The following is a 269,172-nucleotide window of genomic DNA, read 5'->3' on the forward strand; positions in this document are numbered from 1 at the left end:
TTGGTCAGTAGAATGCCTGTTACCCTGTCTTCTGTTTACAAGCTAAACAGGCTTATTAGAAATAGGGACACCATTATTAAAGTTATAAAAACGTCTAGTTTGTGTACCAAACACAGGCTGATAGTATGCAATGACAAAATAGTGTAAATAAATCGGTAAAACGTATTTATACCAAGTCTAGTGGTATTTCCTTATATGGATACTCTTATTTTATTTTATTTTAAAAGTAGGTTTTCATTAAAGGTGCTCATTGTGCAGTATAACTTATCAGCTGCTAGAAGATTAATTATTTAAATCATGCCTCACGAATTAGAAGTATTGGCTTTAAGGAAAAAAAAGAATCCCTGAAATGTAACTAGAAATAGAATGTGCTAAATTGTGGCAACCAATAATGCTACTTGTGGCAGGGAATTCTGTTTGTCCAGGAATGCCAAAAGGGTTCAGCACAGTATCAATGTCAAGTATCCGTGTGAATTCCTTTACATCTAGAATGCTGGATAAAAAGCTCTATTTTGGAGTGTCATGGTCACACACACACACACACACACACCACAATCACACACACACACACACACCACAATCACACACACACACACACCACAATCACACACACACACCACAATCACACACACACACACACCACAATCACACACACACACACCACAATCACACCTACTAATCAGAAGATATCAGACTTGAAATATGAACTACAAAAAGGATCATCTTCACATTTCTTTAGTTCTTCTGGAGCCTTGCCAAACAGCTGGTGGATAAGTGTACACCTTCCAGAAAATGTGCTGTGAAGCAGCAGAGTAAATGAGTATTTCAGTATTAGGTGATACCTTTTTAACAATGGATATAAGACAAGTTTTCGAGAGCTCTCCTCTTCAGGTCAGCAATTCTGACTTACAAAATCTTCAAAGAGTTTAACACAGATGTAAAAAAAGATGTAGAAAATGAATGGTAAATAAACAGACAGGGCAATAAATAGATGAAAGGGACAGTGTTGAAATGGGACCATACATCCATCAGCGAGGGGGGGGGGGGGGGGGACAGAGAATGAATACACTGCTGCTTCTTGTTACATGACCAGGGCAACTGGGGGCATAGTCCTGTAACAGATATTTCCTTAGCACTGCTAGTGGACGATGCAGTCTCTGTCACTGCTACATGCTCCTTGATTTGTTCATAAAGAAATCTCCATTTCAGTACAGGGGGCTCAAAAAGAGTTTATTTATATATTGAAATGTTTACCTCATTAGCAGAAGAGGGCAGGTGTTAAGCAGAAGCAGCAAGAAAAATCTTGTCAGAAAACTAATAAGATCAACTCAGAAGATACTTAAAAAAAAAAAACCATTGCAGCTCAATGTCCAGCCCCCACAAGTCTTGTTTCAGACATACAATTAAGGGGAGCAAAGGAGATTCTCCTCCCTTTGTGAAAAACAAAACTCTCCCAGGAAGTAGAGGTGTGATAAAAGCTTGTTCAAGCAGACATCTCTATTCCATAACAGATGATGAACCCATAAGGGGCTAGTCTTCATCACAGAAAAAGTCTCCAGACTCTAGTGATGAGGGTTAGTTTGGCAGAAAAATATCCCTCCCTCTCAACTTGAGTACCATCTGAGCAATTGACACACTCAAAATTACTGTTTTTTCCCACTAACTTGACCTTCTGTTCTATCCTTATAAGGGAGTATGTATAATAAAGTATGTATCTTTATTCATACACCACCCACAGTGTACTTGACACTTTACAAAAGAAAATACTGTTCAGGAAATAATACAATATGTGCAAACAAATCTATGCAGATACATGCTTATATAGCAATAGCTGGCTCCTAAGATTAGTTTTCTAATTTCGAAAACTCTAATTGATTTGGCACTAACTTTCTACAGGAAGCTAGCGATAGACATATAGTACACAGCCTACATATAGGGGCCTATTCACAAAGCAGTGATAAAATAAGTGCATTTGTGTACGACTATGCATTTTTTTTATCACGTGTTAAGACGTGAGGCCAAAACCGGGATTCACTAAGAAGTGAAGGCCATTTTTTTAAGGCCAATACAAAAAACAGGTTGGACGATAGTGCATTTTTTTTTATAAGTGATGTCGTGCTATAAATTCTATAGCGCGATAGCTGATAGAAAAAACTGCAGCCTGTAAGAGTTGCATGGAGACACATGCTCTTGCAGGCGATCGATCGTGCATTAAAAATATTGATTTTGATAAGTGTTATTCAGCAGGGGGTCTCCTGAGCTGACCCGTATTGGTTTCAGCCTCGGGGGGCCCCCTACTTCCTGAGATACAGGCCCCGTTATGGGGTGCCGGTATCCCCTGTGCTTTTAAACCTCCCGCATCACGTGACCGGGGGATTTAAATCCTGCACTGGGATACCGGCACCCTATAACGGGTCTGTATCTCGGGAAGTATGAGGTCCCCGAGGCTGAAACCAATGCGGTTCAGCTCAGGAGACCCCCTGCTCATGTACACTACTATCAAAATCCCAATAACAATTTGAAAAAATTAATTACCGTAGTGGCTATTCGCTATGGTAATGAAGCAGCTTTAATTTTTATTAATAGTGTGCGGGAGCAGGGGGTCTGCTGAGCTGAACCACGTTGAGTTCAGCCTCGAGGACCCCCTGCTTCCTGAGTTACAGGCCGCGGTATGGGATGCCGGTATCTCCTCCAGTATTTAAATCCCACGGTCAAGTGACAAGGACGATTTTAAAATGGTGGTGATGCTGGCCCCCGATGCCCCATACCAGGACCTGTAACTCGGGAAGCAGGGGGTCCCTGAGGCAGAAATCAAAGCGGTTCAGCTCAGGAGACCCCCTGCTCCGGCACACTATTATTAAAAATTACATTAAGGCAACAAAATGAAATCCCTTTAATTGCTGAGATTCGGAATCGGATTTGGTCGGTTTGCCAGATGGAAAAGTTGACGAGCCTGGTCAACGACACTGGTACAAACTATCTAAAAGTCTGGACACCATGGCTGGCCCAGACAGACATACTGGGGGTGGAAAGGGCCACGATTTGGCATTGATTGAGGTAAGTGCGTTCTCCCTCGAAAGACGGCCAAAAGGGGTGATTTGGGCTTCAGGGCCCCTTCAGAAACAAACAAGCAGTCAGTGACGGGTAGAATCTAGAGTAATGGACAGAACCGACGCAGGGAATGCACCCTGTTTCCTCAGACGCAGAGAGCCAGCCGGTACTCACACGAAAGCGGAGCCACGGCAGGAGACCCCCCCCCCCCCCCGACACAGTACCCCACCGCCCCCCCCCCCCTCTCTTCCCTCAGGGAGCTGTATGTCTGTCGGTTTACCCGGTTTGTCTGTCAGTAGACGTACTTTCATACCACGGAGTGTTGGCGACTGTAAGCTGTACCTGTATTACACCTGTATGCTCTGTATGTAATTTACGTAAGTGCCAAATAAAACTGAAGTTGAAAAAAAAAAAAAAAATTACATTAAGGCAATGAAGGGGTTAAGGCACAATAGCAGGTTTATTGGGGACAGAGGGGGTGAGTGAAGGGGGTACTTGGCCCTTCACTCACCCCCTCTGCCCCCAATAAACATTACAATATTTGCTACCCACCAATGCACAACCCACCCACCCCCTGTGTCCCCAACAACCCCTATACCCCCCTAACACACAAAAGCATTTTATTTCTGCACATGATTGATACCAGAGGCCGGCGGGGGACCTCGGGTGGTCCCCACATGTGTCCGGGGGCCCTCGGGTGGTAGTCGCGGGTATCCTGGACAACCGTGGAAACCACCCAGAGACCCCCGCCGGCCTCTGGCATTAATGCTGGGCAGGAAAAAAAGAAAACATGCTTTTATGCATGTCTCCATCTCTTTTACGCCGGCCTTTAGCTGGTGAAAAAATCTGGTGAGCTTTTACAGTACGATAAAGTTATCACTGCTTTGTGAATAACAGTTATTGGCAAAAAACGGCGAGTTTGGCCTTTTTTGGCCAATCGGACGCCTTTTTTTTTCACTGACTGTTTATGGGTGATAAAAAGCCATTATAGTGTGATACTGTACTGCACTGTTATCACTGCTTTGTAAATAGTAGAGCAGGCAGTAGCATGCTATAAAGGCATTTATCACTCTTTAAACCACTTATCACTGCTTTGTGAATCGGCCCCATAATCCCTCAGAATTGACCCGTGAATTTAAAACGCAAAGCCACAACAGAAAAAACGTCTTCCAGACAATGGCTACATCAAATAGAACAAACACAAATGCCAGTCCGGTGAGTTGTACTCTCTCACAGCCTTGGTCCCACCAAGAAAATTATCACTGGGGACCTATTACTTTGGATAAATGGGCATAAAAAAAACTGGTTTGTTTGGGGTTTGCTCTTTCATGAAGAAGTTTTCCCCTTTCGGTTTCCCAATGTCTAAGAAACTACAGCCCTTTCTTAGACACTGCTCTATCCCGGGCTCTAACATAGGAAGATGGAGATGGTGTATCCTTCAGTCTCAGGATTTGACAGCCACTGGTTTCCTGTACCGAAACCAGATGGCTTCTTCCGTCCAGTGTTAAATGTAAAGGGACGGAACCATAAAACACAAAAGGTTCCCCATGAAGGGGGCTCATTGGCATCCTCCCCTTAATTCAACAAAATACACAGTATATGGAAATAGATCTAAAAAATGCTTTCCATTCTTTATTAATATATTCCAATCAATGGACTGTTTTAGTTTTGCCCTTATGCCTTCCCTCCTCTATCCCTATTGCTGAGACACAAAATCTGAACACACCAAGCCAAATAAATAGTTCTAGTGTACCGAATGTGGCTGTCCAAATCATGGTTTCTGATCGTTAGGTATACCTCGGAGGCCTAAATAACTTCTGTGTCTCACCCAGCAGTGCTCCCAGGGGCACTATTGCAGAAACTTCTGCAAACCATGTTGATGTCAGCCCTTTTGGGTTTCAAATAGACACAGATACAAGAATAGACGACATTATCATGTGCAGCCCAGAATGTTCTCAGATATAGTTGATTGCTGATAAGATGGATCTTTCAATTCCATGTTCAATTAAGTCCTGTTTTTTCTGATCTACAACTTTCATTGAAATTTAGCAGCTTTGACACTCAGATCTTATGATCAGCTGAGATTAATATTAACCTAATCTGTAAGAACCTGCCTTAAATTAGGGGTGCTTCTCTGATTGAACTCATATGTCCAAGACAATGTAAGATGAGCCGTCTGTTTGCTCAAGGCTAATCACACACACAGCTTTTACAGCTTGGTAGTTAATTGTGAAGCGGAGCCTGTGGAGTTAATGCCTAGTGGAGTCACATGTAGTGCAAGGGGTAAACTGAGTGTGGAGCCGTTTCTGGTGATTGAATTGGCTGCAGTGTACACACAGTGAGATCGGTATGGAGTACAGTACTCACAATGATAACCATCCTTTGTTGTCCCCTTCCTCTCCTGGCGTGACGGACACCTAGACCGGTGACCTGCGTCCCTCCATAGCGTGGCCACGATCCGAGTGAACAATAGTAGAGTAGATGATCGATGCCGCCGCCGCCGCCGCCCCTGTTTACTCAGATTCGCCAGGAAGTGGTTGAATTTAAAAAAACTTTATTGGGCTACATAAAACAGATATTGAGACAAACAACTAGAGAACCTCCTCCCACGCGTTTCGAGCAAGACTGCTCTTTCTCAAGGAGTGTTTGATAAAGCGCCCTGTGCGTTACTCTTTGATAAAGCGCCCTGTGCGTGAAACATGTCAGAGGATTTTTAGGATGTCTGTCCTTATGCTTTTTTAGCCAATACATTTTTTTGAGATTAACCATCTTGTCCTATTCTACTTTGGTGTGGCTGTGCTTCGGCTCCTACATGGACACTTTTTCCTGTTACATATGTAGCCCCCTTCCCCTATGCCTAAGGGAACTACGCGGGTAACTACACGTGCTGCTGTACCTGTCTGCTCACAGGAGGCCTAAGCGTCCGCCTATGGGAGCCTGGGGTGAGCTCTTTCTCCATGCGTGCAGCGCCTCCACCCATGAGGGATCCCAGCATTGGCGGGATGACTCCTCATAGGAACCAATACAATCAATAATAAAGATATCACACCAGATATATAATCGGTTTTACTGCGATCCCACAGTATGCAACCAATACAATACAGTAACACAATAATACAGTACCAACAGTACCCCTGTGTGTTTCTCCCCCAAAGTTCTGAGGGTGCTCTGGGCACCTAAACACCCGGTGTCCACAGAACAATCCCTACCCCCAAATGTGAGGTAGCGCTACCCCCTGTGAAGTTGTGGTGCGCATGCGGCAGAGTCTCCGTCCGGAGGAAATCCACGCTGTCTCGCGTCCTGTTCCGTCTGCAGCCTGAGGCCTCAGCCCGGTAGGAAATGGGCGCGCTGGCGCTCGTGCGCTGCGCCCTGCTCGGCCGGGCGATTCGTAGCCGGCTAGGTGCACGCGTGTCTGGGGGCGTGGCCACGACGTCATGGAGCTGGTTCGACCTTATTGGGTGAACCACTCACGTGACACGCTTGCGACCAGCAAATTCAAATTTGCTTGCTCAGCAAGCAGCTAAGCGCCGAGCAGGCACGCCCGCCCGCTAACGCTGGCTACACACATTGTCGCAATATTTCTCATCGTGGCGTGTGAGCGCGCCGGATCGCTCAGCGCCACCCTGGACGAGGCTTAACACTACAGGGGATCACTGAGCTAGGGCAGGCCCTACAACACTCCTCTACTGTGCAGCGGAAGCTAACTGGGGCCTGCGGGGAAGGCCGGCATAGTCCAGGGGCTTACTAGCTCCCTGGACACTACATCTTCCCTTGCTGCCTCCGTTAGGACTCGCTGTATCCTTCCTGCCCCGTGGAGGATCCTCTGTCTCACATAGTGGCCGCTAGCGCCTTTCTACAAGGCATCCTGGGACTTGTAGTCTCTGTCTTGCGGAGCAATTTAAAGTTGGCCGCCACACGGGCCTCAACTATGCATGCGCACCAGTGCCAAAATGGCCGCACCACTATCTCCCCGATTGTGCGGAGCTCCACCGACCAGCTGGGCAGTTGAGCAGTTCCCCCCTCACCTGAGGTGAGGGGGACTCTGCTACACATAATTATTTACATTTTCCTCAGAAAATCAAAAACAGATGCTGGATGATGATCCAATTACTAGAGAGTTTTTTTTGCAAGTTGCGGTTTTGCCATTTTAGAAGATCCTTTGGATAGGGAGACCTATCGATACTAACTTCAGTGTTAAGATAATGTAGACCTGCACAACAACAATACATGTTCAATTGTACAATTATGCACTGCTTCTTTAATGAATTTATTTTTTCTAAATAACCGAACCAATGTAGTCTGTGTGTTATCACAACATTTATACACCAGAAAACAGGATCTCTCCATTATCTAAAAATTATACTGGATTAATAAACAATATTTATTCTATAAAAATAGGCTTTTCTAAAATAAATTATTTACCATTATGATGAAGTGGAAATGTATGCTTGTAAATAAAAAGTAGTTGTATTCTGGGTATAAAAATTAAAAAGTACTTAAAACCCCTTGGTGCCACTACACTTTCACCATTGTGTAATACTTTTGCCACTGGTTCCATCTTGATTTATAAATTGCCTGTATTTGTAGTATACTGTACATCCTAATTAGTAACGGGGAACTGATTTTTTTAGTTTTTTTTTTTTTTTTCCAGCTTTTGAAAACTTGCCTTCATGTAGTTAGCCTGAATGAAAGAAAAGTGAATTACTATTAAGTTTTTAGTATTGTGCAATTTGTGTAATTTTAATGTAATAATCTCAAGACCTCAGTTCATTACTGACTTTGTCACCAGCAATGTCCATTTACCTGAAGTAATTCAGTGAATCATGGATGAGAGACAAGGGCAATGAGTAGTTAACAGTAAGCACACAAGAGACATTCATATGCTGTGCGATAAAAACATTTTATTAGGGCAATTCTGGCTTTTAATACTGTAGTGTGCGAGGTCACTAGATGTGAGTACGTGACAAGCCTCTGATCACAACTACACCCTTCTCCCGGCTTTCATTAAAATTGCGCGCTTCCCTCCTCATCATCTCGGCATCTCCCACGAGAACAGCATAGATGGGGACAGAATATGGGGCTGTCATGGTAACCGCATTCCACGGACTCCAAGTCTACGCGGACCCCCCTATGTAGCGCGTCTATTTAGTTCCTTCCAGTGACTTGCTCGTTTCCCGCCAGTCGCCCGCCCCGCACGGCTTTTGTATGTTGAGGAAGCGTGAGGAGGAATCTCGGAGGCCATTATCTTGGTGGTGCGTTTATCATCCTCCCTCCAGATCAGAGGCGAATTGCTTCAGATATCACATCTGATGCCAAGTACTGCGGTGCTGGCCAGCGAGGAGGCATTAAAAGTAAAGGGGTGTGAATATAAAACGAGCTGCACAGCTGTGATGGGCCCGCAGGGGGGAAGCATAATCCCTTAAATAGTTATTGGGCTTCGGGACACCGGGTCTGAGCAGTTCAAGAAGCTCCAAGTGAAGGAAAGGGGTGTAATTTCGGGACCAGACCACCACAAACCCCTCCAATAAATGTCCACCTCGTTTTAGTCAAACTTTATTTTGTAATGAGTGTAAAATGTGGTGCAATATAATTAAATATTGAACAATTTACAGTACCTTATAAACAAGTCATGTGAATTCGGGTAATGTAGAGGCAGCAACCTGAGGGGGCTCATTAAACATTGGTTCTGTAAGTGAAGGGTTTCTGAGGAGAGTTGGTCAGCATTGGTCGGCTGATGGTCAACACTGCAGCTCTAAGGCCGCACTTATAGTGCTGGCGACGCGAGCGATGATGTCGCCATTAGCGAAAGTTGTAATTTGTTTTTTAGCGACGTCGCTGGCGACAAGACCAGTGATGTCATGAAGGGGGCGGGCAGCGCAATCTGATTGGTTTAGAGAAAGTCACATGTGGCGACTGTCTCTAAAAAAATCTAATTTACCCGACTTCAACATTTTTGGTCACTCCGTCGCGCTTACTATAAGCGCTTGCTACGGAGTCAATTATTTGTTTCGGAGCGATGTCACGTCGCCGTTGCAAGGCACTATAAGCGCAGCCTGAGGCGGCGTCCATGCTGTCGGAGGCGCGTTCGCATTGATCTTGCCCATAGACCGCGTGGTGACAGCAGGAGGGGGAGGGCGTTGCGCGAGGATTCAGTTTAAACTGATTTCTCGGCGCGACGGGCAGGTTACGTGAGCGGTTCGCCCAATGAGGGCGAACCAGCTCTGTAACGTCACATGCGCGCCCACAGATACCCCTTCCCCCGACGGCGCATCTACCATGTCCTGAAAACACCCGCTTCACGCGGGTGATGTTGTGCACGCCTCCGCGGACGAAGGCTGTATGAGGCTGCGACCCCGGTGTCGGCGCGTGCAGCCGAGATCCCCGGTCTGCACTGAGCTGCAGGGAAAAAGACAGGGTGGGCTTGGTGGGGGCATGGCCATGACATCACCCGGCAGGTTTGCCCTCATTAGTTGAACTGCCAGGGGGCGTGGCCAACGCTCCATCGCCAGTTCTGAAGACAGTTTTCCTGTCTTCAGAAAAATCTGGCCACGCCACGGCCAAGGTAGATAGCAGGCCCGGCCCCATTGAGGGGCAGTTCTTGTCCCTGCAGCGCATGCCATAGCGCTCGCTGCAGCAGGGACCTAGCCTAAGGCTTGGCCACGGTACCGCAGAGCGAGCAGACTGCCTTAAGGCAGTGTTCGCGTCCGTGCGGAGGCGGGAGGGGGCTCGTGTTGCGCAAGAAATCAGTTTAAACTGATTTCTTGGCGCGACAGGCCGATCACGTGAGCGATTTGCTCAATGAGGGCGAACCAGCTCTGTGATGCAATAGGCACGCCCCCCACTGCCTGTCGACCATGCCCAGGGAAAGCACCCGCGCGGGCAAAGGCACCATGGCCCGGGCCTTAGGCCTCCTCAAGTGCAATGCAGTGCTGCATACTGGGAAGGATTTACAGTGCGCTGGGCAGCACCAAGAATCTCTTGAGTAATTTAATGAATCATTTGATTAAACTGTTTCATAGAAAGGGAGGTTTCAAATGATAGTGTCAAGGATGGTTCACCTTGCAGTAAGTGTGAATGTAACCACAAATATGGTTTTGCAGACAATCATAAACCTGTTAATTAAATGTAATCTACTATTTTGACCTATCTTCAATTCCTGTGTATTTTACAAGTTTGCACCGTCATAGCACTACAGTGCATCATTGAAACCGCGTGGTATAGAACCGTTTTATGTAATGCTAAATTACTTGCCATTTTATTTATTTATATTTTAGTAACACAAACCAGCCACACTTTGAGATATTTTAAAGCTTAAAAATACAAAGGACGCAGTTTAACATTGGTAGTATAGGTACCTGCTGAAAGGTTCAAACTTGACGTAGTTGCTTCTTCCACAATTACAGTACCTGATCCTATGACGTGAATTGTGTTATGTAACCCCTTATATTTGTGATTAATTTACCGATTATCTTTCCCATGCAGAAATTGGATGCCATGGCACCTTCTGGAAGAAAGCAGCCAGGAAAATCTGCCAAAATAGCACAAGAAGAGAAAGTAATCCATTCTTATGACTTTCAAGAACTAGAACAAAAAAATGTTAGTGGATCTGAGGAAGACGTCAGGGAAGGTACAGTAAACCACTCAGTGAGGCTCATTTACAGCAACAATTTCTTCATTCTTTTCCCTCTCTCTGTGGCAATAAATAAGAATATCTTACAAGATAGCAACATTACATTTATTAACTAGATTTATAGTAATAATATTGATACTATCCTTTTAAGGCAGCAGTCCCCACATTTTTTCTTTTTAAATGTATCTAAACGTCGTGGTTGCCCTACCTCCGGGGAGCCAACTGTTCCTGTGATATTTGTAGTTTTTGTGATGGCGTGTGACCCATAAAAATGACAAATATGGCTGTGTTGTCACCATATTGTGTTCACTGGGCAAAAGTGTTTATGCCTGCTTAATGAAAGTACAGACTGCTGATTTACCAGTGGCTGGAGACAACTATTTAAAGTTGAGAAAGATCATTGTTTATAATTGTGATATCATCATACATGTTGATATGAATCTTTATGTTGACAAAATCAGATGTCGCCATACACGGGGAATGGGAATGGATATATACAACAAAATTGGTAATACTGATTTATACTGTGTTTTTTAGCTCACCTTTAGAGTAAAATAAAGAATGTAAAACTGCTGGGGCAGGATCCAGAAGATAAAATATGGGGCTAACGTTTTAGATGTAGCCCCCTGTAAACAGCACGAGCTATACATATCTTTCTCCTACTGTGGTAAGTCCTGTTAAGGGCAGGCGCCAGTAGTAATCATGGGTTTTCCCCCTTCACGCCCTGCCCTGAGTGATAGATGCAGGCCCCTGACTGCTGCAGGCAAGAGACAGAGGGGAGGTTCTGCTGACATCATGAAGGGTGGGGCTGACTCTATTTAGCAGCCGGTTCCTGTGAGTGACAGTTAGTCTAGTCTGTCTGTCCTGGGAGTTGGAGGAGAGGAGTAGATCAAGCTCCGTCCTGGGAGCAGGCAAGAGAGAGAGAGAACTCTGGCCTAATACATTTGGAGAGTGAGCAGAGCTCCGGTGGATCAATGCCCCTCACCCCGATGAGGGGGTGATGGGGAGAATCTACCCCCACCCAGGGGATACCCTCTGAGGTGGGCATTGGGGTATTGAGGCCCCTCACACACCATCCTGTCGGAGGAAAGGAGAGGAGAACGGCTGTACACCTTGGGATCTCCTGGTGTGCTGTTGTTGTTGCTGCTATTGTTGCTGCTGTGTGCTGCCAAGGCTGCTGTGTGCGAGCTAGAGACAATAAAGAGACATTGCTGATTATACTCAAGACTGTGTGTGATTCTGGAGCATCCACCCTGGGACCAGGGTCATTTCTTCTATACGGGTCCTACCCCATACCCCTGGGAAGGTATAGAGGATGGAGGCGCTGCACCACCACTAAAGAATGAGGCAACTACCCCAGAATCCTGGTCCTGTGTCCCCAACATCATCGCGGGAAGCTCAGGCCCTCCTGTTACGTGCAGGTATGCACCACTCAAGCACGTGTAACCAGCCCTCACACACCCTAGATATAGCATCTGTGTTTGGGGGGGGGGATATGGGTTACATTTGGAGGCGCTGCTGAGAGCCAGAACAGGACAGGCTTACAGCGAAGCAGAGCGGGAAGAGTTATGTGCACTCTCCGGTCAAGTGCTAAAGAAAGTAGGGCATGCCATACCGGGGGTAGTCAGGGGAGCGTGGATCTCCGCTCCCGCACAGTACGCCCTGGGTGCCCTAAGAGGGTGGCATAAGATGGGTGCATAGCTATAGCTGACCTTGTCCCTTGAGGCAGATAGTGTGAGGCAACTGGGGGGGTTAGCCTGCTAACGTGTCCAGGGACCATGGCCCAGGGCCCGCACTATGAGTGGCCAAAAGTAGGGACGCCCGTATCTAGGGAGATGCCCGGTACACTAGCTAGCACCCACATAAAACGCACCACAGATCACTTGCCGGAACAGTCACTGAGTACAGTGCACAAGGAAGGAGTTCTGCCTAGCCTGGGGTATGCCACCTCATATTAGTGGGCAACAGATTGAACATGCAGAGAGTATCAGAAAGTGTTAGTGGGTACAGCCAGTGTCTAGGTTCGTGTTACACCGTAGACACTGAGAATAGTGCTCATTTACATGTGGTGGGCTCATCGAAGATGGTGGCCGTCACTACATGTGCTCCGCGGAGCAAGGAAGATCTCAAAATGGCGACAAACGCGCCATCCACGGCCCAGCAGATAGCAACCGACCTAAAATGGCGTTTCCCGCCAATCCTGGAGCGCGCACGTGAATCGTGCAAAAAGACTGTACGAGAAATGTGGCGGGAAATGTGCAGGGGTTTGGCGACAAACCCAGATCCCCTGCAAGAGGAGCGGAGCGGCGCGAAAGCCCACCCACCTGTGCTGTGACTGGTCAACAACCCAGACCACGTCACACTGAAAGAAGGATTGCCCCGCCTCTGGATTCCACCAGAGGGAGGGGGCACAAGGAGAGCCAAGCAGAAGCGTCCTCCCCAGCAAAGGGAGGGACCGGAAGCAACAGCGAAGAGCTTCACTTCTGCCTGGCATTCGAGGAGCAAGGAGCTGAAACACTGAACTGTTCCACCCCTGGGCTAAAAATGTCCGAGATGAGCACCACGATATACCAGCTACCAGGAGGCTTACTGGTAGTGGAGGTGGAGAGCCACGAGTACCTCCGGTGCCTGTGCGTCCACTGCGGGATACCCGGAGCGGTCCCAAGCACCAAGGCACGATACCCTCAATGCGGCACGTACTACCTGTGGCCTAACGAGCCATGGCTCGAGACCCCGCAGGGGTGCCTCTCCGGGAACACTAATGGAGGTGGTGGAGATGAAAGACAAGGCTGCCCTAGTTCCCCGTTGCAACCAAGCGGGAAGAACCAAGGCCCAGCCAGCTACGGAGCCGAGAGAACCGTCGGCGGAGAAGAGCGCGACCGCAGTGGAGGTACCGGAGCGGGCCCGTTTCGTACCAATACCCACTGGTTGTATCGCAGAAGAACCCGGTGACTCCCTAGCGGAGGATCCGATCGTGATATCCTCGGAGGAAGAGGTTGGCGTACCATCGGTGGCAATGCGCCTACCGGCGAACCACCACAGCGGTGACAAAGAGGAGCAGACGAGTCTGGACACCTTCCGACGGCGAGCGCTGGTGCGGCCTGAGGCCCGTAGAAGTCCCACGGCCGTTGTGACTCCCAGTGCGGCAGAGATGGCGTCCGAGACGACTCCGGAGGACCCCAAGATCACCAACCAGCAGCGGAGCGGTAAGGAGACTCCACCACCCCCTTACTCCCGCCAGGCAAAAACAGCAACCGCGGAGGACGAGAAGGAGAGGCTTGAGGCCTACTTGTCCGTCTGCGAACCGGATGCTCCACCACCGTCCCTTCTGGTCCTCGACGCACTACCGGTGCGTGACCACGGAGCGGATGGAGATTCCACGGGCACCGGTAATGACGTCACTTCCGGGCCCGACGGAAAGAGAGGCCCGGGAGCGCTGTTCACCACACGGAGAAGAGCCGAGGCCCATCGAGAGAATCGCGAAGTATGGCAGAGAAAGCACCCAAGAAAGCGTCCCTTGGTCGCGGTATTACTCGCTTGCTGGACACTGACTTGAACATTGCCCCTGTCCCAACCCCTAGCTCCATCGCCCCTGCCACTGCCCCTGCCCCGTCACGTGTATTGTCACCGGGACCTAGCGGGGATAAATTGAGCAAGTACCCCAAATATTCCAGAGATTGGCGGGACTGGGAATTGAGCGATGAGGGGTCGGATGGGGAGATACCATATGACAGGGTTTCCCAAACTTTTTTTTCCGTGACCCGGTTATTTTTGAACTTCTCCTTCGTGACCCACTAAAAATTTTATCGCCTATACTGGCCTATAGGGCCTGCACACACACACACAGCCACTGATACACACACACACACAGCCACTGACACACACGCAGCCACTGACACACACGCAGCCACTGACACACGCAGCCACTGACACACGCAGCCACTGACACACGCAGCCACTGACACACACACACACGCAGCCACACAGAGACACTGCTACACACACACACACAGTGCTACACACACAGAGACACTGCTACACACACACACACACACAGACACTGCTACACACACACAGACACTGCTACACACACACAGACACTGATACACACACACACAGACACTGATACACACACACACACTGATACACACAGACACTGATACACACAGACACTGACACACAGATACTGATACACACACACACACTGATACTGATACACACACACAAACTGATATATACACACACACACACAGCCACTGATACACACACACTCTCTGATACACAGCCCCTGATACACACACACACACACACACACACACACACTCGCTCTCCCCTATACGTACACAGACACAAACAGTGAATTACAGGCAATGACGGATGTGAGTGACTGGAGGGGGGGGGCAGGGACTGGGTGGGTGGGAGGAGGGGGGAACTGGGTGGGTGGGAGGGGGGGAACTGGGTGGGTGGGAGGGGGGGGACTGGGTGGGTGGGAGGGGGTGGACTGGGTGTGGGAGGGGGGGACTGGGACGGTGGGAGGGGGGACTGGGTGGGTGGGAGAGGGGACTGGGACTGGGTGGGTGGGTGAGGGGACATTGAGGGGACTGGGTGGGTGGAAGGGGGGGACTGGGACTTCGGGGGGGACTGGGACTGGGTGGGTGGGAGGGGGGAGACTGGGACTGGGTGGGAGGGGGGGACTGGGTGGGTGGGAGGGGGGACTGGGTGGGTGGGAAGGGGGACTGGGTGGGTGGGAGGGGGGACTGGGACTGGGTGGGAGGGGGGACTGGGACTGGGTGGGAGGGGGGGACTGGGACTGGGTGGGAGGGGGGACTGGGTGGAAGGGAGGGGGGACTGGGACTGGGTGGGACAGACTAGCACTGGGTGGGTGGGAGGGGGGACTGGGACTTGGTGGGTGGGAGGGGGGACTGGGACTGGGTGGGTGGGAGGGGGGACTGGGACTGGGTGGGTGGGAGGGGGGACTGGGTGGGTGGGAGGGGGGACTGGGACACTTGGGTGGGAGGCAGTGACTGGGTGGGTGTGTGGGAGACGGTGGGTGTGTGGGAGACGGTGGGTGGTTGACAGTGACTGGGTGGGTGACAGTGACAGTTACTGGGTGGGTGACAGTGACTTTGACAGTGACTGGGTGGGTGACAGTGACTGGGTGGGTGACAGTGACTGGGTGGGTGACAGTGACTGGGTGGGTGACAGTGACTGGGTGGGTGACAGTGACTGGGTGGGTGACAGTGACTTGACGGTGACAGTGGGTGGGTGGGTGACAGTGACTGGGTGGGTGACAGTGACTGGGTGGGTGACAGTGACTGGGTGGGTGGGTGACAGTGACTGGGTGGGTGACAGTGACTGGGTGGGTGGGTGGGTGACAGTGACTTGACTGGGTGGGTGGGTGACAGTGACTGGGTGGGTGGGTGACAGTGACTGTGTGGGTGGGTGACAGTGACTGGGTGGGTGGGTGACAGTGGGTGGGTGGGTGACAGTTGACAGTGGGTGGGTGGGTGACAGTTGACAGTGACTGGGTGGGTGACAGTGACTGGGTGGGTGACAGTGACTGGGTGGGTGGGTGACAGTGACTGGTTGGGTGACAGTGACTGGGTGGGTGGGTGACGGTGGGTGGGTGGGTGACAGTGGGTGGGTGGGTGACAGTGACTGGGTGGGTGACAGTGACTGGGTGGGTGACAGTGACTGGGTGGGTGACAGTGACTGGGTGGGTGACAGTGACTTGACAGTGACTGGGTGGGTGACAGTGACTGTGTGGGTGGGTGACAGTGGGTGGGTGGGTGACAGTTGACAGTGACTGGGTGGGTGACAGTGACTGGGTGGGTGACAGTGACTGGGTTACAGTGACTGGGTGACAGTGACTGGGTGGGTGACAGTAGACGGTGGGTGGGTGACAGTGACTGGGTGGGTGGGTGACAGTGACTGGGTGGGTGGGTGACAGTGACTGGGTGACAGTGACTGGGTGACAGTGACTGGGTGGGTGACAGTGACTGGGTGGGTGACAGTGACTGGGTGGGTGACAGTGACTGGGTGGGGTGACTTACCTTGAGGCCGGACGCTTTCCCCTGCTGCCCCCGATATCCCCTGCTGCCCGGGACGGGAGGTGGGCTTGGGGGCACGGGAGGTGGGCTCGGGAGGGGGTGGCACGGGAGGGGGTGCCCCGGGAGGTGGGCACGGGAGGTGGGCTCGGGAGGGGGTGCCACGGGTGGTGAGCTATGGAAGCGGGCCGCGGGAGGAAGCGGGCCGCAGAGGAGATAGTACTTCCGCCTCCGTCCCACGTTGGGAGCGGGGGGGAGGAAGGGAGCTGTCACTGCTTGCCCTGCGCATGCGCGCGGGACCGCAGGGGGAATCGCTGCTATTTTTTTTAACTCGAGCGGCGGGAGGGGGGGCTGGGAGGAGAACTCGAGCGGCGGGAGGGGGGGCTGGGAGGAGAACTCGAGCGGCGGGAGGGGGGGCTGGGAGGAGACACCGCGCGGCCAGCCTCGCTGCGACCCGGCAATTTTGGTGCCGTGGCCCGGTGCCGGGTCGCGACCCACCATTTGGGAAACGCTGCCATATGACAATGTGATACGTGTGCCTAACCCTGTGCCGTTTTCTCCTACAGCTAGAGGGAGAGCCTGAGGGTCCCACACTCCAGCAGAGGCTGGGTCTGTCAGTACGGTGGTTCATAAGATGAACCCTAACAGGTATTTCAATGCCAAAGGGAGGAGAGATTGCTCGCGCTCTACAGAGGCAGGGACGTCCGGTGTCTCGTCCCAAGCAGAGTCAGAGGTAGAGAATACTAGCCATTCCACAGAGTACGAGCACCGTGACAAATGGTGGGCACCCCTGTTCACTGGGTACCATGAAGGTATGGACCGTACGCGGTTCCTGCTCATTAAAAACAACATAGTTGATCATTGGTGGGCGGCAGGTGCCTTTACTCCCCAGGAGGTGGACGACGAGATAGATCACAGGTACCGGGAGATAGAGCAGAAACTCATTCAGCCCAAAGGCCCCAGTATATTGTATGACGAGATTGCTTCTATAGAACCAGAGTTTAATGTACTGCCAAGCAGGGCGGGTCACCGTAAGCTCACTAAGTTGAGCCGAGCCGACAGAGCCATAGTGGCTAGGTATAGGCAGTCACATGGATACGAATACCCTTATGTGCCTGAGCCCATAACGAGGGAAATAGAGGAGAACAGAGATAGTTGGCTCCGAGAAGCCGTACAAGAATATCTATGAACAAAATTTGGTAAAGCTGGTTATCATAATGAGGACCGGATAAGTGAGTTGGTCAGGATCTGGAGTATAGGACGGTGAATATACATGCACAGTGTAATATATCGACCGGAGCATGGGTCGGTCCAGTCCTTCTTTGTGACCATTACGGATCACAATGGCAGGAAAGTAAGGAAACCTGATCCGAAACATTACAGTTAGGGTTCTCCACGTTGGGAGTAACCGGTGTTGTATTTCTACCTCATGTGAGCATATGTTATGACTAATAAACTGCATGATATGTGTTTTGTGTTCCCAGGTTGTTCACCGCAGGATGGTACTGCTAATGTTAGGTCCAAGTGGGGGCCATTGGATTCCACCAGAGGCAGAGTGTAGCCCCCTGTAAACAGAACGGGCTATACATATCTTTCTCCTACTGTGGTAAGTCCTGTTAAGGGCAGGCGCCAGTAGTAATCATGGGTTTTCCCCCTTCACGCCCTGCCCTGAGTGATAGATGCAGGCCCCTGACTCTGCTGCAGGCAAGAGACAGAGGGAAGGTTCTGCTGACATCATGAGGGGTGGGGCTGACTCTATTTAGCAGCCGGTTCCTGTGAGTGACAGTTAGTCTAGTCTGTCTGTCCTGGGAGTTGGAGGAGAGGAGTAGATCAAGCTCCGTCCTGGGAGCAGGCAAGAGAGAGAGAGAACTCTGGCCTAATACATTTGGAGAGTGAGCAGAGCTCCGGTGGACCAATGCCCCTCACCCCGATGAGGGGGTGTGGGGACAATCTACCTCCACCCAGAGGATACCCTCTGAGGTGGGCATTGGGGTATTGAGGCCCCTCACACACCATCCTGTCGGAGTACCTCTTGGAGGAAAGGAGAGGAGAACGGCTGTACACCTTGGGATCTCCTGGTGTGCTGTTGTTGTTGCTGCTATTGTTGCTGCTGTGTGCTGCCAAGGCTGCTGTGTGCGAGCTAGAGACAATAAAGAGACATTGCTGATTATACTCAAGACTGTGTGTGATTCTGGGGCATCCACCCTGGGACCAGGGTCATTTCTTCTATAAGGGTCCTACCCCATACCCCTGGGAATGTATAGAGGATGGAGGGGGGGAATATGGGTTACATAGACAATAAGGAAAATCATTTACCAATGTAGGTAAAATTATCCTCTTTTTTTTACATTTTATGTTTCTTTGTGATGACTGCAGAAACATACATTTTTGGTATTATTGACCAATTAACTGAAATTAGTTTCCTCGTTCTATTAAATTACCAGTCCAATTTTTTTTTTCTTTCTTGATCCTTGATTCAGTTGCTACATCCTAAGAAACACTGGTTCTTGTGCCAACATATCAAAACCTAGTTGGGGGGAAATAAATTAAAAAAAAAAAAAAAAATGATCTTTTTGCACATACAGTAATAACGTTGCGTTTTTGCAGGATTGCCAATTCAGTGCATCTTTCCCAGGCATGTTATGGGGATTATACATTAAACTGCTATAGTGCCAATTGGGGAACTATTGCATGGTAACTCCTACTGAGTTTAATGGGAGTTTCCGTGCGATAATGCCCTGAATGGCACTGTCGCGTTTTAATGAATAACCCAAGTGCATGTGTTTGTTTTCATTAAAAATCATAAATTTAGCAAGACCAGAGATTTTTGGCAGTACTGGCATTTCAGTTGAATAAACATTGAGACGATTAAGTATTTTCTGGGATTCCACATACAGTTGAATACACAACTGCTTAGGCCTCCTGCCCGTTCTTCTTGAGTAGGGATGCATTCTGGGTATGTACTCAATATATTCAGATGAGTCACTGTTTTCTGGCAAAGGGACTTTACAGTTTAAAATTAACCACTTTCGTACCTGCAGAAAAAGGATTCAACATGATGAAAAATGTTACCAAATTAGGCAGCATAGTGCCCTTTTTATATTTGGTATGCAGAGTTTTTAAAACCTGGAGGAGAATAAACCATGGATGTACTGGATGTACTGTACCCCACAAGGGACATGGCTTTCTTAATAAAATTAATTACACTAAATAGCTTGTACCTTAACCAGAACCTTTCATGTAATTTGTAACCTTTTTTTTTTTTGTCTTGCAGAAGAAACTCAGATTATTGATAAACATGGAAAAAAACGACCTGCACCTATGGCCAACCATGAAGTAGATGCAGATCACATGGGGTAATAATGTCATTTCTATTTTTATCTTTCATTTGAATGGCTGTGCAGATAAAGAAAAGGGAATATATTCCAATGTGTTTATTAGAGACACCGCTTACGGTTGATATGCCAACTGCTAGTCTGTGTTTTAATATATAAAACTTGAGTTCATCATTATATTTATTCAGCTGCAAGGTCCACAGAAACTGGAAAAAGACAAAGGCAGCTAGTTAAAAAAACATATGATTTTTAGTCTGTTACCGATATTTAGAGCTGGAGAAGAGATGCAACACTTTCATTTGAGGCTGATACTAGCAAGTAGCTGTAATATTAATGCAGGGTCGTCTGAAGTGCACATCTGAAATGTTCAGATCACTTTATCAACATGTTTTTCCCCATATCCTGCCTAAATTCACCTGGTGCAATTGTGTCAGGGTTAGTAAATGTTATAGTGGTAGAGATTTGATTTCTTCTCATCAGAATATATGATGATGATGATGATGATGCTGCATTCCTGACTATTGATTTATGAAAAGGGACATTTCCAGTCAATGGATTTGTTTTTAGAAAGGGGAGAATATCATCATAAGCAGATGTCTGGAGTCATGATTGTTTAAGGACCATTTAAAACCAGAGACGAACATGAAACACAGACAGAGCTCAATGCACATCCAGCGAAACTTTATACACGGCACAGTGCCTAAATATACATGTATTGATATCTATTAAATAAAATGGTCTTTTAGTTTAACATTTTGGCCAAATTGTTGTAAGCCCCTGAGCCACTGCACGGCAGACCAAATCTCAAGGGTCCCTACACTAATATAAATTCTTAATAACCTGTGCATTGCCAGGAAGAATGATTTATAATACATCTGTCAAAATTAGTTGCAAAGTTCTAAGTCTGATTGAAGCTTTTATTAACCTGTACATTACCAGGAAAAGCACTCTGTATTAGATTTGTCACAACCACACTGCAAGCAGGCAAGTTCCCCTGAGAGTGGGAGATGCTATGGAGTGAGCTTTTAACCATTTAAAAGTGGGAGGGGGTGAGCATAAATTAGGTAGGAGGTTGCCACCCTCCAATCAGCTAAGACAAGCTGAACAAGAATTATAAGACATATAGAACGCCCACAAGCTCATATTAAACCCCCAAAATAGCCACAATATATATATATATGAGATTTGGTCTGCCGTGCAGTGGCTCAGGGGCTTACAACAATTTGGCCAAAATGTTAAACTAAAAGACCATTTTATTTAATAGGTACAGTATCAATACATGTATATTTAGGCACTGTACCGTGTATAAAGTTTTGCTGGATGTGCATTGAGCTCTATCTGTGTTTCATGTTCGTCTCTGGTTTTAAATGTATATTGCCATGCTCAGTAGCACTCCTCTGTGACACTTATACGCTTATATATATGTTGTGGCTATTTTGGGGGTTCAATATGAGCTTGTGGGTGTTCTATATGTCTTGTTTAAGGACCATGCAGATATTTTAATTTGTCTTGACTACGTCCTTTTTTTTGCCGTTTATTTTAAATCAACTTTTCCAGTTGTAACGACATTGTCTTGTTTTTTATTGCTAGGGGTGAAGTTCAGAATATGTTGGAACGGTTTGGAGGCAAGTGGATTTTTAAGTATTTGATAGTGATCTTCAACACTTGTTACAATATCTATACCACAAATTGCACTTCTCAAAGTGTTAATGTAGCATTCGAATTGTAATACTGTAGTCCTTGTCAACTAAATATACGAAAATACAGTACTATACTTTATTTTTGTGTTCAATCTGCAGTTGTTAAAAATCAAATGATGTAACTTCTAATTCTAACCCCACTTGTTTTCTCTAGATGGAGATATATATAATATAATCAATGTGTATATTGAGTCAGGGCCTGAGTCCACCGTTCTTGCATGCATGGGGTCAGACAATCTAACAAGATATGTATATATGTATACGGCACAGATTTATATTCATACAGCAACACAATGATCACAATTAGGTGTCCTCAGATGTGAGGACCCTAGTTACCACTTATAAGTTTATGCTAACAATAAGTAACCAGTGTGTGTATCGCTGCGCTACTGTCCCTTAGTGTCTCCTCAGTCCCGGTGACCCAGTACTCTTTAATTGGTCACTGTAGGTGCTGGCACAGCGTTGGAGCTGTATCTCCTCGTAGGTTACTCACGGATCCGGGACCCCTGTGTTCTGCAGGTTATCTCCAGCTCTGTAGGGAGGGGATGTTTGCTCCCGCGCTGATCTTTCTCCCTCTGGCTCCTCTGGACAGGGACTTCAACTCTCTGTAGTCTCTGCAGCTCTGTCCTTTATTCACATCCTCCTCTCTATCTCTTGGCTCCTCCTGCTGAGACATCATCCCTAATACCCAATAATAATAATAGCATGTTCTTGTATAGCGCTGCTAGTTGTATGCAGCGCTTTACAGAGACATTTTGCAGGCACTGGTCCCTGCCCCGTGGAGCTTACAATCTATGTTTTTTGGTGCCTGAGGCACAGGGAGATAAAGCGACTTGCCCAAGATTACAAGGAGCCGACACCGGGAATTGAACCAGGTTCCCCTGCTTCAAACTCTTTAGTGCCAGTCAGTGCCTTTACTCACTGAATCACTCCTCCCTTCCTGGGTTCAGTCATTGGCCGGGGGACATGTCCATCATTATACATTATAAGAGTTAGAAGAAAGGGGGTCACACTATTCCCCTGCTGAAAATGTTTATGTCCCCATCAATCTTATAGTAGTACGGTATATACAGTTTGGTAATAAGCAGGTGCTGGCATGTAAACGACAATTCTCAGATAATGAGGCAATGGTACACCATCAAGTACCACATTTCCAGGGTTCACCTGGGATACACATCGTACTGACAGTACTTCACTCTTCACTAATAGCCCTCCTGGGTATACCGTGTGAGCAGGACCATCTACCATTATTGTGGGGCCTTCTATTTCCCAAAGGAGGGTTGTCTTCCCTTCTACCGTCCGTATACTGTTGGGGTGCACTCTCACTGGACGAGGACCTGTGCTATTGATCCCTCAGTCATGGTACCGGCTCCCCTCTCCACAGGCTGGTAGGCTTCTAAGCACAATGGGTGCATGGTCAATAGTCCATAATTGTCTCCCCCCTACCATCTGACACCAACTGGCCAAAGATATTTGCATTTGTCCCGATTATGGTCCCAGTCTCATGTTTTATTCAGACTTCTGGACAAATTAATGCAACCCCTGTCAAGGGTCCTGATACTACCGTAACTTTCTTTGGGAACTAAATTTCCACTACTACGTACCCTAGATACGGGTAGCTGGCATCACTGAGTCCCCACACGGCAAGCCCATCTAACGGCTGCAATGGAAGGTGTTTCAGATGTTTTTCGTACCACGGTTTAAATGATATGGACACTTGTGACCCACTATCTAGGAAGACATTGCATCTTTTTCCTTTGGTACGAGCTTCGGCCCTATTGGAGAGACCTAGAAAGCTGGCTTGTAGATGAGATCGTTCTGGTCTCTTGGCAGGGGTAGCCTTTACGGAGCCTTTACATGGGGCCCAGTGTGCTCCTTCACTAAGTCCCTCTTTCATTTCCCTAATGAGACTTGGATCAAATTAGCATCTTGACCACGTGTTGCAGATTCTCTTGCCTTCTACAGTGTTTGGCGTAATTCCCTTCTCCGCAGGGGGGGTGGGTTGTGGGGAGAGAGGTGAGGCCGTTGGCGCCGAGGAGCGGTGCCTGCTTTTTCTGTGACGGGGAAGGTGAGGCGGTGAGCGCAACGTTATTGTCCTGCCAAGTGAGCTTCCAACTCCAAGTGAGGCTAAGAAGTGCACGTAATGTGAGGGCGTACGCCCTGCTGTGACATTCAGGCCAATGAGCTGTGGCCGTCCGAATCCCCTGGCGAAACGCGTAGAGTGGGAGGTTCCTATCGTATTGGAGCAGTGAGGAGAGAGGCCATGAGCTGTCCATACACCGCCAGACCCGATCCAGAAGTGACGTCACACGCCGCATCCACGAGGACCCACAAGGACGAGTGGAGCAGGAGCTTCTGTTCTGTGCTTGCTGTGAAGAGTGGTCCTTATTTGGCCGGATAGAGGCGGATGGAAGGGACGGTGAGCCTGCTCGGCGCATGAATCCTCTATTACACTGTTGTGTATATTAGCCCATTTTATTCTGCACTATTGTATCCTGTCCGATTACATTTCCTGCTGAGCTGTGTTCCACCAACCGTGGAAGTGCCAGCCTGGGAAGCACTTCGTGCCACAGGAACTGCAAGAGGAAGGAGAGAAATCATCTACTTTATGCCATCTTAGGAAGCAAGAGCGTGGACTGAACACTCTTTGACTGGATTTCTAAAGAAAGCATTTGCATTTTCCTTGTGACCACAGCACGTTGCTTGCTGCTGCAGTTGCTTGGCTCTCTGGAAAAATATTTTTCTAGCTACTGAGGCTGTCCTTTTTGTGGGGCCCCATACGAGTCCTCCTCCTCCTCATTATACGGCCTGAAGGGGCAGTGTTTGGTGTGACCAGGCTCTTTACACCATAAACACATCTAGAGTTCCTTTTGCGGGGCCATGCAGGGATGCGGCTTCCTCAAAGGCCACTGCTTCGTGTGGCCAGGCATATTACACAGAAAACACATTATGTCCGCCATTTTCCCTTCCAGGCGTATTCTTCATCTTGACCTCTGGAGGCGCTATTTCCTCATTTCTTCATATCTTTCCCTGGGTACAGAAAGTCAGGGGAAAGGGGGAGAAAGAAATATGCTTTAAATAGGGGCAATCCTAAATATACCAACATTTTGGCTGCTTTGCTAACTAGAAGCGTCCCAGCCTAGGTATTCCTTTACACAGTAAACAGCAATGCCTAGACTTCACTTGAAATTTAGCTGGTTAATAATGAGTCAGGACGAAGCGAATCTTTGCGAAACGTGTAGAGTTTTTTTGCACCAACCCAGAATGAACTGGAAGGACGTCACTGTGTGTGACGTCAGTTTGGAGCGTCTGTACCATTGTCAGGGAAACGCGGAAGCCGATGGCTGCTGTGTGCGCCGCAGCAGCTGATGTGGTATACCTCTTCCCAACACCTACAACTGTTCCTAGCAGAGCGCCATCCAGAGGGCGGATTTCGTACACTGTACTTAATGGGGAATAACATGTGAGTGGCCATCTGTCATTCATGTATTTGTTATTATAGTGTTAATCCCTACACTTAGTCCGTCTCTCTTGTGCTTATTTTCTTTGCTCCACACGTCCATCTGATTAACGGAGGTGACTAGAAGAATATCAGAGTGATCAAGCTATACATCTACCTAGAACTAAGAGATAGCCTAGATTGGCACACATGCTGTACTAACTATCACACAATGTGAGTATACACCTATTAGGTGTTATATCTCATTATTTAGTCCACTTATATCAACGTTATAGCACTATATATTTTTTATTTTTCATTTCTACGGTTCCTGAGCTCCCCGCATCTTTCAACAAACTTGCAGCAAGAATCCAATAGAAGGGTTCATCGTGGGTGGAAGCTGAAGAGGCACCGATTATAATAATTTCTAAGTGGTTTTATTGTTCCTTTTTTTATATCACTAGAGATCACTATATTTATTATTCATCACATAATTTTTGTATTTAGCACTTTTTATTTCTTGCACTTGCACTAAGAGCGCCAGGTGATTGTACTTACAAAAAGTAAAAGATGTAATACTAAAAGCAACAGAACTATGTTTATCAGGCAGGTTAGCAAAAGCACAAGGATAAGAAAGTTAATATGGTTCTCAAAGGAGCTGGCAAGTATTGTGAAGGCTATAAATTACAACTTTTAGGATATATAGGCAGACACAGTAAAATTGAATAGAAAGTTATATCAGGTTAGGCAGAAGAAGGCTAGGGAAATGATCAGGTGTGCTAAGACACAAGAAGCAGAGCAAATAACCCAGTCCCTTAAGAAGGGCTAAAAAACAACCATTTAGGTGTTTTAAGGAGAAAACAAAAGGAGGAATTCTAAGACTAAAGACAGAAGGGGGCAGTCATGTTGAGGGAGACAAAGGTATAACAGATCACCTTAATATTTATTTTTTCTCAGTCTTCACAGGTTAAGGTATAGGGTTGGGGGTGGGGGGAGGGGGCGGGTTGACAGTTAAGAAAAAGGAATTTGTGTCACTGGTGACAATATATTATGAAATGTAGTTAGTTACCTGTAATAATAGTTTAATTATATAACCTTATGTGGATATTATTCTTCAAATACAGCTGATATTAGCAAGGCTCTTTTAGCAAAAAGGAAGAGATTGGAAATCTACACAAAGGCTTCTCTGAAAACTAGCAACCAAAAGATTGAGCATGTTTGGAAAACACAACAAGATCAGAGGTGAGATCAAATTTTAATGAAATGTTTTTTTAGGACTAGTTTAACTATTTATAGTTTGTTTTTCTAAAGCCTTCCTAATAGTGTTACAAACCATGTTATAGAAAATAATAACGTAGTTAGGTTTCAGGGCAAATATATTGTATTGTGTAGGTTCAGAGCTTCGCAGCATTCATTTTAGTGACAAGCACTTTTTTTTTTTCAACTTGTATTTTATTTTTTCCAAAACATAAAATAGATGCGGGGGGGCGGGGGGGGTACTGAAAATAAAAAGGTAGATAAGGAGGGGTAGGGGGTTCATCCACTTTGATCTCCACAGTCAGTTGTACATAAACCTGTATATGTATAGCCATACTTGTGACTATACAGTCAATACAGATAGTGGTCAGTATAGCATAAATCAGATTGGGTTTCGCCCTACATATGTCTCCCATGGGTTCCAGGTTGACAAGAAACTGTTATATATATCATAGATTAGGCTAGTGAGTTTCTCCATAATCATTATAAGGTTCATTTTGTGTACTACTGCTGTAATAGGTGGGGGGTTGTTCTGTTTATTTTGCAATCATTGCCTTGGCTGCTGACAGAATTTGTATTATTATATAATCTGCTTTCCTCTCCAGACCCTCTGTAGGTTTTAATAAAAGCACGGTTTCGATATCCCATGTCAAATCCAGCCCTACTACTCCTTTTATTAATCTCCTGATCCTTCTCCAGAAAATAATTATCTTGGGACAGGACCACCATATATGTTTGAATGTGCCCAGTTTGAATGTGCCCAGCAATTGCGCCAACACATAGGGGAGGTTAATAGGAAAAAAGAATGGAGACGTGCGGGCGTATAGTACCACCTGTGGAGGATTTTTAAATTAGTTTCCCTGATCGCTGAGCAACGGGAGGCTCTGGTTATTCTTTCATAGGTCTTCCCAGACTTCGTCTTCTAATGATTTACCTATGTCTCTTTCCCAGTCTGAAATATTTTTGCTTGTTTCCCCCCTGTATTGACATACAGTATAAGAACCTGGTCAAATTGAGCAATCGTCCCTTTTGTGATATTCACCTAATTGGAACAGACTCTCAAAGCTGTTAAAGGGTCTAATCCAGGTATTGTCTGGTTGTATCGAGGAGACAAAATGTTTGAGCTGCATAGACTGGAATAATTGCGTATTCGGAATACCATATTCTTCTCTTATTTCTAGAAATTACTTAATCCTGCCTCCATTGTGCATATCTCCAATAGTGGACAGCCCTTTTCCATCCCAACTCTTAAAAACATTTGAGTGGTGTGTTGGGGGGAAACTCAGGATTAAATCGGATCGGTCAGAGGCGAAGGGATAGACGAGATCTGTTTATATTTACAATTTTTGTTCCAAATACTTACGGAGTGTGTCAGGACTGGATTATCCTTGTATTGTATGTCTTTATTTATATAGCGCCATTAATGTACATAGCGCTTCACAGTAGTAATACATGGGGTAATCAAATAAATAACAGATAATATAGATAACAGATCATGGGAATAAGTGCTTTAGACATAAAAGTAACATTTCGGAAGAGGAGTCCCTGCCCCGAGGAGCTTACAGTCTAATTGGTAGGTAGAACGTACAGAGACAGTAGGAGGGAGTTCTGGTAAGTGCGTCTGCAGGGGGCCAAGCTTTATGTATCGTGTTCAGAATATCCACAGTGCTATTCATATGCTTCTTTAAGCAAGTGTGTCTTAAGGTGGGTCTTAAAGGTGGATAGAGAGGGTGCTAGTCGGGTACTGAGGGGAAGGGCATTCCAGAGGTGTGGGGCAGAAAGTGAGAAAGGTTTAAGGCGGGAGAGGGCTTTAGATACAAAGGGGGTAGAAAGAAGACATCCTTGAGAAGAACGCAAGAGTCTGGATGGTGCATAACGAGAAATTAGGGATGAGATGTAAGGAGGGGCAGAAGAGTGTAAAGCTTTAAAAGTGAGGAGGAGAATGGAATGTGAGATGCGGGATTTGATCGGAAGCCAGGAGAGGGATTTCATGAGGGGAGATGCTGAGACAGATCTAGGAAAGAGTAGAGTGATTCTGGCAGCAGCGTTTAGGATAGATTGTAGGGGAGACAGGTGAGAGGCAGGAAGGCCGGACAGCAGGAGGTTACAGTAATCAAGACGGGAGAGAATGAGGGCCTGAGTCAGAGTTTTAGCAGTCGAGCAACAGAGGAAAGGGCATATCTTTGTTATATTGCGGAGGAAAAAGCGACAAGTTTTAGAAATGTTTTGAATGTGAGGGGCGAATGTGAGAGAGGAGTCGAGTGTGACCCCTAGGCAGCGTGCTTGGGCTACTGGGTGAATGATTGTAGTTCCAACAGTAATGTGGAAGGAGGTAGTAGGGCCAGGTTTGGGAGGAAGTATGAGGAGCTCTGTTTTAGCCATGTTGAGTTTAAGGCGGCGGAGGGCCATCCAGGATGATATAGCAGAGAGACATTCAGAAACTTTGGTTTGTACAGCAGGTGTAAGGACAGGTGTTGAAAAGTATATTTGTGTGTCGTCGGCATAGAGGTGATAATTAAACCCAAAAGATGTTATTAGGTCACCTAGAGAGAGTGTGTACAGAGAAAAGAGAAGAGGTCCCAGGACCTCTTAATATATTGGCCTTATAATATATTGGCCTATTTTCCTTCTTAAACCACAGAAGAGACACCATATTTATAGTCCGGGCCTCCAACCTCTCTATATCTACCCATGGTTTTGTATTCAGGGTTGCAGACCAGTAGATTAGTGACAAACACTTTTAATGTTATCATACATGTCAATGTGTTGGTTGGCAAATTTCTGCTTGTTTGCTCCACGGAGTTGAAGTATAGTAAATGTGCAACCCTGGATTGCTAATAACGAGGATAGACTTTGTGAGTAGCAAATGGCATTATCGCCAAAAAGTCATCATTAATTAAACAGTTCTTGCAAATTTTGTTCAGCTACCCTATGGGAGTGTATAGATGTTTCCACATCAAGCAGACCACTTTGGTCACGAAAAGTGCATGCCAACTAGGTATTTTTAGTAGCGATATGTTTGCATAAATAATTATTTTTGCATATTGAAAGAACTCCCAATTTGTATCACTTCAGTCTTTTAGACAATTATGCATTGCTCATCTCGCACTTGATAACGACTTGCCTCGTTTATGGCAAACAATTACATGCAGCAAGAGTTGTATGTGAAAACTTGATAGAAGAAAAAAACCCACAATGGAATAAAGAGAAAAATTCTAGGACATCAAAATAAGACAATCTTTAGGTGGAGACTTTGTGATTTTAAGATTATTTCGTAGTTTCAGATATTGTGTGAATAACAGGTCAAAGCAGCTGCATTGTGTATCTGTGGAATGTACTGTATGTGATTTTTATTTATCAGTCACAAATCAAATTGTGTGTAGAGTGGTCGGCTATCACCATGATGGGACCGTTGTACTGTTTTTAAAACCCTCATATATGACCACTTACCTGATTTGGAACACTGATTTTCTCAGTACAAAAAGGGAACCAAAACGGAGTAGAATTCCAGAGAAATAACACTCAACAGAATGAACTAGGAGTGTCGCGATCCGCTCTTACAGCAAGAGAGCTAGCAGATGTCATGTTCGGCTGTTTCTTTGCTTTGTCTATATATTTCTGGTAGGCTGTGTTTGATTAAGATCTTGTTGCAGGTTATCAAACCGTTCTCGTTCTATACTCACTAAAATAAAAAGTAATGGTGTAGAATTAAATAGATCAATGAAATATCAGTACATGTCATAACGGACCCTAATGGTCAGTCAGGAGATCGCTACCGTTTATACCCAGAGCACTCAAAATAAATGAAACACATTTTAAACATGCTCGTACAGATTAACTCTGCAGCTGCTTTGCACAATTGACTCAATGGTGGTCTTAAAGTAACTGGAAAGGGTTAGATTCATCAAGTGCCGGTACAGGTTAATGCACCTGATCTGCGTCAACTCCCACTGTCTGAATGGGAAAGAACACTGGATTGGGTGCGCTTATCTGTACTGGCGCTTGATGAATCTGTCCCAAGTCTTCTCGTTACTGCGCATGGAGGAAAGTAAAGCGGCTTCAACACCACTTCATGCTAGAGATGATTCCCATACAAAGTTGACTTAACAATTACATGGCAATCTTTGCCAGCCTCTTTAGTAAAAGATAAGCAATATCCTATAAAGAACGCAAAACAAAAACCTTAAACAAATGAGTTCCTGTTATTTTGAAGGAAAAAAAAACTTTCTATTAATGTATGTTTTTACCTTGTTTGAATGGTATTCTGAACAGACATTTTATTACAGGCAGAAGCTGAGTAATGAGTATTCCCAGCAGTTTGTGACATTATTTCAACAATGGGAAGTGGATGTACAGAAAGCAGAAGAGCAAGAAGAAAAATTTACTGTTGGTATCTTAAATCATTATTGAAGTTTTTTTTAATAAACAGATAGATGTTTGCTTGAAAAGGGTCCTCTGAGTTGCTGCACATCCTAGTTTGTGATTAAAGCATTGTATTTTAGAATCTGTATATAAACCATTTATATATCTACAGTAGCAGCTTGCTAGAGCTTATGTAGACCTTCAGGTTGTTGTACGTATACATTTATTTTCAGACCATTCAGAGTGATCTTTAATTAAATTGTACATAGCTGTTGAGGGCATTTTCACACTTGATTATAGCTTTAACTCGTTTGTTTTAAGTGGAGCTTTACACTGTACAGCAAATAAAAATACCACGTGTGAGCACATTCACTTCTCAAACAGGTCTGAAACCCTACTTTTCCCCATGATCTCTTAGCATACTGTGCTCCCACTGCAGCCAGGGGTTCTGGGAAATTACATGCAAATGAGCACAGAGTGTCACCTTTTGCTTCTTGTCCATTTTAACATGGATCCCTATAAGTTTATGCGTGCTATATTATACAGCTTTTTCAGCATAGCATGGGTTAAAGTGCATATTCTGTCAATGCTACCGTAGGCATTCAGCAAAAAAAATAAAATAAAAAAAAGGGGAGGTGTACTTAAAGGAAACACTACTTTTGTCTGTCTGGGAATAACCATAGGTTTATTTGACACTCCCTGTGATGAGGTGACCTTCAGATTTCTATTCACATCAACAGAGAAGTGGAGGATCAAACCTCAAGGGCTTGTTCTGAAGGTCACACAGGCAAAGAGAGGGCAACTGTGAATATGCCATCTAAACAAAAGATTTACAATATTTAAAAAAGTTAAGTGTATGCATTTTTTTTAGATAACTTTACTATGTATTAAAGCCTCACTACGTATTAAAGCCTCAAAGTCTTTAATCTTTGAATATATAAAAAGAATGACTTCTTGAATAGCTGAAGCAGCCATTCGCTGCAATTGACCAAAAAATTCCCCGTCAGTGTTTATTTATATAAAAAGTAGGGTTTGCTCTTTTTTTGCACACTAGGCCATGTTTCGTCAGCAGCAGAAGCTTTTTCAACAGGCAAGAATAGTTCAGAGTCAGAGACTGAAAACAATCAAGCAACTATATGAACAGTTTTTAAAGGTATTTAATATTCTTTGTGTTTATTAAAGACAACATTTATATGTACTTTTATTTTTATTTTTTAATGGAGTACTTATAGCTCATATTAAAGTAATTTTAAAATATCTTGTTGAATACAGGGTTTTTTTTTATTCTATATGGCGAAAATGTATGCTATTTACTATTTACTAAAAAGCAGCAACCATTCTGGATATCTCTCAGTCCCCAATTGTGAATAATCCCTTGCGAATCACCACAAATGTGAGAATTGAGTAGGGTTACATAGTAGATGATATTTGTAGTGTGTACATAGCTATTAAGATGCTTAGTGTGGGTTTTCAAAACATGTAGTACAAAGAACCTAAACAATGTTCCAGTAATTACTTCTGTGCCTCACTTCTTTAAAGCATTTTCTTGGTAGCATAGAGCTGTTTTGCAAACTCACTATAAAATTGTGTTTCTTGTGTTTAAAATAGTTTTACTATTTTGATACATATCCCAAAGCAGTTAGCATAGCACAGATGACTATCCCCGCATACACTTGTAAATTATACAGATCCTTTAAACTATTGTATTGAAGCTGCAAGCATAAAATGTAGTTGGGCACTGTTGCTGTTAATCAGTGCAAATCACAGGCACAACTGTACAGTTTATATTCCCGATTTGCTCCCTTTTATAAAATGGAGCAACTCAGGAATATAAATTGTACGTTGTGCCTGTGTGATTTGCCCCGATAAATAGTAACAGTGCTCCATAAATACATTTTATGCTTGTAGCTTCAATTGTGTAATTGAAAGAATTCAAAAGACATTCTCTAAAATACTTTAAACAGTGATACCATTGTTTTTTCCATTCTTTATTTTTATGTTAGAGTATGGACGACCTAGAAAAAAATCATGAAAACCTTTTAACAGGTGCTCAAAATGAACTCAGGAAGGAGATGGCTATGTTACAAAAGAAAATTATGATGGATACTGTAAGTACAAATACTGTAGTGTGAAGATAACATTGTAATACAATACATTATTTGACATAACATTTTATTTTTCTGGAAACTTTATTATGAAAAAATAGTACATCAATATAAAAATAGTGTAACTTATTTCACTCTTTTTCTTCTGCCAGCAACAGCAAGAGATGGCAAGTGTTCGCAAGTCTCTTCAGTCCATGTTATTCTGATGATTCACTGAAGGAATTACTTGCACCTATGTAACATGATATAATTAGAATAATTAGCTACTGAACAATACGTACCTTCCTAATTCAAGTTCTGGTTGAGGTATTTTCCAGAGTTAATGCCACGGTTTAGAAAAGCATAAAACCAATGTTGTTTTAGGTTAAAAATAAACTTAACTTACTGAAACTGATAAAGATTCCTCTTTATTTCAGTTTTAAAGCATGATTTGTTGTCATGTCACAAATGAGGTATAGTGCTTATTCATTGCAGCGTTAAGTAGGCACGTGCTGTAAATATCCAGCACACCCACACACTTGCTTAAACAAGTCCTCCGGTCCTGTGACCCCTGCGACCCATCCCCAGTTCCCGAGGTATTAAAACTTTTGTGCTAGCGTTTGACACGAAAAAAGAAAATCTGAACGGGTGGTCACCAATAGAAAGTTGAAACTTGATCTCCTGATGACTGTGTAGCTTTGGTTTAGTTGCCAGACCGAGCTTCACACCAGAGAATTGTGTGTCTGGCGGGCAAATATTCTTCTTGGTACTGTGAGAAATGGGGAGTCCCCGGGTGTGTTTGAGATTAAGTTTTTATATATAATCTATAACTTCAGAATTTTTTTTATAAAAACATGGTAAACCCAACAAGTTTGCATAAATGCATGGACTGATTTAGCAACCAGAAGATATTTGAAGTTAAAATGATATACAAATAGTGTTTTTACACACTGTCAATTCCATGTGCCTTAAAGAACATCAATAGGCAAAACTCATCTAAAAGCTGTAAACTCCTATAGTTGTCCAGAGTTTCAAACAAAGACAATTACCTGAACAAGATAAAGCATTTATTAACATTAAATAAAATAAAAAAAAAAAAAACAACTATTACAAATAAATGTGTCATCAATTACTCTGTTGAAAATACTTTTTTCCCTAATAACCACTCCACAGAGCATTCTGTACTAGAATTTGCACAAAAGTACACAGTTCCGGCTTTCATTTCGTAAAGAATGATTTTCCAGTTCAATACAATTAGACAATATGATGAATAGCAAGACTTTTTGTTTTGCAATATTGAGAATTTAAAATCACTATAATCCTGTAATCTAGGAAAGATCGTGTTTTTTGGTCCAGACGCAAGTCTGTATAGGCATATTTAACTGAACATTTCTAAGGAACACTTTCAACGGAGAGGTGTATTTTGTGCATGTGTTATATTAAGTCCTCACAATAAATAATTCAATTAGATACATTTCCAATGCAAAGCAAAAATGACAAGTTTAAAAATGCCCATAAGGAGGAGAGGAAATGTAAATTAGTATGCCCATTAATGTGCACAAATAATTAAAATGATTCAATAAAAAGCAAGTCCATCCAGATTCACTTGTATAATGAAAAATTTCCAAAGTTTTAGATACATCATGCCTTAAAATATTTTAAAGTACAAGAAACGATTAAATGGTAACATTTAATTGATTTAGTAATAATTGGCACAGTTTGAATTCTATTTTTTAGAAATTGCATAAGCAGCATGAGTTACTTATACTTTTTAGGCACTGCACTTACGCTGTATATATGGTTGGTACTATGTACAGATGTAACAGTTGTCATTACTCCCGTTAGCGCAGGTGAAATTGGGTCGTTTCCCACACTCGCACTTGGGCTTGGGCTTCTTACAACAATTGATCTTTTCATGCTCGTGTTGTGTACTGTATGTCCGGCTGTTACACGCTAGCGGGAGTAATAAAGTCTGTATATTTAAACACAAAAGTTGTGCCACCAGAAAACCCAATGGAAAAAAAAATTACAGCACTTAATTAGTAAAGTTCTGCCTAATCATTTTGAGAAGGAGTATAAAAATCAACTATATTTTTACTTCATTTTCTTCAGAAATTGGATTTAATCCATTGAAAAACATACTAGATTACCAACTCTTTAATAAAAGTTCATGGCAGAGCTTTCAGGAAAGAAAAATGCAGTTCCCCTTTTTTAATGAATACTTAAAAATGTAATTTACTCAAAAATAGAATCTGATGGACTTGCTAAGTTTTCATTAGGTTTTGTAGAATTAAAAGCGCATTGATTGTCATTTATTAGACACTCATTGGTTTTACTTTCCTTTATTTTCTTGAGTGGGATATGGATATGGTTTATTAATTACCTCCCCTCCCTGTTTCTTCTCCTCCTTTTGGGCTACTAGTCAGTCAGTATGGTTTTGACTTTGAACCTGCTCAGTAGCTTGATTAGAGATTCTGAAGACAGGTATTCGAAGATGTACTGCAATTTGCATACAAACACCTATGCAGTATCTCAGCAATTCAAACAAAGAAACAACCTGCAAAAAAAAAAAAAAAAAGTAAGTTAGACAAACTCAAAAAAAAATTTTTTTTTTAATTTGGATTCTTTTTCCTTATGTCCGCAAATCAGCAGCTGATTTATTATGTGACTATATATTAAAAATAAATAAATGAACCACCGTAGTAAAACTATGTTAGAAATGTGTTCAGTACCACTAGCCACACGTTATTTCTATACTTCCACACATGCTGCAAAGCACAGTGCTGGCTAGTTAATTATTATTTATATCAATATCTTTCCAAAACAAAGTTTCTAAAGGATTTCCCTGTTCAATCAAGATCAAATTGGGAAGGGGGGGGGGGGGGGGGAAAGACTGTCAGATTGCAAAACTTTCTTCCTAAATCTAGATTGTGTTTAATAAAAACACTTGATATGCACATATCCAATCTAGTTGAATGTGTCTGAATGTGTCTGAATCTGTTATGGCATGTCTCAAATATTGCCTTGTAAGCTGTAGTCACTTACAAGTCCAAAAACTGTCACATTTATTTCAGTAGCCAATGTTCAACCATCTACATCCAATCTCCTTATATCTCATTACATTACATTCATTTGGAAGAAAGAGGTTTTGCGTTTCAAAAACCCTCTATAATTAATGGTAAGAGGTAACTTCCCTATTATACCATATAAAATAGTGAAGTGTAGGTACACGGAGGCTCATATTTACCCAGCAGTGCTACCCATAGGACACTTTTTGGTGTTGAAAGACACTTTAAAGCCCTTTCACTTGAATGGGCAATATGGCGTCTTCTGGCGCTGGAAGGCATCTTGGGGAATAGCACTGCTTAGTATAGGTGGATCTGCATGTTTACAGTACTCAATGTCCTCTTAAAATTGAGCCCGACAGTACTAAATGGTAGAAAGGGGAAGCACACAACGGGTGATGACTTTCTGTTAGTCACAAGAATATTTAGAGGTTTCTGTCTGGGTTATTCATGAGGTGTTAAGTATTTTTTTTCTAATGTAACCCTTTTTTGGCCATGGGGAATTTAAACTCAATGGACAAGATGTTTGCTATGCAGTTCACTGCCACATCAGTCCCACCAAGTATCCCAAGAACAAGTTTTTGTAAATCAACTCCCTTGTAAATTATGACGAGGTACATGAAGTATCATGATATGATTAGGCAAGTGAAACACGGTACATTGTGCATATCTTTATGGATAATGTCAACACAGCGGCAGAAAATGTTTTCTTAAGCTTATTCGCAACGAGGAAACATGCATGCATTGGTTACCATGGATATTTAGTTATCCTAGGGAATCCTTACCATTGCCAACCATAGAACGATGTATTCATCAATGAAACTGTTGAAATACTGATTGAGAAACAAGAGACCTGGTCCAATGAACGCAGCATCTTGAAGGTAGAGTTTACTTTTGGTCATATGAGCCACCTATAAAACACATGAAGAGTTTCATATGTAAATACGGATTAGAAACAAACAGTCAGAAGGGAATTGCTGGTGACTGCATCTAAAAACATAGAAGTTGGTGAACAATATCAATAAAATGGGAAACGGCCTAATCCGTTCTGGAGGGTGGGTCACTGAAGGTGTAATCAAGAAGCCAAATACATTGAGGCCCACAGTGTTCTGGTTGCTACAGTGCTTTATTTTTCACTACCTTACCGCAAATATTGCTTTTAAAAGAAGTTCTAACTGGAGAGGTTTTAATATTTAAACTGGAGCAAAAACTCCAATATCAACAAACCGCTTCAATGAAATATTCATAGTGCGGGGAGTTGTGTAAATGGCAAGCCATCTACCATCTGGCGTTCAGTGTGGGCTTGGATATACAGTAAGTAGCTCTGCTGTATCACTTTTTTGTATTTCGAAACAAACGGGTCTGAGATGGGACAGAAACGATGATCTTTTGAAAATAAATGGTTTCACCTTTAAACACAAGCCCATTGGGGTGCTTTACTTCATAACAATTCTCCAACCTTGTTGGATCGATGAGCATTCGTGGCAGGATTACCAACAGGATTTGTGAGCACCCCCTTTCCCTTCAAGCCTCACAGACATGATTGATGAATTTTTGACGAAACAAACTATAAAACTTATGTTTGGTAATCAGTATGTAAAATGAATCATTTTTCAATGAGTCAACTCATTACCTGTTGCACTTAAAAACCAATACATAAACTATATCAGTGTTGAGGGAAAGTAACATACTTACCACTAGCTTGTTAGTGATTTTGGCACTCACAAATCCGAATGTTAACGTATAAAGACATGGGTGCCGTTGAAATAGATCAGTTGTTGATTTTTTGTAGATCATTAATGCCAAAGTCAGAACTAGTCCAATATGCAGGCCAGGAGATAGCACACTGGTCCCCTGTAAGAAAAAGAGACTATACGGTTTTTAATCATTCCAAGATATGCAAGTTAAATCTACATTGGTTCGTCCTTAAAGGGGCATTGGCTCTTGCCCATTTTTTCCCCTCTAATAAATGTAGTAGTTCTGTACAATTATCTAAGCTGCAGATCGATCCACCAAGATCCTGCTTTCCAGGGTTCATAATATGGTTGTCTATTTCAAAAGAGGTGGTATTTCAAATGTGGTGTCCTAGATGGTTGCTATAGCAACCTAAAAAAAAGTCTTACTATAAGGAAACTTAAAAAAAAAAAAAAGAGAGAGAGAGAGAGAGAGGGGGGGGGGGGGGTCTGAGGTGGTTGCAGAAAGTTCCATCTAATACTACACAACAGGTTTATTTAAAAAAAAAAAAAGCACATAGGATTTTGAATGGAAGGAAGGATTGTTTAAGGCTTCCACAATGTTGCAAATGTAATTTATAACCAACCGTGTAATGTTAAAGACAGCTACTGACCAATGCCTCATCTCTGCACAATGCATTAAAAAAATCTGAACAGGTCACATTTATTTTTAGGTAGTTGTGTGTACTTTTATGCATGTGTAGGTCTTTTTTGTAGCTATTTGTACACAACTAGTTGTGAGCACAGCATTGAGTGGAGATGGAAGAAGCTTTGTGAGAAATTCCTGAGTTAGTTTAATTTTCAGACATTTTACCAGTTGTTTACAACCTTTTTTTTTTGTTGTTTGTTAAGGAACCCGTCATGATAATTTCATGAGATATTAAGTATTTTATTCAAATCTGGTGCTTCGGGGGTTAATGTGGTTACAGATTGTCTTAAAAATACATGATGTGGTGTTTTATGATACGTCAAGATCCTTCCTGGATCTGTGCTGTACTTCAAAGAGGGTTTAATTGGGGGGGGTACCATCACTGATGGCCTCTTAAAAGTGAAATGTGCGTCGTTCAAAAGGCTATAAACTAGAGCTAGATCCTGGGCTGTCAGCCTCAAAGAAAACTATAACCGTCCTGAATTATTACTTGTGCATCCCAGAGAGAGGTGACAAAGAGGTCACCACTTAGTTGGAGGACTTTATTAAATATAAGAAATTATAGGCCTGACAGCAATTCATAGTAACAAATGAATATCTGTCACCGTGGCAATTAGACCAATCAAAATCATACCCAATATTCCATGGGTAAGAGGTGCAAAAGACATAACGGTTTCTCCTGGCAAAATAGACGTTAGGTGCAGGTGTGCATGTGGGGTACACAGACATAACCGTGAAGAAGGCATCTGTCTAAGCATTATAGACATTAAGATATGAGGTCTTTCATATATTTAGGCAAACTTTAAAACGTCAAGAAATGTTTTTTTTCTTTTAAGTCGTAAAACGGTCAACCGAGTAGCCGATTTACAACAGGGGTGAGCTTATGATGTTCTCAATGAAGGTAAGTTATAATTAAAAGTGGGGCTATTTATTCTAAGTTAGAATTCAACAGAGGTGTGCTTGGGAACAGACACGTACATATTCATCTTTCTACGCCAGTCACTTCTCTGGGAAAAGCTTATGATGTGCTAAAGTATAGTAATTTCTACTTGTGTTTTATCCTTATTTTAAGAAACTGTTCTGCATTTATTGTAACTGTATGGTCTTGTAATAATATTTTCTGTAACCCAAGCACATAATTATGATAGATATATATATATATATTTTAATTAAAATAAACCTTTAATAAGTAATGCTTTGGGCTCTAAATAAACTGTTGCACGCGCTGTAGAGTGTAAATTATATTTTGGGACACTTTATGATTGCAATCAAGTAAAGATGTTAATAGTAACGCATTAAAAGTACCTTGGACAGGTGAGTTGGCTAGAGTAGCCGTCTGTATTAACCCTGGTTGTATATCTACGTCACGTGCTCACAAGTGTGCTGTTCGTGACAGATGGTATATTGGGACGGATTGAGGGGAGATATTGTTCATTTGAGGGACCTTTGCGAAGGTGAAAAAAGTGGGCCAGCTAGAGTGTTGTGTATTAACCCTTGTCCCGTATGCAGGTCATGTACGTGACAGAACCGTATAATTATATTGTCAAATTCTGCGGATCCCCAACCCTCTCTAATAGCGCATCTGAGATCAGATGCATTGTAAATTCGTCTGTATTTCGTATAATATTCAAATTACCTGAAAATTGCAGGAAACCCTTTAAGGATGCCTGGGGCACCCAAGGATTCCTAGGAACCCCTATTGAAAAACACTGCATTATACGGATACTATTCGCAGTGTTCATGGCTACCTAAACGTTTACTTTATTTTAATAATTGTGTGGTGAACAATAGCAGTGGATGTAGTCCAATACGTGGGAGAGAAGAAAACAAGAAACACCAATGGCGCAATATCGTCACACTAGTAGGTATGTCGTCTGTGAATTCACCTTACTCACATGTAATTGAATTAAATAAGCATATCCCAAACTGTGGGTCAATCTGTAAACAATCTGCACTATTGTGTTTTTCTCGGCTTTCCCCGGAGATCAATTGCCGTTTACAGATTGACCCACAGTTTTCCACAGTATGTGATATGCTTATTTAATCCAAATACATGCGAGTAAACACTTCAGATGAATTCGCAGACCACATACCTAGTGTGACGATATTGCGCCATTGGTTTTTCTTGTTTTCTTCTCTCCCACAGATTGGACTAAATCCACTGCTCCCCTAAAACTTTGAGATTGTACATGTGTTTGGGAACAAGAAGATGGTTTCTTTTTTGGGTTTGAATCAGGGTTTTTTTTTTTGGTCTATTCACAGTGCCTCGTCGACTTTCATAGTCACAGATTGTATACATTTATTCAGTGTCTATTAGTGTGCCATTGCACGATAGATACATCTATCTATAGATATCTATAGATATATCTATATACATGTTTCTAATGTAGGAAGCATTTTCAAAGTGACAGCCCCCTTCTGATAGGCTCTGGCTCTTGAGCCCCACCCTCTCTCTAGCAGTGAACCAATTGTATCTAGTAACTGCCCAGTCAATCATATTCCTCGAACTACATTGCCCAAAATGCTGTGTAAGAACTGAATGAAATAACCCGGAGCAAGCGATCGATTATAGGAGAACGGATCGATCTGCAGCTTAGCTAATCACTTGTCCGTGTGCAGATTGTATTGATGCACATATTGAATGGGAAAAATATTTGTAGCCCTGTGTAATTTGGGGGTTACATGCCTCTCTCCTCCTGTGCAATAATCCCTGTTAAAAGGGCAGGTTTGCCAGGAGTAATCATGAGGTTTGCCCTCATCCCCTGTGATGTGTATTGTGTAGTGAAGGAAGTAACATCATGCTCTGTGTCCAATAACAGTGACACAGGGGTGGTGCCTACTGGATCTATATAGTATGCATCACTTCCTGAATTTAGTGTGTGTGTGTGTGTGTGTGTGTGTGTGTGTGTGTGTGTGTGTCTCATCCCTCTTGAATGAGACTGTCTGACCCAACACAGTGCCAGGGCTCTGGCAAGGATTGTGGCCCTCCCCTAGGGGAGAGGTGGGCAGACTATTCCCCTTACTCTATTAGAGAGTAAGGGAAGAGCAAGGACAGCTTCTAGGGCCCTGACTAGGAGTGGTGTCCAGGTACTTCCTTGAGGTGGGCAACCTTTATGATGAGCGGTTAGAGACCGGCCGCAATGATGAACAGTCTGCCACTAAAGATGACAATAAAGAATGTCCAATTTGAAAGAACCTTCTTGCCTGAGCGTGGAGTCATTCAGGGAGAAGCTGCACCCAGAGGTTCTCTTTCAGAGACTCCTCCCTGCTGTCGTGGGAACCTGGAAGAGGTGGAGGCGCTGTACCAGAAGTGAGTAGTTTTCAGCATTACTTCACGAGCCAGTCCTGATGTACTTCCCCATATCACCGCGGAAGACTCAGGAGTTCTGTAAGCCAGCAGGTGCAACACACTATAGTACATGTAACATGGGGCAGTTTCCTCACGTAAGGGGCCAATATGAGATTGGGGGGAGGGAGGGAAAAACACTGTTACATTTTTGGAGGCGCTGCTGAGATCATCAGGACAGGCTTTAGCTAGGCGAACTGAGGAAAGGAACATGTATGCTACCAGGAAAGTGCTGCGGAATGGAAGGGAGCATAGGGGTAGGATGTCTACTCGCAAAGCACACCCTAGGGCCCTGTATGGTGTAAAGTAGATCTGGAGACAGGGCTATTGCTGTTCTAATCACCTTGAGGAAGCTAGTCATAGGATGCCTTAGGGGGTAGCCTGGTTAACGCGGGTCAGGAACTCCTGGGAGGGTCTGCGCTAGGTGTAGCCAACAGTAGGTGACGCCCTAAGTATTGCATGGGGAAGCCCAGAGTACTTCTAGCCAGTAACCAGACTACTAACCACAGAGCACGTATACTGGACTGATATCGTTTTCAGCATACACCAGAAAGAGTTTAGCTTAGCCTGAGGTAGTGCAACACAACTGAGTAAGACACACTTGAGATACATGTAGAGGTGCACTGGCATACTTTATTGCATCAAAATGGCGACTGCCCAGCAGAGGAGCACCATGTGCGATTGCAAAGAAAAAGTAAAGATGGCGACTATAAGTGATGAGGTCCTGCGCGGTGCGGAGAGTCCAAAATGGCTGTTCACGCCAGAGATGGGAAGCGCACGTGCTGTGTGGACAGCAGAGGAACCGTGTGTGGAGACGCCTATACTGAGTAGGCTGTGGAGCGGTGCGAAAGCTGTAGCCGTGCCTTTATTGTCCTGCCTGAATTCCCAGGGTGTAACCCTGGAGGATAGCTGTGAGGACATTGCAATTATGCGTGAGAAGGCTGATGGAGTATCTGATTGCCAGGCGGTGATTACTACTCAAGTCACAACTGCTGTTAGTCGGTATTGCAGAGCGATCCAAAATGGCGGCTCCCGCTTCCCTGGGAGACCGCGTGGGCTGTGTGCAGAAAATGATTTTGCAGGAACCTGGCCGGGAGTGGCGCGAAAAAGAGAACCCCACCCTGATTGGGGAAGTGGCGCGAAAGCCGTGGCCGCGTCCTCCTGGGATGTGACAGGCTCAGAGCCGATTCTGGTTCATGACGTGAAGCTGTGGGACCCTCCTCTAATCTCCACCAGAGGGAGGGGTCCCTGCATCTGCCAATGGAAGACTGAACTGACTGAGGGAGGAGCCGGATGTGCGCTTCCTGTCCCTCAGTTGCGAAGAGCTGGTGAGCAAGAGAGACTGTTGTGCCGTGTGTTTCCCTTAACCAGTGCAACTACTAGCTGTGCCATGGCGGACTTTGACATACACCCCTACCAACTTCCAGGAGGCTTCCTGGTAGTGAAGACGGGTGATCGAGAGATTCTACGGTGTCTATGTATGCAGTGTAGGCTACCGGGCAGAGAAGCCAGCACCACGGCGAGATGCCCTCAATGCGGCATCCATTACTTGTGGGCCGTGCAGCCGTTCGTGCCTGGGCACGCGGAGGCGGGAGGAGATACAGCCATGCTGACGGCTGGGGCTTTGCCAAAAATCAAGAAAGAGGAAGTTGATCCCGGAGAATGGGGATCGCTGTTAATGATGGTGCCCAAGAAGGATGGCGCTGAGGCCTGGACAGCAGCGAGAACCTGGAACCTCGCTGTCGGTCCCCTGCGGAGGTACCCTTACCGTCCTCGGCATCCGCCTCGTCGGACGATGAGAACGGAAGCCGTGCATCGGTGGTGATGCGCCTACCGGCGGGCCACTACAGCAGTGCTGAAAAGAAGGAAGCGCTACTTACCAGTGATCTCGAGCTGTTGAGTATAGAAATTCCCCGACAGCCCGCGTTGGTGCGACCGGAGCAGCGGAAGACTCCCACGGCCGTGGCGACTCCCAGCGTGTCGGAAGAAGAGGATCCCATCGCAAGCCAGTGGAGTGGTGAGATACCCTCTTACCTCCCACAGGCTCCGATGGAGGCGGCCGAAGAGAAAGGCCCGACCAAGGCCCAAGTGGAGCTGAGGGGTGACGTCGAATATCCGGCGCTGGACGTCGAGATGGAGGAGGAAATTCAGGTGGGGTCCCCACCCAAGATGGCGCGCCCTCACGAGGGAATGATAACGTCACTTCCTGTGGCCACAGCGGAGCCGACCGGGAGCATCCGTTATCGCAGCTGATCAGTACCAGTCTGTCCCAGGAAGAAATGGACAGGTATCGACAAGCGGTGAAGAATCGAGGCAACAAGAAGAGTGGTGAGCCTGCTCTGCCCAACGTCACAACGGATCGCAGCATAGCCAAGCTGTTAATTATGATACCACAACGTAAGAACACTTCCCCATTCCCTTTGCCCAAGGCCACTGCCCCTATCCCTGCCCCTGTCATGTCTCCCTCGGGGTCCCGATCGAGCCAAGGGTGGTCTGGAGAGTCATGGGACACATCGGAGGAACGGCCTGGGTCGGCCATGGACTGGGGGGACTGTTTTACGTCGGATGAGGGGTCGGGGAGGGAAGTAATACCTGCAGAGACAACCCCGAAAATGAATCCCACAAATTATACCCATATTGTAAGGGGAAGGCCAAAACGTTATGGGACTGCCACCCGTTCAAATACTACATCTGGTGTCTCTTCTGTTGGAGAGACCGAGGACTCTGAGACTGCATTAGTAGTAAAGAAGCAGTCCTCGGAGCATAGTACCAAGTGGTGGGCTCCGTTGTATGAGGGGTATTCTGAGTGGTTAGACCGCACCAGATTTATATTAATGCGGGGAGATGTAGTTGACCACTGGTGGGATGTGGAAGAATACTCAGCTGAGGAAAGCCACGAGGAGTTAGTGAGGAGGTGTGATGAAATCCAGAAGGGAATAGTCATCCCAAAGGGAATAGTCATCCCAAAGGGGTCCTCTATACTATATGATCTCATTGCCCCTGAAGAAACACTGTCATGGGTCCTACCAGGCAAAGCAGGGAATAAGAAGCTAGTGAGGATAAGCAGGTCTGAGAGGGCCATAGTAGCGAGATATAAGAAATCTCATTGATTGGAGTATCCTTATGTTCCCAAGCCTCTAATACAGGAGATAGAGGACAATCGGGGTACCTGGCTAAGGGAAGCAGTGGAGGACTACCTCAAGTCCAAGTCTAGTTACTCTGAACACAGAACAGAGGCTAGGATATGTTATTTGATGAGGATTTGGAGTGTTGGGCGCAATATTTACATGCATAAAATGGAGTATAGACCAGAAAATGGGCCGCCTAGATCATACAGTATTACAATTATTGATCACAACGGACGAGAGGTAAAGAACCCTGACCCCAGACATTACTATTGAGGTTTGGATTCTACTAGGGAGTAATCTTAGTAGTAATATGCTGGTTCTGGATACAGTATTGCGGTTATGGTGATTAGGCATTATGTATGATGTGTGCCAATGTATTTTTGTATTGATATATTGTTGTTTCTTGTATGTTTTGCAGTTGCCTGTTTGAAGGAAGGCCCCACAAATTTAGGACCAAGTTGGGACCATTGGATCCACCAGAGGGAGATTGTAGCCCTGTGTAATTTTGGGGTTACATGCCTCTCTCCTCCTGTGCAATAATCCCTGTTAAAAGGGCAGGTTTGCCAGGAGTAATCATGAGGTTTGCCCTCATCCCCTGTGATGTGTATTGTGTAGTGAAGGAAGTGACATCATGCTCTGTGTCCAATAACAGTGATACAGGGGTGGTGCCTACTGGAGCTATATAGTATGCATCACTTCCTGAATTTAGTGTGTGTGTGTGTGTGTCTCATCCCACTTGAATGAGACTGTCTGACCCAACACAGTGCCAGGGCTCTGGCAAGGATTGTGGCCCTCCCCTAGGGGAGAGGTGGGCAGACTATTCCCCTTACTCTATTAGAGAGTAAGGGAAGAGCAAGGACAGCTTCTAGGGCCCCGACTAGGAGTGGTGTCCAGGGACTTCCTTGAGGTGGGCAACCTTTATGATGAGCGGCTAGAGACCGGCCGCAATGATGGGCAGTCTGCCACTAAAGATGACAAAGAATGTCCAGTTTGAAAGAACCTTCTTGCCGGAGAGGGAGTCATTCAGGGAGAAGCTGCACCCAGAGGTTCTCTTTCAGAGACTCCTCCCTGCTATCGTGGGGACCTGAAAGAGATGGAGGCGCTGTACCAGAAGTGAGTAGTTCTCAGCATTACCTCACGAGCCAGTCCTGATGTACTTCCCCATATCATCGCGGAAGACTCAGGAGTTCTGTAAGCCAGCAGGTGCACCACACTATAGTACATGTAACATTGGGCAGTTTCCTCACGTAAGGGACCAATATGAGATTGCGGGGGGGAGGGGAAACACCGTCACACACACACATATTTTAAAAATGGCAGCTTGAACTGCAGCTTTAATATATTTATTATTTAAGCACTGGGAAATGCCAACTGAGACACTTTCTAGGTCATAAGTACTAGCTTGCCAGATCGTCATCATGTGTTCTAGCGGTCCTGTTAGTGTTGTCGGTCTTCAATGTCTGAGCTTTTCTGGATTTGTATTTTTCTACAAAAATATTTTATTTGTCGTCAGGGAAATAAAAAAAATTACATTTTAACTTCCAGCAGGATCTTGGTCTATGATTTTATGTGGTGTTCTGCTGGCCAGTAATATTTAACAAAGACAGTGCTTTCCGTGATAGTGTTTCTCAAATAGTTTTCAGGAATAGATTGGAAGACATTGGCAGCAGTAAGTGAAAGTCACGAGCTGAAATTAATAAGAGGCAACGTGACACCTCAGACAACTGGAAGTGTGTACAACATTCAATATTGCTTTAAGCTGCTGCATGTGAATTGTAATTAGGTAATCAGGATACTAATGATTTTTTTTTACTTTTTTTATATAGCTCAAGAATCATAGTGGCAATGTAACATTTTAGGCAACTTACTTTATGTGCTTCAGGGACAAAACATCAGAGTGGTTAAATATGCAAATGCATTTCTAAAGGTCAACAATGCAAGATTTATATTAGCATACTTACTGCTACAGTAGATCCATTCTTGCCCACTCCACCACTGAGAATGGCCCGAAAATAGTTGGTACAGGATGAAATTGCTCCTCCCACTATTCCAATAATAGGCAAGGTTTTCAGAGGTAATCCAGTCATAGGGATCTTCAAATAAAAATCGGTGTGTAAATGTTTTATTTCAGTACATTTTTTTTTTTTACTATGATATCTAAATAAAGGCATGGCAATGAATAGCATGAAAAAATAAACTGTTCAAGAAAGCAGATGCTATGTCCACATTTATATAACATGTATGCACTTCAATTTCACATCACAAACTACACTAAAAAGGAGCATGTGTGCAATATAATTACCTTTAGGACTCCTTTTCAGTCTCAAGAAATCTTCCAATTGCAGCAAAGAGTGAAAAAAGAGCAGATGAATGCCCCAACTATAATTGAGAGTTTACACGGAAAAATGAGACTATAAAATACTGGTACTGGCTGTAATCTCAATAGGTGTAGGGCACCGATGAACCCTTGGAACCTATAACAAGGTCTCTCTCTCTCTTCCCCCTTCCCCCCCCCCCCCCCCCAACTTTTAAATCACATGGAATTTAGAGAAAAGAGCAGGGTCAGTGTAACATCCACAATGTGGACAATGTTTACAAGACTACAAGTGATGCAATGTGTACCAGGAACAAAATGTGCTTCTATTGTGAAATAAAAGCTGCACTCACTGGCTACTGCAGTCATTTTATTTCCAGCCAAGCTTACTAGAGTTTAAAGTGCAGTCCGGTAGTTTGAAAAAAAAAAACCCAGCCGTTTCACTGTTTTGCCTGTGATGTCGCTGCGTTGTACCAGGTCAGCAGATAAACACTGGAGCCCCTGTTACTACACTGAGCAATGTCTCCACAAGCCAACACTTTATATGATTGCAAGTGTAATCTTTCACCATAAAAAAAAAAAAAAAGAGTTTAAAATACCAGTTAAAAAAAAAAAAAAATAGCATGAAGCCTTTTTTCGCTTCTCCGTTTTTCTATTTAACCAGGACCCCTGACTGGAGGGGAGGGGGCTGCTTGTCCATCAAGGGTTTACTCAGTTCTAGCCCAACCTATCCCTGTAGTGGGCCAATAAAGATAAGGATGAGGCGAGATGGGAGTTTTTTTTAACCTGTTCAAGTTCCTGTTCAGCACATACTGATATTATAAAAGTACCTAGAGTAAATCCCGTCCCTCATATGTCTCAGCTTACAATGTTTACTATCTTTAGAAAAGTATTTACAAATGCCAATCACAGATTAATATGAAACAGCCATTGCACTGCACCGTTAGTTGCTGATATTAATGCAAAGATCCTGTATAAAAAGGTCCAATTCAAAAAGTGGCAAATAAGAAAATGCTTCCACAAAGGGAATTAGCAAGTTAGTCCTTTCTGCCTCTCGGCTCTATACATGCAGTATATGTTGTTTGACAGTGCACCAAGCTAATAATACGGTTCAGATTGATTAATAGTCAAGCAAAAAACAATAAAAACAAGTATTAGCATTTTCATGATCGTTGGTGTATCTATTGTCTCAACATATACATACATACACATATATATATATATATATATATATACATATATACACTATATATATATATATAGTCATACAATGTTATTGTCCTCCCACATTGTACTACACTTTGGAATATGTTAGTGCCATACAAAAACAATAATAAGCAGTAGCTCTTTCAATTACATATTCACACACACACACACAATTCGATTTAGCTTGTGTACATCAGGAATGTCATTAACATAACTGTGCCAAAGCAACTCCTACAGGATTTATTCAATAATGTGCAATAGCAGTATCGCACTAAATTAATTTAAATGTCTGTTAGCGTACTTTAGCAACTCGTGTTTCATTCATCCACATCAAATGTGAGTTTTGAGTGTCGACTACATTTTAATGTCAAACACACACTTTATCTTTCACTTAATTTTAAGAACTATATTTACATTAATAAATTGGGATTAGTAAAAGCTACCACATACATTAATATGATATTTTTCTTCCAGTAATCCAAAGTGCTGGGTTCCAAGAACCTGATTAACGTGTACAATAAGGCTGTATCCTCAAGCCCAAGATATTGCTGGTTCAAATGGTGCTGCCTGCAGTAGATTACACTGCAGCTATAATGCATTTCTGCATGCTTCTGTATAGTTACATAAACAGCAAGTTGTGACTCGTGACTGTGAAAGAAACCCCAATGTTCTGGTGTGTTTTGTCATAATTAATGCGCAAACATTTCTCCAATTAACTAAAATACCAAGAAAGCAGAAGGCATACATCTACTTTTTCTGTTGAGTGATGATGTTTTAGAATATTACCTCTTACCTCATAGTCCCACAAAGTTGTTCCACCAAATGCAGACATCAAAAAGATTATGGTTATAGAAATCTGAACTTCAGTAACATCGACTCTAAAGAAAAATGTAATTTAGAGTTAGTTTTAGTCAATATGGTATGCCAGTTTCCTTCTCTACGTACCAAAATTAAAAACTATTACTTACCTGTACTCCTATTTTTGAAACAAACAAACAAACAAAAAATGGAGATTTAAGTTTTTTTTTTTTTTTTTTTTTTTTAAATAATTTTATTTCTAGAGATTTTTTAGGGGGTGTATATTTGAGGTACACAAATCTGGGCAAAACAGTGACAATAATAAAAAAAGTCAGTGTGCATACATACATAAACCGAATAGCAGAAAGAAACAGCGATCAATTGACAAACAAGCAAAACTGCAAATCTAAAGAAAAGAACAAAAATAAAATAATAAAGTCGTCCTTATTTTGCGTATAGTAACAGTTTGGCTTGAAGAAGATCTTGAGTCCCCATTGTTCCCTACTAATTATTATACATTGACCTAATTATGGATCCCAGATCCCTGAGAACTTATCACAGGTCTCATTCAGAAATGCCGTGATCTTTTCCATAAGCATCCCCATCCATAGTCTAGCCTTAGTAACCGCTGGGGCGTTGCTGTATAGCGGTGCTCTGGCTGAGCAACATCTGGTGGCCATTGGAAATGAATGAAGCCATCCTATCGGCTTTAGGGAGGTCAGAAATTGATCTTTTCAAAAGAGCCGCCAAAAGGTCAGGGGCAACTGTGATACCCAGTATTGCTCCAATCAGGGATAGTATACGTGTACAGAGAGAGACAATAACACCAGATAAAGGGATAGGGAGCAATTTTGAACACAACCCCTAAATCATCTAGGTCAGTGTTTTTCAACCAGGGTTCTTAGGAACCCTTGGGTTCCCTGAGTATCCCTAAACATTTCTGGTCATTCGAAAATTGTACCAAATACAAAACAAATTACAATGCCTCGGATCTCAGAGTTGCTATTAGAGATGGTTGGGGTTTCCTCAGAATTTCACTTAGGGTTCTTTAATCAAAAAAAGGTTGGAAACCACTGATCTAGGTTAAGTAGTACCGAGGAATATGTGGAGGGGAACTGGGGACAGGTACCACCGATCTAACAATTTATAGGTTTCCTTAATTATAGTACAGGTTTATTTATGTTTATTTAGCAATGAACATTGATATATATATATAATATATTATATATATATATATATATGTCTGTGAGTGGGTTAACTGACTTTGCATCTCCCAAGTCCTTGCTTAAAAGCTGTGTTTAAAGCAGCATGCATTGACTAAGGGTTGCTCATGTAATGTGAGCATGAGATAAAAAGTGGCACTGTGTGCTCATTTGCATGTCATTTCCCAGAATCCCTTGCTGCAGTGGAAGTGCTGTTTGATAATGGTGAAAGACAGGGTTGCAGACCTGTCTAAGACATGCAGATGAATATACAGGAATATTTACAGTTGCTTTATGCTTTACTGTGGAGGGTTTTAGTCACTTTTTTTACCCACCATAACCTTAATAGTTTTATATATATATATATATATACATACATACACATATACATACACACACATATATATACATGTAGAGGTATCAGTACCGTGTTAGCCGAGCTTCAATAATCAAAAAATAAATAGATGATACCGTTCTGTGGCTAACGAAATGCTTTTATTTGTGCGAGCTTTCGAGATACACTGATCTCTTCCGGCGATGTTACAATGAATGAAGCAAGCAAAAGGTATACTTAAAAACAGTGTCTCTTGGAATGTTATCTGTGCTGATCCTTCCCCCGGTGTGGATGTGTTTTATGGCTAGAGGTGTGAAAAGGTTCCTGAAAGCAAGTGATGTAAGAGTGTGTGTGTATCTGTGTGAATAAAAATGAATGGAGAGCCCACAGTATATACATGGCGCCACAGTATACCAATCTGTTCTGCGCAAAACTGGAAAGTGACTTTCTTTCCACCTGTCACTTGAAACCCCTTACATACCTTCGCTACATCGATGACATCCTCCTGATTTGGACCTCTGGCGAACAGGACCTCCTACAGTTCTATGACAACTTCAATACGTTCCACCCGACCATCAACCTCAAACTCACCCATTCCCCGGATGAAGTACATTTCCTAGACACCACCATTACTATAAAGAACAACCAACTACAGACTTCTGTATACCGCAAACCTACAGACAGAGCCAGCTATTTGAGGGACAACAGCTTCCACCCGACACACACCAAACATGCAACCATCTACAATCAAGCCATACGATACAACCGGATATGCTCCGACACAGCAGCCAGAGACCAGCGGATTAAAGCCTTGAGATCAGACTTTATAAACCGTGGATATAATCACAGAATTGTAGACCAGCAAATTCACAAAGCCACCAGAATACCAAGAAGTGATCTCCTTGAATACAAACAGAAGGAGACAAGCGACAGGGTACCTTTGGTGGTCACATATAACCCACACCTAGGAGCCCTACGCAAGATCGCCAGGAAACTACAACCCATCCTCCAGGAAGATATAAGACTGCAACAGGTCTTCCCTGAAGCACCCTTATTATCATACAGACAACCCCATAATCTCAAGAATATTATGGTGAGGAGTAAAGTATTCAGCAGTACAACTGAATGCGGGACAAAACCATGCCAGGACCCAAGATGCAAAACCTGCGCAATGCTCTACACAGCGGACACAATACAAATACCAAACAGGAATCGGGAATACAAAATCAGAGGAAGGTTCACCTGTTCCTCCAGCAATGTCGTGTACCTCATCATGTGCATGAAATGCCCAGGGGGCTGCTACTACATAGGTGAGACAGGGCAGGGGCTAAACAAGAGAATGAACCTGCATCGCCACAGCATCACACGCGGAACAAGAGACAGTCCTGTTGGCGAACATTTCTCTGACTCTGGCCATAAGATGAACGATCTGAGGGTTGCCATACTCAAAGGTAATCTTAAAACACCAAAAGAGAGACGGTTGCATGAATACAAATTTATGCAACTGTTCGGGACACTTAGCAGTGGTCTAAACAGAGATCGAAATTTTATGAGTCATTACTGACACAAGTGAACTCTCTTCCCATGAGCGCAAAAGGCCATGTCTGTACATACTGTGCTATATGTATGCACACACAGCTGTCTCTTACACATACTAATACTCCTTGTTTTTCCATCCCTATACACCAATAGGGACCACATAGTATCCACACACACTTTTAGTTGTGCTACAATCTCACATTTCCACACCCACCCACACCATTTATATCCACTCCCACTCCACACACACCTTTTGTAAAGCACTGTATATACTGTGGGCTCTCCATTCATTTTTATTCACACAGATACACACACACACACACACACACTCTGACATCACTTGCTTTCAGGAACCTTTTGACACCTCTAGCCATAAAACACATCCACACCGGGGGAAGGACCAGCACAGATAACATTCCAAGAGACACTGTTTTTAAGTATACCTTTTGCTTGCTTCATTCATTGTAACATCGCCGGAAGAGATCAGTGTATCTCGAAAGCTCGCACAAATAAAAGCATTTCGTTAGCCACAGAACGGTATCATCTATTTATTTTTTGATTATATATATATATATATATATATATATATATATATATATATATATATATATATATATATATATATATATATATATATATATATATATATACATACATATATATATATATATATACTGGACAAGTAAATTAAAAAACAGAGATAGGTAGAAGAAAAGGCAGTGAACAATATTAATCAAACAAGACGTGTGTACCACGGTTTAAAAGGAAAAAAAAGGTGTTTTAATGTGTCACTAAATAAAGATGCAATAAACGCCCATTGCGATAAAGCAGATAGCTATACATGTTGGTTAGACAGCTACACACAGATTGCCGATAGTGTCCAAACAAGACGATAAGTACCATAGACTTTTTTTTAAATTGTAGCTTTCTATACGGATAAAACAGGGCAAGGTTCCTAACCCTGTGCGAATGTCACGCTAGACTCCCTTTCTTGGTTTGTTTGACTATACCACCAGCCCATGCAAATGCCTCTGAAATGTGCTGCACGTAATACTGTAGTATCATATATAGGAGTTACAAAAACTCTCTGCTATGTAACATTTTCTGTGCGGTTTTTGCTGCCGTCATAATTCACAAACTTATGTTCCATAATCTTTCAAATGTCGCCCCAAAGCCATTACAAATATGGAATACACCATACCACACAGTGGATGGGGTGGTCAAGTACATTTACCTAATTAGGGACAAAATGCATCACCAGTTGAATTATTAAGCACCGTGTCCGTGAAAACATTGTTTTGTTTACATAAATATGTCTCCAAATCAGAAAACATACTTATTAAAGTACATGATCAGGATGAAACATTAAACATAAAAAGGTGTGAAAGAATACAAACTAGCGCTCAAAGGGTCATTCCCAAAATTGCAAATACAAGCATGCAGACACAGCAAGAGTAAAAATGAATATAAAAATGGCACAAATAAATACATTTAAAAAAAACAACAAAAAAACGCTTTTAATGTTCTTAGCAGAAATCAATTTATGAGAAAGTGCTTAAATGATTAAGTATGTCTTTATTCATAAAGTATAATCAACACAATAAAAACTCCAAACTGGACACTCACAAACGCGTCCTGATCTTGGCACACCACCGTCCGTAATTCCTCTCTCCACGAGCCTCAGATCTTCCGGATAGTGTCCTGGTGATGTCACTATGGACTACAGATGCTCCATTGGCCAAAATAACCCCACACCATATATGGCCAACTGAGCATCTGTAGTCCCTAGTGACGTCGCCAGGACACTGTCCAGAAGATCTGAGGCTCGTGGAGAGAGGAGCAGAGGACGGACGGAGGTGTGTCAAGATCAGGTCTGAGGAGCCAGGTTTTGCTCTACATATGCGCACTTACATAGATACGTTAGCGAGTGTACATTTTGGAGGTTTTAGTGTGTTGATTTATACTTTATATAGACATACTTCACCATAGGAGGTTCTTTTCTGCGCTTCTTTCTTTGCAGGTATAAACATAAAAAAGGTAATATTTTCGGGGGGGAAATGTACACAATGTGCATCACTGCATCTTTAGGCTGCGCTTATAGTGCCTGCGACGGTGATGTGACGTCGCTCGAAAACAAAACAATTTACTCAGTCGCCAGCGCTTATAGTAAGCGCGACAGCGATGGAGCAACTGGAAAATTGGAAGCCGGGTCTATTTGATTTTTTTAGAGACAGTCGCTACATGTGACTGTCTCTAAACCAATCAAATTGTGCGGCCCGCCCCCTTTAGTAACGTCACTGCCGACAGTCGCTAAAAAACAAATTACAACTTTCGCGAGTGGCGACGGCATCAGTTGTGCCACCGTCGCCAGCACTATAAGCGCGGCATTAGGCTGAGTTTATAGTTAGGGCTACGGCGACGCGACCGCGTGACATAAACCGTCGCCGTCCCTATAGCGTTTCCTGCACTCTGGTGCAGAAGACAAGAGGGGCGACCGGGGGGGGCATGGCGGAGGCGTGGCAGTGAGCGGTTCGCCCTCATTGGCTGAACCGCTCCCGTCAAACGCTGATCGCTGAAGTCAAAATCCTTTGACTTCCAGTGATTGTGACCGCGTGACGTCAGCTGTCACGGTGGCACCCACTATGGGCACCCGCAACTGACTGCATGTACTTGCTACGGTGCTGCGCAACGTCACAGTCGCCATAGCCAGTAATATAAACGCAGCCTTAAAGACTATTTCTAGAATGCAGCATTATGTAAACCTGTAGGGAAGAACATAAGCTTTATAGGGCAGGGCTTTTACTTACTTTCCAAACCTCAGTGTGCCGGATACATAGGTTTGCCAGTGAGCACAATAGAACATGAACATGCCCACAAAGTTGCAGAAGAACAGCCAACCTGGAAGTGTTCCCAGCCGTACTGCAGCGGTTATTCCAACAGCAACAAACACTGAAAGAAAGGAAAAGTTGTTGATTATAGAATTTTAATGCTGCACTTCAAGCAATATCCTACGTGTGTTTTTTTAATACATCAGTTCTGTACTATGAGAAAATACTTGTAGCCTTTTGTTTTTTTAAATAAAATTATTTTTAATGTATTATAATGTAACAAGTATTTTTGTTTCTATAGCAACCATTTACAAAGTCACATCCCCTTCCTCTTCTGAACCAGGCTCTGGCACACCCCTTTTTGAGCCCTGCCCTCTCTGTGGCAGTGCACCAATTGTATCTAGTGACTGTCTGGTCACATGATCTTCTCCACAGAACTTTGCATCTTGGGCCTCTTCTGCAGCCCTAACAGAGATTTAATGAACTCCCGAGCCGAATCTTCGCCTATCGATCACAGGAGAACGGATCGACCGGCAACTTAGCTAATTACGTGTCTGTGTGTAGATTGTATTGATGCACGTATTGAATGTTTTTTTTTTTTTGTTTTAAACAGCAGCTTGAACTGCAGCATATATACATAAATATGATCATAGCTGAAAATCTGTAAGCAGAATGCCCTGGAAAGTTATTAAAATGTACTAAACAATTATACAAGGATTTCAGAAAATAAACATGTCACTAATTTGTAAGCTAAAAAATAAATACACACAAAGCAAAGCAGTTTGAAGTGAAGGCTATGCTTCATTTGTAAAGGCTCTATAGCCGAATTCATATATTACTTAATTCTCCAAAGGGTGTGTTTCTGTGAAACAATGTAAGCCATTCACATTGTATTTTTACTTTGGAAAGGATTTAAATCAGATTGCACAATAGTAAGTGTTGGCCAAAAACCATTCACAAGCTTGTTGCTGACTGCAAAATGTGGTCTCCTGAAATAGCATTCTCATTATGTACAGCATTCGCTTTCTGAGAATCAGCATTGCAAATCCTATAGAGAAGCAATGCAACTTTTCCTATCTAAATCTATATATGCCCATAAACTGTCAAATAAGAAAAACTCTTCATAATACAGAAAAGATAATTTTTTTTTTTTTTTTTAAAGTATCCCCATTCTTCAAATTGTTCATGTAGTGTTACAATCACTGAAACAATATAGGTAAGAATGTGAGGGGGTGGCCCATACCTCATGTTTAAAGCAGCAGTCCAAGCAATATCCTACATGTATGTTTTTTTTTTTTTTTAACTAAATCAGTTCTGTACTATGAGAAAATACGTGAACCTTTTTTTTATTATTTAAAAACAACTCTGAATGACATTGTTAATGTATTATAATGTAACAAGCATTTTTTTGTTTCTATAGCAGCCATTTACAAAGTCACATACATGTCCTCTTCTGAAACAGCCTCTGACACACAACTTTTTGAGCCCTGCCCTCTCTCTAGCAGTGGACCAATTGTATCTAGTGACGGCCTGGTCACATGATCTTCGCATCTTGGGTCCTCTTCTGCTGCACTGACAGCCATTTTGTGAACCCCCCAAACCGAATCTTCACAGGAGAACAGATCGATTGGCAACTTGGCTAATTACTTATTGTGTGGATTGTATTGATGCACATATTAAAGGGGGGAAAATAAATAAATGAGAGGGGGAAAAAAAAAAAAAAAAAACAGCTTGGACTGCTGCTTTAATACCTAATAGAGCCATGTAAAGCCAACTCCTCTGTTCAGACATTTCATTTGAAACCCTCCTGTTAGTGGGTGGAAGTAAAAAGGGGGTGTTTGCAGACAAAAGGTCGTGAATATAGCGAACATTGTATATATAAGTACTTCAACTTGTCTACTAATATCGATGGACACCAATAAAAGTACAGTATGTATCTTTAGCTGTTCAGTTATAATATGAAATAATGGTATTCCATCTCAAGGACTCGGGTGCAAAACTGATGTAATTTTGGGAGGGATCAAATAAATGTTTTATCTCTCTTCTCCTCAACCCCCACCCCCCCAATCTAGTGCTGCATTTTTACACCAGTTTCTCAGCTAGGAGACTTTAAAAATAATAAAACCTCAGAGTTCATTACATTTTGTAATGAGGCCTTGAATGCTGCAATACATTACAAATCTCCTATACACAAAGGGTTACTCTGGGGATGGAACTTAGCCATGAAACATTTGCCTCTAGCTAAAAAGGTTTCTCCAAGTTGGTAGTTGTGTATCTTTAGTATCAAATTATGTCAACATAAATATATGTATTCTGTAGGTGTCACGTTTAAAACACAATCGTTATATATATTAGTATTTACTAGGAAACCTCTATATTTTATGCCGCATAGTGGGACGAGTGGGTAAACGTTGCTTTCATTATGTGTGCATGGTCAGTGTTCTGTTTGATCCGAAACATCAAAATTCGGATTCTACACCCAATCAGCAGCTTTTAGCAAGAAACAGAATTAAGTCATCAATATTTTCAACATTCTGAATGTGAAAAAAATTAATCGTAATACGTTCTCTCTCCGTCACCGAAACACAGTACGTTAAATACAATTGCTTATCACTGCCACCTAGATATCAAAGTAAAGCTACAGGTTGTTGTACTACAATGTTTGTTACCGTGGTTACCAATTTATTGAAGCGGTTCAAGCAAAATTGTCTGAAAATGTCGTACAAGTTGCAAAATCATTCAATCATTTGCATCAAGAATCCAGTCAATGAGATGTACAGTTTCATTTTTTAGCACTTCAAAAAACTAAATTCCAAGATGGGGGCTGCACTGATTTGGTTTAAACTTCTGGCAGATCCAAGTTAGGATGGCAGAAAGGTACCCTCAAAGTTTCAGCAGAATCGATGAAGGCGTTTCGCCTGTGGAGGGAGAACACACGAATAGTCGAAGGATCGGCTCTGACCTTACGGACTCTGAAAACAACGACACCGACGTTTGTAACAGGGGAGCCTGGTTCAAAATGTCTGCTCCTTGCAACATTGGGTAAGTTAAAAAATAGATTGTAATTGTGGCCTGGGTTCCCTGGTTTAGCTTTTACCTCTGCTGCAGCTTGGGAGAAGGGGTGTTACTTCGGGGACTACAGCCCCCAGAAGGCCACAGGGCTGCGGAGTCAGGTGACTAGGCCTGGCCAATAGTGTGTTAGGATTCCCTGCTGAGGCAGTTGCGACAGTTGGTGTTCTGAGGGCTTGCTGGCAGTTGGAGCAGGGACGCAGCTAGGGGAGGTTGTACAGGTGCAGGGGTCTGTGACCCTCTGCACTAGGCCAGAAATCCCCTAGGCCCCAGTTAGACCCCAACTCACTCTAAGCTTGTGGCTGCTGTAGGGAAGGCCCTTCAGTTAGGGATCCTGCCCCTTTAGTGGTTACAACAACTCGGAGGAAAAGGACCCCTATAATGAGAGCACTCAAGGATAGGTGATACTGGAAACTAATGGACCTGATGGAGAATCGTAACATGTAATGGTGGGTAACTTAAAAACAATTTTATTAGGAGAAATCCTCAAATAAAATAAAGTTTATATGGATAGCCCTCTGAGGTGATCCTAAACAAATGGCGAAATTAAAATTTGGTAAGGGGATAGGACAGGTAAGTCCTATTGATGTGATAGGTGCTCCTCAAAGGCTTCGCTCACCTCTGGTAAACCACAATGCCGATTACAAAGGTAAGTAGGATATGTATGGTAAGTATCAGTGCTGTGTATTGCTGCAACAAACAGGCACTCTGTGAGCGCTTTATGAACACCCACAATGCAATAGTGACTCCAAGAGTCAAACAGTGTACTAGGACAATTGGGCACACATATTGCTAATAGCCAAAGACCTAAAACTAAATAGTTATTTCAAGTCCAGTGCTGCGAGTCAGACAAATTGGCAGGCAATACGTGTCTGCCAAAGTGTCAGATGACAACGTCTTTTGCCCGGAGCCCTGTCTAATGCTATACATACATATTCCCAACAACAATTGTGAACCAATATTAAGGTAATGAAGATATCGGAGCAGACAGCACATAAACACAGTATAGCTAGACAGTGTAGCAGACTAGATGTGTCTGCAAACAGTGTATCGCAAACCCTGCGCTGATAATTGGATACCAGTGTATCAGTAACCCTTTTAGCAAGTGTATCACTTATTCCCTTTACCAAAAGACACAGACTGTGGGAGTCTGTGTACAAAACAAATACTTTACAATAAAAGAATACTTAATCTGCTGCGGTGTGCGGTAGTGGCGGCCCGGAGGTGTCGGGGAAGCGTCACCTATGACGTCAGTACGTCTCTTGCCACCTTTAGTGGTTAGCCAGGTTAAGGCCACAGCTGTGTCATTGAAACATTGTTACCGCAGTCTGGGACCAGGCTGCAATAGAAAGAGCGACCTTCATCGCAGCGGTTACTCCAGCGGGAGGCATCCCATCCAGCGGAGGATATCGTTGGATTGGCGGATCCCCTACTTCTACTCGTTAGCGCGCCCGGGTGTGGACACACCCGGCAGGTACCGTTCACCAAACGTGCACCAATATCTGTACAGCAAGGCGCTGATCACGCCTAGAGGGGTGGGCATCTTTTGGGGACACTTATTGGGTGTAGTGACCAAGGGACACCTCTGGTACTTTGGACACGGTGTGGGGGTACATGGTGATGGGACAAAGCCCTGCGCGGCTAGTGATAACTATAACCAGTAGAGTTCTTATATCCTCTGTATGTGTGTGTGTGTGTGTGTGTGTGTGTGTGTGTGTGTGTGTGTGTGTGTGTGTGTGTGTGTGTGTGTGTGTGTGTGTGTATAAGTAAAAGGTTATTGCATAATCTGTGAGCTGTTATTCTTGGTTCCTGTTCGGGGTTATCTAATATAATTGGGATCCTGGGCATGTGGAGGCGCTGCCACTTTATATATTTGCTAACCCAGGCTCCCAGTGGCAGAGGCTCAGCTCTCTGTGAGCCTACAGGTAACGCCAGCACCAGTAGTCCCTTAATGCTAGAGGGGAAAAGGGCTACCTAAGCCCTACAGGGCACAGACTTGTTCCTGCAAAAAAAAAATGTATGTACAGTACAGTGCGGTATACACCATCAGCGCAATACAACAAAAAAACAATTATAAAAAAACAGCCCCAAAGCGTCCAAGAAGTCTAATTGATGCCTTCGCTTTGCTCGCTCATCCTATTCGTAACCCGGACGCATAAGCCTACAAGCAATTTTCCCCCTTTGACAACTTGCAGACCGATTAGATGGAGGGAATTTAACACATCGTTTTTCATAAAGCAAGCATTTTTTTTATTTTCAGTTGTCAACAACTTAACCTTTTATTTTCATATTCGATAATACCATTTTATTTATGTGGTTCATAAAACAAAACCTTTAACATAGGTCAGTCAAATAAGAACTGTTTAGAATGTGAAAGCTGCACATAAGATTACATTACCTGTGGAAACGGCGTCACAGCCATGGTCAAACAGTTCCCCGAGGGGGGAACTGCTATTGGTTCTCCGAGCTTGTTTTCCATCGATCGCATCCAATGACTGATAGATGAAGAGACCTATTGCACAGAGCAGGAATGTCCAAAATGGAGCCTGTGGGGAAGAACATTTTATAAGGCAGGACTCTTACATCAGGGTTCTCCTGGTGCCTGAAGCCACAAGGTCATTACTTCAGGGGCCACGTAGAGACTTTGACATTTTCCCCAAACCTGGAGTGAACAAAATATGAATGCTATGGTAACTTCCTTGCCAAAAAGCCAAACCATAGGGGTAAGGTCAGTGGAACATGTATATATTACAATAGAGGTGTCTTCAGAGAAAAGCACCATTTCCCACAAGCCTGGTGTCGAGTAGCACACCGTTTTTGTATCTACAGAACTATACCGGTAATAAAGAGAAAGCACTTGCTCAAGTAACAGCTCTAGTATTTTTAATAACTGCTTAAAAGTTGCAAAACTTTTTTTTTTTTTAAAAAAGGCCAGAAAACTCAAAATAGCACAATGCTAAAATGTTACAGAATAGTTGATTCTGATAGTTCCACACATTTTTCCCCCCCAATTAAAAAGATGGTGTGTGTACTTAGATGGTGAGCTCTTGGGGGCCTAGATGGTGAGCTCTTGGGGGCCTAGATGGTGAGCTCTTGGGGGCTTATTTGGCAGATTGCTTGCGCTTTATTACAATTCCCCTGTACCTGTATGTTGCTATATTGATTACAACTTTAAGTAGATGAAAAAAGAAAAACCGTGTGGCCCCATGAATAGCACGTAAGTGATCCCGGTCACACATGGGGATAGATAGTCAAACCGGCACAGACAGGGAATGGCCATAATTATCTCTGAAAACAATAATGGTGAGGCTTGCTGTTGGATTTCACGTGCCCTCACAATCCTGCATCTCAATACTAAAACCCTTTAATCAATGCAGTTGAACATGTGTTGAACCATGGATGAAAGATTTCACTGATCCAGGGTCCAGCAACAGTACTAGTACAGTATATCTATCGTAGTTTACTTACTACCTCCTTCCACATTACTGTTGGAAGTACCATCATTCACCCAGTAGCCCAAGCACACTGCCTAGGGGTCACACTCGACTCCTCTTTCACATTCAAAACATCTCTAAAACCTGTAGCTTTTTCCTCCGCAATATAACAAAGATACGCCCTTTCCTCTGTTGCTCGACTGCTAAAACTCTGACTCAGGCCCTCATTCTCTCCTATCTCGATTACTGTAACCTCCTGTGGTCCGGCCTTCCTGCCTCTCACCTGTCTCCCCTACAATCTATCCTAAACGCTGCTGCCAGAATCACTCTACTCTTTCCTAAATCTGTCTAAGCGCCTCCCCTGATGTAATCGCTCTCCTGGCTTCCTATCAAATCCCGTATCACACATGCAATTCTCCTCACTTTTAAAGCTTTACACTCTTCTGCCCCTCCTTACATCTCAGCCCTAATTTCTCGTTATGCACCATCCCGACTCTTGCATTCTGCTCAAGGATGTCTTATCTCTACCCCCTTTGTATCTAAAGCCCTCTCCCGCCTTAAACCTCTCACACTAACTGCCCCACATTTCTGGAATGCCCTTCCCCTCAATACCCGACTAGCACCCTCAAGACCAATCTTAAGACACACTTGCTTAAAGAAGCATATGAGTAGCACCGTAGATATTACTAGACACGATACATAAAGCTTGGCCACCTGCAGACGCACTTACGAGGCCCTCCTACTGTATCTGTATGTTCCTCCTACCAATTAGATTGTAAGCTCCTCTTCCTAAATTTTACGTTTATGTCTGAAGCACTTATTCCCATGACCCGTTATTTGTATTTGTTATTTATATGATTGTCACGTGTATTACTACTGTGAAGCGCTATGTACATTAATGGCGCTATATAAATAAAGACATACAATACAAGTAGTAGTGTTAGAAACAAAGGGCCGTTTTGTGTATCTTGTGTTACAGTTCAGTAATGGCTGCAGACTCAACAACACTGTGGTAGTAAGCAGTCTGTATGTACAGTTTAATTCATATGTTCAATAAACATCACAGATTAAGAAACAACAACTCCGGATATCCAGCATGTGTTCCTGAGAAACGCCCAGACAGATCAAAAGGTTTAATACTAAACAACATACTCAACAACTAGGGTACAGCCCAGGAAAGTTACTTGAGCCATTTGTAAAAGGTTTTCATTTTTTGGATAAAAAAAATAAATGCTAATTTTCAATTAATCTTTAGCATGTTGTTGTACATCTAGATCAGTATGGGAAGAGCAAAGTGATCAGAAAATATAATAATCAAACAAACATCAAAATAAAGAAACATACCTTTATAAATAACAGGGGGCCCAAACGTAGTGCTGATTGAACACACACACACACACACACACACACACACACAAAATGAGAAGACACAAACCGAAGAAGAGCATTTCTCCAAAAAGTATAGTACCCCACCACTGATCTCTAAATCTGGAAGGATGAGATGCAGGGCCCACTCTGTATTATAGGGTTGCAAGAGTCCCTGAAGCAGCATGCATTTTATATGTGGGGGTATGTTATCATGCTTTTTGCAACAAAGATTTTAGGCTAAAAATGTGCAAAGCAATAAATCATATATTTAATTGCAAAACACAAAGTTAATAATGTTAAAGAAGACATTATGGACCAAATTTACTAACCAGTGCTATTCCTTAAGACCCCTTAGCACCCATTCAAAGAAGTGCACGAGCACCATTTAGCAAATATAGGCAGATATGGCTGACTGCTTGTACTTTATCATAATGCCAAAATATGTTGCTAAATGCAGTACAATAAATGAATGAGTAAGCAAAAATATATATGCCTACGATTGGCACTTAAGGTGATCAATTATTTGTAATAGATCCCTGCAGAACAAGTGGCCAAAGCCCAATGTAGACCGAAGGTTCTCTATATTATTTTAAAGAATCCCATGAGGTCCCCTTTATCAAATGACGTATAAATTGCTTGCCTTGGGGTTGAACCTTTGCCCAATTACCATATAGCACCTCCAACAGAGCAAAATCAGATTCCCTCAGCTCATTTCAATCCTTTAACAACCTTTGGAACTGCTCAAGTAAGAATATTGATCTTTCTCCTGAAACGTTGCAGTCTGTTTTTTTGCTACATGGCCTGTTACTGAAACGAACTTCAAAGCATTAGAGATATATACAAAACTTCAGCTGCGTTAGTAGCTGCAGAACACTTCTCTGAAGCCCCAGTTTCACTTAGCAAATGTACAATGAATGTACAGATGCAGTGGCCGTTATTCAAACATCTCACGCGTTGTATACCTCGGAATACCCATGTCATGGCGCGTCATTACCGCGCGTTGACTCGTGTTTTATCGCGTGCAGAAAATGGCATTTTAGTGTTCTGGTTTTTAAACACCTGCAAATTGACAGTACTTACTGTACACATTACAATTCATTCATTTCTGCCACAGAAACGCGAAGAATTATTACTTCACACTTGCCCCTCACATTCAAAACATATCTAAAACCTGTCGCTTTTTCCTCCGCAATATAACAAAGATACGCCCTTTCCTCTGTTACTCGACTGCTAAAACTCTGACTCAGGCCCTCATTCTCTCCCGTCTTGATTACTGTAACCTCCTGCTGTCCGGCCTTCCTGCCTCTCACCTGTCTCCCCTACAATCTATCCTAAACGCTGCTGCCAGAATCACTCTACTCTTTCCTAGATCTGTCTCAGCATCTCCCCTCATAAATCCCTCTCCTGGCTTCCGATCAAATCCCGCATCTCACACTCCATTCTTCTCCTCACTTTTAAAGCTTTACACTCTTCTGCCCCTCCTTACATCTCAGCCCTAATTTCTCGTTATGCACCATTTACATTCATTGGCTCTTTTATATTGTGTGTTCCAGCTCTACTATCCTTACATATGTGTACATTCATTACGTGGTTTACATTCATTGGCTCTTTTATATTGTGTGTACCAGTTCTACTATCCTTACATATGTGTACATTCATTACGGGGTTCAGACGGTCTCAGCTATACGTGAGAACGAGTTTATTCTGTGTCAGTTTGCCTACTGTGCAAATAACCTTTCACTAGTGCTACAAAGGTTATTAGAGGTTATACCCTCCCTACCACTGCACATAAAAGTAGGTTACCTCAGGTCAACCTGACTCAGTACCATACTTACCATAGAAGGATTTCACTGAGACTTACTGCATGCTGGAATCATCCAGGCTTCGTTTAACCACAGTATACCAGCCATTATAAAGATCCAATACGAGTACATATATATTTATTATTCCGTTCAATTAGTTTTGCCATTAGTGATTTGCAGCTAGTAGTACTTACCCAAGAGCTACCCTGTAAGATTTGTATCTTACTTCAGATCCTTATAAGGACTGTTGTTTAGGGTGTTATCTGAATCCCACAGAACACACTGATATCCTAGACCCTGAACCTATACGGTTCTAGTATTGAAGGTCAGAATAACTTCAGGTCGTCTGTTTTTAACACCCATTATTTTATTTATTTGGTACAGTTAATAAAGTTATGTTTTAAACCATTCACTCATCACACAGAGCGTGAACCTGAGTGCTGTATTTGGGTTCTATCTCTACCCTACCCTCCTCTGTGCATATACCCAAAGCACCGTTCACTTATCACTTGTCTGAGGCAGCAGCAGGGGCTCCCATATTATTTCATTATGCACCATCCAGACTCTTGCGTTCTTCTCAAGGATGTCTTCTTTCTACCCCCTTTGTATCTAAAGCCCACTCCCGCCTTAAACCTTTTTCACTGACTGCCCCACACCTCTGGAATGCCCTTCCTCTCAGTACCTGACTAGCACCCTCTCTATCCATCTTTAAGACCCACCTTAAGACACACTTGCTTAAAGAAGCATATGAATAGCACTGTGGATATTCCGAACACATGATACATAAAGTTTGGCCCCCTGCAGATGCACTTACCAGAATTCCCTCCTACTGTCTCTGTACGTTCTCCCTACCTACCAATTAGACTGTAAGCTCTTCAGAGCAGGAACTCCTCTTCCTTAATGTTACTTTTATGTCTGAAGCACTTATTACCATGATCTGTTATTTATATTATCTGTTATTTATTTGATTACCACATGTATTACTGCTGTGAAGCGCTATGTACATTAATGGCGCTATATAAATAAAGACATACAATACAATAACGCGATGCAAGTGTGGCTCCCAATTTTCGTATTTATGAATACTTTACCAAATTATGGGTACAGCTGAACTCCGTTATAATGCGCTCCTCGGGGGCCACCCGATCCGACCGCGTTATAACCAGGGTCGCACCAATTTTTAAAAAAATGGCCACCACGCGCCCGATCGGAAGGAGGAGGGAGGCAGGAGTGAGGCGCCGGCAGCCCCAGCACTTCCCCCAGCAGCCCGATCCCCACCACGATCACCCCCAGCAGCCAGATCCCCACCACGACCCCCCCCCCAGCAGCCCCACCGCGATCCCCCCCCCCCCCAGCATCCCCACCGCGATCCCCAGGCATATTGGGTAGAGGAAGAAGGCAGGAGTGAGGCACCAGCAGCCCCACCACAATCCCCAGCACAACCAGAGGTGTTGGGGGGGGGGGGGGGTGGGTGTGTATGTTTGTGTAAGCGTGTGCGTGTGTAAAGTTTGGCATAAATTTTTTTTTATTACATATTCGGGTCCACGCTCACACTGCGTTAAGCAGATCCGCGTTATAGTGGATCGCGCTATAACAGGTTTGAGCTGTATCGTAAATACTTTATAGTACAATGCATACAATTGTACATTATTTCTAACGCGATCCGCTTATAACGCGATGTGATTCTTTGGACCCCAAGCACAATGTTATAAGGGGGTTGAGCTGTAGTACACATAATTAAAGTAGTATCATTCTCAATAGCAACACTAAGCATTTATGGTCACAGATGTGGTGTACCGAGTCCCTGTTCCCGAATCATAAGTTACGCAAATCGTTAAAATGTGTAATTTTATCTCGTTATTATCATTTTAATGCAGTGGGGAGTGCCAGCTTCTGACCCAGTTTGTACAAATGTGAAGGCTACTACTTTACACCCACAAGGCTCCCCCCCAAAAAAAAATTAATAACACCAGTAACACAAAATATATGCTGCTTTTTCAGAGCCTAAGTAATCTTTTTTTTGCTACCAGATGGCCCTTCAATGCAATGCTCCAGTACTTCTGAGAAGTGAATCAAGCAAGTAATCTTCAGAGATCTATATCAATTTGGCTTCAGTTAGGAGACATATTTTAGTAAATACATTTGGTTAAAAAAAACAAAAAACATTCAAACAGTCAAATTTCAGAAGTCCACAAAAATAATTATTTTACAATATTTCTCTCGATATTTAAACTGTTGCAGTATCTGACAAACAACAGTATGGGATTGTGAATGATGGAAAAGTGTAAGGCAATTAAGTGGGAGAGACTTAAAGGGTCCTCTTCGTCACATAGCACAGATGGAGATAAAAATAAAATAATCTCTGTTGTAATCAAATGTAGAGGAAAACAGAGGAAAAAGGGTTAAAAAAAAATATATAAAATGATTTGAATTTGCAATTCAGTTACATCAAGTTCTCACTTCTTAGTGTAAAGTTAAAGATCTACTGTAGCATAACCAACTATCCCCAGAGGTTCAGCAAAAATATTATGTTGTGGTTCTGGGGAAGATGAGGCCATAGGTGACCACTGTTGCTTTATTGTCTGTAAATGACACCTTTCTAGAACACAGTTGACCTTAGTCCTGCTCTCATGGCTAAATGTGGTCATAAGGACCAACCACTCAATGAATGAAGTAAACAAGCACATGTGATCCAAAGGTTTATACATTATTAGGGCTGACCTATTATCCAGCTGCGTCACTTAAATGCCCTGTTAGCAGGACCACATATAAATCTTTACTGAAGATGGTTCAGGTTGACCATTTAATGTGTATGTAAGAAACATGAACTGCATGGCGTTTATGGGCGAGACGACTTCTTCCTTCAGGTGCAATGGTTTAAATCTGAAGGGATCGTCTCGTCCCGGAACACACAGTTTGTGTCTGTAGAACACACATTAAATGGTCAACTTGGCTCTTCATTAGTAGGTGTGTACATTTACTTCAGTTGTGTGACAGTTTATGGGGATCCGGTCATTAATACACAAGAAAAATTAGAATAGTGCAACAAAACACAAGTTGAACAAATAATATTAAAATAACGATAGCTCGTGCACAAATCTAAATAGGACATGAAATCCTTGCTTTCCCTGCAGCTGAGGTAATACCGTTTAGCCAGAGAGAAAAAGTATGAAAGAAAAAAACCTGTTGTGGAAAAGAAACAAAAAATATATAGTGTGAGCCGTAGCCAAATGGGACAACCCCCACTCCAAAGGTTTGGAACTCACAATAAATGTTCTTTATTGGGCATATAGGAATGGATCAGATGAACTTGCTCCTGGAAATCTCCTCCATCATCCCTAATATCATCTCGATTGATACTCAGAGCGAATATGGCGAGAGAGATAAAAGGGACAGCAGACAGTTTAATGAACTCCTTAAAATGGTATGAGCTGCACAGTGCACTCACAATATGTCAAAGTTAAAAGCGTGATTTGAGTACACCAGACTCTGCACCTTTGGAAGTCCAATCTCACCGACGTGGTATCCAATACAGTCTCCCACGTGACCGTTCACTCGTCTCGCTGTAGTTGACGCCTGGCTGGATGGGTCCTCTGTCCTGCGCAGTAGATCACCCTTGGCATTTAACCCTGGCTTTGTGAGCGGTGCTGATGTTAGCCGCTTCCCACTATCTTTTTATACTGAATCCTAGTCACCTTTTTTTTTAAGAGATTGGAAATACTATGGATTGGAGACCCCATAGTGTTTCCAATCAATTTTTTTAAAAAGTTCATAACCAAAACCCGAGGGACATAAGATATTTGGTTTGATTTTATCTATACCCTAATATTAGAGGTGGTGACAAAAATCAAGCCATCTCTCAGTTAGAAACATTGTGGATTTTTCATTTGAAATGTTTAGCACCTGTGGGATTAAACAATAAAAGGAAACCAGATCTATTTCAAAATGTATTATATTTAAGTTCTGGACCATCAATTATTGTTATATCTGTTGGAGGTAATTGTTCTGCTGAGCGAGTTTTCAATGCTGTTCCATGTCTAAATCATCTTGTTCTGTATTTACTTCTTGTTTCAACACTAGTTCTATTAATTGTATTATTATGTCAGTTATGCCTCATATTTGTACCTTTATAGGGTTCCATTTATAGCAATGTTCTATTGTCATGACCCTCGCTTCTTGCTCTCCCTTTCCCCCTCCATTTCTAGCTGGCGTTAATTATAGACATTAGCTGTAAATTCATTATTACGATAGATTATAAAGGGATAGTGGGAAGCAGCTAACCCTTTTGAAGCCAGAGCAAAATGCGTAGCGTGATCTACTGCGCAGGACAGAGAACCTAGCCAGCCGGATGCCAACTACAGCGAGACGAGTGTGAACCATCACGTGACATGGGAGCCCGTATCGGACACCCCGTCGGTGAGATTGGAGTTCCACTGGTGCAGAGTCTGGTGTACTCAAATTACGCTTTTGACTTTCATATATTGTGAGTGCACTGTGCATCTGTTGCAATTTTAAGGAGTCCATTAAAACGGTATTACGCTATATTTGCCGGCACATTATCTCGCTCTCCATATTTGCCCTCAGTCTCAATCGAGGTGATATTAGGGATGATGGAGGAGATGTCCAGGAGCCAGTTCATCTGATCCATTCCTATTTGCCCATTCAAAAACATTCCTTGTGAGTTTCAAACCTTTGGAGTGGGGGTTGTCCATTTTTCCATGGATCACACTATGTTTTTTTTCTTGCGCTACAGTTTTTTTTCTTTTAGTCATGAAGACATAATGGCCCATCGTCACTACACATATCTTGGTGTGCAGGGCAAGTGTAATTTCTTTTGCCATTTAAAGCCCACATATAAAAAACATTGCACTTTTCGCTCAGTAATTTACATTAAAAGTTACATGAATATATCTTTCTTTACAATGAATCTTGGGTATATTATGATTGCATAGTTACCGTTTTTGTCAATCGTTTTAAATGGCTGCCATTTTGGCTCATAGAAGTTAATTACTTTATTGATTGGCATTAAAAGATATAATTTCTAAGAAGATTTTATTCTCAAAAAACGTTTTTCTGGTATGGCACCTGTATGTAAAAACCATGCAGTTATCCTTGTGTTTGCACAGTGCCCTAGGTTGGTATTTCTGCCAGAATGAATAACGGACTACACAATAATTAAATTGATTTACTTTAAAATGTGCCATTGTGTTTATTTTACATAAATGATAATTTTATTGCCATGTTATTAAAAAAAAAAAAAAAAACTTTCACATCACGTAATTGTTTACATCTGAAAAGAGAGAAGTGCCAACCAATACAAAATGTGAAAATAATTGTTCATTATAACATTTTATTGGCATATCGGGCTGCGTGTCTCTGTACGTACGCACGCACACACAAAACTATGTCTGCCTTGGCCAGCAAATAGCAACGGATGGGAACCTTTCCAATTAAAATCAATAGGAAAATGAAGATGTGATGCAGCGCATTTTGAAGAAACAAGACGATATTTGAAGGGAATCTTCCAGTGTAGCTCAAGAGGAAAGTTTCGACTAGAGTATTCTGTCCATACTCATGTACGGGGATGTCAAACTGGGACTCTAAATGCATATATAATTCAGAAGCTTTAGACAACTCAAAGAAGTATGGAGAGAGGTATGCTGGTTTTACCCGAAGAGACAGGAAAAAGAATGAATGGGTTTGAAACCAAACAAGAGTCTGTGACATCATAACAAGGGTGAAGAAATTAAAATGGCAGTGGGCCGTACAGATCGCAAGAAGAAATGACCATCGTTGTACAAAGATGGTACTCAACTGGATTCCACAGGAAATTAAAAGACTAAGGGGCCTATGCAGAGAGCAGCGAATTTTAAAATTGGCGAATTTATTAAAAAGTAGCTTTTTTGGAGAGTTTTAATCTCCATATGCAGAAAAGTGCGAATTCTGCTATGTTTAACATGGATGCGTGTGGCGAGTTTAAATTGGCGAGATGCGCGCTTCAGAAATGTGTTAAAACAAATTCGCGCCTTTTTTTTTCCCTTTGCAATGGCCGCGAGCGGCAGTTTTTTCTGGCGAGGCAAAACGGAGACAATCGCGCCATTTTATTGGCGCGAACAGCCGCTAGATGCCGTTCGCGCCTCTCTGCATACGGATATTTTTAAAACTGGCGAGATTGAGGTTCTCACCAGCCGCGAGGCGAGTTTTACAAATAGAAAAGAAAAATTGGCGCGTTTTTCGGAACTCGCCATTTTCTGCTGCTTTCTGCGCGATTTTCTCCAAAAAATGGCGAATTTCGAAATAGCGCTGCTCTCTGCATAGGCCCCTAAGATAATTATTAAAAGATGGGAGAATGAAAATCAGCAAATGCAGTAAAATCGTACTCTCTATGTGGAAACCACTAGCCATACAAAATGTAAACAAATCTCACTGGCATCCTGGAACTTTTATCTCTAAACTAGGAGCTTTTGAAAATATCCACATGGCAAGTACAAATGTTACTATGTTGCTTGTTGAATTAGTAAATACTGTTTGCCATGTAGAATTTCTAACTTCGAATAAAGGATGTACTCTTCAAAACAAAATTTCCCCAGTCTGAAATCTTGCTAATGCAGAAATACTGACAAATATTTTTGCCCGTCCCCCTTTTTTTCCTGTTCCCCCGCCCCCACCCCCCCACCCCCAACTGAAAATCCATTAAACCTATGTGTACAGTAAAATAAATAATTGTAACCACTATGCTACAACCCAGCCTCCTACTGTAAATATTGTATACATCCCAGAATGAGTCTGTGCTGTTTCTAACTATGCAGGGCTATATTAAATATTGAAACAAATATGAAAGGATTATTGAAAAGTGATCACGAGTGAGGACTTTCCCTTTATTGCAGCTGCAATACAATGTGCTGCGCAGTGGGAAATCATGTTCTGTTAAAGCAGCAGTCTGTGTTCACCAGTTTTTGCATTTTAATTTCAGAGACTTTGCCTTGCCCTTCCCAACGCTGTTTTTATTTGTTTAATGAGATGCATCATTCAGGAGATCTAAGCATTTGAAGTATTAGGTGTCTGAGATTAAAAGGGAGAACCCCCTAGCCCAGTGTAGTCTGAAGGTTACCATGACAAGGACAAATGCTAGAGACGAGAGTAAGAAAATCATGCTTTTTAAAATGATACAACTAAAAGAAAGAAAGGAGTTAAGTTCACAGTGAAGTCTGGGGAGGATTGCTGTCCAAAGGGAGGATTAGAGAATCTGAAATACTAGACAGGCTGGGCCTGTTCTGAGTATCTGAAGCCAGGTGAAGTAAATGCAAATATATGGGGTTTGGACTGGACTACGTGGAGCTGCACCTTAAAAATGAAGGATCTCTTGATCTAGATCTGACAAGCACAGGAAAAAGGTGGGATATGGATAGAAATTCACAAATCAATATGAATCATGTTGCGCAAATGTATGAAGTTGTTGTGTGCTAAATTGGACCAATTTGTGCCTGCCAATTAGTTATTGGGAGGGGGAGAAAGGTGTGGTTATGCACCATAGTAATGGGTGTGTATCAAAGGTATCCCATATAAAAAGATGCAATTCTCTCTTCTCATCACATTAAGTAAATCTGCCAGCTTGAAATGGAATTTGCTCAAGTGATCCGCATCAGATGTAACCGATAGAGAGGATAGTACCATGAAGTGCTATGTACACTAATGGCGCTATATAAATAAAGACATACATACATACATACATACATGATAGACCGTAGTCAGATCAAACAAAGATAGAAGGGATACCTTTAATAGCGCACTAATAGGTAAAGTGAGTGTATTCTTCCTGGATGCTCACAGTGTATAAATCTGCCTGCAGAAGGGATCTGAGTGCTCCTGGAAGTTTGCTGTGTTTTTTTTAACCATTAGTTAGCTATTAAAAAAGGTATCACTTCAACCTTACATCAGATGTAAACAACAGGTTTAGTGCATTTACCACCAGTGATACAAATAGGAGGAGAGTACCGTGTTAGCCCATAGAATCAATAGACAAGAAAAAGAAGGGACCTGTGTGATCTTGAAAGCTTGCCCTCTTTATAACCACAAGTTAGCTATTAAAAATGTATCACTTCTACCTTACTTGTATTTACTGCTAGTGTAAACTAATGCAATTGAAAATATTGGCTGTTTGTTATGGAGTACATGGTGTCATCTTTAGAGACGATACTCTTCTTCACATGATACATGCCCCTCACACCCTCCTCACCTGTAACCTGTCAGAGAGGCCTGCAATGCTTTGCACGCCCCTCTGGTATCTTCCATGATGGGATGGAAACACAGAGCCAAGTGAGGGAGGTATTACACCAAATATGCATCTCTGGCAGTGTACACAGGAGTATGGAGAGGAGCATTAACATTATACAGCTTATTCATTTTCAGAAATGAGGTTAACAGGTCACTTCCATTCTCCCTTACTAGCAATGTACCTTTTACAGGTCATACCTCCATGAGTTTCTATTCAAGTACTGGATCGCGAAGTCTCCCAAAATTGTTGCTATGAAGGTTTACAGTAATTTCTTCCTGTGCCTGACTCCATTACCAGAATCCTTTGCATTGCCCCTCAGTGTAATCGTCACACTCTTGGGAGTAGGTTACATGAGACCAATATAAGCAAACATGGATGTATAATGAATACTATCGCATTATTACCCTCATAGGTGAACAATAATTATTTAATAGTACCCTTACTTCTGCAGCACATCTCTTATTCCCATCTAGAGAAAGAAGGGTGGGTAGTGGACCAGGTATTGGTCCTTCTTCCATGCAGACCTTTTATAGGACCAACTCCAGTGGTAGGCAACTCCAGTCAGATCGTTTAAGGATATTCCTGCTTTAACATAGGTGGCTCAATCAAAATGGACTGAACCACCCATGTTAAAGCTGGGCTTTCCTTAAAACCTGACCTGTTGGTTCTACTTGACGACTGGGGTTGCCTATCCCTGTACAAGATTGTTGATAAATTACAGCATTTCAAACCACATAGGGTTCTTCTTCATGTTCCCATCTGGTGGTCCAATAATAGGTCTCATACTACCTACAGTACTCCTTCCCCCTTCTTTGCTACTTTTCGTTTTGCCATCTACACAGTTAATGCCAGCTGCCATGTGAAGACGTGTCATGTGCAATCAGCTAGAACTCCAACGCTTAAGCTTGGCAACACTGAATAAGGTCCAACCCCCAACCATCTCCAATGTCACCTGGACTTGTGTGCATGCCATCTCTTGCCAGGACCTACCTCCTCGGTGGCCGTGGGGCAGTAGGAGATGAGAATGAGTGTGGTGACCACGTTCAACACCAGCCCCACGATGGTGATGGTATTTGGTGCCAGCCACAGGGGCACCTTCTCCACCAGCCAGCACCAGTAGATCTGCATAGGGGGCTCCAGGAGGGACCGGCCAGAAGCGCTGTACTTGTGCTCCTCCATGCGCTTGAGCTGCTGTTCTGTGAGGGGCTCCTGCATACACAGGGGGGCAGCCATACTATGTGACATTCCTGCTCCGATAGCTTAACCCACTGCTCTGTGTTTTGGTGCCCGGGATTACAAGGTCTTTCCGTCACTGCTCCCTGCAGCCTAATGGAGCCGGAGCAGGAAACCTCATCCCGGAAGGAGAGAGCAGCAAGAGCCGGGAGATTTAAAGAGCTGCTGGTCTCTTGCACAACAGCCAGAATGCGGCAGGCAGGCTGCAAACTTTTACTCCCAACGTGGGTCAAAGTGTCAAAGTGTGATAGTGGGAGGGGGCAGGCGGTGCAATTACTTCTTTTTTAAATCTCTTTCCTATTCGTTTTTGTTGTTGTAGCATATATGGGTAGTAAACAGATCTTTAAAATAGGACTCGATCCGAAGAGGATTAGTAAATCAGAAAAAGTAATAGCACGGAGTCACTGCACCACTACTTTTCATGGCAGTACACGCCCTGCTTTCTGTTTGCTATGTAGGTTATATTGTATCTCTTGTCTCAGTGCATGTTATTGTAGCTAATATTTCAGTCTATCTTTATATTTGCTATTTACTTTTATTGGGACCAGGTAGCTCCAATTTACAGGTTGGCTCAGGTTTTCTATCTCCCTCCCACAATGTTTTCTCCAGGTAAATGACAAGCAGCTTGTACGCTGCCAAACCACAACCGGTTTATTCACATTACCCAGGAGCAAGAGGCTTCATTTAAGCAATTCTGTTTTTTTTTCTTCACTTGACAATGCAGGACAGGCCCATCCAGCAAACCATGGGTTAATTTGTGATTACAGCATTGGCCGCACCTGTGTATATGGGTGTGAGTGTGGTAGGAATGTATTTATATATAGAAATACAAGTTACCATCAGAACCGCCCGTCAAAGCTTAGCGTTTAAAGCCATAATCCCCTGCAAAATCAGGCTGTCCCCAGTGACTATATTGTTTTGTCCCTGATGAGAAGTTTTGTAAGGAACTTCTAAATTATCACTGGACATTTGGGGGTCCCCGTAGCTTGGAGTGCCACAGTTCTGCTCCTGGGGACCCCTTGTTTCAGGTAATGTAAAAAAAAGAAATCAGCAGCACGGATTGCAGCTTGAACACTATAAGGCTGCGCCTATAGTGCTAGCGACACGACATCGCATCAAAACAAATGCATTGAATCCGTCACGTGCGTTTATAGTAGAAGCGACGCGACGACTTGGTCGCGATCGCAGGAAGTCAATTCAATTTGATTTTTTCAGCGATCGCAGCTGACGTCAGCATCGCGTCTCTATCACCGGCACTATAAACGCGGCCTAAGGTTGCGTCCACGCTGCCGCTGAGGACGCTTGGCGTGCTCACTGCAATTAAAATCAATGAACGTGCACGTATGCTCTCAAGTGCATCTGCTCAGCGTGGCTCAGCACGGTCTTTTTGACCATGGCCCTGGCCTAATGGTAAATGTCATGGCTTTAGTAGCGCCTGGATTAGTTGGAGGAATAGATCAGAGATTGGGGGGGGGGGAGGGGGAAGCGGTGCTGGAGGTACAATATTAAAGGAGGGGCCTGCATACCTCCCCTGGCAGTCACTACCTACCCTCCCTAGGTTCGGGTTTAGCCTGTCCTGGTGGGGACTGGGAAACCGGCGTTCAGGGCCAGGAGCGTTGTCCTATGGGTGTCATCCCACGTGGCTATAGTTTGGTAATTAATGGAGCTCACTGACAATCAACCAGTTAGGGCTGCATGCTGTGCAAGGTTTTATTATTCCTGTTATTGTTACGGTTAAAATAAAAGCTATGGCCATTTGTACCCAATATTTGGTGTTGGCGTGTTTTGTGGGAAGGTGGTATAAGGAATAGAGGGCGGGATGAGATCGAAGGTCCAACTGTAGGGTTGCCAGGTGTCCGGTATTGAACCGGGCTGTCCTGTATTTGAACACACTGTCCAGTAAAACATTACAGGTAATAGCGGATGTGTATGTGTGTGTCCAGTACTACCTCTCTGGACATAGCGACCTGACCTGCTTGGGGTACCGAGGTATTTCCCGGAGCAGGGAGAGAACAGGGCTGTTGCTTGAGAGCTGGGCAGCTTCATCCATCCTGATTGGCTGGGTAAAGCAGCCAATTAGGCGGAGGTGCCTGGGGATGGAGGAAATGGCGGGGAGCAGAAGTGTGTCCTGTGGGGTGTAGGAGAGTGAGAGGATGATGGGAGGGGTGAGAGGATGACTGCAGGTATGTTATTTAAGTAATAATCCCTGAAGAACAGGGCATTACTGGCCAATAATGCCCTGTCTGGAAGAGTTGAAGGCCCGAGGCGAAGTCGAGGGCTTTAACCCAGCTAGGGTATTATTGGCCAGTAATGCCCTGTTCTTCGGGGATTATTACTATTATAGACTAAATGTAGGCTTTTTAAAATAAATAATAGACCCTTTTGTACAGTTATTCAGATTTTACAGTCTTTCCCCTCGCCCCTCGCCCCTCTTTCCCCTCGCCCCTCTTTCCCCCACCCCTCGTCCCTCTTTCCCCCACCCCTCGTCCCTCTTTCCCCCCACCCCTCATCCCTCTTTCCCCCCACCCCTCGCCCCTCTTTCCCCTCGCCCCTCTTTCCCACCCCCTCGCCCCTCTTTCCCCCCCCCTCGCCCCTCTTTCCCCCCCCTCGCCCCTCTTTCCCCCCCCTCGCCCCTCAGTTTGTGTGTGTGTGTGTGGTGCTGTTGTGTGTGTGTGTGTGTAGCAGCAGCAGCAGAGTTTGGATGTAGCTACAGAGTTTGTGTGTAGCAGCAGTTTGTTTGTGTGTGTGTGTGTGTGTGTGTGTGTACACAGAGGGGGTGGCAGTCTGTGGATATGGATAGCTGCAGTGTAAGTGTTTATAGAGGTGCTTTAATGTATTTACCATTTTATTGTAATAAAAAAATCTATATAACTGTACAAAAGGGTGTATTATTTATTTAAAAAGCCTATAATAGTAATAATCCCAGAAGAACAGGGCATTACTTGCCAATAATGCCCTGGCTGGGTTAAAGTTTCTCTGCTTCGCCTCGGGCCTTCAACTCTTCCAGCCAGGGCATTATTGGCCAGTAATGCCCTGTTCTTCAGGGATTATTACTTAAATAATGTGACCGTTACATCATTTTTTTTTTCCTTCTAAATTTCACTCAAAATGTGCACCATTTCCTATTCTATTTCATAAAACAAAATTCTGCGGAGGGTGCTTTGTCCCTAGAATTTTGTTTATGAAATTATGCAAATTGGTGCAGACTTCGAGTGAAATTTAGAAAAAATGACGTAACGGGCAGATAATTTATTAATAACATACCTCCCCACCGAATCTTCTCGAGCGCATCACACCTTTCACCAATGTATTTTGGAGAAGCCACCTGGCAACCCTAGGTCCAAGGGACATGTCAAATCCATCAAGCTAACTTTGCGATGTATCACGATGGACAGTCACAAGACGGCAATGCCATTTGTCTATTGGAAGAAATAGCCAAAATGGCAGCTGAGAAGCATACATAGTAAAACATGGAACATGTGTTTTCAACAAGGTGCTCATATTGTTGTTTTAACATGACACAACTGATGGGTTCCTGGCTCTGCAGGAAAATTTCTGCTTAGATATGTAATGTTTTATTTCCACCAAACCCTCTCCCCCTAATAAAATGTTAATGTTCTGTATCAAACCCAATACTGTACTGCTGAAAATTTGACGCTAGCAGAGATGCATTTCAAATATATCCCTCCTCGTCAATGTACTGTATCAAAGTATTTCGCCTTTTAACTAAGTACCCCAAGGGTCAGGGGGAAAAGGGAAGTGGATGGGGAAGGGAGGATACCCCTGCTCAGCTGTGGTAGTAGTGGATACAGTGCTCGTCCCAGGATATGGTAATATAGGAACTAAAGAAAAAGAACCTGGTATTGTGAGAGCACTCAAGTATCCATGTGTAAAGTAATCATATTAAAAGTAATCTTTATTAGTATTATAATTAAAATAAAATGGTATATGTGAAAACATGACGTATAGTCAGTAGTGTAAGTCAGTGGAATAGTAGGTTTGTGTATATTACAGTCTTAAATGGAGTAAGTCAGTAATATTATTAGCATATATGGAGTAATGTAATGTGCTAGCAGAAGCACCTAAGAGGTGCATGTAGCAATTAAACTGTTCTGAGTGACTAGTAAGTCACTTCATGTCTACCCCTTCGTAGTCCTATAGGCAGACGGCACTGAACTTGCAATCAACTACTGTTATGTATTCCTGTAGTGCACTAAATTAAAAGAGTTGATCGTTAGGCCCCAGTGAGTATATGCTGTGGTCTATTAACCATATAACCGAACGTTTAAAAAGGTGAATTTGGGGGTCTCAATCCCTAATTCACTCTGTCTCAGTCAGTAAATACTAGCCCATAGGTGACTGATAAGAGCACTACAGAGTGGGCAGTATATGAAATTCAATTTAGTTAGAAGGATGCTAGACTCAATAAACAAAACTAATGTTTTGAATGGTACTGACCTCTATGCTTTGTTATCTTAACACAAAGTCACATGGTCATATGGACATAGGCTTCCTAGGTATTAGGAGAATGAGTTGGCCACACTTTGAACCTTTAGTGTGTGTTTTCCACACTTTTAAGTGTAATGGTAATAAATATACATGTAGATATCCTGTAGTGTGAGACTGACTTTAGGATTGAAGTCAGTAACGATATCCCTTGTGGTATAAACAAACAAGGGAGATCAATATTCAATCGTGGGGCTATAACCTTCAGAGAACAGCTTCCGAGCTAAGTAGTAAGTCATAGGAATACTATGTATCAATATGGCTTGCCACAGTTGCTCGTTCTGCTATGCACAGCTGCAGCAGGAACCAGGAAGTGTTTGTTTAATCTACACAGTGGCTATCACATACTGTTACAGCGCTCTGATCTCACTGGTAAATCGAATACTCAATCCATCAGGCAGAGTGTGTCCTCGTAAAGTGTGTGTGTGTATATATATATATATATATATATATATATATATATATATATATATATATATATATATATATAGTCAGATAAGGCAGTTGGCACTCCAATAGGTGCTGGTAAGCCACAGGTGCACGTCCCATATAGAGAATGTAGTTATACGTTACCGTTCCAAGTATTGGTAAACAAGAGACAGCACTCAATGTTGAAAATCAAAGTGTATTAGTGAAAGCAAAAATACATCCAGAAACCCGGTTTCTGGATGTATTTTTGCTTTCACTAATACACTTTGATTTTCAACATTGAGTGCTGTCTCTTGTTTACCAATCCTTGGAACGGTAACGTATAACTATATATATATATATATATATATATATTAGTGCAGAATAAATTATATATATATATACAGTCCTCGTTTTACAACCAGGAGGAGACCGATGAGGATTCCAGGTGATAGAGATGTGCTTAAAAACAAAGTAAAAAAACACAAAACATATATCCACCGCTTTTATATATCTTTCGTCCGGTGAGTGGGCACTCCACCCAGTGCAGCTGTCACATGGTCCCATATTAATTGTCCTATTAATTGTTACCCATTGTATTTTTCATTTGTATATGTTTTGTATGTCCAGTGTTTTAATCATTTTATTAAATGTTGTTATTTTCAATTCACCCTTGATCTCAGCTGATATAGAATTAATATTATATGTTGTTTGTTTAATCAGTATTACACTATGTTTTGTGTTTTTTTACTTTGTTTTTAAGCACATCTCTATCACCTGGAATCCTCATCGGTCTCCTCCTGGTGGTGACTATATCCTTTTTTGTTGGCGCCTTTTATAATACTAATCTTTTTTCTCTTTCTTGTTATCTGACCAGGGGGTCAGTTTTAGTATTTAGGCAGCCCCCTAATTTAGGGATTGATTATTCATATAGTTAGCGCTACCTAATCTGTGTTTTTACCTCATTTTACAACGCTTCGATTTACAATGAATGGCTTATCCAACGCTATGCAATGCATTCCTATGTTCATTTTTACAACGCCAAAACGGCTTATCCAACGCTCTTACGACGCTTTGCAAAGTTATTTATGTGTATATAATACATATATTATATAATATTACATTATATTATACTATATTATATACTATATAATATATTATATTTTTATTTTATATTATATATTATGTTATATAATATATATAACTAGCTGATATACCCGGCGTTGCCCGGGCGTGGAAGGGCAGGGGGCATGGAGTAAAAGGGCGGGGGGGAGGGGCATGGAGTAAAAGGGCGGGGGGGAGGGGCATGGAGTAAAAGGGCGGGGGGGAGGGGCATGGAGTAAAAGGGCGGGGGGGAGGGGCATGGAGTAGAAGGGCGGGGGGGGAGGGGCGTGGAAGGGCGGGGGGGGGCCCAAGGGGCGTGGAAGGGCGGGGAGGGCAAAGGGCAGGGAGGGGCGGGGGGGCAAAGGGCAGGGAGGGGCGGGGGGGCAAAGGGCAGGGAGGGGCGGGGGGGCAAAGGACAGGGAGGGGCGGGGGGGCAAAGGAGAGGGAGGGGCGGGGGGGCAAAGGACAGGGAGGGGCGGGGGGGCAAAGGACAGGGAGGGGCGGGGGGGCAAAGGACAGGGAGGGGCGGGGGGGCAAAGGACAGGGAGGGGCGGGGGGGCAAAGGACAGGGAGGGGCGGGGGGGCAAAGGACAGGGAGGGGCGGGGGGGCAAAGGACAGGGAGGGGCGGGGGGGCAAAGGACAGGGAGGGGCGGGGGGGCAAAGGACAGGGAGGGGCGGGGGGGCAAAGGACAGGGAGGGGCGGGGGGGAAAAGGACAGGGAAGGGCGGGGGGGCAAAGGACAGGGAGGGGCGGGGGGGCAAAGGACAGGGAGGGGCGGGGGGGCAAAGGACAGGGAGGGGCGGGGGGGCAAAGGACAGGGAGGGGCGGGGGGGCAAAGGACAGGGAGGGACGGGGGGGCAAAGGACAGGGAGGGGCGGGGGGGCAAAGGACAGGGAGGGGCGGGGGGGCAAAGGACAGGGAGGGGCGGGGGTGGGGGGGGGGGGCAAAGGGCAGGGAGGGGCAGGGGGGGCCAAAGGGCAGGGAGGGGCAGGGGGGGCTAAGGGCAGGGAGGGGCGGGGGGGGCCAAAGGGCAGGGAGGGGCGGGGGGGCCAAAGGGCAGGGAGGGGCGGGGGGGCCAAAGGGCAGGGAGGGGCGGGGGGGCTAAGGGCAGGGAGGGGCAAGATGGCAGGGAGGGCAGGGGGGCAAGAGGGCAGGGAGGGGGCAGGGAGGGAGGGGGTAGGAGGGCAAGAGGGCAGGGAGGGAGGGGGCAAAGGGCAGGGGGGGCAAGAGGGCAGGGGGGCAAGAGGGCAGGGGGGCAAGAGGGCAGGGGGGGCAAGAGGGCAGGGGAGGCAAGAGGGCAGGGAGGTTGGGGGGCAAGAGGGCAGGGGGCAAGAGGCCAAAGGTCAGGGGGCAAAGGTCAGGGGGGCAAGAGGGCAGGGGGCAAGAGGCCAAAGGTCAGGGGGGCAAAGGTCAGGGGGGCAAAGGGCAGGGTGGCAAAGGGCAGAGGGGCAAAGGGCAGGGAGGCAAAGGGCAGGGGGGGAAAGGGGCAGGGGGCAAAGGGCAGGGGAGGGAGGGCAGGGGGAGGGAGGGCAGGGGGAAGGAGGGCAGGGGGCAAAGGGCAGGGGAGTAAGGGCAGGGGGAGGGAGGGCAGGGGGCAAAGGGCAGGGGGCAGGGGGAGGGAGGGAGGGCAGGGGGCAAAGGGCAGGGGGAGGGAGGGCAGGGGGCAAAGGGCATTGGGAGGGAGGGCAGGGGGGGCAAAGGGCATTGGGAGGGAGGGCACGGGGGGCAAAGGGCAGGGGGAGGGAGGGCAGGGGGGGCAAAGGGCAGGGGGAGGAAGGGCATGGGGGGGCAAAGGGCAGGGGGAGGGAAGCCAGGGGGGGAAAGGGCAGGGGTGGCAAAGGGCAGGGGGAGGGAGGCCAGGGGGGGCAAAGGGCAGGGGGAGGGAGGGCAGGGGGGGCAAAGGGCAGGGGGGGCAAAGGACAGGGAGGGCAGGGGGGGCAAAGGGCAGGGAGGGCAGGGGGGGCAAAAGGCAGGGAGGGCAGGGGGGGAAAAGGGCAGGGAGGGCAGGGGGGCAAAGGGCAGGGGGAGGGAGGGCAGGGGGGGCAAAGGGCAGGAGAGCAGGGGGGCAAAGGGCAGGGGGGGCAAAGGGCAGGGGGAGTCAGGGACGCGTTAAATAACCCATTCCCCTGCGTTTACTCACCTTGCACACGGCTGCGCTCCTCTTCCTACGGGTACCGGCCGCCCTCCTCCTCCACCTCGGGCTCCTCCGCGGAGAGGCTGAGATGCTCCGGTGAGGAGGTGCTGTGCCTCTCGCGGGGAGAGGCAGAGACAGCCGGAGGAGAGGCGGAGACAGCCGGAGGAGAGGCCTCTGGGACGGGGAGTGCCGGGTGAGGGGAGAGCCGCTCAGTGCTCTGTGTGTGTGTGGGGGGGAGCGCCGGGGGGGGGGGGGGGGAGAGCCGCTCAGTGCTCTGTGTGTGTGTGTGGGGTGGGGGAGAGCCGCTCAGTGCTCTGTGTGTGTTGAGCGCCGGGTGAGGGGAGAGCCGCTCAGTGCTCTGTGTGTGTGTGTGTGTGTGGGGGGGGAGCGCCGGGGGGGGGGGGGGAGAGCCACTCAGTGCTGTGTGTGTGGGTGGGGGGGGGGTGAGCCGGGGGGGGAGCGCCGGGTGAGGGGAGAGCTGCTCAGTGCTCTGTGTGTGTGGGTGGGGGGGTGGTGAGCCGGGGGGAGGGGGAGCACCGGGTGAGGGGAGAGCCGCTCAGTGCTCTGTGTGTGTGGGTGGGGGGGGTGAGAGTCCCCTGCTGTGTCCCGGGCGCTCGCTCCCCCGCTGACTGTAGCGGCGCCGGGGGGGGGGGGAAGGGCAGGGGGGGGCAAAGGGCAGGAGAGCAGGGGGGCAAAGGGCAGGGGGGGCAAAGGGCAGGGGGAGTCAGGGACGCATTAAATAACCCATTCCCCTGCGTTTACTCACCTTGCACACGGCTGCGCTCCTCTTCCTACGGGTACCGGCCGCCCTCCTCCTCCACCTCGGGCTCCTCCGCGGAGAGGCTGAGATGCTCCGGTGAGGAGGTGCTGTGCCTCTCGCGGGGAGAGGCAGAGACAGCCGGAGGAGAGGTGGAGACAGCCGGAGGAGAGGCCTCTGGGACGGGGAGTGCCGGGTGAGGGGAGAGCCGCGGTCTCTGTGTGTGTGTGTGGGGGGGAGCGCCGGGGGGGGGAGAGCCGCTCAGTGCTCTGTGTGTGTGGGGGGAGGAGAGCCGCTCAGTGCTCTGTGTGTGTGGGTGGGGGGGGGGGGAGGGGGAGCGCCGGGTGAGGGGAGAGCCGCTCAGTGCTCTGTGTGTGTATGTGTGGGGGGGGGGGAGCGCCGGGGGGGGGAGAGCCGCTCAGTGCTCTGTGTGTGTGTGTGGGGGGGGGGAGCGCCGGGTGGGGGGGGAGAGCCGCTTAGTGCTGTGTGTGTGGGTGGGGGGGGGGTGAGCCGGGGGGGGGAGCGCGGGTGAGGGGAGAGCCGCTCAGTGCTCTGTGTGTGTGGGTGGGGGGGGGTGAGCCGGGGGGAGGGGGAGCACCGGGTGAGGGGAGAGCCGCTCAGTGCTCTGTGTGTGTGGGTGGGGGGGGGTGAGAGTCCCCTGCTGTGTCCCGGGCGCTCGCTCCGCTCCCCCGCTGACTGTAGCGGCGCCGGGGGGGGGGGGGGGGAAGGGGAGGAAAAAGCGTGGGAAAGGAGGAGGTGCGCGCGGGTCCCGATGAGCACCGTGCAGAGAGTGTGTGTGTGTGTGTGTTGGCCCGTCACTCCGCCTCAGGCCAATGAGAGGTGTGCGGGGGCGGGCAGGCCAAGGGACCAATGAGATTTCCCCTAGGGACACAGGAGATGCAGACAGGCATACAGTGCTTTCACTAATATATAATAAGAAGATACAGTATTTACACTATATAATTTATGTGTGTGCTGAATAACTAATTGCCTGCGTAAAATATTTGGTGTATTTTAGTGTTAAAAATGCCTGCAGGAACTGAACCTTTCATTTAAACAGTGTTCCTATGGGAAAGTGTGATTCGCTTTACGACGTTTTGCTATCCAACGCCATTTTGAGTAACGCATTGTGTCGTATAACCGAGGACTGCCTGTATGTGTGTGTGTATATATATATGTATGTGTGTGTGTATATATATATATATATATATATATATATACAGTGGTTGACAAATCACCAAAAAATCTACTCGCCACACAAAAAAATCTACTCGCCACCTAGTACCAAACGTGTGCTGCTTGGGCCAATATTTACTCGCCCGGGGGTTAAATCCACTCGCCCGGGGCGAGCAAATGTATAGATTTGTCAAACACTGTATATATATGTCTGTTGTCCTTAATGAGACCAGAGTCTAAGTGTCCCTATCTACTGACTGAGTAACAGATTAAAAACATGCGCCGACGACCGTTTCTCAAGGCTTGTGCCAGTACAGGTACTCTTTACGAGGACACACTCTGCCTGATGGATTAAGTATTCGACTGGGGATTTTAATTTAGTGCCGTACAGGAACACATAACAGTAGTTGATTGCAAGTTCAGTGCTGTCTTCCTATAGGACTACGAAGGGGTAGTCATTAAGTGACTTACTAGTCACTCAGAACAGTTTAATATCTACATGCGCCTCTTTATTTAGGTGCTTCTGCCAGCACATTACTCCATCTATGCTAATAATATTACTGACTTACTCCATTTAAGTCTGCAGTATTCACAAACGACTTATACTACTGACTATACGTCGTGTTTTCACATATACCCTTTTATTTTAATTATAATACTAATAAAGATTACTTTTTATATGATTATTTTACACAAGGATACTTAAGTGCTCTCACAATACCAGGTTCTTTTTCTGTAGCGCCTTTTAATTAATCAATGTTTTTTTTTAGAATGCTGACTACCCAAGGGTAATTATTAATATACAATGCAATTTAGGGGCAGATTCACTAAGGTTTGTTGCAAGTTCACGCACCCAAACAAATGTTAACTGGCACTCCAGTTAATGCCCGTTTTGGTGCATTAATCTGCTGCAGGACATCAGTGACTCTGCCGCATGAAGAAAGAGAAGTTGAGGAAAGAAATGTTACAGGATTCACATGCAATAACGCAGCGGTGCGCAAACTGGGGGGCGCGCAAGATTATTCTTGGGGGAGGGGACGCGGGCGGTTGCAGAGGCACCGCGCTCTTCCCCAAGGCATTTCATTCCGGGAGATTGCGTGAGGCCCCTGCAACAGTCTACTTACCTTGATTCAGCCGGCTGGGATGCGTCGCCATGGCAACACGGCGTCATCACATGACCCCCCCCACATGCCAGAAAGCAAGGGGGGGTGCGAGCACCAGGGAGATCAGGCAGAGGGGGGTGGCGCAGCGCGAATAGTTTGCGCACCCCTTCCATAACATATCAATTTTGTTCTTGTTAACGGAGGCTACCAATTTGTATCCCAGCCATAACCCTTGTTACCAGAGGGGCTGACAATGCATTACAGGCTTCTCCGGCAGAAAATTGATTTACCATCTAAACAGATTTTAGTTTTTGATTTTTCAAATCCACAGGCGGATTATTTTTTTTAAATGGTGCTTGTTGGAGTACTGCTATGCTACGTTAATATTAACATTACAAACCAAAATAATCATGGTGTGTTATCCTAGAAGCCATCATACCGCATACTGTTAGATATCTCTGCAGCTCTCTTGTTATACAGTTAACAATAATTCACTAAATAATGGCAAAATGTAATTCATCCCAACATTTTAACTGTAGTCACTCGTGTTTAATTCTGTTTTTTTTTTAAATGAGAAATTAAGTAAGTATTATTTCTGATTTTTATGCATTGAGAAGTAACATTGCTGTTATAGTGAAGAACTCCTATTTTAGGTTTTGGGGAATAGTAAGATAATAAAAGAACGTTGATAGATTTCATTAACCCTCGTAATTTAATGATGCCATTGGGATTTCCGCTAAGCTCTTGTGGCAGGAAGTGAGTGGTGACTTCTCCCCTTTTTACATCAGTTTGTCAACTTGGGACAACCCGCCACTTCCTCCAAAGAGCTTCATTAGACGATATTGTTTGTGCCCACTCTAGTAAATGATAATTACATGATTTAAAAGTAGAATTATGAATGAAGAGTGAAAGTTTGTTTACACTTTTTTAATTTAAGGATTTTTACAAGTCACATTTAAGACCATTCTCTCTCTCTCTCTCTCTCTTTTTTTTTTTTTTTAAACATAAAGGTTTTTTTGGGGGGGGATACAGAAATAAAGAGGGGACCTGGGAAGGAAGTGGGGAAGGGTGTCTCAGCATATTGAAATCTTGGGGTCGGGGGGGAGGGGAGGGAGATTTGCAGACTTAACAATTAAAATGGTTACAGTTTTAACAATTTGCCTTTACACACCTCGAAAGGTACAAATACAGTTTGAGAGATTACATGACACTTTGAATTTAGCCGTGTCTTGGGGATCCACTTATTTATGACGCCATGGAGAATCTATCAAAGACTGGGGGTTCCCATTTCGGGACCTATGGGTTCCATGTCTCCATGATTTTGTTTGAGTAGTTAATCCAAGCAGTGAGTTTTTCTAGGGCCACAATATTCCATACTCTTGTAATGATAGTGAGGAAGCATGGGGCTGTTCCCTTCCAGGCTGCCGCAATGGCCCATCTGGCCTCTGAAAAGATATGGTGATAAGCTTCTTCTGTTTATTGTCTTAAGGGGTCTTTTATGGAGAAGTGTTTCACACGGTGAGGGGATCAGCGATATCCCTAGGGTATGATCAAGGAGTCCATACACTTCTGCCCAGAGTGTTTTTTGATTACCGGGCTCTCCTACCATATATGGAAAGGGTCCCTTTCTGGCCACACCCTCAGAAACATGCAGGAGAGATTTGTTTGTGATATTTGTGTATACGGTCTGGAGTCAAATATAGTACCACCTGTATAGGAGTTTGTAACTGTTTTTCTTTAATAGTCTATTTAGGGAAATCGGTGATAGTGTCCCACATTTCTGCACATTCCTGTATTTCTAACTGTTCTCCGGTATCTTCCTCCCATTTTCTAATATGTAATCATTCGCAGTCCCCTGTAGTGGGTGGGAGCTCCAGATATAATAATTACATTGTCTGCTTAGCAAAGGGCGTGGAGGAACAGGTCTCCTCAAAAACTGTACTTTGTTGCATCGGGCGCTCAGAGCACCAATAGAGATATTGTCTGACCTGAGCGTGTATCAGAAATTCTGTGTTCTGGATCTGTTTTGACTCTCTGAGATCTGCAAAGGATCTAACACCAGTATCTGTCATTAGATCTTGTGCTCTGGAAAGTTTGTTTTTAGTCCACCAGGGGAACAGCTCTACAGTGAATCTAGGAGATAAATTAGGGGTTCCCAAAAATAGGTAGTGTGAGGCCTTTCTCTAGGCCAAACCTATCCCATATTTCCAGGGAGTGAGTGATAGTTGGCATATCTGGTCTGGTCGTTTTGGGAGTCCATAGTAGGACTTAACTATTGGAAGTATCCATAAAGGCGTTTTCTAATTCAACCCATCTTACTAGGTGAGGTGCTGCATGCCATGCAGTCGGTTGTGCAATTTGTGACGCCATGTAGTATGTCTGTAGACATGGTACTGCTGGGCCTCCTTCTGCCTGGGGTCTAATTAACACCTTTCTATTCTGAGTTTCTTCCCTCTCTAGACAAACAGGGACATACTTTTTTGGAGGTTTAACAGGTCTTTAGCTCTAACAAGGATCGGAAATGCTCTAAACAATTATAGAATTTTGGAAGGAGGGTCATCTTGAGAGCATATATCCTACCTATCCAGGATATTGAATAGCGTGATCATTATTCAAGATTTTTTTTTTTAAAGGAATTGGCACGTGTATGGAAAACTGGCCTGATATAAGGTAGAGTATGAGTTGGTTAGTATAATTCCCCTATCTGATCATTTGGAAGGGGGGTATGACCATGTTATAGAGCAGCTAATCTTTTCCAAACAATACATTGCAGAATTCCCTAGTATTAAATATGGATCAGTGGTTCTCTATTCATTTTCTTTCACAGGTTTCTTGCATAGCATAAGAATAAGGACAGATCTACTGGTGGTGTATAAACCTTTCTTATTTATTGTACATCAGTTGATTTACATAGGTTACCTTTGCAGTTTTTTAAACCAAGAAAATCAAGCTAAGCATCTTTTATGAAGTTAATGCATATGCCTGAATTATCCAGTAAACTACCTGACCGGGTTTATTTAGAAAATAAAAACACAGTAACAAGTAGTTTGTGTGATGTCACATCACTGTTACTGTATATACCATTGCTATACAGGCTGTAATATTTACTGCATGATTTTAATCACAATTGCATATCATTAAAAGGCAGATGTCTGATTCCTTGCACTAGTTTTCGACTTTTTATAGCAAAACAAGTATTCTGAACACTTCCTTCTAGTTAGGATGTTGACTATCCGTGTTGTACACCTATTGTTTAAAAGATCCAAGCCAAGCACTAAAAAATGTGGAACCTAAAAGCCTGTTTTCTTTACTTCTCAAAGCAACCCATGCGTAAATCTTATATATTTTTTTTTTTTAACAATAAAAGACAGCAGTAGGGAAAATAATGGGCACACTTAAGTGATGCGATTTCAGAATCAAGAAACACTGTCAAACTGGTGTCCAGATTCCAATTCAATAGCCAAGCAGCTGACTTCCTGGACTTGCTCATGCTCTCTCCTGCTTGCTCGTGTTCAGCTTTCGCATGTAAGAATCAATGACGAGGGGTGGCACACCTTGCATTAGAAGCCTAAAAAATGTGAGCCCACCTAGAAACCAAAACAAGAAGTGTCAAAAGCAGAATACTTTCCAATTCTGTTTCATTGATTTTATTCTTTTTTCCCATTTTTGTTGCTCACAGTCTTAAACCTTGCAATGTGACGATGTGGAATCTGACGTTTAAAACTGCAGTCCGTTACAAACCAATGTATACCGTTAAAACTGCAAACCGTCGCATGCACATAAAATGTCACCTTTGCTTGTATGTTCTTCCCTGTTTTCACTACTTCTACAGATGCAGCCACCAGTATTAGAACACCTCTCTGGGAAATTCGGGGAGATTCTGGGGGGGGCAGTCTCACAGTAATTGCCTCAACATTTCTGTGAGATTCTTAATGGCCCATCGGATTAACACAGCAGGGAGTCCCTGCAGTCCCATTCAAACTGAAAACCCTGCTGTGTTAATCCGATGGGCCATTAAGAATCTCACCGAAATGTTGAGGCAATTACTGTGAGACTGCACCAGAATCTCCCAGAATTTTCCAGGTAAGAGTTCTAATACTGGTGGCTGCATCTGTATGCATGTAACGTAGCTTTCTTAAATCCCTTTCTATCTGGGTTTCTCTACTATAGAGATGTGGAAATGTCTTTATAAGTGGCTTGCAAAAATTTTCATGAGTTTACCGTTAATTTGAAGTCTTTGAATAAAATGGGTGCAAAAATCACACTGCTCAAATTGTTGCTTTTTTTTTTTTGCCAGTAAATTGCCACATATAAAGGCCCGATTTCTGCAAACATTTTCACAGAAAAAAGGGAAAAGCTTGCCTTATCGCAACCATCTGGTCCAACAGGCATGGATGTCACGTGACCTGTGTGGTTCAATTACTGATACACGTGTGTTATTGTTGTATGTCTCCATGTTCTAAATCAGTGGTTCTCAAATCTGTGCTCGGGGGCCCAGAGCTGACCAGGTTTCTGAGACAACCACCTAAACTTCTACTCATATTCTCCCCCCCCCCTAATTTTCCTGAAGGACCGAGGGAGGTTGTTTGGTGAAGGTGGGGGAGTTCAATTCCGCCCCGTCAGTATCCCTGCGTGTCTCACCCTAAAACAATCCCTCCACCCTCTCTCACACACACATTTCCCATCTTTTGCCCACTTTCCACATTCTCTCTCTCCCCCCACCAGTCTCTCTAATTCCTCATCAGTCTCTCTCTCCCCCTCATCAGTCTCTCTCTTCCCCCATAAGTCTCTCTCTCCCCTCATCAGTCTCTCTCTCTCTCCCCTCATCAGTCTCTTTCTACCCCCATCAGTCTCTTTCTCCCCCCATCAGTCTCTTTCTCCCCCCATCAGTCTCTCTCACTCCCTACCCCCCCTCCACCAGTCTCTCTCGCTTCCTCCCCCCCCACCACCAGTCTTTCTCGCTCCCTCCCCCCTCCCCCACCACCAGTCTCTCTCGCTTCCTCTCCCCCCACCAGTCTCTCTCGCTTCCTCTCCCCCCACCAGTCTCTCTCGCTTCCTCTCCCCCCACCAGTCTCTCCCTCCCCCCTCCTCCCCTCTCCAGTCTCTCCCCCCGAATCTCTCTCCCCTCCTCCCCCTCCAATCTCCCTCCCCCTCCTCCCCTGCCAGTCTCTCTCCCCTTCCTCCCCCACCAGTCTCTCCCCCCCCTTCCTCTCCTACCAGTCTCTCATCCCCCCGCCAGTCCTCTCATCCCCCCGCCAGTCTCTCTCCCCCCCAGTCTCTCTCTCTCCCCCTCCTCCCCCCAACCAGTCTCTCTCCCCCCACCAGTCTCTCTCCAGGCTCTCTCCCCCCTCCTCCCCCGCCAGTCTCTCTCCACCCTCCTCCCTCGCCAGTCTATCACCCCCCTCGCCAGTCTCTTATCCCTTCACCCAGTCTCACCCCCCGCCAGTCTCTCCTCCCCCCGCCAGTCTCTCTCTTCCCTCCTCCCCACCCGTCTCTCTCTCCCTCCTCCCCCGCCAGTCTCACCCCCCGCCAGTCTCTCCTCCCCCCGCCAATCTCTCTCTTCCCTCCTCCCCGCCCGTCTCTCTTCCCTCCTCCCCCACCAGTCTCTCATCCCCCGCCAGTCTCTCTCTTCCCTCCTCCCCCGCAGTCTCTCATCCCCCACCAGTCTCTCTCTCCCCCCTCCCCCTTGCCAGTCTCTCCCACCTCCCCTCCCCTCCCCTCGCCAGTCTCTCTCCCCCTCCCCCGCCAGTCTCTCCCTCCCCGCCCAAGTCTCTCTCCCACCTAGTCCCCCCACCAGTCTCTCTCCCCCTCCTTCCCCCGCCAGTCTCTCTCCCCCCTCCTGTCTCTCTCCCCCCTCCTTCCCCCGCCAGTCTCTCCTCCCCTCGCCAGTCTCTCCTCCCCTTGCCAGTCTCTCCTCCTCAGCCAGTCTCTCCTCCCCCCGCCAGTCCCTCCTCCCCCGCCAGTCTCTCTTCCCTCCTCTCCCCGCCAGTCTCTCTCTATCCCTCCTCCCCATCAGAATCTCTTCCCTCCTCCCCCGCCAGTCTCTCTTCCCTCCTCCCCCGCCAGTCTCTCATCCCCCTGCCAGTCTCTCTCTCCCCCCTCCCCTTGCCAGTCTCTCCCACCTCCCCTCCCCTGTCTCTCTCCCCCTCCCCCGTCAGTCTCTCTCCCCTTCCTTCCCCCGCCAGTCTCTCTCCCCCCTCCTTCCCCCACCAGTCTCTCTCCCCCCTCCAGTCTCTCTCCCCCCTCCTCCCCCCTAGCCAGTCTCTCCTCCCCTCGCCAGTCTCTCCTCCCCTTGCCAGTCTCTCCTCCCACCGCCAGTCTCTCTCAATTCCTCCTCCCCCGCCAGAATCTCTTCCCTCCTCCCCCCGCCCAGTCTCTCTCTTCCCTCCTCCCCCCCGCCAGAATCTCTCTTCCCTCCTCCCCGCCAGTCTCTCTCTTCCCTCCTCCCCACCAGTCTCTCCTCCCCTCGCCAGTCTCTCCTCCCCCTGCCAGTCTCTCCTCCCCCCACCAGTCCCTCCTCCCCCGCCAGTCTCTCTCTTTCCTCCTCCCTCGCCAGGCTCTCTTCCCTCCTCCCCCCGCCAGTCTCTCTCTTCCCTCCTCCCCCCGCCAGTCTCTCTCTTCCCTCCTCCCCCCCGCCAGTCTCTCCTTCCCTCCTCCCCCGCCAGTCTCTCTCTTCCCTCCTCCCCCTGCCAGAATCTCCCTTCCCTCCTCCCCGCCAGTCTCTCTTCCCTCCTCCCCCGCCAGAATCTCCCTTCCCTCCTCCCCGCCAGTCTCTCTTCCCTCCTCCCCCCCACCAGTCTCTCTGCCGCTCCAGTTTCTCTTCCCCCTCCTCCCCCCACCAGTCGTGCTCTCTTCCCCTCCTCCCCCCGCCGGTCTCTCTCCCCCCACTGGTCTCTCTCTTCCCCTCCTTCCCCCTAACCAGTCTCACTCCCTCTCCTCCCCACCACCAGTCTCTCTCGCTCCCTTTCCCCCCCCCCCACCACCAGTCTCTCTCGCTCCCTGCCCCACCAGTTTCTCACGCTCCCTACCCCTCCCCGCCAGTCTCTCTTCCCTCCTCCCACCAGTCTCTCCTCCCCCTGCCAGTCTCTCCTCCCCCACCAGTCTCTCCTCCCCTGCCAGTCTCTCTATTTCCTCCTCCCTCGCCAGGCTCTCTTCCCTCCTCCCCCCGCCAGTCTCTCTCTTCCCTCCTCCCCCCGCCAGTCTCTCTCTTCCCTCCTCCCCCTGCCAGTCTCTCTCTTCCCTCCTCCCCGACAGTCTCTCTTCCTCCTCCCCCCGCCAGAATCTCTCTTCCCTCCTCCCCGCCAGTCTCTCTTCCCTCCTCCCCCCGCCAGTCTCTCTGCCGCTCCAGTCTCTCTTCCCCCCCTCCTCCCCCCACCAGTCGTGCTCTCTCTTCCCCTCCTCCCCCCACTGGTCTCTCTCTTCCCCTCCTTCCCCTAACCAGTCTCTCTCCCTCCTCCTCCCCACCACCAGTCTCTCTCGCTCCCTTTCCCCCCCCCACCACCAGTCTCTCTCACTCCATGCCCCACCAGTTTCTCACGCTCCCTACCCCCACCACCAGTCTCTCTCACTTCCCCACACCACCAGTCTCTCTCGCTGCCCCCCACCACCAATCTCTTACGCTCCCTACCCCCCACCACCAGTTTCTCACGCTCCCTACCGCCCACCACAGTCTCTCTTGCTCCCACACGCCCCACCTGTCTCTTGCTCCCTCTCCCCCAAGCAGTTTCTCTCGCTCCCTCTCCCCCCAGCAGTCTCTCTCGCTCCCTCTCACCCGACGTCTCTCTCTCTCTCCCCCTCCTCCCAGCAGTCTCTCTCCCTCCTCCCCCACCAGTCTCTGCCCCTTCCTCCCCCCCGGAGTGTCCCACTCCCCCTCGCCAGTCTCTCTCTCCCCTCCCCTCGCCAGTCTCTCCCCCAGCCAGTCTCTCTCCCCCTCCTCCCCCCGCCAATCTGTCATCCCCGCCAGTCTCTCACCCCCGCCAGTTTCTCCTTCCCCTCCGCAGTCTATCTCTCCCCCCTCCTCCAGTCTCTCCCCCTGCCAGTTTCTCTCTCTCCCCCTCCTCCCCCCGCCAATCTCTCATCCCCACCAGTCTCTCACCCCGCCAGTTTCTCCTTCCCCTCCCCAGTCTCTCTCTCCCCCCTCCTCCAGTCTCTCTCCCCCTGCCAGTTTCTCTCTCTTCCCCTCCTCCCCTCGCCAGTCTCTCTCCTCCCTCCTCCCCCCGCCAGTTTCTTTCCCAGGCTCTCTCCACCCTCCTCCCCCGCCAGTCTCTCGCTCTCCCCACCAGTCTCTTTCACTCCCCCCCCCCCCCACCGTCCTGGCGGCAGACACCGGAAGTTGTGACTTTTGGTTCGGGACGCTGGGGCAGGGGTTGCCCCACTCTGCCACCCTCCTCCTCTGCTGCCGCCATCGCTATCACCTCCGCCGCTCTTCTGCGCCCACGCCGCCTAAACTCCGCTGCCCCACTCGCTCCCCCTAGTTCCACCTTTGCCTGTGTGCATTGGTTATTCCTAAAACCTGCGGTCACAAGTGGTCCATGAGGAGAGGTTTGAGAACCATTGTTCTAAATATATATCTCTGCTATAAAAATAGGTGACCATATTGTAAAGTGCTTTGGATTCTTTAGCTAAATCTACACAGCTCTTTCATTACCTTCCAATCAGGAGCACACTGGATTACAGTAATGGGACTGATAAACATAGCAGATGTTTGGCTTTTTAAAGCTTATAAATGTGTTGCCCAGTTACTGCCTTCATTTCTGTTACTGACTGAAACTGATGGATATCCTCCAGTGTAAACCAAACTCTCCAAACTGCAAAGCTCGGGCAATAAAACCCCTACTTGAATTATCAAGATAAACATTCCCATAGAAACTAATTTGGTTTCTGCTGTAGTATTTTTGTACCAGTTTTGCAGGTGGGATACTGATAAGAACTTCATCTCAGCACCCTCATATTCAATATTTGATTCACTGTATATCAATCTATCCTGCATTGGGACACCCTGGCTATTTATCTAACCATGTGACATTCCCCTGTGTGTCACACAACACATTCCTTTACACCATGCTTCCTCGTGTTACAGCGACTTCCATTTTGTATTTTTACCTGGTTTCTTGCTTTCTTCTTGGTTACCTGGTTTCTTTTTTTTGCTAATTTTGTTTGAAGATTAGAACCTATAATTCTTGTGTCCTTATGAATTGTTTCTTGCTCTATAAAGCGGTCACACATGTTGCTTCGCATCACTGCCACATCTGTTATCCTAGCATTTCTCTTTCCTCTCTTACATGACAACATTAACGTAACACTATGTAGCAATATGTCACTTTTACCAAATTGTATCATATAATGACATTTCGTTCCTTGACATCTTGTAAAACATTTGGTCAGATTGTATTCCAACGATATAGAATGATCAGAGGTTCTGTATGAGAATCTCCCAGTTGCAACACTGGGGCATAAAACAGCAGCGGACGTATCAGACCGTACAAGGACAGTGCTGGAGTTAGGGAAGGAAGTGCCAGCTAAGAAGGCACTGTATGGGGAAAAAAGCCACACTTCGCTTACTGTACATATAATCTGTAGGTGAAGCTACCTCCAATTAGTAACTGAGCAGGTTAGACAAAGATTAAATGGATAATGGAAAGGTGAGCCACACTACAACCAATAAATGCAGGTTCAAACTTGTGTACAAGACATTTCTGTTTGGTTTTTTTTGGCATTATATTCAGAATTGTTCTGTATATTCACTTATTGTTACTCTGTGAAACCCCTTAAAACATTTAGTGTGACTGCACCTATGTATACTGCATGTAAAAATACTATTGTTGTGACAGGGCTTATATTTGTTCTAAAACGTCTATATTATATATACTTTATAACATTGCACTACAACTAACCATCATCTTTTGATATTATTAATTTATAAATATTACATTATAAAAATGTGTGTTGAAGAGTAAAATGTCCATAATTATTACACTTCTCTCGTGGAATCCCCTAATAACCTCGCACAGAACTCCATGGTGCTGTAGGACATTTACGCTGAAATCCACATCACTATGGCCCATATTTACTAAGCAGTCTTCTTTGAGGTGCCGTCCAGCACTGGCATATGTGTTATGGAAGAAGACTGCTTTAGTAAATATGACTCTATATCACTCCCAATATCAATGTATATGAATGGAGGATGAAAACGTTCTTTGTAATGATACATGAGGGTTACTCATAAAAATGCAGCCTACTGTACAATTTACTGAATGGTGATAGCTCCCACACTTTTTCAAGGCGGTTACAGCCATTCTGTATTTTAGTTTTCATGTTTGATAACACCAAAATATCTTACATTTCTAACAATACTTGAAAGGGACCAGTGATGAATTAGTAGTAAATATGAAACGGTTGGGATTACTGAATAATAGCAAACAATTAGGGTTACCCAGGCAATGCAAACCAGATTCCCAGGTTGGTGCATGATGAACACACTGCGTTTGTGGTACAAGTTTGACATGCAATGAGAGACATAAGCTTCATATGCCATGACCATATGAAAGCTTACCTTAGATGACAACACACATTCAAAATTCCTTATTGTGCAACTAAAGGAGAGAGAAAGAGAAATGATGAGCATCCACAAGCTAGTACCCAACATATGAATGACTGGAGGGCAAAAGCTGGGATGTAATGATGGTTTAAACATTTAGTTATGTAAATGTAGGGGGAAGTTGAAGCATATGAGAAGTAAGAGTCAGGGGCAAAATTACATTTCAAAAATAGAATTAATGATTGAAAGCATTATTACTGCACACAAACCAGCAGAGTTGCCCTCTGCATTTGTTCATAACTAAGCATTTTCTGAATGAAGTTAACCTTAGTGTAAAAAAAGAAATAAAACTGCTTATATTGAAAACGTATGTGTGTGTATATATATACAGTATATATATATATATATATATATTGATAGTCACATGCACACTAAAACATTTCGAAAGAAGAAACACACTTCGTTAATATATATATATATATATATACATTGAAAATGAAAAAGGCAAAATGATCATGTAGGGACAATGTATAAAACGGAAATGTAAAGAGCATCCTTTTGAGGATGACGAATTGTACGACAAGGAAGTGAAAAGATTGTAATGTTTAACTTGGAAAAAATCTGGCAACAAAAACAGGACTGCCATGTTTTTGTTTAATTTCTTTGAAGAAATTTGAAAAGCAGACCGGTTTCTTATTAAACCAGCATCGTCGCCTTTCTTGTCTGCTGAGAATATCACTACCACTGTTTTTTGTATACAGGCATACCCCGCATTAACGTACGCAATGGGTCCAGAGCATGTATGTAAAGCGAAAATGTACTTAAAGTGAAGCACTCCCTTTTTTCCACTTATTGATGCATGTACTGTCCTGCAATCGTCATATACGTGCATAACTGATGTAAATAATGCATGTGTAACAGGCTCTATAGTCTCCCCGCTTGCGCACAGCTTCTGTACAGGTAGGGAGCCGGTATTGCTGTTTAGGACGTGCTGACATGCGCATGCGCGAGCTGCCTTTTGCCTACTGGGCGATATGTCCTTACTCGCGAGTGTACTTAAAGTGAGTGTCCTTAAACCGGGGTATGCCTGTATAGATTTTTTAAACTCTACTTCATAACAGAATAACAGTATACCATATTGGTATGTGTCTCAGGCCTCTCCTGCAGAGAAGGTCTTATAAATGCTATTCTAATATATATGACACCGTTCTATCAGTTTGTGCCTGGAATTAATTCCAAATGAGTAATGCACGTTTCTCTTTTATAAACTGCTTCCCTAACAAACATATACCCCAAAGTATTCCCGGATTTCTGGACTTATTCCACATGTTGTTTTGCAGGTGTTGTGTTATTTGCTCGTTATTTGGCCTTCTTTGTTCATGGTATAATCTCTGCATACAATTCTATGGACCATTACCATGAAACAAGATTTGTAATCTTTTCATCGATTACAAATACAAGCTTTACATGCAATAAATAGCCTGGTTTAAATAGGGAAGTATGGGGGTAGGAGGTATTATCCACTGTAATATTTGTTTGATAAACCTGCTTCTGTTTCCACAAGCCGAAAGGTTCTCCGCCTACTGACCCTGCAGAAGTAGAACATTTGAACCAATATACTTATTTTACTTTAGATATTTTCCTGCTGTCATTTCATTAATACATCAACTAGTTTTCATGCACAAAACATACCTGCTGAAATCCCTTCTGCACTTCATCAAATACCCTGGTGTTTTTGAGTATCATTAGTGGCACATTCATTATCACAATACAAGCTTTGCAGCTCTTGATAATAAACAACATACTGTACAGTATATTTCACAATGTATTTTGAAAAATCATCTGTAGTCTGCCTTTTATTATTGAAATAATATTAAAAACGGCCTGCAATTATAAATAAGTTAATCAAAGTTTCTGTGTGACAGTAACCAGATTGGCACTATCACAGTTTAATGAAGAACCCCCTAAGAAGTCTATTCAAAAATTGAGGTAACCATTATCAGTTTTTTTTCTTTTATACATGGAGTTATTCCAGCGCCTGAGTGCTCTTCAAAACTTTTCATACCCTCTTGATGCATCTCTCTATGTTGATGCCGTGACCAGTGATAGAAGTTTTGTGGTCTTAAGAAGTCATGTGCTCCTCATCTCATGAACTCATACCTTCCCAAATGAATATGGAGCCCTTCTTGCACTAAAGGTGTTAATGAAAGTGTAATAGTATCTAACTATAGCCCTAACATCTGCTAAAATAAGTTTAAAATGTTCTCCGACAACTAAAATAAATAGCAAAAAATGCTCATTGAATTTTCGTTGAATAGACCCATTTCATTTAGTTCAAACAGGGCAAAGGATGGTCAAATCAAATATATCACTGTCACAAATCCTTGAAAAAGTACACAGTGTTTATCATTTTTATACTTTGAGCAGTCACTCACTGAGACAATTTACAGAGAAGTCGAACAAAACGCGAATTGATTCTGCACTAAATTAACCTGAAAGGCTGGAATTTTAAACATACACTGAAATGACAAATTCTTAGCGTATTAAATACACAACATTATAAAACACGTATCAAGCTTCTGAAATTGTGCACCTGTTATTGATTTGTATTATTCTTTGTTTGAATTGGAGTCGAATGTAAGGAGCAAGTTTATCAAGGTTCTTGCATGTAATGCAGATTGTGAAAGTTCTTGTCTTATGTTCTGCCGCTGAAACCATCCAGGGCCCAGTACACATGCACACTTACTTTTCTATCAATTTCAAGTATTTACTGTATGCAGAACTGCTCAAGTGTCTTGTTGACCTTGGTTGGCAGATGCTGTAGCACCTTTCTCTTCTATCCTGTCGGAGGCCTCTATTCAATATGCAGTGCAGTTGTCTCTACCCCATGCTAGATACGAGTTCAGGTTCATTGTAATGCATTGGACTGAATTCTTCTCCTGCATGGGGCTTGAGTTAACCCGTTGAGTCACCCAAGATGTACCTTGCACGTCATAAGTACCAACACACTAGGGGCCCCATGACGTACTGGGTACTTCTGGGAGGAGATTGATATATAGACTCAGGTTTATATTTGATTTGGTATATGATTGTTATTATAGCAGGAATGTGATTCAGTCTTCTTTCTGAATGTGAAAAAATGCTGCTGCAATGGCGGTCACAGCCCTAAATGAATATGGACAAACCAAGCGCAATTAGTTAAAAATAACAAATTGTTTATTTAATCAAAAGTAGACATCCGCAATGTGGAAAAAATTCTGAGGTGTTTCGTCTTGACAATAGGACTTTATCAAAGCTTTATCACGATATCTAGCTCACATCCACGCTGTTCCAATCACATTGGACTATGGAGTAAACTCTGCGCAAACTGGGGGTGTGCCCCCCTGGGGGGACGTAAGATTGTTTAGGGGGGGGCGCAGGCGATTTTGCAGAGAAAAGCAGTCGTAACTGCAATTTCTCCTTCAGCCATTAGGTGTCGCTGTGCTTCACATCCCATGCAGCACAGGCTTTGACTTCCTGAATGCTGAGTGATGTGAGTGATTGAGTGTGTGTGACAAAGAGAGACATGGAGAGGTGGGAGGAAGAGAGGCATGAAGAGGTGGGAGAAAGAGAGACATGGAGAGGTGGGAGACATATTGGGGGGAGGGGGAGAGAGACATGGAGAGGTGGGAGACATATTGGGGGAGGGGGAGAGAGACATGGAGAGGTGGGAGACATATTGGGGGGATGGGGAAGAGAGACATGGAGGTGGGAGACATATTGGGGGGAGGGGGAGAGAGAGACATGGAGAGGTGGGAGACATATTGGGGGGAGGGGGAGAGACATGGAGTGGTGAGAGACATATTGGGGGGAGGGGGAGAGAAAAAGAGACATGAAGAGGTGGGAGACATATTGGGGGGAGGTGGGAGAAACATGGAGAGGTGGGAGACATATTGGGGGGAGGGAGGGAGAGAGAAATGGAGAGATGGGAGACATATTGGGGGAGGGAGAGAGACACTGGGGGAAGGCGAGAGAGAAAGACACTGGGGGAAGGTGAGAGAGAGAGACACAATAGCGAGAGAGAGAGAGAGATATAGTGTGTGTTCTGGCACGGGAGGAGGTGGTTCCCTTTTCAGACCAATGGGCTGCAAACCTACTGGTAGCAGGGCCCTCCAGCACCTGGAGGAGCCAGAGCAGGCCCCCGCCTCATGATCACCTATCCCCAGGGAGCTCCAGCAGGACCAGGAAGAGATCAACGGAGCGCCCCCCTCCCCACCCCCCCCCCCCCAGCTAAACGGAGGGATGAAGGTCAGGCAGAGATGGCAGAATTGAGGGGCTTGGGAGGAGGATAAATTTGGGGGGTTCAGGGTTATTCTTTGGGTCAAGAGGGTCACTTGGGAGTATTTATCAGCAGGGGAGATTCATCAGTACCCCCCTTGAGTTTGGTTATGGGGATCCCTGGGCAACATTTAAAACGTGAATAAATAAATAATACATAAAACTGGTAGGTAGGAGCGGATGACACTGGGGAAAGCAAATGGGAGAAGGATAAAAGGGAGGGGAAGGGAAAAAAGGGGGGGGAGGGAAGGGAGGTAGCAAAGAGGTGGATGAATGCCCCCTCAAATGGATTGCCTTTGAGCACCAGAAAAAAAATATTACCAGATCACAGCAAACAATAAAATAAACAGTGATCCAATACTAGTATAGAGGTGTGCAAACTGGGGGGCGCAAGATTGTTTAGGGGGGCACAGGCGGCGGGGGCGATTTTGCAGAGAAGCAGAGAGAAAAGCAGTCGGTAGCTGCAATTTCTCCTGCAGCCATTAGGTGGCACTGTGCTGCACAGCTCATGCAGCACAGGCTTTGACTTCCTGAATGCCGAGTGATGAGGTGAGCGTCAGTGTGAGTGTGTGACAAAGAGAGACATGGAGAGGTGGAAGAAAGAGAGACATGGAGAGGTGGGAGAAAGAGAGACATGGAGAGGTGGAAGAAAGAGAGACATGGAGAGGTGGAAGAAAGAGAGACATGGAGAGGTGGGAGAAAGAGAGACATGGAGAGGTGGGAGACATATTGGGGGGAGGGGGATAGAGACATGGAGAGGTGGGAGACATATTGGGGGGAGGGGTGAGAGAGACATGGAGAGGTGGGAGACATATTGGGGGGAGGGGGAGAGACATGGAGTGGTGGGAGACATATTGGGGGGAGGGGGAGAGAGAGACATGGAGAGGTGGGAGACATATTGGGGGGAGGTGGGAGAGAGAGACATGGAGAGGTGGGAGACATATTGGGGGGAAGGGAGAGAGAGACTTGGAGAGGTGGGAGAGAGACATGGAGAGGTGGGAGACATATTGGGGGAGGGGGAGAGAGACACTGGGGGAAGGCGAGAGAGAAAGACACTGGGGGAAGGTGAGAGAGAAAGACATTGGGGGGAGGTGAGAGACAAAGACCCTGGGGGGAGGTGAGAGAGACACTGGGGGAAGGTGAGAGAGAGACATTGGGGGAAGGTGAGAGAGAGAGAGAGAGAGACACTGGGGGAAGGTGAGAGAAAAAGACACTGGGGGGAGGTCAGAGAAAAAGACTTGGGGGAAGGTGAGAGAGAGACGCTGGGGGAAGGTGAGAGTGAAAGATACTGGGGGAGGTGAGAGAGAGACACTGGGGAAAGGTGGGAGAGAAACACTGGGGGGAAGGTGAGAGAGACACTGGGGGAAGGTGAGAGATAAATATACTGGGGGAGTTGAGAGAGAGACAATGGGGAAAGGTGAGAGAGACACTGGGGGAAGGTGAGAGAGAGACATTGGGGGAAGGTGAGAGAGAGAGAGAGAGAGACACTGGGGGAAGGTGAGAGACAGACACTGGGGGAAGGTGAAAGAAAAAGACACTGGGGGGAGGTCAGAGAAAAAGACTTGGGGGAAGGTGAGAGAGACGCTGGGGGAAGGTGAGAGCGAAAGATACTGGGGGAGGTGAGAGAGAGACACTGGGGAAAGGTGGGAGAGAAACACTGGGGGAAAGGTGAGAGAGAGACACTGGGGGAAGGTGAGAGATAAATATACTGGGGGAGTTGAGAGAGAGACACTGGGGAAAGGTGAGAGAGACACTGGGGGGAAGGTGAGAGAGACACTGGGGGAAGGTGAGAGGGAAAGACACTGGGGAAAGGTGAGAGGAAAAGACACTGGGGAAAGGTGAGAAAGACACTGGGGGGAAGGTGAGAGAGAAAGACACTGGGGGAAGGTGAGAGAGCGAGACACTGGGGGAAGGTGAGAGAAAGACACTGGGGGATGGTGAGAGAGAGACACTGGGGGAAGGTGAGAGAAAGACACTGGGGGAAGGTGAGAGAGAGACACTGGGGGAAGGTGAGAGAGAGACACTGGGGGAAGGTGAGAGAGAGACACTAGGGGAAGGTGAGAAAGAGACACCTTGGGAAAGGTGAGAGAGACACTGGGGGAAAGGTGAGAGAGAAAGACACTGGGGGAAGGTGAGAGAGAAAGACACTGGGGGAAGGTGAGAGAGAAAGACACAATGGCAAGAGAGAGAGAGTGTGTGTGTGTGTGTTCTGGAAGGTGGTTCCCTTTTCAGACCAATGAGCTGCACACCCACCCCTCCAGCACCTGGAGGAGCCAGAGCAGGCCCTCGCCTCATGATCACCTGTCCCCAGGGAGCTCCAGCAGGACCAGGAAGATATCAACGGAGTGCCCCTCCCACCCCCCCAGCTAAACGGAGAGATGAAGGTCAGGCAGAGATGGCAGAATTGAGGGGCTTGGGAGGAGGATGAGTTTGAGGGGGGGGGGGGCTGAGGGTTATTCTTTGGGTCAGTGGGGTCACTTGGGAGTATTGATCAACAGGGGAGATTCATCAGTACCCCCCTTGAGTTTGGTTACGGGGATCCTTGGGCAACATTTAAAACGGTAATAAATAAATGATACATAAAACTGGTATGTAGGAGTGGATGACACTGGGGAAAACAAATGGGAGAAGGAAAAAAGGGAGGGAAAAAAAGGGGGGTTGAGAGGGTAGGGAGGTAGCAAAGACGTAAATGAATGCCCCCTCAAATGGATTGCCTTTGTGCACCAGAAAAAAAATATTACCACATGCCAGCGAACAATAAAATAAACAGTGATCCAATACTAGTATACTGCCTGCGCGCGCAAGCCTGCAGCCCAAGCGATTTGTGAACTTGGCTGCAGGAGATTGTAGACGCGTGACGGAAGCGTCACAAAGCTGGTTCGCCCTCATTGGCTGAACCAGCTCACGTGCGCTGACGTCGTGATTTTGATTACATCAGGCAGGAGGGGGGCCGAGAAATTTCATGGGTGAAAAGGGGGGCTCAGCATAAAAAGTTTGCTCACCCCTGGAGTAAAGGATTGTGTTACTTTTTTACTGCTATTGTTGCAGCATCAGTGTGTGAGGTTTATTCCTCATTCTCTCTTCTTTCTGAATGCGATTTCAGCGGTTATCTATAAAGACAATAGATCTTAGAACGCAATTACGTTCCAAAGTTTTTCCAGGTTTGAGTGCAATATTACGTGGGGGCTTTTTGTGGATCCCATCCCAGGATCAACATGTGTTCCTACAGCAACTCAATGTGTTTGGGTGGTTATGGGGAAAATGCCATGCCCAAGTTTGACAGATAATACATGATATAACGTAAATAAAGGTTGTCATCGAAGAAGATTGACAAAAAAAGGTAACCTTCCAAAAAACGTCATTGGGTTTGAAGAAAGGATTTCAAACTTCTTCATTAATTGTATGATTCATTAAATTGTCCCTTGTAAAATCGTAATGACATTCTCTGTAAGCTGTCTATATTTTATTACTGATCCCACCAACTTAAACAGGAAATTTACACTAATTCACTAAGCACCCTATTCAAAAAAATAAAAAACATATTCAAAGCAACAGCTTGTTGGGAATGAAGCTATGGGGAAGTCCATTTGGCCTTCAAGGAATGTGCAAAGCTTTACAGGAACCTCCAACCTATAGTCACTTGCTACACACATAGATGCCTACCTACAGTCCTATGCATACAATGGTGACTGGAGTACAGCGGGGTAAACTAGCGATAGCGATAATGAAGCACCTTACCTTTCACCTCTAGCTTGCAATCAACCTCATCCTCACCCAGCACATTGACTGCTTTGCATGTGTAGGTTCCCCCGTCGTAGGGGCTGGGCTTACGGATTTCCAAGGTGCAGACACTCTGGTTACTAAACATTCTGTATCTTGGGTCATTCTCGATAACCATTTTGTTCTTCATCCAAGTTATTTTGGGCTGTAACAAAACCCCCATAAAATAAATCAATTTGAAATGTAATTAATATGTGCTACCTTTTGTATACAACCAAAAGAAAAACGAATGAATGACAGTAATGGAAGTGTAATTATTTTTGTGCACTTTATCTCGCATCCAATAAAATGTGACTCAAGATTGCAGTTGTGTAGTTAAAACCAAAACATTTGCTACCATTTTTCAGTGCGATTCAATTTGATTTTGTATGTCTATTTCAAGAAATGGTTGAAGTTAATAGCACCTAAATCAATATTGTAACCACAAACCTGCCCTGTTATGCTACAGTAAGAGTATGTTATGTGCTATTAGGTTATAGTACGGTACCTTAGGGTTCCCTCGGACACTGCAGTTCAGTGTAGCATTGTATCCAGCAATGGCTGCTGTATGAATCAGAGGATGAGTAAAATGTGGTGCTTCTGTGAAGTCGAAGTCATTGTAATCAGGACGCTTATAGGCTTTACCTGGCCGGAAAAAAGTCCTCAGTGTTACAAGAAAACATTGAAAAGTTAAAGAGAATGCAGAAATAAAAAATAACATTGATAATATAATGGTGATTACAATGTCGTCTTCTTCTCAAACTGACCTCAAACTTTCACCTAGTTACAATAGCTGTGGGATTTGCAGCATACAGTATTTACAATGCATGCGTTTTTCTAGCATGCTTACTGTACGTATATTTTTATTGTTGGGTACAACTTGTCTGGCAATTGATTATTTTGCCAATCTTGTTATATATAAGGCATAAGGGATATACTGTATAGCCATTGAATAAATGATTTATTTTCACAGTAACATACTCAATGTCACAGGCAGCAAATACAATATAAGTAATTTACTTTGTAGCCGCTTGTCACTTACATTTATGGAAAAGGATGTTTTTGGTGATTTATTTTTTTGTAATTTCTCATTTTAATTTTGTTTGGTAATTTTAAAGGATGTTCTTTCACAGCTTTACTGTGCTTTGCTAGTGAATCAATGTGTAAATGTATTGGTTGTGTGGTCTTCATATGGGATTCTTTGTCACCAAACCCCACTACTGCTGGAGCGTGAGGAATGAACAACGCATCAAAATGACTATGCTGGTTCCCCTGGTACTAAGGAGTTTAAAACTCCCCTGAATTTACAAGCTTTGGAAATGTACAATATACTGTAATCAATTTAAATAGAAATCCAACCTTCCTTTTCAATAAGGGCAGAGTTTACGGTCCTCGTCGCTGCCTCACTGAGGCCACACATGTTTTCAGAGAAAATCCGGAAGTAGTACTCATTTCCTATGACAAGTTCGGATATAGTGGCACTGGTTCTATGATAGTGCTCCAAGACAGTGAACCATTCCTAAAGAAATAAAGCAGCAACACAGTCAGTCATGGGGGTATCACTGAATTATTTTACAGCTGCTCATAGGTTGAAGTAGTGAAATCCCAGTCTCTTAATTATGTATGAATGAAAAAAAAAAAAAAAAAAAAAAAGATTATGGGGAAGAATAATGTGTGAAACAGCAGCTTAAATGGATCCACAAGTGAATAAAATGCAAAAAGTGACATTGCATGCCATTACCCAGAATCCCTGGCTGCAGTGGAATATTTCTGTGATAATTGGGTAATATATAGTATATGAAATAACATGGAGGAGCTGGCACTCTCCTCTCTGATCAGTAGTATAGTGTGGAGGTGGCACGCATCCTCAAAAACGCCAAGGAGATACAATACGTAGAAATCCTGTCACACTCAAACATCCTTAGAAATACCAGAGCGGTACACTGCGTATAAACCTGTCACACTCTAACATAATTGAGCATAGTCCAATTGACATTTTAAGTTATTTTATTTAGCAGAAATAGAGATATGTGGAATACCCTATGTCAAGTGGCGAAAATAGTGTCAACCCCCGGAAGAAGCTGCTAGGTAGCGAAACGCACATTGGGTCATATGTGTAACGTCAACTAGTGACATCGCATCACGCATGGTGCATTGCAGACCACCTTTTACATGGCGAACTAGGAACATGCCCCCTGGCTCATTTCATTTAGCGATTAGCCGCTTAATTAAAGGGTTCTCTCGGTCCAAGACCACAGCAACTAAGCTATTCTTCTCTTCACTTTTTACCTAATTCCCCAAAAATCCCAAACTCTCCAACTCTTTTGGTAGACTTTAAAGCAGCAGTTTAAGCTGCCATTTAAAAAAATCCATTCAATATGAGCATCAATACAATCTACACATTGACCAGTGATTAGCTAAGTTGGCGATCGATTTGTTCTCCTGTGATCGATCGGCGAAGATTCGGCTTGGGGGTTCACTACATTTATGTCAGTACAGCAGAAGAGGACCAAAGATGCAAAGTTCTATGTGGAAGATCTTGGGACTGGACAGTCACTCGATACAATTGGTGCACTGCTAGAGAGAGGGCAGGGCTCAAAAGGGGTGTGCCAGAGCATGTTTCAGAAGAGCAGGGGGATGTGACTTTCTAAATGGTTGCTATAGGAATAAAAAAAGTTTGTTACATTATAATACATTAAAAATAGTTTTTTTTTAAATGCTACAAGTATTTTCTCATAGTACAGAATTGATTTATTAAAAAAACACACATAGGATATTGCTTGAACTGCTGCTTTAAAGGGGGAATTGGGTATCAAAACAATTTATTAGCACAGATTAGCAACATTGTCCATTACGAGTCTTTGCTATTACTGTGATACGTCTTATATTTGGCTACAAAATGTAAGTGCAGGAAAGAGACAATATAGCAATTATAGCTAGAAGCAGGAGAATCAAATACAACAATAAAATACAAGATATATATCACAGTAGATTACTCCAATAGATATACGGTAATGTTTTCGTGGTCCAGACTCCAGAGGACTAGAGGATTGAAGACATTGAGCCCACATAGAGAAATAACCTACTTATATTATTTAATCATTATTTTAAATCTGTCTGAGTTGCAAGCCTTATATGCAATTACAGGCTGAATAAGGATCTTTAATCCTGAGTAGTATCTTCTCTTTCCAAGTTGGATTAATTTTAAACATTGGACATGTTTTAAATTTGCACTAAGGCTGCATTTCATGGGTACAAAGTATCTTGCTAATGGGGCCAAACCATAACATGACAATATATTGTCACTTACTGTATGCTGTGGAGTGCACAGAATTTAAAGAGATTGTGTTTGATCTCACCTTTATCCCATTTGTTATAATATTGAATCCCCGTTCGCACCCATCACCAACAAGAAATGACAATTGAGTCTCAATAATAGTAACTAGACAGTTTCAACAAAGTAACTCCTTTCCCCCTCCCCCATTTTTTTGTGAGCTTGCTTACAATACTTTACTAGAAAGTATTTGACGTAAAATGTATTAGTGACATATAAATAGCATATTGGACAACTCATCCAGCAGGGGGAGGAGGAACCTAGTTATTCACTCCAGAACGATCTCCTACGTATATGATAAGTAGCCAGCTCTCACTGATTACTTCATAACATATATGGAATACCAATGAATGAGATTATATAGGCTAATAATATATTAACCTATGCAAATATAGAACACTGTATGTGACATATGATGACATATACTGTAGGAGACAGATCACAATCTCGACATGTGTAATTTAAGGCATGGTTGTGCAAACTTTTCTGTTTGCACCCCCCTGCCTGCTCTCCCCCCTTCTTGCCCCCCTCCCTTGCCTGCTCTCTGGCATGGGTGGCGTCATGTGACGTCACTCTGCCATTTGATGCAGCGTTGTCATGGCAACGCATAGCCGGAGAGCAAATTAGAGAGAGTTACAGAGGCCTCGCGCGCTCCCCCCGGCATTTAATTTAAATGTTGTGGGGAAGCGTGAGTGTCTTTTGTAAGTGCTGCCCTCCCCCCCTACAATATCTCGCGCCCCCCAGTTTGTGCACCCCTGATTTAAGGGACATCAATGTAGATTTGATGTAGGTTTTACAGGTCTGTTGAAAAAATGTGTTATACTTTACATACTTGTATAAAACACACATATACTATTTCAATTAGGCAAAGTTAACACCCATTTCTCTTAACCCATAAAATGTGCAACCAACTTCTGCTCATCATTTTTACATTCATGAATATATAGAAGGTAATGGTTTTTATCTTTAGTTTAATGTCATACTGTATAAAAAAACAAAACGAAATGTTATAACTGTTTGCAGGCGACAGTGAACACTTTATTAGTAAATATAGTAATACAAAGAGAAAGTTATCAGTGAATAATGACATACCATTGTCTTCTTGTCAGCCTTTTGTATGGTGTATCCAGTGATTGCAACATTGCCATCATCTACTGGGGGCTTCCATTCCAGCGCAACATTCTCTCCCCAGACCTCCTCAATTACTACAACTTGTGGGGGCCCAGGGAGCTCTAAAAAGTAAAGAGGATCAACATCACTTTCATGTTTTCTCACTTCTCTTAACAACGAAAAGCCATCCCACCCTTCATTTGAAATGTTCTTTAGTACTTGAAGTAGGATACACTCAATTAACTTCTACGTTTTGGCTTACTTTCTGTATTCTTCTAAATGAATGTGCATTCCCGCTGTCCACCTATCCCAACTCCAATTCATTAGAAAATCTGCTGCCAGACTCATTTACTTCACACACCGCTCCACTTCTCAAATCCCTACACTGGCTTCCCATATCCTATAGACTCAAATTTAAAATCCTAGCTCTGATTTACTGTACTAAGCTCTCAACAATGCTGCCCCCCTCTTATATCTGTCCTCATCCCCAAATATATACTTAAACGCCCCTTACGTTCTTCCTGCGACATCCGCCTTTCCTCCTCCTTTATTACCTCCTCTGACTCCCACCTACAAAACTTCTCCCGTGCTGCCCCCTCTCTCTGAAATTCCCCACCATGGGCCATCAGACTCTCTCACAGCTTAAAGAACCTTTAAAAACTCCCTGAAAATTCACCTTTTCAAGGAAGCCTATCTGGCATACCTCAGACATGCAACTCCCTCCTCCCCTTACATCTGGACCAATCTATACGCTATGTAACACTCCCTAACATCCCCACGCTCAAACCTTAATGGGATTAGCTGTGCGGCGGAACCATACTCCAACCTGAGGGATACTCCATGCCACAATGAGCAGACACTTTACCTTTTTTCCCACATTTTCCCTCATTCTCTTTAGAGTGTTAGCTCTCACGAGCAGGGCCCTCATTACCTTTGGTATAGGTTTGTGCCTGTTAGTCCTTATTTGTATGTAACTCTGCTGATGTAATTATCACATCTCTGTACCCCCATTGTACCACGCTACAGAATATGTTGGCCCTTTACAAATAAACAATAATATAACTGTAATGCTGAGCAATCAGAATGCTCCACTCAGCAAAACGCACATGCTCTTTTTGGATACGAAAGGTTTTTTATCATGGAATTTTCAGACATGGAGCATTGACGGATTCTGACTGTTTTAAAGCAGCATTTAAAGCAATATCCTACATGTGTGTTTTTTATTTTTTTAATAAATTAGTTCTGTACTATGAGAAAATACTTTAGTATTTTGAGTGGCATAAAAAAAATAGAATGTTTTAAAGACCATTTTAATGTTTCTAATGTAGGAAGCATTTCCAAAGTGACAGCCCCCTTCCCCTTCTGATAGGCTCCGACTCTTGAGCCCCGCCCTCTCTCTAGCAGTGAACCAATTGTATCTAGTAACTGCCCAGTCAATCATATTCCAGGAACTACATTGCCCAAAATGCTGTGCAAGAACTGAATTAAATAACCCGGAGCAAGCGATCGATTACAGGAGAACGGATCTATCTGCAGCTTAGCTAATCACTTGTCAGTGTGCAGATTGTATTGATGCACATACTGAATGGGGAAAAAAAAAATATATATTTTTTTTAAATGGCAGCTAGAACTGCAGCTTTAATGCATACTATATATCCAATGTCTCATTACTCAGCTGTGATTTTTGTTTTTAGGGTGTTCCATTCACCAACAAATTATGGGAGACTTCAAGTCACATTTAAATGTCCTACACGCAAACGTTTGCCTTTTCAGTTTTGCTTTTCAACCATGTCCCCAGTATATAATACGTTACCTCCTTTGCTACCAGAGGCGCCAGCATTGCAAAGGGGTTAATTATGTTCCATACTTTAATACTTCAACAAACCTCCAACAATAGAATTTGACTTCCCTCCTTTTTCTTGGAGGGACATTGTTAAAAAGAAAACACTAGCAACACCGCCGATCTGCATCACGCCAGACCCCAGGGAATAAGGAAAGAGAACTGGTAGAAGTTTATCTTCTATGTGGTTTCTATGCAGTGAGACGGAAAAGTGTTCTGTAAGCTCTGTGTTGCAATTTAGGCCGCGTTCAAACAGAATGCGGTGTGACGTGCGCGCGCTTACGTGCGACCGCACTTTCGCCACTCTCTGGCGCTTTGGTGTGTGAGTTGTCAAACAGAAAATGACACCCGGTTGCGAAGCACAGCGTTGACGCCGCTGCACTTGAAGGAGACAACTGACGTTGTAATTTCAAGCAGCAGCCGTGTCACGTGCACTTCGCCAGCCAATCACAAACACTTGTTTTTTTTTTTTTTTAAATCCCGCCTCCAATCGTGTCATTCTATCTGCTGGGGATGAACACACATCGCCCAGCAAACAGAGGCTCGCAAGCGCGGACGCGCAGCAAGGTAGCTTTCTGTTTGAACGCAGCCTTAGAAAAAAAGAGACCAACTGCTACAAGCAAGTCCTAGGTCAGTGGTTCTCAACCTTCTTTGAGCACAGGCTGATTTTTTTTAATTTTGAGACCTCACTCATTCCCTCATTAATTACATGCACCACACTCATCCTCCTTTTCACGAGAGCACAACCCTCACACTTGCCCACCCTCTTCTTACACACTCCACATTCACCCTCACACATTATAGTCACCCTTTTACTCAACACGTTCCACATGTATCCCCTTTCTTACACAGCACACTCATGCGCTTTCTTAATCATAAAAACCATATTCCCAAAAAGCACTAACCGTCCTCACCTTCCCCACACAAAGCCATCACGTACCCCTCACACACATAAAGCCCTCAACCCTTCCTCCCACACACCTCAATCATGTCAACCTCTGGGCGGATGCGCCCCCCGCTGTCTGGAGAAGAAGAGGCTTCTCTCTCTACCCTCTGCAAGGCTGCAAGAGGAGAGGTGGATCGCAGCCGCTACGTCTCCAGGCAGCGCGGGATGTGCCCGCTGAGCAGCCGTGGCATCCTTGGTAGAGGGTCGCAGCACACCAGGGTTACCGTGCGTTCTGGTTGAAAAACACTGTCCTAAGTCCAGGGTAAAACAATGTAGTTAGCAGTAGAAGCCACCCTGACTTTCCAGATTAGCTCCAGGTTCTCTGTCATCTAAGAAGAGTTCCCCAGCCATGGGACATCAAATGGACATCTATCTAGATTCCTGTTTGTGACAGCTGCACTCACTGCTGATGAAAACACTGAAGGTGTTTTGTATTTGTTTGTATTTTATTTTACTTAAGAAGATGTGCGGACTTCCGATTGGATATTGGAGAAAAGTTTCCACTCAAATGTAGAGATAGAGCAGGTATGGCCTATGAATCTAAGAGATGTACTACAGTACATACAAAGTGGGGAGCATTGCCGGGAAAGATCAAAGATAATATATTGGTAAGAGACACTTTACGCAGCATGGAAGACAATAAGGTCGAATATGGGATTATCATTTACAATCTCTAAATTTCTGCCTATTAAGGGAAATGCAAACTTCCTCCCAGGTCAAAATCAGACATCCTTTCAATTGTGGGAAGGCAAGGGCTTAAGGTGTATAGGACATTTGATAAAGGAAGACCAGGAAAGGCTCCTTACCTTTGAGGAATTAAAGGAAAAGTGGGAGATACCTAGTTCACATGGATATTCGTATGAACAGGTGACATATTATTGTAAATCACTGGAGAACTATAAAAAGGAAGTATAGTCAATTATAGGCTAAAGCTGGTAAATTTTGGGCATTATTGAAATCCCTGCTCTTTGATTGGTTAAAATTCCGGGCATTATCCAATGGGCCGGAATTTTTGGCACCCTGACACGTTTTTCAGCCAATCAATTTTCAATTCTCATTCACAAAGAGTGAGATCAGCTCTCAGACTGGGGAGGTGATTGGACAGGAGGCAGCAGCAAGGCACTCTCTCTCTCTCTCTATCTCTCTCTATCTCTCTTGTGAAGGGATCGGGACACATGTTTAACTGGTATAAACCAGACTACTAGAGAGGGTCTACTATCAAGTACCTATAAGATACTGTACATAAACAACAAAGGGATAGGCACACCAATAATGTATTTTATTGGTCCAACCTTTCGGCTACTGCTCTTAATAAAGGCTCCAGAAAGTAGCTGAAAAGTTGGGACAATAAAATATATATTTTATGCACGGTGTGGTATCCCTTTGTTATTAAAAAAGAAGAAGAGATATATACTGTATATATATATATATATATATATATATATATATATATATATATTTGGTCATTCAAATGCTATGAATACATACCAACAATTTGAATGAAGATTGAAGCCTTATCCTGGAGGTTCTCCACTTTTACTTTTAAGTCATATTTCCCAGAATGGCTCCTTTCTGCTTTCCGAATAAAAAGGATGGTGTCGCATTCACTGTTTCGAATACTGATTTGAGTTTTGTCCACATGAGAACCATTCTTTTTCCAGGATACTTTTGGTCTTGGCTTTCCCTAATAAAAAAGAAAAAGAAAAATAGAAGCAGGAAACCTCTCCAAAAAGTACAAAACATTTTATTCTACCTTCCCTTAGATCGAGTTTGACTAAACCTTGAACCCTTTGGTCTTCCACAGTGTGCAGTGTTCTTCATAGATTTGCCTTGGTAGGTCCCTGCATAAGCAGGAAGATAACATGGTCAATTACAACCAATAACTAGTATTGACTGGCTTGCTGCCAATTACATTGCCAGCAGCCATATTATCCTTCTGGACCAGTGGTCTTCACGTCAGGAAGAAGACCAAAGTTGTCTTGGAGACTCCATGATTAAAAAAAACTAGCAGTGTGGATTCTGCTTCCATGAACCATTAGAATTTATATTGCTAATCAACATATAGTAGTTACTTGATCATTTGCCCTTAGTTTGTTATTATTGATAATACAGATGTAAGATTAGCAGCCTTTATATGGGTCATTGAACTATGGGCCAGATGCTCTAAACTCAGTTAAGTCAGGAAATATAACTATAATTAGCTAAAACAGGAACAGACGTTATGTTCTCTAATTTAACATGGTATCCTCAAAGCTAATTGTATGCAAAAATAACATGACGATACTAGGCTCATTGGCGTTAGCGTTACTTCATGTTATTTGAGGATAACGCTATGTTGTCTTAAAATAACGTGGTATTACTCCTATCGCTACACAACATAATAAAAGTGCATTCGACTTTTACACATCTTGCAATAGATAAACAACTTAGTAGCCACAGTAGCAAGCTAGCCATCTGCAAGCCATGACTATCTTATTCAAATGGGTTGAAGCTGTAATCCCACAAAAGGTGGCCCACAATGAAAATGTAACAGACTCACTGGCTCCCTCAAAGAAATCTAACAATGTTAATAGCAAATGTTTGGCTGCTCACATTTGTTGGGAAATGATTTACAAGTTGAAAGATTCTGAGAGATGGTTATAGGAGGAATTACGTGAGGATTATTATAATACAGTGTCTTAAAGTTGTGTTTATAAATCACTGCCGTCTGCCTATTTCTTTGTGTCTATTACATCTGCCTGGTGAACATAACCTCTGTGACTAAGATTATTTTAAGAATATGCATATATTTAACACTTCTGTGTTTTAATGCTAGAGATAATCCATGCACATAATGGCAGTTTCATATACAGTCACCAATGTTCTTTCTGCTCTTAAGGATTAATAACAAACATTTTAGGTCTTTTGTGCAGATCAAAGGTAAAGTATGGAGAGATTTTAAATAAGCCAGGAAGCGCAAAGTATACCCCCTTTGTCATATGTGTTATGCCTCCAGAGAAAATATCATAAGTTACTTTTAACATATTGTAGGATACATAATAAAAGTGAGGAGAACAGGCTTTCGTCACCTGGAACGGTATAACAAGGTTCACAGCCTCTCCTACTTTTCGGATGTAGGTTTGTTTCAAATGGCGGGGAAGGCGAATCTTTGGAGGCTCTAAATAGAAAAAAAAAAAAGAATTTAAACATATAACTTTTCTATCTATGGTATTAGTATCATAATGAATTCTTCAAGCACTCAACTTGGCAGCCCTAATTCCATGTGCTCATGATACTTCATGTAATATTTCCTCTAAGGAAATAGAGCTGCGGGAGCTTGATTATCAACTACACTGCAACTTGGGGCAGAAAGGGCATATTCCCTTCCAATAAATGATTCACCCATTGCAAATCCCTAAGGACAACAGTTGCATATTTCAGAGAAAGAAGCGCTAGATTAAGAGAGGAGGTGGGTGGCAGCTAAGGGGAAATGTAAGGAAGTACTTCTTCACCGGAAGTGGGGTGGATTCATGGAATAGACTCCCATCAGAGGTGGTAGGGGCTAATACAGTAATGGAATAAATGCCTGGGATACACAATAAAGCTATCCTATGTAACGTACATAAAAAAGACAAGAATCAAGAAGGGTCTGGGTTTCTCAGGAGGTAGGAAAATGGGCAGACTAGGTGGGCCAAGTGGTTCTTATCTGACATCAAATACTATGTAACGTACAGGGGCAGAAATGGTCCATACTATCTGAATCTGACTTACCTATAACCTCTTTGACTAGAATCGGTTGGGGGTACAGTTTTGGTTCACTATGACCGGCAGCATTCACTGATTTAACTCTGACAAAGATTTTGGAACCAGTTGGAAGTCCACTGATAGTAAACCTTGTTTTATCTGTCATCTCGGGGTTTGCTACTATCCACTGTTCAGCTGGTAGAATGAAAGCAAAGAGAAATACAAACAATCAGAGGGTCTTTACACACTGTATTTGATCCTTGGGGACTTTGTTTTTATCTCCATTCTCCTTCTGTACCGTATATCAAGGGGGTTCAACTCAAGCCCCCCCCAACCGGTCAGGTTCTCAGGGTAGCCGAGTATCAGCACAGGTGGCTCAATCAGAGGCACAGTCTTCGACTGAGCCTCTGATTGAGCCACCTGTGCTGAAGCAGGGACTAATTGAGCTACCTGGGATATCCTGAATACCTGACCTTTTGGAGGGGCTTGAGAACTGGAGTTGAGCACCCCTGCCGTATATTGTATTTTGTGAATTTACCTTATACATGAACCAGTTTGGAGAACCATTTTTATGCATTGCATGTCGTTTTATTATTGCCATTGTCCAATCCTATAGTTGTTCTTGTCCATTGTGTGTTAAACTATGTACAGCTGAACCCTGTTATAGCACGGTCATTGGGGTCCACAACCCCGAGACCACGTTATAACCGGGGTCGCGTTAAAATTTCACCGGCATCTAGCTCTCCCTCCTCATTGCAGATGTCAGCTTTCTCCTCTTTCCTCGGGGTTCCTCCCTCCTCATTGCAGATGTCAGCTCTCTCCTCGGGGCTCCTCTCTCCTCGCCGCTGTGTCCACATGATCTTCTCTCTGATGCGTGGTGTCATATTTTTTTAAACATTCAATTCAATGCTTTATTGACTACCAGACACAGACATTTATAAATTATTATTTAAATTTTTTTTTATAATTTATAAATTATACCATATCATACAGGAATTGAACCCAGGCCTTTTCATATGCTAGTTAAGACCTCTACACCAAAGGAGCTGTGTGATGTCACAGACATCTAGAAATAAACTTAACATTTCTGTGGCAATGTGTTGTAGAGGATAAATATATTTATAGGGTATGTCTTGTCACACCAAGCCTATGGTGTAGAAGTAAGAGGTAAGGCATTGGTATCCGGAGGTCCTGAGTGCAATCCCTGCAAGTGTTTTGTACAAAATGTATTAATGTTCAATTCCCACGTGGTGTGTGTATGTGTCCGGTAGTCAATAAAGCATTGAATTGAATGTTTAAAAAAAAAAATGGCAGGAGAGCAGAGAGATGAGCACGTGGACAGCTGGAAGAGGAGAGCACTGGTAAGGTGGCAAAATGGAGGATTTGAGATGCCGGTAAGGCGGCAAAATGGAGGTTTTCAAATCGGGAGCCATGCTCAGACCGCGTTATATGCGGATTTGCGTTTTAGCGGATCGCGCTATAACGGGGTTGAGCTGTATGTATATATTGGTATTTATAAGATTGAATTTATCCCAACTATTAAAAAAAAGTGCAATTTTAAATATTACGCTTTGTTTATATTTAATTGAAATCTCTAGTCACATATACATATGTGGTGCAGAATAGCATCAATATGGTTTATGTCAAATTTCAATTCTCTAATGGTTTTAACAAGTCACAATTTAAAATGAGCAAATTGTGTTTATTTTTAGTAGTTTTGAGTAATCAGATATATGTGATGCAGCATAGCACCAATATATATTTTATTTTGTTATTCTTTTTACCCTATTGCTTATAACTGACTTTAAAAAAAATATTACGATTTTCTTTTCTCCATAATGTAGATTATTTATACCTGCATGAAATGGTGTCATTTTTTTGGGAGTGATTAATAAACATTTCTGTCAATTGATTTTTTTTAAAATAAATATAGTTTTGTTGCGTTAATAATTTTTATAGGAATCTGTTAACTATTGTTCAGATTTGACAGTTCACTAATATAAATCAGGGGCACTGCTTAATTTAAGATCATATTTTAATTTTACTTCAAGAAAGTACCTTGCCGAAACACTGGATCACTGAAATTATCATCATCATCAAATCTTAAAATAGACTACATGAGTATATTTGAAAATAACTACAGTATGTCGTGTATGCAACAAGTGTATAATTATATGTATATAGTACATATTACTGTATATGTTTAATAGTTTTTATCCTATTGATGTTTTTATATATGGAGAAACATCACCATACAGTACATTGATACCTTCAATAAGGCAGAAAAGTGGGGAGTTTATTTTTACTATTCCAATATTAGCACACACAAAAAATGATGTTATTTGACTCTTATTACATGGAATGAGGATTGTGGTCATGTGTTTTTTTTAAATCTTTAGTTTATGAATTCTTAATTAGAGCAATTTCCAAAAACAATAGAAACAGGTGAATCCAAATTCAAGTAAAGAAGAGAAGAGGAAGAGAACTATTAGGTGAAATTTCCCGAGATGATCTGTAGTCATATTCTCTATAAAATAATGCTAACTTATGAACATTTATTTTTCCTGGTGGTGGCGGTAGGCAGGTACATTAGGTATAGGATGTATCGGATTAGGATACCAGTGATTCCATTTCTGTTAATAAGCAGGGCCATCAATGCCAAGTGCACAAAGGTCAGGGAAATTCAACAAAATAAACCAATTTTCTTTGGTTTTAGGATAAGTTATAGGGAACACTATTAGTAGTCAGTGCTTCTGAGATGCAAGGAAAATTTAAATATAAAATACATCGATAACTAATAGCTCTACAGTACATATCACTATCCAGGGAATAACTGCCTATTTAGATTATAAAAAAACATGTCGTGTTTTATGTCAAAGAATATTTGTTTGTATTTTGCATTGATTAGCACCGGCGGTCGAGCACAATAAGTGGACATGTTATGTTATGCGAGTTATGTTATGTGTGAGTGCTAGGATATACAGTTGATTGGATGTATTTAGATAGTATACCTCACAACTAGTTATTTTTCATGATTTTATATTACTTATGCATTTATATATAAAAAAAAATGTGTCTGTTTTTAAATCCACACCGAGTACATCAACAAAATTCCTGAATCAAGCAAATATAGCTCTATGATTAAGGACTATGTTAGTCCGAAACGCATCAGAGTGTGTCCCCTATACCATGATTTGTCAATAAAAACTTATTTTTAACCCACACCTTGCTGGTCTCCTACTCTACCAAGCTGTGCACCGCTGGAATCCCTGGATTTCTACCAAATAGAGGAAAATTCTGATATATTCACTCAAACGCATTTCGCAGACTTCTGACTTCTTTTCTCTAAGAAAGTGAGCAAATGTAAAAAATAAATGCTTGAAGGCCTTTACAAGAACTCTTTCTATGTTTGGTGGCAGTGGGTGCAATTTCCAGTTTGGCTGTAAGCTGATAGAAGATTCTCAAGATGTAAAATGTTGTAGCCAACAATTGAGGCAAAGTCTAATACATGGTAATTGCCATGCAATCCACAAGCTACTCCAGGGAGGTTCTTATTGGGAACCTGTTTCTGCGTAAATTCCACATGCTGCCTTCCTGAAGAAAACAGGCATCCGTGAAGAGACCGATCCATCTACCATTTCCTGAAGTTCTCCAAGCTTCTTGCACATGAGGAATTTGTGTTTGTCAATGACAATATCTTCAAATCATGTGTTGCCCAATCATGGCTTTGTACTGATTGCTCCACGCAAATAACATTGTATTTGTGGGCATGCAAAAACAAATGGCTAGACATGAAAGCATATACGAGAATGGAAGCTTTTATATATATATATATATATATATATATATATATATATATATATATATATATATATATATACATATACATATATATATACATATACATATATATATATATGTATGCTTTTCCGTTATTAGGATGGAATGGTGACACGTTAAAGTGGATGATACAATAAAATAGATTTATGCGGGAAAGCAGGGTTTTTGCAAACAGATAAAAGCTTCTTATATATTAGGTTACAATTACCTGTGTGTTCATTTTTACATATATATATATATATATATATATATATATATATATATATAATTTTTGTGTGTTATATTTCCTTGTAACTTTACGTATATATCGGTGGGTTTCTTTGTTGCTGTGAATCTTTCTAATAAATGAAATATGTATATGAATATGTTGTGCGTTTATACTGTATGTTCCATATTTAATGCTATTTTGAGGTTAAATGGTTTTGCTTTTAGTACACATTTGGGGCCATATTTACTAAGCAATCGTCTCTCATAACGAACCTTATGGTTCTGGAAGACACTTCACAGCTTATTCAAATCAATCGGCTGCATAGTGTTTATAGAAGGAGACAGCTTAGTAAATATCAGCCTATGGGGTAGATCCTCAGAAGTGCGCTAAATAAAGGCAAATAACATTATGTTACCTAATAAGGTAATGGTCGTTATTTTTCTTTCATTTAACAGGGATCCTCAAAGCTAATCATATGCATAAATAATGTCCATTAGCAAAACTACCATCGTTATCTTACCTGTGTTTCCCAATACACCACGCATGCGCATTGGTCAAACTATAAGGCAGCGCTATTAACAGAGGTTTTCATGTGTGTTACCAAAACCTAATGCAAATCTAGTTATGATATTAGAAATGTACCATTTTTACACTTATTAACGGTTTCGCTTAAATATATGGCATATAATGACTGTATAAAGTATGGGTGTACAATAATGTATATCCATAAATACCTCAACAATATTAATTAATATTTAATTTATATTAATGTACTAGTGAAATAAATGAAGGATATGGATACGTTAAATTGAGATAACGAGATACCGGAACGTAAAAAATGTTGCGACGTTCTAAGGATCTGCCCGAATGAGTGGAAAAATACTAGCGACAGTAAAGATTAAGGCCCATATTTGGTAACGGTGCTATTCCATAAGACACCTTCTGGCATTGGAAGACCACATACGACTTATTTACTTGAGTAGGCTGAGAGGTGTCCTCTGATGTCAGAAGGTCTTATAAAAAAAGCACTGCTTAGTAAATAGGGGCTTTCCGTACGTTTTAAGACTCTTTTCTGCAAGACATTGCAAGCCCCTCCAACAGCCAAGGTTACAGAGAATATATTATCCTGTCTGCAGGAGAGATGCATGATGAGCCAGCAGGTGAGGTTACTGCATTGCACAGGACAATGACATCTTAAAAACAAGCAACTCCTGCAAATGAAGGTACAGAGAAAAACAACTGGGAAAAGTAAGACACACTGTAACATGAGGAGAACTATGGGATAAGGCACAGACATAACATGGCTTCTTCAAATAGCAAGTATCATTAGTTGGTACGAGACAGCACCATTGGAAATAGAACCTCATTTCTTTTAGCTGTGCTAGCACAAATACAAAGGGGCATTTTTTTCAACCATTTCTGTCTGCATATAATATACTTAATTTCCCTTTGTCAAGTATTGAACATCTATGTATTATTTTATAAATTAAGTAAACTGAAGCACGTAGAGTGCAATGTGGTGGGATATGGAGAACTAATTCAACTAACTATATAAAAAAAAAAAAAAAAATTCCTGGTAATACAAATAATTCTAATCTGAAGTTTGACCGTGAACCCTTACTTTTTAGCAAATATTTTGTGAACCCAGGATATTCACAGAGGGGTTAAAATGCATTTCACTCTGCAATATCTATGTGCAGAGCCAATGCAGTTATGACAAAAAATATGCGTTTATTAAAGTTCCCTTAGTGCAAAACTTGTGCAATTCTTGTGCAAAAAAGAAGTAGCAACACATTTATCATTTGTTTTAATATTATATTCTTTCTTTGATACAATCTGTTGATTTTTTTTTTACACCGGAATAGGATCAGTTATGCACCAGTGAAATGTGAGTACCTAGCCCCATTATATTTGCAAACAGAGTTGAAAGAATTGCAAATGGTGTCCAGTAAAGCACAACTATTGTGTAGAAATGTGCAGCATACCTACAGTAGAGGCAAATTTGAATATCTGTTGTTACCTTCTTCAGGATCCTCGGAGAATTCCTCAGAATCCATTCCTTTGACTTGTAATATGACTTCCACATGCTTTTCTATGGGAGTTAGTTCATGGAAATTGACAGGCTCTCCTTCCTTTTCCAGCAATGACTGAATTTTGTTGTGATCCAACTTTTTCTTTGTCCGTTTTTTGAGGTTATTCCAGGCTTTCTTAATTTCGTCAATAGACCTGTTATTGCCCCCTGCAGCATTGATTTGTTTTTGGATGTCCGCCCACATTTTATCCTTATCTGCTGCACTGGTTTGGGCAGAGAGGTTTCCAAGTAGCTGGGGCCCGAGTTTGGCAATATTATCCACTAAAGTGTTCAACTCCACATCTGTAAAGTTCGGCTTGTGTGCTCCTCCTGCTGAAGACGGAGCAACCTCAGACATATTGTTTTCTAAACAATGTTCTTGGGGCCTCAAAAAAGGCTGGTTTATCACTCATTCATCATTACTACCTCGTAAAGGCAGTAATAAGCATACAGGATAAAGCAACATCACAACATATCTGTATGTACAGGGTAATATTCAAATCGAGTGTCATTCAGAAGTATTATTTGTCCAGACACTAAATGATACACAAATGATATGCAAAGGAGCCTAAATAATATTTTTCCCCTATTCACTAAATTTCCGTTAAGGTTAATGCGGGGAAATAACGTGATGTTATTTACGTTGTACAGTATGTAACTCTGGCATTACACATATGCAGGCACAGTAATAGAGAAAATTGTCACTTTATTTGAAGATAATACAGCATTATTGTAAATTATTGTGACATTAAGCCTATGCTAATTAACTAAATTACTGCAGTTTGTGCATATAATTAGCTTAGTTAATAAGGGGATGTCAGGAAAATAATTCCAGTTGCTGTTTTAATCAGTATTTTCATGTCGGAAGATGCATGAAACTCTTAAGAAATATTCCATTATTTTACATGAAACAACCTGAAAAAATGGTAGTAACTGCATTGTTTTAATCTGATTATTATCTCAATTAACACTACAGAAATATAATGTCGTATATTTTTTCTGAATAACACAAAGCACATGATTGGGCCTTTCCGAAGGCAGACAACTTATAAATCAGGTGCTAGCAATCTTTGATTTAAGATGTGCTTGATGATACTGAAGGCTCGTGTACATTCAAATGATTTACTTCATCTTTCTAACTTTTGCTTGTTCTGAAGCAGCATTTCACCTGGTAGAATTAATGAAGAGGTTTGTAGATTTCCAGGAGGAGCAGAAGTTAGAAAGATTAAAAATTACAATCAACTTCAGTCTCCCTAACACTTCCAGTGACATAAATGACATATCAAATACAATTGCCTCCTATGGAAACAGTAAAATAAATATATATCTAACGTTTTATTGTACCTGTTGTATAGCTCCTGTGGGGTTCATACCAGTATACATTAGTAAAGTCCAAGATTTAGCTTTACATAAAGTAGGACTTTTTAGGTGAATTGATTGAGTAAATTATCTGATACTGTAATCAAATGTGTCAGAGAGCCCACTGCCCCCATGTTCACGAACACGCAGCCTTTTGGGAACGGAAATACCTGACTGCTAACTGAATGAAACATTTATTTCGGACTGGTCAGTATGTACAGTATGCTGTAAAGTTACTGATTTATGATGAATACTTTCCTTAAAACGTTGAAAGTATTTTAATAACATAGCTGTTTTTCCTCCACGAAAGATATGAAATCATTTCCTGATTTATGCTGAAAACATACATACATTAGCTCCCAGTATCAATACCGTATTGGCCCGAATATAATGCTATTTTTTTTTGTCCTAAAAATGTCCCTCCGAAAACTGTACTCGTATTATATGCGCAGCCCAACACCTTTTATTTTTCATGTAGAACACCTTCAAAACTTTAGGGTCGTATTATGTGCGAGGCCGTACTATATTCGGGCCAATACGGTATAAAAGTAAACAATTGATTCTGTTACAGCAGACGTTTACATAGTAAGATTTCAGTTTCATGTTTTACCTCCAGTTACATCATCTTGAAGATCATCATCATCAATCCCGGGTATTCCCTCCAATTGCTCAAGTTGTAACATGGCCTCCACACGTTTCTCCAGAGACGATAGTTGCTCAGTAACCGCAGGCACGCCCTCATTCTCCTGTGTGCCCTGCTCCTTATTCTGCACCAATTTATCCTTGGTTTTGTTTTTGAGTTTATTCCAGCTCTTTTTTATGTCGGCAACGGACCTGTTATTGCCCCCCACGGCATTGACTTTCGCTTGGATTTCTGCCCATATCTTACTTTTCTCTGCGTTGGTGGTTTTGGCAGAGAGGCTGCCACAAAGCTGTGGCGCATGTTTGGAGACACCTTCCACTAACATATCCAACTCCGGCTCTGTGAAATCTGGCTTCTTCTGCTTCTCATCTCCTACTGGTAAAGATGCACCAACCTCAGACATAGTGTTTGCAGAGATCAGGGCTGGGCCTGAAGTTGTCTCTGCCTCGTGCATAAGTTTGTACTTGGGATTTGCACACCGATTACAAATCCGCATGCGCAAAACAGAGTTAATCTACACTTGCAGTAGTGTTTTGTAGCCTAAGGGATAATATAGGTGTATTGTTATGCTTAAAGCATCAGGGGTTTGCAAATCTATTTTTAAAGACACTTACAATACGCATTTTCTGATATATCTCTTCAGTTTCTTAGTTTCCACTTTAAACATCTTCTTGACCTCCCAAGCTGTTTACCTTGTGTTCCCATATAGCTTCCTTCTCGTCCCACTTTTATGTATGTATTCTGTATGTATAGTTACTGTACAGCAATGTCTTGTGTCTCCTGTATTATACTGCAGTACAGTATTGGTACCATATAAATACCTTATAACAAAAATATTAAAAATGCATGTGTATTTATATTGAGGACGAGCACATGCAGTGCAATGTGAAAATCCAGTTTAATGTAAATTAGATTAGATCTTGACGTGTGTTCAAATTTCCACACTCTATTCCAATGATGGCCGACCTGATTGGGAGTTGGAGCTAGACTTTACCAGTGTGATTGTCAAAGGGCTGCCATAAAAAATACCTGTATACTGTACACTGACATAGAGCATAACCTGACCGTCTCTGTGTGTAGTCCTGTCAGGTTATGTTCTGTGTCAGTGTGTAATGCCATCAGGTTACGCTGTGTCAGTGTAATGCTGTCAGGTTATGCTGTGTCAGTGTGTAGTGCGGAGTATGTCCTGATGGCACTATACACTCACACAGATTATGTAACCAGCAGCACTATACACTGACCCAGGGTATAACCTGACACAGGGTACAAGTTGGAAGGGGGAAGGGGGGAAGATGAGGTGACACATGGGGAGGAGGGGGAAGAGGGGATGACACAGGGAAGGGGGAAGAGTGGGTGACACATGGGACGGAGGGGAAGAGGGGGTGACACATGTGGAGGGAGAGTAGTTGGGGATAAGGGGGGATACGGGGCAGTTGGAGTAACAGGGGGGGAGGCAGTTGAATTGACAGGGGGCAGATGGAGTGAAAGAGGGGGCTGTTGGAGTGACAAGGGGAGCAGTTGAGGTGACGGGGGCAGTTGGGTTGATGAGGGGTAAGGGGGGGCAGTTGCAGTGATGGGGGCAGTTGGAGTGACGGGGAGGCAGGTGGAGTGACAGGGTGAGGCAGTTGGAGTGACAGGTGATAGTTGGTACAAGGGGGTGACAGGAGAGGAAGGGGATGACAGGAGGGCAGAGGTAGAAAAGATAGTGACAGGGACAGTTGTAGTAACAGGGGACAAGGGGAGGACATGAGGGAAAAAGAATGCAGTGGCGGAAAAGAGGGCAGTGGTGTGTTTGTCCCGACCTTGCTCTCCTGTCTCCACAGCCAGCATCACATGGAGCTCCCAGCAGGCAGGGTGTATACTCACTGTACTCTGTGCTGATTGGGAGTCCACATGGGTTGCTGGTCCATAGGAGCTCAGGACTGGAGCTATTTAGGGGGCGCCCTGGCTTATCACCCACGTCTCTATAGGCCCTCTGTCTGTAGTCACTCCCCCCCTCTCTTTTCAGGGGCCACGGGTGGGCCACCCCAGCTCTATTGTATTATTTGCCTTGCTGTCACCACCACTACAGAATCCTTCTTTGTTTATGGATTGTGGGATGTTTCTCATTAAACAACTTTCATATAGGTTTGCATAAGAAAAAGGCTATGGGGTAAATACTCCACTGTGCTTTATCTGATGTGTGGGATTACAAAGAAATCAGTTATGTAGTGTAGTGGTTTTAGCATGCCATTGGTAAGAAGATTAATAATTGGTTAACCAGTGGACTCAAAGAGCATTCCTTTTCACACAGATATTAAATATGGTTTATGATCTACATTCTACCATTAGTAGAAATTCAAAATGTTTTTTTTAGGACTTGTTGTATCAGTCTAAAAATGTGGGTTAAAAATCTAAACATGGTCACAATATAGACCTGATTATTTACATACTTAGTTTATAGGATGCAGAAACATAAATACATCTTGCACATACAGTACATAATGTTCAATATTTATGTTTCAGGTAGTTTTGTATCTTAGTAAATATAGTCAGTTCAACTCCATCAAGGAAGCATATGCAGCAAGAATTCTCTTAAACTCTGCTAACTGAATGAAACATTTATTTATGACTGCACAGTATGGATGCTATAAAGTTACTGATCTTTCATGAATACTTTCCTTAAAACTTTGAAACTATTTTAATAACATAGCTATTTTTCTCCTCAAGTTATGAAATAATTTCCTGATTTATGCTCAAAACATACATTGTTAACTTCGAGTATCAATATAAAAGTAAACAATTGATTCTGTTACAGCAGACGTTTACATAGTAAGATTTCAGTTTCATGTTTTACCTCCAGTTACATCATCTTGAAGATCACCATCATCATCATCAATCCCAGGTATTCCCTCCAATTGCTCAAGTTGTAACATGGCCTCCACACGTTTCTCCAGAGACGATAGTTGCTCAGTAACCGCAGGCACACCCTCATTCTCCTTGATGCCCTGCTCCTTATTCTGCACCAATTTATCCTTGGTTTTGTTTTTGAGTTTATTCCAGCTCTTTTTTATGTCAGCAACGGACCTGTTATTGCCCCCCACGGCATTGACTTTTGCTTGGATTTCTGCCCATATCTTACTTTTCTCTGCGTTGGTGGTTTTGGCAGAGAGGCTGCCACAAATCTGTGGCGCATGTTTGGTGACACCTTCCACTAACATATCCAACTCCGGCTCTGTGAAATCTGGCTTCTCCTGTTTATCATCTCCTACTGGTAAAGATGCACCAACCTCAGACATAGTGTTTGCAGAGATCAGGGCTGGGCCTGAAGTTGTCTCTGCCTTGTGCATTAGTTTGTTCTTGGGATTTGCACACCGATTACAAATCCGCATGCGCAAAACAGAGTTAATCTACACTTGCAGTAACCTAAGCAGGCATACCAGTGCATCAGTACATGTGCCTTTAAATGTACATGTTTCTTCCTTCCTAGTTTACAGTAGTATATTTTGTAAGTGAAGGGATCTCTGTTTTGTAGCCTAAGGGATAATATAAGTGTATTGTTATGCTTAAAGCATCAGGGGTTTGCAAACCTATTTACAATGCACATTTATCTCTTCAGTATCTTGGTTTCCAGTTTAAGCAGCTTCTTGACCTCCCAAACAGATTACATCTTGTTCCCATCTACAGTAGCTTCCTTCTCGTCCTACTTTTATGTATACTGTATGTGTAATTAGAGCACAGTCTTTTCTCTCCCGTATTGTACTGTACTTCAGTTCAGTATTGGTACCATATAAATACCTTATATTATAGGTTAAAGCTATAACATTCCAGGCATTATTGAAATCCCTGCTCTCTGATTGGTTAAAATTCCGGGCATTATTCATTTAGTAATGCCTGGAATTTTTGCAGCTTGCAATGTGTTTATTTCCAATGTGTTTATTTCCAGCCAATCAGCTTTTAGAACAGCTCTGAGACAGGGCAGGGGATTGGTCAGGAGGCAGAACAGATCTCACACAGGGCAGGGGATTGGCCAGATAGCAGCAGCAGGCAGTGACTCCTCCCCCTCCCTCCGTGAACAGAGCTGACAGATTCAGTTGGGTTGAGGAGAGGGAGAGAGAGTGTGCAGCTGCAAAGTAAGTAAGTGACTGTCTGCAGTTTGTTTGTAGCTGCAGTTTCTCTGTGTGTGTCTATGTATATTTATGTAGCTGCAGTTTGTGTGTGTGTGTAGCTGCAGTGTAGGTGTGTAGAGCTGCAGTGTGTGTGTGTGTGTGTGTGCGTGTGTGTGTGTGTACATAGAGGGGGTGTTAGTGTGTGGATATAGATAGCTGCAGTGTAAGCATATATAGAGGTGCTTTAATGTATTTACCATTTTATTTAAATTAAAAAAATCTATATAACTATACACAAGTGACTATTATTTATGAAAAAAAGCCTACATTTAGCCTATAATAGTAATAATCCCCTCAGAATAGGGCATTATTGGCCAATAATGCCCTGTTCTCCGGGGATTATTACTTAAACAACTACATTAATAATGCATGTGTATTTATATTGAGGACGAGCACATGCAGTGCAATGTGAAAATCCAGTCTAATTTCATCTAGATTTGGTCTTGACGTGTGTTCCAATTTCCACACCCTAGTGTATTATTTACCTTGCTGTCACCACCACTACAAAATCCATCTTGGTTTATGGATTATGGAATAATTCTTATTAAACAACTTTTATATAGGTTTGCTACAAATAAGCATAGGAAAAAGGCTAAGGGGTAAATATTCCTATGTGCTTTATCTGATATGTGGGATCACAAAGAAATCAGTTATGTAGTGTCGTGGTTTTAGCATGCCATTGTCAAGAAGATTAATAATTGATTAACCAGTGGACTTAAAGAGCATTCCTTTACACACATAGATATTAAATCCGATCTATGATCTACATTCTACTATTAATAGAAATGCACAATGTTTTTTGAGGATTGTTGTATCACTCTAAAAATGTGGGTTAAAAACCTAAACATGGTCACAACATATACCTGATTATATACATACTTTCCAGGATGCAGAAACATAAATACATCTTGTCCATAAAGTATGTTTAAGATGTATGTTTCAGCTAGTTTTCTAGCTTAGTAAATATTGTCAGTTCAACTCCACCAAGGAAGCGGATGCAGCAAGACTCCTCTTAAACTCTTGTTTTCCTGTGGGCTATTATAGTATCTGTTATAGGGTGAGTTATACAAAACAAACAAATGCTAATAACAAAATCATTTCAACCTGAAGATTGAGGTAAGATGATTATTTCCTAAAACATTTCTCATACGAGGGACATTTGGGTTAGTTCAAAAATATGTGTTGATACTCACCTCCTTCAAAACAATACTCAATGATATAGCCATCTAAACCTGCAGCTCCAATGTGATCAGGAGGTCTCCATTTCATGGTAACTGTGGTATCAGTCACTCCGTCCACTGCCAGGAGGGTGGGCGCACTGGTTACAGCTTGAGAAAAAGAGGCATTCTTTGACTATGAAGTCTATTATTATACAAATAATAAACCAGGAATATTTCTGTCCAGTTTGAATCTAACACTCAGATACGGCCTTATTGCCTTTGTAATGTAGAAAATGCAATTAAAAGAGTACACTCCCCTACTGGATTCATTTTTTATTTTAGTTCATAATCTGAATAGGGGTGATTTCCGGAGTTGTCCTGCCCTATTCTCATTTCTGGAGAGTGGAGACCCTCTAAGAGAAATGTACCTATGTATTAGCTGCTTTTCCCCCATGAAAATTAAAATGGCTGCAGATCCTGTAGGCCAATAGGAAGCTGATATGCCTTTGGGGCATGACATCAAGGCTTTCTATTGGATGACCGCAGAAGCCATCTTGATTTTTTTCCAGTTCACTAGCAAATACAAAGGAACATTTCAATGTACCAAGGGGGTCTCTAGAGCTACAAATAGCATGGTTTAGCTCCGGAGAACCACCATTCTCATAAGAAAGAAAATGTGGGGGGGGGACTGTTGCTTTCACTGGTATTTCTTAGCCATTGTGTTATCAACAACAAATAGACCCAATGGTATATTTGGACTATTTAAAGCACATTATGTGTCAACTTACCCAATGGGACAAACGGTTTAGAAGGCAAACTTGGCTTAGATATCCCTATTGAGTTAACAGCAAATACTCGAACTTCATAAGCTACGCCTTCAATCATTTTTTTGGGCTCAAAAGTTGTTTCTTTGCAGAGGTCAAAGTTTAGCCTCATCCATCTAGAGCTTTGTTTCTTCTTCCTTTCAATGAAGTATCCTATTCAATTAGAAAATTTAAATAAATGTTAATGGCATAGAAGAAGCATCAACTGTTTTATGTAGCATCTTGTCTCATTATCTTATCAGACTGCAGGAATGTCCTGTTCATTTATTTAAAAAGCTGTTGAAGTCCTGGTTTACTTTTCTGATTATGTGATCAATTAACGTACATGATTATCAGTTGGCACCTCTGGTCTGCCCTTTCTGTATAGCAATTAGCTTGACTCACTTACTGTACTAGTCACTTTTTCTTCTTCACATGCTCTGGCCTTCAAACGTACAGTACTTCCTCTGGAAGGGACAATCCCTGTTAGGATCAATATGAACTAATTCCAGTGGCATATTAAAGGGTCTCATCTGTTCGAGTCATGCCTTTTTTTACCCCAATCGGACACCTATATGTATTTTTATATTTATATTTTAAAGTTAGACTTGGGAGGGTTTTGAGTTCCTCTGGTTGCTCCCTTTAGTGATGTCACTGTGTGTTCAGCGAGTACAGTCAGAGCCCCCATCTCCACGTCCCCTTAACGGTCTCTCTGATAAGGACAGTGTGGGATAAGGGTAAAGAAAACACTTGATTGACAAACACTTCTCCATTCACAGACCCCTGAGAAATTTAGCTGTCCGGCTATGTGGGACTGCAGCTTTAAACAGGACATGTGCTGCATGCTTGACTCTGCTTTTGAGGCTGGAAATGAAATAGGTTAAACCGTCACACATACTCAGCACTCTTCCTACTCAATGAACAAATGTTTACAATGAATTAGATGTAATCCATCCAAATGCAGAGAAATGTCACTTTGCTGAATATCCCTTTACATCTTTAGACTGAGTATGAAAGATTGCTACTAATATCAGTCTGAGATATTTTTGGGGCTATATAACAGAATAATTGTAACTATCATCGATGCAGTAAGGTACTTTTTCAGTAATTCTAGTTGCTTTTCGCATTATATGAGATAACAATAGTGATATACAGAGCATTAGGAATAGTGTTGAGAGGAATTACATGATGCACATATAAACATGTGATAATTGTATGCATCAATTCAAATATAACTTGGTGTTATAAACCTTTGATAAGGAAGGTTTCTTACATTTGACCCTTGGCAGGGGAAAGAATACTAAATTATATTTCATTTTGATACTTAGCGACCTTTGTGCTGTAAAACTGATGCAAAAGTACTGCACCAAATGTATCGCTCCAGAAAACATCCTATTGGTCTGAGAATGCCTTTCCTTAGTACATTTGGTGTCGTTTTTTGCCCGAGTTTAGCAGCCGGGAGAATTGGATAGATAAGATCCCATTGCCTCCTAACCTTTATGATGCCAAAAGTCCTGTAGCATCCGTGTGCCAGTGGACATCCGGGATTGCGGCCATGTATGCGCTTCGGTACTGATCACATGATCGTGACCACCCCCTGAGTGACATACATGGAAGCGGAGGGGGCTCCAACTTCAATTACAATCTGGCCCTGATGGATCAATGAGCCTGATCAGGCACTTGAAGACAAGCATTTGTACCATGACATACTGTACCTTGTTTAGTGCAAGTCTCCTTGCATGCGGGGTCCCGTACTGTACCAGGCATCTCATAAGGGCAGTGAAAAGGTTACATTTGTTGTGGGCTTTTGTGCAGTAACTATGCCTCATGTTTCATGTAGCAGGTGTTGAATACAACATGGTTATTATAACAATGTCTACTAATCAACATACACTTACCCAAAATAGGGCAACCTCCGTCATAAAGCGGGGGATCCCATTTCATTACACACCAATCTTCCCCAACTTCTGTTACTTCGGGAGCTTGTGGGGCATCAGGGATATCTGATTGCCAAGTTGAAAAATCAATACATATTTTGTTTGTAAGTCGGAGCATCTTTTAACATTCTCTGGTAAAATCTAAAGGGTGATCATTTTGAGTTGTTAATGTGAAGTTTGGCGAGTACAGATTTGAAACCAACCACAGTCATTTATTTGAAATTTATGCTGGCAGCCAGATTTAGGATGACAAGCAAAACATAATCACGTCAGCGTGTCATTACCGAGGGAACACATCAGTGTATCATTTGCTCTATCTGGCCACGAGAGCGACGGATTACTTGCAACATTTGATACATTTGTTACGAACTATACGAGTGATATTTTACTAACCGCAGCTCATAGAACAGCTATATAGGGTCCTCTATTCCCCCTCCCTCTATTTGAACAGGAATTAGAACAGGTACAGTTAATTATCAGATATATTATCCACTACGATACAAGCCTGCTTCAGAGGTTCAAGGCACCGACGGACAACTTGTTACATCTGCTACATTTGTTACTAACTTTATGAGTGACACGTGTATTAAACCGCAGCTCATAGGACAGCTACGTAGGGTCCTCTATTCCCCTTCCCTCAATTTGAATAGGGATTAGACCAGACATAGATAATTATTGGATAATTATCCACCAATATACCAGTCTGTTTTAGAGGTTCAATTTTGGCTACCTGCCTAGCTCGTTATGAACATTATATTAATTACACTAGTAGCCTAAATTAGCTGGCAATACTTTATATTTGGACTCTAACTAGCAGCTTACTGATTGTTACCTTCTGTGGGCTTACCTCTTTGCCTGAATTTTCTGTGATGGATTACTATATTAGCAGCTAATTAATCTAATAACTGCTATTCATCTGCATACTTATAAATCATATACTTAACATCAAGGGATAACCCTAATACCATCAAGGTAAAACGTAACTACAAGGACCTAGTAACAGAGTTCTGTTCACCAATAGAGCTGAGATTATATTCCATCTACTGGGTGGTATACCCACATTAATGCAATTTAATATAGATTGGGTTCACAACCTTATCTAAAACAAGAAACAAAGAAGGCCAGAGCAACATCCAATGTGACAAAAATACACAGTGAAATACATATATATATCTTTTGAAAAAAGGGTCATTTAGTTAACACTTTGGCCAAAGCATATAAGCCTGCGAGCCACTTTCAAGGCATGACCATAATATCGCAGGTCCTAACACTAACTGGTTAAAATCCTTATTTACCTCTATAATTAGGGGAAGGATGGTCCTGGCATTGAACCTGTTGCAACCAGCTGCATGAAAAGAAAACCGGCTTACCTGGACAGTGGGGAGGGGTGAGCTTTAAACCCTGGGTGGGAGGAGCCACTAACCTCCAAAACAGCTGACACCAGCTGGACAAAGTTAACAAACACATAGATACCCAGCAAGCTCTCAGAAACCCCCCAAAATTTTGGTTAAAAATTATTTTAACCAGTTAGTGTTAGGACCTGCGATATTATGGTCATGTCTTGAAAGTGGCTTGCAGGCTTATACGCTTTGGCCAAAGGGTTAACTAAATTACCCTTTTTTCAAGAGATACACAGGTATTTCACTGTGTATTTTTGTCACATTGGATGTTGCTCTGGACTTCTTTGTTTCTTGTTTTATATAATTAGCCACGCCCAGTAGTACTCCTTATGACACTTATACACACATATATATATATATTGTGGTAATTTTGGGGGGTTTCTGAGAGCTTGCTGGGTATCTGTGTGTTTGTTCACTACCTTATCTACCTTGTTGTTATTATTATAACTGGATATTATTTGTGGTTATTATCACTTGATATTGATATTTCTACCGGTGTTATAATACTATACAACATCATCACATTTCCACTGTAGCCCTTGCATTATACACAATTTTTAAATGAGTTTCATCACTGTAAATACCTATTCACTGGCAAGTTTATGTTCTCTAATTTGACTATATTTTAGTTACATGTATTAAAAGTTCATTTTTATATTCTCTTCATTAATCTTACGCTACATGAGAGTGCAACATACAGAGACTTTCCCTTCTTGCATAAGGATTACATACTAAATTATTATATTTTGTGGTATTGTCAGCTAATTTATTGTTCAGAATTACGCTTTCAGGAATAATTGTTATTAAACAGTTAAGTAATTATAAAGAAAGGTTCAGAACGGTGGAGCAGGTGTTACTTAGCCGAGTTATCCCATTGTCTTCCTATGTGCAACTGGGCTTTCAATGTACCAAAATAGCCTAGAGTACCATCTTTTAATTGGTGCTATCCAAACGGCTTAAATTAATGTGCCTCGTGTTGATACCATTACATACTGTAGTGAATACTCCAAAAATATGAAAACCCTCAATAATTGTTTATAGATAATATACAATTTGCTATGGAACTTTATATCAATGTGTTTACAAATGATCATTTTGCAGTGTTCCTAACTAATTATTCCAAATACATTTCTGTTATGCAGCTTTCAAGACAAATGTGGAGAAAACAGATAGGAATAATGTATGGGTCACATTTGTTGTGCTCTTCTAACTAATATGATGTACCTCTCAGTGGTATTAAGCATACACGGTGTGTTGGGAAGTATTTGACTCCGTAATGTTTTCATTTGCATGACAATTTCACATTTCCAGTTTTTTTTATGCCTTATAAGGGGGTGTGACAGGGTGAATGAACGTCACCAGCCATATACCTGGCAAACTTATGTTTAGGCTTGCAGTGCAGCAGTGATGAGGTTAAGTTTCAGTTGAGAAGGGTTGCTTAATTAGTCTGACCTCAGCTGCATAATCAAGGTGTTTTAAACCCCCCAGGCTGTACACACATGCAGGCTAGCTGGTCAGGAGACAGGACTGAAATACTGAAGAGATTACTGCTAAAAGGTCTGTTTTCAAAGTACATGTGATAACTGTCTGTGTCCTGCATGCTGAAGAGAAGCTGCTTTGTTTTCTATGCTGAAGAGAAGCTATTTTGTTTTTGTCTGCTGAAGAGAAGCTATTTTGTTTTTGTAAGCTGAAGAGAAGCTATTTTGTTTTTGTGTGCTGTATGCTTTTAATGCTCAATAAATAAGCCTTATCAAGAGAACCCGCGTGTGTGGTTGCATGTACCCTGCAACAGGGGGTATTGATCAAAGACCTGCTCCTGCAAAGGTGAAGCAAAACAATTGCACCAGATTTATGAGCCAAAACATACCCATTTCTAAATGGATTAATCTGGTGCAGTGTTTTTGCACCCGTTTTGCAGATGGGAGACTTTCACAAATGACCCTCCTGTTGTCTTAATGGAATCCCATATTTATTACACTTACTTACCTACAACTTTTATTTTGATGTGAGCCACCGCTTCTCCTGCCTCATTCTTTACCATCATTCTGTAGGTCCCAGTGTCTTCCTTCTCAGCCACGTCAATAACCAAAAGGCCATGATCGGGATAACTTTCTGCCCGGACACGACCACTGAGATCTGTGATCCACTAGGATTACAATCATTATTCAGTTACTTATTACAACACTTTTATTAAAGAAAATAAAGCTGCCATATTAACTTGGTCTTGATGTAGTCATTTATGTGGCCTTTCTATCTTTTTGTTTTACATTAAGTCATTCCTACCTTTATCTCGATGTATAATGTTCGGCTGCTGTTCGTGATCTATAAATTAGTGCCCAATGGGCAGGAGAAGCTTTACCTCAAAGGAGTGATACTTTATAACCTTAACTTTGACACGTTATGAGTTTACTTGTATTTTATGGCCTTGATACAACCTGCCTTAACTACAATGTTAAATAGTTAACCAAATTGAACCAATAGACTTTATTGTGAAAATATATCTGCTGTTGGCTCCAATGACTTGGCTTTTCAATGGCAGAAAAATTGCATAAACCATGTAATGTACATGAACATTTTTACACATTTTTCTTATTTTTTGCCACACAGAAACATTCTTTTTTCAGTACATACCATTTAATTTGTACGCCCTTTAGCGCAGTCCATTTTCCTGACCCAATTTACATACAAAAACGCTTAATACAGAGGCCCGACAGAGGTCCTGTGACGAGTGTTAAATCGCCAAAACGCTTTGAGTGCCAGACGTGCTGCGCCACAACCCCTCCAACACAGCCCGGTCACATGACCGCTCTTGAAAGCGGTCGTATGACTGAGGCGACCCTTCACCCGGAAACAGGAATGGAGGAGTCATCCTCTTCCATTTCACTTCAGATCACGTCCTGTACTTCATGGGATCTAAGCTGAACGCTAAGCTTTCCTTGGGCATGTTTCTTCTACAGCAACTATATATTGTTCAGAGTGGAACAGTCCTTTCAATTATAATCTTATTTAAAACGTATTGTTAAAACATTAAAACTTATAAAAGAAGTGCTGCCGCTTCTGCTATTGCAGACCAAGCATGATTTTCCAATAAGAAGATTACAATTGAAAGGACTAAATCTTTTGGGATGTTATAAGGCTTTCTAAGAGCAGAGAGAAGCATCAATCACACATTGCCTATTCACAGCTGCTATGTTACAGTATGTGGCAGTCAGGCCACATGATCAGACTGACCTGATAGACTGGACTGAAAACAGAATGCAGAAAACCTCCATAGAGATCAACATCACAAGGGCTGGCACGCCAGGGAACATCTGAGTATTTTTGCTTGTTTTCTAGTGGGAAGATCGCACACAGAACAGTGAACGCGATCGAAACTGAAGTGGATGGCGCGCCACTCCTGTTTTGATCATCAGGGGCTGTTCATGACCATGTAATCGCTCCTGAAGATATGACATGGTCGCGATTCCAGGCAGTCCAGTAGTACTGGGGAGATACTGGATTTCCAGCATTGTAAAGGTAAGAGCAGCAATCCTGCAGGACTGTTTTGCTTAAATGCGAGTTATATGTCTTGCAATCCTCTTACTACATCATGGGGTCAGGAACTGCAGGGGCACCATGACGTAGTGGTGACGTCATGCCTGAGGAGCGTTTTTTTAGCTTATCTCATGTCCTGAATTCCCATGGAGCGCAGGATCTGATCCGAAGTATAGGGAAATGGAATAGTAGGACTCCTCCTCTTCCGTTTCCGGGTTAGGGGCTGTGGCACTCTGGTTGAACTGTCTTTTTAGGCTGTGTGATGAAATTATTAAACCTATGCTAAATAACAATGGCAACTTTGTGAGTACATTATACATTGTATTCATAATGGGTGTAAGGGTATTGCTGAAGTATTTGATCAACCATGTTGCTTTAATAGATTTAGGCCTGTAATATAGTGGGCGTGCGCTACCGTGTCAATTAGAATTGGCTGTGTTTAAACCTTACCTTCTATACTTCCCACGTGCACGGCAGTGAGCGTTGAGCCGGCAGTTCGAGGGAAAGACTTGAAAACTGTGTTTTCACGCTGCTGCCGTTGCACGTCACACTCTATTACCCAATCAGAGTGAGGCTGCAATTTCATTGGCAATTTCATTGACTGGGAGATGTGGGGAATTGCATTGTTCACATTGGATTTTTGGGGGGCGAGGAGGTTCTGAGGGGTTCAAATCACTACATGTGAACAGAGAAGTTGTGAAGGGGACATGGGAGATTGGGAGAATTGTAGGATGTTGTAGCTGCCTGGGTTTGTTTTTACTGGAAAGTGTATAAAGGGTGCATAGGTATGATATATAAATGTCCGCCTTAAGGGGGCATCTGGGTTTAGGTGTCAGGTTTTGTAGGGATTTCTATATGTACTGGAGGGAAGCGAGAAGTTGTCCATAATAAAGAAATAGGAACGTCTACCCGTTCGCGTCATAGCCACACCCAGCTCACAGCACAGACCATACACATAAAAAGTGTGTTTCCCGTGCATGAGCATCTGTGGTTATTCAGCAGAAGGATAGAATGGACAGCAAACACTATTCATCATTTTTCAGATGTCAATATAAATAATGGAAAATTTGCCAGGTTTCATTCTGTTTTGTATTCTGTAACATGAGTTTTCAGAGATTCAAATACAAAGCGGTGAATCATCAAATGCCCACGTGAACCATAACTAAGCATAAAGGACCATATTTACTAGGCAGTGCTATTCCACAAGACACCACCTGGCTTTGGAAAACAGCTTACAGCTCATTCATATCAATGGGCCGTAAGTTGTCTGCTGGTGTTGGATAAGGCTCCTATGGAGTAATACCACTCAGTACATATAGGACCAAAGCAGTAAAGATTTTGATGGAGTATTTTTATTCCAAGGGCATTAGGGGATAGGGCATTATATTGCCAGCTCTGCCCCCGACATGGAAGCATCCAGTGCTTGAAAGAACTACTTTGGAGACAGAGCTGGCAATCACCACTCTGCTCTCCGAAGTCGCACACCACAATGCTTTGCATATCACTTCGCAAAGCATTGTGGGGTGTGACATCGGAGAGCAAAGTGGTGACTGACAGCTCTGCCTCGGATAAACTTGCTATCGCTGCAGACAAAAGGATCGCAGATTTGCGCACGTGCACCTCAATAGAGGGCAGAGCTGTCAGTTACCACTCTGCTCTCCGAAATCACAATCCACAACGCTGTGCAAGCGCTATTCAAGGTATAGTGGGGCGCGACTTCAAATAGCAGACCGTTAATTGACTAGTGGTACAAATACACACGATTCTTTTTTAAATGACAAACAGGGACTTGTTTAAGCATTTAAGACACCAGTGTAAGTGTAAACACAACCTCAGGGCCAAAGTCTTTGCTATGCTTGATACCTTATCTCCTCTACTCCAGATGATTTTTGGAGCAGGCTCTCCTGTTACGGGGACCTCAAGTCGTAACTTTGTCCCAGCTACTACTATCACAGTATTATCAGGAAAATTAAGAGCGTCAAAGTGGATTCTAGGAGGATCTGCAATTGGAAAAAAAAAGATATATTTATTATTGATTTGTTGTAATTTAGTTGATGTTGTCTATTGCTATAAAGGTTATAAAATCCAAAATAATACAAGCAAATGTTTTTTCTGTTGCTTACTTACTCAAATAGCCATGTTTACAGGAGCAATCCAAGTCATTGCTTTCTTCTTTTTTCACATTTTTAATACAGGGTTGAAGCAGGGGGTCTCCGGAGCTGAACCCCATTCCTTTCAGGTCCGGGAACTCCCTGTTCCGGAGATACTTATCTCTAAAGGGGGTGCAGATATCTCTCTGCAGTTTTCTGCAGTTTAAAGTCCCCGGTCACATGGACCAATAGGAAGCCGCACTGGGTGACGTCACGGCTTCCTATTGGCCCGCAGAGCCCAGGAGCTTTGAAAAGCAGCCTTATAGTGAGCCCTACAGTGGCTACCGGTATCTCTGGAAACAAGGGGTCGAAGGAGCTGAAATGAATGGGGTTCAGACCCGGAGAACCCTGCTTCAGTCTTGTATAAAACAAAGGAAATATATGAGACAGAGAGACTCTAATCTCATATTATGGAGCACCAGCATGGCTGCATTAAAGTGACAGACATTGGCAAGCAGATTCATGTTGCATTACAAGACGTCCTGTGTCCCGACAGCATGTTAACTTGGCATGTTGCTCAATGATATCCCCTTTTTGTTTTTCTCGTTCATTTCAAAATACATGTTGATATTTTTTGATGCTTTTATATTTAGTTGTAGAGCGCACCATATACAATATCAATTGCTTATAATAATAGACAAAACATTATCAATAACATAGACTCCTGCATTATTAGAAATGTATAGAAGTCTTCAAATAGTCAATAGTGTTTTACATGGTGTGAATAAAACAGCTGAAGGCATTTTTATAACTAATCATTCCTCATCCCCTGAGGAAGTGTGCGCAAGCGCACGAAACGCGTAGGGTTTTTTCATTACTGTTGGACGATTTGATGTTGAGAGAACTGAGTGCAGAGAGCTGATCCTTTGGAGCTGAATCAAGAAGAACCTCCTCTTGAAAATCCTGCCGAGAGTCCCGCCTACCTGTGACGGAGCATCCGGTATCTAGTATCCGGTGACGTCACTTCCGGTTTCGAGGAGCACGGTGTTTGGAGGAAAGTTGCGGTTACTTAAATTTCTCAGCCCAGGGAGGACAGATTACATCGGTTTATTCGGCCTCACTGCTTGTGTTCTAGAGCCGTCCTGTGAGTAGCTTTCTAGTTTTACTCTGCCGGACTGGCTCCATCAGTGTCTCATCGTTCCACATTTTATTATTTTATAGTTGTATCAAACAATTTTTATTTTTCAGCTTTGCGTTTGTGTGTCTTGTCTGTGCTGGTTTGTGAGTCTATGTCTGTTAAGATTTTTTGTTAGCTCTGTTGCACTAAATTCTGTGTTCTTTTCATTTCATGCTCCCCAATATACATCAATACAACCCTTGATTACAAGTTGTCATCATTGGGACTTGAACTATTTCATCTGGATATCCAGGACTAACTCCTAATTGGACTAATTAGGCGCCAGTATCTCTTTTCTTTTGTTTCTGTTTTTTTATGATTGTACTATCAGTGTCCCACCAGGCTGCATCAGACCCCATGGGGGTTGCTCTTATTTAGAGTGTTCAGACTATCACTTCACCATTAGCGCTATTCTACATCACCTCTTTTTTCAATCATTCTTAGCGCTTCTGTCTATGAAGCACGTGAGCAGTGAAGTGGTTAATGCACCTGGACATATCTGCACGGTATTGATAACTACTGTACATACTCTTAACATCATCTACAACAAAAAGAAGCGAGTAAGTACATACCAATGACATGAATGTTGGCAGGAATATTAGTTAAGTAGAGATCTGGAACAAATGCATAATCCCCATCGTCTTCAATAAGAGCGTTTGCTATAACCAATCTGTGATTTCTATGACCAGAAAATATTAATAAATGTATTAGCTTTTTATATCAAATAGGAATGATAAAGTTTAATTTTTTATTTTTTTCAAAACCATTAGGCTTACAAACGAAATACGTATTTTTATCAAATGACGCTGTTTCGTTCAGTTGTTTAACCCCAGCACTGCAAAGCAGGAGAGGGGTTAAACAATATCGCAGGACATCTTTGAACAATTTGTAAACGTATTATTTGTAACGGAAAATTATGCCATTTTTTCTTTTTTTTGTCTCTAATAATGGAAAATCATATACGTGCATTACACATTAAAAAAAATACTTTGAAATAATAGTATTTTAACATATTGCTTAAATTTTCTGTAAAGCTGGGCAGAGTCTTGGTTTTGCCTTCTTTTTACAAGCATAAACATTTAAGGATACCAGAACTTTTTATGTGATAAATATAGATGCATAGGCTTGTATAAAACCATATATGGAATAGAAACAAATAAAAAGGAAAATATTATTCACATAATACAATGACCAAGAGACATTCAGTAATATTGTCCATTGCTTATATATAAAAAAAACAAAATATATGACATCACCCTGTGCAACTAACCTTTAGCATTGCATGTCGTGACAGCACACAACATACAGTAAGTGGAAGATTTATTAAGATGAACACAAATGCAATCTACTTGTTTTGCGTCTATGGCGCCCCAATTCGGCGTTAACTGCCATTGTGTGGAATAGCAGATAAAACCAAATTGGGTGCCATACCCTGCTTCAGCGCATAGTGTATTTCTGCCTTAGTTATGAACGCTCCATATCACCTGCATCGACCCAAAGGCAGCAGCCGAAGGGCAGCCGAAGGGTGTGAGCCATTTGCTGCCATTCGCTGTTGTTTGTTAATATTAAAGCTGCTCTGTTGTGATCTGAAACTCACCAACCCCCTCATCCCCTGCACCCAACATTTCAACTAACCCGGCCAATAGATTGTAAGCTCCTTGAGGGAGGGCCTATAACACATGGAAGGTTTATCTTACCTCTCCTAACACAATTTTAATCTTGACTGCAAATGTTACATACACCCATAATCAGATCTCTACCTGTCCATGAAATGTCTGTGAATTGACTGTATAACCACTGTTCATTTAATGTAACCATGTATTGTGAGAACTCTGTGCCCAGGACATACTTGAAAATGAGAGGTAACTCTCCATGTATTACTTCCTGGCAAAACATTTTTATAAATAAATAAAATAAATATCACTGGAAGTAAGAAGGCGGTGCCCTGTCCTGTATTCTCGCAGCAGCTCCCAGTACGTGTCGCTTACAGTTAAAGGCAGAATATGGGGCTTGATAGACCAGAATTGGCAAAATTGGCAGTTCTTATGGTAAGTTCCAATCTCAGAATGCTAAAAGATACGAGTTTAAAAACAAGGACTGCGCTAAACAATCCTGAAAATGTGAGTGTTTTGCAATGGTAGCTATCCCTAAGCGTGTTATTCAATATGCTCGCAGTGGCTAGTTGCTCCCATTCAATGGACGTTTTTAGCAGTGCGATTGACCAATTTGGAGCATATTGAAAAACCCCATTCAAAAAACCCCATCTAGTCTCTGAGACTAGAGACTGCCCATGGCTGTGATTGAGACATACAAGCAATGGGGGAGCGTGGGATTAGAAAAACATTTGACAATAAAAAACAATAAAATACAATAAAATTAATGTGGTTACAACAATATTGCTGGGGGTTGGTGAAAATATTAAATACACTTACACGGCCATGTGCAAGCGGACACGGTAATGTGGTTTCTTTAAGCAATTCCAGTCACTCCCAACAACAGGTAATGGTGGTTTAGAGGGTTTTGAAATAAATATATAAATATATCTGTACTCACACGGCCATGTGTGAGTCCTTGCAGGAAATTGGTAACTTTGGGGTTAAATTAACCCATCTGCATCTCCCCCCAGTGTAGACTCTTCTTTGTTTGCAACCAACGTGGGATTCTAACTCCAGTCTTGGGCATCAGATGGGGACTCTCCCCAGTGGTGGTAGTAGGGGGGGGGAGTAGGTAGAGAAAGTGAGGCACGTTGTCAGTGGGGTTTAAAACACATTTATTAGTTTTAAAAGCAATTGGTACAACAAGACTCACATACATACATAGTGGTTGGACCCCTGGCCTCCTCGTGCAGTCCAGGATACAGTTTAAGCAGCCGTTATTGCCAATCACGCGTCCTCCTGCATCACGGACGCGTGATTGGCAATAACGGCTGCTTAAACTGTATCCTGGACTGCACGAGGAGGCCAGGGGTCCAACCACTATGTATGTATGTGAGTCTTGTTGTACCAATTGCTTTTAAAACTAATAAATGTGTTTTAAACCCCACTGACAACGTGCCTCACTTTCTCTACCTACTCCCCCCCCCTACTACCACCACTGGGGAGAGTCCCCATCTGATGCCCAAGACTGGAGTTAGAATCCCACGTTGGTTGCAAACAAAGAAGAGTCTACACTGGGGGGAGATGCAGATGGGTTAATTTAACCCCAAAGTTACCAATTTCCTGCAAGGACTCACACATGGCCGTGTGAGTACAGATATATTTATATATTTATTTCAAAACCCTCTAAACCACCATTACCTGTTGTTGGGAGTGACTGGAATTGCTTAAAGAAACCACATTACCGTGTCCGCTTGCACATGGCCGTGTAAGTGTATTTAATATTTTCACCAACCCCCAGCAATATTGTTGTAACCACATTAATTTTATTGTATTTTATTGTTTTTTATTGTCAAATGTTTTTCTAATCCCACGCTCCCCCATTGCTTGTATGTCTCTATATCTTTAAAAGGGTTCCGGATTAACCCTTCCCTGGGGTTGCAGCAGAGGGGAACTCCATGCTGGCTCAAAGCATCTGTCATAGAGCCGTGGTCTAACTTACTGCCACATTGTAAGCACACCTCATATATTAAGCTTAAGGTAAGCGCCAGGTTTTTTCCTATTGTCATGGCTGTGATTGAACTTAACTATTGCACCTATGAGGATTGAATTTAACGGTTGCCAAGCAACAATAGGGTTTATATATCCCTCTATGTGAACTCTCAACCCATTCCCCCTTTGAGAAAGTCGCTGTTGCGACGAAACGCGTCAGGGACGTCACTACGCAATTACGTCACGACACTGCGTCACTACGGAAGTGTGCGATCTGGTCGAGTCGCGCTGGATGTTGTGTACAGACCGTTTGTTTCTCTGAGCCAAGTGAGATACCCAGCCGAGCAGCTAAACACCTAAGAAAAGGATACAACTGGTATTCTACAATCTTTATTAACTGCAAGCACGGAGTATCATCTTCCCTGTGGATTTCGTCCTTGGACTGCGGTGATATTGCAGCTTGGCGGTGATATTATATTTCACAATTGTGCATTTGTATTTGACATCTTGTGAGTGTGATTCTTATCCCTCCCCTTCTCCCATCCCCAATCCAATAAATTGTTACTTTTTTACGCTATGGGGAGTGCGCTCTCTCCTCTTTTATTTTCTACAGGTTCCACTGGATGTGGTTCATCTATTTGAGAGCAGCCTGAAGTTCCCCTTCTACTGGATTTAACTACATACATTTTCTGGACTCCTTATTGGGACTGGTTCTATATTTTTTTTATATATATATTATTGCATGTTGTTCTATTTTTTCTTTCACTAGTTGTTCAATTGGTCATTGTGTTAATATCAGTTATTTATTTATATCTATATATTCATAATTGTGGTGATATCACTTAATTTGTTCACGAGTTTATATATTATATACTATATTTTAAAGATTCACATTATAGCACATTAACCACACAATCACTGGCGCTACTCCTTTTGTTATATATATATATATATATATATATATATATATATATATATATATATATATATATATATACATATATATATATATATACATATATATATATATATATATATATATATATATATATATATATATATATATATTTATTCTTGCTGTTCCTTATCTTTTAAGACCTGTGAGAGCTTTGTTTATAAATACATTACAAATGTATTATATATGAAATGATGTTTGTGTAGCATGGTTTATTTACGTGGATGAACTGGAGTCATATTTATTCTGGGAATAATTTGGTTATTGCATTAATTATATACCAAATGCCACCCGAAACCTCTTTCATCCAGTAAATCCAATGCTAAAAAGTATTTCATGATCACAAATATGATTATTCATGTATTTGTAATATATAAGGTATGTCTAGATGTAATGTAAACTACAATAGTTAACTAATGATACTCATTCATTGCTATATATCTCTTCTCTTTATTTATACTAGACCAATTGTATTTGTTTTTGTTCTCTTATTAGTGTTTGAATGTCCCATCTCCATCCCCCTTTTTTTAACCAGATGTACAATTATTTGAACAATCATTTCAGTGTTGCAGCACCGGTGTGTAATCTTTTAATTAATCAATTAATTATTGGACTATTTAGGAACCACACTGAGGACTGCACATTTATCCCGAGGAAGTCGCATGTCGCGACGAAACGCGTAGGGCAAAGTTAAGGACTCTCTAACTCATTGTGGACCTTTACACCTCACTCCGAATACACTTCCAGTATTGAAGAAACCTATCATTATCTTCCCGTGACCATTTGGGTATGGTACACTGTATGCTGTAAGTTATTTACTTCCGGGACTGGTATCGCAAGACTTCAACCAGGAAGTGAATCAGTGTGGACGCACACTCTTGGCTCCGTGGCCGGAGGTCCGGCGGCATCCTTACATGTGGACCTGGTGTATGTGACGGAGTAACGGGTGAAGTTTCAATTACATTGAGATCCTTGCTTGTTATCATTTTAACATTGTGAGTGGCCGTAATCTGGGTATTGGGCAACTAATAAATATTTTATCTACAGTATTATGCTATGGTAGCCGCGCTGTCTTCTTTTTTTGTAGTGTGAAGAAGAAATTGGTTATCTCTGAAGACTGGCAGTGGCTTCCCTACAGCATTGGTTCCGGCTCCATCTGCTTTTGGGATCGGTTGTGGGGCATTTCACTTCTTCCTTCTTTGTATTCCCTGGTCTGTTTGTCTTTTTTGTTTAATAGCTAAATGATGAAAACAGTTGTAAGCCCCCCTAGCATACTTGCCGTTCTCCGTTTTTTGTGTATATTCCTTCTGTTTCATGTTTTTTTTTCCCCTTTTCCTTCCCCCCCCCCCCTCACTTTGTGACATGCCTATTTGTGATACTGGTTTCTGCAAACACATTTGATTTATTTCTGGTTCGTTTTATTATTAAATGTTTATTCTGCATTACAACTGTTTTCATCATTTAGCTATTAGACAGTGAGTGCTGGTACTTACGTAGATTTGTTAGTACTATACAGGGGAATAAGGGTCCCCTTTTGTTCCGTGCACCCTGCAATTGCATACATTTAACACTGTCAGAGTGTCCCCTTTTACCCTTGACTTTTTTGTTTGTGTTTTGTGTAGTTTGTCATTGTGGCCACGTAGGCAATATTGTCATCATTATATCACCTACTATCCAATACCATATACCCACACATCCGAGTGAGCGCTGCAGAATATCGTTTTTCATATATATATATACTGTATATATACAGTGTTCGACAATTAATGATAACCACACGCCACGGTTAGGCCGATGGCGAGTGGATTTAGGCCGCTGCTGCGGCTCGATGAATTCCCCTGCTCGCGCCCCAAATTTTTTTTTTAAAATAAGTAATCCCCCTCCCTGATTGGCCTGACGCAGGGAAGGGGCCGGCTGGCAGTTCTGGGTCAGCCCCAACCCCCCCTGCCCCCGGTCCCCGCTTGCTGCCCGGGGCGGGAGGTATGCTAGGGGGGTCCCGTGGCTGCTGCCCAGGCACTTCCCCCCCGTCCCACGCTCTGGTAAGGGGAGCGGGGAAGCAGGCTGGCAGCTCTGGCTGTAGCATGCGGACGCGGTAGGCTGGGGGGGTCCCGCGGCTGCTGCCCAGGCGCTTCCCCTCCATCCCACGCTCTGGTAATGGGAGTGGGGAAGCAGGCTGGCAGCAGACTGCGCATGCGCACGCGGACGCGCACATTTCTCATGGGGATGTTGGTGTTGCCTTGTGGCTGTCCTCCGCTGGCTCTGATCCTCCCGCCTGGCTGCCCGACCCCCGCCTGCTTGTCCGGTTGCCCGACCCCCCCGCCTGGCTGCCAGACCTCCCCGCATGGCTGCCAGACCCCTCTGCCTGGCTGCCCGACCCTCAGCTGGCATGTGGAGGACAAGGCCTGGATGAACAGGTGGGCCACCTCCCTTTCAATGAATACCCACCCAGTGTGTGTGTCTCTGTGTGTCTCTGTGTGTCTCTGTGTCGCTGTGTGTGTGTCTGTGTGTGTGTGTCTCTGTGTGTGTGTGTCTCTGTGTGTGTGTCTCTGTGTGTCTGTGTGTGTGTGTCTGTGTGTCTCTGTGTGTGTGTGTCTGTGTGTGTGTGTGTGTGTGTGTCTCTGTGTGTGTGTGTGTCTCTGTGTGTGTGTGTCTCTGTGTGTGTGTGTGTGTGTGTGTGTGTGTGTGTGTGTGTGTGTGTGTAGGATACCAGAAGTGTCACCCCATCACCCCCCCACCCCATCACCCCCCCATCCCCCCACCCCATCACCCCCCCATCACCCCATCACCACCCCATCACCCCCCCATCCCCCCACCCCATCACCCCTCCATCCCCCCACCCCATCACCCCCTCATCACCCAATCACCCAATCACCCCACCATCACCCAATCACCCCACCATCACCCAATCACCCCACCATCACCCAATCACCCCACCCCCCCATCACCCAATCACCCCACCCCACCATCACCCAATCACCCCACCCCCCCATCACCCAATCACCCCACCCAATTACCCCGTCACCCCACCCAATCACCCCGTCACCCCCCCCCCCCCCGGCTGGGGGCGGGACTAGGTGGCGAGTAGATTTTTTGATGGATATATATATATATATATATATCTACAATAAGAATATCACTTGTCTTAGACAGGTCTGCACCCTGCCTTTAAACCATTATCACCTAGCATACAGTGCTCCCATCTGCAGCAAGTTATTCTGGGAAATGACATGCAAATGAGCATACAAAATAAACCAAAAGAAAAGCAGTTGTGTTTGGCATTTTTAAGATTACATTCACCTTCCTTTGTGAAATATCTTTATGCGGTCGCTGTCTTGAATGAGTTGTCCATTTCTGTACCATCTCCCCGGTACATTCTCAGAGATTTCACACTTCAGATTGAGTTCTTTGCCAAGATTCACAGTCGTATCAGTTAGTGCCTGCAATATCTTCAGTGGGCGCACTATAAAATGAAGATAGAAAGGCCGTATGTAAGAGCAGTACTGTATTAACTATTCTGATAGTATATATCTAATGGAGTGTACAGAGTACACAGAAAGATCCCAAATGACGGCGCACCACAGACCTGAGTAGTATTAAATCATGGTCCAAATGTGCGACTAAACAAACGTTTAAAATAATCAGTCACAGATAACATTCCAAGATGCACTGTTTTTAAGTTAAACCTTTCTTGATTTATTGTAACACCACCGGAAGAAGAGATCTCGAAAGCTCACACAAATAAAAGCATTTAGTTAGCCACAGAACGGTATTGTCTATTCGTTTTTGATTATTAAGCTCGGCTAACACTGTACAGATACCTCTACATCAATATATATATATTGCGGTGTGCTGTCTCTTTGTTACCTGGATTTCCCTGGTTACCCTGTATATATATATATACTGTACTTAGTTAAGTTATGGTGAGTAAAAAAAGTGACAAAAACCCTCCACAGCAAACCATATCGCAAATGGAAATATAACTGTATGCTCATTTGCATGTCTTTGCAGGTCTGCAACCCCGCCTTTTACCATTATCACCCAGCACACAGCACTTCCACTGCAGCAAGGGATTCTGGGAAATGACATGCAAATGAGCACACAGTGACACTTTTTGGTTCAAAACCATTTTAAACATGGTTCCCTATAGGCTTAAGCTTGCTGCATGGTCACAGCTTTAAACACAGCCAGGGTTAAGATGCATAGCCAGTAAACCCACCACAGCCAGCTGTTTCAACCTTAATGGGTCTCATCAGTGTGAGATCGGTTACTGGCTATGCAAAGCTGAAGCAATGAGGATGGGGTTTACCATACTTAGTTAAGTTATGGTGAGTAACTATATATATATATATATATATATATATATATATATATATATATATATATATATATATATATATACACAGTGTTCGACAAACCTATACATTTGCACGCCCCGGGCGAGTGGATTTAACATCGTGGCGAGCTCCTATTGGCCCAGGCATCACACGTTTGGTACTAGGTGGCGAGTAGATTTTTTTGTTGGGCGAGTAGATTTTTTGGTGATTTGTCGACCACTGTGTGTATGTATATATATATATATATATACATATATATACATATATATATATTTCACAAACTTTTGTGTTTTGTTTCGTTTGCAAACACAAATATATGCCCAGTTTATGAAAACAAAATAAATGAATGAATCCCAGGATTTGTCTTTCTTGGGTTTGGGCTCAAAGTTTGGATCATTTAATTATAGTTTTTTTTTACCATTGTTATTTATTTATTTATTTATTTTATTTATAAAATATTTTACCAGGAAGTAATACATTGAGAGTTACCGCTCGTTTTCAAGTATGTCCTGGGCACAGAGTTAAGACAAATAATACATGGTTACAAATAATTGTGGATAGGATGTTCATAGTGTGACAACATGGGAGGTACAGTAGTCTGAATCACTCACTGACTGTGCTGGTGATATATGATACATATAATAAAAGTTGATCAAAACGTCTAATCTGTGGATCAAAAAAAAATGTACCACTTTATTCTAACTTTATAAAACTTGTGAAGTCATTTAAAGTGTGCAGAGCAATTGCAGGCCGTGGTTACCAATTACGTGTTAAGAATGTGATATTAAAATATTTGTAAAACTTTGGGTGAATTAAACTTATTTGTTGTAGTAAGATAGTACTACAATTATATATTTACTAAGCAGTGCTATTTGATGGGACACCTTTCGGCACTGGAATATACTGTAGGGTGTATTCACATGAGAGGGGGTATTCTAGCACCAAAAGGTGTCTCATGGTAAATATGGGCCTACAGTGAGTACAGAATGTGCTTTGCAGTGTCTTGTATCTCACTCTCGACAATTTGAGGGTTATTCAAACGTAATCCTGAGCAGTTGCGAAAAACGGCATGAAAAAGTTATTACTGCTTTGTCAAGACTTATATGGAAAAATATTTACAGAGATATATAAAAAGAGCTCTTACAATCAACTTGGAGCTGTGCTGCTGATTGACCTCCTGTGGTCATCACAGAATAGGTCCCTGAATCTCCTCTGTTCGCTTCATCTATAATTAATGTGTGTTTTTTACCATCCACCTTAAATCTGTACCTCGCCCTGGGCTCATTTGTAAGCTCCACACCATTTTTAAACCTGTCAAGAGAGATGGACACACATGGACTCATTAAATAACAAATGCAAAATATTTGATATTAGTACTGTACTGTATCTTATAGAATGATCTATATATTTTATCATCAGCCCCAATCTAAATGTGTTGAATAGTTTATGTAATGAAGGATAGTGATAATTAATAAATAATACATAATACTATGATTATGAACAGGTTTTAAAGCAATGCTATATAACCCCAAGATTACATTTTGCATTTGCCTACTTTACTTATATGATATGTTTCACCAACTCAGTTACTAATTACGTGAAATGGTCCTTATCTGCCAAGATGTGCAATGAATATAGAAACCAACAATCTTTCAAAGGCAGCAACTACTCAACAATAATATTCTGGGGGGCTATTTGCTGCAAAATGGGTCATTAAGCTCTTGTTATCAAGACTTCAGGGGGCAAACAATTTACCATTTCACATTGGCCTCTGGATCGGATACTTCACAATCCAGTTCCACTCTTTCCCCACAATATGTACTAATATTTTCCAGCTCCTTCGTAACCAGTATAGGAGGTTCTGTAAGAAGAACAGAGTATCAGTTTTAACTAGTAGTCTATTGGAAGATTTTCTATACACAGGCTACATTCAGCAACTTTGCATGAGGTATATGTTAAAAATGCCTCAGGTATTGCTTTAATACAGTATATATACATACAAAAGAAAATAAACTGAAACAGAGTTGTAAGTATCATCAACCTTCCCATTTAATCTGACATTACTCCCAATGCTTTGCCTCATTAACAGAAATTAATAGACCATAGTATGTTTCAGGCAGCAAATGCCTTCATACAGTGGGAATGGCCAAATGCCATTTGTCTCTGTGGCTTCTTGTTAACTAAGAGAATAGGGGATGATTAGTTATTCCTGGTATTTTGTGGGTAGGTTGAAAATAGGTTAATAATACTAATCTATTGCAACTAAAAACGTATAATTTAATAATAGTTAAAACACCTTTTAGGCAGTATATGAAGTTACTCAGGCTTGTCTGAATGCACCTCATTGATTTTAATATGACTTTTTGGTTTATTGATTTAATTTAGCTATGTATCTATCTATGTTTTTTTTTGTTTTTTTACTTTGTTGACTATATTTAATGGGTTATGTACTCTGATGGTGCAGCTAGTCATGGTCTAAATCACACGCCTTTCAGATCCTGTTATTTCAACCTTGAACATAGTTAATTTAAAAATGAGTATGTGTAGTAAGCAGATTGAAATTTCAGATACTGTACCTGGAAAAGCAATCTGTCACAAAACAAATAGTGAACTTATTTTTTCTATCTTTTGAACACCTAAGAAATCCTTTGAATTGATGCTCCTAAAAGTCTCTTGGCTGGCAAATATATATTAGGTGAGGATAATCACATTAAAGCTCTCAGCACCATTATGCAACTGGACAAGAGAGTGGCCACATTTCAGGATGGACTGGATTTATGGTGTACAGACCAATACTGATTTACTTCCTTTTAAATCTTTATTAGAGACTTGTGAGATCTAGAAAGCTAATGTACATGGGCCAATTGAATGGTATAACTCCCAATAACAGAATAAGGAAATTGATATGATCTTTCATGAATGACACAATGTCTGGCACTCTAGTGGCCCTTATTACAGCCAAAGAACATCACATGGATGTTGCTTGTTCTCTAGGGTGAGAACCCATTCCTGAACATGGCCGGAACAGAAGTGCAGGCTGGTTATAACTTGTGACCACATGATCATTGGCCCAAGCAATCATGTAGTCACCATCCCAGAAGAACAGCTGCACCCTTCCAGCAGGGGAAAGGTTAAGGGCCATATTTACTCATCAGTGCTAAGTAGTAAGGCACCTTACAGCCCATTCACTGTAACCTAAGGTCAAATTTACTAAGTGGTTTTGAGCCTTAAGGCTCCTTACAGCCCATGTACTTGCATGGGCCATATTTATTAAATATGGCCCTAAGTTATTGAGCAGCATTTAAAAACATGGATATACATACCCCTGACAAACAGTTCAGTGGAGCACTGTTCATCTCCTGCTTTCACTTGGTAAGCAGCATCATCTGCTAATGTGCAGTTATTAATAAATAATATTCTCTGGTTTCCTTTATGCTCAAATATATACCTGTTGAAATAAATAAAGATGTCAGGCAATGTTTCTTACACGAACTGCTCTAAAGACTTCTTCTAAAGTAAATAATGTTTTATACAATTGTGTTGTTTTTGTTCTAAAATAAATTAAATTGAATGTAACAAGATAATAATATTCAAGCCGTTTGATAATTAAATGCTTAATAACCTGATAAGTTAATTTCAAGGAATTGTGATTGATCATTGCTTGACTGTATCCCAGCTGAGCATAACATCTTCCTTCTGCCATCCTCAAATGTAAGAAACTTATTTATCAAGCTTCATTTTCTTCCAGTTCAGAAAAATGACAGATAACTGATACACTCTTTCCCCTCTAATTCCAAACATTTTCAGCCTATAAACTCCTTCAAATGTTCTGTCTTCAGCAATGGTCCCCAGGGCCCCGATTCCACATGGTGAGAAAGAAGATCATGCACAGTTTCATTCAAGTGACTGGATCATAGCGGGCTACACTTAGTTACAGTATGTTACTCCATAAGACACCTTCTGTGCCAGAAGACATGTTTCAGCTTGTGTACTTGAATGGACTGTAAAGGGCCATATTATCTAAGCTGTGCTGGAAGGTAGAAACATAGAATTTGACAGCTGATAAGAACCACTTGGCCCATTGTGTCTGCCAGTCATCTTCTCTATAACCTCACACTCTATTTGATCCTTGGCTTTCTTTCATATTAAGGATTGCCCTATATCTATACCAAACATGTTTGAATTCCCTTACTGTATTGGCCCACCTCTGTTGGGCGGCTATTCCATGAATCCAACACCCCAAACACCGCTCAATCCATACAACATAAATACAGCAAACAGCCGCTAATGAAGAGTCCCCAAGAGGAATGCAAATGTATTCAGTTTGGTCTCGGGACTAATGCATTGCGCCAGCCAGAACATCTTATTTCCCGTAATTATAGATGATCAATATGTACACAATCCATGGAACAGAACCGATAAAATTAACATTACTTACTTTGTACTTGGGCGAATTTCCTGTCCGTTTTTATACCATTTCAGTTCAACCGTTGGATCTGCAAGCTCAACAACAAACCTTACTTTCCCCCCTTTGTCAATCTGATAAGCTGGATCCAGTTTCTTGGAGAATGCTTTGGGAACAAAAGGAAATTTAACTCATACATGTTCGCAGTCTGTGCTTCTACAAACTGAAGTCATGTACAAATGTTCTACCTCCATGGAAAAAACTGCACCAATTTCAAAGCAAAAAGGATTGAAAACATCTAATTCATTTCATACAAATTAATTAAGCACCACTTCTCTGAATGATCGGCTGAAACGTTGAGGACAGGGGTATGTAAATGCAACGAATCCAAGAAAGAAACATCTCTTGATAACTAGGTTTTTGCATTATGCATCGAATAAATATTTTTTATAATTTTTCAGTGGCTGCATCATGGAAGCTTCTTTACTTCTTTATAATGTATGACTTCAGCAAGATTTGGCAGCCTCTGGCTTGTCTCCGATGGATGCCATTACTAGTGATTAAGTATTATTTTCATTTATTTGCTATACTAGATAACTATAAATCACTGCCCATAATTTGTAACACAATTAAACACCAGTTAATACATCTATGGGGTAATGCAGAGGTCCCCAACTCCAGTCCTCAAGGACGGCTAACAGTGCAGGATTTAAGGATAACCTCTCATTAGCACAGGTGGCCCATTCATTTTGACTGAACCACCTGTGCTCTAGCAGGGGTATCCGTAAAACCTGCACTGTTAGTGGTCAATGAGGACTAGAGTTGGGGACCTCTGGTGTAATGCAAATAGCTTAACCCTTTAGTTGTCCCTCTGGCAGTACAACGGTTAAAAAAATATATTAAAAAGGCTCTATTTTTGGACGGTACCTTCACTCTTCTTTTCTTGCCTGCGCATGCGTTTCAGGCGCTTTAGCATGCCTCTCAGGTCGGTGATGCCATACTGAAATGCAATCTTCTCATATTCATTAGGACTAGCACTCTTAAGAATCTCCCAAACATCTATCTCGGGACCTTCTTCTGGTTTGACCTCTCTATCATCAGGAGAGAAAAGGGGTGAAAGAAGTTTAGAGAGAGAAATCCTAAAATATAAAAAGGGTGTATCACCAACTGGGTCCAAGAGGAATCTGAAGATATTTGAGATTGATTGAATGGTTATCATTACTGTTTGGCCACTTAGTTCTCCTCCAGGACCAATACTGCTACTAGAATGTTGAAGTACACCTACAGTATGTTATAATGAGTGACTTCTCAGGGCCTTGCACATACTGGCATCATGTGTAATTTCCACCAGAAGACTTTTTAAAAACTTTTTATTTAGTCAGTGTCACATATTTGTTATCTAAACAAAGCAAATGGAAAAGGGAATTGGAAATGGAATAATCTACAATGGAATATCATATGTAAGCCAGATACAGGAAGAAGAAAAAACATCCTAAAAGCAGAACACAAAGATTGCTTACAGGTGGTAGGGGATGAGAGGTACAGTATATGACATGCCAAATATGCAGACTGTATAACAAGAGGCGTCACTCTGTAGTGGGGAAAAAATCTACAATAGACCATAGATGTTTTAGGAAATATTGCATATAGGAAATATTTTAAACAACAGTGACAAATCCCCCATATATTGTATTGTAGTGTATTGTATGTCTTTATTTATATAGCGCCATTAATGTACATAGCGCTTCACAGTAGTAATACATGTGGTTATCAAATAAATAACAGAGCATGGGAATCAGTGCTTTAGACATAAAAGTAACATTAAGGAAGAGGAGTCCCTGCTCCGAGGAGCTTACAGTCTAATTGGTAGGTAGGGAGAACGTACAGAGACAGTAGGAGGGAGTTCTGGTAAGTGCGTCTGCAGGGGGCCAAGCTTTATGTATCATGTGTTCAGAATATCCACCGTGCTATTCATATGCTTCTTTAAGCAAGTGTGTCTTAAGGTGGGTCTTAAAGGTGGATAGAGAGGGTGCTAGTCGGGTACTGAGGGGAAGGGCATTCCAGAGGTATGGGGCAGTCAGTGAAAAGGGTTTAAGGCGGGAGAGGCTTTAGATACAAAGGGGGTAGAAAGAAGACATCCTTGAGAAGAACGCAAGAGTCTGGATGGTGCATAACGAGAATTTAGAGCTGAGATGTAAGGAGGGGTAGAAGAGTGTAAAGCTTTAAAAGTGAGGAGAAGAATGGAGTGTGAGATGCGGGATTTGATCGGAAGTCAGGAGAGGGATTTCATGAGGGGAGATGCTGAGACAGATCTAGGAAAGAGTAGAGTGATTCTGGCAGCAGCGTTTAGGATAGATTGTAGGGGAGACAGGTGAGAGACAGGAAGGCCGGACAGCAGGAGGTTACAGTAATCAAGACGGGAGAGAATGAGGGCCTGAGTCAGAGTTTTAGCAGTCGAGCAACAGAGGAAATGGCGTATCTTTGTTATATTGCGGAGGAAAAAGTGACAGGTTTTAGAAATTTTTTGAATGTGAGGGGCGGATGTGAGAGAGGAGTCGAGTGTGACCCCTAGGCAGCGTGCTTGGGCTACTGGGTGAATGATCGTAGTTCCAACAGTAATGTGGAAGGAGGTAGTAGGGCCAGGTTTGGGAGGAAGTATGAGGAGCTCTGTTTTAGCCATGTTCAGTTTAAGGCGGCGGGGGGCAATCCAGGATGATATAGCAGAGAGACATTCAGAAACTTTGGTTTGTACAGCAGGTGTAAGGTCGGGTGTTGAAAAGTATATTTGTGTGTCGTCAGCATAGAGGTAATAATTAAACCCAAAAGATGTTATTAGGTCACCTAGAGAGAGTGAGTCCAGAGAAAGGAGAAGAGGTCCCAGGACAGAGCCCTGGGGTACCCCCACAGAGAGATCAATAGAGGAGGAGGAGGTGTTAGCAGAAGAGACACTGAAAGTACAATGGGAGAGGTAGGATGAGATCCAGGATAGAGCTTTGTTCCGAATACCAAGAGTATGGAGAATGTGAAGGAGAAGAGGGTGGTCCACAGTGTCAAATGCTGCATATATACGTTACTATGTAAATTAAAGTTTGAGAACTTATTTCCCGGAAGAGGTAATAATGTTTATTCAGAAATGACTTTGATAGCATGTGGATAAATTGTGCACCTGTACTTGTGGAGGTAAAAATATATTATTGAGCTAAAATTGTATTTGCTGAGTTTCGTTTTAGGGTGGGGGATCATTACAAAATCATAAATGAGTGGGGTTTTGCATTATGTTGAGCAAGGAAAATAAACGTGGAGGAGCAGAGGGGGATTGTACAGTTCAGGACTTAAAATATTTCCTATTAAGATCTCTAAATACTGTAATGATAGGGATAGAATAAAAGGAAGTCCAAGAATAGAAGTTGAAAGTCATCTTAAACATATAATAATTTACATTAATATTTACTTTTGCAGCGATACTGTAAATATAGAAGGAGACTGGAAGGGCTGATTGGAGATATCAGCAAACGTTTGGCATTCCGTGTTAAGCTTAATATTTTTAATACATAAGTAATGTCTGTTTATGTCAGAATAACAACATACTGTACATATAGGACATTTGGAAAAGGCATACTTACTTGATCTGTTAAGCATTTTACATCGTATTAAAAACGTGAGATGCATTTGCTATATTATTTCAGTACTGCTGTAAGGTAGTTACTAGAACAGTGCGAGTCATTGTGTAGTGGATAAGGCGCTGGTCTTTGCTTCGGAAGAATATAAACTTGATTATATCCCTATTAACTGACACACATTTTTGGGCAAACGACTCTGCCTGTGACTCAGCTTATCCTCATGTAACTGGGCATTAGCAATGTAAACATTTTTAATATTATTATTTCCCCAAAAACTTTTGCCTGCAACTTTCCAAACTTGTTCACTATAAATAAATATTTCACACTTTTTGTCGCAGTGAAAAATGTGAAGTCAAGGTTGGTTTTGATAGCACCCACGAAAACATTCCAAGTAATGTATAAAATGAGGCAAACATATGGTTCAATTACCCAACCACACAGTTATTGCTGTTAGTACATTTATCTACATAAGAAAACAAAAAAGTAATAGCTTAGACCAAAGGAAAGTGGCAGACTGTTTTTCTTTTCCATCAAATAATAATAATTAACAAAAATCAATATAGTGGTTTATTTTACTTTCATCAACATTTGAGATGAACTCATAAGTAAGCAGAGAGCAACAAGTCAACAACCTGTTTGAACTGATGTTGATGGACCAGGAAATGGAAGGAGCCCGGTTTAATCTAACCCAGTCTAACCCGTAAAAGTATATCAATGATAAAAAAATGCTTTGAAGAGCAATGATCTCACTCATTGGAAACTGTTTTGCTCAGTAAATCTGTTTTTTTATGTTGCACTGAAGATGTGGAATACACCGTACAAAGTAATAGGATAATAGTCCCAGCCCTGAGGAGTTTGTCAGTGTATTTTTAGTGCATGTAGCAGAAGATATCAGCTGATTTGGGGTGGTTTGAAACCAGGTCCTACAGCAGATGTAGTGCCAGCAAGTGCCATAACCAAGTGACAACTCCTACAGGTAGCTGGGAGGGAAACTGTTTACTTGAAAAGCCGGTGACCTACAATTTGGTTTAGGTGAAATAGTTTCTTACGAGACTGATTTTACATTGAAGTCAATAGTAATAAAACTGGTAACCTTTTTACACTCCAGCTCCTAATTATATATATATAGTATATTCTCTATACGGTATACAGTGCAAATATGCATATCAATTATATATTTATTTAATACATTGACAAGGATTTATCTTGAGTCTGGTGTAAGCAATTATATTGAGTGCCCTCTACTGTATATAAATGTTGCCATGCACTCAGGAATTTGGACACATGTAATAACACAGCACTATCTATTTCAACACTCCACCAGTTTTTTCTGTGGTCTCAGTTTGCTTATCTACTTATGGGTAACGTAGAAGACATGCAACAAATGGCAACAGATCATAAAGTAAGAAGATCATGGGCAACTGTGCCATGTTATCTCTAATTTATTCTCATGCAGCTATCCTAGGTTAGAAGTACATGCTCGTACGTGGGGAAGCAAAAATGGAATTCATGTAAATAATTGTTATAGGTGAAATAATTAAACATGATCAAGGGACTATAGGAAAAAGATGATTGTCAGACTATGGATTCAAAACCTGGATTTGTTTAGCTGAATTTAACTCTCACTGCTCACTTCATCACTTGTTTTCTCACCTACGTTTCAGGAGACCACTAAAGTCAAGTTCTCCTGCATCGTCTTGTTGTCCTTCACCGCTGTTATTAATATAAAAAAGATCAAATCTTTGTTTAGAACAGAAAGACATCCATAACACACTTCAAAAGGCACAATCCAAATACCCACGCTCAATGTCAAATCAACACACTTCTTTTTCACAAAAAGGCCGTGTACAAATCTCTTTTGTGTGAAAAGTAAGCACAATATTTGATTGATTTGAGATATTATTTCATGTGACAAATTTTTGTACATGCAGTACAAAAAAACCTTTGTCCCGATTTGTGTTGTAGTAACACAAACTTACATAAAACTATTTATCACAAAAGCCTTTTTCTGCAAGTGTGTTGACTGCAACACACCATTGAAAAAACAGACTTTTGCAAATGTGTATCTTCTTTTTGTAGAAGGAAACAAAGATTTGCATCACTGTAAAAAAAAGTTATTCCTGACATTTCCCTTAGAGTGGTGAATGGAAATGTAATACGCACATGAACAATGTTATACCTTTTAAACAAATGTATTTATCTAAAAATGCATTTTTAAACCATATATTGGAATTCTCACTTTGGGAATGTAACTATTTGTTTGGTTCAGTAGGTGCTATAATCTTTGATTGCAGTTGGGTGACAATGCGATGGCTAATCAGGTGACGTGCTCTGATAGCAAGGCTACGCAAGTAAGTTTTACAGAGATACACTTTCTGTCAAGTAAACTATAGAGAGTTCAGTGAACTGGGCTCCTTGCGTGGCCTCCTTCCTGTTGAGTTCTGAGTTATTGAGTAGAGAAGAGCGGGAGTAGAGGCTGCTTCTATAGCCTCACTTAGGATCCTGGCTCCTCCATGCATGTACAGATGTAAGGAGATTGGTTAGGACTGTTGTGGTTGGCAGTGGTTTAATCCAAATACTTTTAGATTTCAGATGAATAGTGCTGCAGTTATAAATCTTGTACGTGCGTGAAACTGCCATTGGTTCATTTTGGAACTAGAATGGACAACACCTTTAAATGTGCTCTGCTTATCTGGCGGGGGAATTGTTCTAAATGTCCCTAGAACTTAGCTGCACTGTACTGCACAGTTTAATGACAGTTAGTATCTTTCTAGACTTCCAGTTGCCCAAATATTCTTCAGAGTAATCAGAATTTAAAGGTAGCTGCTCTTGTGCTAAAAAAAAGCTTTAGAAACCACTGTAGCTAGTTACTGTACCTTCTCTTGAAAGCAGATCGGATGTCAAGAGCATTGGAGGCATCAGGAGCCGCTATAAACAAAACAAATTATTGCAATTTATATTGTATTTGGGCAAACAAAATTTAGACTAAACCTCTTTAATGTGTTCAGACACAACAGAGGTTCAGCACTCTAACAGCACAAATGTGAATATAAATATTGTTTAAACTGTGGTTGTTACCTACAGTTTCCAAGTCACAAAATTGGTGCAAATATACAGCATATTAATGAAATACTTAATAATTGTTTACTGTTTTTGCACAAGTTTTGCAGCAAGGAAACTTTTATCATTCAGCTTCACAGTATTCTGTATATCAAGGCAAAGATAACGTTCTCCCTGTGCTAGATTGAGGTGTCAAATGTAATACATACAACTCTTCTCCAAACACTGACACACCCAGGGCAAAACTGGAGCAAAGCAGCTTGATACATCGATGCTGTAAATTGGATGCAACTTAGTTTCATAATTTCCTGGATACACATAGATGTGGCATTCGGCAACATATTCATAGAATTCAATGCTAATGCTTGCACACTATCACAATAAACAGTATATCACAACATGTTGCTCTAATGTCAAATTTCGCAGCTTACCTCTGCAGACCAAAATGAGTTTGACCTATTTCAAAAACATGACAACATAACAAAGTCTTACATTGGACTTTTTTCTTGGGTAAGTCTGGTGCTGTTTTTTTTTTCCGCCTCCGTTTTGCAGCTGTGAAGCTTTGATAAAGCACAGCACAGATAGACTACCATGAGTGTGATTATATGTCTTGCACAGGGGCGCAATGCAAACACATTTATGACATTCTATCTGTGCTGTAGTTTGTACAATGGAGGGGTTTTGCCACATTCATTTTTATCAAACATATCCTGATCGTGTTTGTGTGACTGATAGATAACTCCAAAAGGGTGACACTTTTTTTTGCCTCCAATCACCTTTAAAGGGATTTAACCTAAGGTTTCAGTAGTTGCAAGAAAACAGTGGTATGGGTGCTCAAGTACTGGATCACATAATTATTATATATACTCACTATTCAAAAAATGGAGACAGAAATAAAGGGGGCGAGGTGTAACCTTCAGAAATATATATTAATAATGTCAGGTGAGGAGTCTAAAAATGTCTGAAGCAAGGGACAAATATTCCCTGAAAGCTGTGAGCTGGTGAAAATGAATCCACCCCTCAGAGCCTCATTGGGATAGTCCCTAGACACAAATAATAATCAGACTCTTGTACTGTACTCACATTTTCAATCTTCCTCTATCCTCCTTGATCTGCGTCTCCAAGGCTTGAGTGCAGCCGTTTGTGAAAGTCCAGATGTAGGAAGAAAGATTTTACAGCGCACAGCCACAGATACAGTAGTCAGGGTCAAAATAATGAAGAACCTAATTTATTGAAAAAACATAATAGAAAAACGGTGGTCTAGCACTCTCCTACGCGTTTCGTGCCTTGATAAAGTGCTACAAGGCACGAAACACTAAGGAGAGTGCTAGACCTCCGTTTTTTTATTATGTTTTTTTCAATAAATTAGTTTCTTCATTATTTTGACCCTGACTCTCTGTGACTGTGCGCTGTAAAACCTTTTTTTCCTAATCCTAAGGTTTCAGCCCGCTATATTAGCCTGTGTAGGTACTGTTATATTGTAACAGTATATTTACACAGGCTCTCCCTTATATTAAGGAGATTCATACCATTTACTTGAAAGCAATAGCTTTTTGACAGATGCAAAATAATTTACGTATCAAAAAAGATTCTCTGTTATTTATATTGGTTATTTTGACAACATTTATATGTCCTGTAAAACTGTCAAAATAACTTATAAAACAGCCAGGCCTCAATTAAAGGGAAAAAGCAATACAGAGATACCTGGCATACAAAAACATTCTAACTAAATAAAATGGGGAAAATGTGTTGTATTGGATGGATAAAGTGTACAAATCTAATACAATATATTACAAAATAGAGGTTATGTGTCTTTTTAATATATTAATAATAATGCTTGGGATGCTTAGGATTTTGTCATCTCCAATAACAACTCATTGTTAGACAGACATACAGAAGAACACATGTTAATTAATAGAAGTAGGACTCAAGCCTTACCAATCACTTCAAGATCAAAAGAGCAAGAATCAAATTTATCTTTATAGGAGGCTTCACATCTGTAGTTTCCAGCATAGTTATCCTTTGCTTTGATGATCTGCATCTCAAATGTATAAGTCTGAAAAAATTATTATTGATTATATACATATTAAATTTAACAACTCAAACGCTGGAAGCACAAATGTCAGGAGCTATGTATAAAAGGTACTAGAAAAAAACCACCACAGCACAAGAAAATATATATCTTTGCCTGTGTTTGTGCCAAATGTAAGAAACTAGTTGAACAAGTTTCTAGCATCTGACGCAGGTTCTTAAAGGAGTTTACGCCAAGTCAGACTTTGTAGAGGATTGTGAATCTCTAAAAAAAAGTGGAAAAATATGATGCACCCAAGCGCAGAGTTTTATCATTCTCATAATCGGTTCGACTACCAACTCCTACTGCAACCACCTTAAAACACAATATGACGCACACAGGGCAAAAGTGTTGAAAATAAGCTTTATACATTGATGATTAGAGGCACTTGTTTCAAATGTTTCTCTAAGCATCACATTTTACTACAAAAAGTTGAATTGCGTCTCTTCATCATACGTGGCCCTACTAGGATTATTTTACGTTGATGGATGTCCCTCCGAGCTAAAGCAATTTGTTCTTCTTGTCTACTACATAAATGTTACACTTTAGCCTCTGTCTGTTATTCTATTTATTTAGCAAATTCTCTAATGCTATCTGAGTTGTGGAATGATAGGCTGGCATCTCAGAACAGTACCTTTCCCTTAAACCCAGCGTCAAGGGAGATGCTAGGTTTGATTTATAAACCAGATATTCTTGAAAATAGAGATTTTTTTTAGGATATCTTGTGATCCTAGGCAGCTAGTTAGAACTTTTATATGTATTCATTGTCTCTGATATATTGCACTGATTTCTCAGCCCTCTTTTACGGAATTACACAATAACTCACTATTTTAGGATGCACTATTATCAGATACAGAAAAACATTTATGAGTCTTTGGTCTGACTCTTTTCCTCTTCTGTTGTTCATATGTTTGATTCATGCTTATCGATCTTGAGAACATAGATTTAGGTGCATACCTTGCTAACACGTTCAAAGGTTTCCTTCAGTTGAAGATGCTTTCCAGCTTTACTTGCTAAGTCCATCCATTTACCTTTCAACCACTTCACAGTGGGCTTACGAAGAAGATCTTTTGCTTCGACTTTTGCAACAAATTTAATGTCTCCCCCTTAAAAAAATCACATTAAAATAAAGCAATTTACTTCACCCATCCTCTTTTTTTAACGCAACCAGAATGTACACCTTGTTCATCTAGACACCAGACTCTTAACAGAAAGTCTGAAGACTCATGGTGCTGTAAATGGAAAATCCAAGACATTGTGTGAGGTCGGTGTTCACTCAACCTCTTTTAAGCTTTTCTTAGGTATATTGAAATGATTGATTCTGCCATCAAATGGTCAGAGAATTGAGTGGAATGTAGGTTTTCCGTAAAGGTATTGTGTATTATACAATATACGGTTTCATTGAGAGAATGTTCTTGAAGTACAACATTCACCACTTGTTTACATATCAATTAATGACTGTAACATATCAGGCAGGTGTTCATAGCTGCACATGTGAATGAAATCATAGAACATATCCAATCAGGGGCAGAACTAGGGGGGAGAGGGTGAGTGTGGCATCTGCCCTGGGCACAGCCTCTAAGAGGGCACAGGTCGGGCCGGAGGTGGCAGCTCATGAGAGAGAGAAAAGGGGGGGAGGGGAGGAGGGGGGTGCAACTTCTATGCTCGGATGACAGTTCTCTCATTGCTTCCGCACCCCAGCGCTCCCCAGCTGCGGGCCTCTCTCACTGACATTATCCCATGCCGAGCATCTGATGCCAGTGCGCCAGGCCTCTGACATCGGTGCGTGCCAGAAGCTGGGCCCAATTTCCGGTGCGCACTGGCATAAGAGAGGTCTGGTGTGTGCCGTCTTCAGGCTTGGCGCTCACCGGCATGAGTGTGATGCCCGCACCACTGCGGAGAGCCAGGGCACCAGAGGCCTGAAATCATCCCCCAGGTAGGCAAGTCTGTATTTTATGTGTATTTGGGGGGTGGGGGTTTGTATGTATTTCGGGGGTGTTTTTTTGGGGTGTTTTTTTTCCATATGCATTTAGTGGGTGTTTTATTTTTGTATTCATTTGGGGGTTGGTGTGTATATATTTGGGGGTGGGGGCTTGACTGTATTTGGGGGGAGGGTTGAATTTGGGGTTTTTTGTATGTATTTGGGGGGGGTTTGTTTTGTATTTGAGGTGGTAATTATTGTGCTTGGGATTGTGTGTGTGTGTGGCTTGGGGGGGGGGTGGAATGAGTGTGAGGAGGGGGGATTGAGGGAGCAGGTTTGAGTGAGAGTGGGGTAATTGATGAAGGGGGGAGTGTGAGAGGAGAGAGGGGGTGTGAGGGAGGGGGTGCTGAGGGGGAGTGAGGAATAGAGGGGGTAACAATGAGATGAGGGGGAGAGAAATACATGGAAAGAGGGTGGAAAAAAGAGGCGGGGGCCTCGTGAGGTGTGGAATGGGGGGGCTCGCAAGACCACTGACATGGGGTGTGGGGGGGGGAGGGGTAGTAGTCTAAACTCTAGTCCGGGCCCCTGGAAAATCTGTCAGCAGCCCTGGGTGAGAGAGAGAAGCCGGAGAAGAGAGAGACAGTGAAGAGGGGGAGAGAGAAGGGGGAAAGAGAGGTAGAGTGAACGAGATGGAGAAAGGTTGGAAAGAGAGAGGGGATTATATCAATTGGGTGGGAGGGGGTTAGGGGGTGGGGGCAGTTGGTGGAACTTGCTACAGGAGCAAAAATACCTAGTTCGGCCTCTGTATCCAATTATTATAAAATTCATGTTACTTATGAATTCTTACTTCAAAATCAGATTACTATTTTTTTCCTTTTTCCAGAATCTCACTTGTTTCATTATATGCATTATTTTTGGACTGTAATCACATAGTCAAGCTTGAGTTTTAAAACTATCATCCAGTGGACAAGTCTATAATAAAGAAACAAATCTGTGTAGAATATTATATTGTGCTACCACTTGCTCATGGACTATTGTTTGTCTCAAGGATACATACATTCTGAAGGAATACAAGCAAATGATGGCTACATTCTAAATTAGAACACATCTTATACATTTCCTGACACAATTTAAGTCCAGTAAAATTGAGACTCACCGTATTATTTGTTCTTAAATCCCGACTATCCAATAACAAATGTATTTTGAGAGTGTGGGGGAGGGGATATATACAGTTACATTGTTGAAAATAAGAAGGCTATAAATCTAATTTCCAAGAGTCAAACTCCAGTTGAAAGGTTTTCTGGGGGCCGGGATATAATGTAGTTATAATGGAGGATGAATGATTTATAAACTATATTGACATATCTGTATGTAAGCATCCTCCTAGCAATGATCTGACTGTGAATGTATTGTACAGTAAAGAGTAAAAAGGTAGTGTATTTTCTTATGTTCTTATTCTAGCATTTAATACTTACCCACGTTTACTGTCCCGCTAGAAGGTTTTTCAATAAATAAAGTAGATAGTTGAGAATTGTCACGTTTTTCTGCTTCTTCTGGATGCCCTTCCCCAAGAGACCATACTATCCAAAAGAAAAATATATATACATTCAAACTTTTAGGCACGGGCTGTTTTCTGTTTTTTCTCAACATTTTGCCTTTGACCGTCTTACCAATGATGAGAAAACTGCAAATTGTTAGTATAAATGTGTGTACCTCATTTTTTCTTTGTGTACAAACAGAAATATCCTATACTGTATATATATTATTCTCTTCAAACGGATAGCAGTACACTTTTTTAAATAGACAATATGAATTAATATACAATGACATTTTAATAGGTGCTTAACATTCTGGTTTGGATTTTACAGTATCCAACGTGTTGGAAAATAGTTTCAAGCTAATAAAGAGAGATCTGAAAAACAAGACCAGGTGTTATGAATACTGCTGCTGTGGGAGCTGCTATAATTTCATTACCCTTCGGACGATGTGTTTTCACTCCTAGTAAGCAAGGAAGAGAATTGGAGCAAAGAATTCCGCTGTTCATAGGAAATAAAATCACCATGCACATCATTTGTCCATCTTGGGGTTCAGTTTAATAAAGATTTTCTCCAGTTTTGCACTAGTAAAAACATTCTGTTAGACTTATTGTTCAACATTTAATATTGTATGCAGGATTAAATAATGAGACTTTTTAAAACTAAAGCAAAACTACTGTAATGTGACCCATAATCATTTTCTTGGACCATGTCTGTTAAAAAGACATATGGGCTCATATTTACTAAATGTTTCCATGCCACAGGTCAGGATACCATCTAGCTTGTTCACTGGAATGGCTTGTAAGATGTCTTCTGGGGCCAAATAATGTATAATGGGATAGCACCTCTTAGTAAATATAAAGCTCAGTGTTACTTTCTCTGACTTTAGAGATTTACATTTTAAATGTATAATTTTTTTTTATAAAGAGCTTACAAAAGAATATGCAGTATAAGCAAAATAAGTTCCTGTCCCATATGCAAATAAAGCTGCGGCACTTGCTCAAGGTCACAAGAAGTTAGCACAAGTAGCTCGATTTACTCATTCAAAATCCAGTGCTACTAGCATTCGGCCTGTATTGGTTATACAATATTTGTACCAAATATTTTTCCAGGCTGTTTGAAGGTATGCTATATAATAATCCCATTTATATGAAGTTGTTCTGGAATTTTAGGAAAGTGGATGGTTATAATATGCATGAATGCTGAATAGGATATAGGAGCTCCTAATCATGTGGTAATGGAAGGAGCACTTACCAGAGTCTTTCCTTTGCTGAGCTGAAGCATTTTCACCTGAAAGAAAATATGTGGTTGCAATGGTAAAAAAAAAAGGACTGGTTAATGTTAGTATGGCTATGTCTTTGATTTTGTAGACCTAAAATAAAGGAAATATAGCTTAGGAACGCTCTGGGAATGTTTTTGGACCCTGGAATGTAATGGCTGAGGTTCCTTAAAAAGTGATTGTAGTGTGCTGTAGAGAATAATATAAATAAACAATAGAACATTGTATTCAATTTTTAAAGCATGTCTAAGAAGAGATACGGAGAGATTATATTTAAAGGAAATAGTTTTTTCCCCCTCCAAATTGGTTACAGTGTATGGCTGGGAGATCAAAAAGTAATTTTATAACTCTCATTATTATTTCATCTTAATTCTTGACAATGGGCAATATTTTAGCAATTGCTTATGGAGGATTGTGACAGGGTGAATGAACGTCACCAGCCATATACCTGGCAAACCTATGTTTAGGCTTGCAGTGCAGCAGTGACGAGGTTAAGTTTCAGTTGAGAAGGGCTGCTTAATTAGTCTGACCCCAGCTGCATAATCAAGGTGTTTTAAAACCCCCCAGGCTGTACACACATGCAGGCTAGCTGGTCAGGAGACAGGACTGAAATACTGAAGAGATTACTGCTATAAGGTCTGTTTTTCAAAGTACATGTGTGATAACTGTCTGTGTCCTGCATGCTGAAGAGAAGCTGCCTTGTTTTCTATGCTAAAGAGAAGCTATTTTGTTTTTGTCTGCTGAAGAGAAGCTATTTTGTTTTGTGTGCTGTATGTTTTTAAGGCTCAATAAAGAAGCCTTATCAAGAGAACCCGCGTGTGTGGTTGCATGTATCCTGCAACAAGGATAATGACTTAGGTTATGGTATGTGGAGATTTCAATTGGGGTCAGTATTTCACTTATTTGCGTGTCTTGCCGGATTACACGATGTGTACTTGAGTATACTGCAAATTAATAAGGGAAAAAGATAGTGTCAAGGTTGACAAAACTGTGGACATAAAATAAAAGAGAGAGGGTTTTGTCTTTCCATAAAACAGGCAACACTTTTTCCAGGATTGAGGGTTCTGCAACAGAGGTACAATAAAATATCATGCCACGCACACAACAGTAAGTTGGAAATATACATTAGGAAGATAAGAACATTTTCTGGATGTTACTTCTTCAGATGAACAGCAGTACGTAAATCAGTTAAGTCTCTGGAAATTATAAACCAAGCTATTGTAAGTAGATCAGGAAAACAAATGTAGTTTTACAGGTGTTGACTACTAACACACTGGGCATGAGTCACTGTCATAAAGAACACACCTTTGTTAAAAGAAATGTTGCACAAAAGGTGTGGTCCAACATCTATTGCCCCTTTACTGCTACAAAGTCAAATATCACCCCTTCTAATCAAGGAATTCTGTGGAGGAGTCTCATAACAAAGGCACGTTCTTATTTATTCAGTACCGTAAGAGCCTATTTTACATTGGAAACGAGATGTGCTCCTTTTAGATCACAGTTTTGTAGCAAAAATATCAAAGCAACATCTCAGTCTCTGGTGTGGTAAACATCTATATGTTGTATTCATAAGGAGGCTATATTTAGGTTGTATACCAATCTTATCTATTATGGGTCCTGTAGTATTGTGCCACTACTGCCATCATCAACTATATAAACTGCTCAAAATCAGTTGTTAGGATTATCTCTTAAACTGTTCCTAAAAAATTTAAGACCTCCATTAATAAAGGTGCTAATCCTCATAGTCAGTGTAACATTTGTATCCGGGACCAGTGCCTTAGAGCTTTTTACTTACTTATTTTAAGATAATTCTTGTCTATAAAGTTTGCGGAGAGTAGGGTTAGTTTACTTTAGTGCCAGGATCCAAAGGAAGTACTGTAGTAGTAGGCTACTTCCAGTGGTGGGATTCAAAAGATGTAGCAACCGGTTCTCTTTCACCTTACCGCCCTTTCATAGTGAAAAATCAACATCATCAGCTTCTCCCCCTCATCATCTTCAGATCTCCCCCATTCCCCCCTCATCATCTTCAGATCTCCCCCAGTCCCCCTCAACATCCTCACATCTCCCCCAGATCTCCCCCAGTCCCCATCACATCTCCCCAGATCTCCCCCTCACATCTCCCCCCGACATCTCCCCCAGATCTCCCCCTTACATCTCCCCAGATCTCCCCCTCACATCTCCCCAGATCTCCCTCTCACATCTCCCCCCAAATCTCCCCCTGACATCTCCCCCAGATCTCCCCCTTACATCTCCCCAGATCTCCCCCTCACATCTCTCCCAGTCCCATCACATCTCCCCAGATCTCCCCCTCACATCTCCCCCAGATCTCCCTCTCACATCTCCCCCAGATCCCTCCCAGCACATCTTCCCCAAATCTCCCCCTCACATCTCCCCCATATCTCCCCTCACATCTCCCCCTCACATGTCCCCAAAATCTCCCCCTCACATCTCCCCCTCACATCTCCAGCAGATCTCCCCCTCACATCTCACCCAGATCTCCCCCTCACATCTCCCACTCACCTGTCCGGGTGGCGGGCGACATCTCCCAGCATGCTCCGGCATCGCATGTTCCCCTGCAAATCATCTCAATAGGGCTGCATGGCGTCACATGCTGTTGCGTTGCATAACAATGCGACGCCGTGTAACGTCAAGATGTCACATAGCATCCCATTGCCAAAGCAACGGGGCGTCACGTGATGCGTTTAAGTCACGTGGCGTTCCCTTTGGCATTGCAACATGGCGCCATTTCACGCCGCTCGGCCATATTGAGAAGATATGCAGGGAAAATATGCCGGGAGATGCTGGTAGATGCCGCCTGCCGCTCGCCACCCAGACAGGAGAGAGAATTAAGCACCGGTTTGGCGAACTTGTGAAATTTTAATAATAGGTCCACACGAACCGGCTGAATCCCACCAATGGCTACTTCATGGTTTTCTGTAATGTCTTATTATTTTTCTTTATTTCTGTTGTTTTAATGATGTTTATATTGGCTTATTTTGATGAGTCGCTTTCTTTTCTGTAGCCTGGTAAATAGAATAGCTTATTACACATGATCGCTGACACTTTCATGGTGTGCCAAGTAAAGACAAAGGAAGAGAAGGAAGAGGAAGAAGATAAATATACCTGGTGGAGCAGTACTAATCGAAGACTCATCTTCATCTGTAAAAATAAAACATAAATGAAAATATGGACATATATATATACGTAAAACAAACTTGACTTGTGTTGTGTCCTTTTCAGTGAACAAATAAAAAATGTAAAAGTAATTAAATCCTGTAAAAGAAACGTTGTTGTCACAGCAGCCTGAAACACTCACAATAAGCTTCAAACATGGAAAAAAGCTTTAGCATTTTCAGTAGCTGAAATGAGAAAACCCCAGTGATCACAGAAGGGGGGGGGGGGGAACACAAAAAAATGAGATGTAAAACAAATGATCCAATATTAAAATGGATTTATGAATAGCTTTTAAAAGATTTAAAATGTTAGAAATGTACACAATATTAAGTTAAAAAAAACCCACATTAAATGAAGATCAACCACACTTCTGACCTGAAGAGGAAGTCACATCACTTTCTTCCATGTCTGCAAGTAAAATGTGTACCACATACACAATGAATGCATTAATTATATGTATAGTATACATATTTTATTATGTGGAATATACCAAATGCCTGCGATTAAAATGCAGCCATGTTGTAACACTGACAACACTTTTGACACATGTATGATTTCATTCTACAGGTTTTGGTAGTATGATAAAATAACATATATATTTGGTAAACAGATGTTTATTATTGACTACTAACTCTCATTACATCTTTAAAGCACAGTTTATTTAATTATTGCATGAACTGCAAGCATGCATTTCTGAATATTTGTAACACTACTATGTACTTATATTCCAAAATGATTGACAGATGTAGTGTAAATAAGTTTAGTTCTATCAAATCAAAATGGCAGCATGTAGCAGACAATTTATTTGATCATTGTCTCTGGTTATGGGAGATTGGGAGTGATAGCTGAGCTGTGTTCTGTGCCTTGAGCGTTAAAAAAAAAAAAACCAGTAGAAACCTTGACATTTAAAACATTCGTATACATAAATAATACTTTAAAAACACACACACATATAAACATTTTATTCTAACTAGTAATTATTTACATTTTAACCACCACCCCCACCACCACCTAAAGAAAGACTGATGAGTTTATTTATCAAAGTCTCATTGCTGCAAAGGTGGAGCAAGACACAGAAAATAAAACAACACCAGATTTATTAAAGAAACTAACTCCCGTTGAAAGCGATAGAAATTTTCTCTGTAGTAAATCTGGTGCAGACCCCTAAGTATCTGCCAACTCAAAAATCTAATAAAAAACAGTCACTTTCTGATTAGACATAACATTAATATTCATTTATGGTTTTCTGCATTTTCAAGTATGCTGAAGATAATATAAATCATATCATGAAGGTAGAATAATACAATATATATTAACTTAAAAACTGAGATGCAATGTGGCACATTTTATATTTAGTCTTCAACGTCATTTTCGGTAGAGGAAGCCAAAACCCTTATTATTAAATTGTATTAAATAGAAAGATTGCACTGTTCCTTCCAAGGCAGTAAGTACTCAGGCGTGGGATTACAAGTACTGTACCACGCTGATTGGACGCATAGCACCTCAAAATGATACTCATTTCATGGTAGTAAATATTTCAGAATATTACAATTAACTGTATTCAAAAAGGATTAGCCATTTTAGTAGGAAAAATTATCAAACCCGCAGAGACCCACACAGACACCAGCAAAATTAAGTGAACAATAATTTTTTTGTATGTTGCTTTTGTAGTCATCTTGTAAAAATCTATGTATGATTACGCATTATGCAGAGATGTGCCAAAGTATGTTTTTGTGAAATGTTTCAATTTCACACGTGTTCAAACTAGAGCTAAAATACGAGATAATGGTAGTATCTGGTCATGTGACCCCAGTTGTGCGAATGTATGCAAATGTTTTTTTTGGGGGGAGAAAAAAAAACAACAAATGCACATTTTACAAAACAATTAGCACATTTCTACATCTTAGGAAATAACTTTGTAAGGTAATATTAGCTTGATGGTCACCATCAGGCTTTATTACCGGATGGTTTGAATGGGTGATACTAGAGCCCTGGAGGAGACATTTAATAAACTGCACACTATATTCAAGGAGAAAAGAAAACTGAGGATTCAGCCTGAATCTTCCCACCAAGAAGTGGAGCAATATATACAAAACAAAGAAAATAACCCCTCTGTAAGTAACTATTGCGTGCAGGGAATCTCTGTATCTTGCGGGCAGGATTTGCAAGCTGCGGACGGCAATTTGAGCAATACAATTCGGTATTGCACCATGTGAGTGTATTTTAATGTGTTTTTTAGTGTATTAGCTAATTAAAGTGTTTCAAACTACACCATATTGTGCCCATTCCTTCCCTCGGTGGGGGTTTCGCAACGGAGCCACCCCCGACGCCATTGTGGATTGAGGTCTCCTCCAGAAAGCTGCCTGCACGTGGGGTCGTGAGAGGAGCTGAAAGAAGAGGAACAAGCACAGATTCTCTCCACTGACTACATTGGCGTTCATCATGTGAGTAGGAATCATCACTGTCTTAGATAGGGATCTGATTGCTAGAAAACGCTGCGCAATCAGGTGTGCTTCTCATCTGTATTTCAGACGTGCATCCGTCCATTCCTAGGACACATCCCATCTGGAACATTTTCAACAGAGCCCAGTTACCATCTTTAATATCAGAGACTATCTGAAGAAGTGGAGCAATGTTTGCCTGTCTCCACTAGAAAAGGATAAACAGCTATCATACAAAAGTGAGGAGGCTACCATTGAGCTTGGAATATGGGAGCTTTTGCCAAGCCTTATGTAATTCTGAAGGCTACAAAATTATCATCACTCCAACAACCCTCTTTCAGATCTATGGGCCATTGGGCAGCTCTCAAATATATTTTTGCCCCAAAGAAAATGCCAAGACTCACACATGGGTCTCTGTTCCTTATCGGAAGGGGAGTACAGAACTCCTTCACATTGCTGATGCTCCTAAATCAGAGTTAGGGACAAGGAAGTTTTGTGATAATCAGTAAGCCAAACCTGCTGTGCTCCTGCTCTGTACTTCAAGGGTAGGCCCTGTACCAGCTCTGAAGATATCTTGTACAGCATGATGTCTGGCCGAGGGTTTACTTTCTTATTTGGTTTGAATCAACATCACGTTAACATGGACAATGGAAGAACGTTCATTTTAAACTTTGCCCCCAAAATACATTGTTGGCAAAAAGTTCATTGTTCACCAAAAATTGACACAACTAAACTGCAATGCAATCTTGTGCGAGCAGGGCACACATTCAAGATCTGGTCATCATTAATCTTTATCACCCAGAAAAACTGTATGATAGATCATCAGTAAATCATGTACCAAGATAAATGAAAAAAAAAACAACTGCAAGATTCCCCTTATATTGTCGCACCAAACAGAGCAGCAGTCTTATCTTCCCGCATGTGTTTCCAATAGAATCAAAACGTAGTCATAGATGAGACAGAAAGGGATATTACCCGAGTCTTGTACCAGATCACACACCTCTTGACTTATTATGTCAACCCTGGGGCAAATCAAAAGGAGCACAACCAAACACAGTTACTGTCTTGGCCATTACTTGAAGGGAAGCATGGAGTTCTTCTGTTTTCACACTATTGCTGCCAGCAACCAAGAGTGAAAGAAAGGAAGCTTCTCTGTGATAATCTTCATGCCCATCACTGCTGTGCTATTGATCTTTATTGATATCAGCACATGAAGCAGGAACCAGGTTTTAGAGTTTGCTCTCTGGCCAGAGACTTCACCTGCTTCTGTGGGTCAAACCCACAACCTATTGTTTCATTGGCATTAGCAACCATTCCAAATGCCAAAGTGGCTCCATACAAAAAGGGGCACTCCAGGAGCAAAATCAAACACGCGTGGCAGGGTATAAATTACCATCAAGAAGCTGACTGACAAACAACAAAACAACTCAACGCTATATCTGAAAAAATATCTTCCTTAATGAATACAATATTAAAAAAGTAGCAAAAGAAAACATCAAAAATAATACATACTGTACCACTGTGAGACACATACAGATAATACATGATAAAAGTCCCAATGTGTTTCTCCCTCTGGACTTTCTCAAGCGTGTAAAGGCTTCTGTGTATTATTTTGTATGTTTTGTATATAGTTTTATATTATTTGATCAATTAAAGACAATATTGTTAGATATAGTGTTTTATTTTCACACTCTAAACAAGCTCACATTTGCAAATTGAAGCCAAGCTTCTTGTATCTGGTGTGGCAAAGCTCAGCGCGATTTATCGCGTTCCTCACATGATAAATTGTGCCAACATTTCCAGCAGTTTAGAAGGTATTATTCCTTCATTTTACATTGGCTGCAAAAGTTACGCAATTTAAGTGTAGATACTTTGTACGTAACTTCCTTTGGGAACAGGGACTCGGTACGCATTTTGGGTAACCGCGAAGTTGTAAGGAATGTACATAGCATTATTTCTTTATACTATGCCCAGTTCGTATAGTATAGCTCTGAATAGGGGCTCCGTGCGGCTGCGCAAACTACGGTACCTACCAATCCCCTATTACTAGATGGAAGTTACTGAAACATATTGTATGTAAAATGCAAAACTTTTGTGGCAAGCTTCAAGCAGCAATACATTCAAAAGCCTATATATGTTTTTCTTTCTTTACTAAATCCGTTGTGCAGCATTAGATAATACTCACGGCATTTTTTCCTCCCTCTACACTTTATGCCCTTTTTAAATGAGTTTTAATGTATTAAGTTACCTTGGGTTTTAACAGCACTTCGTCTTTTGAAATAGGCAACAATCGTATAAGCCCGAGGGAGCAAGATCTTTGCCAATCGATCACGGGGGAACGGATCGATCGGCAGCTTAGGTAATTACATTTCCTTAAAAGATAATAAAAGGCTGCAAATAATAAAACAAAGAAAAAATGCAAACTGTATTGCCACATTAAAACAAAGAAAAAAAATGCTCGTACAAATCTGCCATACGCCAATTTGACAAAGCAGTAAATGTGTTATTATTTGCCATGGCACCCGCTAAGTGTGACTACATCTGAAGTGCATTTCTTAAACAAGCCCGCCTTCATATTTCTACAGCATGTTGATCTTATTTTATCAACTATGCTAACAGAATCGCAGTAAATGACAAATCAATTCTGAAATATAATCATTTTGCACTTCGTATTAGGAGCCTTATCTTAAAATGTTCTTAGACAACGTGTGATGGCTTTGGCTGCGCTTATGGTGCCGTCGCCGGGGACAGTGACGCGACGGTGACGTCAGGCTACGGTCACTTGAAAAATCAAATTGACTTGACTTCCAGCGACCGCGACCGATCCGTCGCGTCGTGCTTACTATAAGCGCATGCGACGGCTTAAATACATTTGTTTTGAAGTGACGTCAAGGTCGCTGTCGTCGGCACTATAAGCGCAGCCTTATCTGCCTGCTACAGGATTATGACATACAGTACCTATAAAGGCAAGAATATATTGCCTCTTAAATTTCCTCGAAGTACATTTTGCTTAATCTGGGCCCTTCAAGCTTAAGTAAAGAACATGACTGGGAAGCCAGCTTAAGAAGACTAGAGAACACGCTGTACATTATATATTACAGTACTTGCATTACTAAGATCGGATAGTGCTGTAAATAAGCACCGCATATCCTGAAGGAACAGTGAGAAGATGACCTCATTTCCTTCACATATCTTGACAAGTTCTTTTCCCCTCAATTCCTTGAAATGAATCCAACCTCATGACTAAAACGAGAGCCGAGACTTACTTGGGGATATATAAAACGTACTAATGTTTTCACTTCCATGCCTGAAGTGCCCATGAGTTTTCTGGAACTATTATTGGTACAATGCAACGGGAACAGATTAACCTTGAACTACACTGAGAGGATGACACATTTTCTGTCACGTGTGTCACCAGCATACTTATCCAGAGCAATGGCTGTAAGTGATATTATAGAATGTTTGTAAAAGGCTGAACCAAAGGTCAGTGATTTATGCCCCCATAAAAAGGTGCCAACAAAATCATTCTATCGGGTTTCAGGTCCACTACAAAATGTCAAATCGGGTTATTTGTCAAAGTCACGCTGCTGCAAATCTGGTCTAATGCTGTGTGATTTTTAAAGGAAAAAAATGGATAAATGTAATAGAATTGACTACATTTCGTGCTGTTTTTACATCAGTATTAAAACCGTTTTGCAACTTGTAGACCTTAAATAAGTGACCCTAAAGTGTCAAACATTATTGCCTATACATTGTAAAAGCTGTATTTGAATTCCTAACGTCTATGTTTAAAATCAATCTAATATTTGAGAAACCTGATTGACTTGGTTGAATGTCCTTATGCGGGCATTATACAAGTCAATAGAGATACAGTATGTTCATGTTAAAAAGCAATATCAAAACATTTGTTATTAATAAACGTAAAAATATTCTGTGCACTGAATGTCACATGCAATAGCAGTCCTTGCCAGAATATGCATTTTCTAAATGTTTATATAAAGCGCCGTATAGAATCTCTATACTGTATGGTAAAACAGATTTGGGACACTTATACAAAGTAGGTCTCACCTATACTCACATGCATACAAATAAAAGCAAGAAAAGAACTGAAATGTTAAAATGAAATATAATAAATGTTATACGTCTAACCTCCGCATGAATGCTAAAAGAATATCATAAAATATTATTCATGTTTTAATATATCATGGAATATGTAAGTATTAGATCTGAACAGAAGGACGATATTTTGAAGGGTTTACTCTTTGTGAGGTAGCATAGCCACTAAGGCGGTCTGTCTTCACCTTGCATTTCATATATACAGAATTATGTAATTATATACACACTTTCCTATTGCTACAAATTTAATAGCATACAAACGTTTATATTTTTGTAGCAAACATAATAGGTGCATCTATTAAACGTACGGTTGGCTCAGTACAGACAATGAATGCACATCTATTAATATTATTTTGTAACCAAAATTAAAAATATAATATGAACATTTGATATAAATATTTGGACCCATTACACTGTACTGTGACTAAATAAAACATTTTACAAAACCAGAAAACGTGCATATTTGTCGCATAGAACATACAATTTGGCGCTGCGTCTACAAGACAATGTTGGTTGAAATACAGTAGATTTGCTTCACAGTTAAAGGGACACTATCAGCCATTTCTACTTTTCACAAAGCTCTGATTATTCTATAATATTTTCCTAGCATTTTGCATATAACCTTGCAGATTTAGTTACATTGTTCTGTGCTATCCACTCTATTGGACGTCTGGCTTCACAAAGCAACTCAATAAATTCAGTAAATATTTAATTTTTTAAGCTTTTTAAAATGGACTTGCGTCTATTGTCTAATATCTCTGGAAAGGATGATGGTGTCACTCTTTGATTAACTTAATGCAAAATGCAACAGGCAAAACAAACATGCACTGAATGTACAACTTTAATAGCATGGTGGAGTTCACTTGCACCATTTTATTGGGGCTCTCACTATTCTTGAGCAAAGGAAATTTTCCATGGGGTTAGCATAAATGTCAGCAGGACGTGGGGGAAGCTGACAGGGATTGGCACTACCTTTGAGTTGGTCTATAGTCACTGCTGGAGTTAGGAATAAGGTAAATATCAAAATATTCCACCAATGTAGGCCTAGATCCACAGAGGTCTGTTATTGGCTTAATGAGGCGCTAACCTAAATTAAAGCCTCGTTAAGCACTAACATGTATCTTCAAAGCTCACTAACATCAGATTAAGTGCTGTTTTTGATCCGGGAAGGGTATTGCGTTAACTAAACAGATGGTAGTGCTAATGCTATGCAAAAGAGGCGTTCTCCATTACAATGTATATTCACAGAGTTGTGTTATAGTAAATGTAGGGATTTAAACTGACGTTACTTAGGTCCAGGGCCGCCGACAGGGTAAGTTAAGGGGCACGGGCCCACCGCCGGCAACCCTAACATGTAGTGCTAGATCCACAGAGGTGCCTGTCAGAACACAGGGGTTCTGCTGGAGGGTGTCTGCAGAGGTGCTTGTCAGGGTAAGCATGCTGGTGGAAGTGAAGGCCCTGTGACAGGCACATCCGTGGGCACCCTCAATCCTCCAAGGCAGCAGGTAGGCACTCTCCACACTCTCTGTTTTGGCACCCCTGCCCCCAGGTCCCTACCTATACCCCCAAGTTGATACTTCCTTCTCTTCCCTACCCCTGCAATTCATAACTACCCCCCAGGTTCATAACTAGCCCCCCACACCAAGTCCATAACTATCTCCCTTCCAGATACTTAACTATATCCTCCCTGCTCCATAACTACCTCCTCCCAGGTCCATAATTACCTCCCCCAAGTCCATAACTACTTCCCCGTTCCAGATGTATAACTACCCCTAAGGTCCATAACTACTTTCCCCTCCTCCCAGGTCCCCAATTTCCCCCCCAGTTCCATAACTGCCCCTACAGGTCCATAACTCCCCCTACAGGTCCATAACTTCCCTTCCCCCCATTCCATAACTCCCCCCCGTCCATAACTCCCCCCCACATAGGTTGATAACTGCCCCCTCCTGGCCCTTATCTCCTTCTCCCTCTCAAGCCAATATCTCCGCCCCCCACCCCCAGTCCCATATTAACCCCCCCACCCCGCCAAGGTCCATAATATCAACTCCCCAGGTCTACAATGACTCCCTCCAGGACCTTATCTCCTCCTCCCCATCCCCGCCCCCCAGTCTCATATCTCCTCCCCCCCCCCCCCCGGCCCATATCTCTTTGTCTGTCCCCTTGAGCCCCAATGACTGACTTCTGTGGATCTGGGCCATAGAAGGCTACATTCTCTACTTTATGAATTTTGGCAAAGTATTTTGCTCCTCTGTGCCCACTATATGCAGATGTGCTTAATCTGAACTGAATTGTACTGGAAAGATAACTGAATTCCCAGTTTTAAAACAACCAGGTTATGCATCCAGGTGCTTATTTTCAATGTTTCTTACAGGTCATTTTCCAGTGAGTTTTTTTGATTGAAGTGGGAAGAAAATGATTAACTTAGATGCAGAATTGGGTACACTATGTGCATCTTTTAACTCTACCTCAATTCCTTCTATCGACATTCCCCAATTTTACAGAAAAGTGGGGCAAAATAGATTAAAATAATTTTGACATGAAGGCGTCCATGCAACAAGTGCCGGTACAGGTTATCGCACCATTCAAGTCAATAGGAGTTAACACCAGAACGGGTGCAATATCCCATGCCAGCACTTGATGCATGATGGGCACCTTAGAGACATAGGATAAAAATGTCTCTGTTGGTATTCAAGTAAAGGAAAACTTGCCTTGTTATAGACCCCATTTTTGTTACAACTCTTTGAATGCAAATGTTCTCTATATCATTTCACATGAGCTATAAGCTGGATTTAGAGTTAGTGCTCCCTTTAATTAGACAGCTCCCAATTGGCCATACCGGTACATACAATAACTACAAGAAATTACCGATAAAAAAACAGATTATTCCCTGCAGTTGGCCCAGTTGGAAGATACATGCACATTCTTCACATGCTACAATATTTCAAACTCATTGTTCAATTAGAATGGAAGGTATAGGTTATGGGAAGTGATATCTTGTATTTTAATAGCGCATTTAATACAAATAATATTTTTGCGCCGTATCTGTGAATTTACAGGCAGCTCATGCTAAGGGAATACTTGAGAAAATATGAAAAGTGCACATCAATTTCTCATACTGTTTTTGACATGCATACAACAAAAAGATCACATTCCAAACTAGTCATCTAGATAACATTCTGTGGCGAGCCAACAAACGGAGCATTCAAAACACTAAGCTTATAATGGATCACTGCACGGTCACATTCCACTCACCTTTAGCCTTTCCAGGCACCTCCTCTTTTGGTTTAGTTGGCGCTGCACGGGAAGTGTAATTACATTTTTATATGTTCTGAATAAGTAAATCCTCCAGTGAAACAGTACTATTTAGTTGTTACATAAGGCTGACAGTGTACACAGCGCTGTATATAAACCGTTACAGGCACAATGAGTTCCTGCCCTGTTGAATTTACAATCTATTATTGGTGTCTGAGGTACAAGGAGATTGAGTGACTTGCCCAGGGTCACATGGACGGCCGATTCTATGATTGCAACCGGATTCACCCACTTCAAAGGCAGTGATATATTACCACTGAGCTATTCATTCAAAAGTAAAAATCATGAACAAAAAAATAATTATTCAAAACACTTTACATGTATAAATTGCATACTATTACTCATTTATACAAATGCATTTACATGTACAGTATAACATTATCTTAAGAAAATGTACAGCACATGATTCTGTAACTTAGTTACAATATCTGTGAAGATAAATGTGCACTCATACAATTCTTTGACAGTGAGGCAGATACGACTGCAAAAGGGGTTTGGGGCAAAAATAACCTGCAGTATGTACAGTATGTGCTGCTTGCAGGCCTCAAACATCCACTAAGCCGGCACTTTATATGAGATGCTTTGGTATCTGGGGCAGCCTTATAATACTGGACAGTGATCAGACATTGCGGATAAGCGCCTTTAACACAAAGCTACTCTTCCTTTTCAGACACTATTTTCCCCTTTCCCTTGTACCTTGGAAACATTTTAATTCCCCGCTCTAGAGATTTATTCATGTAGTCGTTTTTTTAGTCTGGCACAATGTCAAGCACGTAAACTGCAGGTTATCTTTCAACAAAGGTTGAAGGTGATATGTATTTACAGGCTGTTCAACTAGAGGGCAGCTGAAATCATCTTCAAGACATTGGCAAACAAATGACAACTTATTTTAAGTAGCTGCCAGTAGGAAATAATTTAGTGCTAAATTATTTTTTAATGTCATTAAAGAGTGACATTATAATATACCTGATCCTAATTGTGTAACCCAACTATACAGCATGTTTACTACACTACAGCTCTTTGAAGAGGGGAATAAAGAACAAGGCTGTAGGCTCCTAACAACGAGATCATTTCAGGGAGGGGAGCATTGGAAACCAGTCTGTAATTTACTTGCATACATTTATATATATTTTTATGTACAGTATGGATTAGAATGGATAACATGGATGAAAAGCATGGATTGCATATCAATTCTGTTTAAGATAGATTTGATATGCAGTCCCATTATAATCGTTTCCAGCAAAAATAATTGTCTAAAACTATCTGCTTGGTGTACATGTGATAATTCGTTTACTGTGGTCAACATCTCAATGAATGATTCTAGCACAACCATAATCTGAAAAATGTAAAGTATTGACAAACACATTGAAGGGTAAATTATCCTGAATCAAGTTCACCAGAAGTAGCTGACACAGAGATTATGAGGCTATTCCTTTTAGGAATAGAGTGATGAACCTCGGCTGCCGCACCCTGGAGATTTAGGGCCATATTTACTAAGCAGCACTATTCAATATGACACATTCCAGGACAATTATAGCCTTTTTTGGTCCATTCACTTGAATGGGGCTGTAAGGTGTCTCCTGTTATAGAATGTATCATATGGAGGAGCACTTTTTAGTAAATACAACCCTTAATGTATTACTATGGTCACTTATCTGTAAGCACATGACATTTGGTAAAAGTTAATACTTCCCTCTCTAAAACTTTTTAATTAGCAGTTTAAATTTTTGTATTTAATCATCCAAATGATATGGTCCATAGGCGACTACCTCTCAGATTTTAAGATTAGTCTAATGTCTCTAGACCGAGTACTGTTATTGTTGCTGGGCTGTTGCTCCCTCCAGTTTCAGGTCAGCTGTTTCCTCATATACCACTTCTACACATCTACAAATAGCACAAGGAAACTTGCCGAATTTATGACAATGTTGTTACCCTACTTTCTTGTTGCGACAACAGTAGTGAACTTTCTACCTAAACTAACTTTATGCACTTCTAATGATACATATCAAAAGACAACTGTTAACCAATTGGATTCTTCCAGCTGTGTTCTACTGTACAAGTAGGGTAATAAATACTAATAAATGTTTTCTCACTGTAATAAGAACTATATAAAAGACCATATTATACTAATTTGAGACTGCAATGGGTGACTGACTGACTGAATGAATGAATGAATGAATGAATGAATGAATGAACGAGCCAGGCACCCTGAACTATTATGAATGAACAAGAAAATAGATATTACTGTACTTCATTAGATACAATACAATAGTGAAAATTCTGTAGACCGGACTAGCAATGGGACATTGAAGCTAAATATAAATGCAACAATTTCTAAATATATGTGGTTTGTAAATATGTTCTATATTTGGTGCTATGAAGTTGTCTATTTTGCCTTATTTTGTTTCATGAGTGGCACCGTTGGCTAGTATTAATATATTATACTTGTGCCGGTTTTCTTATGTAGCTACTAGCAAACATTTATTCTTTTTTTTTTTTTTTAGTTTTTCTAAAAATATTTAACATTAACAGAAGCAGATTATCTAAGGTGGTTGTTTATTTGATCATTTTCAGTTACAAAACTGGGGTGGAACTGTGAAAAAAAAACATCAAGGAAAGCTCTGCAGTTTTCTCTTCTGTTCAGTTTTTGCCCCAGTTTTGCAGCTGAGTGACTTTGAAAAATAATTCCCTAAGAATATACAAAGAAAATTGCGTGATCCTTTCCCAGCTGGTACTCTAGAATATCTCATTTACACCCCCTCTCCTTCTATACTCTAAAGGTATACAGGATATTACATTGAATGGGTTGTATGGTGCGTTGGTAAATATGGCCCACAATCTTTTATCAAAAGGCTTTTCATTAGAACCGTTTTAGCTGCTTTTCTTTGGACCTTCTCTACTACATTTTTCTGTCTTAGAAAACTGGAAATAGTATTCTTGTGGTCTCACTAATTACATATACCCCAGCATAATTACCTTCCTTTCTACTGATAATACTTGCCCCTGTATAACTTAATACCATTTGAGACTTCCTGACAATGACTACTTTTACTACAAATCATCTACAATTTCCTATTTTGGTGGTTGCTATAACTAACATAAAAGCTTTGAGCATGACTTCTGCCGTTAGGTTTCTGTCACAAGTACATGATTTTGACCACTCTGTACAGTAGATCCCTCCTCATTACATTCAAATCCCTTATAGTGTCCTCCCTTTTGCAGATCTCTGTGCAGATTATTTGCAAGGAGGCTTACTTTCTAATCTGTCCTTCTATCATCACTACAACTCTTTTCGCTACTCTCTTTTGCCTATCCCCTAACCAATGCCTTAAACCATGTAATCCCTTTAGGGTGACGTTCCTGGCTTCCCAATTTGCTTACAAGTCTCTTAAGTGCAACAGTGTTAACGGCTTTACAAGAACAGAAGTAAGCCACTCACTATAAGTAAACACCTTCTGCACCACACTAACCTACTCCTGGTCACCCATTAAAACCATGATTTTGTTTCTATTTTCTTTTATACGTCCCACAGATAGTTACAGCATGTTCCAAAGACAAAGTTGTTCTTTTGAATGTAAAGGGCGTGGATTATAGTGCTTGTCACATGAAACCGATAGCATAGTGTAAGTTGATTAATTGGAAGATGCCGTACACTAAAAACACAACTGTCCCTTGGATTATGTCCACAACAATGCTTTCATGTATCCGCCATGTCCCAGATAGGATTATAGAGCTTGTGTCAGATGGCACAAACAGACATCTGAGTCAAGACTTGTATTTTGCTTACGTGTGCTGAAAATCTAGCAGGTGTTGTATGTAAAATCATTACCAATGATTTAGTATTAACTCGAGCGTGTTGACACAATAATTATCTTCTTGCCATACTGTTCATAGAAAGACCAAATAAACGGTTTTCTAGGCACTTATATGAATCAAATATGTAATTCCTTTCTATAAATGCCAGTAATTTCATAGGAATGCATCTCATTGGAACAAAGTAATTCACTATATTCAATTAAAATGCAGCAAATCAACTTTTATTTTGAATGGATTATATCGTTTTTAAATATTATTTGAATATTTACTTAACAACTAGCCACTTTAGTTATTGTTTTATTGCACACTGTTCTTTATTGTGTATCAAGATGCTCCTATCTTGGAGACAAAATATAGAACAGTGCAGGTTCCAGAGTGTGTAAGAAAATCCTGGTGTGATAACGAGCAGAGTAAGCCTTACGTGGTTGGCTTGAATACGAAGACTTCAAAATATCTATTTTTCTGAAAGTTTATTTTATAGTTCTTTGTTCTAAGGTTCATCAGTTTAGAAGCCACTTTGAAACTAAATCAGAATATTAATTACATTATTGAATGCATAACATTGTACTACTGACCTTCTATAGCTGCTGGTGGGGCTGCATTGCTAACTGCGGCTGTACCCTCTGAAAACATAAAAGAAAAACGATTCACATTGTTGCTTAGAAAGATGTCCTTCAAGATAGCTACAAAGCACACATTAAACTATTTTAATCCTTTTCTAGTAGAGAAAAGGAATAAGCAAATTGCTTAGCAAATTATAATTAGCAGTGTGAATGCCTCGGAGTTCAGGTCTCACAAAATGTTTGAAAACGTTTTTAAGACTTTCACGTGTATTCAGATGTTTAGACTTCCGTGTTGCGTACACATTTTCACTGGTTCACTGTATAGATTTTCCTCCACATTTGAGAGAGAATTCCTGATTTCTCGAATCGCCCAAGTCCAATATACACTAGTTTCACCAACTTGTACGAAACTTTGAGGTAAGTCTTACTATAATACCATAGAAAATAAGAAAAGTAAAGTAATGTACAAAATAAACACCTAAGTGATGACAGTAGAAGGGAGAAACACAGACACATTAAAGAATGATTAACATATATAATATTGCATTTCCATTCACTTACCTAAACTGCTGTTGACCTTACCTATTATTTTATACTTATACTTAGTATAACATTATTTTACGCTTTAAGTAACTGACCTTGGTTGCCATATCTGATGTCATTTATTCCAAGAGACAGTAACATACAGGGCCATATTTACTAAGCAGTCTTCTGCCACAAGGCCCCTTACAGCTCTGGGAGACACTGTACAGCTGATTCAAGTCAATGGACTGCAAGGTGTCTTATGGCAGAAGACTGTTTAGAATATATGGGCATCAGCGTCTTTAGTTCCCCACAGTGAGTGACGGATGGCTCCTTGATACATAGATTGTCCTCTAAAATACTCCTATGTCACTGACTGTCATTTTTATTGTTTTATATGATGACTTCAGAAGATAGGAAAAAAAAGTAAAGAAAACATGTTGCTTGAAGTCACCCTAATGAATTCATATATTTTAGAGCTTGGATTGCTTTAAATGACCATGTATCCAATTGACATTGAGACACAAAATGCCCTGAAACCTATATCCTCAAATGTGATCCCTAATGAAATCGTTTTCCGCATCTGCTCACCTGCTCCTGAGAGTTGTACAATAAGCGTATACATTCTCGTTAATAAATACATAGGACAATCATAATTTAATTAACAAAATTACAGGTTCAAGCAAATAAAATAATTCTTAATATAAAAAGTATGGTTATACTGTAGCAGAAAGGTTTCTCTTTGTCTCGGCTGCACTGCTGCAGATTTTAATTTGCATCACTACATTGCTGGTTAATAATACAATTGTTAAGATAAATAACAGAATAAAGTATGATTTAATGTGGGTCTTCCAAATGGAGTTACTGTCAAACCCCGTTACTTCCCAATTTCCAAAGTGACCTTAATTTTCTTTCAACTTTATTTAAAACTATTCTGCCAGAAAAATGTTGAGATGAACATTTGTTTTTTTTTTTTAAATGGCAACAGAAAGGTGCTAGGTCTCCAGAGGCTGCCCGATTGGCCCCATGTTGCAACAATTTGGGAATTACTAGTACCAATGATTAGGGGACATGTTCTTAATTATAGAACACAGAGTTATTCCTTTACACAAAGACTAGAAACAAGTTATACTGTAGCAAGGACCACTAAATTAAAATGAACCCAAATCTGTTTTATTATTAAAAAAAATACATGTCTTCTGTACATATTTCAAAGAGTTTGGTGTGACGTTGAATAAACGTATTCATGTTATTTAATGTTGGATAAGCGTCTTCACATAAATTATCCTGTGCTGACAAGCTGCAGAAAGTGATGACAGTTTGCTGCTGGATCAGGAGAGTGTTGGCTTTAACTATGTGAAAGTTTCTATTTATTCCCCTGAAGCTCATAACTTCAAAATCATTTCGCTGGCAGGTAATAGTCAACTATACAAGTGATAACATATTATCTGAACACTGTATGACGTACTGCTTTTTTGTCCTATAATACATTTTGAAAAGTATATATATATTTTATGTTACCTGAACTGTTGGTCTCTGGGAGCAAACATTTTTGTGCTGGGTTGAGACACAAAAAAACATCAAACATGGCCTCGGAGTCACCAATATAAAGCCGCAATGTTATCTCCCTATGATGTTGAGACTTTCTATTGGCCGTCAGAGTGAGACTGACCCTGGCATCCATTTTGTCCCCAACAGGGAAGTATTTTTTCCCAGTGAAACCCCCCCAAATATTTAGGAAACTACTGTAGGTGGCTCCAGGAGCTCAGGAGACTGCAGATTGGCTATATGGAAACTCCTGGTACAGTTAATATAAAAAAGGAAAAATGGACAGCAGGGCCAGCTGGGATGTTTGCGGGGCTCGGTGTAGGGACGTGTGTGGGGCCTCAGCTCTTACCTTTTCCGGCGGCATCATCCAGCTGTATCTCCTCCTCCTGGCATCTCCCCCTGCATTGTCCTATCATCATCGCTCCACAACGTCCAATGGCGTTGTGTTGCCATGAGAACATGACTTCACATGACGGTGCTGCACCATGAGGCATCATGTTGTCATGGCAACACGGCGCCACAGGGCATCCCGTTGTCATGGCAAAGTGATGCCACCAGGACCATGCAAGGGGAGATGCCGACGGAGAAGTTAAGAGAGTTACAGAGGGGGGCGTGTCTATGACGTCATCCAGGACAGTCGGGTAGAGGAAGAGCTCCTGAGACCCTCCTGAATAAACCTACTTTTTAAGGAGTTTCAACCCGACCAAAAACCTATCAAAAGCCCCTAACAGGTTCCTAAACACGGCAGGATGGCTAATAAAGGGGAAAATCCCCCGACTCACGGAGGAGCCAACTTCTTCACCCCTGCAAAGCGGCCTGCAGAAGTGAGTGGAAAGAGGCAAGATGGCCCCCAGACTCCAGGCCCACGAGGCACACAAGGCCCCACGGAATCAGCACACCCCGCCGAGTCCCCCCCACCCGCTGAGGGGGGAATCACGAAGGCATACCTGGAGGAACTACATGCCAAACTACAGCGCTCACTCCAAACCAATATCAAGGAGGCGGTGGCCGAAATCCGGCAGGATATCAATGGCCTCCAGGAGCGTACCACCACGCTAAAAGCCAGACTCGACGAGGCCCTACATCATCAGTCAGAGGCTGACGACGAAATCATCCGCTTGGGCCACGAAATCAACACCCTACGGGATGGCCTGGAAGACCAGGAAAACAGGGATCGCCGCCAGAACCTGCGCGTCCGCGGCATCCCTGAGGCGATCCTGCCTGCGCACCTGAGGGCCTACCTGGTGGATTTTTTCCTTCTCCTTTGCCCGGACCTTGAGCCAAGAGACCTGGAGATTGACAGAGTGCATAGAGCTCTGGGGCCACGCTCCGAGGACCCTAATCGCCGGCGGGACGCGATCGTGCGACTGCACAGCTACTCAACCAAAGACAAGCTGATCGGCGCTAGCAGGGGGAGAAACACTATCGCGTTCCGAGGCGAACAGCTACAGGTCTACAACGACCTTTCTAAACTAACCATAGATCGACGCAAGGCTCTTCGCCCCCTCACATTGCTCCTGAGAGAAAAAGGGATAACATACAAATGGGGATTCCCCTTCAAATTGGTGGTCCCCCACAAGGGCAAATACCTAACAATTAGGCACCCCGAGGACATGGCACCTTTCGCTAAAGCCCTGGGCCTCCCAGATGACCCCTTCCAACCTGCCCACTCAGCCGGTGACCGGCCCCGAGAGAGGGACGACATGCCTGTGAGGACCTCTGAGAGAATTGCGGGACAGAGGCAAATCCGGGAAAAATGAGGGACCGCACAGAACTACCCACAAATTCCAGCCGGCAGAATACCTCCGTTCATCCCACAACAAATAAAAAAAAAAAAGAAACAACCCCCAAAATGGCGCTGGGTATATCCTTACCTTCCCTCGTGGCCTTCCCTTCGACCCAGGGCTCACCGGAGATCTTGCAGCCAGCCCCTGAGACCTCAATGAGGACAATCCAGCTACAGGACGACGAGGAGCTGAATCCGGAGCCCCGCTGAGGAGCATGATACCCGCCTGCCTGCACACCGACATCAACTCCACAGTCTCCCAAGATGGCGGCTGGAGCGTCCATACCCCTCCTCGTGGTCCTTCTCCGATCCGCGGTCGCTCTGTTGGTCGCTCACCAAGATGGCGCCCGAGGAGGCCTCACACCAGCGAGTCGCGCCCCGCCGAGGTCGGAGGGGCGCCGACTGACGTCATCGCGCTGCGCGATGGGTTCCCGCCAGCGACGGCTGCGCTGCCTGAGCATAGCGGTGGCTGTGCCAACGGGGCGTGATGACGCCATCCGGCGCAGACCGCTGGACCTCCCCGGCGGCATCCTCCGGAGGATCCCCTTATCACCCCCTTCTCTCTCCCGGCCGGGGTTTCCTCGACGCTCCCCCCCCCTCGACCGGGGGGGCTGGGCCAAGGTGTATAGCCCTATTCAGGACACCCGATCCCCCTTCCCCCCCCCCATCGCGAGAACCCAGGAACCACGATCCAGAAACACAACGGGCATACGCCGACAGCCAGGGTTTGTACCAGTTTGTACCAGTGCCCCGCACATGCCCCGTCCACCTCCCCCCATATGTCTCTATGTCAGCAATGTCCCGCCTCCCCACAATAGCATGCCCAGTAAGAGGTCCCCCCAAACCCCTGCTCCCCCCCACCCCGAACCCCTGAGGACAAACCCTCCCAGCTGCCCCTTCAACCCCCCCCCCCTTCAACCCCCCCCACCCCATCCACTCCAAGAGAGGGGCCACGTATTCCAGCCACAACCCAGCTACATCTACTGGAGAATAAAGTATACAACATTCTACTGACAGGACACACAAGTCTGCACTAACTTAGTATTACCGTAGTATCTGGTGCCTGCATACTTGAATGTTCCATCTGCACAATGCTTTGGGTTCCGCGATCAAGCCGGTTCCCCTCGCCCCCCCCCCACCCCCTCTCTCAACCCCCACCTCCGGACCCCCCCCCTATCCCCACCTACTCCCAACCCCTCCCTCCCCCTCCCTTCCACCCCCAACCCCCCTGGTCCCCCAACCACCCTCCCCCCCTGCTCCCCGATCCGGGAACAGCACCCCCCCACCCCTCATTCTAAAGTCCCCTTCCCCCCCCCTTTTCCCACCCCCTCCCCCTTTCCCACCACCTCCCCCTAACATCCTCTCCTCACCCCCATTTGTCCCACTGCCCCCCCCGGCCCTCCCGCCCCCCCCTTTTTCTTTCCCTTCCAGCTGATCCGTATACCTCTGCCTATTCGTCATTCATCTAACTGTAACGCAAAATGCTCTCACTACTTATGACTCATTGCCCAGGGTCACACTCTCCCCCCACCCCCCCCCTCCCCTTCCCCCCACACCACCCCCCCCCCTACCCCTGCCCCCCCCCCTACCCTCCCCCGACCCCTTCGGACTGAACCACTCACCCCCGCGTCTGTTCGGCCGGACACGCTCACGCGGATTGGCCTGACAGACGCGGTACCCAGGTTTACCACACGAGGTCGCACAGCGTCTGTGCTATGGCAAATGTCGGTTGCCTCAACTGCTAAATGTAAATTACGTACAATATTCAATGTTTAAATGTATAAGCCTGTACCCCCCCCTACCCCCTATCCCTTCCTCCCCCCTAATTATCCCCCCATATTTCCGACGCTTTGCCCAGGTTTACCACAAAAGGTCACACAACACCTGTACTATGGCAAATGTTTGATGTCTATATTGTTAAATGTAAACTGTGTACACTGCGCAAGGATCAATGTTTAAGCCTGCACCCCCCCCCTCCCCTTTCCCTCTCAACCCCCCTTCCCCCCCCCCTCCCCCAACCCCTCCCCCAGACCCCCCCTCCCCCCACCGCCCCCCAGTCCGCTTCCCTTCCCCTATGATCAATCTCCCCCCCCACCCCCTCCTCCCCCACCCACGGTTCGTCCTCCTGTAAAATCACAGGTGACCACCGCCGTTCCAAGGAAGCCTAGGAGTGGACTGCTTCAGCTCAGTAGTGTATGTAACCAATCTGTCAAGTATTGTATGCACACAGCCTATCTAATACGAGGTACAATGTTGGTATTGAATGCTATGCTTAGGATATGTCAGAACTGCTCTCCCCCCCCTTCTGCCCCTTATCTTCCCCCCCAACCCCCTCCCCCTCCCGTATCACCCCCCTTTTTTTCCTCCCGCACCCTCCCCCAACTCCTCCCCTCCACCCCCCCACCCTCCTCTCTTCCCCCTCTTCTCACACCAAGGACCACTCCACGGAGGGGACGCACCCGAACCTCACCGCCCCGGGAGGGCCCAAGAGACCTCAGGCTCATTCAACACTTATAGACACCCACCCGAGCGGTCAAGGTACACTATATGAGCGCCTGTACACACAGTACAGAAGCCAGGAACACATTAATCGGACTCCTCCCAGAAGCGGTCCCCTACCCAGCCTAACCCTGAACCCCCCACCCACTCACCTCCCCCCCACCGCCCACCCCTAGAACTGAGCAGCCCAGCGCCTGCCCACTCCCCACATTGCCCATACAGGAGAGAAACCCAATCTTCTAGGACACCCATGGTCTGCATGTTTTGGCTGTAACTCCCAATAGCTAAGGGTCTCTACTCGGCCCACCCTTACTGGAGACAGTCGTCGGACCCGCCCCCCTAGGGTCTTAAACCACCCCAACCGGTCTTTAAACCAGATCGGTTTCAAACTTTACAGACCCCAATAGGGTCTACCTTCCCTCTTTTCTACATCCGCTGATCCTATCCCAGCGGTTCCCCTCCCACCCTACCCCCCGTCCCACTTGGCTGTCCAGCTACCATCTTAACTTAAAGTTTACAATTAGTCTGCGTCCATCCCAAGCAGAATGTCACGCCAACAAGCTCTAAAGTTTACTTCCCTAAATGTCAAGGGCCTCCACAACACCAGAAAAAGACGCCTGGCCCTACAGGAACTTAAGAGGTTGGGAGGCGATGTTGTTTTCCTCCAGGAGACACACTTCACATCTCGGGAGCCGCCTAAAACATTCCAGCATGTGTATCCGATGAGCTACTTTGCCTCATATAGTAGTAAACGCAGAGGGGTCGCCATTCTGATTCGTCAGGGCACCCCATTTAATCTTGCTAAAATCCAGGCAGATCCAGAGGGAAGATTTATTGTGGTCTACGGTTCGCTCTCAGGCTCGGCAATCGCCCTTATTAACCTATATGCCCCAAACGAGAACCAGACAGATTTCTTAAAAACAGTTCTGGCAGAAATTGACCCCCAATACCTATCATCGCTACTTATTGCAGGCGATCTAAATATGGCTCTCAACCCTAAAGAAGATAAATCGAGCCTCCCAGGGCGACAACACTCCACCCAGTCACAAAGACTGGGGAAAAAATTCAAGGACATAATGGGGGACTTCTCACTCTTAGACATTTGGAGAACACAACACCAGGGGCAAAGGGATTATACCTTTTACTCGGCCCCTCACCAGACATATTCCCGTATAGACTACTTTCTTGCTACCAAGAACATCCTAGAAGCCGCCCTAGATACTGACATTGGCCCAATCACGTGGTCAGATCATGCTCCCATCACCCTGACCCTATCCATTCCATTCGTGAAAACAACCTCGTATTCCTGGAGACTGAACGACTCCCTACTGAATCACTCGGAGACAGTACGGGAGATCAAAAAATCCCTTAAGGAATATTTCCGGACAAATATAGGTACTGTTACCTCTCCAGCGAGCCTGTGGGAAGCCCATAAGGCGACAATTAGAGGGCATTTCATCTCGATTGCCTCCCATAGGAAAAAAACTAAACTTAAACAAACCAAAGAGCTAACAGACAAAATAATAAGTTTAGAACAACAGCATAAAAATAACCCTTCCCGGAAAATCTATAAACAGTTGACTTCTACCAGAAGCGACTTAAGAATAATTCAAATGGACAGTGTCGAAAAAGCTCTTAAATGGACGGGTCAGAGGTATTACGATAAAGGGAACAAGGCCGACAGACTTCTTGCTAGCAAGTTACGAGGCATACACAAAAGATCGCAAATAACGGCGATCCGGAATAGTGCTGGTGAGCTCCAATACAATGAAAAAAAAATTGCAGAGGAATTCACTAAATTTTACTCTAAATTATATAACCTAAGGGCTCACTCTGCTAGCCCAGACCCGAAGGCGCTATCGGCTACCATTGATTATCTAGCTGACTGCGACCTCCCCTCATTAACAGAGGAGGAACTCCTTCTCCTGAACGCCAAAATAACGGCGGAAGAACTAGAATGGGCCGTTAAGGCCTCCAAAATTTCTAAAGCACCGGGCCCTGATGGTTTCACACATGCCTACTATAAGAAGTTTCTTCCCATCCTGTCCACCCACCTTTTACAATTGTTCAACTCATTCTTAGAAGGATGTCCTATCCCATCTTCAATGTCGTCCGCCAATTTGGCTATAATCCTTAAAGAAGGGAAGGACCCCACACAATGCGGTAGCTATAGACCAATCTCACTGTTGAACAATGATCTAAAACTATACAGTAAAATATTGGCGAACAGACTTAATCCAATTCTCCCGAGACTAGTACATATGGACCAGGTCGGGTTTGTCCTGGGCCGTCAGGCCTCAGACAATACCCGTAAAATCATTAACCTTGTTGACCAGGCCCACCTTACAGACTCACAAGCTATGTTACTAAGCTTAGACGCAGAGAAGGCATTTGACAGAATTGACTGGCTGTTCCTAGACCAAACATTAAAAAAATTCGGATTCAGGGACTCCTTTCTTACGGGTGTCCAGGCGCTCTACCAAACTCCATCCGCCTCAGTTAGACTATCGGGTGGAGGAGCGGAACAAATCCACATTCGAAATGGTACCCGACAGGGTTGCCCCCTCTCCCCTTCGCTCTCACGATTGAACCACTGGCGGCCAAAATAAGACAAAACCCAAACATCCAGGGTATACCTATGGCCACTGAACAATACAAAATTTCCCTATTCGCTGACGATATTATCCTGACCTTGACCAGACCCCTAACTTCCCTCCCCAACCTTCAGATGGAACTGACGGAGTTTGGAAAGGTATCAGGATATAAAATAAATAGCGACAAATCTGAGGCCCTAAATATTAGTCTTCCCGACCCCATAATCAAACTCCTCAAGCTAAATTTCAGCTACCGATGGTGCCCCTCATGCATTAAGTATCTGGGAATTAATGTATCTAGGCACTATCGGGACCTATATAGGGATAACTACCCGAAGCTATGGGATCAGATCAAAAGGGATCTAGATCGGTGGGAAGGTTATCAGATCTCATGGATTGGGAGGATGATCTCTACCAAAATGAATATACTCCCAAGAATGTTGTACCTATTCCAGACGCTCCCAATCCAGGTCCCGGCCGCCGATCTAAAATATATACAGAATAGACTACTCCACTTCATTTGGCAGGGTAAGAGACCCAGGGTAGCCAGATCAGTCCTGATGACCACAAGATCCAGAGGAGGGATGGGGGTGCCTGACCTATATAAATATTACCTAGCCGCTCAGCTCAGGCAGGTAGTAATGTGGAACTCAGACCCGACCCGATGTTGCTGGGTGGGAATGGAAACTCGGTGTGCCAAACTGCCTTCTCTGCAAGCCTGCCTCTGGAGCCTGAACAGAGGAGATGGCCACTTACACAATCTTAAGCTACAGGCCTCACGATTCACGTGGGATACCTGGTCCAGTTGCAAACTTAAATTTAACCTCACATCCACAAACTCACAACTCACCCCCTTTGTTAATAACCCTAAATTCCCTCCAGGATGCGGATCTAAGCTGTTCGCCCACTTTCACACACGGGGTATAGAGGCGATTGCCGACGTACTGAGCCTAGAGAAGCTCCTGAGCTACCAAGAACTGAGGAACAAATTTAAAATTACAAAATTGGACACCTTTAAATATCTACAAATTAGAAACTTTGTCAGAACTACGTGCCCTCATCCAGAATACCCCACTCTCACGACGTTTGAACTCTTGTGTGAGGACAAGTCCTACCAGAAGGGACTCATCTCAGATATTTACAATATCCTAATGCGCTCAATGTCCCCTACACAGCACGACTACATGCTGCGATGGTCAGCTGACCTTAACGTCGATATAGAAAGAGAGACTTGGGAGGAAATCTGGCAGGCAGCCTCAGAAACTTCCCTTTGCACCACAATTAAGGAAAACATCTATAAGATCATGTTTGGCTGGTATCTTACCCCAGCACGATTAAACCAGATCTACCCTCTGGCATCAGACCAATGTTGGAGAGGCTGTGGTAATAGAGGGGACATGGCCCACATCTGGTGGACCTGTCCAGAAATTGTGAAATACTGGGCCAAGGTCCAAATTCTTATAAAAGAGGTCACAGGCCTAGAAATTCCTATTGAACCACTGACCTTCCTGTTGGCAGCACCCATGCCGAATATAGTTCGGCCCACCAGGAAATTAATATCCTTCATTCTCACTGCGGCGAGATGCTGTGTTGCGGCCTCCTGGAGGAAAACGGCTACGCCAGCGCTCAATACAATAAAGAAAAGGATTGGGGAAGTAATGACTATGGAAAGGCTCACAGCCAACATCAGACAAAAAACCCCGGCCTTTGAGGATATCTGGGAACCCTGGTTCCACTATACCAGCGCGCCCCGACCAACCCAGGGAGGTGGGAGACTAACTCCCCCCCCATAAGAAAAAATCAGTACGAACCTCACCAGCCACACCCCATCAGCCCTGTAGGACGACAATACCCTCCCCCCCCCATCCCCCTCCCCCCCCTCTTCCCCCCACCCCCCCCTCTTCCCCCCACCCCCTCAACCACCCCACCACCCTCCCTCCTTACCTTCTCTCTATGAAGGCTCCCCCCCCTTTTTTCATGGACAACTTAGGTTGCCCTTCTTTCCCCCCCTTTTAAAAAAAAATATATGTTTTGGAAAATGTTAGGCTACACAATTTGTCAGAAAAGTTATATTCTCTAAAAATGCCTAATAAAAACATTGAAAAAAAAAAAAAAAGAGAGTTACAGAGGCCCTGCACTCTACCCCACAATCAGTTTAAATGTCGTGGGGGAGAGCGCGGGGTCTTTGTAACTGCAGGGCTCGGCGCAGTGGCACAGACGGCACTGCCATCATGCCAGCCCTGATGGACAGCATGGACTGATGCTTTAAGGGCTGCAGTTTGTTTAGCAGTCTGACGGTGATTTGTGTCTTAATATTTGCATAGTTTACTGATGTATAACATCTTGACATGTCTGCATCTCTAAACAAACCCAATACATTTGCAAGCTGAAGCACACTTAAGTGGTGTTAAGTTTCAAACATATATAGCAGCACTTAGACCTAGATGTGGTAACATCTAGTACAAGCCGCAGTCCCTCTGGGATAATTAACACAAAAAGCTGGCTGCAAGTTGCTGATACAGGCAATGTTTCAGTGTGTGTATTATACACGCGTATTACCATTTGTAATTGCTTTTAGAAGGCTGTGTTCTTAAGTCTCACTGACCTGGAATGAGCTTTGCACAACCACTGAATGCTGAATGTGAATCAGGAAAGTGCATGGACTTTTTTTGAAGACTGTATTTATGTTGATCAATATTTTGTGAGCAAAGCTTGAGATTGCTGATAATGTCATCCTCATATGTGAAGTGCATTTACAAAAAATGTCAAACAAACGCTGCATGCAAATTTGTTTATGATTCATTTTGTTTGCAATTTTACTTGCCATATATCCAGTGAATAACTCAGTCAGGCAAAGCACCTGTGAAATTTTACTGCATCCCAAAAAATGGCACAGGACACGTAGGAGTGACTGACAGGCATGGCAGTGGCACTGTACTTTCGTGTGAGACAAGGGCTTCAAATGTTTCATTTGTAATTTTCCCCAGAACCAAGGGCCCTAGAAATTCCGATTTACATGTTGAACCTAAGCCTAATAACAAATATAGCAGGTACCTTCACTGAATGAATACACATTTGTATTGTCCTATTGACTTAACTTGGGGAAATATGTTAAAGTGCCCAAAGGGTTAAATGAATGAAGCATAATGCTTTTTGTGATTTAGTTCAACTAAATGGCTCCTTTGTTATTGGACACGGGTTAAAAATGTAGAAATTTCACAAAAAAATTAAATTTGGCAGGAGCGCTGGAATTTGTTGGTACTATATACTGTATTTGTTTTGCATAAATGTAAGGCCCATCTTTTTACCGTCTGCATACTTCATAAAGGGGGGAGCGCAGGGTCTATGTATTTATGCCTGAAAAGCTGCCTGACATAATGTGGGACTCACACAGGGCCGGTGCAACCATTAGACGGACGGCACATTGCCGGGGGCGGCGGAGGCAGCGGGAGCAGAGCAGACTGCTTAGGGCTGCCTGCATCCCATACTGCTGCCAAATGTTTCTCCTGCTGCAGCTACAGTACACACTTCTATTCAGGGTAAGAGAGGGGTGTAAAAATGGAAGGTGAGGTTTAAAAATGGATGGTGGAGAGAGAGAGGTGGGGGGAGAGAGAGAGGTGGGGGGGAGAGAGAGAGGTGGGGGGAGAGAGGGGTGAGTGAGGTGGGTGGGAGAGAGAGAGGTGAGGGGGAGAGAGGTGAGGGGGGAGAGAGGAGTGGGGGGAAGAGAGAGAGTGGTATGAGGGGGAGAGAGAGGGATGGGTGGGGGTTAGAGATTTTGGGGTGGGGGAGAGATAGAGGGTGCGGGGAGAAACAGGTGGAGGAAGAGGGAGAGGGAGGGGTGGGTGAAGAGAGAGAGGAGGGGTGAGAGATGAGTGGGGGAGATGGAGTAGTGTCATAGAGAAAGGGGTTGGGGTGGAGAGAAAGGGGTGGGGGAGTGAGAGAGGTGTGGTGGGGAGTGAGAGGGGAGGGGGAGTCAGAGAGGGGTGTTGGGAATGAGAGAGGGATGGGAGAAGTGAGATCTGGTGAGGAGGGGAGCATGTGGGGAGGAGTTGGTGAGGAGGGGAGTATGAGGAGGGGAGTATGGGGGGAGAACTGTGAGGAGGGGCGTATGATGGGAGAAGCGTGTGAGATTGGGAGTATGGAGGGAGAAGCTGGTGAGGAGGGGACTATGGGGGAAGAAGCTGGTGAGGAGTGGAGTATGTGGGTGAGATGCTGGTTGAAGAGGGGAGTATGGGGGGGAGAAGCTGGCGAGGAGGGGAGTATGTGGGGGAGAAGGTGGTGAGGAGGGGAGTATGTGGGGGAGAAGCTGGTGAGGAGGGGTGTATGATGGGAGAAGCTGATGAGGAGGGGAGTATGGGGGAAGAAGCTGGTGAGGAGTGGAGTATGTGGGGGAGATGCTGCTTGAGGAGGGGAGTATTATTTATTTATTTATAAAATGTTTTACCAGGAAGTAATACATTGAGAGTTACCTCTCGTTTTCAAGTATGTTCTGGGCACAGAGTTATGATGACACATACATGGTTACAAATCCATGTTACGCTAGGTGAACGGATATACATTATGTATAAAGACATTGCATGAACAGTTAAAAATAAAATATGTTGTAGGCGTATATAACAGTTACAGACCACATTAAAATGTGAGACAGCTTTAGTTTTGAAAGGATGTGGGTGAGATGCTGGATGTCCCGACCTTGATGACCTGGAAGAAAATAAGAACTTCCGATGTCAGGGAGGACCTCCACAGCCAGGTAAGGAAGTTTAATTTGAAATGGGGTGGGGGTGAGAGGGATTAAGAAGGGTGTGGGGGATAAGGGGGGGGGGGGTTGAAAGAGGATGAAGATGGGATGAGAGGATGTAAAATAGATGAGGGAAAGAGAATGAGGGGGGTAGGAGAGAGAGGATTGTGTCAGGCCGGTTGCAGTCCAACCAACACAGACAAGATTCCGCCATTTGTTACCCTTGCACTGCCCTGGTCCAACAGTTATTGGGCATAATCACAACCTTATGTGAGGAATTACTGTTGTTAACTTGCCATTTTAAATTGATGAGATGACACCCAAGTGGCAAAAGGAAGAAAACTTTGGTTCATAGTTTGTATTTTTTCATATACAATACACCTTTTTGAACATCAATTGCTGTGTCTCAAGTCCCCTTTTTTCAGTATTTACAGTATATACTGTACAAGTCAATGTGGGAGGTGGTTAACTTGCAAGACACTTTAGCAACATTTTTCTTAAAATGGGCTTCACAAATGACTTTGTAACAGCTCCTATCAACTCAGTACCTACTGTATTTGGCACATATGTAAAAGGTACACGTCGCCTAGAGTGAAACTACCACACGCATATTTTTGCATTCCTACCTTCAATGCCGACCTTTACTTTGGATTCCCCACTCACAAATGAAACCTCCTTCTGGGTCACATTATCAACGATTACTGTGTGCTCCGTGTGCTCTGTTTGCGTAACAGTTTTTTCACTTTTGATGTCTTTCCCATCCTGTTGCCATTGCACCTGCACTCCGGTCTTCTTCACGGTCTGGGTTGTAATCTCAGTTCTGCTGCCACCTGCTACTTGAACAGTCTTTTGCTCGGTGAAAGAAGATCCTGAAATATAAAAAGAAAGACCTTGTCTTGCCTAGAGAAGGGATGGAACAGGCATGTTTTCACAAGTTTATTTTGCAGTGCTATACTTAGATGTTAGAGGCAGAGAGAGGAGTGTCTGATTCTTTATTAGTCTGTGTAACAGGTGCAATAGAGACTGGTACTGAAGGCATGTTTTTGATAAAAGCTATTCTGATAGATACAATGCACTGATGTATTCCCTGATGTAATGAGAAAATAATTCGGACATGGGCTATATATTTCAGAAAGCTACTACTTGCCATGTTAACTTTGCTGCCAAACCAGTGGATTGCTGATTGTATCTAGTGCTCATTTGCATGTCATTTCCCAGAATCCCTAGCTGCAGTGGAAGCACAGTATGATAAGAGATAATGGTGAAAAGCAGGGATGCAGGCCTGTCTGAGACGTGAGTGTGCTCACAAGTGAGATTTTTATTTGATGTGATTGTATCCATGAAGAGGTCGCTTATTATTCTTCTGGTTAGTAATATGTGGGCCAAAAAATTATTTTGCTGAATTTTAATTCAAGTTAAAGCCTCAATGGTCAGTCCTAAGGGGTTTCATGTTTAGAATAACTAGAAATTTGAGTGGAGTTCTGCTATGTATCTCTTTTACTTGTATGGGGTATATGCTGTTTAACACAGTACATGGTATGTTGTGGCTATAGACCAGTGAGATGGCAGAACGAAGTAAATCAAAGCACTAATCACTATTTAATATTTCAATTCCCCCTGAGTTCACTAAAAATCTGTATATTGAGTGAGTTGTTTTAATTGTTTTTGACAGACTTCTGAGACCAGACGTACTAGCAGCAAGTTACCGTTTCACACACATTTCAGAATAACGTTTTCGTTGTACAGTTTTCTCACTACTAGGATTGCACAACACTCATGTGCTGTGACTGCACCTATTGCACATTATTTGTTTGGGGATATCTTTAATTTTCTGTTACCGTGTCTGTGTAAGGAATCGGGGAACACGTCCTTTGCGACGTGTTCCCTCCTTACCTGTCTTATCTTAGACCTCCGCTCTGGCACCAGTGCGTGCGCGCACCCCCGCTCTGCTTATAGAGCGTGCGCACACGCAGCTCTTCTAGTGTGCCACAGAGGTTAGCTCCGCCCCCTTGGAAGTGCCGCTCTTCTCTCACGCACGGCGCGCACACTTGACGACATGCACCGCTCCCCAGCTGCGTGGCAAGTATTCAATTAGCCCACTTGTCTCCTGCAGCTAATCCTTGCCTCCGCGGAGGCTGTGCCTCCGCTCCACCTCCTCTGCTACTGGTTCCTGTTTCCCATAAGTACCCTGCAGTTCCTGTCATACCTTCCCGAGCATAAACTCTTGTAGCCTTGAGCTCCTATGTCCATTGTGCCCTGCTCCGTGTCTTGTGTTTTTCTTGCAGTTAACCCTTCGTGTACCGACCCGACTTGTCTTTGTAATATCTCTGGCTATTGACCCCGGCTTATCCTCGACTCCACTGATCTCTCCAACCCAGACCACGGCTATACGGACATCTACTATTCTGACCTCTCCAACCCCAGAACACATCTATACAGACTTCCACGATTCTGATCTCTCCAAACCCTGACCACGGCTAACAGACTTTGACTATTCTGAACTCTATACTCCAAGACCGCAGCAAGTATTGACTAACCCACTCTCTCCAACCCAGACCCAGCTACGTTTGACAATCCGCCTGCCAGGCACGCTTCTGCTGCTGTGGGTGCGTGGTTCTATACTGCCCCACCTCAGTACCGGGGTCCTGTCTTGCTCGTGGGTAGCGCATGCGTTACAGTCTGCAATTTTTTGGAATAAAGTAAAGGGGACATAACTACAGAATAATTGGATAACAGTATTGCCTTCACTGGTCCCTGCCCTCTTTATCTGATATGTCTTCCTTTTACTGTCTTCATTGTCAATTCACTCTTGTAGAAAGCTCACAATCCCAGCTATGGACTGACAGAAGACTCGAGCAATGGAGACTGTGTGGGCAGTGGGCCAGACAACCAAAAGGTAGGGTCAGGAACTGCACATGGCCGATTAGAGCAGTTTTCTCAACGTGCCTTTATAACCCCTGCCTAGGGTGACAAATAATGAACCTGCAAGGTTGTCGGGTACGGAGCATATGTCTAGCTCATGTGGTTAGCTCTGTCCTAACTCGTTAAAATCCAAACTCCATGTTTTGGATTTTTTTTTTTTAACTGACAATGGTCTGGTTCTTATTTTATTAACTCCAGCATTGTGGATCCAGTTAGCACTAGAACAGTTTGGGCAAAGACTGAAGGTTCAGAACTACAGGGCCCTACTAAACACATAGTTGTTGCCGTGACATGTAACCTCCTCCCCCGCTATCCATTTCAGTGGTACTGTAGAATAGGAATTTACTTTACAGCTCTTAGAGGTTGTGAAAGATAAGTAGAAAACAATTCAATCAGGTGAGGCACGTTTTATAGCTGTTAATGCAATAATGAGTGTTAAGGCTAAGTTACATCTCCAGTTTAATTTGTGAATGAAATAAGCATTTACTAATGTGTAGATACACAACAATGCCTTTCATTTTTAAGGCATGTAGAGAGGGATCCATATTATCATGCAGAAAATGGCACCTTTATTTGCAAACTGATAAACACTATACAGTAGTGAGGTGTTTCCCTTTAATACAATTCTAGCGCGGGTCTGTATGTAGCGGAAAATAAGGCATTTAAAAGACATTTTGTTTAAAGTACATGTATTCTGCAAAGTTAATGGCCTCTGTAAAGTGTATCCTTCTCCCTCTATTAGCATCTTAAATCTGCTTTTCACTACACCCTCCTTTGCTTGTATATCTTCATCTCATCCCTGTTGCATATTTTCTACATTATTTCTTTTTCTGGTGATACCATGGACATTTATTGTCCGCAAGACTCCTTCCAGTCAGAAGTTCAGCAAGAATGTCAACTTATTCCATTTAATTACATTTATCTAACCATGTATTGATCTGGTTGATTCAAATGCAACAAATGCCAATGAATAATACAAAATTAAAAAAATAAAATTAAATAGTTTTAGGTGCCCAAAAATATGCTTAATAGTTCAGCATTAAAAGGGTTAATATACAGTACCACCGAGGAGCATTGCACATATTGTAGACTTGCCTTTAAAGTTGGTACTACTACAGAAATGGCTGTAAGGATTTAATGCCCATATTCATTATGCTTTGAATGTGCTTCCTGGGTCCTGGTTCTGAAGAAGACTTCAGCTCTATTCTAATGAATGAAATCATTTACATAGCTAAACTTAAAACACATCCTTATTTAACACTGACTTCTTAGTTATTTTCTTAAATAATCACTAATAGAAGGATGTATCAAAATGTCTGTTTTTTTAATGTATTTTACAAATGTTTTATTCCTCCGACACTCAAACGTAACTGCTTAATGGCCTAAAAACTCCATTCTAAATCCAAACTTTGTAAGAGCTGTAGGTACCTTAGCAGCAGTCACCCCCATATTTAGATATTTCTAATAATATGACAGGTGAGTCCTCTGGAGCTGGATCACACTATTCTCAGCTTCGGGAAGTCGGGAACCTCTGATTTACAAGAAATGTACCTTTCAATTTGCAGATGAAATGGAAAACAAAAATCAAAATGGCTGCCAGTCATCCAATAGGAAGCAGCAATGTCTTGCCCTGATGACATTGCATCTTGCCATTGGCCCACAGGACTGAAGCTGGCCCAGTGGCCATATTGATTTCTCAAAAGGGAAAAATGTAAGCAACAAATACAAACATAATTTCTCTGGACGGTCCCAGAGCTGACAATAATGACATACAACAAACAAACAAGGCATTGTTAATCTTAAGGGCATTACCCTCATACATATTTTTTTGTTGTTTGGATGTCTATTCTGATTAATTAATGATCTTAATTGGACATTAAAAGTAGCTGGCTTGCTATTAATAAGTAAAATAGCATAATTCAGCCAGGGAATTGTTTATTTATTTATTTATTTGTGTCACCAGCCTGACTGCCACCAAACAAATCAGTAAACTTAATAAGCCAATTTGCAGATCAGTGAAAATGGAATTTGCAGTAGCTGCCAGGCTCTTAATTGGTTACTTAACTGCTCCTGAAATCCAACTCCCTGCAGACTGTGCAAAATATCTACAGAGGGTGTATGAATATTTTTCTACAGGAATTGCATAATTGTATTGTGTATTATAAATATGACAAAGAATTCATACTAACAATTAGAAATATTTCTAATAATTTATATTTTCTATGATAAATATGTAGCCAGGGTCCCTGCGGTCCCCCTGACTTCCAGTTCTCTTCCCCCTTACCTCCAGCTTCGCGGGTGTGCTGTGGGGGTGAGCGCATCACCGGGAGCTCCCGGTGGCAGCTGCGGCAGGGCGCCGCCATGTTTGCTGTGTCCACGCATTCGCGGAGTGTCGCGCTTGCGCAGAAGGTGTTCGGCGGCCATGTTGGGGTTGGCGCGAGGTTCGAGCATGCGCAGTCAGTGTGTGGAGTCCCGGCGGCCATTACAGATTGCGCAGGAGCAGATAGTGCTAGCGGCGGCCATTACAGCTTCGCACATGCGCAGTGGAGATCGTGCACGCGGCCCCCATAGCAAGGAGCTCTCCAAGGGACTACAACTCCCAGCGGCCCCAGGGGCTGGAGCACAGGTGACTCATTACAGCCAATAGGACTGTAGGATTCCTGCAGCAGAGATATAGATACATTGTTGTGTGCTGTTTGTGTGTGTGGGGAGTTGAAGCTGGGAGTGAGACAGGGGAGGTTGTGTGTGCAGGGGTCAGGGACCCAGTGGGGGAAACAGGGTTACATATATTATAATAGGTTCATGTTTACATTTTCTGTAGGTTTACACCTTACGCACCTCAGATACACACATGCAAAAACTAAGATAGATGTTCCAGGTTTATTTAACTAGCTACTAAATCAGGGATTGGCAACTCCAGTAGTCAAGGCCCACCAACAGGTCAGGTTTTCAGGATATCCTTGGTTCAGCAAAGGTAGCTCAATCAGTTGCTCAGTCTTTGACTGCACCACCTGTGCTGAAGCAGGGATAGCCTGAAAACCTGACCTGTTGGTGGGCCTTGAGGACTGGAGTTGCCCATGCCGGTACTAAACTGTGATAAAGTTGGATCCATTTAAATAGCCCTCATCTCTAGACCTGAGGTCTAAAAGGAAGAAGTATTTTAAAAGGGTCCTTTTTTCCCCAAGACTGCATTACATGAAAAGTATCCATAGTATCCTACTGGTTACCAGTCAGCACAACAGAAGGAGAGTTTTGATGCTAATCACATGATTTCCCCTGTACTTAAGTGGATCAGAAGACCCCAGTAAATATCACATCAACCCTTAACCACTAACTTCCCGTAAGTTTTTTCCAAATTGGTATCCTTTAGGAATGTGATTGTGATACTGTATTTCTATCCTTTGCTTATTGCATAAGACAGAAGTCAAGTCTAAATAAATCCATAATGTATAAGCAATCACTTCTGTATGTGAGATCAAATCATATGTAAAATACTTGGTTCGATTTTTGTTCATCAATTTATCATTTTAGCTCATCATTGGAGAAAAATCTCTTCTGTAGACACAGGTGAAATAACAAAGCCTTATTGGGAAAATTAAACTATAGCTTTTCTGAGGCTTACATTAAGTTCTTAAGAATAAGTTATTAAGAATAAGTCGCCTTATTCTTTCCACTACCAAAGTAACTTGCAATGCTGCTCCAGCCAGAAGCATTGGGGTTCTACTGTAAGGCTGACTCAACTTTCATTCAAGATCATAACTTCTGAACAGGCGTTTGCAAAACCTTGGGGTATGTTGCTTCGTATTTGTCCTTATCTCCAAGAAGTTACAAATGGCTACATTGGTTCCAGGTGTCTATCATCACATCACAGATCCAATTAATTGGGACACATAATACACATGTAAATCACACGCGCCACTCATGAGAAACTCGAGCAAGATGTTGGCTTCAAATCTGAGAGCGCACATTAGGAGATGATGTATTATTGCATGCATCCGCTGCCTATGATTTAGATTCTGTTTTACTAGTCAGCAATATGTCCCATATTTGCTGGCGCACTTTATCTAGTGAAATAAATGGGTATTATTCAAAATTGATTTTTTGTAAAACATTCAAGCAATTAAAAGATAAGGGCTTTTGTCGGTGTGTGCATTGATGGGTATATATATTTTTCCTTCTGTTGTCTGGTGGCATCTGCATTAAATGTTTAAAAAACCCACGTATATCTGTTAGCCATAACGTCTCAGGCACAGTGGATTTGTTTAGTGCACATGCAAGTGAGAAAAATGACAGAGTTAGGGAGTTATTCAACTGCGATAGTGCAGATCGGGACACAATTTCACGGAAAATCCCATTGAAGCCAGTGGGAGTTTCATGGGACTTTCTGTGCGATAGTACTCCAATCGACAGTAATTTAGTTAGTTTAATGAATAGCCTCTTGGATTTAGAAATGGATACATCCCAATTCTTTCTACTGCATCACCTCATAAACCTTCCCCATATTGTTCACTGGCACAGGCAAGGTGAGGTGCAATATACCCATTTATGCCCATATATTCAAAATACTTTTTTTTAGTCTGAAATTACACACCATTTCTAGGCCGGGATACAGAGAGTCCTAGATTTATTGTGATGCTACTATTTTTTTAACGAACCAGCATAAAACAACGTTGTAGATGTTGATACAAGTAATGTATTGCTATTACTTTATGTATTACATTGCCATCTTGATTCTGTATGACATTTATAAACTTTCACCCAGCTTGTCTGATAATATCAATTGTTAGTTCAAATAATAAAGGGATCATCTAATATTGAAGTACTCATTTACTTCGGCCTTTCGCAACTGGACTAACATGGCTATTTCTAATGAACCCAAGTTTGCAAACCCAGCTAAATTTGCCATTTTTGAGCTGAATGTGCGGCATTAGCAGAGTTCACAAGGGATTTGCTAAGCCTTTTTAATGCAGACCCTGAAATATGACTTTTATCGGAAAGGAGATAAGAGGGGAGAAAGTTCTAATTGAATGTGCTTATTAACTTATACACTGCCCGAAACACTCATCTATACAACGTGTGGGGAGATACCTGTGAACACACCTGAGATACCTGGGAAATAATATCAGTGAAATATGCAAATAGGCTTATTTTAAAGATATCTCTCAGTCTCAGGAGTGCTCAACTCCTGCCCTCAAGCCCCCTCAACAGGCCAGGTTTTCAGGATATCCCAGCTTCAGCACAGGTGGCTCAATCAGAAGCTCAGTCAAAGACTGAGCCTCTGATTGAGCTACCTGTGCTGAAGCAGGGACTGATTGAGCCACCTGGTGGAATGAAATGCTGGTGTATTAAATGCAGGCTTGAGGACTGGAGTTGGGAACCCTCGCTCTATCTCTCGCACAAGCCTTATTTCAGGGTCTGGGGTGACTTAATAATGCTTTTTGTGTGAAATTCCACGATTTTGGTGGGCAAACTTATAAAAAGTATGTAAAACATTTGCGGTTCACTTTTGTACACATTCACACATCTCTACATAGAGTACATGTCCAAAAAGCAAAAGAGCCATTGGACACTGTAAATATATTTCCTGTTAAACTCTCAACTTGTGATATGTAATAAATGTGCTTGCCCTTGTATGGTACAGAACAGGAAATATCTGTCATAACAGTGTCACATTTATCTTCTAAATGAATTTGAATGACATTGTGCTTTAATGGTTGAAGGCACAATGCTTTGAAACAATGGAACAAAGCTGGGTGGATACCATTTTGAATGGGTTATACTGTAGTATAATAACTGTTGTAGTGATAGGTCTCTCCTAATTAGATTGTAAGCTCCTCGGGGCAGGGACTCCTCTTCCTTAATGTTACGTTTATGTCTAAAGCACTTATTCCCATGATCTGTTATTTATATTATCTGTTATTTATTCGATTACCACATGTATTACTACTGTGAAGCGCTATGTACATTAATGGCGCTATATAAATAAAGACATACAATACAATATATTACTTTTGTTCTTGAAACAGTAAGTGGAAGACCATGTTTCTAATAAAAGAGCGTTGGTACTCAGTACCACATTATACCTTCGCATTTGGACATATATCCCTATCCAATTACAAATGGCAGTGGATATTTCTCCGCTTGTAATACATGCTATTGGTTTCCTTTCCCTTTGACGGGGATGGAATCATATGCAAGGAACAGGATATTGCAACAGAGCATCAACTAACGCGTGGCCGAAGGAGCTTCCAATGTAATTATTTGTCACATGAGGCATGGTGAGAAAAAGGAACTATTTATCAAGAAAGGGGTCGAGGTAGAAAAAAATATCAGTGTAGGGCCCCCTTTTGTAAATGTTTTCATGTTAGTCACGTGCAACTTAAAAACAATGTAGAAAAGAAGAAGCACACACAAGGCTAATGGAGAGTTAAAGAAACTTCAATCTGTATTAAAACATCAGAGCTAATGTACAGGTAATGTTTCAGGACTCTAGGTCCTTTCCTCAGACCCAACACCTCTGATGATTTAATACAGATTGAAGTTTCTTTAACTCTCCATTAGCCTTGTGTGTGCTTCTTCTTTTCTACCTTGTTTATCAGTGTTTGGATCCAACCTCGGGACGCCGGGATCATCAGGCGGTGAGCACCACGAGCACAATACGTTTTCTTTATTTTTATTAACAGTGGTGTGCCACTTATACCTATTTTTGTTCAGACAAGTGCAACTTGCTATCCCTGCACGGAATGCTTGTGAGTTTACATGAAAATTGTACAAAATATGTTTTTTTGAAGCAATTACACGTACAGCAACTGCATGGATGCATTGTAAATGTAGTACAAGCTGATGAGAAAGTCTTTTTTTTTTTTTTTTAAATATACAAGATCTGGTGGTGGAAACAGAGAAAAGTGGCTGTTCTGCACTGCTCATCATCACCATGGAAATGTAAGTGTTCAGAAAAGAGAGGTACATTTAAATAAATACAAATGAAAATACTTTTCTAGTAAGGATTGTAGTAAACCTCCCAAATTAGATCTCCCTCAGGTATCATGGAGCACGATGTGGTTTGTGAGTCAGGTGTCCAACAGTTTTATCTCTAAGAGACTGCCTTAAAAGGGAAATATTCGTCTCCAGTAACGCATTACACGTATCAAGTGGCAAGTCCTTTCAATGCTAGAAAGCCTGAAAGTATTCAACAATGCATCTCATGCATCTATACAGTGATCAACCTGTCCATTTTTGGTCTGAATAGTGAGCCAAGAAAGCGGTTGCCTGTAACAGATATTTTCAGAGTCATAAAGCTAAAGCTGGATTTCACAAGTTCCAATGGTGAACATAAGGATTCGAAAATAATCTCCTGGAATGCTTTTCAGTAGAAAGATACTCCCAATGGAACTTTATTTATAAAGATCACTATGTAATCATAGTCCAATGCTGTCCTGTGTTACAAGAGGTGCAATGCTTCCTATCTTAAATAATAAAAAATCATGTATCATAATAGAACAATGGTGATGTTGAGGCAATCATTAGTAGAATGGAATCATCTTGGAGAACTACATGTATAATTACTTTATTCACTCCGAATATTTTTAGATTAACTCGTGTCAATGCAACAAAACAGCCTTGTCTTTTCAAGCTTGGAAATAATTTAGTTACATATAGTGAAGAATGTAATGTTTGCTAATTGTCCTACATAAAGCATTGCTGAGTAATGAATGGGGTTTACTATAAAAAGAAAAAGTTAAGAACTAGCTAGTTTTGTGGAAGCTAATTTTCTTCCCTAATTCCAAATGTGCTCAGAAAACCCACAAATTGCACTAGAATTGTACATCTGGCAACAGGATAGGCAGACAACATTGAAGAGGCGCCCACACAGGTCCCCAGTGCCTGCCCCATCCTCTGTCTAGAACATCACAGCATATTACTGTATAACTGCATACAGTATATCAGGATTCTAGATGACATACAAATGAAAGCACAGGAATGTGTATCTTAGTTTTCATTCCTTTTTATTCTTCAAATAAGATTTTGCAGCCAACCTTGGGTTAAGGAAGTATAGAACCAGCAACCCACTCAGTGACAACAGTTTCTTCCTCAGTTACAGTACATCTGCTTGAGACAGCCAGCTGGCTTTGCATTGCTAAGCTACAAACAGAACATTTACCATCAACTATGTAATATATATTGGTGTCATGGAGAGGCAAGAATGTGTCTTATGTTAGATCTAGTTTTTACCTGTGTCTATACGATCTTCACGGTATAATTCCCCTTTTTGCAAATATATATGACGTGTGCTTATTTTAGCATACAGACTATATAACCAAAGTATTGTAGTTATTACTCTGGTATGGAATTATATGTCAGAAAACTAAACCGGTTTTGTATTGTAAACGACATACTTTTGTTATAGGGGTAATTCCAATATTAATGTCAGTTTGCATTTTTCTTTTCCCTAAATTCACTATAAAATGCTGTAATTAAACCACCGTTTCATGCAAAATACTCACCTGTAGTCTTGGTTGGTTCTGGCATTTTAACAATGACTCTTCCCAAAGAGTATTGTGCCTTCCAGAAAAGAAAAGCAGTTCACCAGGATTCAGATAAACAAACAGTTGAGGGAGTTGCAGATCAGTCTGAGAACAGAGAGGGAGAAGAATTTCTCTACTTTATATACGACATTGAAATATCACTCAAATAGCACCTCCTCTGTTTACTATGCAAACATTTAGGAAATTGACAGTTATGGGAACTCTTACATCTGTTGTCTGCACTGTCTGCTCTCTCAGCTTTTGGAAAGAATCTTTGTTGCATCTCATGTGGCAGATGAGAACATCTCAGAGGTTCTAAATACAGCAGCTCACATACATACACAGGAATCAGACATGGAATTAAAGGCCACAAAGGCATCCTTGATGATGAATGCTCTTATGGATAATACCCAGTTAAAGAATCCCATATGTATGTAACCCTTGTCTTGCCCATGACTCTAGGATTCCAAATATAAGCTGTACATTTATTGGTTGAGGTGCCTTGAAAAAAGAAGTGGTACTGTTCTGATATTAATACATTCTAATTATGTTAAAAAAAAATCAGTATATACTCTTAGGAACTAGTTTTACAATGATCTTTTTACATTTAAAGAGTCTATCCAAGCAACTTAAAAAAAAAAAAAAAAAAAATACACCTTTTTTTGTTTTAATATATGCAGCATTTAATTACCTTTATTGAAAACTAATTACCTAAGCTGCCGATAGATTGGCAAAATCCTGTTTCCCAGGGTTCGCTAAATGGCTGCCTTTCAGTTTCAAATCAATCCTTCAGCCAGTGTAACTCATCAGCTACACGGTATTATTATATTACTAAGGTAACATGATCTATTGTTACAGTTTGCAGCTCAAACTGCTGGGAATATTGGCAACAAATTATTACAAATAGGAAAATGTTACAAAGATCTTGCATTGCTGGGGAGGTGTGCTAAACCTGCTATAGAAATAAAATCAAAGAATCAAGAATGCTCAGTACAGTAAAATTCATTAAAAATACCATTGAGTTGAATTTTAAAATAAAAAAAGGTAGTACGTATTATCTAATACTACAGAACTGATTTATTGATGTAGGATATTGCTTGGATTGCGCCTTTAAAGCACCAGTCCAAGCTGACGTTTTCCACCCCCCTTTAATATGTACATCAATACAACCCACACAATTATACTGTCTGCTAGATAGAGGGTAGGGCTCATAAAGGGGTGTGCCAGAGCCTGTTTAAGTAGAGGCAGGGGATGTGACTTTGTAAATGGTTGCTATAGAAACTAAAAAATGCTTGTTACTTTAAAATACATTAGAAATGTCAGTTGTTAAAAAAAAAGCTACAAGTATTTTCTCATAAAAAACTCGTGTCGGATATTGCTACAGTAGGTCGGCAGCTTTAAGTCCCTCTGTCTAAAAATGGTTAAAATATTGGTCCCGATATGAATACAAAAGTAGTTGCGCTCCAGGTTTGTAAATAAAAGTAGTGGTAATCCATACCCCTCATACTATCACACTTTGACCACTGTGTATATTATATTTTTTGTATATTGTGTATATTATATTACACGGAAGCATTGCATGCTGTGTACCTATAGTTGTCAAAATGAGATCATGCATGAATGAAAAATGTGAACGTGAAATGAAGCCATATCCAGCCAGGGTTTTCTGTGGGTTCACGACCCTCACCATGTGCGATTAGACAGCTAAGATAACACTGATCGCCCATGTGTAGCCACTGCCAGCATTGGGAAACATATGGGCCCATATTTGTGCTGTTCCATAAGACATCTTATGGCACTGAAAGTACCCTTACAGCCCATTCATTTAAAGGGGTGTATTATAGAATAGCGCGGCTTAGTAACTATGGCCCACATTATTTGCATTACTAAATTCTTAATGTCAGGGATTAATTGTACCTATACATTTTCTACACAAGATTGAATATTGCTGCTTATTTGTGTTTTTTATTCTTTACCGGGCCCTGTGAGAACCTGCATGGGAACTGTCCTCTTACAGGAAAAAGCATTTACAGGTCGTAGTTTATCAGTTCAGATCACTAATCTCACAGTGGGTCTAACACATCACACAGCTGCACTCTTTCTTTCTTTCTTTCTTTCTTTCTCACTTCATCCCTTAACACAGCTTTTCTAATACCCTTGGTTAACCAGAAAGATCACACAAATGAAGGCTATCAGTTATAAAAGACATCCCTGCCGGACCCCGCACTCTACCCATACTTTATTAGTTAGAAAGCTATCCACTTGCACTCCACCAAAAATCCCCTTATAGAGTAATTACATTTGTCTTATCAATTTTTCTGGCTGTCCCATTCTTTCCAGGATCTTCAAATGAAATTGGTGGGACAGCTTACCGTAAGCCTTTTAAAAATCTATTGTGGTGGCTGCCAAAGTCTGCTTCCTATCCTTATTATTTATAGTAAATTTTATCCCTTAGTATAGACAAGTTTTTCCGTGATTTGCCTGCTCATCACAGAACATACCTGCTCTTTTTCCCCACTATTTTATTTACAATTAATGTAATCCAATTTGCCAGCATATTTCGCTATAACCTTATAACCTGAGTTCAAGAGATATAGGCTTCCAATTTTTAGGGTCTACCTGTGTCAATACCTGTTTACATACTCCAACAAACTCATCTTTCATTAGGTCCCAGAATTTTACAAAGAATTCATACAGTATCCTGTCACTACCTAGCATCTCACTCTTACCACTCTGTCTGATCACCTCTTCAATTTTCTGAATATGTATGTCTCAGTCTAAGTACACCTGATCCTCTTTTGAGATTTTAGTTTCCAAGCCTTCAGCACATCTTCCTCCAGATTGTCATCCCTTCTTTTTGACCCATACAACTCTTGATAAAAAAAACACCTCCTTCAACATTTCCTTGCAACCAAACTTTTCCTATCCATTCACATCTCACACTTGCCATCCTCTCTTTCCCTGCATATCCTTTTTTGAAGACAAAAATGGAACACTTCTCCCCTTTCTCCGCTTTGGCTCTAAATTATACTCATTCTTTCTCTAATGTAATCTTTCATACAACCATTCATATTGCTTTTTCACTCTCTCATCATCCAGCAATAACACATTCAACTTCCACACACTCTTCCCATACTCCATATTCTTACCCAACTTCACCTTGCACTGGAGCCATACATGGTTAGAAAAGATACAATTTTCTGTCACCACTGACAGAACCTTCACATCTCTTGAGAAGAGGCAAAAGTCAGTCCTAGACCTTCTATCACTATACCATGTGAACATTTTCCTCCCCTTATTTAGGAATTTAGAGTTATCGCGCAAACTATAGTCCTCAATAATCTTCTTTAAAGCTCTGCTCATGCTGTCAAGCCTCCCATCACACCATATCCTCTCTCTATCCGTTGGATCAATAATACAGCTGAGTGGTCTGAAATGCCACCAATATGCTGATGACACCCATATCTATGTTTCTTTCCAGGGCTACGCAGGGACAGATGTTGCCACACTGACAGCGTGTCTAGATTTGGTGGCAGCATGGATGGAGATGAAGATGGAGATGATGGAGATGAATTCGCTGAAGCTCAATCCTAACAATGATTATGGGTTCAGCAAGAAGAGTATGGGACAGGGTGTGTGCGAACTTCCCCCTAATCAATCGTGTACAGTTGCTGCCCGTGTACCAGGTTCGGAACATCAGCATCCTCTTTGACCAGAGTCTCAACATGGGAGCCCAAATGGCTTCAGGTGTTGTTTGTTTTTGTTTAAATCTGAGGCTCCTGTCATCTACCTTGAGTCACTGGTCCATGCCTTTATGTGTACGCGGTTGGACTACGGGAATGCCTTATATTGAAAACGATGATGTGCCTGATATGGTGGCTCCAGCTTGTGCAGAACGCTGCAGCTCAGATGCTGAGAAATGTTTTTCACTTTGAACATATCACTCCCATCTTACGCGATCTGTACTGTCTTCCAGCGATCTTTCGGGTTTGGTTCAAGTTGGCCGTAATGGCCTTTAAAACCTTGCAAGGTCAAAGGCCTGCCTATCTGCAGTCTTGTTTAAAGCCGCGCAGGGATACTGGCTAGGATCTCAGGTCCCCAGGGGGGTCCACCTCTCCATGCCAAGGCTACTGTACCATACACTGGGTGGGTGGAACTTCTTGTGTGTAGCTTCAGACGTTTGGAACTCACTCCTGCCAGAGCTCAGGTGTCTATATACTTTATCACTGTTTAGGGCTCGAAGAAAGAGTACTTACATCTTCCTTCTGGCTTTCCCTGTCTAACAAAACAATTGTATATCATTTTAATTTGTTTAACTGTAAAGTATTGTGATGTCCCCTTAAATGGAGGTGTGTTTTTACTCAAGTGGAGAGCTTGAGCCCAGCACTGAGCAGGTTAATTCAGAGACGTCTGTCCTACTGAATCTTCTCAGTTGGCTCGTTAGTCTTTTAAAAAGCCTAAAGCTCTCAGTGCAAGGAGATCTCTAGTCCAGGGAGACACCCTGGATGGCTAGAGATATCACACGTGTACGACCTATCTTTAATCAGGGAAAGTACTTGACCTGGTCCGCTGTGGAGGAAAACCTGTACTAAGGATCCTAGCTCCCCAACCATCAGATAGGGAATTAAGACTAATGACAGTCAGGGCTCCCTACAGGAGCTAGGTCTGTTTATTTTGCTGCTCCCTTTTTGCTGACACCTAAGCTGTGTTTTTGTTGTGTAAACCCACTGGCTAATAAAAGCCTATTTTGATTTCCCCTAAACTACGTCTCATTTTTTAAACATCTGCACACATCTCCTACAGGGTTCATGTTAAAATGGATAAGAAGTAAAGAGTGACACACTGTTCTCATTTGCATTTCGTTACCCAGAATCCCTCACTGTAGTGGAGGCACTGTATGGTAAGCGATACTGGGGAAAGACAAGGTGACAGACCTGTCTGAGACATGCAAATGCACCACGAGTGGAATTTTTATTCACTGTATACTGCACATGGAGGGTTTTTTGTCACTTTGTTTTACCCACCATAACTTTTTTAATGTCCAGTAATGCTAAGTACATTTTGCAATTCATTTGAAGAACTCCAAATATGCAAATGATGTGAATCATTATATCAGCCATACCTGTACACGTTCATATTACCCTTACATTTAATGCTGACATTGAGCATCTCCAATGATATCACTGCTATTGTAATACCATCAGTGCAGAGATTCCCAACATTCAACATGTTGTACTCCTAAGGCTTGGTCCCTACTGGCTACTACAGCGCTCGCAATGGCAGGCGCTGCGGGGACAAGAACCACCCCTCCATGGGCCCGGGCCCGCTGCGAAGGGGGGCCACCGCATTGCACGGCGAGTTTTTCTTCCAGACCTGAAAAATTGAGATGGACACGAATGACGGAGCACTGGGCCACGCCTCCCGGCGTTTAAGCCAATGAGGGCGAACCTGACGGGTGACATCATGGCTTGCATAAATCTAGCTCATGCTTCATTTACAGTATATCCCTCTACTAGATCCTTTTGCATTAACGTTATAGACTTGCCATTGTACTTGTCACAGAAAAAAAAAAAACGATTTGAAATAAAACACACAGTTTTGTGTTGTATACTGCTGCTGGTACAGAAGCAGCATCTTTCATAATCAGACAAACCTTGTGCCAACAACAAAGTCCTTGATATCCACACCATAAAACAATGTCCATAGCACTTATTCAGAATACCTGGCAGAACATCTAGTCTGTGAATATTTCGATGGACAGCAGTGAAGTATGAAATTTAGTAAAAACACATTTGTGTGTGTTGCTTTAAACAAACAGTATGTACTTCTATTCTGGCAAACTCTGGAACCATGCAAATGATGAGTGGGACACACGTTAACTCAGGCTACTTAAGTAGCAGACACGGGTCCTGATGCAGATCTCAGTACACTTTGCCTGCATTCCAAAGTAGGTACTTGGAGTACAGTACTGTAGCTTCCTCCTCTTCTCTCACTGCTCCACAGCTCAGAACTGGACAGGAAGCCCCCACCACAAAACACACGCAATTATCCAGACCCTACACATTTATGTTAATAGGAAACGGATCACTGCGAAAGATAATTAAGTAGTCCTTACTTTTGGAAACACTACGGGTCATATTTCCTAAGCAGTACTTAAGTAATAATCCCCAAAGAACAGGGCATTACTGGCTAATAATGCCCCGGCTGAGGGAGTTGAAGGTCCAAAGAAATATTTATAGTTTATTAACAAATTATTCTACATTTTCCTGAACTTTTGTTTTCCTTCTTGGACTCTACCTTGTACTAAAGTTTATTTTGAACCTGTATACACACATTAGTCTCCCCCTCACTCCCTCCCATCTCTCTATACACATACTACAGTCTCTCTGTCTACTCCCCCCTCGCCCCAATCTCTCTATACACACACTACGCAGTTCTTGAGAGCTGCTGCTCTCACTGTCTGTATGATGAGTGCTGCAGCTCTGAAAGACGATAATTCTGGACATTACTGGAAAAATAATGCCTTGAAATTAGCCAGACAGATTTCAGAGCTGACAGAAATTATCAGTGTCTTAGCCTATAATATTCAATTTGTTATTTTTATTTATTATCTTTTACTTATAAGGCACCACCATAATCCGCAGTGCAGTACAATGTGGGAGGGGAAAAAAATAACATTCTATGATTATACATTGGCTATCATCATCACTCTGAATGTGAGGTTGCAGGATAAAAGTAAAATACTGTAAAGGAATCGGGAGAGTGTTGGATGGTTCTCCTTAAAAAAGTGTCTTTAAGGAACTTTTTAATATAGGTACAGAGTGGTGGGGGGCCGGTGTCAACTGCTCTGACCCCCCCCATCGGGCCAGCATCAGCCCCACCCCCGCAGCACACTGGTGCACGCGTGAGCAGTGGCGTGATCCCTGCAGCGGGGCTGGCGGCAACTGCTGTGACCAGCCACCGGGCCCCCCGCTGCACCGCCACCCCTCCCCCCGCATGACAGGGCTGTCCCGTCACCCCCCGCAGCCGCTAGACAACTCACGCAGCCGCGGGAAACCCCCGTACTGCCGCCCCCCCCCATCCGCAGCATTGTTCCCCCACCCCCAGTACCGCCGCCACCACCCACAAGCACCCTCATGCCGCACCCTCCCCCCCCTGCTGGTAAGTCTGATTTTTGAGGGTGTTTAAAATAAATATTAAAAAAATAACCCACGGGGGTTTCCCGCGGCTGCGTGGGTTGTCTAGCGGCTGCGGGGGTTGACGGGACAGCCCTGTCATGCAGGGGGAGGGGTGGTGGTGCAGAGGGGGGGTGTGGCGGTGCAGCGGGGGGCCCGGTGGCTGGTCACAGCAGTTGCCTCCAGCCTCGCTGCAGGCATCACGCCACTGCTCACGCGCGCACCAGTGTGCTGCGGGGGTGGGGCCGATGCTGGCCCGATGGGGGGGGGGGGTAGGTCAGAGCAGTTGACACCGGCCATGAAGCACCTGTCTCGCAATGCAGGTCCCACGCGAAACGGGGCTTCCTCTGACACCGGCGTGCCGGAAGCTTAACCCAGACTACTTCCGGCGCTACCACAGGTAGACAACGCGATTTTTTTTGCAGTGATTTCTTATTTTTTTTTAATTAACAGGCGCCCGGCCGCGCGTGACCCACGGGGCCAGGGACACCAGTACCTTTTCTCCACCGCTGTTGGCGGCCCTGATTAAGATCAATGGTGTAAAGCACATATATCGTAACCCAGTTTATAATTGGTATACATCATTATGCATAAGGCCGCGTCCATGTTTAGTGCTTGCGGGCGGAGGCGCGCTTCCGCTCGGCACTGAGCCCCTACAGCCGCAATGAGAGCGGCTTTAGTAGGGGGTCGCCTAAGCTTCTGCGCGCTCGCGGAAGCGTAGGTCTTAGGGAAATTTTACATTTCCCCGCTTGCCGGCGCGCAGGTCCGGTCACGTGAGCGGTTCGCCGAATGAGGGCGAACCAGCTCCGTGACGTCACTGGCCCGCCCGCCGACATGCCCTCGACGCACCCCCGGACGGCACCCGCTTTCCCTGAGCCTCAGCGCGCCTCCGCACGCTAGCAGGAACCCTGGCCGAGGCCTTATGTGTCTGGCCAGGGTGAGCATCGGGGCTTGAAACACTTGCAGAGCAAGCAAAATTGAATTTGCCGCCTCCAAGCGCGTCACGTAAGCGGTTCACCTAATGAGGGCGAACCAGCTCAGTGCCGTTGTGGCCGCGCCCCCAGATGAGCGTGCACCTAGCCACAAATTGCATGGCCGAGGAGGGCGCAGCGCTCGTGTGCCAGCACGCCACGCTCCCTCTCAGGCTTTGAGATTTTGAGATTGGCATTTGTGACGGAGGCGTGGCCACGCCCCCGCCGGCGGTTCAGCCAATGAGGGCAAACCAGCCACGGGACGTCATGGCCACGCCCCCGCAAACCTACCACCACACCCTCTCCCGTCACAAACTTTCTCTCTCCCCTCAGACAGCAGATCGCGGACTAGCGCTGTGCATGCGCCGCCCCCCCGCCGGGCGCGTGTCACAGTGCTGACTGGGGACTCAGCCTAAAGCCGCGCTGATTACAGATGCAGGGGGTATAGAATGTCAATAGGAGAGTGTTCTGTCTTTTTTTTTTTCCATTTTATTTCCTACTATGTGCGAATAGCTGAGCTGTTATGAACACTGTAATGTCAATAGGTTTCTATGCCTGTATTCACTAGGAAGCAGCAGAAAGTCTTATAGCTCAGTGGTTATGCTCCAGTGGACCAGGGTTCGATTCCTGGCTGGGATGTTTATTTTTCACGTTCACACGTTCACCCGTTCACTGGGAATTAGAAATCTACCTTTGAATTGTAAACATGAAAGATTAAGAACTGTAAGGGGCTCATTCACTAAACTTCGATAAGTTGCTTATAGCACTATAAATGCCCTTAAAGTGCGCTATTACCTATGTTGCTATTCACAAAGCTCCGATAACAGGGCATTATCACACTGAAATGGCTTTTCATCTTATACTATATTAGTGAAAGCACTGTATGTTTGCCTGCCTGCATGCATGCCTGCCTGCCTGCTGGATGTCCGGTGTCCCTAGCGGCAATCTCATTGGTCCCTTGGCCCGCCCGCCCCCGCACACCTCTCATTGGCCTCACACACTCACACCACCCCCTTGGCCCGCCCCCCACACCTCTCATTGGCCTGAGGCGGAGTGACGGGCCAAAGGTCCAAAAAAATAAATAAAACACACACACACACACACACACACACACACACACACACACACACACACACCTCTCTCCCCGCTCCAAATCACCTCTCTCCCCGCTCCAAATCACCTCTCTCCCCGCTCCAAATCACCTCTCTCCCCGCTCCAAATCACCTCTCTCCCCGCTCCAAATCACCTCTCTCCCCTCCCCAGCGGCATCACCTCTCCCCCCGCTCCAAATCACCTCTCCCCGCTCCAAATCACCTCTCCCCGCTCCAAATCACCTCTCCCCGCTCCAAATCACCTCTTCCCCCTCCCCAGCGGCATCACCTCTTCCCCCTCCCCAGCGGCATCACCTCTTCCCCCTCCCCAGCGGCATCACCTCTTCCCCCTCCCCGCTCCAAATCACCTTTCCCCCTCCCCAGCGGCATCACCTCTCCCCCCTCACCGCTCCAAATCACCTCTCCCCGCTCCAAATCACCTCTCCCCGCTCCAAATCACCTCTCCCCGCTCCAAATCACCTCGCTTCCCGCAGCTGCCACGCGGCGCGTAAGATGGCGGACCCCCTTCCTCCCTCGCGGCGCCGAGTCAGACGGTGGCGGCGCCCGGAAGTACAGGTAGGTGTCGCTCCCCACCTCCGGCGCCAAACGGAACTGAGAAAGGGCGCATCAACTGAGGTGTGTGTGTGTGTGTGTGTGTGTATGTGTGTGTGTATGTGTATGTGTGTGTGTGTGTGTGTGTGTGTGTGTGTGTGTGTGTGTGTGTGTGTGTCACTGTCCACTGCCCCCCCCTCCTGTCCACTGCCCCCCCCCTCCTGTCCACTGCCCCCCCCTCCTGTCCACTGCCCCCCCCCTCCTGTCCACTGCCCCCCCTCCTATCCACTGCCCCCCCCTCCTATCCACTGCCCCCCCCTCCTATCCACTGCCCCCCCTCCTGTCCACTGCCCCCCCTCCTGTCCACTGCCCCCCCCCTCCTGTCCACTGCCCCCCCCTCCTGTCCACTGCCCCCCCTCCTGTCCACTGCCCCCCCCTCCTGTCCACTGCCCCCCCCTCCTGTCCACTGCCCCCCCCTCCTGTCCACTGCGTCCCCCCTCATGCAGGGGGAGGAATCCATGCCTTTGAGGCGCCCCCCCCTCCCTTTGACGCCCCCCCCCCTCCCTTTGACGCCCCCCCCCCTCCCTTTGACGCCCCCCCCTCCCTTTGACGCCCCCCCCCTCCCTTTGACGCCCCCCCCCCTCCCTTTGACGCCCCCCCTCCCTTTGACGCCCCCCCCCCCTCCCTTTGACGCCCCCCCCTCCCTTTGACGCCCCCCCCCTCCCTTTGACGCCCCCCCCCCTCCCTTTGACGCCCCCCCCTCCCTTTGACGCCCCCCCCTCCCTTTGACGCCCCCCCCCTCCCTTTGACGCCCCCCCCCTGCCTTTGACGCCCCCCCTGCCTTTGACGCCCCCCCCCTGCCTTTGACGCCCCGCGCGCACACACTGACTGACTGCCGCACGCACACACTGACTGACGCGCACACAAAGCCTGACTGACGCACGCACACACTGACTGAGGCACACACTGACTGTGTGTGCGTCAGTCAGTCTGTGTGTGTTTGTGTTTCTGCCTCAGACTCACTGACGCGCGAGCAAACACACAGTGACTGACGCACACACGCTACATGAAGCTGTAAAGGAGGGAGGGAGGGGGGGGACTGGATTGATGTGAATGGGGGACAAACAGAGAGAGGGGGGAGGAGAGAGAGGAACGGGAACATTACATCCCGGGCAACGCCGGGTCTCTCAGCTAGTATTGCTATAAAACTTTATGCCAGAAACTGCTATTCAGTAAGCAGTGATAAGCATATCGTGCTTTACAAACTTGCAATATTTTGGCGCCAGCTAAAGTTTGGCGCTAAAGGTATTCCAAGATACATAAAAGCAGGGTCCTTCCATTTAAGATGACTATGACAGTAGGGTTAAATATGGCTACTGTTAATGCAGATCAAGCCTGCCTTTACCTTTACCTGTCAATAATATAGTGTATTATATTATGTTATATCTGTATCATGCCTGGTTCCAGCAGTGCAGGGACCAGGGGTTAACTTTATGTGCAGTTGGAAAGTTGCAAATCTGTCTCCGACATTTCCCTGTACTCTATTTATGTTGCCCTTTTTAATGTTGCATTCTACCCACCAATCAGGGACTGGGCACATAGCCAGCATCTGTCCCTCAATGTTGCAATATGGTGGGTTAAGGGTAAAAACAGGTGGGGAGGGAGAACCCTAGCTAGCTTCAGCTTCAGTTCCAGCTTCAACTCAGCTCAGCTTTGGCTGTCAGCCCCCTCTCTCTTGGCTGAGAGGATTCCAGCTGCAGTGCCAGTTCCTGTACTGGTTCCAGGCAGGAGGTCCAGTCTGGTCAGGTCCAAGACCAGTTCCTGTAAGCACTGCAGTGGAGGATAACAGGGGAAATCTCTCTAGGGAGGTCTCTGCATCTAGACCTGCAGGGTATCCCCAGTTTCCCCAGTTGAGTATGTGTGTTGTGTATGTAAGGAATCGGGGAACACGTCCTTTGCGACGTGTTCCCTCCTTACCTGTCTCCGCACAGACCTCCCCTCTGGCACCAGCGCGTGCGCGCACCCCCGCTCTGCTTACAGAGCGCGCGCGCACGCGCAGCTCTTCTAGCGCTGCCACGAAGCTTAGTTCCGCCCCCTCAGATGGGCTGCGCTTCTCTCGCGCGTGGCGCGCTCACGTGACGTCGTGCACCACTCCACAGCTGCGAGGCAACTAATCGGATGCCACTTGTCTCCTGCAGCCTACCACGACTCCCGCTGTGGCTGCGTCTCCGCTCCGTCTCCTGTTCTATTGTCCCACGCCAGTACTTATACCCTGCTCATGCTCAGAGTCATTGCTGAGCATAACTAGTTGTAGCCTTGTGCACCTGCGTCTGTTGTGCCTTGCTCTTGTCTCACTCTCTCTTGCAGTTTTTTGATTCTACGTGTACCGACCTGGCTTGACTACTGAACCCCTCTGGATATCAACCCTGGCTTACCCTCGACTATGTGTACCTCTCCAACCCAGACCATGACTATACAGACTTCTACGATTCTGATATCTCCAACCCCAGACCACGGTTTAACAGACTGTCACTATTCTGACCTCTCCATCCCAAGACCTTTGCAAGTATCTGACTAACCCACTCTTTCCAACCCAGACCCGGCTACGTTGACAATCCGCATGCCAGGCACGTTTCCACTGCTTGGGGTGCGTGGTTCTATGCTTTCCCACCTCAGTACCAGGGTCCTGTCTTGCTCGTGGTAGCGCAAGCATTACAGTGTATATGTATAGTTGTAAATACTGTTTTCCAATAAATTAATGTTTATAAACTCTTGTGTTTCTGTCTGGTGATATTGATCCCTGGTATTAGTCCTGGTCTCCCATGACAATGACGTCACATCCTTTGAAAAAAAATGGAAGCTGTCACGTGGTACTACAACCAATCTGATTGAGGGTGCACCATCTGATGCCTCACATGGTATATCTCCCAATCCGATTGGAGCATAGTCTTCCTGATTGGCTGGCTTCCCTCCCTTTTACGATGTCACATCCATTAAAAAAAAAAGAATTGTCACATGGTACACCAGCCAATCGGATTGGGGGTGTACCATTTGACACTCGAATGTGACATCACAGGCCTTATATAAGGCCTTTACATCTCAATTAAAGGCCAAGAAGATGACAGGACCACGTCAGCCCAATTGGATTGTATTACAAGTAAAGAAAGAAGAAAATAACTTACCAGAAGTAGAGGAGCATTGCATCAAGAATCAAGAGGTTCCTGCTGCAGTCGGAATCGGAGGGTGAAGACATCAAAGGTAAGTAAAACATTGATTGTATGTTATTTTTGTAATTTTTTTTATTTTACTGTATTTTTAAAATGTATTTTTAGGTTGCCCATTGACTGCTAATGTGTTTATGTATCCCCTTTTGGAGTGTAGATAAACACAGTGACAAGCAATACATTTTTAGTCAAATATTGTTTTTTATTTAATTGTTTGGTATTTGTGGTTCTTGGTTTTATTTAATTGTTTTATATTTGTGGTTCTTGGTTTTATTTAATTGTGTGGTATTTTTGTTGGTTTGTTATTTGGTTGCCCATTGACTACCATAGTGGAAAAGCATGCCCATATATTTTATTTAGTGGCTGTTTTTTTTTCTGCTTGCCCATTTATTGCCATAGTGGCAAACCATGGCCATTTTATGGCCATGGTTTAACACTGTGCCAATCGATGGGTAGCGGGGGTGGAGGGTGGGGGTAGTTTCCCTGGGGAGGGTGGTTAGGCCTCCTCAGTGGATAGCAGGGGAGGGAGGATAACTCCTTAATTACAATAGCAGTTACTAACCGCTAAAGTGACTGAGGAGTTAGTGGCTATTAGTTTGTTTTATATTGTAATGTTCCTGCCAATGGAGGACAAGGATGGGGAGGAAGACGAGGCTGGCCTTCATCCAGACAGGGGTAAGTAGAACTTTAATTTTCTTTATGCTGGCTGTTTTTTTTTTTTTTTTTTTTGTACTTATGTTTTATTAAGTCTTTCCAACAGTTGGGGTGGGGGGGGGGGGGAGGAATGCAGAAATCAAAGAGGGAGGGGGGTGGGGTAAAGGTATTGTGCAACAATCCTGACCAGCACATTTTACATAGTAAGAATACACAATACATGACCACTGATAAAAATACCTTAATATACACATATATACATATTTCAGCTTCTAATCAGATAAATTATATTCATATCCCCCCGTGTCTTATATTTTTGGGGTTGGCTGTCCCTCTGAGTAGCCTGGAAATCATAGAGGGTCTCATTGGAGGAGATTGGACTGATCTATGGGTGGGTGCCCTTGTGTGTTGAGGGTTTCATAAATCAGCCATGGCTGCCATACCTTCTTAAACTTTGAGCAGGAGTCCCTCAGAATCCCAGTAAGTCTCTCCATTTTGAGAGAGTACCATATTCTTGTTCTTATCTGGTTGAGGCTGGTTTTATTTTTAATGAGCAAATGCACTATTATAATATTATTATAATTATACTGGATAATAGTAATTTTGCCCATTACTGTACTGTAAGTGTTTTTTTTTTTTGGGGGGGGGAGGGGGTTGTTGGGGGTACTTGGGGTGGGTAGGTTGTGTATTGGTAGGTTGTAGGTATTTTAATGTTTATTGGGGGTAGAGGGATTGGGTGAAGGGGGTACTTGGTACAGGGTGGGTGTTTAGGCCTACTGGGTGGGTAGCGGGAGGTGTTACCCTCTTCATTACCATAGTGGTTACCACCACTACTGTCAGACCACTGCTCCCATAAAAAGTTTGCTGCTTTAAATATTAGAAATTTAATTTAGTATATCAACAATCAAAGTTGATTCCTTAGTAAAGATAATATATAGAAAATAGAAAAGATAAAATAAAATAACCTTTATAACCCTGAATCACATTCCCTCCTTTATGGGGAGAAGATTCCTTCTCTAAAAATAAACTATCCTTCTAAAGAGAGAGCATGGGCTTAAGGCCTTAGCAGAATGGAACCATGTTAATGCATACATGAGACCAAATGAGGCCTCGCAGCATACATACATAATGTGATCATGCTTTTGTTATAACAAGCTCAGAGACTGACGGCTCAGTGACGGCAGAAGCTCAGGTTTATCTCTGCAGGGTTATTTTAGGAGTATTGTTTATTGAATTGGAATAGCCTTGGAGACACCTACTGGCAGCAACACAAGCATCCAAGCATCAATCCAGGTAATGGCTGATGCACAAATACAACATATGTTTAGCATTTGCCAGAATGAAATAGATACAACCGCTCTGAAGCCACAGAAGTAACGTGTGCCACTCTTTAAATCCATGCAATGTGACTGAGGTTATATGATATATCCCCACATTTATTACCTTGTCCCAGCATAGTTAAACATATCAAGCTGCAAGAAAACGGGCCACAAAAATACATTAATCGAAATTATATACTGTAGCTACTTATTATTTATCGGTTGGTTCACTTTATTGACACTCATCTATTTGTGTGCCACTAAAATAATCCCATGCAATGGCATCTCAGAATTGTAATATTTTTAAAAAAAAGGTCATTGGTTCACACCAAATATTCACACCTATTAAAACAGCTGATCCATAAATACAATCTCTGTTGTTAATAATGTGATTCAAAACACCTGTTCATTTAATTGAAAGTTTAAGAAACAGAGTTGAATATAATGTCCATAAGCACACTTAATCTTTTTTATTTTTATTTATATACAGTAGTGTAATAAAGTAAGTTATGTTGAGTAATAAAAGTGACAAAAACACTCCACCGTACAGCAAATAAAAATACCACTTTGACGTCTCAGACAGGTCCAAAAATCTGCCTTTCGCCATTGTCACTCAGCATACAATGCTTTCACTGAAGACAGGAATTCTGGGTAAGGACATGCAAATGAGCACTCATTGTGTCACTTTTTGCTTCTTATCCATTTTAACATGGATCACTGTACTGCCACGCTAACGAGCATTGTGCTTCATGACTGGGACCACCATCCCGCTTGGTGAAGGCCAAGCATCCACCTATGTGGTTGCGTGACTGCCTTTATGCTTCAAGCGGCTACCGCTTTTCGGGCTCCATCCCGGTGACTCTTTGCCCTGCCCTCTATTAGACTTCTCCAGGTGTCCAAAGCCTCTCAGTTGTTGATGGTGTATTGCCACTGATGGGTGGTGCTTTTGCCACACCCATAGGCTGCTGCATCCCATGCAACCTCCCAACCATCTGGAAGACAGGATGATCTTTCCTTCACAACGGTTCAACCGTTGGTGGCCTTAAATAACCATGCGTTGACCTACCCGTCGAAGACCTGCCAGATCGTATGTCTGTGGCCTCAAGTATCTATGCTTGACATGCCCCTTTACCACGGTGAAGCAGGTGCCCCCCTGCCCTCGGACCTGGGCCCTGGTCCGTACCTAACCTTGTCCGCTTCCTGACGGCTTTGCCGTTTCTGGCCAGGCCGTGGAAGACGCCCATTGCCTTCCGCCGTCACTGCATTCCTTTAATTAACCTGTGCAGTGTTTCCTCCGCACAGCGTCTCCTTTCTACCCCTGCCGTCTTCACTGTGTCCTGAGTTCTCCCCGTGTTACTCCTTGATAACCGTTCTTAAATAAATATAATTGTGTCCCTGCGGCCTAATGCGTTGCCACCGCCGACACGACTGCTTCCATGTTGCTCCCGTTGTGGCCCATGTGTACCCCTGACCCAGTGGGGACCTGTGTCCCGCACCTGATTTTGTTTTGTTTTTTTGCGGGCCATATCCCTAAGGCCTGGGAAACTCCCAGGGTTGTCCCAATCTTCAAAAGTGGGGACAACAGGCACAGCCTCAAACTATAGGCCAAACTCTCTTCTCCCCATTCTATCCAAAGTTATGGGAAAATATGTCCGCTCCCAAATGAGCGATTACTGTACCAAGACAGATTTTCCCAGCCCATTCCACTCTGGCTCTTGCCCCAAATACTCCACGGTAAGTACCCTACTAGGACATTGCCATGAAATCCGATGTAACAACTTGCTGGCGTGATATTCCTAGCTTTTTCCAATGCTTCTGATACTGTTGATCCTTTATCCTGCTTAACCCGCTCTCGAGCTCTGGGATAGTGAAGCCTGCTTTAAACTGGTTTCATTCCTACCTATCAGGTAGACCCCAACATGTGTCCATCTCAGGCTCTAACTCCAACCCCTCGGAGGACACCTGTGTTGTCACGCAAGGCTCTGTTCTGGGGCCCCCGTTTACTCCGCGATCATCGATAATCTTCATACAGCTTGTAAAGGAAGCCTCAACAAACTTGCATGCAGCTGACCCAATCTTATGACTACCTTGCTCCCCGACCTTAGTCACCTACTGCCGTCTGACTTTGAGACTTGACAATTGGCTTTCCCAGCAAACTGACTACAGTATAACAATGGTAATTGGGACCACGGCTAAATGTTAAAAAGCTTCCAAAGACTGAGGTCCAGATCAGAACCAATGCTAAATCACCCTAACTCCTGTTTGTAGTTTCCAATACTTGGGCAAATGGTTTGACTCCCATATAACATTCGGGATCCACATTGATACCCAGACAACCAAAACCTATGCCAGCTAAGTGTACTTTACAGGAACAAATCCTCCCCAACTCTGTTGGTAAAAACATGTATCGCACCGCGGATGCCAAATTATCGACTATGGGAACATAATATACGGCTCACCATAAGCCGTGTGGAGTGGGAGGGACAGCCGCATGGTGCGCCTATTCGTATACATATCTGGATTCCACTGCAGAAATAGCTGCCTTGCTAATGTAACTTTCCATTCTTAAACCAAACACCCGTGCCCAGGATGTCTAAGGACAGTATATTTTTCCGGCTCTAATCCCCCCAATCATTTTATTCAGGCATCCCTCTATCCCAGTAAAAACAATCCCCCCCTACACAGCACCAACGCCTAGACTCCAAGAAAGTAACATCAGGCACTGTTAAGGATTGGATTCACTGTGAGAAACATTACTCTATTCCCTCCTAGCAGTGAAGACTTCAGTCGTAATATGCTTGCTAGAACGCAATTAACCACTGTGAAGGAATACCTTGATGTTGCCAGTCTGGTGAGATTTATAAATACATATTGTAATTACATATATAGTATTTATAAATATAATGCCAGTAACACTCCGCTTCGGGCTCAAACGTTACGAGGTCATACCCAATTCTTGAGATACCCAAAAGAAACTTTGCCCTCCGTGGAGGAGGGGTGTTGCTTGAGCCATGTGCTGGACAAGAAGTGGGCTTCGGTATAACAAGGATAAGTAAACGCCCCCTTTTGAGGTGGGGTGTTCCTTGACCCATGTTCTGAACAGGAAGTGGGCTTCAGTGTAACAGGGCTATGCCAATGCTCCTTTGGTATAATGACCCCATTCTCCCTTTTAAAATTAAACTCTTGCATGTCCAAGACTCAGTTAGGACGCATACCAGTCCACTATTCCCCTTGATGGTTGCCCCACCATAACGCAACATATGGCCAAGCATGCGTACTGCCATGCTAACTGTAACTACCCGTACCCCCCGGTGTGCCTTATACTGCACAATGAACATATACTACCTCTCGCAGTCCCAGACTGATTTCGGATGCATACCAATGCATCCTAACCCTTAATTTGTTGCCAGACCCTACAGCAACCTAAGGCCAAGCATTTGCCTGCCTTGTTAACTGTAGCTCTCCATACCCATTGGTGCCTTATACCGTGAATAAATGTGTAAGCCATACCACCGTTTCCAACCAAAGCTAACCACTCTCCCATGCATAAAAACCCAGTCGTACCGCAAACCTGTAAGCTATGCCACTTGTTGCTGTAGATGTCTCCCAATGCGTACATGCACCAAACCCCCTATCAAATGGTGCGCCCAAGCTAAACACCGCCTACACACCCAACCCCCTTGGGCCACATGGTGGCGAAATAGTAATTACCAACATCATGTTAATGCGCTGTATCGCATGCGCCAAATTGCACTCTTCACTGCTTAAAAGGCAAAACTCCATAGTGCAGTGACCATGAATGCCATGCCACATGTTATGACTAAAAAACTAACCACTGAGTAAATGCCTACCCCAGTGAACCTCTATGCCCTGCCAAAGCGAACCACTCTCCCATGCATAAAACCCCGTCGTACCGAAAACCTGTAAGCTATGCCAGCTGTTGCCATAAACGTCTCATGCTGCATACATGTACAAAAACCCTTACCACATGGTGCACCCAAGCTAAACACCACCTACACGCCCAACCCCAGTGGGCCACGTGGTGCCACCATAGTAATAAACAACGGCATGCGTATGTAACGTATCGCATGCGCCAAATTGCACTTTTCACTGCCTAACAGACAAAACTCCATAGTGCTGTGACCATGAACGCCACATGAGTACTTAGTACATGCCTACCCCCAGTTAACCTGTATGCCCTGCCGCATATTGCAATAAAGTTCAGCACTGACTACATACATGGCCCCCCTAACATATGGCCACGTGGTGCCACCCATGCTACACCAGGAGCACCTGCATTGCCTCGTAACCCATGGGCTACCTGGTGCCATCATAAGTTTAAGATCTTTCAAAACTAATGCTGTCCCACAATTTTTTAAACATCTATCACATACCCATGATGTAAACGTGTCCCACTGTACATATATCCCATGCCACATGATGTAAAACATGTCCCACTGTACATCTGTCTCATACCACATGATGCAAAACATTTTCCACTGTACATAAATCCCTTGGGGGGCAAGAGGGAGAGGAAGTGCTGTGCCCGAGGCCCAACGCCTGCACCGCCAGAAAACCCGGGACCTCTCCTCCCTCTGGCCCGCTGATTACCCCGTGCGGCGCTCCGGCCGCCAGTTAAAAAACAACCCGGCTCCTAATGAGCACACTCTACCCCTGTCGCCATGATCCGAGGAGGTGGAGCAACGCGGGAGACCCACGCACCCGCCTCCCATGCTGTTAACCCCCCAGCTGTTACCCCCCAGCTCCTACTGAGCAAACTCTCCCCTGTTGTCACCGCTTGCAGCCAGCGGTGTGGGGGCGGGAGGCGGTGCCACGCGGGAGACCCACGCGCCCGCCTCCCATGCTGTTACCACCCCCCCCCCCCAGCTCCTACTGAGCACACTCTCCCCCTGGCTTCGCCGCTTGCAGCCAGCGGTGTGTGGGGGGCGGGAGGTAGAGCTTGCGGGAGACCCGTGTGCTGACCTCTCGTGCTGGTACCCCCCCCCCCCCTGCTCCTACTGAGCACACTCTCCCCTGGCATCACTGCTTGCAGCCAGCGGTGTGGGGGGCGGGAGGTTGCGCCACGCGGGAGACCCGTGCGCCCACCTCCCATGCTGGTACCCCTCCCCCAGCTCCTACTGAGCACACTCTCAATCTGGCGTCGCCGCTTGCGGCCAGCGGTGTGGGGTGCGGGAGGTGGCACCACGCGGTATAGACCCACGCGCCCGCCTCCCGTTCTGGTACCCCCGCTCTTACTGCCATGCCCCCGCCCCTAGCAGGCTGCCAGACCAGGACCTCTCCTTCCTGCCCGCCGATCACTACATGCAGATGGAGGATGGGGGCGGCTAAACCAACAGCCCGCCCGGCGTCGCCCTGCGTCCCCTCCACCCGCCCGCACCGCTGTCACCCCAAGTGGGCCCAAACGGACTAGGGTGCTGCAGGGAAGGGGAAATGCGGGGGGGGGGGGAGCCCCACCACGTTGACTGATAAACGATGTACTTACAGAAGAGGAGGAGAGGTCTCAAACCGCTGCTAGCCAGGACCAAGTGACGATGCTTGCTCCTGGCTGCAGGTTCGGTCCATGAGGCCCCTCCCCCGCTCCAACCCCCGGCCACTTCTGCGGCCAACCAGGTTCAGGGAGGCCGCGCCCCCCGGTCACCGGCTGTTGCCGCCCATTCGGGCTAGGCCAGCTTCATAGCATGTAGATTGGCAATTTCACAGTGCTTAGCCCTAGGACATACTTTTTGGGGGGGATTATCCAAATGATCATAAACATTATTAATGGGTTGTTATTCAGTAAGTGTATATGAAGATTTGCATCTCTTTTAATGTTGACCTGCTATGGGACTTTTGTGTAATCCCTGGGGACGACCAAAACAAATCAGAGCATCTGATTACTACTGAACCTTGTTTTCATCAATGCTAGTGCAGCTGAAATGACCGTGGATGTCCGGCTGCTGGCAACCCACAATATGGGGTTAATTATATCCTTGTCTAGCCTGCAGTTACTTACGTGATCTTACCTTCTGTCATATGACGAGTCACGTATCACCATACCATCATCCACATTATTATCCTTTTGCCAAAACGAGCAATTTTTGCATCACATATTAGTCCTATTTGAATGTTGATAGTAGTTGTGGTATCTCAAAAAAGCCAGACCCGTAAGTGCCGTCTGTGCTGTGCCAGGCAAGCAGTGCTACACCCATCCCTAACATCTCTATCAAAATTGAAAATTGTCATTTGACAACCTCCCACCAATTACATAACATTCATGTACAGTATGTAAAAAAACACAGTCATGTCTGCATCAGCAAAACGTTCAATAGATATGAAAATGCATAGTTTTTTTTAACAAAGACCCATATAGCATAGTTTTGATAACAAAGACCCATATACAGCTGCAGCGGCCATTATTCTAAAACTTCACGACGCCAATTTCGTGTGCGCTGCTGTACTCCACGCAGCATGAACGCGGCCAATCGCCCCAGGCACCCGCGCTTATCGCGATTGCTTTGTTGAATTTCATGGATTGAATTGCAATGTGTACAGTACTGGGCTACTGTGCCAATTTAAGGTGTTTAAAAAAACAGAACTCTAAAATGCCATTTTCTGCACTCGCCGCACTCGCGTCTTAAGGCGGTACGGTTGGAAAACATCACGCGCCATGACAGGGGTATTCCGAGCGGTTCACCGGGCGAAGTTTTAGAATAACGGCCTCTGCAGCTGTAGCTTTGAGTCCTGATGGTTTATTTTAAAAATGACATAACTTGATAGAGTGGTTGCTAACTCTCACTCTCCCTCACAGTCGCAGGGCACTAGAGGTTGGGGATGAGGCTTAGGGATAACGGTTGAAACTACTGTAGGTGTAGCAGTGAAACTATCAAACATACAGCATGATGAACACACATTCCTTCTCTAGCACATGTACTCTATTTAATTAATAGTCACATGTTTCCTAGCTCAATGTAGGAATGTGCATAGTGTTTATTTGCTTGTTGACAGAAGAAAATGGGCTCACTGTAGACAATGTCAAAAAATGTATTACAAAAATAAATCTTTTTATTGTAATAAATAACAGATCAACATAAATAACAAGGGAGTTATCCCTTCAAAACCACAGAATAGGTACAAAAACATTAAAGTGCATGGATAACAAAGTCCGAAATCAGGCTCTCACTCACAGCCTCTCAATACCTTGTTTAAAATAATGTCTCCTCATCATGATGATGATGATGATGATGATAATTAGCTCCAGTGTTGAATAGATCATAATTTAAGGCACTATATGGACAAACAATATGTTGATTCAATAGTATCTTGTAGAGAATTAAAAAAAAATGTGCGCCCTTTATTTTATTTTTTGCATTTTGAGGTATTGAGGAGGAGTGCATTGGTTAAAAACCCATCAATGCAAGCACTCACTCAAGAAGATATTGTTTAGCATACATTGTATCCCCTTATTTATAACACTTGTTTCATGTTGACACTTTTGAGAGCTCATGAAGGGTGTTACTTTTAGCATATCTGTGTGTTTGCTGCAAGTCTGCATCTATACGGGTGCATTTATCAGTGGTTTTGCGTCTTTTTTTAAGTAAACAAATATATTCACTTTTTATTTATTACATTTATTGTATTTTTTAAATACTGCCATAAACAACAAAAATCAAACAAAGATGCCCAAAGCTACTTCCAATGTGACAAAAATACATAGTGCAATACCTATATATTCTCTTGAAAAAGTTTAACCCTTTGGCCATAGCGTCTTAAGCCTGCTGCCACTTCAAGGCATGACCGTTAGCAGGTCCTAACACTACCTGTGTTCAAATGCTTATTTACCTGTATAATTACAGGAACAATGATCTGCATTGGATCTGTCGTAACCCAGCAAAATGAAACAGACCAGCCAACTTGGAAAGTGGGTAGAAGCAAGCTTAAACCTTGGGGGGGAGGGTCCACTAACCTCCCAAAAACAGCTGAGACCAGCTGCACAAAGTTAATAAACACAGATACCCAACAAGCTCTGATAAACCCCAAACATTACGACATATATATATATATATGTGTGTCAAAAGGAGTGCTAGTGGGCGTGGCTAAATGTATACAACAACAACAAAAACATCCTACCTGGATGTGAGTGCGCTCCCGATCTTCTGCTCTCAAAACTAAAGCTGTCTGACATTTGAATCTGGTCTGTAACTTTTACCCCTATAATATATATTTTCTCTAACTGTGCATGCAATGTCTTGCGTATAATGTATAACCTGTTCACTTATGTAGCTGTGTATTTGTAACCATGTATTATTTGTCATCATAACTATACCCAGGACATACTTGAAAACGAGAGGTAACTCTCAATGTATTACTTCCTGGTAAAACATTTGATAAATAAAGAAATAATAATAACTGCATGATACAGTCAAGTGAAGCAGCTACTACTGCAATCAGTGGTAACATGATGGCATGAGTGATGCTTTGAATGGTGAGCTGAGTGAGCTGAGTAATGTGTTGAACATAATGGCGTTGTAACGGTGGGCACTATTGCGCTATTTTTATAAATAAATTGCAGTTCCCTAACTGAGAAAAGTATGTCCTCGCCGTGTGAATGGACTGCACACGGTCTCCAACAGTCCTATAACCACCCAAAAAAAGGCCAGCAGCACGCTGCCCAACACATACATTTTCACCATTTTTGTTGGGGGAGGGGGGGGTTTAATAGCTGAGCTTTTTTTGGCGAAAGGGATCAGTTTGTGGATGAACGGTCTCCATAGTATAAGGCTGAATTATCCAACCTGCAGATTTAGAAGAAGAAAAACCACGAGCATGTATTCAGTTAATCGCACGGCTAGCAAATGGGAACGCTACTACCACTAATGAATGACCATGATACTTTTATATTTCCTCACCAAAACACTGCACAGCATATGTTGCAATATAAAGCAATACTAATGAGCACCATCATTGTTTCATGAGTTAAAAAAAAATATTATCAAAGACCCTTTGACTTTAAGGCCTGTTATGACCCCTATATAGTACTAAGGATAATTGAATAAGGTGCCATCATTGACTGCGATCTTGCTTAAACCAGATCAGTAAGTACAATGGACTGAGCTGCATAGTCTGTCACTAAAAAAGGTGTTAACAAATTAACAACCATGCTACCGATGTTCAAAAGCCTGTGATGATCTTACACATATATGTATGGTATGCACATCACTCACTTCTGTGATCCATGCACTGCCAAACGCATAGCAAGCATATGAATGCTCTTATATTAGGGCTAAAAGTTTAAAACCAGTAGATTTTGTAGATCAATACAGTATAACAATATAGTGATTTGATAAACAAGACTGCCACACAATTGTTAAGAAATGTAGCATACTGAACATTTAGTTATGAAGTAACATTACAAAAAACATGAAAGAAATAATAAAATATATATATATATACACACACACACACACACACACACACAATTTGTTATATTTACATGTATGTATTTTATAGTGCGATATTGCCTGTTTTGCTATTCTCCAAAGCTCTGCTAGCAAGGCTTTTTATAGTACTATTATACTCGGGCTATAACAAGTAGTGTGGTAAGCCAAAAAATGCCCCAAATCACATTTTTTTTTTGCCAGAATTTGCCAGAAACTGCTATTCACTAAAGTCCTATATGCAGATATTATAAATACTTGCAATCTTTACTCGCCATCTAAAGGCTGGCGTTAAAGGAATTCAATATCTATAAAAGGAGTTTCTTTTAGTTTTACTGCATGAGTTATACCAGAGGCCGGCGGGGACCGGCCAGAGACCCTGTCATCCACACAGGCCCCTGCATCTCAGGGGGTCCCCGTATCTCCGGGAGTACCCGCGGCTCTCCGGGGGTCAAAGGTATCAATCCTGTGCAGTAAAAATAAAATTGCAGCCAGTTTCATTACCTTAGCGGCTACCCGCTAAGGTAATGAATGGGTTAAATAGCAGGCACTGATTTGTTGTTGGTACAGGGTGTGTGTGTGAAGCTTGCAGTTGCCCCAAGGTGGGTGTTTAAGCCTTGCGGGAGGGTTGCAGTAGAAGTTAACCCTTTCATTACCTTAGCGGTTACAACCACTACATATGAATGAGTTAATTCCTCGCGCTACCCTCTCACAAGGCCTAAAGACCATCCTGAGGCAACTACCCCATTCACCCACTCCCTGTACCACCAACACCACACAGGAATGGATAAAAGTGCTATTAACCAAAGATGGCTAATAGCGCTTTTCCCCATTCAAAAAACATTGCAGTGCAATACAGTAAATTCAACCTTCCCACCCAACACATACAGTACAGTAATGGGGGAAATTACTATTATACAGTGCATTTGCCCATTAAAAACAAAACATTACGCAGCCATCATAAAGTAAATAAAAGTTCCACTTACCCATGCCAGGAAGAAGGCTGCCCTCGTCCTCATCACAGTCTTACTTGTCCTCTGTGGGCAGCAATATTACAATAAAAAAACAAACTAATAGCCACTAACCCCTTAATCACTTTAGCGGTTAGTAATCGCTATAGTAATTAAGGGGTTTACCCCCTCCCACGCTACCCACCCGGGATGCCTAACCACCCACCCCGGGGCAACTAACCCCACCCTCCACCCCCTCTACCCATTGATTGTCACAGTGGTAAACCATGTCCATAATATTTGCATGGTTTGCCACTATGGAAATGAATGGGCAAGCAAAAATAAAACAAGCACAAAAAACTCCATTACATTTAAATAAAACCAGCATTTGACAATAAACCAATTGATTGGCACATTGGTAAACCATGCCCATAATATTAGCATGGTTTGCCACTAAAGCAATGAATGGGCAAGGTACAAATAAAAAAACCAAGCACCAAATAAAATACTTTACAATAAGAAAAAAAAAATGCCACTAAACCAATTGATTGGCACAATGGTACAGGGTATAGATATGCATAGTGACGAGCAATGCATTTTCTCCCAAATGCTTGTTTTTATTTAATTGTTATAGTATTTTTCGTGCCTGTTTTTTTTAAGGTTGCCCATTGACTGCCATAGGGGTAAAGCATGCTCATCTTTTTAAAATAATAATTATTAAAATAATATGAGCATTGTTTACCAGAATGGCAGTCAATGGGAAACCTTAAAAAAAAAAACAGGTACCAAAAATACAATACATAACAATTAAATAAAAACAAGCATTTGGGGAAAAATGAGTGAGTTCTTAATTACTAAGGTGATTAAGGGGTTAGTGGTCATTAGTTTTTTTTTTATTATTGTAATGTCGCTGCCCACGGAGGATGAGAGGACGGGGAGAGGGAGTTGTTAGGGGTACAGGGGGTGGGTTGTTTGTTGGTAGGAAGTAGGTATTTTAATGTGTATTTGGGATAGAGGGGGTGAGTGAAGGGGGTTGTGATGGTAGGGGTAAATGTGACTGTTTTTAGTAAAGATCAAGCCCTTTCGTTACCCCTACCTGTCAATACATCTGTATTATGTTATATGTGTATATGTATTCTGCTGTCTGGTTCCACAACTTCAGGGACCAGGGGTTAATTTTGGTTTCAAATGAACTGTTTCAAAGTGTTCTGTGATCTTCCCAAGTAAGGCTCTGCATATAACTGTGTTTGTGTTGCCCTTCCCCCCCAACAATAAGGGTCTGGGTGTATTGCAAAAACCTGGGGTGGGGGGGGAGGGGGGAGATTCCTGGGGAAATAAGAGCAGCTCTTTGTTAGCTGTGAACTGAGTGTTTTAGTTATGAAGCAGATTTCGTTTGGAGCAGCCAGGGCCGCCAACAGAAATCATGGGGCCCAGGACAAATGAAAGGAGCAGCCCCCCCCCATAGCGCACCCCCCCCCGAACCCATAGCGCACCTACCACGAAAAAATATTTTTTAGCGCGCAACTTTTACTTAACTGTTTTCTTATTGTGATACAGAAAAAAACATTACAATGCAACCTGTTTATTTTTATATTTTCAACAAAATACATGTGACTGCCTGCCTGGGTGAGTGGTTGGGTGGGTGGGTGTCTGGGTGGGTGAGTGGTTGGGTGGGTGGCTGGGTGAATGACTGGATGGGTGAGTGACTGGATGGGTGAGTGACTGCCTGCGTGAGGGACTGGCTGGGTGAGTGACTGGCTGGGTGAGTGACTGGCCTTTGAGTGGCTGGGCAGGTGAGTGAGTGGCTGGGTGAGTGGGTGACTGGGTGAGTGGTTAGGTGAGTGAGTGGTTTGGTGAGTGAGTGGCTGGGTGGGTGAGTGGCTGGGTGGGTGAGTGGCTGGGTGGGTGAGTGGCTGGGTGGGTGAGTGGTTGGGTGGGTGTCTGGGTGGGTGGGTGAGTGGTTGGGTGGGTGGGTGAGAAGTTGGGTGAGTGACTGGCTGGGTGAGTGACTGGCTGGGTGAGTGACTGGCTGGGTGAGTGACTGGCTGGGTGAGTGCCTGGGTGGGTGAGTGGCAGGGTGTGTGGCTTGGTGGGTGAGTGGCTGGGTGGGTGACTGGCTGGGTGGGTGGGTGACTGGCTGGGTGGGTGGGTGACTGGGTGGGTGAGTGGCTGGGTGAGTGGCTGGGTGAGTGGCTGGGTGGGTGAGTGGCTGGGTGAGTGGCTGGCTGGGTGAGTGGCTGGCTGGGTGAGTGGCTGGGTGACAGTGACTGGGTGGGTACTGGGTGACAATGTTGGTTGGTTGAGGGACTTACCTTTACCAGTGAGTGCTGCTTCCTTGCCACCAGATGCTTCCCCCCCTAGCCCCCGATATCCCCGGCAGGTGCCAGGGGCGGGAGGGGGGCTCGGTGTGGGGGGGTGCGGGAGGTGAGTGGCTGGGGGGGGGCGAGGCAGGCTGGGGCAGGAGGCGCGTGCAGGGAAAGCTGGGTTGGCGCTTCCCCCTCTGTATCAAGTTGGGAGCGGGAAGGGGGGCTGGGTTGCACGCGGGACTGGTGTTGGTGCTTCCCCCTCCGTCCCACGTGGGGAGTGGGGGGCCTGGGTTGCACATGTGGGGCTTGTCTTGGCACTTCCCCCTCCGTCCCACGTGGGGAGCAGGGAGGAGCGGGCGGGGCTGGGCTGTGCGCGCGGGGCTTGTTTTGGCGCTTCCCCCTCCGTCCCACTTGGGAACGGGGGGGTTGGGCTGGGTTGCTGGGGAGAATGGGCAGCGGACCCACAGGCAGCGGGCAGGACACCCTGCTTGCCCTGCGCATGCACGCCGGGACCACAGGAATCGCCGCCATTTTTTTCAATTTTTTGTAATGTAATTTACTGGCGACTGGCCGAGCAGGGGGCCCGGGCGGCCGGGCCCCCCTGACTCACGGGACCCGGGACACCAGTACCCTTTGTCCCTCCCTGTTGGCGGCCCTGGGAGCAGCGGCTGGGGAAAAGCTGGAAGAAGCTGCATGGCCATTGCAGGAATAAGAACAGAGAAAATCTCTTTAGGAGGTTGTGACAGTAGGGGTGTAACCAGGCTCCAAATAAAGGTTTAAGCCCGTTTGGTTACCCCTGATCTGTAATAAGGGTTCAAGAAGAGTCAGCTCTTGGACCCAGTGTTGTATAGGCATAACCTGTAATTGTGCGGTAATATTGTATGTGTTTTTACCTTTCCAGGAGTGCCAGCAAGCAGAGATTGCTGTGGTATGAGTTTCAAGAGGGGTTTGCAGAGAAAGTGTTGGCAGATCGTGTCTATCTAGCCAGGGCCCAGAGTTGCTGGTTCCCCTTAAAATATACCCAGGATTCCTGGATGCATGCAGACACATGGTCTCAGTAATCTCTCCCCTTGAAAACACATTTGCGACTCACCACTACGGGTTCCCTGCTTCTGCACCGACCAGAAAGGTAAAAGGGGCATAGGGATGTGAGGTGTCCCTGAAACAGTCAAGGGGTCCTCGGGTTAATGGGGATACCCAGTAAATGCCCAGGTCACCCAGAACCGGTATAGGGGGTTCTGAGGTGCTCCAACCATACATATAAGGTTGTGAGGGGATTCTTAGAAGCCATACTAAGTCTATACAAAAGTGGGTGGGGGATATGGCAGGTGAAAAGTGGAGTGCAGCTTTTTATTCTATTTCCCATACCAGAAAGGCTTAGAATTGCTAAAGTGTATATTTTATTAACAAAGTGTGTTAAATACATGTATGCTTTGTGCACAGTAAAATGAGGCACAGGGATTAAAAGTGTTCCTGTAGCTGCAGGGATCCCTAGATAACATAGGGGTATCCCAGTTATTGCCCAGGTGTCCCAGAACCGGTATTTGGTTTGTGGGTTATGGAAGTCCCTTGTAAAGTATAGAAAAACCTGACCTGTTTAGGGTCGTTTGGGGTTCTTTGTGTCGTAGGAACTCCAGATTTTGGGAGTGTAAGTTTCAGGTGGGATATTGGGGCGAAAATGTATTCCTTTTGTTTGAAGGAGTTTGGGGGGCTCAGCTACTGGTGGCTTCCTGATTCTACCCAGAGTGCAGGCACTATTTGTGGGTTCGCAGGATGAATAACATTGGGGCTGCACCGTGTCCCCCAGACTCTGGTTTTAAAACCCAGATATCCCCAACTAATTTCCCACATGTATATAAGGGGCCCCAAGGTTTATACTTTATTAAAGTATGGTACAGAGGGTGTTATACTGTATGTATAAAAATCCATGCAATCAGCCTTAGCTATTTGCATAGGAGACATGATGTTTACCCCGCCTTATGGCCTCAAAGGAAATCCAGGATATTGAGGTGTCAAGACCATTTGGGCAGGAGGGAAGGACATTCTGAGATCAATGGACGCCCTTTGCATTCCCATTTGTTCCCACCAGACTCTGCGGAGCCTTCCTGGAAGATAGCCATGCCCCATTCCCTGACATCATCAGCCAGGTGAGCCCTGCTCTGATTAGCTGCTGACAAATTTCTCCAGCTTTTTGATTGGGCCATTGTAATATGGGAATGAAACACCAGAGGTATTATAAACAGCTGCGCAACTCAGATTTTCAGTTCTCTATGGTCCTCAAAGTTTTCTAAGATTCTAAGCAGCAAGTGAATTCCAGCCCTTTCGAAAGAGAGGGGAGCTGTGGCGTTTGGAACGGCAGGTTGATTTCAGTTCCAAGACTTTTGTTAGGGTAAGCTTTGGATTGATAAGCCCCTACACCTAAGAAAGTATAGTTTTTCCACCCCAATCCCGAAGTAAGTGTGTTTTTTGCCTGTATTTTGTGTATCATTATGTGTGTGCCTATTTTAAGTTAATAAACTACAATTTATTTCATTATCTTGTTTTGCTCAATGTATGATCCGGATAAAAATGTGTAAGTGGCCTCTACTCCTGTGACAGAGGTCTCTGCATCAAGGTTTATAGGGTACCCTAGTTTCCCTGGTGTGTGTGTGTGTGTGTGTGTGTGTGTGTGTGTGTGTGTGTGTGTGTGTGTGTGTGTGTGTGTGTGTGTGTGTGTGTGTTGTTTGTTGATTTGCTGTAAATAGCTGTGGATAATTATCTTTCCAATAAATGAATTTTATAAACTCTGTGTTTCTGTCTGGCAAATTGATGCCTGGTGTGTTAGTCTTAGTCTCCCATGACAGACTATTTTCTGGTGGCAGCGGTGGGATCGCCAGGCTCAGCATCGATATTCTTAATATCAGGAATATCTGTCCTGAGTAAGGTCTCAATATTTCAGACCACAGAACTCAGAGTTACAACTATTTCAGTACTCAGACACACACCCCTTATCGTTCCCTGTAGCTTAGTCGACATACAGAATTGACTACAAGGATGTCGGACAAGTATCAGTCCTGGACCAAGGACCGGATCGCACTCCGGTGTGAGCAGTGTGTAGTACCTACCAGGAACTGCGACAAGAAACAGCTGATCAACGACCTGGTAGCGTATGAGGCACAGTGCTCAGTGGATCGAGCTGAGGCGCTGGCCAGCCCTGAGGTGGTTCTGGGCCCTTCAGGACTACAGGAATTGGCTACCAACTGTGGCATTGTAAGGAATCCGCTCCGCGGTTTGCTGGTTGCTTTGCCTTGCAGACTTGTGCAGTCCTGGAGCACCTCTCCTGATGTTTGCTGCAGCCTGGATTCACTCACCAAAGCAATACACACTCCCTCTGGTATCTATTGCACCTGTGCAGCCTTTCATTGCAAACTATACTTGCATTCACTCATTAGGGGCAGTACCTTCACACCCCCGCCGGGGATTGGCCCGCTGGCCTTTAAGTATTGCTTGCCCATAATGCTCCTTGCCGAGCATAGTCCTAACTGGATGTCATCTGTTTTGCCACAAGCTCTCGCTTGTTCCCCTTTGCTGATACCAGGTCACACCCTGCGTCCTTCAGCTTCCTTCAAGCCGCTTGTTCTCCCATGCTGATTCCAGGTTACGTCCTGCATCCTTCAGCTCCCTTCAAGCCGCTTGTTTCCTTGTGCTGATACGGAGGTATTCCCTGCGTCCTTCAGCTTCTGTTCCCCTGTGCTGAAGCAGAGGTTTCGTCCCTGCGTCCTTCAGCCTCCTGGATTCCTGCACTAAAGTAGAGGTTCGTCCCTGCGTTCTGCAGTCTCCTGGACTCCTGCACTGAAGCGGAGGTTTCCCTGTATCTACAGCTTCCTGGTTCCTGGGGCCTACTCTTTCCCTAATATAGAGAGGCCGTGTCCTGGTTCCTGCGCTGAAACAGTGGATTCCCTTGCCCGCTCAGGACTTTTGCGTTGTAGCACTGGTGCACCCGTACAGCAAGACGGTGTGCCATTCTGGTCTGCCTACCATCTCCTGTGACCAGCACCATGGGCCATGGTCGTCGCTCGCGCAAAGGCCAACCCCGCGCTCCTAAGCTGAAGCGGGTCTCTCCTATCTCCTTGTTGCCAAACTCCTGCATGGACAATGTTTATCCTGATGTCTCCTGTTCTGACCCTGGCTTGTACAACGACGACGCTGTCTTCTCCAATCCTGATCCTGCGACATACGACTACGAACTGCTCAACCCGGATCAGCCTGCGCGGTCTCAGGTCGGTGCTTTTACAACCCCACCTCAGCCTCGCGGTCCGGTCCTGGTTTGTGGCGAGCAGAACCTTGACAGTATGCTCGGCCCTACAAACTCGGACCCCGCTGAGGTGTGGGTTGGTAAGTTTTTTCCTAAAAACCTGTCCCAGCCTGTAGACCAGTCCCAGTTTGAGGATAATTATTTGTGCGATATAATACCTCTGATGGAAGATCCGTTTATGTTGGAGGGCTTGACTCCCTTGCAAAAGAAATGCCGTAATAATCTGGTTTATAAGGCTTACTGCCTCAGAGACTTAAAACAGTATCTGGCCAGTGTTTTGGCCATTGCTAAAATTGCTTGCTCCCCTGATTCCCCTTTAACTGGGGAGGAACTGTGTCCTGTGGAACTGGTCAACGCCTGTAGTACACTCAATGCCCTGACAAAATCCTTGGACATTCCTATAGTATTCCTGGAACCTTCCGTCATGGTGGCTCTCGCTCATGAGACACTGCATGTACTTTCCCGTGCATTGGACGATTGCTTGTTAAAACAGGATCGTCTCTTAGCCGCTCACGCCGTCGTTTGGCGGTATCCCTCGGCTACCAGTCCTGTTGCTAAACCGGGGGACGTATCTCTCTCTCCGGGAGATAACCAAACAGAACTATTACCAATATCTCCCAACGTAGTAACTACCACAGTCTCAAGCTCTGATTGTATACCCGGGTTTCCTGACACCAATGATAGGTTTTCGTTAACCCCTGCCGATCAGTCCTGTGAGGTCCCCCTGGAGAATACATATGTTGCTCTACCCAGCACTAATGTTCTTGTATCAGAGAATAAGTTCATTAGTTCTCCTATTTCTAACTCCGAATCTGTCACTCCAGCTCTTCAGGGTTTTCCAGCTTTAAACTCTGCTAGGCAGTTCTGTGCGCTTTCCCCGTCAGAGAAAGAATCCCTAAGTTCTGTTCCCAGGGTCATTTCTGTATTAACCCCTGAGGGGCAGCTCTCTGAGTCTCCTTTGATAATTCCCTGTTCTCTGCCAGCCACGGTCACGCCCCTAGCTCCAGAGGAGAGATCCCTTGTCTCTTCTAATACAGAGAAAAAATTTCCTGTGTTTTACTCTCAGGCATTGTCTGCATTAACCCCTGTAAATTCTTGCTGCCTCCAAGTTAATGCCTTCGTTTTAGCCTCAGAGAATGAGTCCACAAGTCAGACAGCAGAGGTTGCATTGAGGGATTCCCATAACCGTACGGAGTCTCTAGATATTCTTTGCTATAAATCCCCTGCTTCAGCTCAAGTTTCCGCAGTTTCGTCTCCGGAGACTTCGGCTAAAGTTCTGGTTCCTGTTAAATGTATTCAGGAGTCAGGTTTTTCCCTAAGCTTAGTCGCAGAGTTCCTTCTCCCGGGTATTTCACTGAACCAGCCTGTCGCCCACATAGCGGTGATCCCTGCTTCAGCGCATAGTTCCCACATTATGGAGTCTGCAGTAAGTTCTGGTTTCCCAGACATTCCTTACCAAATACCTACTTCAGAGACCAGTGCAGTTATGATTAACCCCCATGTACTGTCTGAGTTCTCCTCCTCTTTAAGCTTAGGGTTAAAGGCATACAGTAGTCTGTATGTCTCTCCTGGGGTTCATATTATGTTCCCAGGAATGGTTGCTGACGCACGGTTTTCTCCCAAAAGTGACGCTTTTCCATATAGATTAGTAAAAAGCTTGCACACTCTTTCTCTTTTCGCTGAATTGTGTCTTTCTAGTTTTGAGACTCTGAGAGGTAATGATTCCCCTTCTGATTCTGAAGCTCTTTCTACAAGGAGTATCCTGTCTGGGGGTCCCCCTGATTTCTCTCTCCAGGCTAATTCTCCAGGGATCAGCATATCTGTGGTCACTCCCTTAGTACTGTCTGAGGTCACCATGCATATATTACAAGTCCTGGGGTTTAACTCTGAGCTGTTTAGCTGTCCTGCCTTTGCTGAAACCCAGTCCCTCAGTACTGTGTCTAAATATGCCCCAGCAAACACGGGGTTACTCTGGGAAGAAATTAAAGCTCCTGTCTTAAAGGGTATTTTTTCTCACATGTCCAGCAAATTTAGAGTCTCAGTAAGTGTTTCTATGTCACTTATCAATACATCTGATTTTTTCTCTAATCAAACCCAGATACCCTCACTATCGGTTAGGAGTTCTGTGATCAGAGATTTTGCACTAGAAAACACACCAATTCATGTTTTTGTCAGGTTAGGTACCCCTGTGGTTAGGGCCATTGCAGTTTTAGAGAAGACTCTTTGTACTCCTAAGGTGCATGTCATTAAGAGTTTTCATAGTTCATACTTGCTGCTTGTTGATTCTCAGGGCCCTGTCATTGAGGTACAGACTTCAGATTCTGATGTTAGCTTCCCTCCCACCACTACCCTGGCTCTGCCTTTTTCTCAAGCTACTGATTTGAAGATCCCAAGGACTATTCCTGATTCACTGACAATATATTCTCCCAATGAAGATTTCCCAGTATTAGAGAGCTCTACTGTTGTTTGCTTCTCTGCTCCTGCTAAACCATGGTTTTGTCCCTCGGAATTTTCGGTTGCCCCTGTTATTTCCTCTCAGTTGGAAATACTCTGTACGTATCCCAAGATTTCGGTCCCTATGCCAGGTTTACTGCTTGCCTTGTCACCTTCCATGCCAATACCGGGAGATGCTTCTAACCAGCCTATACCTTTACTAACTATTACTTGGGAGCCTTCTAGAGGAAAAATTCCTCGCAAATTCCAACATGCAGTGGTCAGCCAAGACTTTTTCTGTTACAAAGTTTCTCCTGGTGTATTCGATCAACTATCAGGGCCGCTGATTCTAGATTCAGGTTTCTTTATTAAGGACTGGGCTTTCAGTGGGGGTTCTTCTACCGTTTTTGCTCTGGAACTCTCTGGTTCTTCACAGCCCTGGATTTCCAAGACATTTTGCAAGGCAAGCCATGTACCAAGGATGTTTCTTCCATCAATCTCATATCCTAGAACTGTACTCACCAAGGAACTGCTCGTTTACGGATCCCCTTTCCACCTAAAGAACTTTAGGAACAACTCGATGTCTCCGAGACCCATGGATGGCCCTGTCTGGCCGCAGTTTTCACCATGGGGTGGGGGTACACTAAGGAGTAACCACGAGTTTCTGGACCACGACTCTACCCCCAATCCTAGACGGTTCAGCAACAATTCCCGGTCCCCCAACTCTAGGTGTGCTCATGTTCGCCCGGAGGTCTCGCGTGAAGGGGGGGGTACTGTAAGGAATCCGCTCCGCGGTTTGCTGGTTGCTTTGCCTTGCAGACTTGTGCAGTCCTGGAGCACCTCTCCTGATGTTTGCTGCAGCCTGGATTCACTCACCAAAGCAATACACACTCCCTCTGGTATCTATTGCACCTGTGCAGCCTTTCATTGCAAACTATACTTGCATTCACTCATTAGGGGCAGTACCTTCACACCCCCGCCGGGGATTGGCCCGCTGGCCTTTAAGTATTGCTTGCCCATAATGCTCCTTGCCGAGCATAGTCCTAACTGGATGTCATCTGTTTTGCCACAAGCTCTCGCTTGTTCCCCTTTGCTGATACCAGGTCACGCCCTGCGTCCTTCAGCTTCCTTCAAGCCGCTTGTTCTCCCATGCTGATTCCAGGTTACGTCCTGCATCCTTCAGCTCCCTTCAAGCCGCTTGTTTCCTTGTGCTGATACGGAGGTATTCCCTGCGTCCTTCAGCTTCTGTTCCCCTGTGCTGAAGCAGAGGTTTCGTCCCTGCGTCCTTCAGCCTCCTGGATTCCTGCACTAAAGTAGAGGTTCGTCCCTGCGTTCTGCAGTCTCCTGGACTCCTGCACTGAAGCGGAGGTTTCCCTGTATCTACAGCTTCCTGGTTCCTGGGGCCTACTCTTTCCCTAATATAGAGAGGCCGTGTCCTGGTTCCTGCGCTGAAACAGTGGATTCCCTTGCCCGCTCAGGACTTTTGCGTTGTAGCACTGGTGCACCCGTACAGCAAGACGGTGTGCCATTCTGGTCTGCCTACCATCTCCTGTGACCAGCACCATGGGCCATGGTCGTCGCTCGCGCAAAGGCCAACCCCGCGCTCCTAAGCTGAAGCGGGTCTCTCCTATCTCCTTGTTGCCAAACTCCTGCATGGACAATGTTTATCCTGACGTCTCCTGTTCTGACCCTGGCTTGTACAACGACGACGCTGTCTTCTCCAATCCTGATCCTGCGACATACGACTACGAACTGCGCAACCCGGATCAGCCTGCGCGGTCTCAGGTCGGTGCTTTTACAACCCCACCTCAGCCTCGCGGTCCGGTCCTGGTTTGTGGCGAGCAGAACCTTGACAGGCATTGAGTCAGTGGAGGATTTGATGGGGCCGCCTGCAGCAGAGGTGGGCATGCTAGTAGACATCCAGCGTGCACTGGAAGTCTTTAGCAGTGGGGCCACCGCTGCCGAGCGAGTTTGCATGCTCCAGCTCCTGGCTGCTCGTGCACCCATCCGACCGAGGTTCCGATCATCCTCTGGGAGTCAGAGGTCCCGGGCCAGTCCGGCTCCTCTACTCACCTATAGCAGCTTTGCAACGTTCTGTGAGGACAGGGACGACATCGATGGATATCTGCGGACCTTTGAAAACCATTGCAAAATGCACGACCTACCTGAGAAGGACTGAGTCAAATATCTGTTCCCTCAGTTGCGCTTCAAAGCAACCTGTGGCATATCGTGAGATGGACTGGGAGGATGTGAAGGACTACCTGGTTGTGAAGGAGGTTCTCCTGGCACCATATGCCATTACCCCAGAGACCTACCGGACCCAGTTCAGAGCCCTGAACAAAGGGTCCCAGGATACACACCTCGAGTTCATGTCCCAGCTACAGTAGAGCACCAATCTAGATGGTGGATCGCTGGGTGTGAAGTGACAACCTTTTAAACACTCCATGACCTGATGGTCAAAGAGCAGTTCATGCTAAAATTCTTGCCTGAGGTGCGAGAGTGGGTCACCGACCGCAAACCGGCCAGTGTGAGGCAAGCGGCTGCCTTGGCAGATGGAGTTGTGGCTACACTTTCCCAGTTCCGGAGGCGGGCCCCGGTGTCCCTTTACCCGGCAGTGCCTTTCCAGCCACAACAGCCTGATCCTGACCAAATTAGTGCAAGCTCTTGGTGGTCAGCCACATCACCGACCCGCATCCAGCCGGCGCCTACCGAGTTCGTCCATGAACAGCAGTGCTTCAGGTGCAACCAGACGGGGCACATGAAACGCGACTGTCCCAAGCTTCGCCAGCCCCAGGGTGTTGGGGCTGGGCATCGTGGTATCAGATTTCATTATCTATATCTTATTACTGTTGAAACATCAATTGTAAGCATTTGTATATTGATAAGTTTTATTGATCTAATCCTGAGCAATATGGTTCTGCACAATCATTATCTCTATCTTGATATGTTTCTAGCATCATGTTTTATTATGGTTCTTTTACTATAATCAGTACTTATTGTATTGTTTGATTGTACAATCAATTTCACCTGATTGTGTTTATTTTAATTGTCCAGCACCTATATAGAGTGCATGCTGACCACATTTTGTTACTCCATGAGAAAGACCAGTCATTGGTTGAAACGCGTGGGAGGTTTTATACTGTCACTTTTGTATGCTGCAATAAAGATTTTTCACTTTTTTCTACATTGGGACCATGATTTTTCATTTTGTTCGATCAAGCAAGTGATCCGAATCAGTTTGTGAGTGCCCCGGAGCCTGTCTCTTTCTATAAGATTTACTATGTCTATGATTGATGTGATTGTTTTGAATCAAAGGCAATTTAACGCAGCCTTTCCTTGAATAGTAACAGTAATCACGATTAACAACGTATTACAACATTTGTTATTTAAATAACTTTTTTAAACATGATTACCTATAATCAATAATTAAACAATGATTTTATCGTTTATTTAAAAAAAAAACATTTTATATATAATGTTTAAGTTATTTTCTTTAAAAAAAATTGTATTAAAAATATAAACTAAAAAACAAAAAGGGACTGAGTCAGGAGGGTGTAAGGAATCGGGGAACATGTCCTCCGTGGCGTGTTCCCTCCTTACCTGCTGCTTCTGGGCGCCTCCCCGCTCTGGTTACAGAACTCTTCACGCTGTGCCACAGAGCTTAGCTCCGCCCACCCGGTCGCGTTGTGTGACGCACGCACGCGACGTCGTGCACCGCTCCCCAGCTGCGTGGCAAGTTCTCATCAGGCCCACTTGTCTCCTGCAGCCAATCCTTGCCTCCGCAGAGACCGCGCCTCAGCTCCGCCTCCCTTGTTACTGGTTCCTGTGTGCTACAAATACCCTGTATTTCCCTTCCTGCTTTGCTGAGCATAACCATTGTAGGCTTGTGTTGTTCCCTGTGTTTGCTGTGCCTTGCCTTGTTCCTGTGTGTTCCTTGTTTGACTTCTCGTGTACCGACCCAGCTTGACTTTGGACCCTCTCTGCGAAAGACCCCGGCTTGACTATTGGATCGACTCTGGAATTCGACCTCGGCATACTCCTGACTACCCGCACCTCTCCAACCCCTGACCACGGCTCAACGGACATCGACCATCCCACTGGCTCCGCCCCCGGACTTCGGCAAGTATACCGACCAACCCGACTTCTCCAACCCAGACCCGGCTATGCTGACTATCCACCCTCCAGACGTGCCTCTGCTGCTGTGTGTGCATACTTTAGTTCTTTCCCACCTCAGTACCGGGGTCGGCCTTGTTCGTGGTGAGCGCAAGAGTTACAGAGGGTAGGCTCAGAAACAATGAAACTGCTGAAGAATCAAAGCAAAAAATGGTTGAACAAATTTGTGGCCTGTTTGTTTCACATCTGTTTCAATGGTGTTGGGGTGTTATGGTTGGGTGGGGTGTGGGGCGTACATGGTCACGATCAATCAATCACAGGCGATTTCCAGTTTTAATTATAAAACTCTTCCCAGCCTCCTTTGCAAGCTGAAAAAAATTGCAACTACTGTCCACCTCTCCACCTCCTTCTCCTATACTCTCTGCTCCTTAGTATGGCCATCGTATGCTCTGCCCTACACATTCTACTGTATGATAGATAGGAAAATACAGTTTCTAATTCAATAAACTGCTTCTAGAATTGTCACTTTCTCCCCTATGTAAACACGGGACAGACGCAGATATTTTGTAGCAAATCCATGGCAAGTACTAATCTTGCTAGATTGCTTGGAGAGTTTGTACTGCTTTCTTTTCAAATAATTATTGAATTGAATACTGAAGCATGACACACCTTAGTAATAGCAACATGTAGCAACACCCTACTTCATACAGATCGCCTGTACACTTCTATCCGCACTATTGTGTACAGTTATTTAAGCAACTGCCTTTCATTTTGTTCTTCGGAACTAGGAGCTATGCCTTCAAACTGACCAGTTTATTAACCACAATGGACAGCAAGAGAGAAGTTAAATGCAGTTGTGTGTGGTAAGCTGCATGAGGATACTTAAATTGCTAGAGACTTATTCTATATTAGCTGTAGCTAATAACTGCCGAAAACAGCCTGATCGGCCATTTCAACTGGTATAGAATAATCACCATTGTCAAAATACCCCTTAATACTCTATGGCATAGTTATTAAGAGTATAAGGATTATGCAAAATAGGTCACACTGCCAAATAAAATAGAAGTATTGACATTTTCCAGAACAGCAAATGAGGTTAAGATTTCATTAGGTTTGACTTTGGTAAAAACAAATGAAAAACATAGTCACATTTTGATTTTCTGTGGGAAGATTATCCAATTTGTAAGTTATGTATGCCAAGTATATTAATGATACAGTTATGATGAAAGATTACAATAGCCTCTAAAGTAATGCTGACTAGACAGCTGGGTATAAGCCTGCGTGGTGAAGGAACAGTGGTATTTATATCGCTTCTTTGTACTCATACATACTCATTTGCACTTTCCACATTTGCATGTTCCAATTATTGTGAAGTTTGCATTGTCCCTTTGCTATCTCTCATCTATTAACTTGGTTAACTGAGACTTGTTCATCAGCTAAAAAAAAAAAAAAACATTGGAACTTGTTCAAAAGGATAATATCAATAGGCAGGTCAGTTTAGGACTGGGGAAAAAATAAAGCAGAATTAAATATAGTATCAGGCATTTAGAGAGCGCAAAGCAAGATATTCAAATTATTATTGTAATCTCCCTCTCTCATTCTCTTACAAGGGGACTATAAACCCTGTGATTGTGGACAGAGGACTATGAAGTAACAGACTTCAACCAAGGGACGGTACTATTTCTCTGTTTGTTGTTTGCTCTTTTGCTCCGATACCGATATAAACCCCTCCTGTTGGTTTCATTGGACCATGGTGTCCAACCTCTCAATATACTGCTACAATGCTGTTATTTTGTTCTTTATTGGTGTTTGAGTCAGTGCTGGAAATGGGATTTTTGAACTGGGGGTTATGTCTAAATCGATGTTAATAACCTCCCTCTCCCCCCCCCCCCCCTCCAAAAAAGAAACCTCATGGTTCGATCGTCACGTGTCATATAACTTTAAATGTGATACATTCAAAATAAATCAATCTTACAGAAAACAATTACATACAGTTTGATAAAATAAAAACGACATAAAGATAAACATGTTATCACTTACCAGCACAAAAACAAACGGCTTTAAGTTTACAAAGAGGTACAGTATAAACCTTTTTGACATTAAGACTTGCATGCTGTGGTGACTTGGACGAATTCGTTCCACTTAAACTCCTCTCACACTCTGCTGTGGAAACTGGTATTGAATTAACTCCTTCAATTATTTTTTTAGGATCCTCGCATATCTTAATTCCTTAAATTCCCTGACATCTCTCAGTGTATTTCTTCCATGCAATCCAGCAGTCTCTGCCAATTATTCTATTTCATTGTCCCAGTCTGTAAAATTTGAATTCTGTGGTCAATCTTCAATGCAAAGCTTGTTAGATTAGTGTTTCACACTTTTCTTTGCATACTGATGCCGAAGTAAATCGCCTGGATTTCATATTGTTAATTAAACTTTTTTTAAATTGATCTCTGTTGATGGTAGAAACTTTACTAACATAAAGTAAAACATTACCATACTTCATTTGTCCAACCACTTCTTTTGATTTGATGTACAGTAGAACTTGCCTTGTTTTTCGGTCTGACATTCTAAACCATTAACGTTCTATTTATTTCTGAGCGAGCTTCCTGCAAACTACATTTTTGACTTTGTAATTCCACAGAAAGCTCCAATAAAACATTGTGCAACAGACCTACATATACAATGAATGCAGACAATTCTAAAACCTTCTTTAAACCTAGATATTTGGTTCTTTCTATGCTTACTCTACAAGTATCAGAACTCGCATTGCTGAGATGTTCCATAGAGTATCATACAATTGCCAAATAGCGTTGATGGTCCCAAAAGATGAAGCAACCCACCTTATGCTAAACACGTGACCAATTTTCAGCAACTGACATTGTAGAGACTCCGCGCAGGCTTCAATCCATCTTGCCTTTTTTGGAGATCTGTGGTGCCGTGAACATAATTTGTCACAACATTTTTATAAATGATTCAACTCCGAAATTTCAACAGAATCACTCGCGCTCAGTTGAAGTCTGTGATTGGCACAGTGCCAAATAGTTGCATTAGAGAAATCATGGCGGAATAATTCTGCAACTCCAGCATTTCGTCCGTGCATACGGATCATCAAATGCAAAAGAAATTACATTTTCCCTCCAATATTGCGTCGAAAATCCTGCATACTTTAGATTGTCTAAAAGTGCATCATAAATTGATTTTGCACCACAATGTAAATGTGCCAAATCAAAATAAAAAGAAACTATCATCAGATTCGTCAACAGCGATCCTTAAGCAAATTACAAGAACGGTTTTGCTGTGTGATTGGAGTGGATTCATTGACCATAACAGAAAATGTAGAGTTTTTTGTTCATAATATTTTTTACTACTGCATTACGCATTTCCTGTCCTACATATGTTCTGTATGTATACAAAACCCGGTGGAATACCTGCAAACACACCTGAGACAATTGTCTCATACTAAATAGGACTCTCTCTTTTCCCTCCTGGCCAAAGTCCTACAGTATTACAGGGTCTGGATTTCTCAGTCATGCAAAACTTCACCATTACCTGTAGCACCTAAAACTAGTTTCATGATTTGTTTTATGAAACCCTGTGAGGCTTTGCACATTTTTTGTTACATTGCAAAACATTTTACAAGCACATTTGGGATAGTTTCGCACATATCTAATCACTAGATGTGAAGTAGAAAGGTTGTCATTCACTGTGGTAGAAACTGTCTCTCCCCTTGTGCAGAGTAAAGCTAAATGGAGTGTGTATTATGTTTCCTTACAGATCTGATGCTATTGCAGTTTATATACTGTACAGGAAAACGAATTAACCTGTAAGCACTTCTGCACAGATCAAAGCTCAGAGTCATGGCATTTACTATTAGCTGAAATGAAAAGGTTATTGTAGGCATTCATTCATACCCAATTTTTGAAAGACACACAATGAGAAATAGCGAAGTATGATGTTATATGGCCAAAGTTATTTATTACACAGTGACAGAGCTTCTATTCTTGCAATTATTCCTAGATGCAACAACATATCTGGGTCCTTTTAAAATGCGGTCTATGACAACTGTATCATTACACCGTCAATGTACAGCTGATGTCCTATATATTATAAGATGACAGTCTAATTCAACGATGCTTAGTTTGGACATGGAAAACAGAAGCAATCTCATCTTTAGGGTAGAGTTCTAAGCAAATGTTAACCTTCAGAGGTCAGAACGGAAAGTTTGAATCAGTAATAGCCGTCTGTCATGATGTGACTTGTCTTCCTTTACATCAATATCACTTACTATGTATTAGTCTTAACAACACATTCTGAATGCAGAAGCTTATTTTACCAAATGTATGTGGTTCTATGTACGAAGCCTGATTTAGTGGCTTATTCTATATCTGATGAAGAAGCTGATCGGGAAGGTTTGTCACTTTTTTACCCACTATAACTTTTTTATGGCGGGTTATCCATTTAATGAAATTGTTACAAATTAAACCCCGTTCCTGAAGCCTTGTCAGGGAAGGCTTAACTAGACTTATTCTTATATTTAGAAACATTGCTATGATAATTAGTGTGAAGTACTATTCAGGGTAAATATATTTTTCACTGCTGCACAGGGCCGCAGGCAGCTTTCCCAGGGCTGAAGACTAGTTTCCACTGGGGCCCCCCACCCATGTGCCAGTGGCCTTGTGAGAAATCCCCCCCATTTTCGCTTATACTCCTCCCTTCTCACACACCTCCTCACTCTCTCGCCCCCTCTCACACACCCCCGTCACCTTTCCTTTCCCCCCTCTGTCCCTCATTCTCCCCTCCCTCTCTTACACCCCCACCTCTCCCCTCCCATGTATTTTTCTCCCACTCCCAACTCAATACCCCTCCACAAATACACACAGAATAAGCCCCCTCTCGACAAATACATACACAGACACAATAAGCCCCACTCCCAAATACACACACACACAATAAGCCCCCTTCCCAAATACCCACAGACACATACACACAATATGCCCTTCCCCACATACTGTACACACACACAAACACACACACACACACACACACACACACACACACACACACACACACACACACACACACAATAAGCCCCTTTCCCACATACAGACACATGCTAAGCCTCCCCAATTACACACACACATTGGGGGGGGGGGGGGGTGGCAAGGGGCCTAGGAGGGTGGTATAAGGGGTCATGAGCATGTTGGCTCACCTGGGTACCTTGGATGGGCCTGCTGAAAGAGCATGGCAGTACACAGGAGAGCCCTGCAGGCCAGCAGAGCCTAAGGAGGGGAGGGACAGATGGGGGTGGCCCCAGGAAAGGGGATGGCCCTGCAGGAGGGGAGGGAGAGATGGGGCGGCAGCCAGAAAAGGGAAGGGCCTGTCTTACCTGCAGAGAGAGAACTGCAGGGTTGCTGGCAGGGAGGCCGGACCCCTTGATTGTCCGGGCCGGGGACAACAGTCCCGGCTGTCCCCCCCTGTCGGCGGCCCTGCTGCGGCATAACTAATATTTAGAATAGAAGAAAAATGGGAGAACACATTGAGATATAGAAAACAGCTGAGAGAGCTTTGTTGTTGTTGAAGTTTCTAAGAGATTTAAACAGGATCACATTTTGGCAAGAACTGTCAATGTCAAATGGTTGCAATTGCTATGGATGTATCTAAAGGAATAGGACCCGTGGCTTTCTTCCAGAGAGCAAGCTGAAAAAGACAACTGGAATGTGTAGTATGTAGAGTAACTGAGAATAATACATTTTGGAACTATTTTTTATTTGGTAGGTTTTTGATCACTAAAGGGGTATTTTCAGTATCTTGCGATAAGTCAAAATCCCCCATTGACTTGAATGGGGAAGGGGTGGGGGCTTCTGCGATCTGCCACTGTGCAAGATATTATATTACCCCCTAAATCAGACATCACAAACTAGGTTTAAGTAAAGTAGCTGTGACACCTATTTGGCTGAACTTTCATTTGATTGCATTGGAAACCTGTTGCTTTTTATCCACGTCTTCTTACTGCAAAACAGATTAAAAAGTGATGCACTTGATTTGTTTTTTTTCCCCACCAGCATCGCACCAGTTTTGATGACTTTGTTGACTTTGATTAAGACCTCTCTTTATATAAAAAGTATGACCCAACTACTCTATTTTTATCTATGGCGCAAATAACAAGAGGTTGACACTAAAGATCAGAAAATATGTTATCCTTTTTGTCACGTACGACACACCTGTGAGCACATGACTTGTCTACGTCCAAAAGGGTTAATACTGCAATATCCTGCTGACTTATATACCAGCCTGCAGGGCCGTCAAAATCTGCAATATATCCTTTTTTGCAGGGGAGTCCAAAAATTGTAGTTACACCCCTGGGCCCATCCCACTCTTTCTAAAACGATTTCCATACCAACTATATAGAATTAATAAGCCTAAGTCCCCAACCCAATATCTAGAACGGTATCTGACCAAACAGGACTAAAACCCACAACAACTGCTTTTCTAGGCCGCAGCGTTAGCAGTGTGAGCTAAATAAGCTAATGAGTAATATCACTGCAACATCCTACTTTTTAGCTGCTCACTATTCACACATGTAGCTAATCTAGCTATTAGCGTATCTCACGTGTCTCAGGTGTACATTAAACTGTGAACCAGGAACTGGAAGTGGTCTGCTTTTAAAGAAAGCTAGGGGGAGGGAGCTACTACAAGTATATGCACTCATTTTGGTGCTACATGATGGATATGCACACAGGTGGCTATGGTTTAACAGAACAGGGACAACAATATGCACTGTGCCCTTCTGCCAGACATATACTGAATTGAAATACTTTATTTTAAAATAAATAAAACTCTAGAACAACAGAAGGGATACCCAACCAACCTAAGAGGTAGTGTGGTGCGAGCAGGTGCACTAGGGAGGAAAAGGGTATGTAGAACAAATAAATGTGGTCAAGAAGAACCCACCTGAGGTAGGGGGACAACACGAAGGTCCCAGTAGTGTGCACTCATTGATTGAACAATAGTACATGTGGGAAGAGAATCCCATGGCTAGGAATATAGTTAGACCTATAAAACACTGAACACAGGCCCACAGTGAGTGAGGTCAGTTATGTTCCAAATGAGGTAATGTAATAGTGAATATATATTCAAAACAATTTATTAATAAGTGTAAAAGAATTGGGACTATACATAAATAACGAACATCAAACATACCTCACAGGCCTGAAATATCTGACACAATTAAACCAGCATGGTAGCTGTAATGTGTGTAAATAAAAGAGTGTGCAAATGTCTGGTGGAGAAGGAGTTGGATGATTAATAAGCTGGCCCTGGATACATATCCCTGCACATAAAGCGGATGGACTGGGTTGTCACCCAGCGAAATGGATTGTTGTATACAGCAAGGGAAAGGATCCCTGATGTCTAAACCTCCACTGACCCTATATCCGATTCCCAGTGCAAGGGACAGAGCAAGTACTGCCCATAATAGTAGGGTAACCGCTAATTTCTAACAATGGGATTAATCAATACACCCCATGTGCTTGTGTTACAGCAATGTACTGACCACGTACCTAAAGGAATAAAGCTACAGTCATGTAACATGCACAGTCACAGCTTAGTGTACAGCACTGTGCAGCTGCTGTAATTACAGCAGGTAGCAGTTGTAATGGGAAAGTATAATTGTTGCTTACAGCAATAGCCGGAACAGATTGATACAGCTACACCAGTTTGATTAAATGATAACCGTTTAGTATAAAACGCCGTACAGCTGCTGTAACTCGAGCTGGTAGCAAATGTTCAGTCAGAGTGTAATATAATTGCACACTATGTGGTTGCTTTACTAGCAGATATTATATATGTAGAAATCTGCCTGCATTAGCCAGTAATTCTGTAGATAGCGTAGGGCAGAATGTATCAGAGAGCAGTGAACAGCTCAGACCATTAGGGAAATATTGGCCCTTGGTTGTGTGCTGCTTCTTTTTTCTTCTTAGACTGCAATCTTCCATCATCATTGATTTTCCAATAGTGCAGACTGTTGTCAATTTAGGATCTTACACAGACACAAGCTCTTGTACAAATCAGATATCTACGTCAGGCATTTATTTTCATATTCAGTTTAATATCGTCCCAGCATTGCTGATCCCTTGGCAGGTGTGGAGTCTATACAGAATGGGGTCTATATACAGTATTAATGTAGATAAGTTTGTTTTGACGCACTGTTCTATTTTTTTTGTGCAGAGTTGTGGCATATATAAGAAAATTTTCTTTCATCTGATGCAGAATTTTGTACCAACGTCATCAGGTGGAATTATATTTTGGCAAATAAAAGAATAGCACACTAACATGCAGAATGTGATAACATCTCATTATAATCTGTGTGTCATGTAACTCCTCCACAACTCCTCCTACTGACACTTCAAATCGCAAGCTAGGTCACATGGGGCAAAATTGGAGCAAAATGCTTTGATACATAGGGGTAGGATGAAAGTGCTCCGGTTTTTCACCTAAAGTGCCTTGATACATAGATCCCAATGTTGCAACATTTTTCAGAGCTTGACATTCTATTATATTTATAGTTTAGCCTGAACAACATTGTATGTGTTTGGTGCATGTTCTTTCCGAAATGTTAAATGTAATCTGATGTACCCAACTTTGACCACATAAGATAAAACAACGACTGACCTTAAGTGACCAGCTTTAACTTCTGTAAGCTTTTTAATTCTTTCAGCTTTTGCGGTCTTTCTCAGGGTGAAGTTTAGCACTCACACGGGATGTTTTAAATGTATGATTCAATCCACAGTTACTACAATCGAAATCCTCCTGACTGCATACTGTAGATATTGATTTGTCTGCTCATTCACACAGTCTCAAGTGAAACCTTTCAACATAAATGATTACTTCAATTGTAGGTAATACCTTTTTTTGTAATCTTAACAAGAAGGATATGTTTTAAGATGTGATTTTAAGAGCTATAATATCTCCTTCATGACAAACAGAGCTTTCTAAAACGTTTTACAATTGATTCTGTTGGCCAAAAGAGCAAAGTTATCAAGTCTGTATAAGCACTTAGTTTGTTTGCCAATTCGATTAATACAGGATTACAGGATTACAGGATTGATAGAACAACACAGTCCAATTCTTGAATATTTAAACTGAACCGGAACCATGCCACAAATTAGCTCACTCACGCCTAAAAGGAAATGCTTAGCAAGTGTGATGGCAGCTTCAAATCATGTCAGATTCTCTACAATGCTTATAATTGAACTTGGGTTCCAGTGATCATCAGTGTGGTTTAGTATTACCAAAAGAGAGGCACTCAGTCTAAGTAGTATTGGAGTAAACAGTATATGTAATTACAACGTAACTTTTAATATACGTTATTTGAAAACATCATTTGAGATGGTTAGTATGACTCTAACATTTAATGTAGTTATTTTTTTACTTCACTTAAACTTAAAAATCTAGCCCCTAGAGGCAGCTACAGTACAGTTGAATAACAAAGCACTGAAGGACTTACAAAACTAGAGCAGTATAAAAATCAAGCAATCTGACAACGGGTGTCATGTGGTCATTTTAAAGCAGCAGTCCAAGCTGTGTTTCCCCCCTCCACCCCCTCCTATAATATGCATCAATACAATTCACACAAGGATAACTAATTAGCTAAATTGCTGATCTATCCATTCTCCTGTGATGAATCAGTGAAGATTCGGCTCAGGGGTTCACTAAATGGCCGTCAGTGCAGCAGAAGAGGACCAAAGATGCAAAGTTATGTGGGAAGATCATGTGACATACACACATTAACCTGTCACTCACATATTATAGGTAGAATATATTTTTAGAGAAACCCCCCCTAGTGAATAGGGAAGTAGGTATACATATATACAAGGTCCGGATATTACAAAGTAACACCCAGGAAAGAATCCCTGATAAAACACTCTTGGGGGGGCACAGATGGGTAGGACAATGTATAATCCAAGCAGATATCTCATCCATATGCAGAGAATGAAAAATAATAACATTTTAATCAAATAACTGTAAATACAGGGCATAAAATATACATAGTTAAAACACTGGTGGTAGGTATGGCTATATACACATTGTCTGACTCCTCCTAAGCCAAAAAACAAAATGTTATACACCGAATGGGTTAATGTAGCTATAGCCTTGTGAGCCTGCCAGTAGTGGGGAAATTATTGGAAACATTGTTTATCTAAAACTCAAAAACCTACAAGTTCCCAGGCAGCATGGGTTTACTGCGGGGAGATCATGTCAAACAAATCTATTTTTTTGACTGTGACTAAGGTAATAGATCAGGGTGGAGCAGTAGATGTAGCTTCCCTAGATTTTAGTAAGGCCTTTGACACTGTCCCAATATAGAAGACTGGTACACAAGTTGTAATGCTTGGGTTCAGACTCCAAGGGGTAGATACAAAGAGCTCCATTAAATCTGAGGTACTAATGTGACATTACCTAAATAGGTAACGTCCGTTAGTTTTCCTCTGGTTAACGGGTATCCACAAAGCTAATGATATGGAAAATCAACGACCGTTTGGCAAACTAACATTGTTACGTTAGCTGTATCAATGGGGCTTTTTATTGCACAGACGCGTTAACCAATGCACTGCAATACACTGCTCAAAACTATACCGTCTGTTTCAATTAATGCACATGCGTTACAGACGCGTTACGCATGTGCATTATCTAAAGCTAACGCCCATGAGCACGTTCAAGTTCAAATAAATAATATTACATAATGAAGTTACTCAACCATATTAGCAAGACCTTTTAAGTGTCAACATGGGGGAGCAGGCTTCTGCCTCTGCTACTGCTGCTCCTGCTTCTGGTGCTGCCAGAATCAGAACACATGTTCACTGAAGAGGAATGTGATAATTTTAGAAATGTAGTGGCGGAAAACCACTTCAAATTAGTAGGTGCTTTGTGCTCATGTACAAGCATAGCAGAGAAGCTGACCTGAATTAAAGCTGCAGACCAAGCAATATCCTACCTGTGTGTGTTTTTTTTTAATAAATCATTTCTGTACAATGAAAAAATATTTGTAGCATTTTTTTTAAAGAACTCTAAATTACAATTTTAATGTATTATAATGTAACAAGCATTTTTGGTTCTATAGCAGCCATTTACAGTTACATCCCCTTCCTCTTCTGAAACAGGCTCTGGCACACCCCTTTTTGAGCCCTGCCCTCTCTCTAGCAGTGCACCAATTGTATTTAGTGACTGCCTGGTCACATGATCTTCCCCACAGAACTTTGCATCTTTGGTCCTCTTCTGCTGCACTGACAGTCATTTAGGGAACCCCTGAGCCGAATCTTCACCGATCGAGCACAGGAGAACGGATCGATCGGCAACTTAGCTAATTACTTATCATTGTGTGGATTGTATTGATGCACATATTGAAGGGAAAAAAATCAGCATTGAATGCTGCTTTAATGACCTGGGCAACACTGTCCACACTGTGGACATGCTCAAGACGTGCTGGGAGAACAGCAAGCACAAGCTGAAGTGCAACAGAAAGACAGGAGGGGATCCCCCTGCTCCGCTGAAACTCATGGCTATAGCGCAGCGGCTGATGGAAGTCCTATCCACCTCTTAGGTCAGAGCTTTACAAACTGTGTGTCGCGACACGTTAGTGTGTCGGCTGCAGTGTGTAGGTGTGTCACACGCGCAGGGGGAAAATAAAAAAATAAAAATCCCCCCACCTGATTGGTTGGCACGCAGCCAATCTCTATCCGAGCTGCACAGTGAGGAGGCGCCTTTTCCTGCATGGAGCGAGGAAGGTAAGTACAGCTCCATGCCTCCCTTAGCTCCGATTTGGCCCCCCACGGTCCGATTTCCCCCCCCCCCAGTCTGATTGGACCCCCCTGGTCCAATTTGGCCCCTGTGTTCTGATTTGGCCCCCCATGTCCGATTTGCCCCCCCATGTCCGATTTGCCCCCCTACTCTGATTTTGCCCCCCCCATGTCCGATTTGCCCCCCTACTCCGATTTTGCCCCCCCTGCTCCGATTGCCCCCCGTGTGTCTCATCCTCGTTTGAGTGTGTGTGTCTGTGAGAGTGTGCGTGTGAGAAGAGAGTGTGTGTGAGTGTGTAAGAGTGTGTGTGTAAGACTGTCTGTGTGTGTGTTTGTGTGTGTGTGTATGAGAAAGTATGTGTGTGTGTGTGTGTGTGCGTGTGTGTGTGAGAGAGTATGTGTGTGCGTGTGTAAGAGTGTGTGTGTGTGTGTGTGTGTGTGTGTGTGTGTGTGTGTGTGTGTGTGTGTGTGTGTGCGTGTGTAAGAGTGTGTGTGAGTGTGTAAGAGTGTGTGTGTAAGACTGTGTGTGTGTGTGTGTGTGTGTGTGTGTGTGTGTGTGTGTGTGTGTGTGTGTGTGTGTGTGTGAAAGAGTGTGTAAGAGTGAGTGTGTAAGAGTGAGTGTGTAAGAGTGTGTGAGTGTAAGATTGTGTGAGTGTGAATGAATACAGACAACAATCCACAGTCATAGTCATCCACCCATGCACCCCAGTGTCTTTCACCCACCTTCTCTGTCACCCACCCTCTCTCTCTGTCACGCACCCTCTCCATCTGTCACCCCCTCTCTCTCTGTCAACCTCTCTCTCTGTTACTCTCTCACTCTCTCTGTCACCCTCTCTCTCTGTCACCCTCTCTCTCTGTCACTCCCTATCTCTCTGTCACTCTTTCTGTCGCCATCTCTGTCTCTCTCACCCTTTCTGTCTCTCTCTCACCCTCTCCTCTCTCTCTTTCTCTCTCCACCCTCTCCTCTATCCTCTCTCTCTCTCTGTGTCACCCTCTCTCTCTGTCACCCTCTCTCTCTCTGTCACCCTCTCTCTGTGTCACCCTCTCTCTCTCTCTCTCTCTCTCTCTCTCTCTCTCTCTCCCTGTCATACTCTTTCTATCTGACTCTCTCTGCTCTCTGTCACCCTCTCTCTCTCTGTCACCCTCTCTCTGTGTCACCCTCTCTCTCTGTGTCACCCTCTCTCTCTGTGTCACCCTCTCTCTCTGTCACCCTCTCTCTCTCTGTCACTCTCTCTGTCACTCTCTCTCTCTCTGTCTCTCTCACCCTTTCTGTCTCTCTCTCTCACCCTCTCTATCTCTCTCTCACCCTCTCTGTCTCTCTCTCTCCACCTCTCCTCTCTCTCTTTCTCTCTCTCCACCCTCTCCTCTATCCTCTCTCTCTCTCTACCCTCTCCTCTCCTCGCGTTTCAAAAATGCATTCAAACATAGGTAAAAAAGCGTTAAAAATTCTTCTGCAGTTTTCGACTACATACATTTGTGAAGTATCCTTTTCAACGATGACAAACTTAAAGACACTGAAACGTGGAAGCTTAAAAATACTTGATGACGAAATTCGAGTGTCATCTAATTTTCCACCAAATATTCAAAAGCTGTGTTCATCCCATCAACCTCATACATCTCATTAAAATGGTAAGTAGTTATTGGTGTTATTCAAATGTTTTTAATTCTTGCACATATTTACATATTGTTACTCATAAATGACAACAATCTTGGAAATGTATGTTATTACCTTACAAATCATATATTTTTTAAAAATATAAATGAAAGGTTTTCATGAGATATGTTGTGTCCCCATACATTTCGTTATTACAATTTATGTATGTGTCCGTATCTCTTATTAGGGGCTAGTTTAACCTCAGCTTTGCTAGTAAAACTGAATTACTGTGTCGCAAAATGATGCATGTCTAAAAAGTGTGTCACCAATATGAAAAGTTTGGAAAGCTCTCTCGTAGGTAGTGAGACTTCCAGGACGGTCGATACAGAAGATCTTGAGAGGGATCGACCTGGTACTGTAAGTAAAAAGATTGTACATATATTTTACAATATATATCAATCTCATGTATACATGTCACATTATATAGAATCTTGATCCATGCAAAGATTACTGTATTTTTGCAGTGTAGTCACAAATACAGGTGTGGTGTATTTACGGATGTATGGCTATGGTCAGTTGCCGTTGCCATGTGTAGTCCTTGTGGCGCCATAACCGGTACCACGCACATTAAAAGTTTGCAAGCGTTTTGTGTCAATGTGACAGAGAACTGAATATGGAATTTTAACGTTGTTTGCAATACCGGCCAGAAATGCAAATGGTTGATCGCGAGCTACATGTACTGTGTCTTAAAAATCAAAATGCAATGTACAGGTAAACCATCACTTATTCCCATTCATGTTCACACGATACTACCTTATACTGTATCACACAGTATCACATGTATGTACTGTACTGTAATTGTCTAGAATTTAATGTAATGGAATTGAATAGAAATTTAAAATATTAAAACTTGAAATCACCAAAAAGTAATTTTAGAGAAAACATTTTTTTATTTGCTAATGCTAGCAAAAGGTTTGAATCAATAATGCAATACTACTCTTCTTCAAAATTTACAATGTTCTTTTATTTTTCTACTTCTACCGGCTGGCTCTTAGACATCTTGGCCTGTAAAGAGAGAACATTCAATATTAATAATCACACATACCGTATAGTAGTTTGCTGCTCATGGTTGAAATGCATATGCGTCATTGAATTTCTGCACATGCGTGTAGCTATGGAACCTGGTTGAAACGCATATGCATGTCATTGAATTTCTGCGCATGCGTGTCTCCATGGTACCTGGTTGAAAATAAAACTAGTATAAACTAAACCTGCAAAACATAAATAAACATAAGCATTAAACAAACAGTACTTTATGCATGTTTGTATACTGCAATTAAGATTTTTTTTTTTAGAGAAGAAAATACATGGCATGCATGAATTAAAGTACGGTACAGTACATTACCTGACATTATTGATGGATGGGCTTCCTGCACAAACACAGTGTTGGCTTTGCCCGGCCCAAAACCTTCAAAACATAAATAAACAGAAGAATAAAAAAAATGAATACAATCGTGCTATGTAAACTTTAAAAACATTTTTTCAAAACTTGTTATTAGATTAAAAACATTTCTGAGACATCTTTATTGTTTCATTAATAAAAAAAGGTACAGTAGTCGTTGTTAATGCCTTGAGAGCTCCAGCCATAAGACCTGTGATGCTGCGAAAGTGCATTGATGGCGTCTTTGATGGCTTTGAAAATGATAGTCCTCAACACTGACTTGGGGTAGCTATGAAGGTGATATTTAGCCTGTGGTGGGTGTTTAGGCCAACTGAGTGGGTAGCGGGAGGGGTTAAACCCTTCATTACCTTAGCGGTAGTACCCACTAAGGTAATGAAGGGGTTAACTCCTCCCGCAATTTTCCCGGTAGGCCTAGCCACCCACCCTGGGGCAACTACAACCTTCACCCACCCCCAACAAACCGGGCACTGGTATTTAATCCCTTCATTACCATAGTAGTTAGGCACTAAGGTAATGAAGCTGGCTGTAAATGTATTTTTAGTACATAGGATTGAAGTAGGGGGTCGCTGGAGCTGATATTAATGCGGGGCAGCTTCAGAGACCCCAGGCTTCAATCCGATATAGGAAGATTACATTTTCTCCACAAGATGCACATTGTGGATCCCAGAGATCAGAATCTGCGAGTTCCAGTCACGATGTGAATCTTGGAGCTACCTAAAAAGCTTGATTTGTCAAAAAATGTGAGTTAGAGCATTTTTTGAGCTACTGCTCGGTTTGTCATTGCGAGAGTACTACCAATCGGGAAGAAGCATAAGACTTACCAGGAAATACTACAGGACCTTAATATGCAAGTCTGCTCTTAGTGTAAGGCGAGCAAGGTGGTTGCCTTGGGCCCCGCGCCTTTGGGGCCCTGTGCTTCAATTGACCAGTTAATTTAGATACTCTCCCTCCTCCTGTCATGCCGGGATCCAACTTCTTTCCGACCGGAGGAGGGAGATGGAGGAGGTTGCTGTAGAGTCCCCGCTCCTCATCCCAATGTGTGTGCGTGGTGAGAGGGGGGGGGGTGATCTTACATTCTCAGGAGCAGCTCTTCTCCTGCAGCATCACGTTGTCATGACAACATGAAATCAAATGATGCCTCAATGTTACATAGCGATGCCTTGCCATGACAATGTATGGCACATGATGACGTGTTGCTTTGACAATGCAATGTCACATTACTCTGCAGGCAGAGGGTCGGTCTTCAAGGAATCGCTCAGGTTGTCAAGTAAGTACCATCCATCCCTGATCTACTTCCACTAGAGGGGCCCCGCTGCCAGTGGGTTGCCTTGGGCCTGCAAACGCTAAGGCCTTGTAGAAGGGATAGGGTGGATATGATTGAAATGTTCAAATTCGTACAGGAGGGAAAAATATTCCAAAGAAAGAGGAGTTCTAGAACAAGTGGTCATTCTCTGAAGCTGGTTGGTGGCGGCTAAGGGGAAATGTGAGGAAGTACTTATTTACGGAAAGGGTGGTAGATTCGTGGAATAGCCTCCAAACAGACGTGTTGGGGGCTAATACAGAAATGGCACTCAAACATGGTTGGGATTTTACAGCAGATAGGAACATGGGCAGACAAGGTTGGCCAAGTGCTTCTTATCTGCTGTCAAATTCTATGTTCCTATGTTTCTACGTGCATAATGGTACTTTAATGAGATACATTACAACTTGTATACCATGCTTATCTTCACGTTTTACTGTTCAAGTTGAAAATGTATTTACATGCTATGTAACATTTAAATAATGAGGCAATGAAGTAATGTTATTAATTAATTGAGAAGAAAGGAGATAAGTCACATTCATCTTAACTGGTAAAGTGACACCGATAATTACTTACATGCTCTATTTTAAACTTTGACTCGTGACCTTTATATTTGGAATTCTTTGGGTGCCAGGCCTTTCGCATGGACAAAGCAATAACATTTCTCCCACTCACATATGAGGATCAGCGACAAAAGTGGGGGTGGAGCAGAAGTATTCTGTATGTGTTTGTTGGAAGCATTGACCAAGATATCATTTATACAAAGGCATTCACCAGTGCAAGTGTGGAGCTAGCACCTGTCAAAAAAAACTCCACAGGGAACCCAATCAATGAGTCCATAAACAGTGTCCAGGATATAACACTGTTTCCTCTCTACAGAAAAGCAAAGGGTTGTGTGCAAATCGATACAGTATTATAGGACATAAACATGAATATGGTCACGCCTAATCCCATGGAACTAGATTATTTATAAATGGTTCCTTAATTGTCAAAGTCTTACTTTAAAGCACGTCTCTGGTATCCTGCTTGACAAAACATTTTTATAAGTAGGTAAAAACACAAAGTACATATGTTACATGTTATTAACATAGAGACATCACTACCTCTGTCTTTCAGTGGAAATAATGACTTCCAGGACCCTTTCTCCAGGTTCTTTGCTGACCACGTCGGCTAATAAGGAATGAATATGATTAAAACACATCTACAACCCTTTTCTGTGCAAACTGTCCCCTCAGGACAGGTCTGTAAAGCACAGTCCAGCTTTGGCAGGGTGACTATATCCAGTAAACTCGGTTTAAATAAAACTCAAGAGTTCATTAGTAAATAGAAATTTGAACAGAACAATAGCCATACAGTCTATACAAACACATTTATAGCTATAGTGGAAAGAAATACCTTGGTGCATAAACCTAAAAATCAGTAATGGGGATTATTGAGAAAAATAAAAAATTAGGTAACCGAGATTCCCAAGGACAAATCATATGATACTTATGTATGCGCATAAATTGACATTGATTAAAATACAAATAAAACAAATTAAAATATTGGCAATTACATCAATAATAACACATTTGTATAGCCTGAACCTTGATTAAGCTTAATCAATAACCTGATAATATTGTAAGATATGCAACTAAAGTCCAAATAATTTTGGTATCCTGTGTATATTTTGCGTCCAGAATCTGAAGTAGATTTTGGAGCTGGACTATGACGCATCCACAGAGAATAATTGCAATGTGTATATATTACGGATTCCAATGATAGTCGATATTAGCCTCATATACTGTATTCTTATCACACGTCCTTTCCTATAGATTTGATATAAAAAAAAAGAAAGGTTCTTTATACATCATTAATATACTTGCAACAACAAAAACTATTTTCAAACTATGAAAACAATCTTAAAATATTACAATATTACAACTGGTCGCACAGATTATCCTTTTTGCAGGTGCTGGAATACATTGCTTTATTCACAATATAAATATGTCTATTGCCATCCATTAGATATTTGTTTTGTGTAGTAAAGTATGTAATGTCGCTACCATTATTCAAGGTGGTCCCGAAAAACGTTTATTTTACTGTGACAAAGAGCAGTGCACTTGAGGTTGGGCTTGTACCATTTGCACAGGCCTCTGCACGACTTCTTACAGCTACAGTGTGTCCGTTCATACCACTTTTATAGAGCTTGGCCACCTTAGCTCTCCCAATCCTAGTCTGGATGGATGATGATTGATAAAGCGCCACTTAGGCGTGAAACGCGTTAGGGGAGTCCTTTTTCTTTTTGTTCTCTTTTTTAGCTTGGGCTATTATGCATCTTCATTAAAGCATTTTTACTTTTTTCAACATTGCCTCCAGCCCTTCCTTTGCAGTGCGCTATCATTTTTTGTTTGTTCCTGTGGATGGAGAGAACATTGCTCACGGCTTCCTCTTTTTAAACCTCATTGTCTAGAGAGGAGATTATAACATATCATAATATATGAACCAAGAAAGAGGCTCCAGTTATGTCACATACTTAAATTACTAAAAGCAGCTGTTCACCCTCCAGTCAGATAAGAGAGAGAAATGGCAGAGCACAACCGGAATCATCCGAACAAGAAATTAGGAGGAAAGTGCGTTATCCATAAAAAAAATAATAGTCATGGAAGGAAAAAGGGCAAGGCATTACCCTACCAACATGTTTCGTGCTACATAGAGCACTTTATCAAGGTATGATATACTTATGTTCACCCTCCAGTCAGCCTCCTTTTTTATTACCAGCATGGAAAGCGTTGGGTTCTCGGTGCTGAACCCTTGCTCCTGGGAACCCAGGTATTTCCTGATATTTAAATGCATGACGCGGGAGATTAAAAAAAACAGGAGACAGGAATGTGGTTCCTTCACTAGTAAGTATCTCGAGAGCCAGGCGGTCCCTAGAGTTGACATTTCACGTTACAGCGGCAGGGAATTTGACATGATATTGTACAGGTGGATTTCGAGTGTGTCGATATTGGGGAAACCAGCTAAAAAGGTACACATTTTGTCAGTAACAAGATTGGCTTACCAAAAACAATGAAGCAGTCAATCAAAGCAGTGCATGTTGGAACAGAAGACAGATTACTAATACCCACTCCCTATGAATAAATAAACCTTTTTTTATACTGGCTGCGGTACAGCTGACTAAAACCTTCACTTCACTGCCAGTCTGGAGAGATGTCAAGAATATGACCTTGAGATGAAAGGCTGTATTCGATTTCAGTAAACTTTACCCTGTAACTCATTAGAACAAGATGTTTTAAAAAGCAATGAATACAAGATCTTGATCTCTGCATACTGTATGTATGTACAGTATGTATGTATGTATGTACGCATGTGTGCATGTGTATGGATGTATGTATGTATGCATGTATGTATATAAATCATTCATTTGAAAGAAGAATCATTTATAAATAAAGTAGCAAAAAAAAGTATAATTTAAAATCTGTAAGCTTAATTGACCTAAACAGTAGTATAACCTGTATGAAAAGAAGCGGACCGGCTGCTAAAATAATGGGTGATTTCTACAAAGTTAAACCATAAGGTATACTAGAGTAAATACAGTTCATCATACAGAAGCTAGCACTTCTTTCTCTGAAATATGCTTCCATTCTGTATTTTGTTAAAACCCTTTGCATAGTTGAGTTTCAGTCATGTTGCCCCTCTATCTTCTCTCCTCCAAGCTGTACATATGGTGGTCCTTTAGTCTTTCCTGATATGTTTAATGATGTTGATAAACCATGCACCATTTTTGTAGCCCTACTTTGCACAATCTGTACTGTATCTATGTACTTCTGGAGATATGGTCTTGAGTACTGTGTCATCAATGATCTACAGTACAGCATCAAGTGGCATCACTACCTCTGTCTTTCAGTGGAAATAATGACTTCCAGGACCCTTTCTCCAGGTTCTTTGCTGACCATGTCGGCTAATAAGGAATGAATATGATTAAAACACATCTGCTTAAAGAAGCATATGAGTAGCACTGGATAATCATGGACACATGCCACATAAAGCTTGGCCCCCTGCAGACGCACTTACCAGAACTCCCTCCTACTGTCTCTGTACGTTCTCCCTACCTACCAATTAGATTGTAAGCTCCTGGGAGCAGGGACTCCTTCCTTAATGTTACTTTTACAGTATGTCTGAAGCACTTATTCCCATGATCTGTTATTTATATTATTTGTTATTTATATGATATGTATTACTACTGTGAAGCGCTATGTACATTTATGGCGCTATATAAATAAAGACATACAATCCAAAAGACATACAATACAAAACACATCTACAACCCTTTTCTGTGCAAACTGTCCCCTCAGGACAGGTCTGTAAAGCACAGTCCAGCTTTGGCAAGGTGACTATATCCAGTAAACTCGGCTTAAATAAAACTCAAGAGTTCATTAGTAAATAGAAATTTGAACAGAACAATAGCCATACAGTCTATACAAACACATTTATAGCTACAGTTGAAAGAAATACTTTGATGCATAAACATAAAAATCAGTAATGGGGATTATTGAGAAAAATAAAAAATTAGGTAACCGAGATTCCCAAGGACAAATCATATGATACTTATGTATGCGCATAAATTGACATTTATTAAAATACAAATAAAACAAATTACAATATTGGCAATTACATCAATAATAACACATTTGTATAGCCGGAACCTTGATTAAGCTTAATCAATAACCTGATAATATTGTAAGATATGCAACTAAAGTCCAAATAATTTTGGTATCCTGTGTATATTTTGCGTCCAGAATCTGAAGTAGATATTGGAGCTGGACTATGACGCATCCACAGAGAATAATTGCAATGTGTATATATTACGGATTCCAATGATAGTCGATATTAGCCTCATATACTGTATTCTTATTTGGACTTTCGCTTGTATTTTGTGTGTGTTGCAAGTTGTTTGCAAGGTATGTGGGAGAGGTATGTGGGCCTCTCTTTAAAGTTGATATATCAGTTTAATAGTGTGATTTTTTTTATTGGAGCTAATATCAAAATTAATGTTGCATATGACACCCTTTAGGTGGTATACATGGAAAGGGGGTTGTTACCTTTGAGGTGAGTTGTTCTATCAATGGCAGTTGATCACTGGAAAATATGTATATAACATTAGTTCCGGTCCTCCAGATCATTAAGTGTTTTTTTGGAAGCAGTGTCACCGGGAAGCACCAGGCTGCTGAGAATTTCGATCGCGTGTTGCACGCTGGTACCAATGCCTCTGTACAGCTTCACTGCGGGGATCTGCTGCCTGGAACGCAGCCTCCTTCGGTCGCCATATCCACCTGATACTCCAGCGGCGTACTTCTGGGTCAACCGCTCCAAAAATCGGGACCGCAGCCTTGACACAGGGACTCGTTGGTACTCCTATGATCCTCTCCAAATGATGCGTCCATCCATCTGATAGTGTGGCGATTCAGATCGCTTCCTCCAACAAGTCGGGTGCACAATATTCCTCAGCAATCGTGTCTCTGCCGCCGGATCAAACGCAGCTGTCTTGGCTCCCTCTCCGCAACTGCAACAGGTAAGAAGTCTTCCTTCGTGATCGCCGGTTTGGCGCCAAATTCACACAGGTAGTTGCAAATGAATTGCAGGTAGATTCTATAGGTGCTTGCAGGGTTCAGGTTGCTCTCCCTACGATTTCACCAATTCTGGCTTCCTCAGGGGTACACTAAATCTTACTTTAGGGAGTTAGAGACCCCCTTCACCTCGGCTGCAGAGCAACACCAAAATTTGTTCACATATAAGGTTTGATTTGATTATATATTAATATTAATTGTAAATTGTTGATATTTCACA

General features: G+C 43.1%; 3 protein-coding genes across 26 annotated transcripts; 1 reads left to right on the forward strand and 2 right to left on the reverse strand.

The window, feature by feature from the left end:
* The first annotated feature begins 8,171 nt into the window (after window positions 1-8,171).
* Window positions 8,172-33,743, forward strand: SYCP3 (synaptonemal complex protein 3). Of its 2 annotated transcripts, none has more exons than XM_075600667.1 (9): window positions 8,172-8,303; window positions 10,534-10,678; window positions 20,003-20,084; window positions 21,654-21,688; window positions 26,327-26,444; window positions 30,746-30,845; window positions 31,876-31,974; window positions 32,825-32,929; window positions 33,079-33,743. In XM_075600667.1, exons 2-9 carry the CDS (start codon window positions 10,546-10,548, stop codon window positions 33,130-33,132), a joined length of 726 nt encoding a protein of 241 aa, XP_075456782.1. In that variant the 5' UTR covers window positions 8,172-8,303; window positions 10,534-10,545; the 3' UTR covers window positions 33,133-33,743. The 2 variants fall into 2 exon arrangements, with proteins under 2 accessions (XP_075456782.1, XP_075456781.1); XM_075600666.1 differs by having other exon boundaries at window positions 8,240-8,402.
* Window positions 32,794-74,426, reverse strand: CHPT1 (choline phosphotransferase 1). Of its 4 annotated transcripts, XM_075600662.1 has the most exons (10): window positions 73,986-74,426; window positions 60,515-60,662; window positions 55,027-55,168; window positions 49,140-49,224; window positions 46,788-46,919; window positions 37,666-37,824; window positions 36,756-36,881; window positions 35,355-35,462; window positions 33,562-33,674; window positions 32,794-33,158 (listed from the first exon to the last, which is right to left on the reverse strand). In XM_075600662.1, exons 1-9 carry the CDS (start codon window positions 74,238-74,240, stop codon window positions 33,609-33,611), a joined length of 1,221 nt encoding a protein of 406 aa, XP_075456777.1. In that variant the 5' UTR covers window positions 74,241-74,426; the 3' UTR covers window positions 32,794-33,158; window positions 33,562-33,608. The 4 variants fall into 4 exon arrangements, with proteins under 4 accessions (XP_075456777.1, XP_075456778.1, XP_075456779.1 ...); XM_075600663.1 differs by lacking the exon at window positions 33,562-33,674; XM_075600664.1 differs by lacking the exon at window positions 33,562-33,674 and having other exon boundaries at window positions 35,289-35,462; window positions 73,986-74,425.
* A 13,857-nt stretch (window positions 74,427-88,283) lies between these two features.
* Window positions 88,284-208,923, reverse strand: MYBPC1 (myosin binding protein C1). 20 transcript variants are annotated; one of them, XM_075600645.1, is made up of 38 exons: window positions 208,905-208,923; window positions 208,656-208,781; window positions 197,856-198,098; window positions 183,555-183,602; window positions 179,104-179,145; window positions 169,670-169,702; window positions 169,244-169,279; window positions 166,096-166,131; window positions 164,782-164,886; window positions 162,343-162,491; window positions 161,253-161,370; window positions 159,131-159,182; window positions 157,908-157,967; window positions 153,562-153,725; window positions 152,668-152,800; window positions 151,553-151,677; window positions 149,985-150,090; window positions 149,374-149,540; window positions 147,193-147,355; window positions 139,926-140,032; window positions 137,950-138,086; window positions 134,539-134,698; window positions 131,114-131,218; window positions 129,201-129,389; window positions 128,446-128,580; window positions 125,941-126,354; window positions 123,072-123,479; window positions 121,052-121,435; window positions 115,011-115,178; window positions 114,329-114,417; window positions 112,749-112,944; window positions 108,457-108,596; window positions 105,390-105,549; window positions 104,539-104,675; window positions 104,010-104,196; window positions 97,500-97,543; window positions 95,970-96,009; window positions 88,284-89,004 (listed from the first exon to the last, which is right to left on the reverse strand). In XM_075600645.1, exons 2-37 carry the CDS (start codon window positions 208,678-208,680, stop codon window positions 95,989-95,991), a joined length of 4,986 nt encoding a protein of 1,661 aa, XP_075456760.1. In that variant the 5' UTR covers window positions 208,681-208,781; window positions 208,905-208,923; the 3' UTR covers window positions 88,284-89,004; window positions 95,970-95,988. The 20 variants fall into 20 exon arrangements, with proteins under 20 accessions (XP_075456760.1, XP_075456756.1, XP_075456755.1 ...); XM_075600651.1 differs by lacking the exon at window positions 97,500-97,543 and having other exon boundaries at window positions 88,895-89,004; XM_075600641.1 differs by lacking the exons at window positions 95,970-96,009; window positions 97,500-97,543 and having other exon boundaries at window positions 125,941-126,351.
* Between the last annotated feature and the right edge of the window lie 60,249 nt (window positions 208,924-269,172).

Source organism: Ascaphus truei, chromosome 5 (assembly GCF_040206685.1).
Source record: "Ascaphus truei isolate aAscTru1 chromosome 5, aAscTru1.hap1, whole genome shotgun sequence".
Classification (NCBI taxonomy): Eukaryota; Metazoa; Chordata; class Amphibia; order Anura; family Ascaphidae; genus Ascaphus; species Ascaphus truei.

What these genes read in the sequence shown, in the direction of transcription:
- MYBPC1 (XM_075600639.1), bottom strand. Translation starts at nt 208,680, where the DNA reads ATGCCAGAACCAACCAAGACTACAG. An exon ending in CCCACCAGCAGCTATAGAAG is followed by an intron (nt 179,146 to 183,554) that starts GTCAGTAGTACA and finishes CTTCCCGTGCAG; the next exon opens with CGCCAACTAAACCAAAAGAG. An exon ending in CCAGAGGCCAATGTGAAATG is followed by an intron (nt 149,541 to 149,984) that starts GTAAATTGTTTG and finishes CTCTCTTGACAG; the next exon opens with GTTTAAAAATGGTGTGGAGC.
- CHPT1 (XM_075600662.1), bottom strand. Translation starts at nt 74,240, where the DNA reads ATGTCACATAGTATGGCTGCCCCCCTGTGTATGCAGGAGCCCCTCACA. An exon ending in CTGTGACGCCGTTTCCACAG is followed by an intron (nt 55,169 to 60,514) that starts GTAATGTAATCT and finishes CCTTTCTTTCAG; the next exon opens with TGTTTGTTGCTGTTGGAATA. An exon ending in CAACTTTGTGGGACTATGAG is followed by an intron (nt 46,920 to 49,139) that starts GTAAGAGGTAAT and finishes TTTTATTTGAAG; the next exon opens with ATCCCTATGACTGGATTACC.
- SYCP3 (XM_075600666.1), top strand. Translation starts at nt 8,361, where the DNA reads ATGCCAAGTACTGCGGTGCTGGCCAGCGAGGAGGCATTAAAA. An exon ending in TATGTTGGAACGGTTTGGAG is followed by an intron (nt 21,689 to 26,326) that starts GCAAGTGGATTT and finishes CTTCAAATACAG; the next exon opens with CTGATATTAGCAAGGCTCTT. An exon ending in AGCAAGAAGAAAAATTTACT is followed by an intron (nt 30,846 to 31,875) that starts GTTGGTATCTTA and finishes TTTGCACACTAG; the next exon opens with GCCATGTTTCGTCAGCAGCA.